The sequence below is a fragment of the Cryptomeria japonica genome, chromosome 8, assembly GCF_030272615.1.
Source record: "Cryptomeria japonica chromosome 8, Sugi_1.0, whole genome shotgun sequence".
Taxonomy (NCBI): Eukaryota; Viridiplantae; Streptophyta; class Pinopsida; order Cupressales; family Cupressaceae; genus Cryptomeria; species Cryptomeria japonica.
The window spans coordinates 478983176-479271533 of record NC_081412.1 but is presented as its reverse complement, the minus strand read 5'-3'; the positions used below and the strand labels follow the sequence as shown (position 1 = coordinate 479271533).

Genomic DNA, 288358 nt, shown 5'->3' with positions numbered 1-288358 from the left:
TTGACTTCTCTGAAATTTCCCCTATGAAGTCTATACCCCATTGACTAAATGGTGTCTCCGTGTACATTGGCTTTAAAGGAAATGCTCCCTGGTATTTAATTTTCTTAGGAATTTTTGGCAAGCTTCACACTTCCTGACATAGTTGTGGGCAGTATTAAAAACATAGGGGCAATAATATATGGATCTATGGTGTGGGAGCACCTAATAGGCCTACATACCTTAATGAGGCCATAATGCAATATCCTAAGGATTTTGAGTTTATTTTATGTAATAAGGTCGTTCATGACCATTCTTGATGTAATAAGTACCTTTGAGGTCATTAGATAGGGATTTGAGTCATAATGAGGTCATATTGACAAGATTGTCCAAAATTGTCAAGATATTCTAAAATTGTCAAGATATCACAAATATGTGTAAATGGGTCTAGTATGGAAACCTATTTGGACCTATTTGAGTCATTGTTGGGTCACGAAAGTCTTTGATTAGGTCTAGGTTCCATTTGAGCAAAAAATGTCAAAGTTGACAAAAAAGTTGTCAAGCAAAATTTGCATTTTGGAAGTAATTATGTGTTGGTTGTTCAAATCAAGTTGTAAAGGTAGTTACAACCAATGAGAGCCCTGGACAATTTTTAAAATTCCCTTCCAACATTGAGTGTGGTTGGTTGTTCAATGTATTGAAGAAGAATATCAATAAAGATTGTTGCGTTTTTGTTGTATGTTTCAGACGTGATAGTCTGATTTCTCTTGTTTTTCTCATTGGAAACTAATTCATTTGCATTATAAGGCATTTGGTAATGATATAAGGGTTAATTATAAGAAGTTTTATCTTTGTTTCATTCCCTTTTATTAAGTTTTGAGAGAGATCTCCTAATTTTTTTTTAAACTATTAAAACCCTAGGTAGGGTAAACAATGTTTTGAAAAAAATGTAAATAGCCTGCATTCCACGTTAACCAAGCGCAAAAACTTGGTGGAATAGAGGTAAATGTCATGTATTTTATTTCTACTTTGGTTTCAGGGTCTCATATCAATGTTGGCATGTGCAAATAGATGGTAATGTGACTGGTTTCAATGTCTAAGATTGTGAACAATCGTGTATTGGTGGGTTTTAAATGTGTTGAAGTGTAAGGAGGGTTTGGAAAGATTGGTGGAGGCTTAGAAGAGGGTATGAAGGTGTCTCAAACATGTTCCAAGAGGTTGGAAACTCTAAGGGATAATCAAACCAAGAAAGTTTATGACTGTCCCTGCACTTAGTTGCCTGTCCTGATTTGACAGTGATATGAACATCTCCATTTTTGTGTAAGATTGAGTGTTGATGAGAGTTAGAGTGGGAGAGATCCTAGGAAGATATAGGAGGTTCTTTGAAGCCTTTACAAATGTTTGAAGACCCCATGAAGTTGTTAGACACAATGGATCACTGAGAGGGGGGTGAATTGGTGATTTAAACTCTTCATCTTTCAGAAAGAGATACCAGTAAAGTAGAGGAAAAGCTGAATGCTAACCAGTAACTTAAACAATGCAAGTAGAGTGTGTGAAAGGACTAGCTAAAACATTAAAATCACACATGAACAAGAATATATCACACAACACCAGATATATACGAGGAAAACCCAATGTGGGAAAAACCTCGGTGAGAATAGCTATTGGAGATCTTCTGCTCAAATCCAACCTCACAATGAAACTCTAATTACAATATTTAGGGCACCAACCCAAGGAGAACATAATTTATAGGCTACAACCTGTTAGGTCCCAGAGACAACTAAGAGAGGGAGGTGAATCAGTTGTCTAATAAATTCAAACCAAAAACAACTTAACCAACTTAATGCTTAATATCGGTAAACTAGTCTAATATGTCGGTAGACAGTTTTAACAGTTAATTGCAATACCGGTAAGGATTAATGCATGCAACAAAAAGACATAGTCATCCACAACACATAACACCAATATTTGTATGTGGAAACCCTGTAAGGGGAAAAACCACGGTGGGAAACCTTACCCACAATCAGATGATACTACTGCAGATAGTAAGTGTATACAAATGGGGTCTGCACATGCAGAAAGGCCAAGCGCCTAGAGCTCACTGCTCAATCACAAAATGGGAGTCACACTGACTACAATTGGATGGTTAAATCCAATAAGAATGTACTACTCAAAATAGCATCTTCATATGCTGGATTCAGTACCGGTGTAGTTCTGATTGTCTTCACAAAAACCCTCATTCAATCTTCAAATGATGTCTGCGTGTATAGCTCTGCTTAATCTCGCATATACCTTCACACAATCCTTTTTCGCATTCCACATTCGATCTTACAAATAAGATCTTACATTTATACCATACTCTAAGACCAATTTTAGTAGGTCGGCTCTACAAGATATTACAATAAAATCATTTCAAATAAATTAATACCCGATGCAATAACCAATTCACCATGTTGGCCTAATGCATTTACAAAAATAATAAGTTATCTTCATAGTGTGCCATGCTAATCTGGAAAAGATAAACCTGTCAGTGTAACCTGGACCTATTTGTTGGTAACAACAGATATGCAAATACGAATATACCAATAAACAAAACTCCAAGACAAGGTGTCTACACGATGTCTTCGACATAACCAAGTGTTTTCCATATCATTCCAAGTGTCGGTGATCATTATATCCTATCGGTGTACCGGATACCGGTGACTGTGCATAAGTCGCTTGCTTGCCGGTGAATGTTGCTAATTCTCCAAAGTGCCAGAGTTGATAAGTGTTTAGTAGGTGTTGACATCAATGACAAAACCATACCAAAATACCAACAATCTCAACCTTTGGCATTGATGGCAACACAAGATGAAAAAACCATCAAAGTGCCAAAACAGAAATGCCAAATACCAAAAACCAACAATCTCCCAAAAAGATATCATAACCAGAAATCAAAATACATATACAGACAGTAATAATCTCTCCCAAATAACAATCTCTCCCCCTGGGAGCAACATGTGTTTTCCCATACCAATCTCTCCCCCTTTGACATCAAATGCCAAAGTTATTACCAAGCCAAGTTCATATACAAAATACCAATCAATTTAGTATACCAACTACTCCCCCTGAGAAGTAGCTTCCTCATCAAAGCCGGAGTAAAAGATTTCTCTGTTAATTCTGTCAGTTGATGACAATCATCAAACTTCCTAAGTCTCTACCGGTGGGGGTATGACCCCAAGCTAGTCTCTGAGATATTCAAAAGTCTCCTTAGGCAGAGGTTTAGTGAAGATATCTACAATCTGCTCTTTAGTATTCACATAAACCAGTTTTATCTCTTTTGCTTCAACATTTTCCCTTAGAAAATTCAGTTTGATAGAAACATGTTTGGTTTTAGAATGTAATACCGGATTCTTAGATATATCAATTGCTGCAGTGTTATCACAATAGATAGTAATAGGTTCCTTGCATTTTACCTTTATGTCTTTCAACATTTTCTTAAGCCATAATACCTGTGTACAGTTAGTTGCTGCTACAACATATTCTGATTCTGCTGTTGATAAAGATGTACAACTTTGTTTCTTACTCAACCAAGAAATTAGTCTGCTTCCAAGAAAGAATGCTCTGCCGGTGGTGCTTTTTCTATCATCCACATCTCCTGCCCAATTTGCATCTGTGTATGCACATAATTCAAAGTTTTTATCTCTAGGATACCATAATCCAAGATTTATAGTACCTTGTAAGTACCGAAAAATCCTTTTTACTGCTGATTCATGATTTTCTCTAGGATTACTCTGAAATCTTGAAATAATACATACTGCATTTATAATATCAGGTCTAGTTTGTGTCAAATACAGTAAACCTCCTATCATAGATTTGTATCTAGTTGGATTAACAAGTGTAGATTCATCCCTTAGTGATAGTTTGTCATTTCTAGTCATAGGTGTGCTTACCGGTTTAGAGTTTTCCATCCCAAATTTCTTTAGTAACTCCTTTAAGTACTTAGACTGACTTAAGAATATACCTTTCTCAGTCTATGAAAACTGCAATCCTAAAAAGAATTTTATTTCTCCAATCATAGACATTTCAAATTCTTGCTACATTTTAATAGAAAATTCTTTACATAATCCATCTTCTCCTCCAAAGATTATATTATCAACAAAAACTTCTATAACCAAGATGTCATCATTAGTCACTTTATAATATAAGTTGATGTTAGCATTACCTTTAGAAAAACCAATCGTCAAAAGATACTTATCCAATCTTGCATACCAAGCTCTTGGAGCTTGTTTCAATCCATACAAAGCTTTTCACATTCGATCTTAGAAATAAGATCTTACATTTATACCATACCCTAAGACCAATTTTAGTAGGTCGACTCTACAAGATATTACAATAAAATCATTTTACAAATAAATTAATAACCGATGCAATAACCGATTCACCATGTCAGCCTAATGCATTTACAACAATAATAAGTCATCTTCATAGTGTGCCATGATGATCTGGAAAAGATAAACCTGCTAGTGTAACTTGGACCTATTTGCTGGTAATAGCAAATATGCAAATATGAATATACCAATAAACAAAACTCCAAGACAAGGTGTCCACACGATGTCTTCGACATAACTGAGTGTTTTCCATATCATTCCAAGTGTCGGTGATCATTATATCCTACCAGTGTACCAGATACCGGTGACTGTGCATAAGTCACTTGCTTGCCGGTGAATATTGCTGATTCTCCAAAGTGCCAGAGTTGATAAGTGTTTAGTAGGTGTTGACATCAATGACAAAACCATACCAAAATACCAACACAACCTAAAGGAGATAAAACCCCTGAACTAAGCTACAACTTAGTGAAAACAAAATAAAGCTCAGATATACAAATGAAATCACTATTGCAAATAAAGTTTTGCAACCTTACAATATTCTTCTCTGTCAGTTTCAGCCTTACCAGTCTGTATACTTCTTCACTCACTCTGCAACTTGACTTTGTTGATCACTTGTCTAAGTCCCCTCTCACAATGTCTTTTCACCTTCAACTCACACTCAATCACCCTTAATTAAGAAAAACTTCTGCCAATTTGTCACCTCTATTGTCAATGCACACTCCACCAGTTGTTCCTTACACTGGTTTACTTTGCTTCTTGTTATCAGTCAGATCTTTGCTCATAAACACTTGAAGTGTTTATCTCTTCAGCTCTCAAACAATAATTTTACACTTGTCTTCCCTCTGTAACAACAACTACAACAGTCTCAAGTCATCATATTTAAACTTGAGCTTTCCCGCCACGAAACAATTCAAACTCAGAGAGGTTAGGGTTTCCTTTACCCGACACAATCTGCATGAGATCCAATGTAGTCTATCTTGGATCGATCACCTGTACTCCAAAAATTCATATGTACACGTTTTCCATTATCCAATGCATACTTGCCAAAGATAGCAATCTCGTACATGATTTTCTACCTTGAAGTCCATCGGCTCTTAAAAAGCTCAGTTATTTCCTTCTCAAAATCTTCTTGCAATCTGATTTCTTTGCTTTGATCTAGGCACCAACTACTCCCTAATCTTCCTTTGTTATTATTTCTTCCTCGAGTCGCATCAGTAAGTTACGATCTCATGAGTTTTGGCTGTTTCATTAATGTCAACTAGTTATTTCAACAACCATGTCGATGGAGGCATCACCGACCTCTATATGTTTGCCACCTCAGCTCCACATGGCATCACAATGGTCAATCACTTAGCTTACCGACACACAATTGGTTCACACTTGAATATTCAGTAAAATCATACCAGTACATGCCTTTACCGCCGAGACCTTCTCCTCTTGCTAACAGGTAGTTCACACTACATCGGTAGCACATCTTCACCTCCGGTGATTTGTGATTACTTTAACATTCTAGCTCTTCATCATAAACAGGCAACCAAACTCCAAACCGGTTATCACTCAACATGCTCACATACACATGCATCTCACCTCATACCGGTGAAGTCACTGATAGTCTCAGCAACTGCTTTTCTTTCACCATACCAATTGACAAGCCTTCATGTTAATCTTCTCATTACCTTATTTATCTTTCACCATACCAGTACACTCTTCTTCATACCAAATGACATACCTCTACCAGTAGCCTTCCTACAATACCGGTTGACATCAATGACAACTCAATGTCAACAATCTCCCCCTTTGGCATTAATGTCAGCATCTTCTTTTTCGGTTTCTCTCCCCCTTTCACAGCAATGGCAAAGGGAACCTTAATCTGACACCAATAATCTCCCCCTTGACTGCATCCAGTTAAGACACACTCTCCCCCTGTGTCCATGCATCATGATTCAAGAGTCATAAGATAGTAGCAAATAGTTGACTCCCATTGAATCATGCAATCTCCTATGCATTCAAGTGTTGTCAAATGGTGGGACAACTCCCATATTTTGTCTCAAATACTCAAATGGGCCCAAGGTAAGTGGCTTGGTAAATATGTCAGCAATCTGCTCATCAGTAGGAACATATTCAACTGTGACCTCCTTGTCTGCTACCTTCTCTCTCAAGAAGTGATACTTGATTGCAATGTGTTTTTTTCTTGAGTGCATTACTGGATTCTTGGATATGTTGATTCCACTTGAGTTATCACACTCGATTGGAATGGGTTCTGGTATCTCCACCTGTATATCTTTAGTGTCTGCTTCATCCATAAAACCTGTGAACAACATGTAGCAGTTGATATGCATTCTGCCTCAATAGTAGATAGTGACACTGAATCTTGCTTCTTACTATGCCATGATACTAACTGGTCTCCTAAGTAGAAAGCACCTCCACTTGTGCTTTTCTGGTCATCAATACTTCCTGCCCAATCTGCATCAATATAAGCCTGCAAAGCAAAGTCTCCTTTCTTTGGATACCACAAGCCGTAACTAATAGGTCTTTGCAGATACCTGAAGATTCTCCTGACTGCATTTAGGTGAGACTGTTTAGGATCATCTTGGAATCTTGCTACCATGCAAACAACTTGTACAATATCTAGTCTAGATGATGTTAAATACAACATACTACCAATCATATACCTATATAGTGTTTGCTCAACTTCAGATGATTCATCTAGTTTGCTCAACTTACAATTGGTAACCATGGGAGTACTTACCGGTTTGCTATCCTCCATTTGAAATGTCTTCAACATGGCTTTCGCATACTTGGTTTGGGAGATGAAAATTCCTTTCTCCTTCTGTGAGATCTGCAAACCAAGAAAATAGGACAACTCACCCAACATGAACATTTCAAACTCTGTCTTCATCTGATCTGCAAATTTTTTGCACATGATGTCCTTGTCTCTACCAAAGATAATATCATCCATATATACAATAACTATAATCATGTGATCTCCATTTACCTTGGCATACAAGTTGTTGTCTGCATTCCCTTTCCGAAATCCTTGCTCCTTCAAGTATTTGTCTATCCAGGAATACAATGCTCTAGGAGCCTGCTTCAAACCATACAGGTCTTTCTTCAGCCGACATACAAAACTCTCATCTTCAAGCAACAAGTACCCTTCTGGTTGTTCCATATACACTTCTTCTTCAAGATTACCATTGAGAAAAGTATATTTTACATCCATCTGATATACCTTATATCCCTTATAGGCTAAGAAGTCTAAAAACATTCTTATTGCCTCTAACCTAGCAACCGGTGCAAAATTTTCTTCAAAGTCAATACGTTCAACTTGAGCATACCCTTTGAAAACTAACCTTTCTTTATGTTAGACTATCTTACCTTCTTCATTCATCTTGTTCTAGTACACCCTTTTGGTACCTATGAAATTCTTATCTGCTGGTCTAGGAACAAGTTCCCAAGTCTAATTTTTCTTAATTTGTCTCAGTTCTTCGTCCATGGCATCTACCTACTTCTTGATTTTGCTAGCATCATCAAATGTTTTGGGCTCTACTTCACTCATGAGACATAAATTTACCTGTTCACCTTCCCAGGCTAATCTCCTTCTGGACAACACACCTTCATTCCTATCTCCTATGATTTGTTCTTCCAGATGATTCTTTTGCAAATACCGGTTGGGAATCTTGTCTGGTACATCTTCTACGGGTCCATTGTCAAATTGTTCTTCATTTTCAACATTTGATTCATCAATGTATGGTGCTGGTGCAGAATTTTCTCTATGTGAGTCTTCATCTATTCTCACATTTACACTCTCAACCACCCTTCTCAATCTCTTGTTGTAGCATTTGTAGGCTTTACTATTGGTTGAGTATCCCAAGAAGATTTCTTCATCACTTCGAGAATCAAAACTTCATAATCCATCAACATCTCTCTTGATGAAGCACTTACTTCCAAACACTCTGAAGTGCTTAAGTGATGGTTTCCTTTCATTCCATAACACATAAGGATTCATTATACTATTAACTCTTAACTGTACTTAGTTTTTAGTGTAGACAACAGTATGAACTGCTTCCTTCTAGTATATATCCGATATATTGGCCTCATTCAACATAGTCCTAGCTATCTCCTTAACTACCCTATTTTTCCTTTCTACCACACCATTTTGTTGAGGTGTCCTTGCAGTTGAATACTGTCTTTGGATTCCATGTTTCTCACAGTAGTCAACAAATTCATTAGAAGAAAATTCTCCACCCCAGTCTGATCTTAAGCATTTTAACCGGTGTCCACTTCCATTTTCCACCATCTTCCTAAAAAAATTTAATCTCTCAAATGCTTGTGACTTGTCATGCAGGAAGGTTACCCAAGTCATTCTTGAGTAATCATCTATGAACAACATGAAATACCTTTCTCCGGCCAATGCTCTTGTCCTTGTTGGCCCACATAATCCTGTATGTATCAACTCCAAAGGTCTTGAGGTGTTATATTCTTTTGTTTTAAAGTTGACCTTTGCTTGCTTACCTCTGACACATTCATCACAAAATGTGCTTGCCGGTTTTATGATTGGGGTATGTTTCTCACATACTGGTTCCTGCTTATCTTAACTAGATTGTCAAAATTCACATGACCTAGTCTTTGGTGCCACAACCAACTTTCATCAACATGTCCCATCATGCATTGGGACTCATAGCATTCCTTTAGATTATAGATATTACTCTCTATTCTCTTTCCTTCTACTACCATCTGACCGGTACTGTGCTTCGTTATTTGGCAACCGATAGAGTCAAATGAGAACTTGTACCCTTTGTCACACATATGACTTACACTCAACAGGTTATGCTTCAAACCTTCCACATAGTACACATCATGATCCTTGAGCTTTCCATCAATATTTAGTGTACCCCGACCTTTGATCTTGATGGAGGAGTTGTCACCAAAATAGACTGAACCACCATTCCAATTATCAAGCTTGATGAATTTTTTCTTATCTCCGATCATATGATTTGAGCAACCACTATCAACTACCCATAAATTCCTTCTTTCACCATGTAGAATAGTCTGTACAATCAGGTTGGACTCTATCTTTTTTTTCTCCTTCTCTACCCAAACCGGTTTCTCTTCTTTCTTTTCCTCTTTTGTCACTTTGTGTTCCAGTTTTGTTTTCAACTTCTCATCCGGTACAATTCTCTTTTGCTTGTCAGTTCTCATCTTACAATACCTTTCTATGTGACCAAAATTTTGACACTTATAGCATTTCACATTAGCACTATAATATGTACTCAATGCATTCTTGTAGGACATTTGCATATTACTCCTACATTCATAACCCTTGTGACCAAACTCATTGCAATTATAACATGACATTTGTACTTTGTAATGCAGCAAATGAGTTTCTACTCTCAAAACTAGGGTTGATATTCATTTTCCTACAATCTGTCATTCAATGACCGAACTTATTACACTGATGACAACAACCATGAAAATTTGGAACATATCAGTTAGGTTGTCTTGAATCTGCAAATGGCTGCCTCATTGGGGGTCTTCCTTTCATGTTGCTAATCCTTGTGAATCCTTCATGATCAATAATTGTATTTCTCCTTGGACCTGCATGTTGGTGCATTGAGTGTGGTCTCCGGTTCAATGATTAAGTATACTAGTTTGTGTGGTGGTTTATAGCAGCATCTGCATATGTCTTCTTGTTGGTATCCTTGCCTACCGTGAATTTCTTCTTCTCTTCACCCTTATTTGAAGAAGTGAATTGTATCTCCTTATCAAATGTGTCTTTGCTGTTTGAACTTTGATCTTCTTAAAAACCTAAGCCACTAGTATCTTTGGATTGATTCTATTTTCTTAGCATCTTGTCTAGGGCTTCAGTGCTACCTTCAAATTTGCTTCTTACTTTTATTTCCTCCTGACTTTTCTCTAAGTCCTTCCATATTTTTATTATTTCTGATTCCAGATTCTGATGTTCCTTTTCCTTTTCACTCAGACCGGTACTAGTGACTTCACACATCCTCTTGGCCTCTTCCAACTGGAGTTTTAGATCTGCAATTGTTCTCTTGGACTCTTCAAGAGATTGCTCCAGCAATTCTTGTTCTTCAACTACAACCCTTTTTACCTTCTTTAAGTCTCTTGTTTTCTTTAGCTCATCTAAGGCACTAATGAGTTCTACTTCAAGGTCTACTTCTCCTTCTTGCTCTTCTTCTTTTGCTTCTTCATGTATCGGTACCTCTTGAGTCATCAAAAGGTTTTCTCTGACATCATCTCTACTATAGCAGTCATCTGAGGCACTTTCCTCATCTGTGGTATCATATTCATGTGTGTAAAGACTACTCTTCTTCTGGTAGCCTTTTCTACCATGACGGTAGACATTTTTCTTCATATATTTACTATATGATCTGCCACCACTTGATTCATCATCTTCATTCTTATCACCATAAGGACATTTAGCAACAAAATGTCCAATCTTTCCACAGTTGAAACATTTCAAAGGCAGCTTGCCATTATATTTGCCTGAACCTATGTTGAGTCTTCTGACAAAGTTTGCCATGATTTCATTAGAGTCTTCACTGGTTGCATCATGAGAAGCTCCTTCTTTTCTTTTTCTTGATGTCTTGAATGCAACTTCTTTCTTCACAACATCAATACTGACAGTCCTCATTTCATAAGTAGTTAGGGAGCCATACAACTCATCCATTGTAACGAATTTCAGATCTTTTGCTTCTTTTATAGCTGAGACCTTTGTGTCACACTTAGATGTAAGAGATCTAAGTACTTTCTTTACTACCACCTCATCTTTTACTTCTTCTCCAAGCCCTTTGATGGTATTCATTGTTTCATCAAACCTTTGGAGATAGTTGGTTATCTTCTCTTCATCTTTCATCTTCAAACCCTCAAGATGTGCTCTTAATGTCTGCAACTTGGCTTCCTTGACTTTAGCATCGCCTTCAAATATCTTTTGCAATTTATCCCAAGTTTCCTTGGCAAAAGAGCAGTGCATGACTTTAACAAACTGATTATCAGACAACCCACTAAGAATGGCATTCTTAGCTTTAGCATTGTTCTCATATTCCCTCTTAGCATCTGGATCAGTAGGGGGATTATTAGGAACTGTATATCCATTTACAACTGACATCCATACATCACAACCTAGAGAGGACAAATAGGTTTCCATTCTTCTATTCCAAAAGGTATAGTCAACACCATCAAACATAGGAGCTTTTGAGGAGGCAGATTCATTTCTTGCCATTGTGAACACTTGACAGGATCTACCCAATCTAGAGAATGCTTTTGGCAAAAATAGGGTACCTAGGCTCTAATACCAATTGTTGGACACAATGGATCACTGAGAGGTGGGTGAATTAGTGATTTAAACTCTTCATCTTTTATAGAGAGATACTGGTAAAGTAGAGGACAAGTTGAATGCTAACCGGTAACTTAAACAATGCAAGTAGAGTGTGTGAAAGGACTAGATAAAACATTAACATCACACATGAACAAGAATACATCACACAACACTAGATATATACACACAACACTAGATATATACGAGGAAAACCCAATGTGGGAAAAACCTCGGTGAGAATAGTTGTTGGAGATCTTCTGCTCCAATCCAGCCTCACAATGAAACTCTGATTACAATATTTAGGGTAACAACCCAAGGAGCACCAACCCCTACACAATTTATAGGCTACAACCTAAAGGAGCTACAACCCTTGCACTAAGCTACAACTTAGTGAAAACAAAATAAAGCACAGATATACAAATGAAATCACTGTTGCAAATGAAGTTTTGCAACCTTACAATATTCTTCTCTGTCGGTTTCAGAATTTCCGATCGGTATACTTCTTCACTCACTCTGTAACCTGACTTTGTTGATCACTTGTCTCAATCCCCTCTCACAATGTCTTTTCACCTTCAACTCACACTCGATCACCCTTAATTAAGCACAACTTCTGTCGGTTTGTCACCTCTGTTGTCAATGCACACTCCACCGGTTGTTCCTTGCACCAGTTTACTCTACTTCTCATTATCAGTCAGATCTTTGCTCATAAACACTTTAAGTGTTTATCTCTTCGACTCTCAAACAACAATTTTACACTTGTCTTCCCTCTATAGCAGCAACTACAACAGTCTCAAGTCATCATATTTAAACTTGAGCTTTCCCACCATGAAACAATTCAAACTTGGAGCGGTTAGGGTTTCCTTTACCCGACACAATCTACATGAGATCCAATCTAGTCTATCTTGGATCGATCACTTGTACTCCAGAAATGCATTTGTACATGTTTTCCATTATCCAATGCATACTTGCTAAAGATAGCAATCTCGTACATGATTTTCTACCTTGAAGTCTGTCGACTCTTAAAAAGCTCAGTTGTTTCCTTCTCGAGATCTTCTTGCAATCAGATTTCTTTGCTTTGATTTAGGCACCAACTACTCCCTGATCTTCCTCTATTATTCTTTCTTCCTTGAGTCGCATCAGTAAGTTACAATCCCATGAGTTTTGGTTGTTTCATTAATTTCAACTAGTTGTTTCAACAACCATGTCGATGGAGGCATCACCGACCTCTATATGTTTGCCACCTCAGCTCCACATGGCATCACAATGGTCAATCACTTATCTTACTGACACACGGTCGGTTCATACTTGAACATTCAGCAAAATCATACCCGTACATGCCTTTACTACTGAGACCTTCTCCTCTTGATAACAGGTAGTTCACACTACACCGGTAGAACATCTTCACCTCCGGTGATTTGTGATTACTTTAATATTCTGCCTCTTCATCATAAACAAGAAGCCAAACTCCAGACCGATTATCACTCAACATGCTCACACACACATGCATCTCACCTCATACCAGTGAATTCACTGATAGTCTAAACAACTGCTTGTCTTTCACCATACCGATTGACAAGTCTTCATGTTAATCTTCTCAATACCTTATTTGTCTTTCACCATACCGGTACACTCTTCTTCATACCAGATGACATACCTCTACCGGTAGCCTGCTTGCAATACCGGTTGACATCAATGACAACTCAATGCCAACATAAGTGAGAAGCATCCACATGATATTGACTGATCCTAAAGATGTTGTTGACTATCCTAAAAAATAGTGAATCCTCAATAAACATTGTTATTTCGTTTTGGGAGGTTGGGTGGGTAGAGAGAGCCAAGTTTGAAAATGTTGAGAATCCTTTTAGGAGTGATTAGAGAGTATGTGTGTTTGTGAGGAACCATTACATATTGTGAGTTGTGATTTGTGGAAGAGTGGAAGTCATAATAGGGGACAGTCTAGGTAGAGTGACCATAAATGGGTTTGAAGGTATTTGAGTGCTTTAGAGCATGAATGTGGGTTCAAGATGGTTGAATATGTATGTAGGATTGTGTGTGAGTGGTTGGATAAGGGTTTGAGGAGATTGGATGTGTTTGGGCTATTGTAGCCTTGTGAGTGGATTAAGAGCTTAGTGAGGGATTTGTGAAGTTATGGAAGGATTAGACCTATTGAATAGGTAAGTTGGGAGAAAGAAATCTCCCTAATGTGGTTTTGGTGTGGATGCTCTGCATCATATTGGTATCAGAGCTAGCAAGTAGACCAAGTGAAGATTGAGAGGTTGAAGGAGTTGACGCCATCATGCAGGAGATTGAACAAATTAGAGAAAGGTATGCCAAGTTGAAGGAGATGACTCAGAGGTAATCCATATTTAGGATAAATTACAAATGCCAAGGTAAAGTATGTAAGATGATTATTGAAAATGGTTCATTTGATAACATAGTTTCAATGGAAATGGTTGAAAAGTTTAATTTGCCAAGAAAACCTCATGAAACACCCTATAGAGCACATTCGGTGAATGATGGTCAACGGGTTGATGTTAGAGAATAAGAATTTGTGGATTCCAATACTAGTTCATATCATGATACTGTACTTTGTGATGTTATTCCTTTGAAGGATTGTCATTTGATCTTAGTAATAGTTTGGCAATTTGATATATTTGCATTACATGATGGTAGGAAGAATACATATGCTATTGACAAAGAAGGAGAAAGGTTTGTGTTGAATCCATTGCAAGATGTTGAGGCATCAAAGAAGGTGGCAAGGATAGGGTTGATTGGAAGAAAATAGTTCCTAAGGCATGAGGAACATGAAGATGAAGATGAGGCACATGTAGGAGTTTGTTCAATGAAGGATGATGGTGTTTTGGAGTAGACAACCATCAAGAGTACATAAATATGTGAGATTGGGGCAGAGTGTTGTGACAAGAAGATGCTTGGGACAAAGATCCTAACAAGGAAAGAGAATAAGGAAATGGAAAAGGATGTCCAGTAAGTTGCAGCATTGGGATAGTGAAGACACAAAAGAAGAAATGAGTTGTCTACTGAATGGACAAGAAGGCAAGGTGCAACAGATAGTTGATGAAGAGGATAGTGAACCTATTGCCAAGGAGGTTCTAAAAATTGAGATCAAGGTAAAGGATGGAGGTATTAAAGATGACAACAAAGAAACAAGTCTTGAAGGGCCTGAAGATGGTGAGAAGATCGTGATTGGGACTATGTTGTGTCCATTGGAGATGGAAAAATTTATAGAACAGCAAGGTACCAATATGACAGTGGGTTATGAGGCTAAAGATACAGTGATAAAGGTGGATAATGAGTTGGAAGTGAGTGAGAAGGAGTGCCAAATGGAATAGCATGTAATGGAGAAGAAGTTGGTTGAAGTAAACCGAGATGAGAGCATGACAAGTAGAGGTAATGAGATTGAGAAAGAGATGGAAGTTGTAGTCACCATGAAGGGTGAAGATGAGTAGGTAAATAATGAGAAGAGGGTCTCAATGAGGGAAGAGACTAAGACTGAAAAGTTGATAGTGATGGGCCATGAGAAGACTAAAGAGTGTGTGTGGTCTCCAAGTGAGATGGTGAAGAGAGGATATGCTAATGTTAGGACTGTGGGTCATCCTCAGATGGTAAGTTTGGTTGTGAGGCAGATGTATACTATTCTAACAGTGATTCCAAGCATGATGAAGTTGGTAATGGGTGTGAGGATGCAAGGTAAGTGGACAGTCAAGGTACAGGTTGTTTTAACATGAATGAATTTGAATGACAAATTGGAAGCAGATGGATGATGGAAAATCCAAACATAAGAGTGCAGATCCAAGTTGGTAGAGCAAGCATCAAGGATCCAAGTAGCCAAGAAAGAATGAAACTTAAAGAAAAGGACATGTAGAAGCCTAAGGTGAAGATGAGATAATTTCAAGGATGGAGAGGAGCATCTAATCAGGTTTTTTTTGCAGGTAGAGTAGTTCCAAGAGACTTGGAAAGATTTCAAAGCCAGGTGTATGGTGTAGGAGCACCTAATAGGCCTTCAATGCTTAATGAGGCCATGATGCAATATCCTAAGGATTTTGAGTTCATTTTATGTAATATGTTTAATCATGACCACTATTTTATGTAATAAGTGTCTTTGAGGTCATTAGATAGGGGTTTCAGTCATAATGAGGTCATATTGACAAGATTGTCAAAAATTGTCAAGATATCATAAATGTGTCTAAATGGGTCTAGTATGGAGTTATATGATGTATCAAGGTGTTATAAACCTATTTGGACCTATTTGAGCCATTTTTGGGTCATGGAAGTCTTTTATTAGGTCTAGGTTCCTTTTGAGCAAAAATTATCAATGTCGACAAAAAAGTTGTCAAGTAAAATTTGCATTTTAGAGGTAATTATGTGTTAATTGTTGAAATCAAGTTGTAAAGGTGGTTACAACCAATCAGAGGCCTGGAGAATGTTTAAAAATCCCTTCCCATGTTGAGTGTGGCTGGTTTTTCAATGTATTGAAGAAGAACATCAATAAATATTGTGATTTCCTGCATTTATGTTGTATGTTTCAGACGTGACAATTTGATTTCTCTTGTTTTTCTCATTGGAAACTCATTCATTTTCATTATAAGGAATTTGGTAATGATATAAGGGTGAATTATAAGTAGTATGATCTTTGTTTCATTCCCTTTCATTAAGTTTTGAGAGAGATCTCCTAATTTTTGTAAAAACTGTTAAAACCCTAGGTAGGATAAACAGTGTTTTCAAAAAAATGTAAATACCCTCCATTCCACGTTGACCAAGAGCCAAAAATTGGTGGAATGGAGGGAAATGTCATTTGTTTTATTTCTACTTTGGTTATAGGGTCTCATATCAATGTTGGCATGTGCAAATAGATGGTAATGTGGCTGGTTTCAATGTCTCAGACTTTGAACAACAATGTATTGGTAGTGTTTGAATGTGTTGAAGTGTAAGGAGGGTTTGGAAAGATTAGTGGAGGATTAGAAGAGGGTATGAAGGTGTCTCAAACGTGTTCCAAGAGGTTGGAAACTCTATGGGCTAATCAAACCAAGAAATTTTATGACTATCCCTGCACTTAGTTGACTGTCCTAATTTGACAGGGATATGAACATCTCCATTTTTGTCCAAGATTGAGTGAGTGATGATGAGAGTTAGAGTATGAGAGATCTGATGAAGGTCTAGGAGGTTCTTTGAAGCCTTTAGGAGTGTTTGAAGACCTCATGAATTGAGAAGCATCCACATGATATTGACTGATCCTAAACATGTTGTTGATTGTCCTAAAAACGGTAAATCCTCAATAAACATTATTATGTCATTTTGGGAGGTTCCAGTGTTAGCAACAACCTACAAGGAAGACTAAGAGGGGGGGGTGAATTAGTATTCACCGGAATATAAAACTTAATGAAAAAAAATAGATCTAATAAACTGCAGGTGTGGCAAAGATAAACCAATTGAAATCACAACACACAACACCAATATTTTGACATGAAAAACTCGGTTAAGGGAAAATCCACGGTGGGAACCTACCCACAGTAAGATGATACTCTGCAGTAGTATGTGAAAATATCATAATGGTGAATGCACATACATTTAGGCACACTTCTTAGAGATCACTACTCAAAAGATAATGGCATGGAAGGCTACAACCCTCAAGGAAGTCTCACTGACTTACAATAAGATTAAGACTACAATTCAGAAGAAATGAACTGAAAGAATAACATTTCCAAATGCCTAATTACAGTTCTGGTTATGCACAGTTGTTTTCTATGCAAAACCAATCTCTCCTTAATCTCGACACCAAAGGATAAATCTCTTGTTCACACATTATACTCTCTCTAATAATGCAGACATAACATCAACACCGAAATTACATGAACATGTCACTTATATATACAATTCATCAACCTTGACAATAAGGTCGGTTAAACCCTCAACCCTCAATTATAAAATTATATCACATGATACAAAGATTGACCATCAGACCAATATAATGGTTTTCATAGCATAACATGGACCTAAATCAAATTCCCAAACGCTCAACTACACTGGAAATCACACCACGCTCAACCGCAACATGCTACACCACCAAAAAAACTGCATAACATGAAAATCATCACTGGTTCATAGAAACCACCAAAAATTGCACAACAATCAATGTGGATCATCAAAACAAATAGGACACAACTAGGAAACACCAACAAGCACGTTAGAATCATCAGGAATAGTTGTGCCAACACCACTTATCAAATCTTCATCTGTCAACGTCTAAAAGTTCAAGAACACAACCAATCAGAAACTATCATGAAGAATGATAACTTGTGGAGAACCAAATCACAATCCATTTGAAATGAAGATACAAAAGACCATCCCATGCAATATCCCAAAAACTCAGCACAAGATCTGATCACATCGGAGTATACCGGAGGAAATACTGAACTCTGCAAAACAATAATCAGCAAAACAACACTACAAACCAGATCATAAGATCTTCCCAATCTACAATCACTGAAGAGGAATATGTTGACATAAATGAAAACAACATATCCTAGCAGCAGCAATGACCAACAATCTCCAACAATCTCCCCCTTTGGCATTGATGGCAACATATGAATGTGAAAAACAATTAATGCAAAGAAAGAAAATATCTCTTGCAAACTCCCCCTAAGATCTGGACATATAAAGCAGTTTTTCACATGATTTTTCTTCCCCTTTGACAACAATGCCAAAGATCTCAAAATAGGAAAACCAAACTTACTTACCCCCTTAGAATATGAAACTTGAATTTCTCCCCAAAACACAGACTACTCCAATAGAGGAGCAGTACCAACTCACCAATCAGGATAAAAGGATAAGACTGTGGAGTCCACCAGATTGATGCAATTCAATGCATCTAGTTCTCATTGGGAGGGGTGGATACCCCTAATTATCTCTCAAATAGACAAATGTATCTATAGATAAAGGCTTAGTAAAAATATCAACTATTTTTTGCTTTGTAGATACATACTCAAGCTTGACCTTCTCTTCATTGACTTGCTCTCTCAAGTAATGATATTTGATTGAAACATGCTTAGTCTTTGAATGTTGCACTGGATTCTTTGACATGTTAATAGCACTGGAATTATCACACTATATAACAGTAGGCTCATCATAAATAACTTTGATATCCTTCAATATTTTCTTCATCCAAACTACTTGAGTGCAATTACTAGCAACAACAATGTACTCAGCTTCAATAGTAGATAAGGACACTGAATCTTATTTCTTACTAGCTAATGAAACCAACTTCTTACCAAAAAACAATGCTCCATCGGTAGTGCTTTTCCAGTGATCAACATCACCCACCCAATCTACATCAATGTAGGCACATAGCATAAAATCTTCATTCCTCGGATACCATAAACCATAATTTAGAGTTCCTTTCAAGTATCTGAATATCCTCTTCACAGTACTGACATGAATCTCTTCCAGATTAGCTTGATATCTAGCAGCCATGCACACAACATGCATAATATCTGGCCTAGTTTGAGTAAGATATAGCAGTCCACCAACCATAGATTTGTACAAGCTCGGATTAGATTTCAGAGATTCATCATTCTTAGATAATTTACAAGCAGACGCCATAGGAGTTCCAACAGGTTTGGAGTCATCTAGCCCAAATTTCTTCAACAATTCCTTCACATACTTAGTTTGAGATATGAATATACCTTTTCCAGTCTTTGAAATCTGTAATCCTAAGAAGAAATTCATCTCACCTATCATAGACATCTCAAATTATTTATGCATATCACTGGCAAAATTCATGCTCAAGTCATCATTACCTCCAAAGATAATATCATCAACAAAGACTTCAAAAATCAAGATGTTATCATTTTCTATCTTAAAGTATAGATTATTGTCAGTAACACCTTTACTAAATCCCAACTTCAACAAATATTAATCTAGTCTAGCATACCAAGCTCTAGGAGCTTGCTTCAGTCCATAAAGAGATTTCTTCAGTCTACATACCATGTCTCCATCATCTGACAATGAAAATCAATTAGGTTGCTCAATGTAGACTTATTCCTCAAGATCACCATTCAAAAAAGAAGATTTGACATCCATCTGATATACCTTGAAATATTTATAAGTAACATAAGCAAGCAACAGTCTAACAGCTTCAAGTCTGGCTACCGAAGCAAAAGTCTCCTCATAATCAATTCCTTCTTTCTGAGAACATCCTTTGTAAACTAATCTAGCTTTATTTATGACTTCACGACTTCATTCAATTTGTTCTTGAATACCCATTTAGTACCAATAACAATCTTATCCTTAGGTCTAGGCACAAGATCCTAAGTATTATTCTTTTCAATCTGATCTAATTCTTCTTCCATAGCTCTCATCCAATTTTCATCTTTTCAATCTTTGGCAACATCTTTAGGTTCAACTTTAGAAATCAAGCATACTTCTTCAACATCTAACATTCTTCTAGTCATTACACCTTTATTCTTATCACCAATAATCTGATTTTCAGAATGATTCAGTCTTACATACCTCGGAGTCTTCTAATTATTCAGATGATTAGGTTCCTACACTTCTTCACTGGTAGCAACAACATCCAGATTAACTATCTCTACCAGATCATTCTTCTTAGTCTCTTCAGTCTGAATAGGAGTTAAAACAATATGTTGTCTGTCATCATAACCATATTCTCTTATCTTTTTTCTAAGGTTGCCATCCACCTTCACATTTGCACTCTCCACTATATTTCTCAGTCTCTTGTTGTAGAACTGGTATGTTTTACTCTTTGTTGAATATCCCAAGAAAATTTATTCATCACGTCTACAATCAAACTTTCATTTATCCCCATCTCTCTTGATATAACATTTGCTACTAAATACTCTGAAATATCTCATAGTAGGAACATGATCAAACCATAGCTCATAAGGGGTCTTACCGGTATCACATTTGATGTGAACTCCATTGAATGTGTAAACAATAGTGCTAATGGATTCTCTCTAGTATATCTTTAGAACATTCCCTTCAATCAGCATAGTCCTTGCAACATCCAAGATAGTTTTGTTCTTTCTTTCAACAACTCCATTCTACTGAGGGGTTCTATGAGAAGATAATTGTCTTCTAATGTCATGCTTCTCATAGAATGAATTGAACTCATCGGAACAAAATTCTCCACCTCTATCAGATCTCAGAAACTTCACCTTCAATCTAGACTTAGTCTCAACCTTTGCTTTGAATATCTTAAATTTGTCCAATGCTTTCGATTTCTCCTTCAAAAAGACAACCCACATCATCCTAGAATAATCATCAATTAGCAGCATAAAATATCTATCACCCTACACACTTCTAACATTTTTAGGTCCACATAGGTCAATATGCATAAGATCTATCAATCCATCTTATGTATACTATTTTCTCTTGAAATAAATCCTTGTTTTCTTACCCAACTGACATTCCTTACATACAGGATTAGCAGGCTTAACAATCTTAGGCAGATCTCTTACAACTTGTGTAGAACTAATCTTAATCATTGAATCAAAATTTACATGACACATTCTCCTATGCCACAACCAACTCTCATCAATCTGAGCAATCAAACAACTTTTCTCACCAACATTCAAATGAAAAATATTACCTTCAATCTTAGTTCTGGATGCAATTTCTATACCGAAGGTATTTAAGATCTTGCATTTTCCATCCTTGAATTGTAGATCATAACCTTTATCAACCATCTGTCCAACACTCAAAAGATTATGCTTCAAACCTTCAACATACAAGACATCATCAATGTTAGCTTACCATCAAAAGAAATAGAACCTCTCCCACGGATCACACGGGCTTTGTCACCATCATATCTTTCCATACTCACAAATTTGCTTTTATCACCGGTCAAATGATGTGAACAACCACTATTAATTACCCATTCATCTTTCTCTTCAACCTTAATAGCCAAGGCTTTCTCTTCCATAGTATAGCTAGTAGGGTCAACAGGTACAGGGCCATCTTCCTGAATAGCAAGGAATACAACTTCATCTCCTTTTGATTCTTCCTATGTAATACCTTCATCAGTAGCATAATGGTAGTTATTCTGATTTCTATACTTCCAATTAGGCTTGTAAGGCTTATCATACTTCTCATGCATTTCATATCCATCATTCCTACCATGCTTATCAAACTTATCATTCCTACAATAATTAGCAATTCTCTCTGGGCATCTAGAAGCAAAATGTGCTATCTTATTACAAGAGAAACATTTCAAAGGCAATTTTCCATCATATTTACCGGCTCCTTTAGGCAATCTCCAAGCAATCAGTGCTTCAAGTTCATCCAACTCTATTTCTTCCTCTTCAATATATCTTATCTCTCTTTCATATCTAGATATTTTGCACTCATCAGGATCATATTTCTTCTTACCGGATACAGATGTAGATGCCCTGAATGTAGTCTCGGACTTTACATGTGATTCTTCAAACTCACTTAGCTCAAATGCAACAATCTTTCCAACCAACATATCTCTTGTCACCGTAGTCACACTCTAGATCTCATCAATAGCAACAAACTTATGTTTATAAAGAGGAGGCAAAGACCTCAACACCTTAGCAACAATTTCATCTTCCTCAATGGTTCCACCGGCACATCTGATACCTAGGACAAGATCATTCACCTTAGCCATGAAAGAGTGTATGTTCTCATCATCTCCCATCTTCAACATCTCATATTTTCCTTTCAAACTCCGCAACTTAGCAACCTTCACCTGTTTATCACCTTCATATAGAATCTCAAGATTCACCCAGATCTCATGTGCACTGATCAATTCTTTTTTCGCTCAAATATTATGTTCAACTTCCTTGATCTCATCAGGAGTAGATGGTCCATTCGAAGGATCAATATAGGCATTCTTTGTAGTCTTCCAATAATCTTCACCAAGACATTTCAAGTGCACTTACATATGGTCCTTCCATATAGCATAGTTACTCCCATTAAATCTCAGACTATCCTTGTTAAAGATAACACCTTGACCTGCCATCCTAGATCTCCTCAAGTGATTAAGCTTCTACCTAAGGATATGTTCTGATACCATTTGTTAGTAGTAACCAAGAAGGAAGACTGAGAGGGGGCATGAATCAATTTTCGCTGGAATATAAAACTTAATCACAAAACATAGATAGAATAAAATGCAATAACAACAAAGATAAAAAATTTTGAAAGCACGATACACAACACCAAGATTTTGATGTGGAAAACCTGGTTAAGGGAAAAACCACGGTGCGAACCTACCCACAATAAGATGATACTCTGCAATAGTATGTGAAAATATTACAATGGGGAATGCACATGCATTCAAGCACACTTCCTAGAGCTCACTACTCAAAAGATAATGGCCCAGAAGGCTACAACCCTCAGGGAAGTCTCGCTAACTTACAATAAGATTCAAACTACAATCCAGAAGAAATGAACTAAAAGAATAACATCTCCAGATGGTTGATTATAGTTTCGATTAAGCACTGCTCTACAACACGAATCTCTCCTCAATCTCACCACCCAAGGATAAATCTCTTGTTCGCACATAAAACCTTCTCTAATAATGTAGACATAACATTGACACCTAAATTACATAAACATCTCACCTATATATATAATTCATCAATCTTGACAATAAGGTCAGTTAAACACTCAACCCTCAATTAAAAAATTATATCACACGATACAAAGATCAACCACCAGACCAATATAAGAGTTTACATAGCATAACATGGACCTAAATAAAATTCCCAAACACTCAACTCCACCGGAAATTAGGCCAATCTCAACCACAACACGCTACACCACCAAGAAAACCGCATAACACGAAAATCATCACCAGTTCATAGAAACCACCAAAAAATTGCACAACGATTAATGCGGATCATCAAAACAAATAGGACACAAATAGGAAACACCAACAAGCATGATAGAATCATCAAGAATAGTTGCACCAACACCACTTATCAAATCTTCATTTGTCAACGTCTGAAAGCTCAAGAACACAACCAATCAACAACTGTCACGAAGTAAAAGATAACTTGTGGAGCACCAAATCACAATCCATCTGAAATGAAGATACACAAGACCATGCCAAGCAATATCCTAAAAACTCAGCACAAGATTTGATCACACTGAAATATACTGGGGGAAATACTGAACTCTGCAAAATAGTGATTAGGAAAACAACACTACAAACTGGATCATAAGATATTCCCAATTTCCAATCACCGAAGAAGTTTATGTTGATATCAATGACAACAACATATCCTAGCAGCAACAATGACCAACAATCTCCAATAGTTGGGTGGGTAGAAAGATCCAAGTTTGAACATGTTGAGAAGCCTTTTAGGAGTGACAAGAGAGTATGTGTGTTTGTGAGGAACCATTGCCTATTGTGAGTTGGCATTGGTGGAAGAGTGGAAGTCCTAATAGGGGACAATCTAGGTTGAGTGACCATAAAGCGGTTTGAAGGTATTTGAGTTCTTTAGAGCATGGATGTGGGTTCAAGAGGGTTGAATATGTATGGTGGAATGTGTGTGAGTGGTTGGATGAGGGTTTGAGGAGATTGGATGTGTTTGGGCTATTGTAGCCTTGTGAGTGGATTAAGAGCCTAGTGAGGGATTTATGAAGTTATGGAAGGATTAGACCTATTTAATAGGTAAGTTGGGAGAAAGAAATATCCCTAATGTGGTTTTAGTGTGGATGCTCTGCATCAATCTAAGTATCTTATGAGCAGTAGTCTTAGGTGAAAAATCTCCACCACATACACCAAAATAAATTTCTTCCAAAATCTTCTTGGACTGCCACTCATCCAAACAAAGTAGCAATACTCCATCTCTATTTTTTCAATATAATTCTCCTTCAAGTTTACATATTTGGATGCTCATAGTTTTAAAGTCCTTTTTTTATTTTCATTCATTCCTTCTGGACATTTCATATGCTTCAGGTAGTATACTATGTTGGTATACCAGGTGGTTTTTTCAATGCTAAAAGGAGCATCTTCCCATTCTAAATTTTTCACTTGTACTGCTTCCAAATTTGCTTATGCCATCAATTTGGCTAAACCATGTCCTCTGAATAACTTGGTGATTTGAATATCTATATTAAATTCTTGGATCTAATTAATCCATCTGCACCTTCTCCCTGTTACTTTTGTTTGTCTAAAAACTGCTACACTAGGAACATAAGCCACTACCTCTGCACCGACTAGATAAGGTCTAAAGTTTTTTAATATCTTTCACCAAAGCATATGTCTTCTTCTTATTGATATTATACTTCAATTTAGAATCTTGAAGGTATTTACAAAAGAAGGTTATTGGTTGTTCATACCCTTCATTGTTCTTTTGCAACATAACAACAACAATAGTATGGAAGAGGCAAAAGAGAAATTTTAAAATGGTTTACCAAAATCTGGCGATTTCAAGATAGGAGCCTCCTTGATTGCTCTTTTAATAGCCACAAATGCATCCTAGTCTTCTACTAACCAGTCCAAAAGTGCCCCCTTCTTCAACATTTTTGATATAGGCTTCACTATCTCAACAGAATTTGAGATGAATCTTCTAACAAAGTTAGTTTGTCCAAAGAACGATTGAATGGCCTTTACTATCATAGGGATGTGAATATTTTCAATACCAACCACCTTGTAAGGGTGTATCCTTACTCCTTTTCATACTATGTTCCCCAAAATATTTCCTTCTGTGACCGCAAATTGGAATTTCTTGGGATTAAGAGAAATTTCATATTCCAGTGCTCGCAAAAATATATTTTCTAGATGTAAACAATGCTCTTCTTCTTTCTTTGAGTAAGCAATCAGATGATCTTGATACACCACCATTATAGCATTGATTAAATATGCAAATGCCACATCCATGGCTCACTAAAATATTTCTCCTCCATTCGTTAATCCAAATGGCATCCTAACATAAACATAGGTGCCCCAAGGAGTGGTATTGATGCATAGGTGGGGATAAAAAATCAACAACATTAAAACATATCAATACCAAGTAGACATATTTCACAACAATGGCCTCAAACCCTCTTCATAAACTCAACACATGTACTCATATAAATGAAGTTTACTTTCAAAGAAGACTCTTTGGCATTTCAAAATTTCAAATGAACAAAGACTCATCAAGGAATGGTTCCTAAATAACACTCCTTACCATCCTTCACAAACTCCAAGCTACTCTTCACAATAACCCTAGGCTTCATTTCCTACTAACTCTAACCAATGGCTTAGTGCATCACAGGATTCAACCAACCTTGGAAACATCTTATAACAATCAAACACAACATGCATACACTCTTGGTAACCCTCCAAACAACTGGAGTTCCAAACTTGTGTACTTTCCACATAGATTGTCACCAACTCCTAGTAGCCTTTCATTGCTAGTTTTCAAGTCATAACTCTTGACATGGACCAGTTATCCACAAGAAACATAGGTTTCAAAATACACTTTAAATATACTCAAAACATATGCAAAATTATCACAAGGGTTTTTTTAGGGAACTTTATGCAAAACAAGGTTGTTACTATTCAACCTAGGCCTAATTAGGCCTCTTCCACAAAGCAACTTGTTGAATAATATTTTCCAACCTTCTAATATGTATTGCAAGGATTGATTTGGGTTTGAAATAATCTATTTCAAATGGTTTCATGATTTTGAGAGGCCATTGTCACTTTGATTTATAAAACCCCCAATACTGCAGTGTTAAAATAGACAAATTACTCAGTCTGCCCGCCTAGGGCATCATTTATCTCTCTCCAAACTTGAGTTTCTACTCTTAAACCAATGGTAACATTTAAAGGACTTGGAAAAATAACATTTCACCAAGATTTATAATTCTCCCATAGTGAATTGGGGATTTATCACCATTTTTGTGTCAAAACCCTTGTTTGCTAGAATTTCAGACCCACTTTCAGTAATTTGCTCATATCTCCCTTGATACTTGATTAAATGACCTCAAACCAGAACCAAAATAAATATAACACATTCATCTATTCATCCATATAGTATTTAGTTCATTTGGAGGCCGTACTTGCATGTAAAATTCATTGCAACACAACTGTTATAGAGAAATCTAGAAAGTTGCAGTCAATAAAATGACCATAACTCCCTCAAATCTTAACCAAATTTAATGCCAAAAAAGAAAAAAAGAATTTTATTTCACTTATATATCACATACAATAGGTTTCCTATCAAAACGTGATGAACTCCACTATGAAAAATTGAAAGGATTAGACTGCAACATCAGAAAAAATAATAAAAATGCATAGAAATTCAAAATTTTATTGATTTTTTTTCAATACATCCAACCACCAACCCAATGGTCGATGAAAAAAATATATTTATTGGTTGGATCAACCCTCCAACATCCATAACTGACTTTTGAACTTTAACTAACCCCATACTAATCAATTTTGCTCAATATGACAGTTTTATAAGAAAGTTGCAATGACAACTTTTTGTCAACCTTTGACAAATTTTCCATATATGACATATGACCATAAAATGACTAAAACACACTTGAAATTCTCATACAAGACCTTGTTACATTTCAAAAGACTCAAAACACAAAAACATAAAACCACATTTACACCATTGCTATGGTGCTCCTGTCAAATGGTATAGGTGCTCCTACACCATACTCCCCATGAAAATGAAGCTCAAGTCCCTTGAGTGAGGACCTACAATGACCTTGTTTTTGAACTCTTCTTCTTCTTATCTCCAAATTTTTATTTCATCTGGTATGCCCTTCCAATGAACTAGGTACTAGAAATGTGCATCAACTTTCCACTTCACCTTCACCTTCAGGCTTCCTATTCTCTTGCTTAAGTATTTGGACCTGTCAAAAAAAAATTGCTTCCCTTTCCAACCTGATTTTCTTGATACCTGCACTAGAATAAACATGATAATAAATTTAGTGAGAAAAACAATCTGGTCAATATCAACACAATTCATAAAATCTTGGTCCTGTCTCCTTGGTGATCCCTGCCATATGACATCTGATGGAATCATCTGCATCAGTAACCTTATCATCAATCTGATCACTATCATTCCCCCTATTAATTCATCAGTAACATTACACCTCGTGCATTCTTCCTCTTCTATCATTATCACCTCAACTTTCTCAACTCCACCCCGACTTTTCCATTCTTCCTCAATGGTTGCATATATTGTCCACAAATCTGATTCTTCATCTCTTATTGTTGTCCTTGCATTTATATCTTCTTCTTTACCTTCCTTTGTTTGTTCACTACCCTTCTCCAACAGGGGCTCTTGTGCCTTCATTTTTGGTTCTAATGCCTTCACTTGTATTCTCTTCTAAATCATTCTTTGAATAGGCCACACAACCTTCTTTCTAACTGTCAAGTGCCAACTTTTCAACTATTGCATCTCAACTATTTTGTCCAATTCCTTCATCTCTTTTTCCAATTATTCTATAGCTTGCCTTATTTCTCTTATCTCTTTGTCAAACTCTATTTGCCTCATCTTTTCCTCTTCCTCTCTTTTTCTTCTTGCTTCTTCTTTTGTGAACCCTCACCTCATAGATACCTTCTCAACAAATCCACATCTTCAAGCAAGTCCCTTTAACCTTACTTCCATTGTGCCTTTGCCTCACCTAGGTCTCTTCTCCTCTCTGCCTAGTCTTTTGGAAAACCAGGTTCTCCTCTCAACCTACACAAACACAAACACATGACCACACAACCAAAAAACTCTCCTCTTCCCAAACCTTCTGAGCTTTGATACCAATTGATGCAAAGTTGGGGTTCAAAACTCAACAACATTAAAACATATCAATACCTAGTAGACATATTTCACAACAATGGGCTCAAACCCTCTTCATAAACTCAACAAAAGTACTCATATCACAAAGTTTACTTTTAAAGAAAACTCTTTGACATTTCAAAATTTCAAATGAACAAAGACTCGTAAAGGAATGGCTCCTAAAGAACACTCATTACCATCCCTCACAAACTCCAAGATACGCTTCATAATAACCCTAGGATTCATTGCCTACCAACTCCAACCAATGGCTTAGTGCATCATAGGATTCAACCAACCTTGGAAACATCTTAGAAAAATCAAACACAACATTCATACACTCTTGGTAACCCTACAAACTACTGGAGTTCCAAACTTGTGTACTTTCAACATAGATTGTCTACAACTCCTAGTAGTCTTTCATTGCTAGTTTTCTAGTAATAACTCTTGACATGGACTAGTTGTCCATAAGAAACATAGGTTTTCAAATACCCTTAAAGGAGACTCAAAAAATATGCAAAATGATCACAAGGTTTGTTTTAGGGAACTTTATGCAAAATAGGGTTGTTACCTGTTTGGCCTAGGCCTAATTAGGCCTCTTCTACAAAGCAACTTGTTGAATAATATCTTCCAACCTTCTAATATGTATTTAAAATATTTATTCGGGTCTGAAATGATCTATTTCAACTGTTTTCACAGTTTGGAAAGGTCATTGTCACTTTGATTTATAAAACCCCCAATACTGCAGTGTTAAAATAGACAAATTACTCAATTTGCCCGCCTAGGGCATCATTTTCTCCCTCCAAACTTAAGTTTATACTCTTAAACCAATGGTAACATTGAAAGGACTTTGAAAAGTAACATTTCACCAATATTTAGAATTTTCCCATAGTGGAATGGGGATTTATCACCATTTTTGTGTCAAAACCCTTGTTTGCTGGAATTTCAGACCCACTTTCAATAATTTTCTCATATATCCCTTGATAATTGATGAATGACCTCAAACCAATTCCAAAAGAAATATAACTCATTCCTCTATCCATCCATATAATATTTAGTTCATTTGGAGGTCGTACTTGCATGGAAAATTCGTTGCAACACGACTGTTACAGAGGAATCTAAAATGTTGCAGTCAATAAAATGACCATAACACCCTCAAATGTTAACCAAATTTGATGCCACAAAAGAAAAAATGAAGTTTAGTTCACTTATCTCTCACATCCAATAGGTTTCCTATCAAAACACGATGAATTCCACTATGAAAAAATCGAAAGGATTAAACTGCAACATTAGAAAAACAGTTAAAATGCTGGGAAATTAAAAAATTTATTGATTTTTCATCAATACATTCAACCACCAACCCAGTGGTCGATGAAACAAAGATATTTATAAGTTGGATCAACCCTCCAACATCCATAACTGACTTTTGAACATTAACTAACCCCAAACTAATCATTTTTTCTCAATATGACAGTTTTATAAGAAAGTTGCAATCACAACTTTTTGTCAACCTTTGACAATTTTTCCACATTTGACATATGAGCATAAAATAACTAAAACACACTTGAAATTTTCAAACAAGACCTTATTACATGGCAAAAGACTCAAAACACAAAAACATAAAACCACATTTACACTATTTCCATGGTGCTACTGTCAATTGGCCTAGGTGCTCTTGCACCAAAGGTGGCCTTATATTGTTCTAATTCTTTTACTTTGACTTGATTATTGTTAGCAGCAATCAAAGAGAAAGATAGAGAGTGGGGGGGGGGGGGGCGGGCGGGTGAATCATTCTTCACCGGATCTAAAAAATTAAACTTCAAAACAAGAACTGATAAACTGCAGCAGTACTCAGATAACCAAATTAACAACACAACACACAACATCAAAAAAATTTACGTGGGAAACCCAATTAAGGGAAAAACCATGGTGGGAACCTACACACAGTAAGATGATACTCTGCAATGGTATGTAAAAATATTACAATGGGGAATGCACATCTGTGTCACAATAAAATGGTTAGTGTATGATTAATATTCAATAAAACCAAAACCCATTTAAATGAGATATCAAGAAAGATTAAACAAGAACATCATGAAAACAAGAAAACATAAATAGAATATACTCATGAAGCTCCCATTGCAAGGTAACTCTTCCTTGTCCTCCTCGCCTCCATGAACTTTGCTAGCTCCAAAGTTTGACTAATGGAGAGTTGGAGAGAGATGGAGTGAATGTGGATTTCTCTCTTTGTGCTCAACAAGATAGGTTGGATCAATATTTGGATTGGATTGTGATAGATAGATGAAGATTTGGATTAGAAGAGGATAAGAGAAGAAACAAGAAGCATGACAATGCATGAGAAGTAGATGATTTGTGAAGAGAATAGGCTTCAATTTATATATTGGAGAAGGCCAATGGAGGGCCAAGATTGATTTGATCATGAAGGGTTGAGATTGATTTGAGATAGAAGGCATGGATCAAGGGTGCCTTTGGAAAATAAACAGGAATATAAAATTCCTTGAGAAAAGGAGGGAAAGGAAATTTGAATTCAAAATGAGGAATTAAAAATTCTAAAATAAGGATGCATTAAGGGATTCAAAGAAATTTGAATTTCTTTGAGAGACTCAATGTTGATGTGACATGAGTGGGAATTAAAAATTGAGGGATAATGATAAGCATGATTATGAGAGATTCTAGCAAGATTAATTAGGTTGAATGGGATTAGGAAAAGTGATTTGTAGGAATCACATGACTAGGTTAATTAATTAGAATTAATTAACTGAGTGGGTTTAGAGGAAATAATTATTGGAGGGGAGTTTAGAAGAATAGGGGAATAATTAATTTATTTGATAAATTAATTATTAGATAATAGTGACAGGATTAATTAAATTAGATTTAATTGATTCTTAGAGGAATAAGGATAACACAATTAAATCAATTAATTATGTTTAAAGGCTTAAATTAATTAAATATTGATTTAATTAATTTTAGGTGTCTACATTTTTCACCTCTTTGATATAGTGTCATGAAGTGATGTTATATCAAAGATGAATAAAACATAGTGGAAGAAAAGGATAAGGACTAGTAGCATGATGCCTCAGCCATGAGATGAAGAAAATGATAAGGACTAGTAGCATTGATGCCCTAGTCATGAGACGAGGAAGAATGATGAGGAGGAAGGATGATGAGGAAGTAGTTGTATTCCCCCTCGAGAGGACATGTGAGTTTGAAGAACACGGGTGTTCTCTCGAAAGGAATAAGAAGAATAAGTGATGAAAGGATGAAGATAATGAAAGAGGGAAGTAGGATGGGTTGGAGTGTTGTGAATGAAATGAGACAAAGAAATGATAAATGGATTGGATTTCTTGTTGAGCAAGTATAGAGAGCAAACCTAGATTTGATATTGCCATAGATAGTCTACACCACTTATTATAAGAACCAAGATGATATGAAGATCTGAGGCATGGACTGACGCTCAGTCAAATAGGAATACCTTGCACACAATCATGCAAGTGTTGATAAACACTAATGCAGGGTTGTCGGTTCGAACAAGGAAGACCTTCAAACACACCATGCCTTGAAAACTATGCCCCATTATACACGAGCCAAGAGATACCAAGATATAGGATGATCAAGGCAGTCCTGAACAAATATAGTCTTGAGACACAAAATGAAAATAAAAGCAAACGACATGCACATGAGGAACTGACATCTCTTGCCAAGAGTAAGACATGGATTTGGATAAATTGCCGGACTAGGGAAGGAGGCATCCTGATGGGCAGGTGATGGATTGATTGATGGATGACAAAAGACAAGTTGGATGTGCAGGATCTGTATATGAGAGGATTGAAACTGGGATTTGATTAGAAAAGTATGGATGGGTGCTTGGATTATGCACAAGTCAGTGCGAGCTCAGGTAGATGGGGAAAGCTTAGTTTGATGGATTGGATAGGATTGGAAGAAGGATAAATGATTAGATAGGATGAAAAGGGGGGATGGATGATTGAATAGGATTGTATTGGGGATGGGATTAATGATTTAATTGGAAGAGATGGAGAATATGATTGGATAAGATAGGATTGGATTAGAAATTGGATTGGAAATTGGATTGGATGGGGTGGATTGGTGGATAGGATTTGATTGACTGGAACCAATGACAAGGGACAACCAAGGATTGGTAAGAGGATGGATGAATGGAAGGAGGGAGTTATTGTTTGGATAGATGGATCAAGTGGATGGATATGGATAGGAAATGGAGGAATAAAGGATGCGGGGTAAGATGATGGAGACCCAAGGACTATGTTGCAAAGGAGTGCAATGCCCCACACTAGAGGTAGTGGAATTAAGGATGTAAGGATGGTGGATAAAGATGTATGATTTTGAAGGATAATGTGTAATGGATATGGATGGTAGAGGATTAAGGCTTGAATGTTCCAAAGCATGCATGCATATACATTATTTTTCCTCTTATATGATCAAGACAAAAGATAGGAATGGAGGATTCATTTTGATAGGATGAGGGATATGAGATGGAGGATATAGATAGGATAGTCAAGAACAAAGATAGGAAAGGTGAATGGACTTAGATATGATGTGTATGGATGGGAGGATTATGTGGATGAAGCTTTCCCCCAAGTGTAGAGTGCAAGAGGATGAGGGGTTTACACATGACGCTTTTTTGCCAAGTTTTCATCATGGTACTTACCCAAGGCACACAAGAAGTGATTTTCACCATTGGATGAAATGATTTTTCCTTTACTCTTTTTTTTTTTTGAATTTTTTGACTTTTATTTTTTTGCATTTTTCTTGATTTTCTTTTTTTTTTTGAATTTTTGGAATAATTTGGATGGATAAGAATGAGGATGAGTGGATATGGAAGATATTGAATGCGTGAAGAAGGAAGGGAGGACTCAAGCATATAGCTCAATGGATGGTATCCTTTAGCATTGCTTTGAACTGGAGGTATGCTCATAGATGTTGGTAACAATAATTGAGGAGATGAAATGGATAGGGGATGGAAGATAAGGATTTGGAAAGGATTGGACTAACAGAATAGGATTGAGAAAAATGGATAGTGGATAATAGATGGGGTTTTGAAAAATTTGTGGAAGATCAACATTGGCACACACCTTGAAGGGTGGTGGAGTAGTGGAGGAGAGTGTTTTGAGTTAGATGGGGGATAAAGTGTGGATTTTGGGAAATGTGGACCCAAAATAGAAGAAAGGGGATGATGGATTTTGGGACATAAGGACCCAAAATGGATTTTAAAGATGGAGGATTGGAGGACTTATGAATGGATGGAGCTTTTGGACTAGCAAGTTTGGATGCCAATTTTGATTTTTCTTTGGGATGCATTGCTTCTTTGGGAATCCACATAGTTCTTGAATTTTTCTTTTGGGGCCTTTGTGGTCGTTTTGATTTTTCATTCTTTCGGATCATATTTTTGTTTTGAGAATGTCGTTTTGAGGGGACATGTTGATCCTTTGATTTTTGTGGATTTTGAGCTTTATGCTTTTTAGATTGGGCATCCAAATTGCTTCCAATAGCAATGGGATGGGTGTATAAGGATGAATGACTTAAGGATTTTATGGATGGTGGGATGATGGAAGGAGCGTGTTGGGAGGCATTCAATGATGTGTGACTTTGTTGATCTTGCTTTAGGATTATTTTAGGTGATAGGGTGGCGGATGGAGGGATGTAAGGACCCAAGATGGATGGAAGGAATGGAGGATTTAGATTTGGAATATAGGGTCCCAAAATGGATGTGGTTGACAGGGGATAACAGGATTTTGATTTGTATGAGGGAAATTTGGATTTAAGAGGAATGGAGGATGTACCAACATCTTCAGCATTAGCTTGAGGACCCTTATTTTTTTGGAAATGAGATGCAGGTCTATTTTGAGGGGGATGAGATGTGGAAGGAAGATTAGGATCTTTAGATGGATTGGGATCATGACATGGAGATGAAGGGATACTTTGATCTTGACTAGGAGGGGTATCATGAGATGGTCGAAGAGGATCATGCGATGGAGGGAAATGGTTGGATAGAGGAATCATATGATCATGAGATGAAGTGGACGAAATGCCATCATTAGATGGAGTAGAGGGAGATGCATCATGAGATGGAGAGGATTTTATGCTAGCATGCTTTGGAACAATCTTTTGGCATGTTTGGAGTTGTGGGGATTGTGTGATGGAGGAGGATATGGAAGATTTGATGTGAGTGGGTGGGGAAATGGGGGTATCATGAAGTGCAGAGGATTGGGATTTTTTTTGAGGTGGAGGTGATTGGGGTGGATGGAGGACTTGAGGAGCCTTGGCCACTTTGCTTTGACGTGAGGATTTTGTCTCCTTTGCTAGCATGTCTTAGATAAGATTATGGATGATGGATTTTGGAGGATTAGGATTAGATGGAGAATTGGGATTAGATGGAGGATTGGGATTGGATGGAGGATTAGGATAATGGATTGGGGAATTAGGATTAATGATTGGAGGACTATGGGGTAAAGGATTTGGATGGGGAGTAGAGGTAATGAATGCATTGTAGAAGGATGGGGATTGGGATGTAGATGGGGGGGAGATGGAGGTATACATATTAGACTAGAGGAGTATGTGGATGAGGGATAATATGGAGATATGGATGGGGAATAAGATGGATTTCCCTTGTCGAAGGTAGAGGAAGGATAAGAGATATGGTATAGATTGGGATTGGGTGTAATGTGTTGAGATGGGATGGATGAAGGTATGATAGGCGAGTGGGATATTATGGGATTAACTTGGTAGGAAGATTTGTGAACTTCCATGAGCATCTTCTCATACCAAGCTTTGAAATTCTAGGTAGTCATGTTGAGAATGAAGGATTAGATTGGAATTGGATGAATATGTTTTGGAGGGGAAAGATTATGAAGATGATGTTAAATGAAGATGAGGATTAGGGCTTGGCTTGGAATGCTGATGGATTAGATTTGATTAGATTTGGATTAGATTTGATTTGGATTGGAATTGGATTGGATTGGATTAGTCCTTCGATTAGGACTTGATTTGATTGGATTTGGATTGGATTTGATTTGATTTGATTTAATTTGATTTGATTGGATTGGATTGGATTGGATTGAATTGGATTGGATTGGTCCTTGGATTAGGACTTGATTTGATTGGATTTGGATTGGATTGAATTAGATTGGTCCTTGGATTAGGACTTGATTGGATTTGGATTGGTCCTTGGATTAGGACTTGATTGGATTGGATTAGATTGGTTGGTTGATTGGATTACTCTTTGGACTAGGACTTGGTTTGATTGGATTTGGATTGGATTGGGGATTGGAGAATTTCTTGGATAGATAGAAATGGATTAAATATTTGATGATGACAACATGGAGTTTGGAAAGAGGGATGATTGATTGGTTGTGGGGGTTGGACTTGGCGAGAGGTGTCAAGTAAAGAAAACACAATGGTCAAAAGAAGTTAGACTCAAAAGACACTCATGCTCCTTCACAACATATCTTATGGTGAGAAAAGACAATAGTCAATGGATCCCAATTGGTTTCCTAGCTATGCTTACCCAGAGCAGACACTTAGGTGCTTGACCCCACTGGCTCCCCTCCATGGCACTCACCTCTCCAAGGTAGCCAAGCATCAATTCCCATGAAAACTCCTCATGGTGAACTTTGTGTCTCTACTAAGGGCCATAAAAATATGGGCGGCTTCAGAGGTCCGACCTCCTGCACCAATGACTAGAAGGTTTTTTGCCACTATGCACAAGGTGTTTAGTATGGCTTCCCATCAGGAGCTACCCTTTGTAGTTGCGCAAGCGCAATTGAAGCCTATAGCCCAATGAAGCACCAAGAACTTAGTAGTCACACAAGCGTGATTGAGATCCCTAGGATCCTACTAAGCACCCAATGTGAGAGTGAACTCTCATATAGCCCCAACCATTGATTCTTTCATCCTCAATGACCTATTTATTATAGTGAGTTGGGAACCCTAGGTCCGAGTGTACTCACTTGGGTCGTTCCCCTCTCACTAGCTCAAAGAGCAACTCGGGAGGGCATGCCCACTAAGGGTAAACATGCGACAACCATGAAAAGCTTGGAGGGTCTGGATTTCTAATCATCTAAATAGATGAGAGCATACTCTCCTACCTTTACGCTTTTCACAAACACAAAAAACAATGGTTTATTTACCCACTAATTAGATCTAGGTGCCTAGTTAAAAAAAAAGACACAATGTTTGATTGAAACTCCTAGGCAACCTGCAAAACCATTGGATTGGTAGTTTTTGTATTTTTTAAGTTTTGGATAGTCGAAGAAGTTGCACCACTCACCAAAAAAAAAGCAATATGTAGCTATAGGCCTGCAGAAATAGCGCACGCGTTGAACTGCAGTCAAGTGCACTGAAGCATCTACGTAGGCGCTGAAATGCCTGCGTACGCGCTGAAGAGGGTTGAAATCAAAACAAATTACAGAAAATAAACACATACATAATTGTTTATTTATACCTAACTATCACATTGTTCAGGATCGGTCGCATGCACTGAAACTCCTGCGCTCGCACTAAAACACAAAAACTTGCAACAAAAGTTAGCGGTTAGATTTAAAATTCAAAAAAAATTAAATTTTTACAGAGGGCAGGATTCTGAAAATGGTCGCACTGATACAGTTTCTCCCACACTAAAACATGAGCGCATGCACTGAAAAAGACCAAAAGAGTTAGCAAAATTCAAAAAAATCCCAAAATTTGAATTTGAGAGGGGATGTAGAAGAGCGGCCACGCTATTCGCAGGTCGCTCACGCTGAACCGAAAGTACTAAAAAAAAGACTAACTTGTAAAACCAAATAACCAAATTTTCCTCTTAGATATATATATTTTTATTATTATTATTTTGACTGTTAACCAACAAGAAAAGCAGTGGAATGAAAATTGAAGAAGTTTGTTAGATTAGAAAGAAAAATTAAAATCGGATGTGCTGATTCAAAAACACACGTTCTGATGTGTTGACCTGCAGGGAAGTGGGAAAGAAATTTAAATTTGGAACGCTCGCGCTGATGCGCCTGCACACGTGCTGAAAATTCTTTCGGTCGCGTTGATCCCAAGTCGGTGGCACTAATTTGCAGGCCCTCGCACTGTTCTAATACCTGCGACTTGCACTCACAAAAAATTGTAATAAACGTTAGATTCAGGAACGTGGGTCCCACCAAGCGTGCCAAAATGTCTCACATTAAAATGGTTAGTGCATAATTAATATTCAAAAAAACCAAAAACCATTTAAATGAGATATCAAGAAAGATTAAACAAGAACATCATGAAAACAAGAAAATGTAAATGGAATATACTCATGAAGCTCTCATTGCAAGTAACTCTTCCTTGTCCTCCTTGCCTCCACGAACTTTGCTAGCTCCAAAGTTTGACTAATGGAGAGTTGGAGAGAGATGGAGTGAATGTGGATTTCTCTCTTTGTGCTCAACAAGATAGGTTGGATCAATATTTGGATTGGATTGTGATAGATAGATGAGGATTTGGATTAGAAGAGGATGAGAGAAGAAACAGGCAGCATGACAATGCATGAGAAGTAGATGATTTGTGAGGAGAATAGGCTCCAATTTATAGATTGGAGAAGGCCAATGGAGGGCCAAGATTGATTTGATCATGAAGGGTTGAGATTGATTTGAGATAGAAGGCATGGATCAAGGGTGTCTTGGGAAAATAAACAGGAATATAAAATTCCTTGAGAAAAGGGGGAGAAGGAAATTTGAATTCAAAATGAGGAATTAAAAATTCCAAAATAAGGATGCATTGAGGGATTCAAAGAAATTTGAATTTCTTTGAGAGACTCAATGTTGATGTGACATGAGTGGGAATTAAAAATTGAGGGATAATGATAAGCATGATTATGAGAGATTCTAGAAAGATTAATTAGGTTGAGTGGGATTAGGAAAAGTGATTTGTAGGAATCACATGACTAGGTTAATTAATTAGAATTAATTAACTGAGTGGGTTTAGAGGAAATAATTATTGGAGGGGAGTTTAGAAGAATAGGGGAATAATTAATTTATTTGATAAATTAATTATTGGATAATAGTGACAAGATTAATTAAATTAGATTTAATTGATTCTGAGAGGAATAAGGATAACACGATTAAATCAATTAATTATGTTCAAAGGCTTAAATTAATTAAATATTGATTTAATTAATTTTAGGTGTCTACAACATGCATTCAGGCACACTGCCTAGAGCTCACTGCTCAAAAGATATTTATTTGGAAGGCTACAACCCTCAGGGAAGTCTCACTGACTTACAATATGATTAGGACTACAATCCGAAAGGAATGAACTGTAATCATAGCATCTACAAATGCCTGATGACAATTACAGTTAAGCATAATTGTCTGCTCTACAACACCAAACTCACCTCAACACTTCGCTGAATGGTATATCCTTCTTCGCACATTCATCTCTCTCTGATAATGCAAACATAATACCAACACACAAATTACATAAGCATCTCTCCTATATATACAAATCATCAACCATGATAATAAGGTCGACTAAACCCTCAACCCTCAACTTACAATTACAAAAATTATATTGCACGATACAAAGATTGACCACCGAACCAATATTATGATTTGCATTACATAGCATGGACCTAATTCAAATTCACAAATGATCACATCCACCGGAAATCATGCCAAGATCAATCACAACACGCTTCACCACTAGAAATATCGCATAACACGAAAATCATCACTGGTTCATAAAAATCACCAAAACTCACACAACGATCAATGTGAATTGCCAAAACAAATAGGACACGACTAGGAAACACCAGCAAATATGTTAGAGTCATCTGAAATAGCTGCACCAACACTTTTCAAATCTCCATCGATCAACATCTAGAAGCTCAAGAACACAACCAATCAACAACTATCACGAGGAAAAATAACTTGTGGAGCACCAAATCAAGAACCATCTGAAATGAAGATTCACAAGATCATCCAAGATAATATCCCAAAGTCTCAGCACAAGATCTGACCATACTGAAGGAAATACCGGATTTTGCAAAACAATGATCAACAAAACCAAACTATAAAACCAGATCAGAAAATCTTCCCAAACTCACCGGAATAGGTCACAGGAATATGTTGACATCAATGACAACAACATATCCTAGTAGCAGCAATGATCAACTAAATCCAACAATTAGAGTCTGAAAATCCATCCATCATAGCCAGTAATTCACATCATCTGACCCATTGTAGCAATGCGTCCATATTTGGCAATGTGTATTTGTCCTTGAGTGATTAGATGTTTAAATTTTGGAAATCTACATAGAGTCTTATATCTTCATTATTTTTCCTTACTGGTACCAAGTTTAAAACCCACGTAGAATTTATGATAGCTCTTATTATCCCCCCATCTCTTAGCTTCATAAGTTCCTCTTTCATTTTGGGTTCTAGGGTAGGATTTATGGGTCTTTGCTTTTGTCTAAAAGGTTTAGTACCAAGCTTCAATGGAATTTCATGCTGGAATAGATCTTCCCTATAAGCCTTTAAATCTTCATAGGACCATGCAAACACAAGTTTGTACTTAATAAAGTTATTAACATCTCCCTGACTTTAGGAATTATCTTCTTTCCACTGTATACCTTTTTTTGATAATGATCTCTTACTATATTTTTCTGTTCCAAAAATTCATTTTCTATAGATGTGGGTTTTACTAGTGCATCATTTCCATTGAAAACCTTCTCCAAAGCTACCAATCCTTTTGGAATTTTTTATTTTTTTTAACTACACCACTTCTTTTCCAAAGACCATATCCTTTCCATCAATATTTTCAACAAAAGCATTGAAGTCTATTTCTTGATATTCATACTTATCAATGCGCTACAAGAATTTTAACAAGTTATCATCATCCTCAAACACCTACCAGCTATAGATATTATCTGGAATGGAGGGCCTAGCTTTAATTTCAACATTTGAAATGTTAGTCATGGTGATGTCATCTTGTCTTAATGTTATGGTGGCGAGAAAATCCGGGGTAATATTTTTGGATTTGTCTATCCAACTAATAGAAAAAGTATAAAATATTTCAATATAGGCCCAGACTGCATTTTTATATTGCTTAAGTACTTTGTTTTTGGATAGGTATTTGGATCTTATTTGTGAAATAACCAACTTTCAATCTCCAAAGACACTAAGGAGTTTCATTCCATTTTTTATGGCCAAATTTAAATCGATCAGAAGGGCTTCATATTCAATAGCGTTATTAGTGCATTCAAAGGATAATAAAAAGGAGTACCTAAAGGTTTTACCTCCAGGAGAAACAAATATCACCCCTACCCCATTTCCATCTTCACTACATGCTCCATCAAAGAACATCTCCCAAAGATCGTCAAGGTACTTTTGAGTGTGGGTTGTAATTGGATCGTTGTTTTGTAGTTCTGGTTGTGTGATTTGTATAATAAAATTCCCCGCTTCTATGTCACAAAATTCACCATCGAGTCCATATTGACATGTCTAAGGAGTTTCATTCCGTTCTTGATGGCCAAATTTAAATCAATCAGAAGGGCTTCATATTCAACAGCGTTATTAGTGCATTCAAAGGATAATAAAAAGGAGTACCTAAAGGTTTTAACTCCAGGAGAAACAAATATCACCCCTACCCCATTTCCATCTTCACTACATGCTCCATCAAAGAACATCTCCCAAAGGCCATCAAGGTACTTTTGAGTGTGGGTTTTAATTGGATCGTTGTTTTGTAGTTCTGGTTGTGTGATTTGCATAATAAAATTCCCCACTTCTATGTCACAAAATTCACCATCGAGTCCATATTGACATGTTCAATAATGTGAGGATTCCTGGACTCCCTCTCAATTCTTACTTTCTTCCCATTCACCGTCACTATAGCATATGATAACTCTAACTAGATACTCCCTCCTACGAGTCATGTCCATTGCCTTGAAAGCAACATTCCATAGTACGAGGGTACATCTATGACAATGATATCTATTTTATAAGTAGCTTCTGGATATAATGCTATTTTTATTTCCACATCTTCCATGACCCCTACAATGGGGATGGACTTGTTATCCATAGCATAGAACCTGCCATAGTGATCATCAACCTCTAGCCCAAGCTCCTTCATAACTCCTAAAGGCATCACATTAATGGTTGCCCCAGAATCAATCATGCAATTTCTCGTCAATTTATTGTTTATCAACAACATTAAGTAGAATGGATCAAATTGAGATGGACCATCGGGTATGGCAGTCCCTAGATATATTTTAGGAGCTTGCTTCCCTTTTTCTTCTATAGCAATCATTTTGCTCCCTTTGGCTTGCTTGGTTCCATTCAAATTGCACGGAACATTTGAGATTAAAGCTAGTGTATTATTTCTATACTCTAGGATCCTCATCATTTCAAGCAAGGCCACTAATACTTTCATTTGGGACAATGTATTTGTAATATCAAATGAGGTTGCAGGTGGTGTTGATGTTTTAGGATTTTTTATCTATGATGTATCCTTTTGGTGTAGTCACCGGTTAGGAGGGACCTCAAAGAGATCAATCCGGACCGGTTAGCAAGAGTAAACACAATGTAAACACAAGGATATGATGGAGGAAATGAAGAACTGAATGAATTATATCATGAAAACTTATTACAATTAACTGGTAGCAACTGAGTTACAGTTTCCGGCTCACAAGACTACTAAAACATGCTCAATTACAGAACAGGTCACAACGAGGACCTCAAATATTAAGATCTAGCTTCTATGTTTTGTCTACCACCTTTGATCACATTCTAATGCTTAATTACAATGATTTATATGATCCAAGGGATCCGGTCGGCCCAAAAAGGGATCAAAAGGCGAAGAACAAGACCTAACGTGTAAAAACAACAAGGTCGGCCTCCACCAAAGAAATTCCTATGGAAAATCCAAAGGATAAAGTGCAGATCAACAAGAAGGTCGGTCACACGCCAAGGAACATCAGAATCAATGCTCAAGGCTCCGTAAGATATGGAGTGGATCTAATAGATTACTAATACAAATAGGTCCAGACAACCGGTACTAGAAAACTGTATCGGAAACTGGTAGCAATAAATTGCCGAAAAATGATCCAAATGCTTCGCGGTATGGGAATAAGGTAGATGATCAAGTCCTAAAGGAAATACAATGCTGAAAATACAAAAGAAAAGCAAAACAGAAAGGAAATATTTTTGGTTGATGCAAGATTGCCAAGAACTGGGGATGCTCCCGCATTAGACATTGGCGGTTGTTGAAAAAGTCTCTCACTTTGTTGGGGTCAGAGGAAAACCAAGGCGGTCTACCTTTGCCTGATAAATCCAAGATGAATCTTCAACTAGTCTACCTTTTCACTTTACTAGATACTCCTTATACTGACTATTCTGGGTACTACGCCCAGTCCTACTGTCCAAAATAACTTCAATCTGGGCAACTGTTTCTCCAATTCTGCAACACTTTCCTCACTGAATTCTGGTTCCTAATATTGATGTAGATCTGCAATGTTAAATACAGGTGAAATACTCAGACTATCCGATAACTCCACTTCATATGCATTTCCAAAACTGAACTTTGTCAAAATCTTGCAAGGTCCAAACTTCCTCATCTAAAACTTGTTATAAGTTTCAACCAGAAATCTTTCTTTTCTCAGATACACCATCACTTCATCACCAACTTCAAATTCCTTATGTCTCCTCTTCTAATCTTCTTTCTCCTTATACTTTTTCATGTCCTCCAAATGTTTCTTAACTTGAATATGTAATTCCTTTATGTGATCTGCAAATTCTTCTGCTTCTAAACTTCTCTAGTCCTCACTGCTAATATCTCTTAATTCTTATATACCTCTAGGGTGTTCTCGTAACAATCTCAAAAGGTATCCTTCTAGTACTCATGTTTACTGAATTATTGTAGGTAAACTATGCTTGTGCAAGAATCAAATCCCAACTTCCAGTTTTCTCTCCAACTAAACATCTTAACAAATTTCCCGAGCTCCATTTAACTACTTCTCTCTGTCCATCAGTCTGTGGGTGAAAAGTAGAACTAAACTTCAAATCTATCTTCATCTTCTTCCAAAGTGTTCTCCAAAAGTAACCAATAAACTTGGTATCTCTGTCTGAAACTATGCTCTTAGGCAATCCATGCAATCTCACTACTTCTTTGAAAAATAGGTCAGCTATATGCACTGCATCTGATGTCTTGTTACAAGGTATGAAATGAGTCATCTTCGATAATCTATCCACTACCACAAATATAGAATCATTCCCTCTCTATTTTTTAGGCAATCACAGTATGAAATCCATGCTTATATCCTCCCAAGGTCTCTCTGGTACTGTGAAAGGTTTATACAATCCCACATTCTGACTACTACCTTTTGTAACTTGACAAACTCTACAACTTTGCACATATTTCCTAACATCCTTATGAATTTGGGGGCAAAAGTAATGCTCACTCACCAATTCTATTGTTTTATCAACACCAAAGTGTCTGGCTAATCCTCCACTATGTTTCTCCTTTATTAGATTCTCCCTCATATAACTCTTAGGTATGCACAACATAACTCCTCTAAATAACATCCCATCCTGAATGAAATAATCCAACCACTTTCTTCTATCTATCGTAACCAATTCTCCATATTCTCTCCAAAGTTCTGCAAAATCCAGGTCATCATCATACAAGGTCTTCAACTCCTCAAATCCTAATATTGTCACTCTTATCTCTATCAACAAATTCCTTCTTCTACTCAATGTATTAGCAACTTTTTTAGATTTTCCACTTCTATGCTTCAACATGAAGGTGTAACTCTAAAAATTCTACCCATCTCATATGTCTCTGATTCAACTTACTCTGATTGTTCAAATACTACAAAGCTTGATGATCAGTATACAACACAAACTCCTTAGGCAATAAGTAATGTCTCCACTTCTTCAAAGCTTGAACTATGGCATAAAATTCCTAATTATACACTGAATATGTCCTTCGGGCATCATTCAACTTCTCACTAAAATAAGCTATTGCTCTCCCTTCCTGACTCAATACGGCTCCAATTGCAATTCCACTTGCATCACAATCTACTTGAAATACTTTGTTGAAATCTGGTAAAGCTAACACAGACTGCTCAATCACTTTTTCCTTCAACAGTTCAAAACTTTTGTTTTCTCTGGTGGTCCACTTGAACTCCTTCCTATCTCCCCTCATTGTCTCAGCCATAGGGTTACAAACTGAAGTGAAATTTCTGATGAACTTCTGGTAGAAACTAGCCAATCCATGAAATGATCTTACCTCTCCAATGTTTTCCAATGTAGACCATTCAACAATTGCTTTACTTTCTTAGGGTCCATCTTCAAACCATCCTCAAATATCACAACTCCCAAATAGACTAGCTCTTCCTTCATGAAAGTACACTTCTTAATATTTATCAACAACTTTTCTTCTCTCAACCTCTCCAAAACTTGTCTTAAATGCAAAAAATGCTCCTCTTTTGTCTTACTCAAAATCAAAATATCATCCAAATATACAATAAAACACTTAACCAATAATTTCTTCAATACCTCATTCATCAGCCTCATGAAAGTACTTGGTGCATTAGTCAATCCAAAAGGCATCACCAACCATTCATATAGTCCTTCATTTGTCTTGAATGTTGTCTTCCACTCATCTTCGTCTCTGGTCCTGATTTGATGATATCCACTCTTCAAGTCTATCTTTGTGAAGTATTTGGCTCCACTCAAATAGTCCATTATGTCATCCATCCTAGGCAAAGGAAACCGGTATTTCACTAGGATCTTGTTTATTTCTCTAGAATCGGTACACATCCTCCATTCTCCATCCTTCTTAGTTGCTAATACTGTTGTTACTGCACAAGGACTTAGACTTTCTCTGATCAAACATTTCTTCAACAATTCATGTACTTGCCTATTCAACTCTTCATTCTCTATCGGTGTCATCTGGTGTGCAGCTTTGTTAGGCAAATTAGCTCCGGGAATCAGGTCCATGCAATGACTGATACTTCTCACAGGTCATAATCCATGAAGCACATTATCTGATATGATGTCTTCATACTCTGTCAACAACTCTTTTATCTCTTCCGGTTGTTCTTCTTCATTCTCTTGATTCTCAATCTTCTTAGGAACTAAGGCAAAACACACATTCTCATGTCTCATTCCATCCAAGAATTTCCTTCCATCCACCAAACAGATTCTAGCATTCATACAAACTTCACTCTTCAAAGGCTCCTCCAAGGGAAACAAGGTTTGTTTCATCCCATTGGCCACAATAGTGTATGTATTCTTTCTCCCATAATGTATTGCATGTCTATCAAACTTCCAAGGTCTAACCAACAAAATGTGACAAATATCCATAGGCATAATATCACACAAGAATTCATTATGATAATTCCTAAATTTTAGTTTCACCAAACATTTCTCACTTACTAACAGCTTATGAACATCCTGAATACATGCTATCTCATAAGGCTTAGGGTGTTTCAATCTTTCCAAATTCAACTTATTCACCATCTCTTTGAAAACAAGATTATCTGAAATACCACTATCAATAACAACTTTACAACACTTAGTGAATACCTTACATCTGGTCTTGAACAAATTTCTCCTCTACAATGGCTCTTCATCTCCTCCGATATGACACAAAGATCTCATCATCATCCACAACTCTCCATCTTCTAGTTTATTAGCTAATCCGGTGGGGCTTTCTTCCACCATTGTCATTCTCTCGGTATTCTCTATCTTCTTACACTTGAAAGAACGATGTCCTTCTCCTCCACACTTATAAAAACTTCCTCTGAACACTCTCTTGTCTTGTCTTCTATCATCTTTTCCAAAATTATCATTCTGGTAACTATCAGGTTCTCTTCTTTGGTAGAAATTTCTATCATCCTTCCAATATGAATTACCTTCTTTGCTTACTTCCTTGTCCTTGTTCTAATTCATACAGGTTCCTCTTCCCCAGGTATATCCTCTTCCTACTTGAAATATTCCTCCAGAAAACCTTCCACCTCTACCTCTCTATCTTTGCTCATGTCTTTTATTCATCTTCTCTTCTGCTTTCAGGGCATACTGGTAAGCTTCTTCAACACTATGCAATTTGATCAAACTGAGTTCATCTTGTATAGACATCTGTAATCCAATCAAATATCTTGCAACTTATTCAACTTGATCATCAGCATGTCTGTATTTGATATTCAACTTGTAAAATTCTTCAGTGTGCTCCTTCACACTAGATTCCTTCTGCATCTTTTGAAATAGATTCACTTGATAATTAGCTGACATAAATTTTGATTTCAACTTAGCAACCATCTGATCCCATGTTTTTATCTTCTCTTTACCTCTTCTATATCTATCAATCTGCAAATTCTCCCACCAAAGAGATGCATGACCTTTCAACCGAGTACAGGCATATTTCACCTTCCTTTCCTCTGCAGTGTTCTCAAAATCAAAATATTTCTCCATCTCCGAGATCCAATCCATAAATTCATCTGAATCCAACTTTCCATCTTATTCCAGTGAGGTAAAGTGAGGTTTAGTATTCGCCCTAATCAAAACCCTCAAAATCCTTTCTTCATCTGGATCAATCGCTAGTGGGTTTACTTTTTCTGTCAGGGAAAATTCTCCTTCATCTTCACTCACATCTTCAATATGTCGGCCTCTTCTCTAGGTTGTCTCAACGGTTTACAACCAGGCTGCAATTCCTCACAACATTTCCATCATACATCATAGCAGGGTCTGATTCCCACGCACTCCACCATTCCTATTTTGTCTTCGCGCCATCTTCATGCAAGTCCTTTGCTGTTGCAAATCGGATCCCCAGTCAACCACCCTACAACAAATTTTTGAGGACAACACAATCTTCAGAATGAAAGCTCTCTCTGATACCACTTGGTGCAGTCATCGATTTGGAGGGACCTCAAAGAGATTAGTCTGGACCGGTCAGCAAGAGTAAACACAATGAAAACACAAGGATATGATGGAGGCAATGCAGAACTGAATGAATTATATCATGAAAATTGATTACAATCAACCGGTAACAACCGGGTTAAACAAACAGGCTCACAGGCTTGCTAAAACATGCTCAATTACAAAACAGATCACAACTGGGACCTCAAATCTTAAGATCTAGCTTCTATATTCTTTCTACCACCTTCGATCAGATTCTAATTCTTAATTACAATGATTTATTCGATCCAAGGGATCAAATGCCGAAGAACAAGACCTATCATGTAAAAACAACAAGGTCGGCCTCCATCAAAGAAATTTCGCAAAATCCAAAGGATGAAGTGCAGTTCAATGGGAAGGTCGGCCACATGCCAAGGAACATCGGAATCAGCGCTCAGGGCTTCACAAGCTATGGAAGGGATCTGGTAGATTACTAATGCAAATAGGTCAAGGCAATCGATACCAGAAAACTGTCTCAGAAACCAGTAGCAATAACTTGTCAGAAAATGATACAAATGCTCTGTGGTTTGGGAATAAGGTAGATGATCAAGTCCTCAAGAAAAAATACAACTCAAGATCTGATGAGCCAATGCCAGAAAATACATAATGAAATGCTGAAACTGTAAAACAGAAAGAAAATATTTTTGGTTGATGCAAGATTGCCAAGAACCGGGGATGCTCCTGCATCACCTTCTTTTGAAGCTCTTGGTTCTTAGGTATGTTATAATTTGGCTTGACTAATGCTAACTTTTTGTGGCCCTTTAATCTTTGATTCCTTCCTATCGAGATTTTTTGGACCGCTTTCTTTTAAGAAAAGACTAGTCGGTTCACCTTGGTCTTGATTGACTAGTCTATTTCTTAGATTATAATTACTTTTGGCCTGCTCCACAACAACAACAATGAGAGCTTTGATTTCTTCTTCAGAGGGTCTTCTTAATGATACAACATCATTCCTTCTCCAAGTTCTCATGTCAACTTTATCTTCATAGTCTGAAAATATTTCTTGTTGGTGAACTTGTTTATTCCATTTCTGGTAAGTAACATCATATTCATATGGATCCACCATCATCAAAGGATTCATATTCTCCCATAACAGACAACATATTAATGGTTTTGTTGTCATCATACTCCTCATGTTCATTATAACATGTTTCATCATCTTACAAGTGTTGTGCCATGATACATTGTAGTGGAGAGTGTGGCAGGCTACAGGCCATACACCAAGGAGTACCTTCTACTAAATGATTGTTTTGTTTCTTCAAGGGGTTAGGGGTCTCTTTTCCATTATTCTTTTCATCAATAGACTTGCCATCCTTCCAATTAGCTCTATATGGCATGTCATGCAACCTTGGTTTGTCATTTCTTTCAAACTTCACTCTGTCATTCTTTGTTACTTTATGTATAAGGTCTTTCAAGGCATTTATGACTTTATCCATCTTGTCTTCTTCTTTAGGTTTTTTATTTTGTGTTTTAGGATTGTATAGTCTTGCATCATCCCTCCTGATTGTTTTACTAGAGTATTTTCTATTGCTTTCAATGATGATTGTTGCCTTATAAGCTTTTGTTAGATTAGGAGGATTTTTGGTTCTCATCTCATATCCGGTTTCGGGATCAAAGGCATTAATATAAAACATCAAGCTCATTGAATCATTAGGCTTTAGATTAGGGGGTAACCTATTTAGCAATTTAGTAAATTTCATGTTAAAATTAAACATTGTTTCATTATACCCCTTTGAATATTTGTATGTTAAAATGAGCAATAGGCCCTACAGTAAGTTAACCCCAACCTCTCTACCACACTAATGGAAAAACTAGCATAGGTCAAAGCTTAAGTCCAAACAAAGAATTGGCATATTGATGGCATTAAGAAAGGAGGTAAAAGGGAAGATTCAATAATGAATAGTTATGGTGACCCAAAATCCATATGTATAAATACTAAACTCAAGGTTTATACAGTCATCGAGGTATAAATACTACACTCAAGATTCCTAAAGCTTAGATCTATAATCCATGATCCCACATTTCTTGCCAACAATTGGTTATATTGCAAGGGACACAAGCTACAACTATACAAGGTACATCATCAGCACCAATAAGTACTCCACAAGCACCACAAGCAAATGCATCAATAGAGAAAATATTAGAATTATTGATACAAATGACCTCAAAGAAGAAACCTAGAAAAAAACAAGGGTTAAAATGTAAAAGAATCCAAATGTTGAACTAAGAAATAAAGGAGGGGTTAGAGAAATACAAAAAAACATAGAAAAGAACAAGAAAACTTTTGTCAAAATAGAAGAACCAAAAGAACCTAAGGAGTATATTATGGATGTAGACCTCCTCACAAGTTCCTTATATAATAAAGGTATGCTAAAATAATGGTGCAGGAGCATCTCCGGTTCACAACAATCTTGCATCAACCAAAAACATTTTCTTTTCTATTTATTTTTCGTTTGCAGTTTCAGTTTTCCTTTCTGTGTGTCCCAGTTTTGGCTCACCGGTTCCTATGGAGTTGGATTCTACTTGAAGACTTGATCATATTTATTTATTTCAAACCGCATCTCATTTGGATCACTTTATGGAAAGATATCGCTACCAGTTTCCTTGATAGTTTCTTGTTACCGATTGTTCCTTTGTTACCGGTTGCCTGAGACCTATTCTAGTGATCTACTAGAACCCATTACGAAGCTTGCAGAGCCTTGGATGTTGATCTCAATGTTTCTTGGCATGTAGATGACCTTCTACATTTCATCCTTTGGATTTTCCAGAGGAATCTCTTGGTGGAGGCCAACCTTGTTCATTTTGCACGTTAGGTCTTGTTCTTCGGGCTTTGATCCTTTTTGGGCCGACCAAATCCTTTGGATCAATATATATATTTGTAAACATGCTTTAGAATCAATCAAAGAATCAATCAAGCGGAGAATAAAGGATTATCAAATAGAAAAACTGTGTGACCTATTCTACCAGGCTTGTGTGTCGATATGTTGTAACCCGGTTGTTATCGGTTGGATGTAATTACCTTTCATGCAATAAAACTATCTGTTATGCATTGCCTCCATCATATCTATATTTTTTCATTGTGTTTACTCTTGCTAACAAGTTTGGACTGATCTCCTCGAGGTCCCTCCTCATCGGTGACTACGCCAAGTGGTATCAGAACGAAGTTCATTCCAGAGGTTGTGTGTTCTGAATCTTGTTGTAGGGTGGCAGATTGTGGATCCAACCTGCAAGTGTAGAGGACTAACATGGATCAATGGCGTGAAGAGGAACTAGGAATGGTGGAGTGCATGGGAATGCAACCCCTGCTGTAATGGAGATGTTGTGAGGAATAGGAGGCCAGTTAGAAGCCATGCAGATAGCCCAGAGAAGAGGCCAACATGTTGAGGATGTGAGTTAAGATGAAGGAGAAGAAGCCTCGGTAGAACAAGTGAGCCTACCAACAGTTGATCCGGAGGAAAGGTTTTTAAGGGTTTTGAGTAGGGCGAACACTAAACCTCATTTTACCCCACCAGAATATGATTGGAAGTTAGATTCAGATGAATTGATGTATTCGATCTCGGAGATGGAGAACTATTTTGATTTTGAAAACACTGCAAAAGAGAGGAAGGTGAAGTATGCATGTACCCAGTTGAAGGGTCATGCATCTCTTTGGTGGGAGCACTTACAAGTTGATAGGAAAAGAAGAGGTAAATAAAAGATTAAGACATGGGATAGGATGATTGCCAAGTTAAATTTTAAGTTTGTCTCGATAAATTATCAAGTAGATTTGTTCTAAAAGTTGTAGAATCTGAGGCAGAAGGAATCTAGTGTGAAAGAGTACACCAAAGCATTTTACAAGTTGAACATCAGATCCGGACATGTTGATGATGAAATTGAACAAATTGCAAGATATTTGAACGGATTACGGATGTCTATACAAGATGAACTCAGTATGATCAAATTAGAGAGTGTTGAAGAGGCTTACCAATATGCAATAAAGGTTGAAGACAAATTGAATAAGAGGCATGAGAAGAGACAGAGAGGTAGAGGTGGAAGGTTTATCAGAGGAAAATTTCAAGGAGGAAGAGGATACAATGCAGGAAGAGGAACCAGTATAGATCAAAACAAGGACAAGGAAGTGAGCAAGGAAGGTAATTCATACCAGGAGGATGATAGAAATTTCTACCAGAGGAGAGAACCAGATGGTTACCAGAATGAGAACCTTGGAAGACAAGACAAAAGGACATTCAAAGGAACCTGTTTTAAATGTGGAGGAGAAGGACATTGTGCATTTGAATGTAAGAAGTTAGAGGCTACCAGAAGAGTGGCAGTGGTGGAGGAGAACCCCACCGAATCAGATAATAAACTGGAAGATGGAGAACTGTTGATGGTGAGGAGAGATTTTTGTCATACCGAAGGAGATAAAAAACCCTTGCAGAGGAAGAACCTATTCAAGACCAGATGTAAGGTATCTGGTAAGTGTTGTAAATTTGTTATTGATAGTGGTAGTTCAGATAATCTTGTTTCAGAAGAGATGGTGAATAAGTTTAAATTGGAGAGATTGAAACACCCTAAGCCTTACCAGATAGCATGGATTCAAGATGAACATAAGTTATTAGTGAGTAAAGAGTGTTTAATAAAATTAAAAATTGGGAATTATCATGATGAAATTTTGTGTGATATTATGCCTATGGACATTTGTCATATTTTGTTGGGAAGACCTTGGCAGATTGATAGATAGGAAATACATGATGGGAGGAAGAATACATACACTATTATGGTCAATGGGATGAAGCAAACCTTGTTGCCTTTGGAGGAAGCTTTGAAGAATGAAGTTTGTACAAATACCATAATCTATCTAGTAGATGGGAGGAAATTTATGGATGGACTGAGACATGAGAATGTGTGTTTTTCCTTAATTCCTAAGAAGACTAAGAGACCGGAATGGGAAGGAGAACACTCGATGGAGATAAGTGATTTGCTAGTAGAACATGAGGACATCATTTTAGATAATGTACCTGATGGATTGCCACCTGTTAGAAGTACTATTCATTGCATGGACTTAGTTCCCGGAGCTAGCTTGCCTAACAAAGCTGCACATGGGTTAACACCAGCAAAAAATAAAGAACTGAATAGACAAGTGAAGGAGCTATTGGAGAAAGGTTTGATCAGGGAAAGTTTGAGCCCTTGTGCAGTACCAGTGGTATTAGCACCTAACAAGAATGGAGAATGGAGGATGTGTACTGACTCAAGAGTAATAAACAAGATCACGGTGAAATGTTGGTTTCCCTTGCCTAGGATGGATGACATAATGGACTGTTTGAGTGGAGCAAAGTACTTTACAAAGATAGATTTGAAGAGTGGATATCATCAGATCAGGATCAGAGAAGGTGATGAATAGAAGACAACATTTAAGACAAATGAAGGATTATATGAATGGTTGGTGATGCCTTTTGGACTAACTAATGCATCGAGTACTTTCATGAGGTTGATGAATGAGGTCTTGAAGAAATCCTTGGGTAAGTTTGTTATTGTGTACTTGGATGACATTCTATTTTTTAGTAAAACAAAAGAGGAGCATTTGTTGCAAGTAAGACAAGTTTTGCAGAGGTTGAGAGAAGAGAAGATACTGATCAATATCAAGAAGTGCACTTTCATGAAGGATGAGCTAGTCTATTTGGGCTTTGTGATATCTGAGGATGGTTTGAAGACAGACCCTAAAAAAGTGAAAGCCATTGTTCAGTGGCCTACACCGAATGGCATTGGAGAGGTAAGATCATTTCATGGATTGGCTAGTTTTTACCGGATTTTTATCAAAAATTTCAGTTCAGTTTGTAATCCTATAACTGAGACCATGAGGGGAGATCAAAAGGAATTCAAGTGGACCACTAGAGAAAACAAAAGTTTTGAGTTGTTGAAATAGAAAGTGACTGAGCAGCCTGTGTTGGCTTTACCGGATTCCAATAAGGTATTTCAAGTGGATTGTGATGCAAGTGGAACAATAATAGGAGCAGTTTTGAGTCAAGAAGGGTGAGCGATAGCCTATTTCAATGAGAAATTGAATAATGCCGAAAAAAGATATTCAGTATATGATCCAGAATTTTATGTCATAATTCAAGCCTTGAAGAAATGGAGACATTACTTGTTGCCTAAGGAGTTTGTGTTGTATACAGATCATCAAGCTTTACAATATTTGAACAATCAGAGTAAGTTGAATCAGAGACATATGAGATGGGTAGAGCTCTTGCAAAGTTATACCTTTGTCTTGAAACATAGAAGTGGGAAATCTAACAAAGTTGTTGATGCATTGAGTAGGAGAAGGAATTTGTTGACAGAGATGAGAGTGACAATATTAGGTTTTGAAGATTTGAAGACCTTATATGACAAAGACCTAGATTTTGCAAAACCTTGGAAAGCATGTAGAGAACCGATTATGGTTGATAGGATCAAATGGTTGGATTACTTCATTTAGGATTGGATGTTATTTAAGGGAGTTCAGTTGCGCATACCTAAAAGTTCCATGAGAGAGAACCTGGTAAAAGAGAAGCATAGTGGAGGTTTAGTTGGACACTTCGGCATTGATAAAATAGTTGGATTGGTGAGTGAGCAGTACTTTTGGCCCCAGATTCATAAGGATGTTAAGAGATATGTGCAGAGCTGTAGATTTTGTCAAGTTGCAAAAGGTAGTAGTCAAAATGTGGGATTGTACAAACCTTTGACAGTACCGGTAAGACCTTGGGAGGATATAAGTATGGATTTTGTACTTGGCTTACCTAAGACACCGAGGGGGAATAATTCTATATTTGTGGTAGTGGATAGATTTTCAAAGATGGCTCATTTCATACCTTGAAAGAAGACATTAGATGCATTGTATATACCAGACCTATTTTTCAAGGAAGTGGTAAGATTGCATGGATTACCTAAGAGCATAGTTTCAGACAGAGACACTAAGTTTGTTGGTTATTTTTGGAGAACACTTTGGAAGAAGATGAAGACATATTTGAAGTTTAGTTCTACTTTTTCATCCATAGACTGATGGACAGATAGAAGTAGTTAACCAGAGTTTGGGAAACTTGTTGAGATGTTTAGTGGGAGATAAAACTAGAAGTTGGGATTTGATCCTTGCACAAGAGTTTGCCTATAACAATTCAGTGAATAGAAGTACCGGAAAAACACCTTTTGAGATTGTTACCGGAGTACATCCTAAAGGGATAGCAAAATTGAGAGACATTAGCAGTAAAGATTGGAAGAGTTCAAAAGCAAAAGAATTTGTAGATCACATGGCATCATTGCATATTCAAGTTAAACAACATTTGGAAGACATGAATAGCAAATACAAGGAGAAGGCAGATGAGAAGAGGAGACATACGGAATTTGAAGTTGGCGATGAAGTGATGGTCTATTTGAGAAAAGAGAGATTACCGGTTGGGACTTATAATAAGTTGCAGTTTAAGAAGTTTGGACCCTGTAAGATCTTGAGAAAGTCCAGTTCTGGAAATACATATGAAGTGGAGCTACCAAATAGTCTGAGTATTTCACCTATATTCAGCATTACAAATCTTCATGAGTACCATGAACCAGAATTCAGTAAGGACAATATTGCAGACTTGGATGAACAATTACCCTAGAAGGAACCAGATCAGATTGAAGAGATTTTGGACAATAGGATTGGGCATAGTACCCAAAGCAGTCAGTACAAAGAATATCTTGTGAAATGGAAGAATAGACTAGTGGAAGATTCATCTTGGATTTCTTAGGCAAAGGTAGACTGCCTTGTTTTCCCTCTGACCTCGGCAAAGTGAGATGCTCACTTTTTTATTAACCTCGAATATCTGATGCAGGAGCATCCCCAATTCACAGCAATCTTGCATCAACCAAAAACATTCTTTTTTATGTTTGTTTTTTGTTTGCAGTTTCAATTTTCCTTTTTGTGTGTCTCGGTTTTGGCTCATCGGTTCCTATGGAGTTGGATTCTACTTGAAGACTTGATCATCTTTCTTTCTTTCAAACTGCATCTCATTTGGATCACTTTCTGGAAAGATATCGCTACCAGTTTCCTTGATAGTTTCTTGTTACCGGTTGTTCCTTTGTTACCAATTGCTTGAGACCTATTTTAGTGATCTACCGGAACCCATTCTGAAGCTTGCAGGGCCTTGGATGTTGATCTCGATGTTTCTTGGCATGTGGCCAACCTTCTATGTTTCATCCTTTGGATTTTCCGAAGGAATCTCTTGGTGGAGGCCGACCTTGTTCAGTTTGCACGTTAGGTCTTGTTCTTTGGGCTTTGATCCTTTTTTGGGCTGACTAGATCCTTTGGATCGATATATATATTTGTAATCATATTTTAGAATCAATCAATGAATCAATCAAGTAGAGAATAAAGGAGTATCAGATAGATAGACTGTGCTTAGAAGATAGATCTTTTGATTCAAGGTCCTGGTGTGACCTATTCTACCGGGCCTGTGTGTCGGTATGTTGTAACCCGGTTGTTACCGGTTGGATACTGTAGCTAGGAAATTGGAAATCATCAAAGCAAATATCAATATTAGTCTTAGCTCAATCACAAAAGCTCAAATGCAATGATCAATCCTAATTACATCCAATAGAGATATGAAAAAAATATATTCAAGATTGAAAACTTAAGCAAACCAAATGTAGACTTGAATGTCTCCTTCATGTGACTCCATTGTCCTTCTTTCTTCTTCAAATAGCTTTGTTTGTGGATCTCACCTACAAGTGCATACACATGAGATGAAAGCAAGTAGACAAGATAGTAGCGCAAGAATACTCGAAGCGTGATTGATTCGACAAAGTGATTAGATTGGGATTGAAGAAATTCATCCAATTTATAGACAAATTGGAGAAAAGATCAAATTAGCATGAAGAGATTCAAATGGAAATTGCAACTCAAGAATGTCAATTATGACAAATTATGACAAATTTGCACTTTCTATGCAAGATTGATTGATTGATAATTCATGACAAAATTATTACAAATTTCTATGTCAAAATTGATTGATTGTCAATTATGACAAATTATGACAAATTGAAATGTCATTCCCATGAAATTAGGAGGAAAATAGGAGAGAATTGAAAAATAGATGAAATAGAAATTAGGAAATTAGGAATTAGAAATTGATGAAAATTAGGAAATTAGGAATTAGAAGAAATTAGGTAAATTAGGTAAATTAATTAATAATTTGTCATTTATTAATTAATTCACAAAAAGAGGAATAATTAGTTAGCCAATTAAATAAATATTTAATTGTGACTCGAAGACTTAGGATAAATAAATAATTTATTAATCCGAGAGGGGGAAATGTCAAACAGGGTTAAATGAATAAAATCATGAAACCCTAAAAGATGAATTAGAAAATGCAAGAATGACAATTAGGTCTTGACAAAAGATAATTGATATCGATTTGATTTGATCATGATTCTGATTAACAAAAGACCAATGCTGACAAACGATTTGATTAATAAATACGCCAATTGACGAGGAACAATGACTAATTGATCCAAATTGACACAACTGAGAAAGATGACAATTGATGACAAATTGATCACAAAATGACAAAGATCGATGACAAAATAGATTGCAAAACGACAAGATTGAAAATGTCAACGATCGATGACAAATCGATCGCAAGACAACAAGATTGATGACAAATTGATCAAAAGACAAGGATCGATGACAAATCAATCACAAGATAATAAGATTGAAAATGACAATGATTGATGACAAATCGATCGCATGATGACAAGATTGATAAGAGGACAAAACCCTAATTAGGATTGATGATGTCCAAAATGATGACAAATGAATACACACATTGATGCGACAAGATAAGATTGACCAAAATCATGACAAATATTGTTATCGACAAGACCAAATTCGAAAGTGAGACAAATGAAGAATGCAGAAGAAGGACTCGATGCTCGCAAATGATAAAGACCAAGTGCGAATCATACGAGAAATGTTAATGCGATGCAAAAACCCTAAAATAAGGCAATGTGCAAATGTTAAATTATGATTCCGCAAGCATTGACCATTTTTAGACGTCTACATTTTGCCCCTCTTCGAGACAATGCGATTTTAAGCGTTGTTTCAAAGAATGATAATGAAAATGCCCCAGACAACTAACAATGACATATGCATGCCCCCTTGAGGAATTGGCCGAAAACATGCAGAAAAGAGGCCAATTGATCGATAAAAATGATAGGATCGAACGGACTGACAATCGGAGATCGGATACACAAACGACAAGCAATTGATGATGCAAAAGACCGCGACTAGCATAAGATGGAGAGGGTGCACATCCATCTATGCACTGACAAAGATCTATAAATGAGGCAAAGAGAGTGAAAATTGCTCATTTGCACTAGCCCAAGAAGAGGATTTGTTGCTCTGGAAAAGGACACTTGCAGAGAGATGGCGAACATTCCAATGGTAGATCACCTTGGAGAATGTGTATGCACGTACAGACAAATGGACGATGCGGGAGCAGCCGTATGTATCTCAAAAACCCATATCTTCAATTTCATGAATTTGACTTGCTTGCGGGACATTGCGGGGCCCATAGGGAATGCAGAAACTGACTTCTGCGCTTGTGTAGGGTGAATTCTACGCTTGTGTAGGGTCTTCTGCGCTTGTGTAGGGTACACAGGCGCAGGTTATGTTACACAGGTGCAGGATACATAACACAAGCGCAGTTGTGCCCTGGGAACTCAATTTTGGGCAAAAACAGCATGCAAATGATCCGAAAAGGGGGGATAAGGGTAGGATAGGTCAAAATAGATGAAAAACACCTTGATTTGGACATGAAACAAGGAAATGCAGCCCGTAGGAGCAAACCCTAAAATTGACAAAATGTGCCCCAATTGTGATGCAGAGTCGACAGTATCCATTGATCACGCAGGAGAACCGACCAGACTGCTTCATGTTACGACATAGACTCAGGAGCATAGATAGAGATACATTAGCAGGACTTGGGATATACTATATCACATTCATGCCCGAGATTAGGGAAAACACAGGACTTCTTACCGCATTGGCAGAGCGATGGCATTCGGAGACCTCCTCATTCCATCTGGCGACCAGAGAGGCGACTATGACACTAGAGGACGTATGGCGTATCCTCCGCATTCCGATTCATGGGGAGATGGTAGAGTATGACCTAGTGATAGGGAGAGATGCATTGTGTAGATTATTTGAGTGCGACGCAGATGATCTGGATATCGTAGAGAGGGAGATCGGTTGGGAGACCATGGCATCAGAGTATGATCGACGATATGTGGTGATAGAAGTGGTGATAGCATGCATACTAGCAGGGTACAGACGAGGACATGGATTCCCGATTGGATGGGGAAGAGTGCTAGAGTGGATAGCGATAGAGGGGACAGTGTACGCATGGGGACCATGTGTACTGGCTATGCTGTATTTTTAGTTGCATCAGATAGCATATCAGGGAGTGCAGACTTTGAGCTGTGGAGTCACACTATTATAGGTATGGGCATTTGAGCACATAGCCATATGTCGACCGATTGCAGAGAGATAGGTATTACCCCACCGACCATATGTGTACTGCTATGGGGGAGCACTGAGATAGGGCCCATTTGGATACATATTGTATTGGTGACATGAGCTAGACAGACTGAGAGAGTTCACATGGAGGCCATATCGTGATTGCCCTGGATGGTTAGATGATAGTGATGAGCTACCATATTGTAGACGGGAGAGGTACCTGATTGGGCGACCAGTGAATCGCCAGAGAGTGATTGAGATGTATCTTCCAGAGAGAGTCAGATGACAGTTTGGAGAGAGGCAGGATGTACCTAGGAGGACTGCACACTTTGCCCGATCTCACAGGGAGACGAGTCAGTGGGGGAGTATGATTCAACCACACATAGCATATGCTGACTTCACATAGCTATAGTAGAGACAGTGGGATTGGAGATCAGATGTGGAGGACGCCGGGATGACAGAGGAGTATGAGAGATGGTTTGCACGATGATGGCCAATGCCATTGACAGATCCTGATATTCCAGTACCGAGGAGACAGGAGGACTTCCCACTCGCAGGAGAGGAGGAGGGAGATGATGAGGATGAGGAGGATGAGAGCGGTGATGAGGATGAGGTGGATGATGAGGATGGAGATGATGAGGGGGATAACGATTATGAGCCAGGTTCAGGCGAGCAGGAGTCATTGCAGGATATACCCATAGAGCCGGAGACAGCTAGCATAGAGAAGATGGAGATGTGCAAGGCGACCATAGCGAGTCAGCATGATCACATTGTGACTTTAGAGAGACAGAATGCCATCTTGAGGATAGAGCAGGATCAGTTCAGAGCGGAGATAGCCAGACTTACAGCGGCTCGAGATACAGCAATAGCTCAGGCACAGCGAGAAGAACAGAGAGTCACTGAGTATATTGGATCGATTAGGGATGCCAGTGCACGTGAGATGGCACAGATGTTGGTAGAGACCGAAGAGGAGATACGCCATTGGAGGACACTATATGAGAGTGTAGTTCCACCAGAGCAGAGAGAAGCTTCATATCGGGCACGATCGAGGACAAAGAGCAGGGCACGCTCTCGGAGGTCATTGAGCAGCATGGGGGTGAGTGGACCTATGAGACCACCACAGCCAGGACCAGGAGGGACATCATCCTTGAGACATGGCAGGGATGAGGAGGACAGAGGGAGCACGCAGTGACAGAGGCACGTACTCCTTACGACAGAGATAGATGTAGTTTGACATTTTGTAGTCACCCTGCGGGCCATACTTAGGACAGACAGTCCAATTTTGTACACCGATATTATTTGGATATATGATATGATATGCATCGATATGATGGAATGCAATGTGTTATGACTTATAGTTGTTTTCCATGTATGGATGGCGTATGCACTGTTTATGTATTATTATGGAACATGTATGGATGTATTTTTTAATGTGTTTTTGATGCATTTATAATATGAAATGGATAAAATACTTGATATGATGTAAATGTACTAACCGAATGGATGCAGGATGCAGCATATGTTTTTGGAGATCGGAGCACTAGACCGGACTGATTGCCCAAACTGATAGAAGAAATGTTAGTAAGAAGAAATGAGACAAAGGACAGTTAGAGATGAAGAAAAACTTGCTTTCAGTAATGCACTTTGTAGGTGAGAACCTTTATTTTAATGTAGCAAAATGGATGCGTAGCATCATGGCATTGAAGGCCAGAGCTGAAATGCAACCCTTTTTGCAAAAGACAGACACATCGCAGACAAATAGCAATCACAACAAAAAAGAAAGGAACCATGAACCATCCCGGTCACTCTAAATCACACAGTGACATCATCGAGCAACATAGGAACATGACCGAAGACAAATCAATAAATGATAAGACTCGCTAATTCCAACAAGTCAAACAAACATCTTGATCTTCATTGTCAAAAGTTGAAAGTGTTGATGGGACGATCATGTTGTCTGGGTTCAGGGAATGCGGTACCCCGTCTAAGATAGGACACAGTCTGGTTTCGAGTATACCACACCCTGTATAAGACCCATGATAGTAGTGACAAGGACAAATGATAATGTTGATGCTATTTTGATTGATGTGACAACTGTGATCAGGTTGAATGTCTGGTTTGATTGAAAAGTTCATCTGTGAATGCGTGATTTGCAGTAAAGCACAATGTTTGATTGATTGTCGTTGGATGCATACTCAACGATCTGTCTATGCACAAAGGGGATATTTATTGACAAAATGCAAAATGCCAAAGAAATTGTTTTTGGATTTTGATGTTTTTCACTTTGTAGGGATTTTTTTCAGGACATTATATGATTTTTTTTAAAAAATTTTTAGGACATTATTTGATTTTTTTGGATTTTTTCAGGACATTATTTGATTTTTTTGGATTTTTTTAGGACATTTTTCAATTTTTATGATTTTGCCCCCAGTGTCTAGCAAGGCAAGGAATATGACAGGTGGATAAACAATCTTGTTGAAATGTTGGTGGATAGAGGGAAGACAAAGGCCTTTTATTATGGAGACAATACGAATGCAATTTTCAAGGGCTATTGCATGATGGGACAAGAGACTGGATATGACAATGTAAAGCAGGAACACGGCATGAGGGACATGTCAAGAGGTTTTTGAAACTATGTTTAAATTTTGCGTCCTTATGTCAGATCAAGATCGAGGAATGAAAAAGAGTGTATGGATAGTGAAAAAGAGTGTATGGATAGTGATAAGATATGGATAGGATAAGCAAAACCAAGAATGGATAAGGGACATGGACTGAAGGTCAGGATAGGATACGGGATAGTGGCAGAAAGTTGCAATAAGACAGGGAATATGGATGAAAAGTTATAATAAGAAAATGGATAAATGACCAAAAGCTATGATGGACTAAAAGCTGCAAACAAGATGCGTGATGCTCATGAAGATCCTCAGCCTTGTCAAGATCAAAGGTGGAAAGGGAAACTGGACATGAGGGACAATAGGATATGAAGGGTAATGACAGGGGTTCGATAGGACAATGGAACAATGAAGGACAAAAGGATATGATAGGATAAAACCTGTCCCCAAGTATGGTATGCAAGAAGTTCATAGATTATGCATGACGCCTGTTTGCCAGGTTTTCATCATAGTACTTGCCCAAGGCACCTGTTTGCCAGGTTTTCACCAGTGGACGAATTATTTTTTCTTTACTTTTTTTTTTCTTTTGTCTTTTTTTTTTCACTTTTTTTTTTGTATTTTGACTTTTTCAATAGAAGATCGACAAATGATAGGGGATGGAAGAAGGACTCAAACATCTTTTTGTTTGGATAGTAGCCTTGAAAAAAAATGGACCATGACCTTTAAAAATATGCTCAAAGACGTTGGTAGGATAAGGACATGGAAAAAGAGATGAAATTAGGGCAAGGATTTATGCAAAGGATTGGACCAGAGGGATCGAAGGATGGAAAATATGCATTGGATAATGGATAGGGTATTGGAAGAACTGTGCTTGAGTGGATAGAAATGTTGGCAAGATTGACATTGGCACACACCTTGAGGGGTGATGGACTGATGGAGGAAAAATGTATTTTGGATATTGAGATTTTGATGAAGGAAAGGCTATGGATTTTGGGACATAAGGGCCCAAAACGGATGAAGAAGGTGGTGGAGGAATAGACTTGGAATGTTTGGATGGAGGAATAGCAATTGTAGATGCCAATTTTGATGTTTCTTTAGGCTTTTGTGCTTCAAGGAGCCGCTTAGGGATCCACATGGTTTTTGATTTTTCATGCTTTTGTGGTTCCTTGGAGTGCATTGCTTGCACAAGGGATTTAGGAACCCATATAGATTTTGACTTTTGTTTTTTAGCAATGGGCCTTTGTGACCTTTTGGATTTTTCCTTTTCTTTATAGATCAAATTTTTCTTTGTTTTGACATGTCGATTATATTGGACATGTTGATCCTTGAATACCTGTGGATTGCTAGACTTATGACTTTTATGCTTGGCATCCAAATTGCTTGGAGGAGGAAAGGAATGCATGGATGGATATGAATGAAATGGAGTTCTTTTGGATGGATGAAATTTACTCAAGGATGTGTGCCTTTGCTGACCTTGCATAAAGGACAAAGAGATATAAGGACCTAAGATGGATGGAAAGTATGATGGGGAAGGTGTATGTTTTGATTTTGATGGAGGGATACCAACGTCTTGAGAGTGAGTTGTGTAGACATGACCCTTAAAATCTTCTTTGACATGAAGGGATTCTTGCTTATGGAGATCTACTCCTTTTCCTTTATGAATATTTTGACATGTAGGATACTCTTTTCTTTGGGAAGAAGACGCGAGTCCATTATGAGGTGGATATGATATGAAAGAAATAATGAGATCTTGAAGTGGATCGGATTGCACCAAAGTGGAAGAACCCATTATGCATGTCGAGGGTTCATGAACATCTTGCACTGACACGTTAGAATCATGAAGGGGATTAGGATCATGAGAGGGACTAGGATTGTGTAGTGGACATGGTTCAATGGCAGGCTCTTCAAGAGATGGAATGGGAGAAATAATGGGATCATCAAAAGAAATGCGATCTTGGAGTGTATATGGAGCATTAGGACAAAGAGATGGAGGAACAAGTGGATCTTGTGGAGGATCTGAAGGAATAATTTGATCTTGACAAGGAGGAAGATCATTGGAATCCCCTTTAAAGTTGCTTTGCTCTTGACTTTTAATGGGATCATCGGAAAGGATGGAAGGAATATCTTGATCTTTCTTAGGAAGTGGAATGTCAATGGGATTTGAAAGGACATTTTTTTCATGAAATGGAAGGGGATCATTTGGGATTGGATGGACTGGGATATCTTGATCTTGCTCGGGGATTGGAGTGTCAATAGGACTTTGGATAGGATGGACAAGAATAGGGGAATCATCGTGAGTGTCTGGGAAGATGGGATCTTGGTCAACAATTGGATGGGATGATAAGGTTTCAAGATCTTGATCTTGATCTGTTTCAAGACATGTTTCTGCATGCTCTAAATTATCCTCTTGACATGGGGTTGGACTTTGGATATGCATGGGGGATTCTGACAAGGGATCAATGGTTTGGCATGAAGGAAATGCACTTTGAACATTTGTGATGGATTCTGGCAAGGAATCAATGCTTGAACATGAGGAAGAGGGACTTCGAATGGGGTCCTCTAAAACATGTAATGGCAATAAAGTGCATGGTTGCATTGGGTCTTGTATTTTTGAAACATGACAAGGATGTGCATCATGAATTGGATTATTTTGGCAATGAATTATGGATAGCCCTTGGGTAATTGCATCCTTGGGTGTATTGTTTGATGAGGACAATATGGAAGGTTCTTGTGAAACTTCTAAAGGTGTAGGGATAGATGCCACTGGAGAGTCAATTTGTTTGTGGGGGGATGAGGCATTGCTAGACATAAGTGTATTATCTTTATCTTCCTCAAATAACTCACTTGGTAGTTTCCTTAAGATCATTGCAATAAAGCCACCTTTCTTTCGAGGTTTTGACATGGTTGTATCTGGAATTTGAACTTGTTTGGAAAGGAGTTGGTTCTGGTCTGATGTCACGTTTTGATATTGGACTTGGTTCAATTGTTCTGACATGTTTGAAACTTGGGTTGTCGTGTGCTGCAACCTTTGTTTTTGAATGTTTGGTTGTGGTTGTTGACATTGATATTCCACCATTGGTTGAACCATTTGTGGACATTGTATAGTTGGTTGGACATATTGTTGAAATTGGACCATTGGTTGTATTGGTTGTATATGTTGAACAATTGGTTGAACCATTGGTTGTATTGGTTGAAAATCTGATTGATAGTAAACACCTTCTTGTTCTTGTTGTGGAGGCACATAATGTTGAAATTGATGTTGTCTCCTTTCTTGAAATTGTTTCATCATCTCTATTTGGGAGAGGAGAGCTAGTATGTCTGATCGTTCAAGAAGAGATCTTACATCAATTGGCTCAATCTTTGGATTTTGACCTAGAAATTTTTGAAACATTTTGGATATTTGTGATCTATTCTTCTCAATGTTTTTCACTCTTTGTTCCAATATCTCCTCTTCTTGAGCTAGTTTCTCCTCTAGTTTTTGTATTTGGACATTTACATCATCATGATAAGTTTGATCCAAGTTCTAAGACATGTAGAGATTGGATTGACATGATTGATTGCTCAATTGTGATGACATGGCTTCGTAAGAAGGTTGAGACCTCATTTCAACAAACATGTCACTATGCAATGCAACTAATGGGATTGACAAATGCAAGCTAAAAGGATGACAATGCAACTTAATGTTTTTGTACCTTTTCAAGATTTTGACAAACTTTTAGGGATGCAAATCTAAAAAGAGACCCTTAGGAAATTGAAATGATGTCTAGACTTCAAAGGACAAAAGGACCGAGTAACAAAAGGACAAAATGACAATGTCTCCCCTATATGCTTGGATACTAAGCTAGGTTTGACCAAATGACAATGATGACAAAAAGAGAAAAGGTTGATAAGGTCTAGACTTCCTAACAATAACTTAGGGTTTATCAAAGATTTGGATTACTCAAGTATGACAAAACCTAGTTTTGACACTATATGCAAAGGGACAATTACTATGCAAATGACCCTAATATGATATGATAATGACCTAAACTTAATGAAGAGACCTAGGGTATGCAAATGCAAATGTATGACAATGTCAACCTAAGTTTGAATTATGAAATGGTATTACTCTAATGCAAGAGGACACATGCAAATGGATAACCCTTATTGATATGCAAAGGAGTATGACCTAGGTGAAACCTAACCTTGGTAGTTGACAATGAATTTGCAAAATGCAAACCTAGGATGAACCTAAATCAAAGTGACATGAATGTTGAGACAAGATTTTGAAAAATGTTTGACAACCATGTTTGAAGGTGTTTGAACTTTGTTGAATGAAATATTCTTGTGTTTAACCTTGTTTTGAATCAATTTGTCTTGTTTTTGAAATGAGACACAACTCAACTTTTGACAAGAAAAGAAGACAAGATATTTTAACTTAGACTCAAGACAATCATGCTCCTTCACACATTTCTTATGGTAGGTAAGGACATTAGGTACTTGAGAGGTAGACTCGTTATGAGATTCAAGGAGAATACATAGATGCTTGACCCCACGGGCTCCCCTTCACGGCACTCACTTCTCAAGGCAGCCAAGCATTAGTCCCCATGGAAATCTCCCCATGGCGAACTTAGTAGCTCTTCCAAGTATCTGAACTTGTCCTTCTCAAGAAACTAGAAGGATTTTTGGCCTCTAAATACAAGGTGTTTAGTAAGGATTTCTGTTAAGCGTTACTCCTTGGTGTCACACAAGCATGATTGAGACATTAAGCCCACCAAGATACCAAACAAATGTAGTCGCGCAAGCATGATTTAGACCATGAGGTCCTACTTAGATGTTGATATGAGAAAGAGTTCAAGGGTCATCACTTCCCAAGTAACTGCAATTCCCATGTAACCCTTCCTTCAAAGCTTTCGCCCATCAGGTATTTGTTTATAGTGAGTTAGAATGCCAAGGTATTCTAGCCATACTCACTTTGGGTCATTCCCTTCTCACGATTGCCACTTGCTTGCAAAAGCAAATGGTCGGGAAGGCAGGCCCTCTAAAGGTGACACACAATAAAAAACATGAGCATGGTATCGAAGATCTGGATTTCTGATCACCCTAAGAAGGATGAGAGCATACTCTCCTACTCCAATGTCAAAACTCAACAATCAAAGCAAACATACATTCATTCCATCCTATTTAGAAATCATACTAGGTGCCTAAATATTAATTACAAACACAAAGTTTAGTTGTAGTCCAAGGCAACCTGCAAAACCCAAGTTAGAAGTTTGATATGTTTAGTCTTTGACTATCAAACCTGCATAAAACGTGTTAGTAGTTTCATTTGTTGTCTTTGCCATGCGTAATGCCAAGGTGCTACATAGAGAATCAGTACCAAAAACCAAAAAAGTAGAAACAGCATGCAAAACAGAACAATTTGCAAGTAAAAAACACTGCCTTTTACCTCTATTTTTGGCCCTACACAGGCACAGAATGTCTCACACAGGCGCAAAATGCTTGACACAGGCGCAGATTGTCCTTGACACAGGCGCAAAATGCTTGACACAGGCACAGATTGTCTCACACAGGCGCAGAAGTTCCTAGAAAACCCTGCATTACCCTGTTTCTTGGGTTTTTAACCTGCAAATCAACTCAAAAGCACTCAAAAACATGATTAGGGGGTTAGTTCACGTCAGGTTCACCAATTAATGTAGCTAGGAAATCGGAAATCATCAAAGCAAATATCAATATTAGTCTTAGCTCAATCACAAAAGCTCAAATGCAATGATCAATCCTAATTACATCCAATAGAGATATGAAAACAAGATATTCAAGATTGAAAACTTAAGCAAACCAAATGTAGACTTGAATGTCTCCTTCATGTGACTCCATTGTCCTTCTTTCTTCTTCAAATAGCTTTGTTTGTGGATCTCACCTACAAGTGCATACACATGAGATGAAAGCAAGTAGACAAGATAGTAGCGCAAGAATACTCGAAGCATGATTGATTCGACAAAGTGATTAGATTGGGATTGAAGAAATTCATCCAATTTATAGACAAATTGGAGAAAAGATCAAATTAGCATGAAGAGATTCAAATGGAAATTGCAACTCAAGAATGTCAATTATGACAAATTATGACAAATTTGCACTTTCTATGCAAGATTGATTGATTGATAATTCATGACAAAATTATGACAAATTTCTATGTCAAAATTGATTGATTGTCAATTATGACAAATTATGACAAATTGAAATGTCATTCCCATGAAATTAGGAGGAAAATAGGAGAGAATTGAAAAATAGATGAAATAGAAATTAGGAAATTAGGAATTAGAAATTGATGAAAATTAGGAAATTAGGAATTAGAAGAAATTAGGTAAATTAGGTAAATTAATTAATAATTTGTCATTTATTAATTAATTCACAAAAAGAGGAATAATTAGTTAGCCAATTAAATAAATATTTAATTGTGACTCGAAGACTTAGGATAAATAAATAATTTATTAATCCTAGAGGGGGAAATGTCAAACAGGGTTAAATGAATAAAATCATGAAACCCTAAAAGATGAATTAGAAAATGCAAGAATGACAATTAGGTCTTAACAAAAGATAATTGATATCGATTTGATTTGATCATGATTCTGATTAACAAAAGACCAATGCTGACAAACGATTTGATTAATAAATGCACCAATTGACGAGGAACGATGACTAATTGATCCAAATTGACACAATTGAGAAAGATGACAATTCATGACAAATTGATCGCAAAATGACAAAATTGACAAGAAGACAAAGATCGATGACAAAATAGATTGCAAAACGACAAGATTGAAAATGTCAACGATCGATGACAAATTGATCACAAGACAACAAGATTGATGACAAATTGATCAAAAGACAAGGATCGATGACAAATCGATCGCAAGATAATAAGATTGAAAACGACAACGATTGATGACAAATCGATCGCATGATGACAAGATTGATAAGAGGACAAAACCCTAATTAGGATTGACGATGTCCAAAATGATGACAAATGAATACACACATTGATGCGACAAGATAAGATCGACCAAAATCATGACAAATATTGTTATCGACAAGACCAAATTCGAAAGTGAGACAAATGAAGAATGCAAAAGAAGGACTCGATGCTCGCAAATGATAAAGACCAAGTGCGAATCATAGGAGAAATGTTAATGCGACACAAAAACCCTAAAATAAGGCAATGCGCAAATGTTAAAGTATGATTCCGTAAGCATTGACCATTTTTAGACGTCTACAGATACAATTAACTTTCATGCAATAAAACTATCTGTTATGCATTGCCTCCATCAAATCTGTGTGTTTTTGTTGTGTTTACTCTTGCTGACCGGTTTGGATTGATCTCCTCGAGGTCCCTCCTCGCCGATGACTGCACGAAATAAACTATGCAAATGTACAACAAGGTATGCCCAAAAATCAAGTTGTTGTTGAAGAAGCCATAATGCAACATTTAAGGGTGTCTAAAGATATTCTTAGAAAGTTTCTAGAAAAGTTCACCTTTATAATCTAGAAGAAAAGGCTATAGAATTGGATGAAGAAATGAGTCATAGGCCCTATAATAAGTCAATCCCAACCTCTCCACCACACTAAAGGGAAAACTAGCATAGGTCAAAGCTTAAGTCCAAACAAAGAATTGGCATATTGATGGTATTAACAAAGGAGCTAAAAGGGAAGATTCATTAATGGATAGTTATGGTGACCCAAAATCCATTTGTGGCACAATGGAAGAAGAAAAGGTCCAACAAGAACATCACACACCATCCTAGAAGGTACCTAACATGATATTACCCAATAATAAGGCAAGGACCATAGGAAGAACCATCCCTTACCTCTGAAAGGACGTCTTAATTAACCATAATTTCGCCAATGCAATCAATCTTCCATACCATTTTTTCGTAATAACAAAAATAAATTTAGTTGATGGCAACACCACAACTTATCCAATTGCCACTCACAACTTGTTCACAAACAGACCTAACTATCATATCTCCCTTTCAAATTTCTAATTGGAAGTTATCATCCATAGCACAAGGAAAGATATATTTAAACAACAAGTTGAAAATACGGAGAAACTTGAAGATGTCATTACTATCATCTAGAATAAAATACCACAATTGCACACAAATAAAACATTGTCATTGGGGCAACAACTAAAGAAACTAAATAGCTTTAGGAAAGAGATGGACGACTAGGGTGCCACTATAAAAAATCAAGTCCTAAAAAAAATGAACAAAAATAAAATGGATGAGGTAAGGAGAAAGTGTGCTACGACGCACAATTGGAAATAGAGATTAATATCCTACAATAAACTATGAATGAAATCAATACCCTCTATCAATGTTGTCTTCAATTGATGGCCTACAGTTATCAAAGGGTCAAAGAATAAAATGGATCAAATAGAGGTGTAAATATTATAGGCATTTGAAACTTAGAACCCAATATAGGATGTTGATGGAATAATAAGATTACAAGTGGAAACGATGCATCTACAAATCCAACAATTGCAAGATTAAAGAGTGTCAATCGAAGCCCAAATCAAATAGCTCACTAAGGTGGTCAACTTAAAAGTGGCACATATAATTGCCTTACCAAGTATGATATGAACAAGGTGCAACAAATTAAAATCTCAATCATAATTGAAAAAGTAGAGAAAACATTGATTCAAACTCATAATCAAATTCAAATACAACAAGAAGCTAAGAGCTAAAGAACAACACCTTTGCACAACTCAAGGTGATATAGAACATCCTACCTACAAATTAGTCAATTTTGCATGTCTTGAGGATAAGATATAGTTTGTATGATGTTGTTTGCCACAACTAGTACAACAATTATATTTCACTACAAGTAGCCAAAAAAATATCGAAATCATAAGACCAACTAGGCCTAGTAGAAAGTCATATTTGGTAAAGCACTTCTCTAATTGTATGTATAATTATAAGATACAATGATGATGATGTAAGAAGTAAAAAGTAGTAAGAAATAGATAAAAGAGCAAGAGATATTACATTCGTAGTATACCGAAAATTGATGGTTATGATGTGTATGAGAGTTGAATTTATGTGTGGTGCATTCTTGATTGTTTTTAATTAGATAAGAAGGGTTTTTATAGATCCCAGGCCCCTGTACAAAAGAAAACCACATAAGAGAAAATAGGAAACTAGGGTTTCAACCCCCTACAAAGCAATCATAAGCCATGGCAAAATAAACCCAAGATGACTAGATACGATAGAGAAATAACACAACCAAAGGAGAGTAACAACAACCAAGCTGCAAAAAAGGATACAAACAAAAGAAGAGATAACACCCGTTGAACACACCATAGGACTGAGAGGGGGATGAATCAGTCTAAAGCACTTAGTTTCATATCTTTAAACTTTAAACCTTAGTTATATAATGACACCAATAATAAATCATGAAAGCACCAAGTACATCAAACATATGAACTCTATATTTATGTGGAAAACCCAAGCAAGAAAAAACCATTGTGAGAATAGAACTTATAATATGAATATAATTTATTATAATATTGCCTCTTGAAATCACTACCCTTGAGAGGACTTGTAGAACTAAGGACACAACCTTAGGGCAAGATACAAATGACTTGCAGAGTTGAAACACTTTGTCTCAAGGCAAGATACAGAAAGCTACAAAGAGACTCATTGTCTTCTCCTAGAGAAAGGAATAGCTGAATTGAAAGAAATAAGATCTCTTGATCATGAAATTGACTTTAAATTTTTGTGTCAAGCAACCAAGATCATGGCAAACACATCTGACTTTGAAAACTCTATCTCAAAACATTTTCATACACAACATATTATCATCAAATTTCTTCACAGCTGACTTTCGCACAACCTTAACATCGAATCTACTTATGAACCATCAATATTTGTTGCTTGTAAATTCACACTCCTTCCATGGCATCACTCATACATTTGCACTCCTTTATATATAATATTAATCATTACAAACCTTAACTAGGTCAGCCACAAATAGAATAAACAATATTACATAAATTCGGCCACACAAACCTAAAATATTCATTATGGTCTACTCCAAGAGATAGAGAGGAACCAAAAACATCAAAACACCTTTCCAAATGAATCCAAAAATCTACACATGCTAACACATCTTCCAAGGTCAACATCAAATGAAACATGTAGATAAACATTAAAGTATGTTAACCAATTGGCCCAAAGACAAATCTCTAATGCAAATTACAGAATATTGATCTTCACATGCCATGGTGAGACCCAAAACACTAACCAAACTCATTTTCCAAAGAAAATCTAGACCAAAAGAATATGATCCAAGTAGAATACAACACCATAGTCAACAAAAAACTAGACCAACAGACAACATAGAACTTAGAACATCATAACTCCACTTACCAATCAAATCACCACATGTAAACTAAACTATAACACAACACAAACCACATGTCCTCCAAACTGCAACACTTGAATCAACATATTTGAAAGTCATTAGGTGAACTCTGGACCTATTCTGACAGACAACCTTACTGTTAGAAACAACAACAACCAACTCTACCATATAACCAATAGAGGACCTACAAATCTGATAGTGCAATATACATAGAACATAGACATTATATTCAAAACCATAACACATAACTTTCACATATTGAAGGAATGCAAGACATTCTTCCACTACAAGATTGAAAACTCTTTCTTACATAAAACTTGTTTCTTACGTATTGAAACTTCTATTGTACCATCCTTCCAGAAATATTTCAACATTTCTACAAGACAATTCAACAATACTAGGATACATAAATACTCTTTCCTACATATTGAAACTTTCAGTACACCATCCTTACATCTATACAAAACAATTTAACAATATTAGAACTCATAAATACTATTTCTTGTATATTGAAACTTCCACTACACCATCCTTACTTCAACATCAATGACAACACAAGATAGGTTGTCATTAACGACAACACAAGACAAGTTGACATCAATGACAACACAACACAACACAACAACTTAGGTTTCCAACACTCTCCCCCTTTGTCATTGATTGGCAACACTTGTGTACCACCAATAACAAAGACAACCAAACTTAATATGTATATCTCTCCTCCTTTGACATCAAGGAAAAAGGGTACTATACTAAATTTTCTCCCTCTTTGACTCAAGGACAACAGATATAAATTTGAAAAGTTTGACCTTCAATTTAAACTCTTTCTCTCAATGAGTGCAGCAGATCAAACTATAACCTGAAATATCACAAGAGACTGCAATACTCCCCTTGATATAGATGCAACAAATTTTATATTGCCTCATCCTTATCTACTCCCCTGAGAGAAACAACAACATTAATCCAGGTAGCAAAAAAAGAGCCCAAACAACTCTCCCTAGACAGATGCACCACAATTTATACTCTTTTTGTCATCTTATATTTCTTGTTTCTTCTCAAATCTTCCAAAGTCATTCTAGCAACATTATCTTTAGTAATTTCTTCCTTTGTGATATCAAAATTCGCCTCTTGACCTACTCTAGCACAATAGCTTCTAGGAGCCCCAATATCCTTGTAATTTGAGCAACTTCTCCATCAATTTTTATGATCAATACTATGTAGACTTTTGGATCGTCATCAATGATGAGGTAGACTCCAGAGTCTCTTCCATGCTGAAAAAATTTCAGCATCCAAACTGCAAGGGGGATCGTAATATACTCATTTTTCTCTCCCTCTCAAACATTGCATACTATATAGTTCCTAAAAGAAGAATTAACACCAACAAAGGGTGTGAACCCATTCTCACCTTTTTCATCCAAATTTTCTTTTGATTTCTTCACACATGTCATACTCATCTTCTCCTTTTCTTTGTTAGCATCAATCCTCTTTCTCGAACCAACAAACATCTCATTCCTTCCTCTACAAATTTAGCAATGTGTCCAATTTTACTGCAGTTGTAAAAAGTCAAACCTTGTTCTCGACCATTTCCATTTCTTCTGACATTTTTCTCTTTTGATACTTCCACTCCTTTTGATAACACTTATGCACTCAAAGGTTTATGACCAAAATTGCTACAAGTATAACAAAGTCCATTGAAAGACTAAACATTCCTACCATTTAAATTCCACATTATCCTACTTCTACACACATTAGCCTTATGACAAATCTTGTTACAATTGTAACACTAACCATTAAATAGTTGAGATATGCTCTGACTTTTGCATTCACTAGCTCTATGTCCAAACTTATTGCATGAAAAACAGTTACCATTGAAAGTTGATGAGTACCTAGTTTGAGCAGTAGGAGCAGGAGACCTCCTGAATACTTTCTTATTCCAGATCTTAGATAAACCATTTTGGTTAGAGTTCCTTACTTCATCCATGACCTTTTGTCTACCATCTTTATTCAACTTGTTGATGAGCTCTCACTTTTCTTCTACCACACTCTTGTCTACCAAGTTAGGTATTGGTTCCACTATTCAACTTTCCTATGTCAAATTGAATTCTTCTTCTACTATCTTTGCCCAACTTTTATCTTCTGAGGTGTCCATCTCTATTATAGTAGTAGGGATAGCCTTAGTCAATTTCATCCTCACTCTAATTACAAAATAGTTCCAGTAAACAATTGCATCCATTATTATCCTTCACATAGTAAACATTGTCATTAGTCCTTGTACCATTTGCAACTAATCTACTGGAGCTTCCTTTTTTTTTTATTTCACATCTAGACCCATGAAATATGACCTTATAACCTTTGATACACATCTGACTCATACAAATCGGTTATGCCTCAGACCTTTAACATAATAAACATCATCAGTTTTATGCTTACCATTAGTAGAGATGCTTACTTTTCCACAAATAGGTACACCTCATAGACACAATGCACCACTGAGAGGGGGGTGAATCAGTGGTTCTCAAACTTTTCCCTTTAACTATCCTTATGAAAGTATGTCGATTAAAAGATCTAGTTGAATGCAGACTTACCAGTTAGTGAGGAGACTAAACACAAAAGAATTCACACAAAGGGACATCACATAACACCAGTATGTACGAGGAAAACCCAAGATGGGAAAAACCTCAATGAGCAATGTTGTTGGAGCCTATTGCTCCAATACAACCTCACAATGAATCTCTATTACAATGTTTAGGGCACCAACCCAAGGAGCACCAACCCCTAACTTGTTTATGGGCTACAACCCAAAGGATCTACAACCCCTGCACCAAGCTACAACTTAGTGACCACAATGAACATTCAAATACAAAAGTAATATCCTAGTTACAAAAGAGTTTTGTAACCTCTGCACATAACTTCCTTCTGTCGGTGAGACACCTTCTCCGCTACACTAGTTCAATCCTTTGCTAGTCTCATCTGCTGCTACATTATCGATAAACTCTACTAGTTCACCACTACCCTTCTTCTTTCTCTATTGGTTCTCCTCCTCACTTCTCTGCTCTTCAGTACCCTCTGTTGTCTTCCTACCGGTACAAGCACCTACCAGTTATCTCCTCTGATGTAATATAGCTGCTATACCAGTTTCTCAAACCATAGCGGTTACACCCTCTGTTAAACATTATCACTAGTTTAACCTTCACTCACTTAGTCACAATTCTCTTCTTCTATTTTCACTCTGACTAATCTAACTCTCTCATGCAGCACTCAATCACTTCACAGCAGCTCTATCTTCTTTCATCCAGCAACAACCTTCAATGATTTTGGCTTCCTTATTTATATCCTGGTTTTCCCGCCAAAAGTCAATTCAAATCACAGGCAGTTACGGTTTCCTCATCAACCTCGAGGCAAACCAAATCCAATCAAATCCTATCTGATATGATCCCCTAGAGAGTTGTTTGCACAACACCACCATTAACGCGTCTTCCAATACATGTTTCCTAAACTTAGCAACCACGACCCTATATCTCGACCTACATCTATCAAAACGCCATTAATATTTATGTTGTTTCCTTCTTGATGTCTTCTCACAATCTGATTTTCTCGCTTAGATTCAAGTGCCAACAACTCCTTGATTTTTCTCTGTCGTTCATTCTTCCTGGAGCCACACTCCTCTGATTCGATCCACAAATCACGAGATCCATATTAAATGCACACCTGTAGAAGCACCTATCCCTACACGACACTTCACCGACCTCTACAAGCCTGCCACTTTATCTCTACGTGGCATCCACATCGTCCTCCACCTCTGCTAGATCATCGATGTCGGTATGAACAGGATCATTGACCAACCACTCAACCGGTTCTTCTTTTCTGTCGGTTTACTAACCTTGCTCGTATCTCACACTTTACCGGTTAACCTTCATGTCTGCACTTTGCTGAACTATCAATGGTACACCTTAACCGGTCACCAGACATGTCTATCCATAGCATGCTCATTCTCATCAAGTGGGAAGTATTATGCATATGCACCTTGTCCATATTACCAGTGGACTTACATACCAGTAAACACTCTTGATGACACCATGTCATCAACCTTCAACAAACTCCATCTTCAATCCGACCATTTTCCTTTGTTTGAATCTACTCAGCCTTGCCTTCTCCCTGATCAGCTCGGATCATATCGCAACTGGTTTGTCAGAGTGATAAACCCATCACTCTTCATCTGCACCAACATCCCAACATGCCTTCTCTGTCGGTTCAGTGCATAACCCTAATTTCATGTACTTGAGGCATTCCCTTGATTCACCGGTAGATCTGGTGTGAGCCTTCAAACACTTGCCTTTACCTCTTTTCCTTCTCACAGAACTATAATGCACATTATGCATAATAAGAGGTACGCTCCACTTACTAGTGGTAGTAATTTCTTATCATTTGCATCCTGCAATGCACTCATATGGCTTCCCTGTTTGTGCAGCATATCTTCAAACAGGCACATGTGATCCAGAGTGGGCACATTCACTATCAGTCATCTCTTCACATGGTGACTGCATCTCTATCTGGTGGGAGTCATGTTGTTCTTTAACCACAAAACACACTACTGACCTGTTCATTCTTCTCCTCCAACGTTGATGTGATTTAGGTAACATTCTGCCTCTTCATCAAAAACAACATCCAAGCATCTTGATCATTGTCAACACTTCACTTACCAGTTGACATACTCTCCTTACTGATGATACACTGTACCGGTAACCTGTCCATTTCATTCATATGGGTCAGATACTAACTTGTGTACTAGTGACTCTAGTAATCATTCCTCTGAATATCATTCTTTTCCTTACCTTACCGGTGTTCTGCAACACAGGGTGATATCAAAGATATCTCATCTTGTACTCTTTTATGACAGTGTTGCACAAACATCTCTTATACCAATAGTCATCCTATATTGTTTGACATCAATAACAACACAATGCCAACAATCTCCCCCTTTGGCATTGATGTCAACTCATGTAGTATCTGGCATACTACATAATCTCTCTCCCCCTTTGTATGATCCAATGGATTCTCACACATGTAGTATGTTGTATACTACAAAATCTTTCTCCCCCTTTGACAACAATGGAAAAGGGCAATGTCATGATATCATTCCTCCTTGTATTTACCAGTCACTGACATAATTTTTCTCCCCCTTTATCTTTATTGGATGCATCTCCTCCTTTGGTACCATTTGTTACATTTCCTCAAGTCACAGCACTTGAGATGGAGGACTCATTCCATCAACTGACACCAATTGAGTATCCAAATTTGATACTATTTGTTTAAGCACTCAATTGCATAAGGGTGTGTTAGTGAATACAACTTACCTGTCGATCAACCTGCATCACCTCTCGTTTGATCCCAAATTTATTTAGAATCAAATGTGATTGTACTATAAATACAACCAACCAAATGATAAGTAGATACCCATAACCATGAAATTCTCCTAGGTAATCCTACTACAATTTCCATCATCTGCAGTTTGGGCAGTTAGTACACTTACACGTCCAATCATGTCAGCTCAGCATCATAAGAACTTGAACTCCCCCTGAGTTATACATCTCAGGTCCTCAATGCCTGCCAAATTCAATATCGAGGCTCCAATCAACTCCATATACCGGTTGAGATGTGCATATGTGATCATATAATGAACTTTAGCTCCATCATATCCACCACAGCCTATGACATGATCCTGAATCTACACAATGCCATTCAATGGCATTATCATGTCATAAATTAAATTGTTTAGCCCAAAGACATGCATGCCTGCATGATCAACCACCTGGAAAAAATATGTCATTCAGGTATTTTCCAATACCACCTGAGACATAAACTCCACATTCCATGCTACCGGGGCTATTGCAATGATCTCCAACCTCATTGTCTTACATAACCTATAAGTACTTGTTAGCATGCATGTCGGTAACATCCTTCACATACCAATTTACTGTATCGGTCCACTATCACTACTGGAGCACCTTCCTATGACTCCTGACATTTTGTGTCACCTTGTATCTGATTCCAATTGTTATCTTGTCATGCATTGACACAACAGTAGTGATCCAACACCGATCTGTAGGTGTGTAGCCCAGACAACCACTACACACATTTATCTTCTCATTTCCATCTTTCATACCGGTAACACCTTGTTCTTCCAAGTGTCCTTCTCCACTGAGGGGTGAATGATCTAGTTCAATATACTACTCCCCCTGAGGTCCTACATCTTCTTTAGGCCTTAGCAGATATCACCTGTGCATTAAATACACAGTGTCAGTCCATGGTCTTCTTCCTCCACACCTGTTTGGTTTCATTCTTCTTCCCACTTTCAGTCATGGGAGCGGGTCTTACCACCTTTTGCAGATGGGTCCTTCCATCTGCAAACTTTGCATCATAACCAGAAGTAGTGATGTAGTAGCACACATCGTCCATGCCAATCTCATGATTTGGGAACCTTCTACAGTACCGGTTTGCTCTTCCTCTTCTGATCATGCCATTGTGGCTGGTTACTGGTTTCCTTGGATTCCTTGAATGTGCAGGAACATTTCTCCTCTTGTTCCAAGAAGGTCTATGCTGCTCATATCCCCTATAATTTCTCTCACACAGAGCATGATTGTTCCACCGGTTGCCATAGGAATGCATATTCTTCCTCCTGCATTCATAACTTCTATGACCTAATCCATTGCAGTTATAACACACAATATTTACATTATTAGGAACATCAAATGGATTTTTTATAGCATAACCGGGAGAGGGGATAAACATTCTTCTACCCCTAGATGCATTATGCTCATATGCATGATTTTTATGATATCTTAGATAGTTTCTTCTAGATCCCTTTCCACATTCTTCTGCTTTATGGCCATAGTCATTACATGCAAAGCAATAACCAGTAAAGGATGGCAGATGACTTACAAATTTATTCTGCCATGCATGGGGAGATCTTACCGGTCTAGCATCTCCATTTCCCCTTCTTTGAGGATGGATCCTTTGTTGTCCATTCTGTGCAGCCCTTCCTTCTGGTCTCTTCTTCTCCCACACTTTCTTTGTCCTGTGGGTGGTAGCATTCCTTTGTCCTCTGCCAGTACGAGGTCTTCTTTGTTGTCTTCTCATGTTCATGCTTTCGGTGAAGCTATCTTCTCCCATTTTCCCTTTTCCTTTAGGATCTACATTGTTCCTCCTTCTTGCAGCATCGTTCTTCATTCTTGTCTGCAAGTCTTCACTGGTTGTATTTAGATCAACCTTCTTCCGGGGAGCATTTCTAACTGTGAAGGTATGTCCCTTGTTTTCTCCATTTGAGGAGACAAACAAAATGTCATTTTGAGGGACATTCTTGTTGGTGGAGCATTCACCGGCACCACTTCCTAATCCTTCAGTGTCCTTGGCATATTTTTTTCATTTTTCAATATTTTGTTCAAGGCATCACTGCTACCATCAAACCGGATTCTTACCTTGAGCTCATCTTGACATTTCTCAAGGTCATTTCAGAAAACCTCCATTTATCCAAGCAGATTCTGATATTCTTTACCTTTTACTTCTAGCTCAGAGGCTAGATCACTGCACTGACATTCCTTGGTGTCTCCTTCTTGGGACTTCAACACTGAGATGCATTTCTCAGACTCTTCAAGGCATTTTGTCAACCATTTCTGCTCTACAATGGCAGCATTTTTTAATAGCTTGTATTCATTCCTCATTCTTCTGAGTTCTTCTAGTGCATTTATAAGCTCTCCTTCAAGATCAATTTCTGCCTCATCCTCTTCTTCACCTTCACTATCAAATAGATCTTGTTGGCTAGATCTATTTGCCTTATCTCCTTCTTCTTCATCTTTTTCATTATCACTGCCAAACACATCATACCGGTGGGATCTATCTGCATTATCCCCTTTTGATGTGTGATACTCAATATTTGTTTCATGGGCCATGAAGAGATGAGTCTCCTCATCACCATTGCTACTGCAACAAACTAATCTGCCTCTGTCATCTGTACATGTGTCTACTGCATTGTTCTTCTCACTCTCACAAACTGATCCAGTGGTGCAAGGTTCATTTCCATAAAGCTTCTTTAGTCTATCCCATAGACTTTTTGCCGATCTGCACTTATCCACATGTGAGGAGACATCACCGGTGAACCCACTAAATATAGTCTTCATGGCTTCTTCATTCTACATGCATCTTCTTTCTTCTTCAAAGCTGATGGGAGGACAAGTAGACTTTCATTTTACAACTCCAAATAGAATAGTTTGAACCATAAAAACCTGGAGCAGGGGTTGACACTTAACAAACCATTGTGTCCTTAAGCCAAAATATACCCAAGCGAGAGAAATCTTGATAAACAGGGTACCTATGCTCTAATACCAATTGATAGACACAATGCACCACTGACAGGGGGGTGAATCAGTGGTTCTCAAACTTTTCCCTTTAACTATCCTTATGAAAGTATGTCAATTAACAGATCTAGTTGAATGCAGACTTACTGGTTAGTGAGGAGACTAAACACAAAATCATTCACACAAAGGGACATCACATAACACTAGTATGTATGAGGAAAATGCAAGATGGGAAAAACCTCGATGAGCAATGCTGCTGGAGTCTACTGCTCCAATCCAGCCTCTCAATAACTCTTTGTTACAATGTTTAGAGCACCAACCCCTAACTTGTTTATGGGCTACAACCCCTGCACCGAGCTACAACTCAGTGACCACAATGAACATTCAAATACAAAAGTAATATCCTGGTTACAAAAGATTTTTGCAACCTTTGCACATAACTTCCTTCTGTCGGTGAGACACCTTTTTTGCTACACCTGTTCACTCTTTTGTTGTTGCATTTCCAGTAAACTCTACCGGTTAACCACTACCCTTCTTTCTCTATCACTTCTCCTCCTCACTGCTCTGCTCTTCAGTACCCTTTATTGTCTTCATATCGATACAAGCATCTACCGGTTATCTCCTCTAATGCAATCTAGCTGCTATACCGGTTGCTCAAACCATACCAGTTACACCCTCTGTTAAACCTTATCACCGGTTTAACCTTCACTCACTCAGTCATTGTTCTCTTATGCTATTTTTACTCTGAATAATCTAACTATCTCATGTAGCACTCAATCATTTCGTAATAGCTCCATCTTCTTTCATCTAGCAGCAACCTTCAATGATTTTGGCTTCCTTATTTATATCCTGGTTTTCCCGCCAAAAGTCAATTCAAATCACAGGCAGTTACGGTTTCCTCATCAACCTTGAGGAAAACCAAATCCAATCAGATCTTATCCGATCTGATCCCCCAGATAGTTGTTTGGACATCACCATCATTAACACATCTTCCAATACACATTTTCTAAACTTAGCTACCACTACCCTATATCTCGACCTGCATCTTTCAAAACACCATTAATATTTCTGTTGTTTCCTTCTCAAGATCTTCTCACAATCTGATTTTCTTGCTTCAATTCAGGTGCCAACAACTCCCTGATTTTTCTTTTTCGTTCATTCTTCCTCAAGACGCACTCCTCTTATCCGATCCACAATTCACAGGATCCATTTTACATGCACACTTGTAGAAACAACTAACCCTACACAACTCTTCACCGACCTCTGCAAGCTTGCCACTTTATCTCTACATGGCATCCATGTCGACCTCCACCTCTGCTAGATTATTTGTTTTAGTATGAATAGGATCATCGACCAACCACTCAACCAGTTCTTCTTTTCTATCAGTTTACTAACCTTAACAGTATCTCACACTTTACCGGTTAAGCTTCATGTCTGCACTTTACTGAACTATCAGTGGTACACCTTAACCAATCGCCAGCCATGTCTATCCATAGCATGCTCATTCTCATCAAGTGGGAAGTCTTCAACATCTACACCTTGTCCATATTACTAGTGGACTTACATATTGGTAAACACTCTTGATGACACCATGTAACCTTCAACAGACTCCATCTTCAATCCAACCATTTTCTTCTGTCTAAATCTGCTCAGCCTTGCCTTCTCCCTAATCAGCTTAGATCATATCTCAACCAGTTTGTCAGAGTGGCAAATCCATCACTCTTCATCTACACTGACATCCCAACATGCCTTCTCTGTCGGTTCAGTGCATAACCCTGATTTCATGCACTTGAGGCATTCCTTTGATTCACCTATAGATCTGGTGTGAGCCTTCAAACACTTGTGTTTACCTCTTTTTCCTTATCTCACAGAACTATAATGCACATTATGCATAATAGGAGATAAGCTCCACTTACCGGTGGTAGTGATTTCTTGTCATCTACATCCTGCAATGCACTCATGTGGCTTCCCTGTTTGTGCAACATATCTTCAAACAGGCACATGTGATCCAAAGTGGGCACATTAACTGTCAGTCATCTCTTCACATGGTGACTGCATCTCTATCTGGTGGGAGTCCTGTTGTTCTGCAACCACACAACACACTAGTGACCTATTCATTCTTCTCCTCCGATGTTGATGTGATTTAGGTAACATTCTGCCTCTTCATCACAAACAACATCCAAGCTGCATCCTGCTTATTGTCAACACTTCACTTACCAGTTGACATAGTCTCCTTACCGATGATACATTGTACAGTTAACCTGCCCATTTCATTTACACAAGTTAGATACTAACTTGTGTACCAGTGACTACAATGATCATTCCTCTTAATGTCATTCTTTTCCTTACCTTACCGGTGTTCTGCAACACAAGGTGATATCAAAGATATCTCATCCTGTACTCCTTTATGATAGTGTTGCACAAACATCTCTTATACCGGTAGTCATCCTATACCATTTGACATCAATGACAACACAATGCCAACAACACCTTCTTCTCTTGCAAAGTTAACTGATCCACCATCATATTTCAAAAGGTTATAAACTTGTCTCTGTCACTAGTCATATGGTTTGAACATCCAAAGTTGATGATACATGCCTTTGGTTCCACTTTTGCGTGTAGTGTAGTCTTCATACTTACAAATTTATCATCTTCTGAACTTCTTGATTGCCCATCATTATTTTCTCTATAGTCAGGAACAAAGATGCTTCATTTGAGTCATTGTCATCTTCTTCTTCAGATGAGTAGGCCTTTGTTGAACGAAAACTTTTCTTCTACTTGTCTCTATCAACTCTTCTAAAATCTTTTTCATTCCCTCTATAGTTCTCATTTCCTTTGCTATCATCATTAGGTCTTCCACCATAGTCTTCTTTATACATACATCTAAAAACATAATGACCAAGTCTTCCACAATTATAATATTTTAGGGGTAACTTACCTTTGTACTTTCCAATTGTTCTCTTGTTCTCTTCAATCTTTTCAAAAAGTTTATTTCAATATCATCCATGCCTTCATTTTCTTATGGTTCTTCTTCAGGCCTCTTTGCAGCTTCTTTTCCTTTTTGATGTCATCCAATTCAACAATATCAAAGGCAACGAGTGAACCAAGGAGTTGATCCACAATGTACTTATTCATGTCCTAGCTTTCCTCAATGTCATTCTTCTTGGGTTTATAGCTTTTCTGCAATGTTGCCTTTATTTTCCTTACAAATTCACTTCCTTCTATCATTCCACCAACACGTCTAAGAGCATTTACAATTTCATTCACCCCAAAACATCACAACACATCTTTTTGAAATGATTCCAAAAACATCACAACACATCCTTTCCAAATGATTCTAATGAACTACACATGCTAACACATATTCCAATGTCGAAATCAAATAAAACGTGAAGATAAACATTAAATCACATTAATCAGTTGGCCTAAAAACAAATATGTTGCCAATTGACACTCATCTGGTGGTCTCTAGTGGTTTCTGGTGGATGATTATTGGTTTAGGGTTTTCATTGATGGCAACTCTTCATAGAGATCTAATCCAGCAATCGTAATTCTTCTTATCCGGAAGTAGGTGTTAACCGATATTTTAGGTAGAACAGAGCATTTTTGGGTCCTGAAGCTTTCCGGTGATTACGATGCATTGAATCATGTTCTTGTTGATTGGGCTAGACACATCATTTTTCTATTGTTTTGGTGATCCACTCTTATCTTTTTGGATTCGGTCAAGCCAACATGTGACTACATGTTACACCTTTAGGCCGACATGATGTATAACCTAGTTTGTGGTTACTGGTATATAAGTTTGGTGTGGGTGATCTTTTTGGTAGATGGTGCGATTGTATGTGAGTGAGAGGTGATTGAGAATCCGTTTTGGCATAGTTTCACATGTGCATTCTTGATTTGGTAGCTGACTGAGATAGAGAACAAAGCAGAACAACAGAGGTGATCAATTCAGTATACTCAACACTCAACAGGAACTCATCCAGGCATTGTAGATGCTATTTTAGAGTTCATACATTGTAATTCATTACTGTAACAACTTTGTAAAACACTGAGACTTCCCTGAGGGTTGTAGCCTTCAGGATTATTGTAATTGAGGAGTGAGCTCTAGGCAGTGTGGCTAAATGCCTATGCATTCCCATTTTGTAATATTGTTTTGCTACTGGCCGTACTGGAATAATATTGTGGGTTCAAATCCCACTATGGTTTTTCCCATTTGGGTTTCCAAGTAAAAATATCGATGTTATAATCTTGTGGTTGTTTCTTTCATGTTTCTGCATTTTAGTTTTAAGTATTTGCTTCTGGTAGTTGAAAGTTAAGTTTGAAAATCAGTCAATCGGTAGATCACTGATTCACCCCCCCTCAGTGATCCATGATTCCAACAATTGGTATCAGAGCCTAGTTCATTTGAGGAAGCTTAAATGCTTGAGGAAGATCTAGGAAATTGATTCAATGGATTCTGGTTTTCAAAGACAACTCAGTGTGGCACTTGAAGATCTTGATGCAGCTAGAAATGAGATCTGTACCTTGAAGAAGAACCTGAATGTTGCTGATGATTTCATTAATGACTTGAAGGATCAAGAGAACACTTCTAGAGACAAGGAAAGAACTGAAGGACAAGTTGAAGGAGAAAGAAGATCAGATCATGGAATACCAAGATAAAGCTGATGAAGTCAACAAGCTTGAAAGAGAGAATGTTGCTTTGAATAATGAGATGCAATCCATTGTGATGAGGCTGACTAAGGAGATTGAGAACCGGAAGAAAAATGAAGAAGATTTGGCACAATCATTGAAGGAAAGAGCTAATGAATGCTTCAGGCTTACCTATGAGAATGATCAGTTGAAGATTGAGTTGACACAGTCAAGAAATAATGGTCAAGAACTTGAAAGACATATTGCTACCTTGAAGAATGTACTTGCTACTGCTAATGAGTACAAAGAAAAATTCAAGAATAGCTTAGCAAGGCTTGATGAGATTCTAAAGAGTTAGAGGCTTGGAAAAGACATGCGAGGACTTGGATTTGAGAAAAATGATTCCTCCAGATTTGCACAAGGCAATGCAAAACTTGATCAGAAGAAGAACAAGAATCATCCAATAAGACAACCTAATGCTCATAAATTCAATGGTAGATGCTTTATCTGCAATAAATTTGGTCATATGGCGAAACAATGCAAAAGTAGGATGAATAATGGAATGGACAACATGAATAATGTTCCTACCTTTACCGATCAATGTTTCATATACAATAATTTTGGTCACAAGTCAAATATGTGTAGAGCAGTAATGAATAACTTCCAAAACAAAAGATACTATGCTTGTGGGATTTTTGGACATATCTCTAATCAGTGCAGGACAAGACAAAATTAGATGAAATTCAGGCCTATGCAAAACAATGTTGTTTGTCGAGCATGCAACAAAACTAGTCACATTGCAAAGTATTGCAGAAGCAAGAATAGTGCTCCAGTAGACGAGTAAATCAGATGAGAAGGGAAAAGCAAAAGTAGAAGAGATCAAGGAGAAGCATGAGAAGATTGTTAGACATCTCAGATGACCAGTGGACAACTGAGAGGAGGGGGTGAATCAGTTGTCAACAGATTATAGAACTTTAAGCATTAAAACCTTATTACCAAAATACATAAACCAAATACCAGAATAGCAGATATAATAGTTAAGCACAAATATAAACCACAGAAAATTTACCAACCATCCACAAAAGATAACACAAAGATTTGTAAGTGGAAAACCCGGTAAAGGGAAAAACCACGATGGGAAGCCTACCCACAGTCTAGAAAATACTTCTGCAGTAAGTATGTGATTACAAAAAGAGGTGCCTACACATGCAGGAAGACCAACAGCCTAGAGCGCACTTCTCATCACAAAAGGAGCCTCACTGACTACAAAATAAGTCCAGACTACAATTCGGAAAGAAGAGTGAACTGCAAGAATAGCATCTCCTATGCCAGAGTACAGTTTTGGTTAAGCTCAGTACCGGAGGTCTTAAACCTCTTTCACCAACCCAATTCGATCACCTATGATCGACCAAAACCTCGGCATATGATTACAACCTTATTCGCACATGGATAATTGTATAACCCCTAAAACCATAACTATAACATGATCTACAAAGAGATCTTACATCATATTTATACCAACCTGGGACCTAAAAAATTAGGTCAACCACCTAAAAAATAATACAATAAATTCATAATATAAACCCGCAATCCAATGATCAACCAATTCGGCCTAAGACCAAAACAACATAATCCAATCAATAGATCCAACCGGTAATGCATCAGGATCATCTACCAACACGTTACATAAACTGATCCATAACCTAGCAGAATAAGATAGCATTAGGCTCAGTCCTAAATGCAACACCACCGATCAATAGGAATATGAACAAGATAACCAAAAACATTTCAAAGGCCATCTAGAGTCTGTACCAAAGCCACATATCACTTGCATCAAAAGATCTTCAACAAAGCTCTATCGGTCGTAAAACCCTTACCGATGACCAAAAGGCTTACTAGACCAAATGATAGCTCCCGAGTCATCAAATCCCGAACCAACTAATCATGATACACATTTTAATAACATGAATGACAAATCCAAACCAATTCCACAAACCAAAGCATACTGGATCAATATCGCTCTATCAGAAACCGGTAAACAACCAAAACAGTCGGCGTTGCCATCAATGACAAAACATCAATGCAACACATAATCAATTCCTCCAATTTTCCAACAAAGATGTGGGTAAGAAAAGATGAATCCAAAACTGACAATGGGTTTGCACCCGAACCCGGTGCAGGATCTTCATCTAGTAACTAGGGCTTTATGCCTTAGGGGAAGCTTTTTATGCAAATTCTAAGAACCTCCCTCTTTGATGGTCTCCAATCTATTCTAGAAGGTTGCAAAAGGATTGAATCATATGTATAGATGATATCCATAAGTTTTATAGATGATTTGATGCTCTGGTATACGACTTCATGAAAATCATGGTAACCAGTTGTTGCATTTATTACAGTGGAAAATTAGGTTTTCGAAGGATAAAAGTGCATTTTGAGGCTTCATTTGTCACAATGCGATCAAGCGATTAGAGCAGAGAAGAGAGCAAAGCAATTTGGTAATTTCTAGAGCAATTTCAACAACTCCTAAGTAAATTCCAGTGCCTGGTTGTGAAGCAAGGTATTTATCTATTCAGGCTTTATATTTTCACAAACCCTAGCATTTGAAATGTCTTCAGTTTCTAGTGTTGCTACCCCTCTGGTGGTTGAGATTAAGGACAGGGACCAACTAGTTTTCAAGAAACACCCTTTCAAGTCAGTCAAGGATGATCCAAAAGGTGCATCATAATGAAGATTTCAGGGCTTACATTCACTGTGATATCAAGGATATTAGAAATGCAGACATGCTAGACCTATACAACAAACATTTGGTTGACAGTTTGGGAAATCTCAAAACCGAGTATAAGGTGCTTCAAGACAAGGGTTTCTCACAGTTCATGCATTTTCTATTGTTTGATGAGACCGAATGGATCCGGTATTTTCTTAGCTAAGTTCATGATGAGTTTATAGGGCTTGACAAGCCACACAAAATCACCAAGCAGGTAATCTGTGTTGTGACAGGCCTAGCTGAAACCGGTGAGGTGCCCAGTTTGAGGAAAGTATCAAATGACATGGTGATAGCCACCATTGGCTCAAAATTTGATAGCAGATCGATGACCATTAATGATATTCTATAGAATGATGTAAAATTTGCATCAATGGTAGTCGGTTACAAGGTTTACCACTCAAGTAGGTACAATGTTGTCTCCAGTACTGCCTTATACTTTGCATACCAGATGCTCAAGGAAGACAAAAGTTATCACCTGTGCACTACCCTCCTGAATGAGCTATTGAGCAATTTGAAGAAGATCAAGCAAGATAAAAAGAACACATTTAAATATGGTACACCTCTTATTTGCTTGGCTTTGTACTTCCTGAATGAGATACCTGATATAAAAGGGAAGGTCCAATGGGCCTATGATACACCGATGGCCATGCAAATCAAAGGAGGATTGTGGAGAGTTGGAGTTGTAACCATAAGAATATCTTCTCTCTGGGCATACTTCAAAACCTTCCAAGCAGCAATGAAGAGAAAGGAAAGGGTCCCTAAGGAGGTTGTTGAAAAATATGAGCAAACCATTTGCTTCATGGTCGACAAGAATCAGTGCCCAATGGAAGCAATGGAACCTACGATTGTATGGATCATGACCATGGGGTATGAAGTTGACTATGTTACTCTTGAGGCATATGCCCAACATCTTCTGAGTCTACTGATGGCTCCAAAGGAAGGGAAATTTGGTACTTTCAAGGGGAAAGACCTTAGTCTACACATGCAACTCACTGCACCTACAAGGAAAAGGAAGGTTGCAAAGATGGTTGAGGATGTGGCAGTTCAGATGGGTTTCAATTGAGAGACGGTGAAGAAAGAAAGGGAGAGTCATGCAAAAAATGGGGCCAAAGAGGAAACCAAGAAACCTAAGGTTGATCTAGATCCCTCCAAGGTCAAACCAAAAGAGACAAAGTCTGCTCCTACTCCAGTGGCACAATCTGCAAGACCTAGCCCATCCGGGAAAGGTGTGATGAAGTAGAAGGAGAAGCCTAAAAGAACCTATGTTGTAGTATCTTCGATGGTTTTAGAAACAGAGTCTGAGGAGAAAGAAGGAAAGGCGAAGAAGAAAGGACAATTTGTCAAAGTGGTGAGGAAGTCCCAATCCGGTGGAGGCCAACGGAGCAAAAAGGCAAAATCAGATCCTATTCCTGCCACAAGGCCTAAAAGAGAAAGGAAAATCAAGACCCAACCTAAGTTCGGTTCTCAATAAGGTAAATTTGAATTTGTTCCCTCACTGACAACAAATCGGTTAATTGATGAAATAATTATAGATGGTAACTTAAAGAATCTTGGAGCCTACTATGATAAATTTGATGAAGGAGAAAAGATAAAAATTGAGGAAGCAGTTGTATAATATTTACACAATTTTAGTAAGACGTTAATTGAACTGGAAAAGTCCATTCCAAAAGATTTGTACACTCTGATTGATGCAAAAATAATGAATGCAAGTAAGATTGACAGATAAATGAAGGAGAGAGAGCTAGTAAATGTCTGTACTTGTATTAATCACAGTGAAGCCAAGAGATTGATTGAAGAGGCAAACAAGAAGGAATTTAGAAGTAAAAACATGATTAAAATAATGATGATTGGAAATGTATAGGAGGTGAGGAAAGAAACAAAGGATATATGGAGAAAGATAATTCAGAATGACCCTTTGTACAAAGGATTCATTTAAATCATCTCAGTAGGAAGGTAAGCAAGGTGTTTCCGAAAGCCAGAAGGTTGAAACTCAGTGTGAGGATCATTTGGAAGACCTTGGTAATACTACACTTGATGTTGAGACCGATGATGCTCCTCCGGTGGTGCATAGCTCTGCAGCCCCTAAGATCCAACAGGTTGCTATTGCACCAAGTGGCAACACCCGTGCAACAGATAAACGGGATAAGGGAGAGAAGAAGGATGTTGAGATAATAGAGGCAAGGTTGTTGAGGTTGACAAAGGCAAAAGTATAACTGATCCGGCAATTGTCACTCCACCGATTATAGGGATCCTGCCTTAGATTCCCATTAATCTTGATGGTTTTGTTGATCTTGGGAAGATGTATCCTACTGAGAAGCTTATTCTCGCAGTTGTTGTGCAAACCCAGGAAAGCCAAGATTTGGTGAAGTCGGAGTCAGAGGATGAAAAGCTAATTTTGAGGTCTATAGATGTTTTGCAAAAGGTGACTCCTAATGTAAAAATAGATTCAAATAACAGCCCCTCCAGTAAATTATTACAATTAATTAATAGTGTAAATACCAGTTTTGATTCTGTGGAGAAGACTGCTACACAATTTTTTTTGGATAAATTCAAGGATGTAAGGAAACAAACATTCTGGAAGATGATAGAAGATGATAGAGTGAGACTGAATAAGAGATTGTAGATTATTTCTGACACATAGAAAATTGTACAAATCTTGTCTAATTTTGCCTAAGTTCACTGTAGATATTCATAAGCAGATAGGTGTTTGTCACGGAAATCTTGCTGGCATTTCTCGGTCCTTTAATCTTAATGTAACATTAAGCAGATTATAGCTTTGCATGATCAGATCTCCAGCCTTCAAGCGGACAAGGAGAAAATTTTGAGAAAAGTAGTTGAACTCCAGAACCTGATTGCCACTCGGTTGAAAACTATATTAAGTAATAAGGTTGATTGTATGAAGGAGATGGCCCGACCTGTATCATCTAATCTAAGAGAGTCAGAAATTCATGCTATTGTATTTAGTACATTTATCACTGTTTTGGACAACTTCAAGAGTGGGTGGGATACTCACCTAGGATTTTTGAAGATTGTTTATGTTGACCTCTTCAGGTATTTGTAAAGTATTTGTCATCTGTATTTAAATTTTGGACAACACCCCATCTTTGGCATTGCTATCAAAAGGGGAGAGGAATAGTGAAAAATTTATAGTATTGAAGAGTGAAATTCTTTGTCTAAGGGGGACCCTTAGAAATTATTTTGAGTCTTTTGAACCAGTGTACAATGCTCAACACTTAGTCATTTTTCACAAGTGTTGCCATCAATGTGAAAGGGGGAGATTGTTGGCAATTGACACTCATCCGGTGGTCTCCGATGATTTTTGGTGGTTTCTAGTGGATGATTATTAGTTTAGGGTTGTCATTGATGGCAACTCTTCGTAGAGATCCAATCCGACGATCGTAATTATTCTTATTTGGAAGCAGGTGTTAACCGGTAGCTGATTAACCGGTATTTCAGGTAGAACAGGGCATTTTTGGGTCCAAAAGCTTTTCGATGATTGTGGTGCATTGAATCGTGTTCTTGTTAATTGGGCTGACTTAGACACATCATTTTGCTATTATTTTGGTGATCCGCACTTATCTTTTTGGATCCGGTCAAGCCGACATTTGACTACACATTACACCTTTAGGTCGGCATGATGTATGACCTATTTTGTGGTTACTGGTATATAAGTTTGGTGTGGGTGATCTTTTTGGTAGATGGTGCGATTGTATGCGACCGAGAGGTGATCGAGCATCCATTTTGGCCCAATTTCACATCCGCATTCTTGATCCGGCAGCTGACTGAGACAAAGAACAGAGCAGAACAACAAAGATGATCTAGTTAGTATATTCAACACTCAACCGGAACTCATCCAGGCATTGTAGATGCTATTTCAAAGTTCATGCATTGTAATTCATCACTATAACAACTTTGTAAGTCAGTGAGACTTCCATGAGGGTTGTAGCCTTCCAAGTTATTGCAATTCAGTAGTGAGCTCTAAGCAGTGTGCCTAAATGCCTGTACATTCCCATTTTGTAATATTGTTTTGCTACTAGCCATACTGGAATAATATTGTGGGCTCAAATCCCACCGTGGTTTTTCCCATTTGGGTTTCCACGTAAAATTAACGGTGTTATGATCTTGTGGTTGTTTGTTTCATGTTTCTGCATTTCAGTTTTAAGTATTTGCTTCCAGTGGTTGAAAGTTAAGTTTGAAAAATAGTCAATCGGTAGATCACTGATTCACCCCCCCTCCTCTCAGTGATCCCTGATTCCAATCTATATTGAAAATTACACAAAGCGGATCTCCATATGCCATGTTGAGACCCAAAACAGTAACCAAACGCATTCTCCAAAGAAAACCCAAACCAAATGAATATGATCTAAGCAGGATATAACACCATAATTTACTAGAAACCAAACCAACTGACAACACAGAACTCAGAACATCATAACTCCACTTGCCAATCAAATCATCACCTGAAAAACTAATCTAGATCACTGCACAAACTATGTGTGCATGTCCCCAAAATCAAAACATTTGAATCCATATATTCAAAAGCCACCAAGCATTCTCTGAAATTGTTTTGACAAACAACTTTACTGTTGAAAACAACAACCCATTTATACCATCTAAACAAAAGGACTTGCAAATATGATATTGCAATATACACATAAAATAGACATTATATTTAGAACCATACACATAATCTTCACATACACAACACATAAATACGTTTTCCTGCATATCGAAATTTCAACTACACCATCCTTACATCTCTATAAGATAATTAAACAATACCAAAACACATAAATACTCTTTCATGCATATTGAAACTTCTACTACACCATCCTTACATCAAAATCAATGACAACATAACACAACAACTTAGGTTTCCAACAAGACCATCAGGATCCCACTTAGACAATACCAATCCTATAACGAGTAGACCTAACACCCAACACATGATTATGAATTTGGGGTAGTGATTTAGGAATACATTTCTTCTTCTTTACAATAGTCTAGGAGACATTAAAATCCACGTGTGCAAGACAATGTGAATTTGAGGGGATTCTTCCACAAGCAGTTTAGCTACACGAGAAGAATAAGAAGGAGAAAGGTGGTCATCCACCACATGGGTCTAGAGTTGGTTTGAAACCAACTGCATGATGATTTGCAAGGAGAGGACAGGAATTTCCATAATAGAGTTTGAAGGCATTAGAGTCACACTGGAAGCAAGAGGCATGTCATCATCTTAAAAGTCATCTGACGAAGAATCAAGAGCATGATTAGTTAAGTGATCTTAATTACCATCATTCCACCACGTAGAAAAGCCCTTGTGACGTGAGAGGAAAATTTGTAGCCAAGTGGTTGATGGAGAAGCACCAATGACATCTAAAGGGGAGGCCCTCATAATCAAGGAGTTGAGTCCAAGCCTATCCCCAACAATCAAAACCACATCTCCATGAAGAGGCTCAGAGATGTCAATATCCACCTAAATGCAAGCAAATGTGATGCAGGACCACCGGAGTAGTTCAAACTGGCACCTTGGATTTGATCCCGGTGAGACATCGATCCCAGTATTCGCCCGGTATTGGTGTGTTCTTACCGGTTGGTTTTGCAGTGTATGGAATGAAGATGAATCGGGTTGCGGGTGGTTTCCATAACTTGTAGATCATTAAGCGATGTTGTTTTGGGTCTTGTCTGATGTTCCCAGAAGACTGCATGAAGTTTAATGCATTTGGAGATGTTCTTGGTGATTTTGGACAAAATGTTATCGTTTGCACGTTTCATCATGAATCGGTTGGTCTTTGGCCAACTTGATCGAGTTGTTGGGGAAAGTTTAGAGATTCACTTGGCAGGACGGAGGTTGGAGAAAGTAGAGACTGAGCGAAGATGTAGTTTCTAAAGAGATTCTGGTCCGGGGGGGAACTAAAGTCCAGATTAGTGCAGAACAGTGCAGACTGTTATCGGAGGCCCATTTGTCGAGCAGAAGATCTGCAGATCTTAGATTTGTGTTGCGTAGATTGTTTTGTAATCCTGGGTTGCGGTCCAGTATGTGTAGCCGCTGAAGGCTTATGTAATACCTTAAATGATTGTAATGATGGATTTATTTGTTACTGGTTATATCTTGTGTTCCTTCTACCGGTTAGGGTTGCTTATCGGTTATATCTTGTGATTTGTTACCGGTTGTCGGTATCTTGCATAGTGTTTTTGTGTTATGTCGATATATTGCTTGGTGTTTTGTGTTATGAACTGCAAGGCGGGGATGTCCTTCATTGGATCTCACTACCTTGATTGCGTCAAGTGGTATCAAAGCTGGTGTGAACCTGTTAATCGGAGAAGACCTGGTTATGTACTAGTTGGTTGGAAGGGAAGTTGACGCAACTTGTAGACTTGTTCAGATCCTTGAACGTGAGGCAGTAGAAGGGTTACAAGAAGACCATTGAACCTAGAGCTTGATCTTGAGGCAGTTAGTGGGTGGAGACTTGAACAGATCGTCGAACTGAGGCAGGTTGCAGGGTGGACCGATAGATTGCCGAGGAGAGGCAACCAGAATCTATAGTCAGACTGTCGAACCGCTGAGGCAATTCCAAGTACCTACTGATAGATCGTTGAACCAGATCAAGTGATGGGGCTCACTTTTCAATTAACACCGAGAATCTGATGCAGGAGCACCGGAGTAGTTCAAACCGGCACCTTGGATTTGATCTCGGTGAGACATAGATCCCGATATTCGCCCAATATTGGTGTGTTCTTACCGGTTGGTTTTGCAGTGTATGGAATAAAGATGAATCGGGTTGCGGGTGGTTTCCATAACTTGCAGATCGTTGAGCGATGTTATTTTGGGCCTTGTTTGATGTTCCCGGAGGACCACATGAAGTTTTATGCATTTGAAGATGTTCTTGGTGATTTGGGCCGACATGTTATCGTTTGCACGTTTCATCATGAACCGGTTGGTCTTTGACCAAATTGATCGAGTTGTTAATGCTTGCGGATGGTATAAAGTGAAATTTTAGAGATTCATTTAGCAGGACAGAGGTCAAAGAAAGTAGAGACCGAGCAAAGATGTAGTTTCCAAAGAGATTCTGGTCCGGGAGGGACTGAAGTCCGGATCAGTGCAAAACAGTGCAGATTGTTACTGGAGGCATAGTTGTTGAGCAGAAGATCTGTGGATCTTAGATTTGTGTTGCATGGATTGTTTGGTAATCCTGGGCTGCGGTCTAGCATGTGTAGCCGTTGAAGGCTTATGTAATTCTTTAAATGATTGTAATGATGGATTTATTTTTTATCAGTTATATCTTGTGTTTCTTCTACCGGTTACAATTGCTTATCGGTTATATCTTGTGATCTGTTACTGGTTGTCGGTATCTTCCATAGTGTTTTTGTGTTATGTCAGTATCTTGCTTGGTGTTTTGTGTTATGAACTGCAAGGCGGGGATGTCCTTCATTGGATCTCCCTTCCTTGAACATGTCAAAATGTGGAGAACCCCATGTATGAAGTAGAATAATCAATTTTCAAGAAGCAACCAATGGAGTTACCAATAGACTGATAACATGAAACCTCCCAAAACTATAGAGGGGGCAACCCTCACATACAACCACAAAAGTGTAGGCCCCAGATAGTAGTCAAAGCAAGAGTATTGTTGGAAACCGTAGGGGATATTGACAATCACAGCAACAACAAGCTACGTTGGAGGGAAACACCTCCTAGAAACGTGTTAAGGGAGATAGGAGAAGTAGGCAAGAGAAGGTGATTTGAATCACATGCAACAATATAGTCAAGGACGAAAACAAGAGCACCATTAAAAAAAATCCACTCCATAACTATTGTTGATGCATTCTTGATTATTATTAAGATACCACATATTAGTAGACCCTTTACTCATTCTCCTATCAAGTAACCAAGGTATTAATACTACACTTAAGATTCACAAAGCTTAGAACTTCAAGTTGTAATCCCACTTTCCTTGGTAGGAATTATCACGATTAAAATTTTGGCTTCCACTTCATCTACTTTTAAACCAACTATTAGAGCTATTCTAGGTGTGTCCACTATCTCTCTTAAACCTATCGTTATGGCTCTTTGTTGTTGACCCCCTTGAGAATGAGGTGGTGTCAATTGCCAAAAATAAAGGTAAACCTAACATAGTTGAGAGGACCTCTTAGCCTAGATGTGCAACCTTATATAATGTGACTAATAACAAGATTAGAGAGTGTATTAATCTAGGGAAGAGGAAGGATAAATGTACCATTGAAAAGATTGTTGATGACAACATTTTTTCTATCTATGAGGAGCTTGATTCCAAGTTTAAAGCTTTATAATATAATTCTAACCTACAATGCATCCATAAATGGTTTAATAATGAAAATGAAATAATGGAGAGAATAGCCATGCTTCATAAACATATCAATGATGAATCACCTTAAGTAAATGTTACTACTAAAATTTTCTCAAATGGAATAAAAGGATACCAAGAATTTTAGTCATGTTTGCGGAAATTAATGAACTGAATGCCAAAATGTGTCAAATGGAGAATAAAAGGATGCACCACTATGCTTGTTGCACAAAGTGGCCCTTATAAAAAATACCACAATTAAGAATTCCATCACTGACATCTCCATGAGCTACATCAACTTGCTTCCTAAAAAGAAATAACTAATTGAATTTGAGGGCCCTTGAAAGAGGACAAGGTCATAACAAAAGCAAAAAGAGAAAGAGGTTGTAGAATTGGATAATGAGACTATAAGGACCATCTGCAATTTCTTTGTGAGGATAAGGAAGTTGGTAATGTATTAAAGAAAATTTCTATGAAGTCTATTATTTTTGTTCACATGTTATTGAGATGTAAATCTCGTGTGCTTTTTTATGTTATTTTTTGTTGTTGAATTCCGTCACTTGTACATTTTAGTTGTTTGTGTTGTTTGTGTTGGGACCATCTTTAATCTATGTTGTATTCTTGTAAAAGGGTTTGGGCCCTTTCAAAAACCTAACTTTACCTATTATAATAAAATGAATAAATCTCACAAATGTTGGAAGGATTTTTGTTAAATCAACTTAATAATTAACCCAACATTCTTCACTTTAATTTAATATTATACATCAGCTCATCGATAGCCAAAAAGATGGGTGGAGCTCCGAAATATGAGCTGCAACAACCCAACAGTCATGTTTTTCAAAAACAGAAAGGCGAGTAGAATTGGGCTCAACCTTCGAGGTCATCAGGTAGAAAATGGAATAGGGTTATACAACAAAGTGTGAATCTAACTCATAGACCATGGAATCCATGGAGGCTAGATTACACACATAAGCCAGTCTTTGACATTTGTGAGCTGGATACAGAAGGTTTTCTTTCTTCCCCAAATAATATCCTGCTCCACAAGTCTTTCCCAAATAATATTCTGCTAAATCGGGACAAATATTTTGCACATTTGCGTAATCAGAGGTCCAAGGTCATTGGTTCCCATTGTCCAACTACCTTTCCAAATAACATTCCGGTTTCAAAAGGTTATGTGAGGGAGTAGACTCCATTATCTTCTGCAAAGAATCATTGATCTGTTGGGAAACACCATCAACAAGGTTTTTCTAATGCACGTTCTCGTCAAATTGGGAAATCGCATCGACAAACACCAATACCACAAGTGTTTCTGCCAAACAATATGATCTCTTCTCAAATACAAGAATTGAGTAATACAACGCTTATTGGCAAGTTCTGGTGTTTCTCTCCTCAGATTGCAGACTTGAAAGCGTGGGTCTTTGATCATTGGCATGGAGCGAACTAGGTGTTCTACATTGATAAAGGATCCGAGTTTTTTATTGTCTTTTTCTCTTCCGTTCAAGAAAAACTCGATGTTTTGGCAATAAAATCTTGCTTTTTTAAAGGGTCTGGTTTATATTTGACTACATGGACCCCGAATTTCAATCCTCGCTCCCATCATATGAAATTTGTACCTTTCTAGATCCAACTTTGGTCCCTCCCTCTGGAATATAGAGAACCATTCATTATGGAGGTTTTAGCAAATCAGATTGGGGTTTTTGTAGAACATGACATGCATTTTTTAGCTAACCCTCTTCTGCTGGTTAGGGTTTGTATAATGATAAATGTGGATAAGACTATCCAAAAAAATTGATGTTTAAATCGTCCTATGGTCTTTACCTTCAAAAACTGTTTTATGAAAGCCCCCACAATGCTTGTCAAATTTGTCACCTCTCAAGTCATTCTAGCAAGAAATGTATGCAGATTGAGCAACATATTGCCCCTCAGGAGGCACGTTCAAACCTTTCCATTAGTAATACTCATAAGGGAAAAGAAATTGTATTTTGCTCAGATTTGGGGTATGTTTCCATCAGCGAAGTGGGTTCCTCTTCAAGGTCTACAAGTAATTCACCCACGATTCATATCTCTCTACCTATTTCCAAAAAATGTTTGAAAACAAATCTTCAACAGCCAACCAAAATGTCTTGTACATTGACACATCTTGCTACCTTGTTTAACAGCTTGGTTCTCCACTTGTATGTTCCACATATTAAGCTTTCAAAGATTCAGGTTAACTCTGTTGCATCAACATTGACATGGGGGGCATTTGATGCAAACTCTCTTTTAAGTATGGAAAGTCCTTCCCACTTGCTCCGTTTTGAAAATGAGCAACAAACCAATCCTGCCTTTCCTTTTAACATGGATAAAGAATCATCAGATTTGCATACCGAAGCAGTTTTTCCTAAGTCAATCTCTTGTGAAGTTAATCTGGTTATGGAATCGTTTTCCCATCAGCCTCCATTGGCTTTGGATACAGAAGCAGGGGACTCTGTTCCTATTATTGAAGAACCTCTCCTACTTATGGGGCCTTCTTCATCATCACCCCCACCAAGCTCACAGGCCTTAGTAGAAGATGAAATGGACGTTAACTTCACAACAACTCTGGCTATCCAACAAAGCCCCTTGCTTAATCAAGTTAAATCTCCAAACAAACGTGGAAGGAAGAAACTGGAGCTCATCACTCAACAAGAGATTGTGTCAGGGAGACAAATAACTTTGAATGACAGTATCAAAAAGAGACAGAGGGGAGCCAATAGCTCTCCGATGTGTTTATGAAAATTGTTTCCTAGAATGTCAGGGGTATTAATGCCCCTGGCAAAGGAGCTTGCATCAAGCGTCAATTGGATTCTTGTGGGGCAAACGTTGTTTTTCTTCAAGAAACAAAATTGTCAGCAGAGACTTATAAGGTTGTTTTGTCTAAGTGGGGTGCAGGTCAGCTTTTCATACACCATCTGATGGTGCTTTTGGGGGACTGTTGGCATTATGGAAGTCAACATCTCTCTCCTTACAACATTTAGTGGAATCCCCAAATTGGCAAGCATTCAAAGTTGTTTGATTTGATTTGCAATTTATCCTAATAAATGTATATGCTCCTAATTCCACTCAAGCTAAAGGTATGCCATGGGGTGATATTGAATCTTTCCTTGAGAAACATGAGTCCCTCAAAGTGATTCTAGTTGGGGATTTCAATGTAATTATGTCCTTGTTTGAAAAAATTGGAGGCATTATACCTCCAACTAAAGTCATGCGTGACTTTCAGATCTTTATTCAAAACAATACATTTATTGATATTGTTCCTACAAATGGCTCTTTTACTTGGACAAATAAAAGGCAAGGCCATTTTCATATTGCAGTCAGGCTAGATAGATTCTTGACATCTGCAATGTGGATTGCAGAAAAATACAAGCTTCAATCTGAAATTCTTCCATATTTTCCGATCAGTCTTATGTTGCACGCTCCAAATGTTATTTTACCAATTAAGGTGTCTTTTAAGTTTCAAGCCATGTGGTTTAGACATCAAGATTTCTTACCTCTATTGAACACTTGGTGGAAGCATGCTCCCAGAGTGGATGGTACATTTCAATTCAAGCTATTTCATAAGTTGAAATATATTAAAACTCAAGTAAAAGATTGGAATAGCAATGTGTTTAAAAATATTTTCTCCCAAAAGGAATTGGTATCTAAACAATTGCATGACATGAATGAGAAAATTATACAATATGGGATGGATTCTTCCTCTTTTCTTCAACAAAAGTCACTACAAGCGAAGTGGGAAGAACTTTCAACAAGAGGAGATATATTGGAGACAGAAATCTAGGGAACTTTGGCTTAAAGAAGGTGATCAGAATACAAAATTCTTCCATAAATCAGCTCAAATTCAAAAAGCAAAAAGTACTCTTTTTTCAATTTCAGATAGTATCACTGGTCAAAAATTAGTGGGTGAAGAAGATATTAAGCAAGAGGCGGTCAATTTTTTCTCAAATCTTCTCTTAGCCCCGAACTACCAATCTGATAAAATATTTCAGGCTAGGAACCAATTGCTTGATTGCATTCCTTCTATTATCTCAAAAGATGATAATTGATCTTTATCAACACCTTTATCAATGGAAGAGCTCCAAAAGGTTGTTTTCTCTATGACCCCAGATAAGGCTCTGGGTTTGCATGGTTTTACTGCTCTCTTTTTTTTTTAAATGTTGGGATTTCATATGTTTTGACCTACTCAAAGATTTGGAAGAATTTGGACGATTTGGTAGTATGATGTACCAATTCAATACTACCCACATTGCCCTTATCCCAAAAGTTCAATCTCCAATTTCCTTTTCTGATTTTAGACCAATTTCATTGTGCAATACTATTTATAAAATCTTCACAAAAGCTATATATATGAGGTTGAAGCATCTCATTCCAACTATAATATCACCTGAACAGGGAGGTTTTGTTCCACAAAGGGAGACATCAGAGGGTGCCATTGTTGCACATGAAATCTTACATTCAATATCTACTGATAAGCTACAAGCTTTAATCATTAAGTTCGACATGATGAAGGCTTATGACAGAGTCAATTGCGATTTCCTTATGGATATCTTCTATAAGTTAGGTTTGAACAGAAATGTGGGAAGATGGATATATGCGTGTATTTTAGGAGTTAATTCTTAGTATTAATCAATGGATCAACAACAGGATTATTTCCTTCTTCTCAAGGAATCAGACAAGGAGATCCTTTGTCTCCTTTATTATTTATCATTTTGGCTGAGGCATTGAGTAGATCTATCAAGAAGTCAAACTCACAAGGGCTATGGAAAGGGGTAAGAATTCAACACACCCAGATTGATGTTACACACTCTTTGTTTGCAGATGACACAATCCTTTTTGGACAGGCATTAGAGGTGGAAGCCAAAAGTATAAAGAATGTATTCGAGACATATATGTTGGCTTCAAATCAAAAAATAAATCCTCAAGTAAAAAAATATATATTCAATTCTGATATCAATAAACAGAAGTCACTCAAGGATATCTTGTGCTTCCAACAGGTTGATCTACCGTCTTCGTATTTAGGCATCCCCTTCATTGGAGTCTCTCGAGCTTCATATTGGGATAAGGTCATTCAAGCTATTTAGAAGAGGATTTCTTCTTGGAAAGGTAGATGGATTTCCTTATCGGGTAGAATTCTAATGATCAAGACAGTATTATCAACTATCCCAAATTATCATATGGTTGTTCTCAAAGCACCAAGACCAATCATTACAGCTATAGAAAAGTTAATCAAGTCATTTCTTTGGAAAGGCAATATTGATGAGAAGAAGAAGATTCCTTTGATCTCATTAAATAGTATTTGTTCCAATAAATCATCAGGTGGTGTAGGTCTACATAATTTAATGACTAGAAATATTTCTTTGGGAGCAAAAGTAGTGTGGAATATGTATGCAAAACCATCAACAATTTGGGCTACATTACTTTAGGCAAAGTATCTAGATTCAAATTCCTCGTCTAGAATCTTCACTATTCAAAATACTCCTTGTGGATCACCTGTGCGAAACTTCATTCTAAGTTGCCGACATTTGATTTTACCTCACCTCACTTGGCAAATTCATAATGGAGAGTTAGCCTCTTTTTGGTGTGATTCATGGAATGCTTATCCATCTCTGCATTTTGTTTGTGGATTCCATGAAGCTCAACAATACTTCTCACAAACAATTGACACAAAGGTTAAGGATTATTTTAGGCCTACAGACACACAAATAGGTAAAGTATGCTAGAAAAAATTGGAAGCTCCATTTTTGTCTCCAAATCTTCAAGAACAACTCACTGCGGCTATTGAAAGTTGACAAGTTTTTGTTACTTTTCAAAATGATAATCTCATTTGGGCACCTTCTAAGACAGGACATTACACAGTCAAACTTGGGTATAAAGCTGCAATAGCTTGCCAAGGTCAATTCAATGTCCAAAGAGCTTTAACCTTTTGTTGGTCTCTATGGATTCTTCCTAAAGCTGGAATGTTTCAATTGGATATCATTGAAACATAGAATCCTCACAAGTGATCGTTTAGTTAAGCTAGGGATATCCCAAGCCCCTTTTCCTTGTGTACTATGTAATGGGCCAATTGAGGATATAGATCATCTCTTTCTTCATTATTCTTTTTTCTTTTGAAAGTGAAATCAAAACTTCAATGGCATTCACCTTCACCATAAAAATTGTGGGACATGTTCTTAGCATGGTCTATTCTACACAAAAGCTCTTTTTTTGCAAGTATTTGGAGAATTATCCCCTCCACTACAATTTGGTCTATATGGTGGGAGAGGAACAAAAGGATTTTCATAAAACAATCCTCATCAATTATATATGTTCTTGTTGGAATTGAAAAATCCCTATGTGAAATTACAAATGCTTATGTTTCCAAGTCAAAGAATGTATCATCTGACTTCACAGATTGGGATGCATCTCACTTAAAGTTATGGCCTCAACTTTCTTTACCATTGAAAGGAAGTCAGCATGTTGGAAACTTTGTTAAGATAGATAGAAGTAAGGTTAGATGGCTACCTCCCCAATGCAATTATATTAAACTGAATTTTGACGGATCTTCAAAAGGTAATCCAAGTCTTTTTGGAGCAGGGATCCTATTGAGAGATCAAAAGGGATAGCTACTCCAAGCTAAATCAATTAAGCTTCCTGAAGGAACGAATAATCAAGCAGAAATACAACAAGGGATTTGAATATTAAAATGCTCTTAATTGAAGGGGATTCTTTGTTAATTATCAATGCCTACAGGGAGCAATTAGTTTGTAACTGGAAGATTGCCCATATTCTGCAAAAAGTTAAGCAAATTCTCTATGATTTTGATTCATATCAGACCAATCGTGTATACAGGGAAGCCAATAAAGCGGCAGATGAATTAGCAAACATAGCTATTGCTCAAGCAGGTGAATTTGACACATTTGTGAAAGATGACATTACTATGCCTCAGAGACATTTACAAGTCTTAAGAGATGACATGATGTAGTAATTGGTTCAAGGTCAACTACTTTTGTTACTAATTCATTTTGTTTTGCAGGAACAATTTTCGACCCTTTGTCGACTATCATTTTGTCATATTATATAATTTTTTCAAGTCTAGCTGGCGTTATTGGCATCATCAAAAGATATTTCAAACTTTCCACTAAAATGGCTGACATGGCTCTTCTCCAGTTCGTGATAGCTCACGTTGCCTTCGCAAGTCCCCACATTTACGACATCTGAAGATTGAGGTGCTAACATTCAAATATTTGCAAGATTTCTCACATTAATGCATTTTGAAAATGCAATAATGCCCACGTACGTGACTCAGCCTACTCCACTACTCACACGAGTGCCAACACATACATCAATCTTCATTCTATGGCCGCATGTTTTTGCTTAATTACTTGGCAACACTTGTTTTGTACCGCAAAACCCGAGGACAACTAAGCTCCCAATATTTGATGCGAGCTTATATGGATTTGACTTCTACAAGTATATTCGCACTCCACTTCTGCAAATGTCATTGCAATAAATCATTCAGGGATGGCAACCTTCTTTAATCCAAGCTACGATATTGATATCGCATATCTTTTCATGATTGTCGTTTATGGAAATGTTCATAAGTTTCCCTATTTATTTATTCCAGCATATACAAGCAAGGTATTAATTGAAGGTGTTTGGTCGAAGAGTTCATTGCGGTGTGGTGATTTTACTCGGCATGAATTGTGGGAGTTTGGCTTGGTGCTCCTTTCAAGTTTAAACTACTCGACCTCTGTTGCTTTCAAGCGGTCATATGTTCGAGTAAAAAGTATCTATCACAAATTTTCTCTTCTATGTAATAGTTTCTTGTTTACCCGACTTTTCCATTTATCTAGTTGGTAATTGGGGCTTTAAATATCTCAAAAGAGGGCTGCATTTTCAAATTCCTCTTGAGTATGGACCATTACCTGAAAAACTTTAGGGTCCCAGTGAAACCAAAAAGGGGGGGATTACCTTTTGTAGAAACGCTGGATGATGGGGAAAGCAGTAGGGTTTTCAAAGTGTCTTGTTCTGATCATTTAGATGCCATGAAAAATGTAATAGGGGAATGAATCTTGTCCCCTTCGGCTCCTCGATTGCTATTTCCCTCCCAGCTCCTCTCTATATTCCTATCAAACTCTTGGATGGTCTTTAGTCCTTTGAATTGCTCAAGATTATTGTGGGTGACTCTGTTATACCAGGTTTTTTGAAGCATGGTGAACTTTTGAAATGTCTGCAAAAATACAATTTGGCCTCCGGTAATGATTATATCCTATGGCTTTTTCCCAAATGGGACCTTAAACATACTAAATCGGGTGAATTTTTTTATGCTTTTGTGCAAGACCTGCACAATGATGATCCATGGAGATTGTATAATGTTTTGTAGACCCACCGAAATGAGCTTGATTCGACCAGGATTAAAGCACTCAAAAGAGTGAAGGTGGTGCATCTGGGATAAAGCGTAAAATGGATAGCCAACATGGAGAACCATCCTCTTCCAAAAGACAGTTTCGTGGTTAGAGGATTATCTCTGTGGTTTTTTTGGCAAGCAATGTAATAGGTTATAGCTAAACATATTTGTCCATACTGACTACATAGGTACAATATGCTTTTAATGTTTAGCATGTTTAATATAGGTCTATATAAATACCTTTCGTGTTATGGTTTCTAAGTAATATAATGTAATTTGCAAAATGTTGTAAATTTTTGTAATGCTCTGGCCAGTACTATAATTTTGGTATCCTGTAAATATCTTATTATATTAATATAAAATATGCAGCATATGCCTTTTAATTCAAAAAATATATAAAAAAAATAAGAATATTATACATAAACTTCAAGTCTATCTATACTTAAAAGGGAGAAATATTTTATCATGAATTTAAAAAAATAGCTTAACTACTACATTGCAAAATGCAATTCTTAACTTAAATTATATAAATAAAAATAAATGTGAATTGCCAATGAGCATATGCAACCAAGATTTCTAAACAAATAAATTTAAATTAAGAAAAATTCTATAAATCATTATTGTTTAATGTTAGAAAATACACCATTAAGAATTAAAAAGTAATATACTATTTCTACAATTTTCATACAACTGCTTCTTAATGTATAAAACATACTCTTGGAGCTCAAATATACATATATTTATCTACCAAAAAGAATATCTAATAAAATTTTTGAAATAAGACAAGACAAGTGTGCAATGCAAAAATGTTGTTTGAAAAAAGGTATGTACAAAACCCGTGAAATGTTTGTGTAACTTTTACAAATGCTCTTTGGCATCTTGAGAATATAACATGTCACTAAGAAGCATCATTAGAAATTGTCAACATAATTCGTTGAGGTATTTTTAAATGCTCTGCTAGAAGAGATCGTCCAAACTTCTGGATGCAAAGGAAAAAATAGATGGTTAAAATATTGTATCAGTTGAGTCCAATTTATAAATGAATGAAGCTATAAAATTTGACTAAATTAGGAAACAAGAATCTTTTCCAACTAACAACATTAAGATATGTATATACATGTACATAAATATGTAAATAGGTCTCAATTTAACAAAGATCTTAATTTATCACAACTCTTCCCCAAGCATTATTTAAAGGTAATGTTTCTAATCTAAGTTATTGATCCTATTACTAGTTTCAATTCAGGTTTAGGAGCCAAACACTTGGAAAAATCAATTCAAAAAATTAAGAATTGGGTTCATCCATAGAAAACTAAAATTCACAAGTGTATACATATTTGCAACAATTGAGTTCAAAATACCATACAATATCATATGATAAACAAAACCGACATAAAAAATAGAAATACTACTATCTCAATTATATATATCACTTTGTACCACCTTTGTTTTTCCATTGTTGATAATTGATCTAAGAGATCTTTGTGGGTATTTGGATCAGTTGTGCTTCTGTGTTTGTGACTTTCTCTTTGTTTTTCCCTTGCTCTAATACCCATTTGCAAAATATCTCAAATTGGCCAAGTATTTGAGTCTTCTAAGTCTTAAAGCTTGCCAAATGTCCAGACGAGTACTCAGTTCAAATTTGACAAAGATTAGGGCAAAATTGGGCAAGTTGTGGCCATATATATATATTGTTTTGCAATTTTAGCATTTCATTCAGCATTTTCTTGCATTGGCTCACAGGATCTTGTGGAGTTGGATTTTGCTTGAGGACATGATCATATTCCTTATTCCTAAACCGCAAAACATTTGGATCATTTTCCGGCAAGTTATCGATTCCAGATTCCGAGACAATTTTCTGGCACCAAAACCGTTTAGGACCTATTTGCAACATTGGTGAATCTACCAGATCCCTTTCGTAGCTTGTGGAGCCTTGTGCGTTGATTCCAATGTTCCTTAGTGTGTGGCCGACCTTCCCTTTGATCTGCACTTCATCCTTTGGATTTTCTGAAGGAATCTCTTTGGTGAAGGCCGACCTATTGGTTTTACATGTTTGATATTGTTCTTCGGCATTTGATTCCTTTTGGGCCGACCGAATCTTCTCGGATCATATAAATCATTGTAATTGAGCATTAGAAGTCGGTCAGAAGGAAATCAGATAGAACATGGTAGATAGATCTTAGGTTTGGAGGTTCGAGAGTGACCTGTTCTGTAATTAAGCATGTTTGTAACAGGCCAGTGAGTCGAATCTTGTAACCCGGATGTTACCGTTAATCTGCAATCAGTTTTCATGATCTAATATACTCAGTTTTGCATTGTCTCCATCATAGCCTCTTGTTTCCGTTGTGTTTACTCTTGCTGCCCGGTCTGGATTGATCTCTTTGAGGTTCCTCCTAACCAGTGACTGCACCAAGTGGTATCAGAGCGAGATTTTGTTCTGAAGATTGTGTTGTCCTGAGAATTTTGTTGTAGGGTGGCGGACTGTGGATCCGACTTGCAGCTGCAGAGGATTGGCATGAAGATGACGCAAAGAGGAAATAGGAATGGTGGAGCACATGGGAATGCAGACCCTAGTGTGATGTAAATGTTGCGAGGAATTGCAGTCAGGTTGGAAGTCATTGAGATAGCCCAGAGAAGAGGCCGACATATTAAAGATGTGAGCGAAGATGAGGAAGACGAAACCCCGACAAAACAAGTAGCAAATCCACCAACGATCGATCCAGATGAAGAAAGGTTCTTGAGGGTTTTGAGTAAGGCGAACACTAAACCACATTTTACCCCACTGAAGTATGATGGAAAGTTGAATTCGGATTAATTGATGGATTGGATCTCGGAGATGGAAAAGTATTTTGATTTTGAGAACATCGCGGAGGAAAGAAAGGTGAAGTATGCATGTACCCAGTTGAAAGGTCATGCATCTCTTTGGTGGGAGCATTTGCAGGTTGATAGACAGAGAATAGGTAAAGAGAAGATCAAATCATGGGAGCGAATGGTTGCTAAGTTAAAATCGAAGTTTATGCCAGTTGATTATCAAGTAAATCTGTTCCGCAAGTTGAAGAACTTGAACCAGAAGGAATCTAGTGTGAAGGAGTACAACGAAGCATTCTACAAGTTGAATACTAGATCCGGACATGTCGATGATGAGGTTGAACAAGTTGCGAGATATTTGAATGGACTATGGATGTCTATACAAAATGAACTCAGTTTGATCAAGTTGCAAAGTGTTGAAGAAGCGTACTAGTATGCCTTGAAAGCAAAAGAGAATTTGAACAAAAGACATGAGCAGAGACAGCGAGGTACAGGTGGAAGGTTTTCCGGAGGAAGATTTCAAGGAGAAAGAGGAACCTGTACGGATCAGAACAAGGACAAGTAAGCAAAGAAGGTAATTCATACAAGAAGGATGATAGAAATTTCTACCGGCGAAGTGAACTTGATGGCTACCGAAATGAAAATTTTGGAAAGGATGACAGAAGACAAGATAAGAGAGTGTTTAGAGGAACTTTCTTTAAGTGTGGAGGAGAAGGACATCATGCTTTTGAATGTAAGAAGACAGAGAACACTGGAAGAACATCATTGGTAGAAGAAAGCCCCACCGGATCAGCTAACAAACCAAAAAGATGGAGAACTATTGATGATGAGGAGAGCTTTGTGTCATACTGGAGAAGATGAGGAGCCCTTACAAAGTAGAAATTTGTTCAAGGCTAGATGTAAGGTATCTGATAAGTGTTGTAAAGTTGTTATCGATAGTGATAGTTCGAATAATCTTGTTCCAGAAGAAATGGTGAATAAGTTGAAGTTGGAAAGATTGAAACACCCTAAGCCTTATCAGATAGCATGGACTCGAGATGATCATAAGTTATTAGTAAGTGCGCAATGTTTGGTGAAATTGAAAATTGGAAATTATCATGATGAAGTCTTGTGTGATATTAATCCTATGAATATTTCTCACCTTTTGTTGGGTAGACCTTGGCAATTTAATAGTCAAGCAATACATGATGGGAGAAAGAACATATACACTATTGTAGCAAATGGGATGAAACAAACCTTGTTACCCTTGGAGGAACCCCTAAATAGTGAAGTTTGTACGAATGCTAGAATCTATTTAGTGGATGGAAGGAAGTTCCTGGATGGAACGAGACATGAGAATGTGTGTTTTGCCTTAGTTCCAAAGAAGACTGAGAACCTGGAACATGAAGAACAATCGAAAGAGATAAAACAGTTACTGACAGAGTATGAAGACATTATTTCAGATAATGTACCTGATGGATTACCACTTGTGAGAAGTATCAACCATTGCATGGACCTGATTCCTGGAGCTAGTTTGCCTAACAAAGCTGCACATTGGTTAACACTGACAGAAAACGAAGAATTGAATAGACAAGTGCATGAATTGCTGAAGAAAGGTTTGATCAGAGAAAGTCTGAGTCCTTGTGCAGTACCAATAGTATTAGCCCCTAAGAAGAATGGAGAATGGAGGATGTGTACCGATTCCAAAGCAATAAACAAAATCACAGTGAATTATCGGTTTCCTTTACCTATGATGGATGACATAATGGACTATTTGAGTGGAGCCAAATACTACACAAAGATAGACTTGAAGAGTGGATATCATCATATCAGAATCAGAGAAGGAAATGAGTGGAAGACATCATTCAAGACAAATGAAGGATTGTATGAATGGTTGGCGATGCCTTTTGGGTTGACTAATGCACCTAGTACTTTCATGAGGTTGATGAATGAGGTATTGAAGAAATTCTTGGGTAAGTTTGTTATTGTATATTTGGATTTGGATTTATTCCCTTGAGTTCATTGTCTTTACCGTGTTCGAGATTCATGGCATTTGGATTTAATTCCAGTGAGATATGGATTCTAGTATTGGCCCGGTTGATGTGTTCTTACCGGTTAGTCTTGCACAGTGTTGAGCGAAGATGATTTCGGGTTGGGGTTGATTCTATGACTTGCGGATCGTTGATTTATGTTTCTTGATTCTTTTCCGATGTTCCCGGAGAACTGCGTGATGTTTTATGCTTTTTGGAGATGTTCTTAGTAATTTGAGCCGACATGTTATCGTTAGCACGTTTCATTATGAACCGGTTGGTCTTTGGGCCAACTTGATCAAGTTATTATTATTTGTGAACAGTATAAATAGAAGTTTTGTGAATCATTTGAGGGGACAAGAGACAGAAGATAGAAGACAGAAATTTGAGATTGAGCGACGATGTAGAACCGGTGAGATTCTGGTCCGGTAGGTCTGAACTCGGTAGGGTTGAGGTCCGGATTAGGGTTGAACCAGCAGACTGTTACCGAAGGCCGATTTGATGTGTAGATGATGCGCGGATCTTATATTTGTGTTGTAAGCATTGTTTGTATCCTGGACTACGATCCAGAATGTGGCATGTGTAATTCTTCAAACTGTTAAAAGAATTGTTCATACTGTTTACCGGTTATATATTATGTGGTGTTACCGGTTACTCTTTCTGCTTTATCTGTGTTGTGTTACCGGTTACCGGTATATATTGCATGGTGTTTGTGTTTAGGCTGCAAGGATGGGGCATCCTTCATTGGATCTCCCTACCTTGACTGCATCAAATGGTATTAGAGTTGGTTTGTGAACCTATTGTTGGAAAGAGTGTTGGTTGTGTACCGGTTGGTTGGAGAGGAAGTTGAGGCAACTTGTGGACTTGTTCAGATCGTCGAACGTGAGGCAGAGCAAGGCTTGCAGGTAGACCGTCGATCCTAGAGCTTGAGCTTGATGCAGTTAGTGGGTGGAGACTTGAATAGATTGTCGATTGAGGCAGGCTGTAGGTTGGACCGATAGATCACTAAGGAGAGGCAACCGAAACCTGAAGTCAAATCGTCGAACCCCTGAGGCACTTGCAAGTACCTACTGACAGATCGTCGAACCGGATCAAGTGATGGGACTCACTTTTCAATTAACCTTGAGAGTCTGATGCAGGAGCACCGGTGTAGTTCTTACTGGTTTGAGCAGTTAGTTGTGGAGTTGCTTAGAGATCGTGGCATTTCTTCATGTTTGAGAGTTTAGCGTTGTGGATTTGGATTTATTCCCTTGAGTTCATTGTCTTTATCGTGTTCGAGATTCATGGCATTTGGATTTAATTCCAGTAAGATATCGATTCTGGTATTGGCCCGGTTGATGTGTTCTTACCGGTTAGTCTTGCAGAGTGTTGAGCAAAGATGATTTCGAGTTGCGGTTGATTTCGTGACTTGCAGATCGTTGATTTATGTTTCTTGAGTCTTTTCTGATGTTCCCGAAGAACCGTGTGATGTTTTATGCTTTTTGGAGATGTTCTTAGTGATTTGAGTCGACATGTTACCGTTAGCACGTTTCATTATGAACTGGTTGGTCTTTGGGCCGACTTGATCAAGTATTTCTTATTTGCGGACGATATAAATTGAAGTTTTGCGAATCATTTGAGGGGACAGGATACAGAAGATAGAAGACAAAAGTTCAAGATCGAAAGAATATGTAAAACCAATGAGATTCTGGTCTAGTAGGTTTGAAGCCGGAAGGGCTGAGGTCCGGATTAGGGTTGAACCGGCAGACTATTACCGGAGGCTGATTTGATGTGTAGATAATCTGCGGATCTTATATTTGTGTTATAAGCATTGTTTGTATCCTGGACTGCAATCCAGAATGTGGCATATGTAATTCTTCAAATTGTTATAAGAATTGTTCATACTGTTTATCGGTTATGTATTATGTGGTGTTACTGGTTGCTCTTTCTGCTTTATCTGTGTTGTGTTACCAGTTACCAGTATATCTTGCATGGTGTTTGTGTTTAGGCTGCACAGATGGGACGTCCTTCGTTGATTCTCCCTACCTTTATTACATTAATAAGACAATAGCATTGGTGAGTGAGCATTACTTTGGCCTCAAATTCATAAAGATGTTAGGAAATTTGTGCAGAGTTGTAGAGTTTGTCAAGTTGCAAAAGGCAGTAGTCAGAATATGGGATTGTATAAGCCTTTGACAGTATTGGATAGACCTTGGGAGGATATAAGCATGGATTTCACACTTGGATTGCCCAAGACACAAAGAGGGAATGATTCTATATTTGTGGTAGTGGATAGATTCTCGAAGATGGCTCATTTCATACCTTGTAAGAAGACATCAGATGTAGTGCATATAGCTGACCTATTTTTCAAGGAAGTGGTAAGGTTGCATGGATTACCTAAGAGCATAGTTTCAGACAAAGATACTAAGTTTGTTGGTTATTTTTGGAGAACACTTTGGAAGAAGATGAAGACAGATTTGAAGTTCAGTTCTACTTTTCACCCATAGATTGATGGACAGATAGAGGTAGTAAACAGGAGCTTGGGAAATTTGTTGAGATGCTTGGTTCGAGAGAAAACCGGAAGTTGGGATTTGATTCTTGCACAAACAGAGTTTGCCTACAATAATCCAATGAGCAGGAGTACCAGAAGAACACCTTTTGAGACTGTTATCGGAGCACACCTTAGAGGTATATCAGAATTAAGAGATGTCAGTAATGAAGACAAGTGGAGTGCAGAGGCAGAAGAATTTGTAGATCACATGAAGGCCTTGCATAATCAGGTTAAGCAGCGTTTGGAGGACATGAACATCAAGTATAAAGAGAAAGCAGATGAGAAGAGAAGACATACGGAATTTGAAGTTGGCGATGAAGTGATGGTGTATCTGAGAAAAGAGAGATTTCAAGTTGGAACCTATAGCAAGTTGCAGATAAGGAAGTTTGGACCTTGTAAGATCTTGAGGAAGTTCAGTTCCGAAAAAGCATATGAAGTGGAGTTACCGGATAGTTTGAGTATTTCACCTATATTTAACATTGCAGATCTACATCAGAATCATGAACCAGAACTCAATGAGGACAGTATTGTAGACTTGGAGAAACAATTGCCCCGAAAGGAGCCAAATCAAATTGAAGACATTTTGGACAATAGGATTGGGCGTAGCACCCAGAACAGTCAATATAAAGAGTATCTTGTAAAATGGAAGTAGAGACCAGTTGAAGATTCATCTTGGATTTCTCAAGCAGAGGTAGACCGCCTTGGTTTTCCTCTAACCCCGGCAAAGTGAGAGATTCACTTTTTCAACAACCCCGGATGTCTGATGCAAGAGCATCCCCGGTTCTTGGCTATCTTGCATCAACCAAAAATATTTATTTTCTGTTTTGCAATTTCAACATTTCATTCTGCATTTTCTTGCATTGGCTCACCGGATCTTGTGGAGTTGGATTTTGCTCGAGGACATGATCATATTCCTTATTCCTAAACCGCAGAGCATTTGGATCATTTTCTGACAAGTTATCGATTCTGGATTCCGAGACAATTTTCTGGCATCGGAACCATTTAGGACCTATTTGCATTGGTGAATCTATCGGATCCCTTACGTAGCTTGCGAAGACCTGTGAGTTGATTCCAATGTTCCTTGGTGTGTGGCTGACCTTCCCTTTGATCCACACTTCATCCTTTGGATTTTCCAAAGGAATCTCTTTGGTGGAGGTCGACCTATTGGTTTTACACGTTTGATCTTGTTCTTTAGCATTTGATTCCTTTTGGGTCAACCGGATCTTCTTGGATCATATAAATCATTGTAATTGAGCATTAGAAGTCAGTCAGAAGGAAATCAGATAGAACATTGTAGATAGATCTTAGGTTTGGAGGTCCAAGAGTGACCCGTTTTTTAATTAAGCATGTTTGCAGCAAGCAAGTGAGTCGAATCTTGTAACCCGGATGTTACCGGCTATCTATAATAAGTTTTCATGATCTAATATACTCAGTTTTGCATTGTCTCCATCATAGTCTCTTGTTTCCGTTGTGTTTACTCTTGTTGCCCGATCCAGATTGATCTTTTTGAGGTCCCTCCTAACTGGTGACTACACCAGATCAACATTTCATTACAAGTTTACTATTAAAAAAAATTAAATACAACTTTTGAAGCTTCATTTATAATTTATATTTATAGCTCTAACTTTCCAACTTAAAATCTTACAAGGTTTCTATTTCATCTTCAATTTAGAGGAATTGGAGTGCATACTACTCTATCCACTTGATAAAATGTAATTGACTACACTCAAGAAATGTAGATGACTTCATGTATGTGCATTTGAACTTGCACTTCCTTTCACACAAGCAAAATCACTACAAGGAAGGTGACAACAAGCCAAAGTTTCATATTTCGTGGTTTTCTCAATTTTCCAAGTCTTGGCCAAGTTTGAGTCCAAGTCAGAAATCAGTTTTTCGAGGCTAAGTTGAATCTGAGTCTTGTAACATTGGTTTATAGTTTTAAGTTTTAGGTCTCAAGCAACTTCCCCTTATAACTTGAAGTATGATTCTATCACATTTGTTGTTCCATTTTGTGTTGTCTTAGAAGAGAAATTAAAATTCTAACAAACATCGAGATGAAGCCATCATGCCATTAATGCAATTGATGTGACACATCCTCAATCACCATTATCACAAACAAAACCACCCCAACAATTAAATCATGGTGTTGTTGTCCCTAAGGGTTTGATTATTATGCAAAACACTCAATTGTAGAGCTTCTTTTCAAAAGGAGTTCTTAGTTTTTTCCTTGAGTGTTTTTTTTCTAGATCCTTATGGATCAATTAATGTCAAGGGATGTTTATTGTTGAATAGAGCTTAGTGTTGCTCTCCGTTTATTGTTTATTGGTCTTAATTACCAACCTAGGTAATTTATATGTAGGTGTCATTCAAGTCAAACAATTTTATCTTTAACTTTCTTGCTATGTGCAATTATGCTTAGGAGTGATTTGTAACAAAATAAGATTTAAAATAAATATTTTCATGCAAATTATTCTTTTTTCTTTTAGCTAGGGGATCTTGACTCTTTATGATACACTTAACTAAGCGTACTAACTCAATAACTTTTATTTTTGAAAGAGATTTATAGTTGCATAATAAACCATGTTAGCTCTCTTTCACTAATTGAGAAAATCTACCAAACATATCACCTCTATATGCTCTCTCTTGTATCAAATAAGTTTATATAATTGCATGATTTCTTATACATAAGTGGGTAAGGGTTGAGACTTCCTATCCTTATATAATAAAGTAAGCTTGGTCTAAGTCTAAAAATGTTGGATGTACCATTAAAAGGGGATTTAATGAAGTTGGATAGTTTGGATGTCCTTTCCCATAATAGCAATTTTTAACAATGTAAGGTTTGCATTCTCTCTCAATGCTCTATTAAATCCAGTGTTCCACGGGCGTTCGGGACGGGGGGACGGGGGGACGAGGGGGACGCGTCTCGGGGACGGGGGGACCAAGGGCCTAAATTTGGGGACGGCGGGGGGACGGCGGGGGGACGGCAGCGGGGGGGTGGCGGGGTGGTGGTGCTCATATATATACATATAGTACTTGAAAAACTAGTTTTGAAAAGATGTATAACAGTATAACAGTATAAGAATTAGATTTCAAATGAAACTATAGGAAATACCAAGATTACTTAGATTAGTGATACGTAACTAATTGCTAATTGCTAAAACTAAAAGTAAATAAAATTTGACAAATGAAATTGTCAAATTGGAGATTTCTCATTTCTATCATATGAATATCGAAAAAGGAAAACGAAAAATATGAATATCTGATGCCATTGCAAAGTCTATAATAATAAAGATGATTACATGATTCATCATTACAATGAGTAGCCAAATACAAATACGTGTAGCAATAGTATTACAAAAGAGACGAGTCAAATACAAAATGACAAAACTGAAAAGTGAAAACTCAAACTGTAGCTAATGGAGGCCTCTAATCATCTGCAAACTCCTCCTCACTGGAACTGCTGGACTCCTGAGGATCAAGGTCCCTCAAGCTCACACCAACTAGCCCTGCATCTGAAGTGGTAGGATCATCCTCATCAATCTGTGAAGGCTCCTCTGGCTCTACATCCCATCGTGCCGCTGGACTCTCCTTGTACATAAGTGTCTTGCGGTCAATGAGACGCAAAGCACTATGTACAACCACAAGCTTCTCTGCTCTCTTAGAGGTAAGTCTGTTCCTCTTAAGAGAGTGGATGAAGCTATATGTAGACCAGTTCCTCTCAGCAGCTGAAGAACTGGAAACCTGGGATAGCAGACGGATGGCTAGAGTGGTGGTCAAAGATTTCGGGCCATGACATTTCCACCACAAAAGTGGGTCCTCCTGTGCCATAATGTCTATATCCATCTTTGCTGCATCTGAATAACCTCTAAGAGTGGCAAATCTTCCCCACTCAGTGCGTATTGTGCCGCCATCTCTGGAATCAAACATCTTCTCTATGCACCTAAAGAAACCTGCCTTCACCTCATCATCCTCAATCGGTGTCGTTCTACCCGGTCTAGCCTTGTACCACTTAGGATTCAAGGCAAAGGCAGCCATATGCAAAGGAGTGTTCAACTTGTCCCATCTACTCTGAATGATAGGCCGGATTTGCTCATTGTAGAATGCTAGAGAGGGGTCCTTCACTCGCACAGCAGCCCTCATCTGGCCAAGCATAGAGTCAATGCACTCATACACCTCTCCAAGGTTAGGTGCATCCCCATCCCCATATCTGATCACCTGGAATACTGGAGAAATGATGGAGACAATGTATTTCGTATCAGTCCAAAACACATCACTCTTCACTATCTCCTTCACCCTTCTCCCCTGCTCTGTCTTGGCCTCAGCCCACCTATTCCACTCATTAGTCATAACCATGAGTTGCAATGCCTCTTGCAACTCAATCATTCTCTCCAAGAGAATGAAATAGGATGCATATCTAGTCTCAACTGGTTTCAAGAACTCCTTCGCGAAGGTCCTGAATAGTGCATGTGAAATGTGGTGGTTGCAGATAAACATCTGCACATCTCTCGCATCGGTGACCACTCCTCTAATCCAGTCAATCTTCCCCATGTCCTTGAGTGCATTGTTCATGGCATGCACACAACATGGGGTCCACCAAATGTGTCTATAGGCTGCCTCAACGAGTCTCCCTGCTGCTCTACACACATATGCTGCATCTGTCACTACTTGGACCACATTTTGTGGCCCAACCTCCTCAATAGCCTCCCTGAGGACCTGAAACTGGAAATCAGCATCTTTACGATGCCCTGTACAATCAACTGCTCTAAGGAAGTATGGGCCCTCTGCACATGTGACCATGATGTTGATGAGTGGACGATGGCTAATGTTCGTCCACCCATCCATAACTATGCTGCACCCCAATGCCACCCAACATGCCTTCATCTTCTCCATCAAAATATTGATCTTGGAATAGCTTTTATCCAAGATCGAGGTCCTCATTTTCGTCTCCCCTGGTGGCACATAAGATGGTCCTCCCTTGGCCACCATATCTATCATCTTCCTATAATAAGGAGACCGTGAAACATGAAATGGAATGCCATTGGCAAAGAAGAAATTGCCAATGGATTCATCTATCTCATCTCTCAGCTGCACATTAAACATATCAGCAATGGGGTTGCTCTGTGGTGTATGCAACTTACGTTTCCCAGTCCTGGCAACAGTAGAAGTGGAAGTAGATGGAGATCCAAACATCATTCCTCCCGCCTGCGAAGCATGATAAGTATGTGGCACTGGCACATTCCGGCTGTCGTGAAGTGATGCCCTAGCAGACAAAGTAGTAGGCATTGAAATATTTGTGTCATCTGGAACCCCCCAAAGCCTGTTAAACTCAATTCTGTACTGTATATTTTTGGGTTCCTCCAAAAACTTACAATGTTTCACGCCTTTTCCTCTCCAAAATAGAAAGTGTGCATTCACCCTGCTAATGCTACCGAACCATTCTCTGTCACAAATATTGCACTTCCACTTCCTTGTTCCCCCACTTGAATGTGATGCAGTGCCTTGTACTGATATTTGTGAAGCAAACTGTTTTAGAGGAGACTTAGGATCAAAATGACCCCTAGCATATGGTGCCAACAACTCTGAAGGGCAACCTGTACTAGCTGCTGCACTTGCCATAGAACTAGATTGGGCTCCAGGATCAGCCCCATGGTCACCCCCCTCATTTTCAGGTTCATATTCTGAATCATTCTCACTATGAGAATGGATTTCCATGTTATCTTGACTCGTGCCTTGGGAGCTCATTGTGAAATTTTCAAATTGACACTGCATTTCACAAAATAAAAATAAAATCAGCCTTGTTTAACAATATATTTTTAAATTTTTAAATTTTTTTTCCTATTCATCTCAAAATGAGATTTGATGTTGAATCTTGAGGGCAAAATGATGAATCATTTTGCCCTCAAGATTCAACATCAAACCTCATTTTGAGTCTTAAGATGAATAGGGAAAAAAAATTAAAAAAACCAAAAATGACATAGAACAATGAAAATCAGAAAGTAAAACAAAAAAAAAACAAGAAGAAGTTGAAAAACCCTACCTTGTGCTTGAAAAATCTCTCCAAAATGTAGAAGAATCTTCTTCTTCCTCTTCTTCTTGCTTCTTCTAGCTCCTATCACACTTGTAGTCACTTTTCTCACCCCTTCAATCAATCTTCTTCAAGCTGTTCCTCCTCTTCAAGCTGCTGGAAAAAAAATCAGTTTTGCATAATGAGAGTGAAATGAGAAATCCAAACTAAACATGTTTTTGTGTTGTTTTGGGGGGTGGGGTGGGGCCCACGTCCAATTAGGGTTACCCCTTAACCCCCCCCAAAAAGCACATGTCATAAAAATTAAAAAAAAAAATGAAAACTGCGCTTTTTATCCCGTGCGAACGCGGGAGACGCCTGGGCGTCCCCCCGTCCCTCGAGAGACGTCTGGGCGTCTCTCGAGGGACGGGGGGACGCCCAGGCGTCTCCCACGGAGACGCCCAGACGTCCCCCAGGAGACGCCCAGACGTCTCCGCGTCGGGGACGTCTCCCCGTCCCGGCGGAGTTTGGGTGGCGGTGGCGGGACGGCGGGGGACGTCGCGTCCCCGTCCCCGCGTCCCCGAGACGTCTCTGACGGGGGGACGCGCCCAAAAATGGGGGGGACGCGTCCCCGTGGTTCACTGATTAAATCATTAATACAAGGAAAAAAAGCAATATTCATGTTCGTAATGTAGGATAGCATATATGGAATTAGTTGCAAAGCTACAAATGAAAGTAAGCCATCATATTGAGTAAGCAACTTATTGTAAAGACTAAAGCTGGTTAGATAGAATTTTCTGAGTAGCAAAGGCATTCTCAACTATTAAAAAAAGAACCCATTGCATAGAAAAGATGAGATACTGACAATAAGCATGAATGAATTTGTGACAGCATACAACTAGGCATGTTAACTTTTGAGTGGATACACCTCTAGCACGCCTCTATCAAACATGCGAATGACATACACAATGAATCCACACGTTGAAAATCATTATCAAATAGACACTCACCAAACTAGAAACAGATATAATATGATATATTTTAAAAAGAAGGAATAATAATGACTTATGCTTTATCAGATAATGAATTAAAGATAAGGTTGAATTTGTTTCTAGCAAAGGAAATGTATTAAAAAAAATGAAACTCACTTGTAAGACATAGTGAAGATCTGGCCTGCCATCCTTTAAAACTTGTGGATATGTAGGGAGCCTTAGATATCCATCTATAGCTGCTTCCTCCCAAATATCATCCTCATTGTAACCAGCTTCCAAGCTCATTTCTTCAGCAATTTTACTGCATATGTATGAGCGAAGTGCTGCTCCAGCAACAGATAGACTAGACCACCGCCCACGCTGCAAGCAGAGATTGTCAAGGTCTCATGAACAGACCAACATTGCAAATATAAGACAAATGTGTTAAACAATTAATCACAAAACTTCAATTTCTTACAGGTATATTTGTAAACTAACCTCGCTTTTTGTCAATTTGACACCCATAAATTTTGCAACCTTGACTCGTCCTCCATGTGTCTTTACTGAAGCATATAGATTTTGATCAAATGCTTGTAAATCTTTGTATGTTGGCATGTCAGATCTGTAAGGTACCTAATATAATTAGCTAAGAAGAACATCGAGGCATCAAACTCCACACTATTTCCAAGTAAAAAATAACTAGTGTAGAAAAAATCATAGCATACATGACTAAAAATCAAGACCAAATTACCTACATGTCCCTAGACTTCATAAGTTTTTTAATTGTTAGTTTCACTTGGCTCAGCGTCATCAAGTCAGTTTGTTCAGTTGGAAGTGTCCCTGATTTGACTCCCTTGGCATCTCCTGAATATCTGTATATCTTTTTAGGCAAATTATGTTTACTTGTTTTTCGACCATAAACAAAAACTGTGCAACGCTCCAATGCATGTGCAACAGCTTTATAACCCCCATTAGAGATTATCTGCACATAGGCATCATATTGAGCAAATCATATTTCTCTGACAACGTCAAATCCAAGGAAAGACAACACAAAAATGACATTTAATCTGGCTTTTTCTCCAATTCAATAAGAAGAAGATACATGTGGGAAATGATCTGAAGTTACCACAAATCAACCATCACTTATGTGACACACAAATATTAATCAAGAACCTATTATACAATGGCATATGTCTAGGATCTCAACATTTGAATTGCCAAAATTTAAAGGAAAGATACATAGAAGTTCCGATGATGCAATTAATCAACTTAAAAACATACAGGTTCAACAAAATCTCTGAAATATAAATCACATAAGAATCCTGCCGAGATCCAAGATTGATCTTTGGTTTCAGCTGAAATCTGCCAGGTATATGACAAAGTGGTAGGCAGTCATGAGCGAAAATTGTATTCCCTTATGTATAACTCTAACATGAAATCCCGATGATAATCCATTAAGTAGTGATGCGTGTGTGTGTGTGTGTGTGTGTGAGAGAGAGAGAGAGAGAGAGAGAGAGATCACAATTATAACAAAAGCCTCAGTTCTCAATTTTAATTTTTTATCCAAAGGAAGTGGTGAACCCTTTAACTGACCTATTTAATGTGCATGGGTAAGCCCTGTTATATTATGAATTAGATCAACAATATCAATAATAAATCATGCTTCCTTTGTGTGATACGACAACAATAAATATGGAACTAACCATAGTTGCAATACTTTGCGAGTACTTTGCAAGACTCACCAAACTCCCAAGTCCTTGAGCTGGCTGAGCCAAGTTGACCAAACTCCTGTTCTGAGTTTAGCCGAGTCTTTGAAAGTACTCGGACGATTCCAGCTCCAGGATTCCCAAGTCCTGAGCTTGGACTCTTCTAGCACCTGAACATAACAGATAGTGACAAAAATTTCAAATTTTGAGACTCTGAGGATCATATGATGTGTAATGTCTGACTTATGACAAATTGATGGTCAAATTAGACTTTTATGTTCTCTAAATGTAGTGATTTCGTTTTTTGTGTAATTATGAGGTTTTTTTCCCACCGAGTTTGTGCCGAGCTGTTCATTAAGTCTGTGTTGCGTCCCATGTCTGAATTAAAATTTTGGGCTGACAAGTTGAGTTTGAGCCGAATTTTTAGAAATATGGAGCTAACACATCATATAACTAGTTACCTTATTAAGTAACTAGAACTATGCTATGACCACAAGCTAAAATTCAGCAACCTCACAATTACTCACCTCATATAAGAGCATTGAATCTCCATGTGAATGAGGGAACTATTGATCATGACAACATGTCAAGCGTTGATTAATTAGAGAGAACATTATAAAGGTTGTCATTTTCTTGAGTAAAGACTATGTCATTGTGTTGAGTCACCTCCTAACTCCTACAATTACACACTTACCTCTAGATGAAGACATTAATTTTTTTCTAAATCATTGTACGAGGGCCCTTGAATAGTATGGGGAAAATGTGGAAAATGTCCACAAGCAACCTTTCTTGGATTATAGGTATTATTGGAGTAATCATCTTTTATCCAAATCCTAAAAGCAATTGAGGAGATTGTTGGTTCTCCAAACCACACCCTACAACTCTAGGAGGCTCACCTAAAGACTAGTCCCATAGAAACAAAGTCAAATTAAGCATTTAGATTAAAATTTATGATCAAATTGTAGGAAGCTTAGATGTGGGGGTTGCATCTCTACAAATTTTGTTTTGCAAACTTGGTAGAGCATTCCTCAAGATCCCACAAAAAAATTGAAGATAACTGAAAAGAACAAGATCACATAGCTTTCGCATAATGCCTAAGAATAACCCAAAAACATTGTCTCGACTCCCTTATGCTGGCCTACCAATCTTTTAGAGCGAGGATTTTTAAATATGCAAAACCAAATCTCCTCGAATTTTTATCATTTGAAATTTGCAAGGCAAATGTTACCCATATCCGAATTAAAATTATGGGCTGCCGAGTTGAGTTTGAGCTTGAGTTTTCCGAACTATGGAATTAACACATCATATAACTAGTTAACTTATTAAGTATCTAGGACTATGCTATGACCACAAGCTCAAATTCAGCAACCTCACAATTACTTACCTCATATAAGAGCATTGAATCTCCATGTGAATGAGGGAACTATTGATCATGCCAACATGTCAAGCTTTGTTTAGTTGGAGAGAACATTGTAAAGATTGTCATTGTCTTGAGTAAAGACTGTGTCATTGTGATTAGTCACCTCCAAACTCCTACAATTACACGCTTATCTCTAGATGAAGAGGTTAATTTTTTTCTAAAGCATTGCGCGAGGGCCCTTGAATAGTATGGGGAAAATGTCCACAAACATCCTTTCTCAGATTATAGGTATTATTGGAGTAATCATCTTTTACCCAAATCCTATGAGCAATTGAGGAGATTGTTGGTGCTCCAAACCACACCCTACAACTCTAGGAGGTTCACTCAAAGACTAGTCCCACAGAAACAAAGTCAAATTAGGCATTTGAAATTTATGATCAAATTGTAGGAAGCTTGGATGTGGGGGTTACATCTCTACAAATTTGGTTTTGCAAACTTGGTAGGGTATTCCTCAAGATCTCACAAAAAATATTAAAGATTAATGAAAAGAACAAGATCAAATAGCTTGGGCATAATGCATAAGAATAACCCAAAAACATTGTCTCGACTCCCTTATCCTGGCCTACCAATCTTTTAGAGCAAGGATATTTAAATCTAGGAGAATAAGACTAGTTCACAATGCAACTAATTTTTATCATTTGAAATTCGCAATTCACATGTTACCCATAAAGACCCAAAATGCATGGAACTCTCTCAAGATGGATAAATTGGTGTAGGTTCTCAAAAAAAATTTAAAAAGAGTTATATCCTATGAACTTGCACATACAATTAAAAGCTTTTATTTATGATAACTTAGCATGAAGAACTGTAAAATTGATGATGCAAGAGCATCCATGGTAGGTAGGAAATTCAAATTTGAATTTGGCATATTCTTCCTAAAATTTGGAAAATTCCTTCTTCGGGTGTAGATTCTTGGAGTTACAACTTGTGACAGCTTGCTAATTCACTCCTAAACGATAGCTGTTCAAAGTGGGCACCCAAGAGTTTATGGGTTGGCAATTTCTATTTTTGGGTCCCAAGTGGAATTATCGAGTGTCATAAATGACTATTGTTTTACAATGTTGGTGGAGGTGAGAAGTAAAATGCTTAATGGAGAATTAAATGTCATTTAATTACCTTTCTTGGCATCTTCCAAATCTTGTTGTGGGTGGTGGTGAGTCACTTGCAATCAAAACTTGACATTATTGACAATTTTCGAAGTTAAAAATTGCAACTTTTCATTTTGGGCATGGGATTTTGGGAAGTGTTGTATCTTTGGTTTTGAAAAACCAAAGTTGTTTTCCCTCTCATTTTGTTTCTTTAAATGGAGGTCTTGAATTGGTGGTAGAGGTCTTTTGCAGGTTGCAGATTCGGGAAGCCTATTTTGCAACAAAAGACCAAGAAGGAGGAAGTTATTTTTACTTAGTAGTTCTTTCTTTCTTACGACTGATTTTTAATCAGATTGTATCAAATTTCAGATTGCTATGTATGCCTATGAGGCTGCAATTCAGTGTAATATCAGGTTTACTTTGTAATTGCTGAATTTCAGGAGCATTCAGGTAGTAAATAAGATACTTGTTTTGCAGATTTGTCTTGCAATTCTGAGTTGCATTTGAATGTCGTGGTAAGATAGGGGCGCACTTCTACATCAATTTAAGATGTAACCATCTAGCTTATCATGGCCACACCTATCCAAATAGCAAATAGAGTGAACTAAAATTTCTTTTTGGAATCCAATTGATCTAGCTGCAAATTCATCCAAAAAGAAATTCACTAATGTTGAAGTAAGACTTCATCTAAACCTTAGACAATCCAGAACATTTTTGTTACATAGATTGAAAAGAAAATTACATTAGCATACAAAAAGATTAATCAATATAAACTAAAGGTAAGTAAAAGTGACCTAGAAACATTACAAAAACATACTTCCAGAATTTTTATACTATGGAAAACTTGTACTAGGTGATCGGTACCTACTTGTTTAATTGTAATACCCCTAGTTCTAAGTATGAGGGCATCTGATTCTATAAAGACCCTTTCTTGATTTAACCAAATTTTGCTCTGATCAAACTGACATTTTGTTGAACAGTTTGCATATTGCCTTTAAGTTGGAATATCTGAGCACATTTGCTAAGGGACTTCTTGTTATATGTTTTTGGCATAAATCATTTACAGTTGCATCTCAGAATTTCATAAATAGTCACGAGACATTTTGACACAGTTTGCAAACTAAAACTCAAATTTCAATATTTGACTACAAGTTATTCCAAAATAGCGCATTACAGAAAATGAACAAAGAACAGAAATATGTACTCAAAAGGGCTCTGACCTTATACTTCGATCATTGGTCGTTCTGTAATAAAGATAGCTGTGCGTGATATATTTCAGAAACCGTTTTACATATAATTCTCTGTTCTTCCAAACAATAAAGAGAAGGTTTCTAACCACGCCCAGGAAATCATGAACAATGAATAGCAACCAGATGTGGTTCTCACAAATTGGTAATGGGTGTGATGTAGACTCTAACCCAGCAATGACTTCTTCTAAGAAAGATTATGCATAGAAAGTTCTTCACACTTATTAGTTTATATCCTCCCCTGAATTCCGACTTGTTCTAAAGGTGCTAAAACTCAGATAATATCCATCGCTCAGTGAAATTAATCTTCAAGTACATCCCACATCATTCCAAGGTATGAATTCAGTGCCAGGAAGAAGTAAATAACCCACAAATCAGCAATGAATATCTTCGAGAAGAAAGGCATATAAACCAGCAACCATATGAAAGTCAGTCAACCATCATTTCCAGTTCACATAGAAATCACACAATGATATAATAGTCAGTTTGAATACAATGAGAAGCCCATGATATATGACTGAAAATCGCTCAATATTCACCACCGCTTCAATACTTAACCTTTGCAATATTTAATATCACCAAACTAATAATTTATTCTTGATGCCAAAGGACATGTTAAGCTGCTCTCGCAAAGATTATGCTCCGTCTATTATTTCTTTTGTAAGCTTGTGTCTCATCAAATATATCCAATAAAATGCTCAATGCCACTTTAGAAGCATTGCCAGATTATCATTAGACTTTCCCACATGGAAAATACTCCATCCTGTCACTCAAGCTTAATATTTCTCAAAGGAATAAATCGCGGCTAACAGAAATATTAACATCCAACTTTAATCATGACCCCCATTCCAAAATAACATGAAGTCCACAATTTCAATAAATGTTTCCTATCAAGGTCTTAGTTTATTTGCCCAGCAATGATAAATCAATACCCTTTATGTGTCTGCACCTTACATCGTCCAACAGCAATTTTGAGCATCGATTCATTTAAATATAATATTAACTGGAACCTGGTGGCAGGACAATACCAGATAATTTCCCAATAATTTGACTCTAGGTTATTATATTTATATCACCAAAATAATATTTGATTTACCCAGCACAAATAATTTATCCTCCAGCAATAGAAAAATATTCAATCTTCCTGCAATAATAATCTTATTCAGAAAATAACAATTTTACCTCTGAAAGTTGTCTTCCAAAAAGACTTCACAATCTTTCCTCCATTAATGCCCAACTGAGAAATCTGGATGATTCCTCCAAGACCATCTAGGGTAGATTAGTCTCACTACTGAAAATGGTGACTTCAGGGTCTCCCTCCAGAGCCTGCAAATCTAAGAAACTCCTCAAAAATGTTAATGTAAGAATTAACCATTCCATATCCAGCCTCAATCCCCAAAGCCATTTAAATAATATTTAATTAATCTTCTGTCTAAAGTCACTTTAATTAATTATTAATCAAATATTATATTTTAAATTAACATTACGCAATAATGATAATTAATTAATTTTAATTCCCTTTTTCATATATTTTAGTCTTGGCAATTAAAAAATATTTTATTTCTCAAATATGCCAAAGATGGGACATTACAAATTCACTTTCCAACCTGTTGATGTGTTTTTTAGGCACATGCAAACACAAAATAAAATATCCAAAAGTATCTTATCCTCTCTTGATCAAAGTCTCTCAAATGCTGAAGATTCGCATAAGGATCACTTGAGATAACTCCAAGGTTCTTCAATGTTGGGTCACGACTTGTGGATAAGCTCAATGGTTTGATGTGATAATGCTGGAATCATAAGGGGACTTTCATCGAATATTTGAATTCCTAGAACTTAGATTCTATCTACTTGCTTGGAGAATAAAAAAAGGGCAAAAGACATAGGGTTTGAGAAGTCTAAGAATGTAGGAACGATAACCAATCTTAGGTGAAACTTGACTAAGCCTTTCTTTGACATGCAAAGCAGCAACTCCACAAAGCTTAGTGCGACCTTCTAAGGAAACTAGATGATTTTCAAATCATTATCAAGCATAGACACCATCAATTGAATGCATATCAATGATTGAATAACAATCAAACTTAATTCATTCAGGTATTCTAGCTGACCACGCAAGGCGCACTTACAATCAGCAAGAGGCTAGTGGTATGGATTAGGAGTTCCACCATAAATCATACCAACATTCTTTCATCCATCTAATTATCATTAGCTAACGTGAAGATCCAACAAGAAACCATGCAAGTGCAAAAGAAACAACACATTCCACCATAACTTCAATGAAAAGGAAGTTTATTTACAGCTTTGGCAACAATTTCTGCCTTCTCCTCCTACTCTACTCTAGCTGCTATCTGCTATTGAACTACTAACTATTTTCTATTCGCTATTTTTCTCTCTTTATTAACTTTTACAAATGAAGAGCTTGAGCTTTATATAGTGAGCTCATTACAATGAGTGGCCAGGATCAAACCCCATCAGTGGCCAAGATTTTACAATGAAACCCTAATTAGGGTTTGTTACAACCAACTTTATTCTGGCCAATGAAATAATTACAATTCTTGGACACATGTCATTTCTGGAGCGTTTGACCAATAGATAGTAGGGTAGGTACACTGGAGTTTGTGCCCCCATGGGTGAGTTTGGTTAATTGAATCGAGACATGTTGATGTAGGACTTCCTCTGATTGGTGGAGTAGTGACTGGGACGCCACCTCATTCTGCACTTGTAGACCTCATATCTTATCACAAGTAATATCCCTTGATACTCAACATTAATTACTTGCTCAATGCTTGGTGTGATGATGATAAAGGCATGTTTTTGAATTATATCATGTTGTTCAAGATGATCTTCTAAGTTTGATTATCTCTTCTAAAACTATCTTCTTGAATTTCTCAATGTTGAAAGCCATGAAGGTGCAAGGTGTAGATGTTGACTGCCTCTTAGTTTTGAATCTTGATATTGCCTTGTCATAACAACTTCTTCACTCCTTTGAAATACTTTCTTTGTGATTCCCTTCATGTTGTTGATTCTTTCATCCAAATCCTTGGATGTGTGGATCATGTTCTTATATAAGTGAATTCCTCTTGTGTCATCACCTTCTTTAATACCTTTGTGTTTGTCGGTGAAGTTTTCTCCTTGAAGTTGCATGGTGGTGTGGGTCTTGCAATCCTCCCTCTCTTATTTCTTCAAGGTGTTGCTTTGTAATTTGCATCATCCTCCTTTCACATATGCAAAACAAAACAAATATAGTATCAAACATACATGGTATATAACTTTTACATATTCTCAATTTGACATGATCTCACATTTTATGTCTTGCAGGTTTGATAGGCACATCTAGAGGTAAGCTCGCTCCTAAAAAGGAGCAAAGGAAGTCGCTTCAATGTAAGAGCAATGTCTAATGTCCCCTTCTCAGTAAGGGGAAACCAGTGGTCCATTAGCCTATTCCGGAGACCCGAAGGCTTACTAGAATCAGGAATTAGGGTTTCCTATTTTTGTGGAAAACTGTGTGATCCAATTGATGCTTGTCTGGTAGGGATTCTTCGTTTCCGATTGTAGATTCCTTTTGGGTTTTTTGAGGGCTTCGCAGAGGTATAACATGCATCTTGTTCTGAAATTATTTCTAAACTTACTATTTTTAGTAAGTTGGTGGCAGCTGACCGGATTTTGAGGTTTTTTTAGGTTTTCCGAGCTCATTCACGGGGTTCGACGAGCATGTTTTTCGGAGTTGTTTTCATGACTTACTATTTTTTGTAAGTGTCAGTTCAGGCAATACTATTTTTGGCAGTCTTGGGCAGAGCTCCAATCCAATTCAGATTAGTGATTTCCTGCACTTCAGTTCACAGTTTGATTTGGCAATGATCAATAGTTGATTTATAATTGATTAATTAAATATTATTACTTTAACCTAAAGTTTGATATTTAATTATTTTTACTGATCAATTTTGGAGGAACGACTTAGGAAGGAAAAAATTATATCATTTATCCTAAGTCACATTTTATTTCCTAAGTCGGGAGGGCACCCAAAATGAAGTCATTTCACACTTTATAATGTTTTCTCATGTGCGAACTTGTGTACCTTGGTAAAATTCGACTAGGAGGCCTGAAAATGGGATGCCGTGTCTTGAGGGGGTCATGTAATGAGATGCAAATGAAATTAAAGGGAATTTGGTGCCATGTTCATTTGAATTTGAGATTCAGAAATCTATAAATACAAGGTTGGGCGCCTCCTTTTGATTATCTTGGAGAAATTATACTGTTATGCTGCCGGAATGTTAATTGAATTTGAGCTTCGAAGTTATGGCTTCCTAGCTTGCACAGTTTCATACTTGAAATACAATACCTAGCTGATTCAGTGTGTTGTTGGAGAAATTTGAGAGTGTGTTTTCAGTTTTCAGTGTGTTCAGTGTTTTTCTGTGTCGCTGGTTTGGAGTGGCTGAAGCGAAGTTTTGTTCATATCTCCCTGCCCGTGCGACAAATCATTCTAGGTAGCGGCGGCTCATCGGAAGCGTATTGGTTGGACGATTAATCTTCTGTTTTGGCGTGGTTTTTGGTGTGAGTTTGAATTTTTTAGCAACAAGTCGAACTTCCAATGCTGGCCATACCTTTCTAGAGGTGCCTCGGGTTGCGTGCTTCTCTTTGTTGACGTTTTTGGTGCTGGTTTATGCTCCTATCTTGGTCGCCATGGTCATATCTTCCATTTGCCTGTGTTCGTTTGCGATTTGGAGCTGTTTTGAGGAAGTTGTGAGTCTTTCAGTGTTGCTGGCCCATTTCTGGAGTTGCTGGTATTTTACATCAGATTTGGTTATTTGTGTTTTAGCTTGTATTTCTCTGAGTTCCATTGTTATGATTCCTAGTACTTCATTGTATTCATCATTGAATTGTTGGTTAGTAGTACTAACCTCTATTGTATCTGAAGTACTTCATTGTAATTCCCACTGCATAAGTGGAAGAGGCTGGCTTGGCCGCCTTTAGTGTTTGTAATTCAGTTTGTAGTTCAGTCCTCCCACTGCATAAGCAATCGAGTGGTCTTTGTTTGTAATTGTCCTCCCGCTGCATAAGCGGTTGAGTTGAGTTTGTTTAGTGATAAGTCCTCCCGCTGAAATATCACGGTAGAGTGACTTGTGTTTGAATGTCTTCTTGTTTCCTTGGCTGGTTTACCACTAAGTTTCCTTGTTTTACCCGCTGGAGAGTGGAAGGGGTTGGCTTGCCGCCCAATATTGTAATCAGCATTTTCAGTGTTGCATCTAACGATCCCCTATCACCGTATGCTCTCACCCTCCTAGTCTTGGCTCTCGGTGATCAAAAGATGTAGGGTTCCTTTCAGTTGGTTTGGATTGCATTATTCTAACCCTAACGGGTGATTGGTGTGTTTGTAAAACTGTTTATAAAACAAAAAAAAATTGTTGGGGATATTACAAAATGGAAATCAATTTCACTCTTGATGAGGAGCAAAGGAAGTTTAGCATCATTCCATCACTTCTCCATCAATTGATCTCTTGTCCCTCATTCATTCCATAGGCTTTTAGTCTTATGTGCAAAAACCATCAAATTACCCTCAATGGGTGCCCTAGAAGAGAATTCGCTTTCATGAAGGAGCAAAGGCAGGTGGTTTCGCTCTTGTCAAGGAGTAATGGAAGTATAGTTCGCTCCAATCAGGGAGCAATGGAAGTAACCCTCAAAATCGCCACTTAGCTAGGTTTTATCAATTTCTATGTCTTTTCATCAACTTAGACCTTGTGATTTCACCTTCCTAGTGTGTAGATGTGTCAAATTAGCCTTCAGGAAAGCCTTAGAAGGAAATTCGCTCCTAAACCAAGGCAATGGAAATGAAATTCGCTCCAATCAAGGGGCAATGGAAGTGGTAAGAAACCCAACTCTCTTAGGTAAATTTCAACAATCTTGCCCTCTTATACCTCAAGATCATCATCTCTCCCATATGAAATGATCAAAATTGTCATCAAAATGCTTAAAGGGAGGTTTTCGCTTTCAAGGAGGAGCAAAGGAAGGTAATTTCGCTCCACTCAGGGAGCAATGGAAGTATAATTCGCTCCAATCAGGGAGCAATGGAAGTATAATTCACTCCAATCAGGAAGCAATGGAAATTTTTTGATAATTAACCAAATTTTCATCTTCTTTCTTCATTCCATCAATTCATTTCCTTACATGCTTTAATCCTCATGTGCAAAATTTATCAAATCACCTTCATTGAATGCTTTGAGGATAATTTCGCTCCTAGATTGGGGCAGTAGAAGTGAAATTCGCTCCTGGAGGGGAAAAATGGAAGAACATTTCGCTCCAAAGGGAAGGCAATGGAAATGACTTGAATTTTACCCTTCATCACTTCATGTTTGAATAATTTACCATCTATGCACTTGAAGGAGTCAAATCAACCTTGAAGAAGGCTTTGCAATCATTTTCGCTCCCAATCTCAAGCAAAGGAAGGCATTTTTGCTCCCAATGAGGAGCAATGAAAGTAAAAATCGCTCCAATTGAGGAGCAATGGAAATAGCTTTCAATTTGGCACTTTACTCTTTTTTACCCATTTACCTTAATTCCATTGACTCATACCTTAAGTTTTTAGCCATCCATACATGAAAACATGTCAAATTGACTCCAGGAAGGCCTTTTGAGGAATTTCGCTCCTAAACTAGGGCAATGGAAGTGAAATTCGCTCCCACTGAGGAGCAATGGAAGTAAATTTCGCTCCAAGTGAGGAGCAATGGAAATGAACTCAACTTTGAAACTTCACTCCTTTTTACCCATTTCTTTCTTTCCATCAACTTGAATGGATTGAATTATGCTCATGTGGAGGCTTACAAGCAAATTCGCTCTCATGGGAGAGCAATGGAAGAGTATTTTGCTCCAAATAAGGAGCAATGGAAGTGATTTTAATTTGCCATCTCCCTTTCATTCTTCAGTCAAAATCATGATGCACTTGATGAGTATGCATGATTAAAGTGATTGTGAAGGCATAAGATTAGTTCATCACCCTCCAATATGTTCAAGAAGTCCACTTCACTCCAAGATGAGGGCAATGGAAGAGGATTTCGCTCCTACGAGGGAGCAATGGAAATGGCCCCTACACTTAGCCCATTTCAAGGATGTTGATCAAATATTGCATTCATTGTTCGAACCAAGACATCTCATGATGGCTAGAGGTAATTTTAGATGATTTGGAAGGCTTGGCGAGGGATTTCACTCCTAAAGGGGAGCAATGGAAGCAAAATTCGCTCCAAGATTGATGCAAAGGAAGTGAATTTCACTCCTAGGAAGGAGCAATGGAAATTCTTGGATACTTAGTCAAATTTTGCTCCCGTATCTCACCTCTCACTGAAGTACAATTGGGTCACTTGGATGATGAAGGAAACACTTGCATATTTAGCTAGACTTGATCTAAGGGATTCCTCCATCAAATTCTCTTCTATCTCTTGCTTATGCCAAGCTAATGAGCAAGGTCAGTCAAGTTAGTAAGTTTGCTCTTCCAGAGGAGCAAAGGAAGTTTATCAATCTTAATCTCATCTTCTTCATGCTACCTTCCTCTAGAAAAAGTGCAATCATTCCACTTTGATGGCCAAGGAAGAAATTCGCTCCAATGCCAAGGCAAAGGAAGTTTGCTCCAAAAAAGCATGAGCAATGGAAGTTTTCCCATACTTAGAAAAATTTCGCCCTATGTGACCCTCTTCACTTGACTTCTCATTTCACATCACTTCATTTCACCCCTCACAAGAAGGGCTATCCTCCTAACTCCTAGCCTCTTGACCAACTATACTTCTCCAATGCAAAGGTTAACGGCAAAAGACTCTAACTACTACCCTAGAAAGCGGAAAAAAGTGGGGGTCCCCATTTGGAATGGGGCGATGTGTGAATACGTCACAACACAACCTTGGGGAAAAATTTGGACTTTCTCGTAGTGTCATCCCTTTCCTTAGTTCCTCACACCCCCACTTCTTGTTTCCTTCCCTCCTATGGCCTTCAAACTTCTATCCCCCCATTAACCTAGCACCCCAATTCCCTCAACGCCTACTTTGGTGCTAATAGATTATGTTGGTTGAAAATTTTGTACACCTGGGAAGCAATGCAAAATTATGGTTTCATCCACAGTGTGAGTTTAAAACTCTCCTAATTCTAAGGGAAGGCTCCCCCTTTCCTACTATTACAAATTAACTATAATATATAAACACTAAGTTAATTTGGGTGGAACAATATCTTTCTCTTTTTTCAAAAAAGATGATATTCTTTTCTCTTTTCGAAAAAAAAACTGCAACTAGAGTAACAAAAACAAAAATCTAAGAAATTTCAATAACAAAAAAGATGCTTATATGAAAGGAAGCAAAGTTTCCATGAAAGCACGAAGTCTTTTGCCACTTCCCTGGGACGGGAATATAGAAGCAAATCTCAAAGTCTTCACTTGTCTACTATCCTATATGTTGACGTGTCTAAAATCGCATTGCTACGACTCTATCCGACCAACGCAGAATATAATTTACTCGCCGAGTATCCTATCCTCTCTTGTATAAGGAAGCCCTAATGTTGTTTTAGTTGATCAAAGGGGACAACCTCAAGGTTCCAAATGTCAATTCTTGACTGCAAGATAACTCAATGATCTGATGTGTTTTGCTGGGAGCACAAGGGGCTTCACGTTTACAACAAGTTGGTCGGCTGTGATTCTCGGATTGGGAAATAAAAGCAAAAGAGAAGGGTTTAGGAAACCTAAAATTAACAAGACTGGTATGTGGGTAGACGGATTCAATATAACCAATCCCTGCTTGGCCAAAATGGCTCACAACCTTGCAAGAACAGTGCAATCTTCAAGGGGACTTGGAAGATTTTCAGACTACAGGAGCATGGCTGAGCACCCAATTCTGGCCCAGCTCAGACAAACACCTGCAATTGAACTAACCACAATTTTTATGGCTCAGACTAACCATACACAAGGATGCACAATCAACATATCCCCAATGGTATGAACCTGAATCCATCAAATACCTGCACACCCAAAAAAGAAAGATCTATCTACATTGCTGAAAGAAACCATGCAAACAGACTAAAACCAAGATGCTAAACACCAAATCAATGTCCATTATATTGATTCTAGCTACCTATTACAACAATTTCTGCAGCATTTCTATGCTACCCCTAAAATTTAACCTTCTACAATCTAACCTATTCTAACTACCTAAAAATCTAACAATAATCTCACACTTTACAAAAGAAAGGCCTCTGCCTTTTTTAGAATTTACAATTTTAATCAACGGCCAGGATTGACTACATCCAAGGGCCCTGATCTCCCTTCTAGAAGCTGGCAACTTTTACCCATGCCTACTCAATTCCCAGTTATCCATCCAACCACCTTTCTAACTACCTACAACTGTATGGCATTAATTCGGTCATTTTGGCAATTAGAGATAACTGACCTGTGTTCCACTTTGTTTTAAAATTTTAGTTTTCAAAACTGAATTTCTGGAATTAAATCCAGTTGTGTATCCTTCTGAGAATGCATATTTTGAGTGTTCTTTTTCTTTTTGTCTTCAATCTCATTTTCCAGTAGTCCGGTGATGGCACGCTTCCCAATGCTTCATCGTTGATCCTACGTTCCGCATCCTCACTTCCCGACCGTTCCTTCCTCGATTTGTGTTTCAGGGTTTCTCTTGGTTTTTCCCGACGATGCCTTCGACCTACAAATAATCAATTTTCACTTCGGATTAATCATTTTGAAAAATTAAATGAATTAATTTAACAAATATTAAATTTAACTTTAGGCGATGTCGGGCTTTGGTTCAACGAAAACAAAAGATGTTTGCCTTTAAAAACAACATAAATCCCCCTGTACTCCAGTATGAAATTTGGTCCTTCACGACGCTTGGGTGATTTGGACGGAGATGCGTGACTTGTTTTAGCTTTATTTGCTTAAATTACCAAACTTTTAAATGCCCCTCATAAAAATTGGTCATTTTAACCAAAATGTGAGAATAACCTTTAAAAAAAAAATTGCAACCCTTAGAATTTTATTTTTCTTTTTGGAAAATTCGGGCCTTACATGCAAAATGTTAACTAAGAAAACTTTTATTTTGTTTCTCAAAGTTTATCAAAGACGAACTTGATATTTTTTCCACCCTTCCACCTTTTCTTAGTGAAATTCAGGTTTTTCAGATACATTGTGCGATATTGATATCTTGCAACAACAATAAAAAATTTACCGAACTTTATCTTTAGATTTGATTTTTGCCTAACTTTGGAGAAATTTGAGCATCTTGTATGCACTGGACAATTTCTGGTGTTTATGTGCCCTCTAAAAATCGAATTTCGGGAAAATTAGGGTTTTCGCGTGATTCTACTTTGTTTGGCTCAAAACTCGAGCGATTTGGAGGAAATGCACAATTCCTGCAAAGTCAGAGAAATCGCCGAACTTAGGTTGAACAGACAGCCAAAACCATTCGCCAAAAAATTCGACCAGTTTAGCTTCAAATCATGATTTTTGGCTTATGAGCTTAGAATGCGAACTTTAGTCTTTCTTTGTAATTTTTGGTCAAATGAGCTTGTTTGCGCGATTTTGAATCCTTTAGTCATTTTCGGCTAAATGAGAGGGAAATCGCGATTTTGTCCTTCTCTCCTGTTTTCGGCCCTAGAGGGTTAAGATGGCACGATTTTGGGGGCTAAACATCTTAACTCTCTTGGCCTATTGAGCCTTTTGGCGAACTTTAAATGCATTTAGCCCTTTTCGGCCTGTGAGGAGATTTGGCGAGTTTTTTAATTTATTTCCCTCTTTTTCGGCCTACTAGCCGAATTTGAAAGCTTTTTGATTTTCGGATTTCACGATTGGAATGCAAGGTTAAAAGACACCTTGCCTCACTTCACATTTTTGGGCCATTCAACTGAAATGTGAGCTTTATAAGAATGCTCTGTCTCTCCCATTTCGGGCAGTTTGTGTGATTTGAGATATTTCTCTTTAAAACTCTTCCCTTTTGAATTTCGGGTCAAATAGAGGCCTTGAGAGATGCCCTATGAGCTTCGCCTTCCTTATAACGATGTTGTTTCCCTTCGGCATTCCGACTCCTTTCACTTGCTTTGTCAAAACTCGGGGTATGAAGACTCGGGCTAGCTGAGGCAAGTCAAGCGATTGCAGTGGCCATGGGTCTCAGGCTTGGGTTCGGTTTTCCTCCTCTATCGGGTAGACTTCAAAAATCGGGGGTCCCTATCAACAGACGGGAATGTGGTCCAAGACGTTGTAATATCCCAGTAAATTTTTTTTTGATTTTTAACAATAAGAGATACAAGCAATCACCACAACCCGTTAAGGTTAGAGAAATAATCCAAACTGCTGAAAGGGAACCCTTCCACCTTTTGTTCACCAAGAGCCTAGTCTGGAAGGGTGAGAGCATACGGTGTTCCGGGGATCGTTAGCAACAATAATCAAATTGAATTTACAATGCCTGGGCGACAAGCCAGCCCCTTCTGCTTATCCAGCAGGATAGAAACCAAACTCTTGGCGGTAAACCGGCCAAGGGAAAAATGACAAGAAACTGAAATTCAATCACTCTACCGCATATTTCAGCGGGAGGACATTACATTAAACTATCACTCTACCGCATATTTCAGCGGGAGGACATTACATTAAACTATCATTCTACCGCATATTTCAGCGGGAGGACAATTGCATTAAACTTATCACTCGACCACTTGTTCAGTGGGAGGACTGAGTACATAAACTGAATTTCAAAGTAAGAAGGCGGCTAAGCCAGCCTCTTCCACTTATGCAGTGGGAATTCCAAAATAAGGACAGCAAGAATGATTGATCAGTACTACTGAAACAACCTTACAAAATTAGAGATGAAAGAAGGAGAGTAATGCAGATTTCTACAGCAAGAATATAATTTTCTGTTACAATCAATCTGCAAGCTGAAAGTACAAAACAGCAGCCTATGGAAACACCAAAATGCTCATAACTCCCTCATTTTTCACCCAAATCAACTCAAACCAGTCCCAAACCCACCATAATTCACTCACAACAGCAACCAATCAAAGCTACAACCCCAACAACTATTTGGCACGCATCCCAATGCAAACACAAAATCCAACGCTAGACCTAGGAAGTTCGATTTTGTCTAGAAAAATCATTGCTCAATTAAACCTGCTAAAAACTTACACAATGTATCGCCATGGCTAGGAAGGAAGGATGAGGCGGCACCCAGAATGATGGAGTCGCCTGGTTAAGAGGTGTAAGCAAAATATGCTTTCAGCAGTCCGGCGACCAACAACCACAAAACACTCAAATCCCACATAGAACACTCCACAATCTGCAACTCATTCACCAACAGCACTGGGAATACAAGGACACAGCTAGGTACTATCTTGCAAGTACGAAACTGAGACTTAGGTAGGAAGCCATACTTCAAAGCTCAGATTTTCAGTCACCAAACCGGCAACATAACGATGCAATTTTCATAGATAGTGCAAATGGGAGCCCAAGTCTCATATTTATAACTTCACTCCTCAAACCCAAATGCAATTCCTCCAAATTCAATGCCTTGCATTTGCATTTCATTCCACTACAAGTGGACCCAAGTGTAGCGCCACTTTTCCTAAGTCAAAACTCACGCAAAAAGGGAGAGGACCCACGTTAATCACTTGGCAAATAATGGAGATGCAAATGTGAAATAATATTCCTCTAAAATATTTCGACATCCCATAGTACACATGAATTTCGCCAAAAACTTAGGATAAAATAGGCATTAATCCCAAATTTAATAAACCAGTAGCCAATAATCAGATTAATTAAATATTAACCTTAGGATAAGGAAATAATATTTAATTATGTCGCAAATGACTCCCGTACTGATTATTATCACAACTAGGATGAAACTGAGCCCGAACGACCACAGAATTGTTGCAGAATCAGAACCCTGTCTACTGCCAAAAATAGAATTGTGCCACACTGCCACTTACTAAAAATAGTAAGTCAAGAACTAATGCTCAGAAAAGCATGATCTTCGCTTCCAGAGGCAAAGCATGGAGAGCTCAGTAGGACAGTAACACTAGAATGGTCATTCCCTGACTTACTAAAAATAGTAAGTCCTCGTTTCATCAATGCTGGACCCTCATTCTTCATTCCACCTAGCCTACGGGTCTCAAGAATAGGCTAATGGACCACTGGAATGTCATCAGTGAAAAGGGGACATTACACTCCGCCCTCCCCAAAATTGTTTGTCCTCAAGCAACTGTAAGGCTGGATGCAATAAAATTTCCTCATTTTCCCACGTAGCATCCTCTGCTGGTAGATTCTTCCATTTGTTCATGTATTCCCTGATCACTCTTCTCCTCATAGATCGTTCCCTGAATTCAAGGATAGCTTCTGGAACCAAAACCAACTCTCCCTCCTCATCAAGCGGAGGTAACTCAGCTGAAGCAACAACATTATGTCCCAGAGCCTTCTTAAGGCGAGACACATGAAATACATTATGGATCCTATTGCTTGCTGGTAATTCCAACTCATAAGCCACTTCTCCAACCCTTCTGCTGACTCTGAAAGGTCCATAGAATCAAGGCTTCAATTTCTCAACCCCACTCTTCTTGAGAGTAGACTGTCTGTAGGGCTGGAGCCTCAAATAAACCATGTCGCCCACCTCAAAGGTGCGCTCAATTCGCTGCTGATCAGCATATAACTTCTGCTGATTTTGTGCATGCTAGAGATTGTCCCTCAAAATCCTCAGAATATCTTGACTTGCTGCATCATATCCTTTGCCTGAGGGGTTCTGCTATCACCAAATACCAAGTCTGTGAAACTAGGAGCTTCATAACCATATAGTGCCATGAATGGTGACATCCGAATGGACATGTGATAGGAGGAATTGTAACAATATTCCCCTAGGTGAAGCCATCTTACCCATGCATTTTGCTGCTCCGAGACATAGTTTCTAAGGTAGCCTTCCAACCACTTATTCACTATCTTGATCTACCCATCAGTTTGAGGGTGATAACTGGTGCTTGGAGTGAGCACAGTACCACACAATCTGAAAATCTCCTACCAAAAAGCACTTAGGAACTTGTTGTCCCTATCACTCACAATGTTCTTTGATAAACCATGTAATCTAAACACCTCCCGGAAGAACACTTCAGCAACTTGTGTTGCTGTAAAAGAGCTGGTGATGGCGAAGAAATAAGCAAACTTTGTAAGTCTGTCCACCACCACATAGATACTATCCTTCCCTTGAGCCCGAGGCAGCCCCGTGATGAAATCCATGGAGATACTCTCCCATTTTTGACCGGGAATAGGCAAGGGTTGTAACAAACCAGCTGGTAGAATGTGCTCATCTTTGTTCTCCTGACATGTATGACACTCCTTAATGTACTTCAAAACATCACTTTTAAGTCCCTTCCAAGAGAATCTCTCCCGGATCTGCCTGTATGTTTTGAAATAACCTTGGTGACCAGCAAGGGGGATGTCATGGAAAGTCTTCAATATCTTCTCTTTTAACTTAGATTCAGCTACTATGAAGATTCTTCCCTTGTATAGTATCAATCCCTCAACCAGTTTGTACCTTTCATCATGAAAAGTACCTTCTATAAGGCTGGTTGCAAACTTATTTTTGGCATAATCAGCAAGCAACAACTTCCTCCAATCAGCAGTAAGCTCGCAAAGTGAGCTTAAATGGGGTCTTCTGGACAAGGCATCTGCCACAACATTATTTTTCCCCTTAACATACTCAATATCGAAATCGTAAGCCTGCAGCTTACTCACCCATTTCTGTTGTCTCTCATTTAAATCCTTCTGATGCATGAAGTGTTTAAGACTATTGTGATCAGTCTTAACAATGAATTTACTCCCCACCAGATACTGCCTGAAGTTTGCAAGGGCATGCATTATGGCAAGCATTTCCTTGTCATAAATGAAATACAGTCTCTCCAGACCTCTCAACTTTCTGCTCTCAAAGACTATAGGATGCTTATCCTGCATGAGGACCGCACCAACAACTTTTCCAGATGCATCACACTGTAGCTCAAATGGCTTGGTGAAATCAGGTAATGCTAAAATAGGGCAGGAACTCATGATCCCTTTAAACCGCTCAAATGTTGTCTATGCCTTTTCGGACCATTCAAAAGCTCCTTTCTTTGTAAGATCTGTAAGGGGGGCAGCCAACTGAAAATATCCCTTCACAAACCTCCAATAGAATCCATACAACCCCAAAAATCCCCTCAAATGTGTTATGTTTTCGGGAGTAGGCCAATCAATGATGGCTCTAATCTTTTCAGGATCCACCTTCACACAACCCGCACTGATAATGTGACCGCGGTGGAGCAACTCTTCCATCCCAAACTCACACTTGGACTCCTTGGCAAACAGGGATTCAGATTCTAATATACCCAACACTTCATCCAACTGCTGTAAATGTTCTTTCCAAGATTTACTGAATATTAGTATGTCATCAAAAAATATCAAAACAAACTTCCTTAACTGTTCTTGGAAGATTTTGTTCATGCATGACTGGAATGTAGCAGGTGCATTAGTCAAACCAAAGTGCATGACTAGGAACTCAAAATGCCCAAAGTGGCATCTGAAAGAAGTCTTCTCCACATCTGACGCTCTCATTTTGATCTGATGGTACCCCGACCTGAGGTCAATCTTGGAAAAGAACACTGCCCCATGTAGCTCGTCAATGAGCTCATCAATCCTCGGAATAGGATACCGATTCTTGATGGTTTTCTGATTCAGGGCTCTGTAATCCACACATATGCGAATGGTTCCATCCTTCTTTCTCACCAAAACAACAGTCGAAGCAAAGAGGCTTTTGCTAGGCCGTATGTAACCCATGTCAAGCAATTCCTGGATTGCTTTCTCAATCTCATCCTTTTGCTTCTTAGGATATCGGTAAGGAGTGGTCATGACCGGTTTAGCTCCTTCTTCAAGCTCAATAATGTATTCGACTCCTCTTTCAGGAGGTCTGCCAGGAGGTGGGGTTTCGAACACCTTGCTTCTCTTGGTTATCAAAGCTTGGATGTCTTCAGGATAGTTCCTATGCTCTTTTTGTGGCTCTGAGGGCATGACCATGATCTTGCTTCTATCCTTGATCATTGCTGAAATATCTGAGGAATAGCTGCCCTTGTCTTCCAATGGATTGGAAGGCATTATCAAACACTCTACTGCCCACTCCACCTGATCATGGCGGATCAGCCTTTCCATTCTTTTCAAGGATACAACTTTAAGTCCCCCATGCGACATTCCTCTCAAAACTACCTTCTTTCCTTCAGACATGAATTTCAGCTCCATGGTTTGTAGGTTTAGTGTGATCTCACCAAGAGATCTCAGCCATTGAATCCCGAGGACTGCATCATCAGTCCCTCCAATACTCACCACAAAGAAATCATCTCTAATTTCATGATTTCCCAACTTCAGAGACATGTTGGAAATCATTCGGTTACAGGATATAGTGGAACCATCTGCTACCATGACTTTGAAGCCCTCAACTTCCTCTGCCACTAGTCCCTTTTTTGCAACAATCCTTTCATCAATGAAGTTGTGTGTTGCACCTGTGTCAATGAGAGCAATGACACGATGCTCTCCAATCACACCCCGAACTCTGAAGGATTCATTTTTGTGAATGCTCGAGAGTTGAGCAACCACTCCTCTATCTTCTGACCCAAATTCAGGCCCTTCAAGAGCCTCTTCATACTCGCTGTCCTCAACTTCAGTTTGCTGTTCTGAAATTTCAGAATCTGATCCATCTTCTGAATAGCATTCCATTTGATGCAAATTCCCTTTTCCATGGCACCTATGTCTGGGAACCCAAGGTTCTCTGCAAGAAAAACATAGATTCTTTCTCCGGAGCTCTTGACGGAGCCCATCATCCATACGCAGAGGGAACCTCTTCGTCTGATTTGTGAACTTCTTCTTGTCCTTTCTGAAAGGGAAAGACTTGGACTGAGTTTTACTCTTTGGGGCAGCCAACTCCATGCTTCGAGATTTTTTGATAGCTTCTGCCAGGGTGGGCGGATCAAAAGCTTTGACCCATCCTCTCAATGGTTCTTCAAGTCCTTCAGTGAAAAGGAGAACCAACCGCTTCTCTAAGATGCTACTCACCATGATTGACAGGTTTTGGAATTCAGTCACGTAAGTGTCCAATGAACCTTGTTGCCTAAGTTGTGCAAGTTCTCTAAACTTCACCTCTGGATCCCTGGTGTCAAATCTCTCAATCAACTTGTTGGTGAAATCAGCGTAGGTGGTGACTAAGTTGTGACCAAGGGTGACCAACCCATGGTACCACCATTTGTGGGCCACTCCATCCAAGTGCAAGGTAGCAAACTTCATGGCGTCCTCCTCCGGCATCGGTCTCGAGGACAAGCAATTGTCCAACTTTTGTACCCATGCTCTAGCTATACTTTTAGCACTTCCATCAAAGTGTGCTAAGGTCACTCTTCCAAGAGCTTGTTGGAAATCTCTTGGGGCAGCAGACTTATAGTCGTTCCTCCTTCCTCTCTTCATTTTCTGATTCATGAATTGATCCAGAGTTAGGATATCTCGGATCTCACCAGGAAGGGAAGCATACTCCATGTAGTTGTTTCTTATTTCATCCGCTATGGGTATCTCCATTTCAGCTTGTTGTACTTCTTTTGGCAAAAAGACAGGTTGTAAAGGCCTTGGGGCTGAACCTCCATTGTTACCCCCGTTGTTACTCCCGTTCCCATTGCCCACAGGAGCGTTAGAAGTGCTGGCTTCCAGACCATTGTTGGGTTGATTAGGGGTCCCAACAACGTTCTGGTTAAGCTTGGCCAGCAGTAGGGACATCATGTCCATCATGGCAGCAAATTGTCTCTCTGCATTCTTATCAGGTGCTTCATTCGGGTCTGTGGTCCTATCTGCCATTGAATCCACTGAATCTGAAGTATCTAAATCCTTTCCTCTGTTTCTCAGTACTTCTGAGAAAGTGTCCTCTTCCGGCACTATCGGAACCTGAAACTATTGTCTCTTCTGCTCTCTATTGTAGTATCTGACGTCTCTATCACTCATGGAGACATCTGAACCCACTGACTCTCACAGGCTAGCAGGAAAACCAGCTATGATACCACTGTAATATACCAGTAATTTTTTATTTTATTTTTAACAATAAGAGATACAAGCAATCACCACAACCCGTTAAGGTTAGAGAAATAATCCAAACTGTTGAAAGGGAACCCTTCCACCTTTTGTTCACCGAGAGCCCAGTCTGGGAGGGTGAGACCATACGGTGTTCCGGGGATCGTTAGCAACAATAATCAAACTGAAATTACAATGCCTGGGCGACAAGCCAGCCCCTTCTGCTTATCCAGCAAGATAGAAACCAAACTCTTGGCGGTAAACCGGCCAAGGGAAAAATGACAAGAAACTGAAATCCAATCACTCTACCGCACATTTCAGCGGGAGGACATTACATTAAACTATCACTCTACTGCATATTTCAGCGGGAGGACATTACATTAAACTATCATTCTACCGCATATTTCAGCGGGAGGACAATTGCATTAAACTTATCACTCGACCACTTGTTCAGTGGGAGGACTGAGTACATAAACTGTGTTGGTTGAAAATTTTGTACACTTGGGGAAATATACAAAATTGTGGTTTCAACCACAGCACACGAGTAAAAACTCTCCTAATTAAGGGAAGGCTCCCCCTATCTAACTACAACTTGGAAAATAAAATTGGATGGGACAGCAATCTTTCTTCTTTTTTCAAGAAAGACAATATCCTTTTTCTCTTCACAGAAAAGGATAGCGATTGAATAACAGCAGTAACCACTTTCAAGTAAAATGAGAGAAAGGAAGTGAAGTTTCCTGAAAGCTCAAAGACTCCCGTCACTTCCTTCGGGACGGGACAGCAATATCAAGCTCAAAGACTTGACTATTGGAAGTCCTATCTACCCTTTGCTATACTAAATTTTACAACGAATAAAAGATAACAGCTCAAAGACTGGAATAATCTATTCTTTTAACACAAAGACAAGAACTAATGCAAGCTCAAAGACTTGCTGCTATTTCTTATCAAACAGTAATTTTCCTCAAGAATGGACGCAAGCTCAAAGACTTGCTGCTCCTTCAAGAGAGTTTCCTATTTTAATTAATCTTCTCTACTTGCAGCTCAAAGACTTCAAATCAGATTGGACTAAGCTCCTTTAGAAACACTTGGCATAGAAGAAATAAAAGATTCAAACTCAAACATGTAGCTCAAAGACTCAAAACTTGAGTAGTCCTTCTTTATTATTTCTTCAAAAACTTTCAATCCACATACATAAGCTCAAAGACTTCTTGCTGTAAATTTGGCAGAGTTTTTGCTTGCTTTCCCAAAAGATATATTTACAATAGACTTCTCAAGTATTTATAGAAGAGGAGCCTTGAGAAAAAGGTGGGACGATCATAACTAACTTGAGAGATTCTCTCAACCACCAAGACTCCTTCAATAAATAACTGAGACTTCATTAATTAACTAAGAGTCACTCTAACTAACTAAGACTTATTCCAACTACAGTCCTAATCGGACATAACTTGTAGTTGCCTTACATGTAATTACAAAAGTACAAGTAATGTGTAACTTGTATTTTACAAAAATTACTTTTACATGTAACTTGTCAAAACGAAATTACAACTAAAGATTACGAAAGAGAGAAAATTCAACTAAGTGTTGAAAAACACTTAGGTTGCCTTTTGTGAAGACATGAATCCTTGAAATTTCCGGATGCTCGCTTGTAGTTCCTCGGGATCCGGTTCATGAGTGTTCTTAGCAACTACCATAGTCTTCACAATAGTGTCGTGACAGCGGAGGAGCGCGGAATTGTCTCTATCCAGGATGGACTGGATCTCATGCAAAAAGGCTTGATGTTTCATCAATGCTTGAATTGAAACTACCGAGAATTGTTCACTCCTCCATTCACCATGAATCCTCATCTGTAAGTCCGCAAGAACTTCTTCTTCTGGAATTAGCTCTCCATCCTGACTTACTATATTGCAAGAGGCCTTTTCACAATGTGAGACAATACCTTGATAAACTTCATTCCGGAATCTCCTTGCATCACTGATCTCTTCGATGAGGGACTTAAGAACAAGGGTTTTGTTTTCCATGAGTTCCTCATATTCCAAGTACATGACCCTGGAAGAGATGATGGTGTGCTCCTGCAAAATACTCAGCTGTTGTTGGGGCATGGTACGCCAGATTGCCAGACTTTTCTCAACACTTTCCAGATTCTTTTTGAAAGTGTTAGAAGTCTGATCCAATTTCTCCTCAATGGTTTCCAGCTTAGACATTATTTGAAAAATGTCTTTTATTACTTGCACGCATTGATCATGAAGGTGATCAATCCAGGAATCCAGTGCTTGTACTTTTTGAGCAGCCCTTTCTACTCCACGAATCGATTCTTGGGAACCGGAAGAACCTATGGAGTTACTCCCTTCAGCAGCAGGTTTTGTGATTTTATTGATGGCTGCCATGAGCTGTCGGTTTTCTTCTTCTAGCTTGTCTTTCTTTGCAAGAAGATCGTCACACCTTTGCACTAGTGAAGCAACAGAAAACTGAGCATCATGTTTAATGACTTCATGTGTTTGCTTGCCCAATTCTACCCTTGTAACCTTATAATCAGCAGCTGACATTTCATCAAGTGGTTTATCTGCAATAGGTTCCACAATTTCAGCTACTTTCATCTTGTTGCTATCAACAGTTACCCTGGAAATAGTCTTCGCCTTCTTAGCAACTTTGGATCTGGACTGTTTGAGTTGCTGGTAGTCGAAGGCATCAGGTGAGATCTCTTGCTTCTTTCTTTTCGGGGTGAAAGAACTAAGCCATGGAGGCAAAGTCATCAACTCACTTCCTGTAACAGCTGTAGGCAAAGGAGAAGCAGTTTCTGTTTGAATCACTGTGGTCACTCTGGGAGGAATATCTGTTTGAATAGCGACTATGTTTTGCTCAGTTAACAACGGACATGAAGATTGCCTCATGAATTCTTCAAAACCAGAAGTGGAATTATCAATTTCTGATAACTGAATGCAAGTGGGATTATCTTCAGGAACTTCCAACACACTTTCTCGTTGTTGCTCAGGAGAAGGCCCGTATGCTGAAATGGGAACTGCATTCTGGGGAGACTCATCAATGAGCAAATCAGGGGGAGAAAGAGGCGTCTCAATAGAAACTGGAGGAATGACCTCATGAGGCGTGTCTGAAACTGGAGACTTAGGCGCATCATCAGATTGCTGCCCCTCTTCTGGATTATCCAGATCGATCACCCGAACATGGAACCGTGATTTCTCCTTCCCACGAGTAGTTGTCTCCTCAGGAGGAAGCACTACTGCACGACTAACTCGTAACTTGATCCTTGTGCTTGAAGATGAAGCACCCTCCTTATTATCAATCTGAATCTCAGACTTTCGTCCAAGGGGCCCTGTAGAATCATCTTCTTTACCAACCTTGATTTTGATAAGTCTAACAGCATTGCTTTTCAACCATGCGTTAGTGTTGGCCAAGATAGGCTGAAATCTATCAAGAATGGAGACGCACTCTTTATGTGACCATTGGATCAAAGGAAGTGGAGCTTCCTCAACCCTCCGTGAAGTGTATTCAGGATCAAGTATACGCCCATCATCAATCATCCCTTGTGGGATATCTGCCAAGTTCAAGTCAACAATTTGCTCAACAGTGAGCCTGCAGTAATCCATCTTCAGGACTTCAGCTTCTGTGCGGAGATCTGCCCAGATGTCTTCAATGCGATGAACATGTACAAAGGATTTTTTGATCTTTTCCTTCATACCTCTATAATCAAAATCAGCTCTAGGTTTGAACCTCTTAAGCTTGATTTCCTGCAATTCAACCTCCATGGCCTTAGCCTTCACAGATGTGACAAGGGAGTATCGACCAATTTTCAACGGATTTGTGCTGGAGATCCCCATTCCAATCTTGTGTCTAGCAGACTGAAGAGTATGAACAGCCATAATCTGTCTACCCAACTCCATAAGAATTATCCTATCGGTCGGGTATCTTGGTAGCATGTATGGTTGTCCATCATAGCACCCAATCCTCATGTAGGTGAAGGTGGGAAATTGCAGGAATAAGCACCCATACTCAGATACCTTGACCCATGCCTCATCTGATACTCGCTTATTTCTGAGATCCATGTCAAACTGACACATAAAATATCCAAAGAATGCGTCTTGGACTCTTCTAAAATGTAGTCTGCTAGGTTTCAAAGGCAGCTGGTCATAATATTCCCAAACTGGTATGAGGGAGCGATCACCCTTGGTAGAAAGACCTGGAAAGTGTCTAAGTGATGCTGCTAAATATACCAAATAAGAATTCATAAAGAAGGTCATAGTGGTAGGAACCGCTGCAAGTTGTTCGCACAAAGCATCGCTGATGATTTCACCCCATGAAATGTGATGCGACTGCCGTATGAACATGATGAATTGATACATCCATGGCTCAAAGACATTAGAGTGCTCAAGGCCTAACATTCTGCTGAGAAGAGTGATGGTGTCTCCTATCTCCCACTTGAAATCACAACGGTACAACTTTGCCCATCTTGAGAAGGAAGGACGTGGCTCATGAATCCACCTATTGATGTGGCGCTTGCAATCTTTTTCTCTTTTCACATAATACTCTGCTGCACTTTCTTTGGTGATTTCCATGTAAACAGGTGCAGGAGGTATTTTGAAGACCTTCTCGATTGTATCCGCATCAAGACGAATTATGGCTTCACCATCATCATTTTTTATGACTCTTGACTCTTTGTCAAAATGATGGGCGCATGCAAGAACAAATTCAGGTTCTAGGGCAGCAACTGGGAAAGAAGACGCATGATGGATATGGCTGTCCAACAGCCGCTGCAAGTTGTTATCCTGTGGATCTTCTACCCTGTGAATGAATTCTGCCATATCAACATGCCCTATTTCTGTGTCCCTGACGCGATCCAATGGCGAGGAGACCTGGGAAGGTGTAACCTCATTCTGGTATTTATCATATTTGTATTTCATTTTCTTTGGAGTTGGCGATGCCGGCAAATCTGACATTGATTGCGAACCTGGAATGCTGTGATGAAGACTTAAAAGGGTTAAGGCCACATCATAAACAGCTGCAAATATCATTCTTCCTTTTTTCAAATGGGTAAAACTTCGATCTCTGAATTTCACGGTTTTGTGAGAAGAAGAGAGAAGACATGTAGAAATGGGAAAATCTTGACTTTGACCAATTTCGGATCTTGGGGGAATTTTCGCAAGTATACAAGTTGGAAAGTACATACATGCAATCGGGATTTTAAAACCCGAATACAAGTATACTTGTAAATTCGAAAATGGAGAAACGGATGAAAAATGGGATTTTGACTTGCGGGAAATGATGGAAATGGAAAGTGCGGATATGGGGAACGTGAATGGATAGAAATGGGAATATCCGGGATAGTCATTTTCATGAAAATGGGAAGATCTTTTCAACATGTAATCCGGTTTTCAAAACACGAATTTGCAAGAGAGAGGTATTTCACATTTTTCAAGCTTGGAAATTTAACCGAAAATGATTAAATTTCTCAACCGTAAGGGAAGAACAACAATTTCCAGCGAACTTGTAATCGAGATTAAAAATCCCGAATACTAGCTAAGATGGAATTTTGAGAAGAATGATGCAATTTAACAATTGCATTTCAAAGGGAAGATTTGTTTCATGAAAACTAATTTTAAGGGAAGAACAACACATGTGAAGAATGCAATTAATAACAAAAAAAAATGAAGAAAACATGAAAATAAAAAGAAGAGAAGAAAGGAAGAACATACCTTGATTGGAAAATCAAAATGCTTCTCCAACAATGCAATACTTCTTGAGATGAAGAAGCAAAACTGAACTTTTAAACCCTTATCACGTTTTTGTCAAAATGCCCCCAAAAATGGTAGCAATCTTAAACTTGCAAGAGTAAAATGCCAATGAAAGTGTTCATTTCAAGTTTGTTGCAGCAAAACGATCAAGGTATTTGCTAAAGCAATAATACCAAAGGTGTTTGAAGAGGTATCAATGCCAAAAAACGCAGCCAAGAGAGTCACGTTTTTGTGAAAAAACGTGGCATTCATTACACATTCAATGCACCATTAAATGGTGCGAACCTGCTCTTACCCTCCACGCCTTAGGAAGAAAGGCCAAAACGATTTAGGAGTGTGGGCAACATTGAAGATTTAACCGCTCAAATCGTGGCATTCATGAGGCACGTTAAAAAAAAACGCAGTTGCTGTTCCCTAGGGTAAAAACCAGCGGATTTGTCTTTGAAATGGCATGATAGATGTCAAAAAATGCAAGAAGATAGGATGCAAACTCAAAACGCCCCCATCATCCAACGATTCACCCACGAATTTCGCCTTGAAAAAGTCCAAAATCGCTTCATTCTTGCATTTCGGGTTTTGAAAAATGAATGACAAGTTCGATTTTCTTCAAAGGAAGCAAATCGGGTTTTAAACATAAAATGACAAGTTCGATTTGCACTTTTTCCTCTTTCATGCTTAAAATCGGGTTTTAAATATAAAACAACAAGTTTAAAAATTCACTTTTTCACTCATTAAGCCAAAATCGGGTTTTTTTTGGACAAATGACAAGTTTAAAAATTGTCAAAAATGAACTTTATGCTAAAATCGGGTTTTAAAAGACAAACTGCAAGTTTAAAAATACTTGTAAGGGGGAAATAAAATCCCTACAACAAGTATTAAACACTTGCACACATGTAATGGGGATTTAAAATCCCTATTACATGTAAAACCCATTAAAGTAGGGGTTTTTTGGACAAACTGCAAGTTTACTTGCAGTTGAGCTAAAAAACCCCTATTTTAACTAAAAATGACCAAAAAACAACAAAAAGATAAAAACATTAAATGGGAAACTAAAAATAAATTACAAGTGACATATTTGAAATAAAAAATGCACATGTAAGTGATCAAAAATTCCCCTACAAAGACCACAACAATGAATATCATTAAAACTTGCATTTTGAAGAAAATTCTCCACCTGCAGTCTGGGTTTTAAAACCCGAAATTGAAGGAAAGGCATGGCAAACGAATCCAGAATTTGACGAAATTCGAAACGTAGTTCGAGGATGGACTGAGGATTAAGCCAGTCCAAGGATTAGTCGAAATTCTGCCTCGGGAAGCGTGCCATAGAGTAAATTTTTTCATTTTTTCACAAAAATTTCATCGTAGTGGTCCTTCATTTTTGGAAACAAAAATGAGGACAACAAACTGAATTTCAAAGTAAGAAGGCGGCTAAGCCAGCCTCTTCCACTTATGCAGTGGGAATTACAAAATAAGGACAGCAAGAATGATTCATCAGTACTACTGAAACAACCTTACAAAATTAGAGATGAAAGGAGAGTAATGCAGATTTCTACAGCACGAATATAATTTTCTATTACAATCAATCTGCAAGCTGAAAGTACAAAACAGCAGCCTATGGAAACACCAAAATGCTCATAACTCCCTCATTTTTCACCCGAATCAACTCAAACCAGTCCCAAACCCACCATAATTCACTCACAACAGCAACCAATCAAAGCTACAACCCCAACAACTATTTGGCACGCATCCCAATGCAAACACAAAATCCAACACTAGACCTAAGAAGTTCGATTTTGTCTAGAAAAATCATTGCTCAATTAAACCTGCTAAAAACTTACACAATGTATCGCCATGGCTAGGAAGGAAGGATGAGGCGGCACCCAGAATGATGGAGTCGCCTGGTTAAGAGGTGTAAGCAAAATATACTTTCAGCAGTCCCGCGACCAGCAACCAAAAAACACTCAAATCCCACATAGAACACTCCACAATCTGCAACTCATTCACCAACAGCACTGGGAATACAAGGACACAGCTAGGTACTATCTTGCAAGTACGAAACTGAGACTTAGCTAGGAAGCCACACTTCGAAGCTCAGATTTTCAGTCGCCAAACCGGCAACATAACGATGCAATTTTCATAGATAGTGCAAATGGGAGCCCAAGTCTCATATTTATAACTTCACTTCTCAAACCCAAATGCAATTCCTCCAAATTCAACGCCTTGCATTTGCATTTCATTCCACTACAAGTGGACCCAAGTGTAGCGCCACTTTTCCTAAGTCAAAACTCATGCCAAAAGGGAGAGGTCTGATCTCTACTTATTCAGGCTGATGATGAGAGCACCCATCTTCTCCTCGCTGAATAAGTTATACCATGTGCTGGCAGTTAGGAAATTGGCAAACTTCTCCCGGCTGACTATAAGTGCTTCACACTCCAAAATAAAATGTTTTTCAGTTTCCACACTCCCGCTGACGCAAAACGGGCAAACTCTTTCTTCCCAAATCTCTTTTGGCCTTTTCCACCGCCTGGTCTAACACTAAAGTTGGTGAGAGTTGGTTCTAAGCTGTGCGATTAGAATTTTAGCCTTCCATGATATATTAGCCCCTATATAGACTTTTTGAAGATGATCATAATTGGGGTTGAACTCATTAATATAGTATTGTTTCTTCCTTCCTAACCTAATACTCCAATTTTTCTTGTAAAACTTTTCCATAATGAAAACCTTTATCTCCTTGCTGTTTGTGGGGCATGAGTTCAAATAAATATCCCATTTTTTCAACCATTTGATGTTTTGTTTCATCCACGTCTTCTTCCTTTTGCACAAAATGTCGTTGACAACAACCTTAAGCCATCTATCTTCTCCCATTTGCTCAGTTCTTTTTAAATAGCTAATGAGACCAACCATAGCAGCTGCCTCAATAGGGGCAGCACCCGTTTCACTTAACATGATATCATATGGGACCGTGCTTTTAATTTTGAACTTGCTTGTGATCAAACGTTTTTGAATTCTCTCAATTTGCTTCCATTGAGAATCTAAGGTGCTGCTGGCCCAAACTTCACAACCATATAGAATAACCAGCAACACCAAAAGCCTAAAAAGTGTTTGGATGGTTTTCCAATCCCAAAGCTCAGCCTCTCTGCATCTATTTTGAAGTGCATAGAGTGCCTTCCAGCCGCCTAAAGTTCTCTTCTTCCTGCAACCTTCCCAACTAAGACTCTTGTTGAAATCAATTCCAAGGATGAAACTGAGCCCGGACGACCACAGAACTGCTGCAGAATCAGAACCCTGCCAAAAATAGAATTGTGCCACACTGCCACTTACTAAAAATAGTGAGTCAAGAACTAATGCTCAGAAAAGCATGATCTTCGCTTCCAGAGGCAAAGCATGGAGAGCTCAGTAGGACAGTAACACCAGAATGGCCATTCCCTGACTTACTAAAAATAGTAAGTCCTCTTTTCATCAATGTTGGACCCTCATTCTTCATTCCACCTAGCCTATGGGTCTCAGGAGTAGGCTAATGGACCACTGGAAGGTCATCAATGAGAAGGGGACATTACAGACGCACAACACTATCTACCTTCCATAATGATTAGTATGATAACTGTTAGGGGTAAAAACGTATGTTAGTATGAATAATAATTATAACTGTGTTATGTGTGGTTATGTTTTGTTGTTGCCGAAAGGTTCCCGTCGGGTAGTTGGGAGTTGGTGACGGTTGGCAACTTGGCCAACCGTCGGGTCTATATATTGTTTGGTTGGAACCTCGGCAGGGGAGATCATGTATGGAGAAGTCTGGACATTGGAATAAAGATATAACTTTCTGGTCTAATTACTAGCATTTGTCATTTATGTTATGATGTACGATTGTTCAGTTCCATGAATGCTTGGTACGTGCAGGAACTACTGTGTTATCTGATTACTCATCAACTTTACATTCAGGACAAAACATTTTGGTGCCGTTGCCTGAACGAACCTGGAGATAACCATGGCGGCAGGCGGAAGCAATTAATGGGCCAACCATTTAACCAGCAATTAATTGTCGTGGACAACGACACGCACGAAGAGAGTACCGCGAAAGAGGAACGAGAGGATGAGTTGACGGCAGACTTGGTAGAGTTGTGGGACGTGTCGGTCACGCAGTACGTACGGCGAGAGGCTTAGGAGAGAGCCATCTCGGAAGGTACGGTACGTGGTGAACTCACCGTCAGCACCCCCGTCTTTGACCTACTCGGAAGTATTCCAAGGTTACTCGCTAGAAATTTGATTGCACTCCAAGACCAAAGGGAAGAAACGGCAAAGGAACTTCGGCGGCAACAAGTTCTCTGACGGTATGAGGAACAGAGTCGTAGGGAGGAAGAGGAGAGGGAGGCCAGTCAGCGTCATACCTCTGACACTTGATACCTCGACGACCGAACAAAGACAGACGTACCACTACTACCGAAGGAGTAAACGAGGGAACTGTACGATGATCTCTCCGCATAAAAGAACAAACCGACAGGAGACGACAACTAAGAGAGGTTGCCGACTCGAGGAGTCCGGAGAAACACAGCAAAAGTCGGAGTGTGAGTCGGAGTCATAGTCGGGAGAGGCAAAAACCGTGTACGTGTAAGGAGTTGGCCGAGGTCGCCAGGAACCTACCACTTCCAGACGTAGCGGAGGAAGATCTCGCCGACTAGGCCCCACACTCGACGTCAAGTGAGGAAGACTCTAGAACCGAATCACAAAGCACCCAATCGGAATTTCCCGAACAAAGAGAGGAGGCAGTACAAGACCTGCACGAGGAAATCGCCACTATTTTCGAAGCAACATTGTTTGGCATTAAAAACTTGTCCTTGTCGGAGGGCATCAAAATAGGAAGATTGGATCCGGAAACCCCGAGAAGGAGGGACTATAGATATGATGAGGATGATGAAGGAGTTAAAAGGTGACAAAGAAATTGGTAAGGAAGGAAAAGAACTATGGTGTACTGACTGCAAGACTGAAGGACACACTAAAGGAAGTTGTCCCCGCAAAGTTTTTTGTGACATCTGCCAAGTAATGGGACATTCCACTACGGAATGCCCGTACAACTTGAAAGCACGGAGCACACAAGTGCTCTACGCCCAACCCGACCAAGCCACACCGCTGGCGACACCTCCGAAGCCAACAACAAACTCTGACGCCTCCCCTGGAGGGTACAATCGGCGGGGTAACAATAGATCCAATAATAACACACCAAGGAGCAGAATTCAATACGACGGGAAGGGGCGACCCATGATTCAATGTAGGAAGTGCAACGAATGGGGTCACTTTGCCCGAGAATGCCAAAACGGAGGTGATGCAAGAAGGTTGTTGTGCAGATGGTGCGGTCCAGGAAATCATGAGGACATAGATTGTCCAAAGCAAAAAGGGGTGAACATGCTGGACGTGGAAGGATCAGGAGAAGACGTACTAGCAATCACAAGGTTGCAAAACAAGAAAGCCATGTATCCTGACCGTCGCACAGAAAAAGAAAGGCTCCGGGAGGCAAGGGCAAATATCGAGCGGGCGATGGCTGGAGAGCGGAGGGATTCGCACCTGGCTGCCGGTACACCAATCCGGTCAGATACAGAGAAAAATATCCTAAAGAAGATGTTACAAACCACAATACCTGTACGGGTGTCTAACCTTCTGCAGACCATGCCACAGCTAAGGATGGCTCTAACAAATATAACTGGGGACACTACCATCAGTCAGGAACACCAAACGCTGACAAAGTCTGGTACGGACCCGGTTCAAGGATCCAGTACGGATGCTATGAACCCTATGCTACTAACGGCGGGAGTCGAACGGAAACCCGCAGTGGTATAGATCGATATATCGGGACAAAAGCTTACAAACACCATCGTTGATGGTGGGTCTGGAGTCAACATACTGCCGGAAGAAACTTGGCGAAACCTCGGCAAGCCGGCACTATGGCCACCAACCTTCCACCTGGTCAGGGCGGATCAGCACGGCATCAAACCCCTTGGCACCCTCATGGCACAAAAGGTGATAATTGGGACGCAGCAATTCCTTCTTGACTTTGTAGTCATTCCTCTGGAAAGGAAAGCGTACGACGCTCTTCTAGGAAGGGGGTGGCTGATCATGGCCAAAGCTAACCACAACTGGAAAAGGAATACGCTCTCAATCGAGAAGGACAGGCATAAGTATGTAATTGATCTCAGGAACTAGTCCGTCAGCGAAGAGCTCGCGTCATCGGACTCCGACTCAGAAGATTCCAATCGATGGGAGTGGAGTTCTGAAGGAGACAGAGGAGGGAAAGAACCCGACGAGGAAGGAGTGTTGGAACTAGACAGATGCTCCGAGGATGGAACCAGTTCACTGGCAGGACTTTTTCATTGGCAAATGGAGGACTATGAGCTCTTCCACCCGGAGTGTCACATACTTCAAATATGTGAGATAGGAGAATCAAGCGACGGGATGGAAGAACAATCTTTTCCCCTGGAGTACGGTAGATACCAAGAGGGAATGGCACGGATGGACGACATGCCTGCACACCAATTTGAACGGGATAAAACCATCAAGTACGAGGAACAAGGTGTGGAGAAGATTAATCTGGGCAATGAGGCAAAACCACAGGTGATACTTGTAAGGGAAAAAGCAACTAAGTCCAAGTCGGCAAGTACTAAAAAATTGAAATATCAAGAAGATGAACCTGACAGCCAGACAAGACTGGGCGTACGAAAGGAAGTAGTACACCGTACGGATCAGTGGCATGCTGCAAGGACAGAACAAACAGTACGGAGCACGTGTACAGATGCCCAAGAGGGGACAATTCCGTATAGGGTATGGAGTGAACGATCAAGAAGGCACGAAAATCTGAGGGCTATATCGTACGGCGTACAGTTTGCAGAAGATTGCCAGAGTCTATCGAACAACGCAGAAGTCATACCGTACGACGTACAGATTCAGGGCACGAGAGACTGGAGCCACTGTACGGTGTATGGTGTACTAAATACAGGAAGGGAAAGGCTTAGGCTGTCGTACGTGTACGGTATACAAAACTCATCTGAAGGGGAGCAAGTGTACGACATACAGGCTCCATACGGTGTACGGCACATAGTGACTAGAATTGTGGCACGAGGAAGAGCAAACCATTCGCCGTACAAGTACGGCTTAGGAGAAACAAGGGGTTGTCAACTTGTAGTACCGTACGACGTACGGAGCTACCATACAACCATAACCCTCAAGGGTATACCCCCACCGTATGGTGTACGGCCCACTTCCACCAGTACGTGCAAAGCAGAGATATCTGTACGACAACCAACATTAACATTTGCTAGACAAACAGAGACATCCGTACGGCCAAGAGCATCCTTATGGCCAACATCATCAACATCCGTACGGCAATCAGCATCAACCACACCCACAAGGCAAAGTCCGTACGGCGTACGGCATCAGTCAGGCAGACAGGGAGATCTGTACGGCATAAGGTACCAGGTGAACAGGCAGAGACATCCGTACGATAGGCACTTGTCAGGACAATCAAGGAGACCGTACAACAAGGAAACGAAGAGTGACACAATGGGTCAGACCAACTGGCGAGATAATCTGTCAAGCGGTTATAATAACGACTCAGGAAGGGGTATGGGCAGAAGAGCAGAAAAAGGTAGTTGCAATACAACCATGACTGCCACAGAACTTGCCAGCAGTAGGAAAACTAGGAGCAGACTGAAGGCAACAAAGGACGCAAAGGAACTCATGGCAGCAAACGTAGCATTCGAGAGTGTGGCTGGCAGTGAATGCCATACTTGGTGGGAGGAAAACCCTCCAGACCATGTGACGAAGGAATCGCTTAAAAGAGCACAGGTCGACCACGCTGTGCAGATGCCCATATTTAACATTAAAGAGTTCGAGCCAGTCCTACGGACCATGGTATCCGGTTATAACCCTCACGAACGAGCTTCGGTCATCCAGTTCCAAGGGTACACAATGCGGGTTTCATTCAAACCAGAAGATTGGCATGGAGGGCTACGAGCGCAATGGAAGAGTACGAGCGCAATGTTCCAGAAGATTGGAGAGGGGGAACCGTCGGCACAACGATGGATATCGTTGCCACAAATCAGTTTGGCTGTACTTGCAGCAGGAACAGAAACTAGTACAGTGGCAGCAAAAACTGGTACGCTAGCAACAAAAACTGGTACGGCGGCAACAAAAACTGGTACGACGGCAGCAGAAACTGGTACGGTGTCGACAAAGGAGGCAGAAACCGGTACGGTACCAGCAAAAACTGGTACGGGTGACTGGGAGGCATTCACAGCCCAAGTGGCAGAGCTCACCTTACAGCTGGAACAGAAAGATAAAAAGCTACTGGAAGCTACTCACATGGTAAAGAAAGCACGAGAACGGCAGCTGCTGGCGGAAAAGAACCTGAAACTTCAGGCCGGACAACAACCTCCTCTTGCGGCCACTACAGGGACGCCTCCTCCCTCTTCTCGGTCTTAGCTATGTTTTATATAATTCAGTTTCTCTTGTCTGAGTCGTCTAGAAGACGACTACGTTTTTGGGGGGGGCTAATGTTAGGGGTAAAAACGTATGTTAGTATGAATAATAATTATAAGTGTGTTATGTGTGGTTATGTTTTGTTGTTGCCGAAAGGTTCCCATCGGGTAGTTGGGAGTTGGTGACGGTTGGCAACTTGGCCAACCGTCGGGTCTATATATTGTTTGGTTGGAACCTCGGCAGGGGAAATCATGTATGGAGAAGTCTGGACATTGGAATAAAGATATAACTTTCTGGTCTAATTATTAGCATTTGTCATTTATGTTATGTTGTACGATTGTTCTGTTCCATGAATGCTTGGTATGTGCAGGAACTACTGTGTTATCTGATTACTCATCAACTATGCATTCAGGACTAAACAATAACAATGTACAACTTACAACAGCTCAAAGTCTATTGATATGGTGCACCTCTAGATTACTATAAATAGGAACAATTACAAGCACAAAGTCGTGTAACCTCTCTCTATAATGAACACTTCACTACACTAACATTATCCTCAATTGAATTCATGAAGCTTCCACAATCCATAATGATTTGAATGTTAATCTTCTAGAGTCGACCGTGTAGATTTTTGCATATCCTCAATACTTGCAGCACAAAGTCTACAAAAAATTAGATCAAAGCTCTTTCCAACAACCTTGCTAGAATCTCAAGTATATGCAGAAAGTATATCACTATGACATAAGAACACAATGGATATATGAACAAAGCTTCAACACAAAGTCTGAAACTCTAGTGTCTTCTTTATATTGCTTGAGAAAACAATTTACACGTATAAAACACAGTCTTTATTGCTGTAAATTTCTGCAGAGTTTTCTTGCTTGCTAAAAAGATAAAAATTACAAAGAGCACCCTCCAATATATATAGGAGAGGGGTTGAGAGCAAAAAGTGGGAGAAGTCCAACTAACTAAGACTTTTTCCACAACCAACTATAACTAACTATGACTTATTCCAAATTACAGTCCTATTATCTTTCAACTTGTAATTTGTTTACATGTAATTACAGGTTACAAGATTACAAGTAATGAGACTACCTATAAGTACAAGTTTTGATACTACATGTAATTTGTCAAAAGGAAAATACATAAAACAAAAACATGATTTAAGTGTCAAGAGACGCTTCTTGTTCTTCCCTATTCTTGGCCATGAAAGCTTGAAACTTGCTAATCGATTCCTGCAATTCATCAAAAATTTGAACCTATTGTATTCCTTGCAACAGTAATAGTTTTGATGATGACATCGAAGTATCTCATTGTTGCTACTCTATGCTCTGCAAGAACAATCTACATCTTATCAAGGAAAACTTGGCAATTCACAAATCTGTTGATTGAAGTCACTGTAAATTGTTCAAATTCAAGTTCCTAGTGAAGCTTTGACACCAACTTAGAAAGTATCAAATTCTGAGGAAGCAACTCTTCATCTTGACTTACCATCTTAGAAGACCTTTTCTCAAAACTGGAGATAATATCCTGCTCCACTTCAATACTCATTTCAAGAGCAGCTTCAATATCTTTAATTAAGTCCTTGACAACTTATGACATGTTGATCATAAAATCTTCAAACTCAATATACCTTTCTCTGTTTGGTATCACCGTGTTATTGCACAGGATTTCCAACTTCACTTGATCCATTTCATACCAAATTTTCAAATCTCTTTCTATAGATTCTAGACTTCGCTTAAAAGCTTCTAAAGTCTAGTTTAGTTTTATCTTTGCTCCCCTTATATTGCCCAACACCAGCAAGGCTTTCTTCACCACTTGAGTACTCCAATCTACCAGTTGATCTCTGCCCAAGAATCAATAGCTTTGGCCTTTTGAGCAGCTTTTTCAACTTGTTTGATGGACTCTTCGGAAGTGGGGGAAGTCAAGGGATCAACCTTTTCTGAAGAATTAGTGATCTTTTGGATCACTGAGATGAGTTGTGCATTTTCTTCCTTGAGCTTATCCTTCTTTGCTAGGAGCTCATCATAACTTTGAACCAATGAAGCTATAGAGTCCTGAGCATCATGCATTATTCTAACATGTGTCTACTTTCCCAGTTCCACTCTCATGAACCTGTAGTCACATAGTTGCATTTATCCTTGTGGTTTATCTGTAAGAGGCTCTGCCACCTCTGCATAATTCATCTTGTTACTATCCACAATCACTCACGAAACTGTTTTGGCTTTCTTGGCAACGTTTGGCTTGAATTTTCTAAGTTGTTGAAAGTCCAACACATCAAGAGAAACCCCCTGCTTTTTCCTCTTAAGAGTGATTGAGCTCAACCATTGGAGTAAATCTAATGAGCTTACCTCAGTAACAACAACTACAATTTGTGTAGAAACAAGCTTTGCATGTACCAGAGTTGTCATTCTAGGGGAGGCCTCAATCTGAACAGTGACGATTGTTTGCTCAGCTTGCAAATCATGACCAGCTTCAATCATGAACCTATCAAAGCTTACAGCAGAGGTATCAATCTCAGGAAGTGACATACTTGATAGAATGGCATATGAAGGATTTGCATCAAAAACTTTCTCAACCATGACCAGAGTTTGCTCAGTGATTGAGCTCAACCATTAGAGTAAATCTAATGAGCTTGCCTCAGTAACAGCAACTACAATTTGTGTAGAAACAGGCTTTGCATGTACCAAAGTTGTCATTCTAGAGGAGGCCTCAATCTGAACAGTGATGAGTGTTTGCTCAGTTTGCAAATCATGACCAGCTTTAGTCATGAACCTATCAAAGCTTACAACTGAGGTATCAATCTCAAGAAGTGACATACTTGATAGAATGGCATATGAAGGATTTGCATCAAAAACATTCTCCAAGTTGTCATATGAATCAAAAGGATATAACATTTTTGTTTGAAAGCTTTCTTTCTCTATTTTCGCACAAATCATGACTTTATATGAACCATGCAATATTGGTTAGGGAAGACCTTTCAGTTCTGAAACCAAACTTTGTCTTAGGGTTTTCAGCCTAGGACTATAGAAACCTGCTCAAGTCTAGAAATGATGCGTTTTAGAAAAATATCAAATGCCAAGAATGAATACAATGAGTCTCCTCAACCTCTTTTATAACCCACTATGGAACTTTCCGAAAATTAAATTTAAAAATCGCTTTTTATATAATAATCTTTTTTTCTCCAAAAAAATGACTTCAGTCCAAATAAACAATTAACATAAGTTGTCTTTTAATTTTTTCTTTATCAACAACTTAACATTAAATTATTAAAATATTTCCAAAATATCCTACTAAAGTTATGGAAAATATTAGAATGGATCGAAAATGAATTCCAATCATGCCAAAATACTCTTTATTGCTCGACAAACCAGATCTCATGAAAATTGGTGCTTTCTATAAATAGTAAGCTTCTCCAAGAAGAGTGGAGAGCATAGATGACACACTTGCCGAGTTTTTGAGCTCTGCGAGTTTTTCTAACTTTAACTCGCAGCAAAAACTCGCTGAGTTTTTGCAAAAAACTCGCCGAGTAATCGCCGAGTTTTTTTGAAAAACTCGGCTAGACTAAAAAAAGAGGCCCAAAAATGTGAAAAAATTTGGTCTCTCCGTCAGGATTTATATATGGAATAAGTATATTCCATATATACTATCAGGATGTTTGAGAGTGGTTTTGGACCTCCAAGAGTTATAATGCAAAATCTAGTTTTTGGAGGATTCTTCAATTTTCCAGACTTAGTCAAATTTCAGGATCCTTCGGCGATGCCTGTTGACCCCAACTTGGGGGCGCTGCCCCCAAACCCCCGTCGAAAAATATAGGGGGAAACTGCACTGATGGATGTAGGGAAAATTTAACCTCCGAGTCTGATTAGGCTCCATATAACAACATAATTAGCATTGAAGAAATCCTGGTATTATACATTTTAGAGTTGAAAGTTTGAAACTATGAGTATGAATGATGAAAGTTTGAAACTAGTTTTAGCTAGAGCTGGGAAGAGGAAGTTGTATTTACTTTTGGTTTTACAAAAACTATTTACTATTTTGCTTCCAGCCATCAGCATTTCTCATGGGGATGCGATTTTGTAGACACTTTGCATTTAAATATATCTAGAATCGGCTTGTTTCTTTTGTGTTATCATTTATTGACTCATTGGATGCATCTTCTCATTAAATTTTTTTTTAAAATGCACTTTTTATTAAAATTAAGCGTGTTTTTACGTTGCCGAGTTTTTCGCCGAGTTTTTCCGAGTTTTTCTCGAGTTTTCACCGAGTTTTTTTCTCAGGGGCTTGGCGACTTGGCTCGACTCGCCAAGCCCCTAAGAAAAAAACTCGGCGAAAACTTGGGAAAAACTCGGCGAAAACTTGGGAAAAACTCGGCGAAAAACTCGGCAACGTAAAAACACGCATAATTTTAATAAAAAATGCATTTTTTTTGCAAAATTTAATGAGAAGATGCATCCAATAAGTCAATAAATGATAACACAAAAGAAACAAGCTGATTCTACATATATTTAAATGCAAAGTGTCTACAAAATCGCATCCTCATGAGAAATGCTGATGGCTGGAAGCAAAATAGTAAATAGTTTTTGTAAAACCAAAAGTAAATACAACTTCCTCTTCCCAGCTCTAGCCAAAACTAGTTTCAAACTTTCATCATATTTGAAATTTCATCATTCATACTCATAGTTTCAAACTTTCAACTCTAAAATGTATAATACCAAGATTTCTTCAATGCTAATTATGTTGTTATATGGAGCCTAATCAGACTCGGAGGTTAAATTTTCCCTACTTCCATCAACACAGTTTCCCCCTATATTTTTCGACGGGGGTTTGGGGGCAGCACCCCCAGGTTGGGGTCAAGGGGCATCGCCGAAGGATCCTGAAATTTGACTAAGTCTGGAAAATTGAAGAATCCTCCAAAAACTAGATTATCCATTATAACTCCCGGAGGTCCGAAACCACTCTCAAACATCCTGAAAGTATATATGGAATATAACTTAAAGTATAAGAATCACTTATACTTAAATGTTATATTCCATGTGTATATTCTGATGAAGAGAATGAAGCTGACCTGAAAAAACAAAAATTGATAATTTTTTCACATGTTTGGGACTGTTTTTTTAGTCTAGCCGGGTTTTTAAAAGAAACTCGGCGAGTTTTTGCAAAAAACTCGGCGATTACTCGGCGAGTTTTTTGCAAAAACTCGGCGAGTTTTTGATGCGAGTTAAAGTCAGAAAAACTCGCAGAGCTCAAAAACTCGGCGAGTTTTTGCAACTCGCCGAGTACTCTGCAAGTGTGCCATCTATGATTACTGTTCAACTATGGTGGAGAGCTCTGAAAAAAGTCAAAATTGTACACAAAAAGTACCATGGGACTCACTTAGAGACCCTAAACTCACCAACACTGTCAAAAACCCATCTTGAAAAGATTGGCACTCTCCAAGAAATTTGGAGTTCTTGAAAATAATAGAAAGGCCACAAAAAGGCGGCATTATAATCCTCTCTTCCCCTAGATTGCTTATCCTCAAGCAATCTCCACACAATAGCTAACTAATCCTAGATATAATTCTTTGAGATAACAACATCCCAAATTAGCCTGGGAGGTTTGCGAGTCTTTATGTTTAAAGTTTTGATGTTGCATCACACCTACAAATGGAGCCTCCTTCAAATGTCTATCTAACTAAAAACTAAAGCAATCTATTGCGAATATGTGGCAAATTTTGTAGACGTCATCTTTTCTCTCCCTTGGTTCTACTATGTCAATCTGATAAATATTAATAAACTCATGAAAAATTATTTTCGTTTACACTAAGAGTCCCTGATTGATGTTCACAACCATCTAGAAATCTATTGTCCTATATTTGTTACAAAGACAAACCACTAACATCCTCAACAAATTCATCTCCCATGTTATGAAAATGAGAAGTTGTTTGATTAGCCAAGGCTATTATAAAACATTAGAAACTGAGAGCTTCCATTCTTTTAGATAAAAATTGTTGATGTAGAGTGTGATGAATAACCCACAATGTTGCCTCTTTCCCCTCATTCTGGAAGCTTAACTCCATCATTTGATACATTTGAGAAATTTCAAATGTATCAAATGATGTAGAGTGTGATGAATAACCCACAACGTTGCCTCTTTCCCCTCATTCTAAAAGCTTAACTCCAGCATAAAAACCATCACAAATTTTATGCTCACCAATCAGAATGCTGAGTTTACTAATCTTCTTCTTAAAAGGAATGATAAAGCCATCAGATACTACAACATCGAAACCTTCAGATTCTTCCACATACAGTTCTCTTTTTACCACTAAGCCCTCATCAATGTAAGTGTGAGTAGCTCCACCATCAAGAAGTACTGCAACCACATCCACACAAAACTTCTTGGAATTTGAAGGAATTATACTCCGGTGCACCAAAACGAGAAGCAAGTGATCATTATTCTTGAGATTCAATTGTTGATCATGATCCTTTCCCAAATCTATTGGGTCTATAGTTTCTTCAACCTCATCAGAAATCAACTCAACATAATATATCTTCCCCTTTCCTTGGCATCTATGACCCAAGGTCCACAATTCTCTGTATTGGCAAAATAGTTTCTTCCTTCTAAGTTCTTTCCCAGATTCGTCTTTGGTAGACTCCTTTGAAGTTGAATGCGAGACACTTCTTTTTTAAAAGAGCTTCTTTAGTTGTCTTGCATGTGAATCCTCTAAATTATATTTACTCTTAGGGGTTGAAAATTTCATGTTTTGTGCCCTTCTTATTGCATCATGTAGAGTAGGTGGATCAAGTGCCTTTACCCAACTACGTAGTGGTTCTATCAACCCTTCAATAAATAGGACTATCAACCTCCTCTCTGAAACATCAGATAACATAATTGAAATCCTCTGTAATTCTAACACATACGCATGCATACCATGCTATTTCAATTGTGCTAGCTCCTAAAAGTGTATCTTTGGATCCTTGTTGAATATTTCTACAAGTCTCTGGCTAAATTTCCCATAGGAATTAATGAGGTGATGACCTTATGTCAATGATCTATGCTACCACCATTCGTATGCATCACCATCCAAGTGCAAACTGGCATACTTGCTAGCCTCATTCTCAGACATAGGATTTAATGAACAATATGTGCCAAGTTTCTAAACCCAAGACCTAGCCATGCATTTATTGGAACCATCAAAAGTGGGAATAGACAACTTCCCAACCTCTTCTACAAATCTTGGCTATTAGGGCCCCTGTCTCTTCTAGGTCTATTTCTTAGCTTGAATTGACAAAAATCTTGTAAAGACATAGCGGCATGAAATTTGTTGCCTAATGACTCGTACTCATGTAACTAGTCCATGAAACCTTCTTCTACATTATGCTGATTCCCTCCTGTTGCAGCTTTGTTTTGTAGGAATGTGAGCATTAGAGGCTTAGAGGATTCTCCACTAGCTGCCCTGGTATTGTTATTAACTAGTACATAGTGTTACTAGCTTCTCCATTATTTCGTCTATCATTAGTGTTGCCTCCATTGTTCTGATTGGAATTCAGACTTTGCATCATCTAGTTCATTAACTAAACTAACTACTGATGCCCTCTAGCAAGGTCATTCAGAATTTGTTGCATGCTATTACCTTCTTGAGTATCCCTTCTTTTTGCCATGACCTATTGAACCTATCCTTCAATTGGAAAATCAACTAGGACTCCTACAATATTATCTGTAAGGTTTAGGGGTCTTCTTAAATAAATTCGGTGCACACATTCACTTGGTTGCATACGAATTATCTACCTACATAAAGTTATTTATTGTCCCACTGGTTGGCAAGATACAAGGCTCAAGTATCACTGAAATGACCCTTCCGAGAATTCCTGTTCACAATCTTGCAAATTTTGTTGTTTCTAATTTGCAGGTGTTTCATCAAACACTTTGTTTCCACCTTGTTATGAGATATTTTTCTATAGAAACTAAAAAATTTGAAGATATACTCATCATAAACTCAATCTAGCATTTATTAATTCATTAATTCATTGCATTTTATCAAACAGTTGACATTCATTCTATATAGCTAGAAACAATAAAATACGAACAATGCAGCTTGCTGTTCCAAAAATCAGAATATAGGGATATGAAGTTTTTATTCTCTAACCTCAGAAAAATCTTGCATAGCAGATTACAGTCAAGAGTATTCACTAGAACAGCACCATCATCGATCGCTCAAGTCTTGAAAGGTCTAGAAGTTTCCTCATATGTCAAAGCCTTTCCTTAAAACTGCCAATAGCTTATAATATCATTGTGCCTATGTTCCAGGTGGCTTCTTAAGGCCTCACATCCCCATACAAAGAAGTTTCCTATGTTGAAAGGTCTAGAAGTTTCCTCATATGCCAATGCCTTTCCTTAAAACTGCCAATAGCTTATAATATCATTGTGCCTATGTTCCAAGTGGCTTCTTAAGGCCTCACATCCCCATACAAAGATACTAGCCAACTCCTTATACCTTGACGCCTTCCTTGTGGGATGGTTGGCGGCTAGTTCAGTAGCTCCAAAGTCTCACGACCTCACCATAATATGCAACACCTCAAACTTATTTATGCCCACAATTTCTAATTCAATGTTGACTTCCTCAAAAGATGACCTGTTTTCCTTTTATTATGCTACTGTTTCCTTCTAAAATCATGTGCCTTTTTTCAAAGATTCAAATATTACCTTGGCAGCAAATTTAAAGGGGCCCACGCCTTCAAAAACGAAAGCAAACTTTCAAATGCTGCAGCTGAGTGACGTGAGGGACCCACAACCCTATTCAATTTTCCACATTACAATTGGAAGGAGTTGCTTATGATTGATAGCACCATGGTATAATCACACAAAGCTCATGACCTTGCACAACAAACCTTTGATGAATTCGGTCAAAGATTTTGGACTTGTTGGGATTAAGGTGTCTCAACCTTATAGTCCTAGCATTGACTTCTTTAATTATTTGATGCATATCTATTATATCCTAAGTTGCTAACTTCATATCTTGTCATATCACTTTGTGGGACCCCTTGATGAGTTGGCATCCTACATGGCAGGTGATGACTATGACAAGGTTCCTAATTTTAAGGAAGTTGGTGCCCACTTGGAAGATACTTTATTTTAGGTTTTAGGATGATGTTGTAATATGTTTCCATTTTGGACTGAATTGATTTGGCAACTTCCTGTGTTGACTAAAGAGTACTGTTGTGCAGTTTCTATTAAAGGATTGGAGTTGCAATTAGCAGTATTGAATCTTGCATGTTGCGCCTTGCATGTGAAGAGGACTCTTGTTGCATAGGAAAGTACTCCTAGCATGTGGATAAGATTACTTTCTGTTTAGCAGGTTGAGTTAGAACTTATGCATGTTGATATTTATCAATTAGACTACAATGCTGATTTAGCAAGATAAGGCTAGATACCTTGCATGTCTTCAAGACTGATGTTACTATTGAGATATTCGGATGCCTTGCATGTTGAGGATTGAGTTCTCTGCTTAGCAGGAGCAGTTAGAACTTGTGCATATTCTCCTTTCTGCAGTTGCACGAATGCAGAGTTTGTGGAGATGACACATGCCAGTCTTGGGTACCCAATCTTGAGTTCTATATATACTTACAGTGAGAGCATTTTATGAGACAAGTTGAAGATGTTAGAAAGTTATGCTGTCGAAATTATTCCGTAATCCTATAATAGTGTGAAGACTCCTGAAGAGAATAGCCTAAGATTGTATTGTAATTGTTGTTGTTGCTGAATAATACAATTGAGTTGAATGTTTGGAGTGTGAGTTTTTTCCCAAAAAGGTTTCCCCACATATATGTTGTGTTATGAGTTTATGTTGTGTTGAATATCTGTTTATGTTTTATTGAATGTGCAAGCTATAAATGTTAAAGAGTTCAGAAATTGTTTGCAACCCTCTCCTCTGTAGCTCAATGTAGTAAGCTGTATTCCATCACCTAGTTTCCTTTCAGGAATGCATTGACCAGAAAGATGAGGATGAGTATTTTCAAAGAACATGGAAGAATCAAACAACACTTTTTGGAATCTTATGTGTTGAGTTTCAGCAAGTTGTTGTGGTAATACCTGACATTTCCTAAAGGAGAATCACTTTCTTGTTTGTTGAAGGCTTGTTTGAGCCACTGAAATGTATTGTTAAAGCCTTTGCACCTACTTCTCTACGAGAAGTAATCAAATAGCCCTAACATTTGAGCCATTTATGACTAAAGGAAAAATTATATCCCAATCTAAGACATCCACTTTTGAGCACTATAAAGGAAATTTTCAGAAAAGGGAATCACATTCGCATCCAAGGAAAATCATGCCTCAACCACGTACAATGAAGAAAGCAAATGAATAAAAAAATGAACTCAAATGAAGGAAGCTATGTTTGTCCTACAATGAGCCATGGGAACCTAGTTATAGATGTCTTCAAAAGTGCCAGGTTCATAATATTTAAGTAATATATAATGAAGATTCAAACCTAGAAGAACCTGAGTCACAACCAACTATAAAGGAACATGAAAGCATGGAGGATGAAAGCACAATTGAAGCACACTTGCAATTCTTTCAAGAGCACCCAAATATCATCGATTCAAAGTTCAAGGAATGCTATCGAAAGATTCAATCATGGTGCATATTGATAGTGGGACAACCCACAATTTCATTGATGAAGGGTCAATGGCTATAGGAGGACTGAAACCTGAGGATTTTGAAGGATTTCATGTCATTGTTGTTCATGAATTCACCATTCCATGCACTAAAATAATCCAACTCAACATAGCCATGGGAGACCACAAGATATGTGATGGTTTCTATTTTTTCGGTTTTGAAGAGACTAACATGGTTTGAGTGTGCAATGGTTGCACTATGTTGGTGTTGTCATCATTTTTGGATTTTCAAAAATGTGACAACCCCTACAAATTTTTGCTTAAAATGTGTCGTTTTTGTCTCCAAGGCACATTTTACGAGGTGCAAAACTCACATTTGTTAGTGTCAAATCATTAAGGGGTGTGTTCGTCATCATTGTCTAGGTTTTGGTGAGTTTTGGCCTTCATTTTCCTAGTTTTTTGTGCAATTTCGGGTCTCAGAACAGTAACTGCAAGTTGGAGATTTTACTCTAAGGCACGCTTTTCAAGGCAAAATTCTTGCTCCTTTCTAAACTGGACTAATCTTCGGTTCATCCTTGATCCACGTTTCAAATTTCATCACGTTCTACGTTCGTTTGCTTGGTTTTTTCTTCAAAATTGAGTTTTATTCTCTGGACGGTGAGTGGGAAATTTTCCTTCTTTTGCAAGTTAAGATACCTTACTGTTTTTAAGTTGTAGGAGTTTTTCCAAGCAATTACAAGTAAAAGTTTATAAAAGATATGTAACTTGTAATTTGCTTTTTCTTTTCTATTTTGCCCTTTTGTCTTTTAAGTTGTTTTGTAGGAACTGTTTGGTCAAATTACAAGTAAATTTAAAAATACAAGTTTATGAAAACTTGTAAGTTCTTTAAAAAATTCCTACTTTCTTTAATGTGAACTTGTAACAGGCATTTTAAAACCCGATTGCAAGTGTTTTAAGTGCTTTTTGATGTGCTTTTGCTTCTCCAAAACCTGATTTTGCAAGATTGAAGGAAAAGTGATTTTTTAAAACATGTAATGGGGTTTTTAAAACCCGAATGCATCTTTTTGCTCCAACTCTTGTGCCCTTTCCTTGCTATTGAATTTTCAAAACCCGACCACGTTTTTCCTTTCCAAGGGCATCGATTTGTGGCTTTCTTGGTTGAATCTGTTTTCACTTTGCCACAATTTTGGGGGATTCAAAGACCACGTTGCCATGAATGCATGTTAACGTGGGGATCTTTGGCTCCTATTTTTGTTGTTTGGCTCCACATTTTTAGTGCTTTGACCACGTATTTCGCCTTTGTGTGATGCATTTTGCATCCAACCTTCAATGTGAAGTATTTGGTGCCAAGTGGGTTTCTTCTTCCAACCCATATTTTGTGCTTTGGGTTGAATGCAAAACCGTTTTACTTATTGTAAGATCTATCAACGTGGTGGCTCTTTCATCTATTTATAGAGCATTTTGGGTCATCCCAAGATCAATTGTTCTTGCCTAGGGCATTTAATCAAGCAAGATTTCGAGTTTCTATATGATCTTCCCAAATTGTTTTGCTCTTTGAATACAACTTGTGAATTTGCAAAGTTTTTCCCATTGTATTTCAAGTTAAATTTGTCTCTCATACCAATCATAGCCTATCAGAGATGTCTATGTGCATTTTCAATAAGACAAGCTTGTGTTCTTCCCTTCAAGTAAATTTGCATTTTAATTATAATCGAGAATTTGAGACCCAATTACAAGTGCAAGTTGTAATGTTCTCTTACTTGTTGCAATCAGCCTTCCAGAACCCGAAATTGGTCCAAAATTCACTCAAAAACACTTGAAAATGAGTCTTAAAGGTCCAATTACAAGTGAAAACTTGTAGTTACCCATTACACATATGAAGTTGCATGTTTGTTTTCCACAATTGCAAGTTAATGCTCTTGTTTTTTCACACATATAATGCAGTCCTCAAAACCCGAAATTCGCTTGTGCGCCCATTTTTGAATCAATTTATCCCTTCCCTTGTCAGTCCTATTTGCACACACGATCTATCAAACCAACAAATTAAGGCATGGGCCTTATTTTGCAAGCAGATTCCAAGATTGGAGAAAGAACAGCAACATGACGGAGCCACGCAAGGAGATGGCTAAGTAATATGAATGATTGAGAGCATAGAATGCTTTCAAGACAGAGATAGGCTTCTTACTTCAGCCTTGCAAAGAACTTCCCTCTTGAAAAGCCAGTACTACCCCAAGCAAGGAGATAAGATTGAAGTTTGTTGGCCAAGGACACAAAGATCATTAAGGATGCAAATTCCCGTTCCGATTCGAGATGTCTTCACCAATCATGAATACTTCAAGTTCTAGCATCCTGAAGCAGCATGAAGATTTTCAAAACAGAGGATGATGTAGTCAAAGTCGTGTCTTCGGACACATAGAATAGTTTCAATTATGCATTTGTAATTTTGTTTTGACAAGTTACATGTAATGTAAAAAATTGCAATTACAAGTGACAATTTCACTTGCATTTTTGTAAAATGTAATTACATGTAAAGCAACTACAAGTTGAGTTAAATTAGGACTGTACTTGGAATAAGTCATGGTGGTTAAGAGAATTTCTCAAGTTAGTTAGGATCCTCCCACCTTTTTCTCAAGGCTTCTCTCCCATAAATACTTGAGGGGGTCTATTGTAATAGATATGTTTTGGCAATGCAACAAAACTCTGTCAGTTTGTATGTATACTCCAAGACTTTGAGCTTAGTTGTAAATCATATTGCAGTCAATTAAAAGAGGCAAATTGCTTTCAAACTTTGTGTTGATTCAAGGTATTAGGTGACGACATTTTCTGGAGATTGATTGTGAGTTTTGAGGTGTTGTACAAAAGGGATTCAAGCTCAATCTTGCAAACTTTGAGATGCTTATTGTGTTTGGAGTTTTAGATTGGTTTCAAGATTTGATACTGCAGACTTTGAGCTGCTTGTCATGTTTGAAACTATTGTAGGACGCTCAAGCTAAAGGGGTAACTTGCAGACTTTGTGCTGCTTTTATTTTCTATGTTTGTGCATAAGAGGTGCATCATGTAGTTAGACTTTGAGCTGCTACATATTGTGCTTAGTTACCAGAAAATCATCTAAAAAGATTGATAGGAGAGTAGATAGTTGAAAACTTTGAGCTTTCTTTATGTTTTCCCGTCCCAGAGAAGCAACGGAGGACTTTGCACCTTTATGGAAACTTTGTTTCTTTATTTAGTTTACTTCATTAATCATTTGTGCTTTCAGTTGTGATTCTTTTCTGAAATAAGAGAAAAGAAAAAGTGTCTTTTTCTGAAAAAAAAAGAGAACAAGACAGAGTTTCACCCAGACTTAGAATAGATTTAGAGTTAGAGTTTATTTTTGAATTGTTGAAGTAGAAAGCAAAGGGGGATCCTTCCCTAAATTAGGAGAGTTTTATACTCACACACTATGGCTAAAACCACAATTTTGTACATCCCCCAGGTGTACAAAATTTTCAACCAACAGTTCGCAAGTTTTCACAAAACTATCAATGGGAAACTTCAAGTGGTTATAATTAAAGAATTGAGGTCTTCTACAAGGGACAATTGGCTTGGGAAGCAAGCTATTTGATTTTGATTACACATTTATCCATATGTAAGCAACACACTCACTACATTGATATATGAACTAGTGTGGATAAGCATATAAAGGTATTTAGTGATTCACCTCTGGGACTACCACTTGATAGAGGATTCCAACAAATCATAGAGTTGGAACTTGGCACTAAGCCTATCATGATCACTCCTTATCACCACCCAAGAATGTACAAAGAGAAGATGGAAAGGTCGATAAAAGAGCTCTTGGTGATTGGTCACATCAAGCCCAATTCTAGCCCTTTTGCTTCATCAATGTTTTTGGTGAAAAAGCATGGTACCATTTAGATGTATGTTGAATATAAAGCTTTAAACAAGAAGACCATCAAGATATGCCATTCCAAAGATCAATGAGCTAATTGATGAAATGCATGGAGCTATAAATTTTTCAAAGATTGATTTGCGATAAGTTTACCACCAATCCATTTAGGTGTCACTTCAAACACTTTCATTTCTTAGGAGGGCCATTCTTATGCTTATGATGGTTGGCCAATTCAATGAGATATTGTGGTGGTTTCTACTTCTTCACAACAGTACCGTGATTATGATGTTCTTCATGTGGGTTCCTTTTTTCTTGTTTCTAAAGATAGTTCCAACTATCCTACTAATAATGAAAGTATTGGTGCCTCGTCCTTTGATGATGTTACTCTTGGTTGTGATGTTGTTCCTAGTGGAGATGATTCTTCTACTAAACACTCTGTGCCAATGCTTCTATCATTTGTGATCAAGGTTCATGAACCCTATAATAATGATTTGGACTTGGATATTTCCTCTTCGCTGGTTGTTCCTATTAGATGTACCCCAAGTCTTGGTTTCAAGAGTGTGGATTTTAGAGTCAAGTCTTTGACTAATTTGTCAGTTTTGATTTGGATCCCAATTTCAAGTTTGTGGATTCAATTTGTGGATCCAACAATTTATTTTAGGGGGTGGCATTCAGGTCCATACAAAAAACATATTAAAATCATAAATATATACATTTGTAATAAAAAAGTAAGAATGTTAGAGCAGTAGAACCAATTTATATATTTTCAGATATGTTTAATATAGAGAAGAAATTATAAGCCTCATACAATATTAATAAAGGATAAATGTTAATATATAATATAATAATAAAATTATAGAATAAATTAAATTTATATATATTAATATTAATTATTATAAATAAAGCTAATACTAATATGTAAATTTATTTTATATTTATTATAATAATTAAATTAGATATATTTACACATACTCTTTCCTAAAAAATCTCATGTATTATAGTGAAAGCAGAGGCCAATATTATTTGAATGGTAGTCCTCCCATCATCTACCATTGATTTTAAATCGTAGTTGTACCCAATGCCAAGCCTGTGCAGTGCATATTTTGCCTCATATTGTTCCATTTTCATCTAAAATAGAAGGCAACCTATGAGATTTTATCATGGCAGTTGCTGCTACAAGATGCTTTCTTCATACGCATTGAGGACCAAGGGATGCTAATTGTTGTGATGTTTTTACACATCACCCCATTGCAAATGGGGACCCCCTACTTTTTAGTTCCTGCAAGTCTTTTAGTTTTGGTTCTTCGGGTCTTTTTGCAGAAGTCTCGTCAGTCTCCTCAGTTTGCAAGAGGTTTGGGGTTAGTTTGATCAAGTCTATAGCTCATTTGAGCAAATTTGGTTAAATCTGGAGCTTGTTTTGTTTGTTTTAGCATTTTGACCTTCGGACTTGATTTTGAGGCCTTTCCTTTAGTGTTTTTGAACAACTGAGTGTTGCACTGAAATCAAGACCCTTTAAGGAACCTGCACGTGAAATTTGAGCAAATTCTTAACAACTTTCTATATTTAGAAAGTTCCTATATTTTAGGGATTTCATTGCCTCCCGGATTGATCTAATTTCACCGAAAATCAAACTTACTATTTTTAGTAATTCCTATTTTTAGTAACTTTCTATTTTTAGTGTCTACACGTCCTGTTTTGCCCTAACTCTGACATCTTGAAACACTTTCTATTTTTGGAAAGTTTATTTGTAGCAAGTTCTCCGCAGGCACACATTGAGAGTGAGCATTCCTAAACAATCCTAAATTTGGCAAAGTCAAAAAGCAGGCGAAATGGAACAAAAATGGGTAAAGCATGGGCATCCATTCCAGAAGTGGAAAGCAGTGTGAAAATATTCTAAGTCTAGAAAATCACTTCAACTCCCCGAAATGGCATCTTGAATATGGAAGAAGTTTGAAATTGGCTAAGTCTAGAGAGAGGAAGGTCAAATTCCCTAACCAAGTGAAAATAGCGCCCAAGGTCAAAGAAGGGTGCCAAACAAGGAGTATCATGTAAAATCCAAAAGTTGAAGAATTCCTTGGCCAAGGCAAAACAACGCCCTAGTCAAGAGAAAGGCGCCAAATTCATGTTGGCATGGAAAATGATGAAAATACTCCACACTAGCAAAATTGCGCCCAAGTGCTAAGTAGGGTGCTAAAATGACTTAGTCATGGAATGATGGAAAAGTGAAGAATTCCACCACTCGAGCATTTTGGCGCCCAAGGTCAGAGAAGGGCGCTAGGAGAGGGCAGCTGTGGAAAACCAAGAAACTGCAAAAGTCCTTCCCAGAGGCAAAACAACACCCATGCATAGAGGAGGCCACCAAAATAGTCAAGGCAAGGAAAGTAGTAAAAGTGGAGAATTCCTTGCCTTGGGTGAAATAGCACCCATGCACAAAGAAGGGCGCCAAAGTAAGTTGAGCAAGGAAAAATGTTTAAAAGTAGAATTACTCCATCAAGGATGAATAGCGCCCAAGTCAAGGAAGGGGCGCCAAAACCATAGCACTAAGGAAAATGCATTCAAACACTAAATTCCTTCACCAAGGAGAAACAACGCCCATGCACAAAGAGGGGTGTCAAATTGAGGTAGTCAGGGAAATTCCACATGCATTGAAGACTCCACCATGTGATGAAATTGAGCGCCAAAAGGATGGAATCATGAAAATTTGAAGATGAAAAATTCTCCATCGGAGTCAAATTTCCAAGCCCAAATCAAAACTAAAGAAAATTCTCCAAGGAAAGGAAATTGAAGGTCAAGGAAGAAATTCAGAGAAGGAAAATCCCCTCTGGGAAGAATTTAAAATCCCCCTCCCAGGCATGGAAATTCACCAAAGAATAAAGAAATTTCAAGACGAGAAGAAAAATTGGTCAAGTGAGAGAAGTTTTCTCTAACCTGAATCACGGAGCTAAAAATGGAAAAATTCCTAAAATATAGGAAAGGTGAAAATTTGGCTAAGTGATGGAAATTCATTCCTTCATGACAGAATTCTTGGAAAAGGTGAAAATTTGGCTGTGTGTTGGAAATTTCTTCCTTCAGGACAGAGTTCCAAACAAGGAAGAAATCACACCAAAGGATGAATTGAAGACAAAATTTCTAAGGAAGGAACCAAGGATGAACCGAACAAGAAAATTCCCCTCGGAAAAATTTTGAAAAATCCATTTTCGGGCATCAAAAATCATCCGAATTTGAAAATGACGGCAAATTTGGATTCATGAGATAGCTTTCTCTCTCTTGGACCCTGCAACCCTAATTGGAAAATGTTCCTAAAAAATAGGAAATGTGCAAAATTGATGAAAAATTTCTCTAAGCAAGGAAAGTTCAAAAAACTTCAAGAAAATTCTTCATGGATCAAATTGTTCTCTACTTAAGTTTTCTCTCTCCAGGGGTTTCTCGCGAAGTGGCAGTCGAGTCGGCACATGTTGAGTCAATGAAGCATCTTTTTGCATGCAGTCGTCGCGTGAAGGCATAGTGGCGCATTCATTGCTACAATATTTGACCATGGTGGCGGCTAATTCATTGCATGTCAATTGTCGTACTTAATGCAGTGGTGGAGAATCTTTTGCATGTAACTATCGTATTCAGGTGATGATGGAGCATTTATTACACATTGGGCGAATTTCAAAGAAGTGGTGCATTTAATGTACAATGGATGCCATTTTGGGCACGTAAAACTAATTGTATATGGGCATGATGGGTCATTAATTATTGATTCCCATTTTGTTGCATCATGACTGGATAATCTTTTGGGGAAAAGGGGGAGGGAGACTTGTTCATACTGTATATGCCTATATAAATAGGTGACCCCCTCATCTGAAAAGGGGAAGGGAGACTTGTTCATACTTTTTGCATCTTGTTGATTGTAAGTTGCAGTGTAAAGTTAGCCTGAGCCCCCAAATTTGTGCTAAGTTCGATTGTGAATAGTCGTTTGGATTGTGTCGTGTTGCATATTCACATGCACTATCTCAATATGAAAATTCTTGAGCATCCTTAAAAGATTGCACCGGTTCTTATGGAGTTGTAGTTTATCTTGGTGAAGCAAAGCTTGGTTTATTTGGAATTTGTCCACTAGAGCACTATCTATTGATATCATACCCTTAGGAGTAGATTTAGATCCTTCTAAACCCTTTCCCCTTTATTTTCAGTTCATTTTAGTTTGTTCGAAGCATAAGCATCGCAAAATTGCCACATCCAATGATGAAGTTCCATGCCATTGCAAAGAAGTAAAAGAAGGATCCAAACATAAGTCCCCTTGGATTACCAGCAATCACATCAGCCAACTGAGTCATGTCCGTAGCATAAAGGAACCTTGGATTCGATTGTTTGAACTTCCTGCAATCTTAGCATGCAATCGTACTTCGACCAAGAGAGGGTGAAGTGACCATTAGGCAACTTTATTATGTGTTAGGCGTTGTCATAAAAAAACACATCAATAGAATTGGCGCTAGAGGGAGGAGGGCCTAACATCAAATCGTTCATTTTGCTTTTTTAAGTGTCAAATCAGAGATATGTTAGATCTCTTATATGTCAAAAAATCCAAAAGAAGTGAAAAATTCAAAAAATCCAAAAAAAAACAAAAAATAGAAAATCAAAAAAAGATTTCTCAATGGATGGGCGACCATTTCAGATTTCTTGCTGTCAGGACAGTCTCCTTGTGGACATCGCTCAGATTCAAGAAGATTTGAATGCACAACTGCACCTCAAGAATTTGTCTCAATTTGCCTTACCAGGGAGGTATCGGATTCATGAAACCACCAAGCATGATGAGACGAATTGCTTGAAATTCTTGTCAAGGATAGAATTGGTTCTACAAGGGAAGATTTTCTTTTGGGATGTTCCAAAGCTAGAATTGTGCATAAGGCCTGATGATGATTGCAATGCAAATGATCCTTTCTCGAGATTCAAGTTGAGAATTCAAAATCAAATAGAATTGGGTAATGATCGACTTGAAGGGGTATTGCTTCCTCGCTGGTGTCGGATTCACCATGCACCCCACTCAGAATTCTCTTGTCCAATGTGTGGAGAGGCTATCAACCAAGTCAGATATCAGTCCAGAGTATTAGTGCCTACAAAGGAATGCATCACACATAAAATCTGGAGTGTCCATCTCAAACAAGTTGAGTCAAAAGAACAAAGCATTGCAACACCATCTGGCGGTAAGACATGAATTACAAGTGGATAGTGCAAGTGAACCCAATGATCCAAGCATTCAAGTGGGGGACGGCGTTTCTTGCATCACACCAGAGGAAGAAGCCATTGGAGTGAAGATCAAAGAAGCAATGGAATACATACAAGCAAGGAGAACCACCCAGGGTGACTATCAGCATATGGAAGCAGATGAATATGCAAAATTGCAAGTTATTGAAGATCATCAAGAACCAGAAATGGAGGACTTAGCTCAAAGTAGAGACGATGTGAGAGATTTCTAGAGCTCATTCATCCAAGCAGGAAAACATGAAGAGGGAAGTGTTTCCAGTACACTCCAAGCAGGAATAGTCCTTGATGAAGAAGTTCATTCTTGCATGCTCAAGATGGAAGAAACAATAAGCAACTTAAGGCAAAGAGGAATATTTGATGAGCAATGGGTCACCAAAATGGAAGCAAAGTATAAAAAGCAATTCGGGTTGGGGCTAGACCCGTTACTAAAGATTCAAAAGGAGCTGGTAGTTGAAATACTTCATGTTTCCAAGTTTCCATTTGAATCCAGATTTCACCAGCATGTGCCTACTGAGGATTGGAATTATGAGTTGCATGTTGCAGTTGCAAGTGGGATGATACATCACCAGCTTCAACCTCCTGATGAAGCAATGGATGATATGCAAGAATTCCCGCCCATGCATAAAGACCACCAGGTTGTCTCTTTCCTTGCTCCTGAATTTGAAAGTTATGAATTTGATTACAGAAATTTAGGAAGAACGACTTGTTTATGGATTAATCATGGTCCTAATGAGTTGCCACAATTGCTAATCTTTCCTGATGTTTTGCTTGAGTTTGAGATTTGTATTATGAAAGATTACTTTTCTGAGTTTTAAGATAAATTTGCAAGGCTTTGAACCATAACTAATGCCCTGTTTCTCCTGCACATCCTGAGAAATCATGTTAGGAGTTGTATATATTTAGGTCTTGTGAGTATTGTTCGTTCAAATTTTTTTGTTCCTGTGAGACTAAGTTTTTCTTTTGGGGTTTTGGCTTATTTTGTTGTGGGTTTTCCCTTTCCTTTTTGGTTTTGGTTTGTCTTGTTTTGTTTTGCTTTGGGTTTTGGTTTTTGGTTTTCAGCCTTTGGTGCTGGTTTTTCTTAGGTTCAAGGTTTTGAGTGGCCTAAATTGTTTGGAGTTTTTGTTTGTGAAAGGGGTGATGATGTCCTCCTTTGCACAAATCTGGTTGTATTCCACTTATGTTATGTTTCGATGCCTGAATCCTGAGATTGTCATGCTTTTCATGCCTAGTCAATTACTCTAAGTCATTTGGATTTCTTAGGAGAAGTTATGGCTAGAGAAAACCTTACATCTTGCTTCAGCACCACTGGAATCTCCAAACCCATAGTAGGCTTCACTGCTTACGAGCCAAAGGAATTGATGGAAATAAAATGAAAAATCAAAAGAAAGAAAGAAAAGATTAAAAAATGAAAAGAAATATCAAAATATTGGCTTTGGGAATATGCAGATAACTCCACCGGGGCTATGGACGCTTGACCTACAGTGGAGCAATATTCGTGAAATTTCAAAGACAACCTCGTTGGAGCTATGGATGCTTGACTGGTAGTGACGCAATGTCCCAGATGCTTTTGAAGTATAGATACCTTTAGCTTGCTATAACTAATTCTAGAAGTCTAGATGGTCTTGTGAGATGGAATTAATGCGTATGCACACACTTATACAATTTCAAATGAATGTGCTTTAATCTGGGTTCTCACCCTGAAGTGTTTTTCAACACTTCCCTCATGGATTTTGTTTTATCTATAAATGTTCAGGAACATTTATTCGGGTGGAGGCTAGATGTTGTGATGTTTTCACACATCGCTCCATCGCAAATGGGGACCCCCTACTTTTTAGTTCCTACGAGTCTTTTGGTTTTGTTTCTTTAAGACTTTTAACAGCGATCTTGTTAGTCTCCTACGTTTGCAAGAGTTTTGGGGTTAGTTTGATCAAGTCTGCAGCTCATTTAAATAAATTTGGTTAAGTTTGGAGCTTGTTTTGTTTGTTTTAGGGCATTGACCTTCGCACTTGTTTTTGAGGCCTTTCCTTTAGGATTTTTGAAAAAATGAGTGTTTCATTGAAATCAGGACTCTTTAAGGAAACTGCACGTGAAATTTGAGCAAATTATGAGCAACATTCTATTTTTAGAAAGTTCCTATTTTTTAGGGATTTCACTGCCCTCCCGGATTCCTCTAATTTCGCCGAAAATCTAACTTACTATTTTTAGTAAGTGGTTATGGATCTTATTTTTACCTAACTCCAACATCTTGAAACACTTTCTATTTTTTGGAAAGTCTATTTGTAGTAGGTTCTCCGCAGGCACACACACTGAGACCGAACATTCCTAAACAAACCTAAATCCGGAAAACTCAAAAAGAAGGCGAAATGGATCAAAAATGGCTAAGCGTGGGCATCCATTCCAGAAGTGGAAAGCAGCGTAAAAATATTCTAAGTTTGGAAAATCACTTCAACTCCCCGAAATGGCATCCTGAATATGGAAGAAGTTTTAAATTGGCTAAGTCTGGACAGAGGAAGGTCAAATTCTCTGACCAAGTGAAAATAGCACCTAAAGTCAAAGAAGGGTGCTATATAGGGAGTATCATGTAAAATCCAAAATTGAAGAATTCCTTGGCCAAGGCAAAAAAGCGCCCTAGTCAAGAGAAAGGCGCCAAATTCATGTTGGCATGGAAAATGTTAAAAATGATGAAAATCCTTCACACTAGCAAAATTGCGCCCAAGCTCTGAGTAGGACGCTAAAATGACATAGTCATGGAATGATGGAAAAGTGGAGAATTCCACCACTCAAGCATTTTGACACCCAAGGTCAGAGAAGGGCACTGGAGAGGGGGGTCGTGAAAAACCAAGAAACTACAAAATTCCTTCCCAAAGGCAAAACAACGCCCATGCATAGAGGAGAGCGCCAAAATGGTCAAGGCATGGAAAGTAGTAAAAGTGGAGAATTCCTTGCCTTGGGTGAAATAGTGCCCATCCACAAAGAAGGGCGCCAAAGTAAGGTGAGCAAGGAAAAACATTTAAAAGTAGAATTCCTCCATCAAGGGTGAATGGCACCCAAGTCAAGGAAGGTGCGCCAAAACCATAGCACTAAGGAAAATGCATTCGAAGATTGAATTCCTTCACCAAGGAGAAACAACGCCCCTACATAGAGAGGGGCGCCAAATTGCGGTAGTCAGGGAAATTCCACATGCATTGAAGATTCCACCATGTGATGAAATTGGGCGCCAAAAGGATAGGATCATGAAAATTTGAAGATGAAAATTTCTCCATCGGAGTCAAATTTCCAAGCCCAAGTCAAAATTGAAGAAAATTCTCCAAGGAAAGGAAATTGAACGTCAAGGAAGAAATTGAGAGAAGGAAAATTCTCTCAGGGAAGAATTCAAAATTCCCCTCCCAAGCATGGAAATTCGCCAAAGAATAAAGAAATTTCAAGACGAGAAGAAAAATTGGCCAAGTGAAAAGTTTTCTCTAACCTAAATCCCAGAGCTAAAAATAGGAAAGGTGAAAATTTGGCTGTGTGATGGAAATTCCTTCCTTCGTGACAAAATTCTTGGAAAAGGTGAAAATTTGGCTGTGATGGAAATTCCTTCCTTCAGTACGGAATTACAAGCAAGGAAGAAATCACACCCAAAGATGAATTGAAGACAAAATTTCTAAGGCAAGGAAGGAATCAAGGATGAACTGCACAAGAAATTTCCCCACAGGAAAAATTTTGAATAATCCATTTTTCAGGCATCAAAAAATCATCCGAATTTCAAAATGATGGAAAATTGGAATTCGTGAGATAATTTTCTCTCTCCTAGACCCTGCAACCCTAATTTGAAAATGTCCCTAAAAAATAGGAAATGTGCAAAATTGATGAAAAATCTTCTAAGCAAGTAAAGTTCAAAAACCTTCAAGAAAATTCTTCATGGATCAATTTTTTCTCTCTTGAAGTTTTCTCTCTCTAGGTGTTTCTCACAAAGTGGCAGTCGGGTCAACGCATGTTGAGTCAATGATGGAGCATTTATTACACATTGGGCGAATTTGAAAGAAGTGGTGCATTTAATGCACAATGGATGCCATTTTGGGCACGTAAAACTAATTGTATATGGGCATGATGGGTCATTAATTGTTGATTCCCACCTTGTTGCATCACGAGTGGAAAATCTTTTGGGGAAAACCCTAATTAGGGCTTTGCATGATGCCTATATAAAGGGGTGACCCCCTCATTTGAAAACAGGTAGGGAGACTTGTACGAAATTGTTGTGATAAGTTTTTGAGATAATAACAGTGAAACATTATTCTCTAATGGTGTCCACTTAAGTTATTTTTCCCAGACTTGCATGGTTTCACCTTCCTCACATAGAGTAGAAGTAGAATAGTGCTTTAATTTCAATGGAGAATGTAATGGTGTTTGATGAATTTCCATGGTTCATACTTTTTGCATCTTGTTGATTGTAAGTTGCAGTGTAAAGTTAGCTTGAGCCCCCAAATTTGTGCTAAGTTTGATTGTGAATAGTCATTTGGATTGCGCCGTGTTGGGTATTCAAATGCACTTTCTCAATACGAAAATTCTTCAACATCCTTAGAAGATTGCATCGGATCTTGCAAAGTTGTAGTTTATCTTGGCGAAGCAGAGCTTGGTTTATTTGGAATTTGTCCACTAGAGCACTATCTATTGATATCACTGCCCTTAGGAGTAGATTTAGATCCTTCTAAACCCTTTCCCCTTTATTTTCAGTTCATTTTAGTTTGTTCGAAGCATAAGCATCGCAGAATTGCCATATCTGATGATGAAATTCCACGCCATAGAAAAGAAGTAAAAGAACGATCAAACGTAAGTCCCCTTGGATTACCAGCAATCACATCAGCGAACTGAGTCATGTCTGTAGCATGAAGGAACCTTGGAGTCGATTGTTTGAACTTCTTGCAATCTTAGCATGCAATCATACTTTGATCAAGAGAGGGTGAAGTGACCATTAGGCAACTTTATTCTATCTTAGGCGCTGTCATAAAAAACATGTCAACACTACCCTTACCACTTCCATTTGGATCGTTCTTAGAGCCCTTGTCGAAGGAGCAGGGATTGTGTTCAGTCTGCTTGAGAGTATACAGATCTAGCAAATTGGAGGCTATTGTGAGGTTTCATGTTTCAACAGCTTTGAGCTTCCTAGGTTCTATTTGGCTTTGCCTGGGTGTCTTCGGGATGAACCCACAATCATATCTCTGCACCCTGTTAGGACCAAAAACTGCACTGAATCAAAATCTAGATCCTGTATGGATTGGACATGGATCCAGGGTTAAAATTGGCAGATATGAAAACAAAGGTATTTGAAGAAAGGTGATGCGTCTTTCATTGACAAGTTTTATAAGAAATGTGGTGATAATAGTTCCTTGATGTATTTACATGGTTTTAGCTATGTTTTTGGTATTAATACTGGACTGTTCCTTTTTTTTTTATCATCTCGTATTGCTGGTTCTAAGATGATGTAACATGGTAGCCGGTTTTTGGGTGGTTTATGTGGATGGGTTACTCTGTAGCAGTCAGCTTTTGAGATTTGCTACAGTGTTGCTGAATCTTTGTATATCTTTGTAATCAGCCATTCAAACGAGCTAAATTTGTAAACTATTTTGAATCAAAAGAAAAATTATTCAGGGTATTGATTCTTACTATCAAAATCAGAAAATTCAAAATTCAAAAATCTATATCCTAAGTTTGATGAGTATGAACACATGCCTTCAAATATTAGTAATACTGTACTTGAATATACGTGATCAGTCTCCTTAGTCAATACACTATAGTTGTACTTTTGTAGTTTCAAAAAGCATAGAATCCATTGGCATATGTTTACCAAGTCAATTTGTTCCTGTAAGGAACCATGAAGACTTGACGATGAATCATACTTGATAATCTCATAATTCACAAGAAATAATAATGCCCTCCTCTAAGTAAATGGCATCATGCCAGAACACTCAGCTGTAAACACTAGAATAAAATTCAACACTCAGTAATACATTAGTTCAAACCTTAAAAGCAATGATAGTCTTAAGCTTGTCATATAATCTGCTGCGAGATATTTAAAAAAGGAAGAAAGAACAATGTCACTAATAATTAAAGTTATTCCAACTTTTCCAAGCCCCAAAATAGATTGGCAGGATATCTATTCTACAAACTTAGTATTTTAAAACTATTAAATGGGCACTAAATAGAAAAGCAAAATACAAATGATAAAAAAATGGAGAAGAAATCTAACAGCATAATGAAGATCCCATCGTTTTGCTGCTATAACAACACTCTGTTGTGGCATCACCGTTCCCTTTGTCTTTGCAAGGTCAGATGTGTCTGGATAGGGTGGCTTCTTCTGGGAGACAACATCTGTAACTGGGTTCCAGTAATAATATTTTTCTGTTTCACAGCAAAGAGAATATCCACAGCCCCATTTCCTCTATCAATACCTAAAAATATTAGTCTAATATAAAGATATAGATTGACAAAAAATACAACTTTTTGTAACCAAAATCCTTAGCAATTATTTGTGTTACCCCTCTACTCATATTAAGCAAACAGAAAATATAACCAATCTAAGCTTTGAAAGGGTTAAATTTTTAATGTTTGTACAAGTACATTTCTACATGAGGAGTGTTGATTTATTGCCAGCCATATATTTCACGTTTGTTGCAGTTGAAAGCATGCAAGTCGGCATTTCTTCTTTTTTTCTCCCTAAGAAAATTAGCCTTTAGAAAATATCATTTAAGGTATAACAGATGCAAAGTCTGGAATAGCCTAGGCCCTATATTCTACAGATTCCTAACATGGATACTAATATCTATTCAACAAAACATTTTTTATAAAAAGATATCACAAGATCAACCAAAGCTGTGTATGCATTATAGAAATTGAATGTAGGCAACAAATAAAGCATGTGCCTAATTAACGTAGTAGACAAAATAGAATGTGCCTCATGTTTAAAAGAGAAATTATTCAAGGGAATTTGAACAATTATCACCATCTTTGTGAATGAATGCAACAAAATTTAAGAATAGGAATTTTGTCCTGACATTTGTAGTAATGTCATAAGTCCACAGAATATATTTAGACCTGACTCAAAATAGGATAGACAATACTCATTGTGAGTAATTTTCTGAGCTCCTTCAATGTACAAATTGAATCAAATCAACTAATCCATTTAGAAAAAAATATTGTAGGAAGGACAGCTTGCAATGGCCACAAGTATTAAGCGCATTCATTATAGGCTAAGTCACAATGTTCGAATTCGAATTCAAGTTCGGCAACAATAAAATTTGAATGAAATTCGGCAATGGACAAAATTTGGAAAAAGATTCGACATTAAATTCAACTAATATAAATAAATAAATCCACAAAATTACCAAAATAAATTTAAATTTTATATATTATTAATAATTAAAAATCTAAAAAATATATTTTAAAATATTAATTTTTAATGTATAATGTTACCATATAATAAAAAAGATAAAAACAAAATAAAACAATATCGATGCATTTTAATATATTACATTTTGTAAACAATGGAAAATGGGGGCACCTATTCCATTAATTAATGTTGCACTCACATTATTTAATCTCAAAGCTTGGAGGACATCGCTTAGTTTTATAAAGAAAATAACATTAAACACAACTTAGTTTAATAGAGAAGATAAAAACATAAAAAATAAAGGTTTTATTCAGCGGACAGTATTTAGCGGATGGGAATAAGTAAATTCATCGCTTCAATACTGAACGCTGCTCGATGCAATAGACGTGATCGTGACAGATGCTGATGCGGATGTGATATGCATGCCATCGCGACGGTGTCTGATCTCGAATCACTCCCATGAGTTTCAAGCTCCCTTCTCCATACGAACTTGAGGTGAACATCAACGAATTTTTCAGATTTTTATGAAGTTTGCCAGATTTCAAATTTCTTCCTTGAGATTTGGCAAATGCTATGACTAAGATTATAGTTATTGACTTGGCATGGATGAGTGCAGCTAACTAAAACCATTGTCTACCAATTATAAAGTGATGTTCGTATAGAAAAAAGTGAAATGACGCAGGATTTCAATGGCGATACTGTTGTGCGTATAGCACACACACCCCGTCATTGATAGGGACCCCCGTTTTGTGTTTGGTCTGCTCGTGTAGTAAGAGAGAAATGAAGGAAGCGTTCAATGCTTTGAAGTAAACCTCGCGTGAGTTGCCTTAGAAACCCAATTTTGCTTAGCAGAATGAGCAAAAGGATAAAGTTCAGAAGTTTCATGCCCTCTGAAATCTCGCAAAATAGTTAAATCGCCGAAAATGATCAATCTTCATAGTCTTGCAAACTCGGCTTGTAAGCCGAAAATGAAACAACAATTGAAAGTCACGCAAATGAGACCTTTCGGCAGAAAATGTCATAGGTCCCGAAAATCATAAAAATCGTGAAAATATGCTTTTGGGCCGAAAATGACCTTCTAACCCAAAAACGCAAAAATGACCTTCTAACCTGAAAACGCAAAAATGACCTTCTAACCCGAAAATGCAAAAATGAGAAGTAAAGGTGAAATCACTTAAACGTTTGCAAAAAGGCCTTTTAGGCCGAAATCATTTAAAAGTTTGCAAAAAGGCCTTTTAGGCCGAAATCACTTAAAGTTTGCAAAAAGGCCTTTTAGGCCGAAATCACTTAAAATTTGGCAAAAAGGCCTTTTAGGCCAAAATCACTTAAAATTTGGCAAAATGGCCTTTTAGGCTGAAATCATGAAGATGTTAGAAGAGAGGCGTTTTAATAACTTTGCAAAAGGCCTTTTTGGCTAAAAATCTAATAAGTTGATATCCTCATAGGCCGAAATTCAAAAAATGCTTAGAGGTTTCAAATTGCCTAATATGCACGAAATTCCAAAGAGAGAGGCAAATGAGCATTTAAAATTAAATCTCACATTTCACCTCTATCAAGTGAAAAACATTTAAAGATTCATCTCACAAAGAGCTTCTCGAGCCAGACATTAAAATTTAATGTTTGTTAAATTAATTTAATTAATTTTTCAAATTGATTTATTAAAGTGAGATTGATTGTTCGCAGGTCGAAAGCATCGTCCCGAAGAACCGGGAGAAGGTCTGAAACGTCAAGGAGCCAGGCACTGGACGCTGAAGAAGAAGATGCAGGAACGCGCTGCAGGAGCGCGAGATCGGAACCGAGCATTGGGAAACGTGTTGATGTGCCACCAGACCACAAAGTTGAAGTCCACCACCGGGACCAAAGACCGAAGAACACTCTGAATGCGGCAAGTCTATGCATTCTCGAGAAATACACAACTGCATTTAATTCCAAAAGTTCAGTTTTTGAAAACTGAAACTGTTTTAATGTAAAATTGCTTGTGGGCGCCACTCAAGATATTTTGAAACAAAGAAGAAACAAGTCAGTTGTGGACAGTTATGTCCAACTACCGGATAGACTCAAATTGAATCCAGACAGTTGCAGGTAGTTGAGATAGTGGTTGGGTGGATACCTAAGAGTTAATGGGCATGGGTTAAGGCTGTCAGCTTCTGGATGGCAGGTTGCAGCCTTTGGATGCAGTTAATCCTGCCCTTCGATTCAAAATTGTAAATTCTATAAAAGGCAGAGGCCTTTCTTTTGTAAAGGGTTAGAATTTTGGGGTTAGATTTTAGAGTTAGAATAGGTTAGATTTTAGTAGTAGCAAAGAGATGTTGCAGAAATTGTTGTAATAGGTAGCTGAAATCAATATATAGACATTGATTTGATGTTTATCATCTTGTTTTTAGTCTGTTTGCATGGTTTTTTTCAGCTGGTTAATTTAGAGTGCAGAGATTTTAATGGTGAAGTGTAGAGGGGTATTTGATGCATTTCTGGTTCATACCATTGTGGGCCTGCTGATTGTGGGTCACCGTGCATGGTTAGTCTGAACCCAAACTGTGCTTAGTTCAACTGCAGGTGTTCGTCTTAGGCTGCGCCAGAATTGGGTGCCTAAAACGAATGTCTCCGGTCTGAAAATCCTTCATCCCTTGTAGCTTGCACCGTTCTTGTCTAGTTGTGAGGGTGTCTCTGGCGAAACAAGAACTGGTTTATCGAAATCTGTCTACCCTCTGCATCAACTGTTATCTTCCTTGTCCTTAGACTTCCTAAACCCTTCCCTTTTTCTTTTATTTCGAAATCCTAAAATCGTAGCAGACCAGCTTGTTACAAAATGTAAGTCCCCTTTGTGTTTCCAGCAAAACACATCAACTGCTGAGTTATCCTGCAGTCAAGACCTGACAACCAAAACCTTGAGGTAACCCCCCATTGATCAATTTAAAACACCATTAGGGATTTCCTTATCTCAAGAGAGGATAGGATAATTAGCATTCTATTCTGCGTTGGCCGGATGAAGTCGTAGTTCCGCGATTTTAGCCACGTCAACAGAATTGGCGCTAGAAGGAGGGCCCCTTATCAGGTTCCTTGCAGCAAGTTAGTCCATTGAGCCAATTTAAATGCTATATTTGGGATATGCAAGATCCCTGTTAAACCAGAAAAGCCAAAAAATTAGAAAATCTGAAAATACCAAAAAGTTCTGAGTCAAAATGTATGGTCAGTCGCTTCATGAAGATTGTTCGCAGTCCAAAATTTTCTAGATCCAGCAAAGGCTAAGTCTGCAGTTGTATCCAAGGCAGTTATCCGAGTTCACATCTGTAGCTCACTGCAAAATTCATGGCACCATAGTGCACGGAGAATTGAATTGCTTGACATTTTTGTCAAGGGTCGAGTTAGCACTGTAGGGACAAATATTTTTTTGGGATATTTCCAAACCGGAGAAGTTAGCACAGTTGGATATCTCTAGTCCTCCGTCAAGCATCGATGAGTTTACAAGATTCAAGAATTTGATTGAGAACCAGTTTGGTCTCGAAGAGGAGTTATGCTTAGAGAACGTGCTGTCACCTTGGTGGTGCAGAATTCACCATACCCCACATTCAGAATTCGCTTGCTCGCTATGCATGGAGGCAATCAGTCAAGTCAAAGCCCACTTTGGACTGTCAAAAGAACCAGAAGAGCCTATCACCAGCAAAGAATGGAGTACCTATCTTGCTGCAGATGAGCGCAGAAGATCGCAAAACCAATGCAGCGCCGCACTCCCCGATGATGTTAGGATGGAGCTATCAAGTGCTGAGCAAGATGAACCAATCAATCAAACCAAGGCAGCAGATGAATTTATTATCCCTGCAACTGATGAGGACAGTGTTCAAGAGGACGATCAAGTGAGCTTTGTGGATCAGCCACGAGTTGAGGGGCAGTTTGCAACAGCCTCACCAATGGACAATGTAGTCCAGGAGTCCGTCGAGGACGTTTTTGAGGATCAATCAATCAAAGAGTCCCTACCGTTTGAAGACATGCTAACACAAGTGCATAAGGTTGCACTGTTCATTCAATCCAAAGATGCACCGACAAATGATGCACCCCTCTTTCCTAAGTTCGAGTTCAGTTTCAAGACTGATTTTCAGCCTGCGCAACCCAATGTGGAATTCGATGCGGATGCTATCGAGAAAGTCCACCACCAATGGCAACCTCCTGATACAGCTGCTAAAGATCTTCCGCTGCCCGACACTCTGCATAACTCAAAAACACACCAGGTTGTTTCTTTCCCTCCTGCTGTTAATTCTGAAAAAAAATTCAATTTAATTTTGAATATTCTGGGAAAGCAACCTATAAATGGATTAATCACGGACCTAATGAACTTCCCCAATTGATAATTTTGCTTGAGATCTTGGTTAAACCTGAGAGTGACCAACTGAAAATTTTATTTTCAGTGTATAAAGACAAACAAGCCAAACTGAGAATTGTTCCCGTTGCCCTGTTACTGCTGCACATACTGAGAAATCACCCTGAGTCGGGAACGTATACATATAGTCTGCATTTTGTACAATCGGTCTCTTCTTGTACATAGTTAGTTTAGGTTTTTGTTTTCTGTTTTTAGTTCGTTTTCTATTTTTAGCTTAGATTTCCTGTTTTCTGCTTTAGATAGTTTGCTTTCCGTAGTGTAGGTGTCCTTTCGGAAGGGGTTGTCTCCCTGTCAGTTTTTGTGAAGGGTATGTTTGCTTTTCCCAGCACTGGTGTACAAAGTCGGAAAGTTTTTTCCCGCTCATTTCTTGGATGCCGACTTTGGTAGAGCACCTAATTGACGGTTGCCCCCGTAGTCAGCTCATTTGGTTTAAGACTTATTCATTCTAAAAATTTAGTTGCTTACTGCATTTTGTCACCAAAATTGCGATCACTGCACTTTCAAACGCTTAAAATTGCTTAAGTCTGTCGTTTTATCAAAGGGAAGTCAATGCAAGTGAAAAATCTGAAGCTTTGCTTCAGCGACCACTGTAACGCTCAATCCCACATAAGCTTCACTGCTTACCAGCCAATGAGAAAAAGAGAAAAATCAAAAGAAAAGAAATTGAAAAGCAAAGAAATATCAAATGCTTGGCTTTGGGAGTACAGACACCTCTGCCAGTATTCAAAAGAAAATTTATCAGAAACAGAGCAATCTCTCTGACCTTACAAGCGATAACTCGGTCGGGGCTATAGACGCTTGCTAGCAACGGGGCTCTATCCAGGTTGCTTTTGGAGTTGGAGTCGCTCTACGTAGCTTGCATTAACTAAACGATGATATCTCAACTTTCTCTAAGCTGGAGTGAATTTCACTGCACACACTTGATTTTCAAGGTTGGTGACTTAATTCAGTTTGCAACCTCATTTTGTTTTGAATCTGTCTTCTGTCATTTGGTTGGTTTGTGGGGTATATACCAGAGATTCTGGGGTTTGATCCGGATAGTCATCCTTGAAATGTTCAAGAACATTTCCTAGCCGAGTTGCCATTTGTTGTGTGTATAGCACACACACCCCGTCATTGACAAGGACCCCCGTTTTGAGTTTGGTCTGCCTGCGTAGTAGGAGAGAAATGAAGGAAGCGTCGCCGAAAATGATAAAGCTTCACAGTCTTGCAAACTCGGCTTGTAAGCCGAAAATGAAACAACAGTTGAAAGTCGCGCAAATGATACCTTTGAGCCGAAAATGTCACAAGTCCCGAAAATCATTAAAATCGTGAAAATATGCTTTTGGGCCGAAAATGACCTAACTCGGAAACACAAAAATGAGAAGTAAAGGTGAAATCACTTAAAAGTTTGCAAAAAGGCCTCTTAGGCCGAAATCACTTAAAAGTCTACAAAAAGGCCTTTAAGGCCAAAATCACTTAAAGTTTGCAAAAAGGCCTTTTAGGCCGAAATCACTTAAAGTTTGCAAACAGGCCTTTTAGGCCGAAATCACTTAAAATTTGACAAAAAGGCGTTTTAGGCCGAAATCACTTAAAATTTGGCAATATGGCCTTTTAGGCTGAAATCGTGAAGATGTTAGAAGAGAGGCGTTATAATAACTTTGCAAAAGGCCTTTTTGGCCGAAAATCTAATAAGTCGAAATCCTCATATGCCAAAATTCAAAAAATGCTTAGAGGTTTCAAATTGCCTAATATGCACGAAATTCCAAAGAGAGAGGCAAATGAGCATTTAAAATAAAATCTCACATTTCACCTCTATCAAGCGAAAACCATTTAAAGATTCATCTCACAAAGAGCTTCTCGAGCCAAACGTTAAAATTTAATGTTTGTTAAATTAATTTAATTAATTTTTCAAATTGATTTATTAAAGTGAGATTGATTGTTCGCAAGTCGAAGGCATCGTCCCAAAGAACCAGGATAAGGTCTGAAATGTCAAGGAGCCAGGCGCTAGAAGCTGAAGAAGAAGATGCAGGAACAAGCTACAGGAATGGGAGATCGGAACCGAGCATTGGGAAGCACGCAGTTGTGCCACCAGACCACAAAGCTGAAGTCCATCACCGAGACCAAAGACCGAAGAACACTCTAAATGCAGCAAGTCTATGCATTCTCGAGAAATACATAGCTGGATTTAATTCCAGAAGTTCAGTTTTTGAAAACTGGAATTGTTTAATTGTAAAACTGCCTATGGGCCCCACTCAAGATATTTTGAAACAAAGGGGAAACAGGTCAGTTGTGGACAGTTATGTCCAACTACCGGATAGACTCAAATTGAATCCAGACAGTTGCAGGTAGTTGAGATAGTGGTTGGGTGGATAACTAAGAGTTAATGGGCATGGGTTAAGGCAGCCAGTTTCTGGTTGGCAGGTTGCAGCCTTTGGATGCAGTTAATCCTGCCCTTCGATTCAAAATTGTAAATTCTATAAAAGGTAGAGGCCTTTCTTTTGTAAAGGGTTAGAATTTTGTAGTTAGATTTTAGAGTTAGAATAGGTTAGATTTTAGTAGTAGCATAGAGATGCTGCAGAAATTGTTGTAATAGGCAGCTGAAATCAATATATAGACATTGATTTGGTGTTTATCATCTTGGTTTTAGTCTGTTTGCATGGTTTCTTTCAGCTGTTTAATTTTAGAGTGCAGGGATTTTAATGGTGAAGTGTAGAGGGGTATTTGATGCATTTCTGGTTCATACCATTGGGGGTCTGTTGATTGTGGGTCAGCGTGCATGGTTAGTCTGAACCCAAACTGTGCTTAGTTCAACTGTAGGTGTTCGTCTTAGGCTGCGCCAGAATTGGGTGCCTAAAACAAATGTTTCCGGTCTGAAAATCCTTCATCCCTTGGAGCTTGCACCGTTCTTGTCTAGTTGTGAGGGTGTCTCTAGCGAAACAAGAACTGGTTTATCGAAATCTGTCTACCCGCTGCATCAACTGTTATCTTCCTTGTCCTAGACTTCCTGAACCCTTCCCTTTTTCTTTTATTTCGCAATCCGAAAATTGCAACAGACCAGCTTGTTACAAAATGTAAGTCCCCTTTGTGTTTCCAGCAAAACACATCAACTGTTGAGTTATCCTGCAGTCAAGACCTGACAACCAAAACCTTAAGGTCATCCCCCATTGATCAATTTAAAACAGTATTAGGGATTTCCTTATCTCAAGAGAGGATAGGATACTTAGCATTCTATTCAACGTTGACCGGATGAAGTCATAGTTCCGCGATTTTAGCCACATCAACAGATACTTGAAGAATATTACAAGACACAAATAGAACACTTTCTTTCAGACATCTTTTGGTGATTTGTGGGATAAAGGATCCCCATAATTCTCAATGGCAGAGAGAGAGGACTCTACATTTGAATTAAATTGCAAAATCTAATGGCTGCAATTAGGTGAGAACTCGGTGAAGAAGTTCTAGTAGGTTGGAATTCCAATGTAGCTTTTTCCACTAGTGAAGAATGACAACTTATAATGAGGTAAGCGTATTCTTCATTTTTGAATCTTCTTGTCTTTTTTATGACACCCTGGGTCCACCAGTGAGAACCGATCACAGATATGTTTTATGGACCAACGCTGCCCCAGTTGATCAAGGAAAGAAACAAGGGCATCATGAAATGTGAAGTGTTGTCTCGTAGGGAGACAGAAGTCATACACCCGGAAACCCAAGTTTCCCAAGTCTTCCAAGCTCTGGAAACACAAGTTTCGTAAGCCTTTTCCTTCCCGGAACCCCGGAATCCCGAAATTCCCAAGTTCCTAAGCCTTTTCCTTCTTGGAACCCCGAAATCCCGAAATTCCCAAGTTCCTAAGCCTGTGCCTTCTTTGAACCCTGGAACCTCGGAATCCCAAAATTCCCAATTCCTAAGCCTTTTCCTCCTCGAAACCCTAGAACCTTGGAATCTCGAAATTCCCAAGTTCCTAAGCCTTTTCCTGCCTGGAACCCCGAAATCCCGAAATTCCCAAGTTCCTAAAGCTTTTTCCTCCCTGGAACCCCGGAATCCCAAAATTCCCAAGTTCCTAAGCCTTTTCCTCCTTGGAATCCCGAAATTCCCAAGTTCCTAAGCCTTTTCCTTCTCGGAATCCCAAAATTCCCAAGTTCCTAAGCCTTTTCCTCCCCAGATTCTCGAAATCCCGAAATTCCCAAGTTCCTAAGCCTTTTCCTTCTCGGAACCCCAGAATCCCGAAATTCCCAAGTTCCTAAGCCTTTTTCCTTCCCAGAATCCCAAAATTCCCAAGTTCCTAAGCCTTTGCCTTCTTTGAACCCTAGAATCTCGGAATTCCCAAGTTCCTAAGCCTTTTCCTTCCTGGAATCTCCGAATCCCGAAATTCCCAAGTTCCTAAGCCTTTGCTTTCTTTGAACCCCAGAATCTCGAGATTCCCAAGTTCCTAAGATTTTTCCTCCCCGGAATCCCAAAGTTTCCCAAATTCCTAAGCCTGTTCCTTCTCGGAACCCCACAATCCTGAAATTCCCAAGTTCCTAAGCCTTTTCCTCATCAGAACCCCGGAATCCCAAAATTCCCAAGTTCCAAAGCCTTTGCCTTCTTTGAACCTCGGAATCCCAGAATCTCAAAATCCCAAGTTCTGAGTCCGTTTTCCTTCCAAACTCGGGAAACCCAAGTTTCCCAAGTCTTCTAACTTCCGACGACTTGCAACACTTCCCGATGGTGTGATCAAAACTCAAAGCTCTTAATGCTTCACCAAAACTTGCAACTTGTACACTTTCTTTCATGGAGCCACAGGGGCAAGTCTTCCGACTTCCGACGACTTGCAACACTTCCTAATGGCGTGATCAACACTCAAAGCTCTTAATGCTTAACCAAATCTTGCAACTTGTACACTTTCTTTCATGGAGCCATAGGGACGCATTTAATGATTTTTGCAGGATTTCCATCAAGTGGAGTACAGGGCCATGCTTATTTATGGTTACTTGTTGGCCTTCATGTCATGCTTGCGTGCTCTGACTTTGGAATGTCAGGCAATCCACCTTCTAGAAGTACTTTTCCTCTTGGGATTGCCTTGTCAAGGTATGGTTGAGTTGCTTGCATGTACACCAAGTTAGGTGCATGCACTTCCCTGCATTCCCTGACTGACATTCCTCTGCACACACAAGGGTCAAGGCTTCTCTTCCTTGACCAATGGTCTCTCCTCTGAAATGAGTTTTCTATATAAAGGTTGTTAAGCCTCATTGTAAAGAGTTGTCTCCCTGTTGTCTTGAGCTATTCTATGCTCTTTCACTTCTCTTGATGCCTTGTATTTATCTTGCATTTTGCAGCAAAAAATATCGCAAAAAGAATATTACCTTGTAAACTTAGTTACTAATGCCAAGAAATTTTCTTCATTTACTATAGAATCCATATGAACCATTTTCCCATTTCTTATTAATAATCAATTCATATATTTTGGAAAAATTTTGTCAAAATTATATTTCCTCTTCAAGTACAAGTACTACTTACTAGTACAATCTTTACAGGATGCATCAGATGGCTACTAAAAACAGATTAATGAGAAAAAAAATTACTTGCTTTGTTTTCAATTAGCTCGAGATATACCAAATTTCACGTAATTACTATCTTCAAAACATTTAAGTGCAATACCAGCCATTAAAAAAAAGACCTCCACGGTATCTTTCAATTTTAAGGAAACCTCTATGCTAGAATATACACTAGAGACATAAATCCCAGTTTTAAATAAATATTTTCTGCAATGAAGAAAATCTAAATATTAAAAAGTTCTTCAACTGTTAAGCAAGAAAAAACCGAAGTAGATGATGAAGATCAACATACATCAGTAAAAATAAAAAGAGGTCATAATATAAAATAAAGTATTGCAAGAGGGGCAGAAGGTAAGAAATGACAGGTGGAGTCTATAAAAATTGATGATCAACCACAGAAACCAAGATCTTAACAAAAGAAAAACACCTATCACACAAAAGAGATCAAGCAAAGATTGTATGATCTATAACAACCAGAGAATTTTGTATTATTGCACAAAACAATATTAATTGCAAATACAATTCCAATGACTGAATCCTTATAAAGGATGAATGAAACCCTAGGTGCAAAACCCTAATGCTAAAATTAGGAGAACTAAAGCAATGCAAAGTAGGAGCTTCAACTACATCTAGAACTAATGCTAGAAAAGCAAACTCTAGATAACAAAAAATACCAAAGTTTAGCTTCTAGATAACAAAAAGCACCAAAGTTTAGCTTAAGTGAAAAAGTAAGAAAGGATTTAGAGCTTAGGTTCAACATTCTTTTCTTTGAGGATGAAAATTCTCTTTGATCATCCAAAATTGGGAGACAAAAATCTCTTAGTTGTCAGAGGTAGGCTTCATCCCAAGGTCAAAATTGAACTTACAAGAATTCCACCATTTCAGAGGTATTAATATTTTCAAATAAAATCTCTTTTGATCAAGGTAATGAGCAATTAGATGGCAATGCGAGGGAGGAAGTTAGGCAAGGGAGGAAAATAGGTTTTTTCATGGTTTCGAACATGGTCGCTCTACTCAGTATCATGGCCGATACCTGAACCAAAACTTTCAAAATCTCGTTCGGCAACCTTATGAGTGGGCTTGGGAGGATCAGCCAAAGGAAAGGCAATCACTAGTTTTGGGAAAACACGGCATTTCACGGACTGTCCTTTAAATACCCAGAATCAGTGGGGTTTTGCTAAAAAAATTATGGATCCAAAGGAGGTTTTAAGAAAGTTGAGGACAAGATGTGGCAACCGAAGGAGTAGTCCAGGCCAAAAATAGGGGACAAGGTGCGTGTTGAAACAGCCCAAAATAGGGTAATTTCAGTCCAAATAAGAAATGAAGCGTGCCAAACTACAATCAATATGCTTCGGGAAAGGGCCTTCTTTATGAAATGGGTCGGAGACTAGCCGGCATACACTAGAGTACGCAAGTGGTGTGATGAACAAAGGGGTAAGAATTTCATTTTAAAAACCATTCCTAATAGATTTTATCTGGTAATCAGTGAAAGTGCTAGGGAGAAGATGTGGATCCTTAACAATGGACGATTTTTTATGGGTGGGATGAGTTTCTTCATTAAAGACTGGTGTCCTAATTTTGACCCTACCAAAGCCACTATTGAAGAAATCCCTATTTGGGTTTGTCCTTACAATCTATCGCAAGAATATTGGGAGTTGGAAACTTTGGAAATCATTGGTAATAGAATTGGTAAATTCATAAAGGCGAATCAGGCCCTAGAAGAAAAAGTACCATAGCCTTTATGCCAAAATTTGTATTCAGTGGAGACCTCATCCTCCCTTACCTAAGGCAATAGAGATCAGGACAGAAGAAGGCGTTTGGTGGCAGCTGATAGAGGTAGAAGATATTATTGAGAATTGCAAGACATGTAAGGGTTTAGGTCACTCAGTGGAGGATTGTCTAGTTACTAAAAAAGGGAAAGGTCAAGAGGCTAACCTTCTTCTCGATAAGTTGGCCAATGTTGACAATCCCATGGATGCTAGTATATCTGATGTAAATCGACTGGGTGAAGAGGAAGGTGAACCCACTTTATTGCACAAGGAAGAATGCCATCCAACGGCTCGAGGGGTAGAGGTTCAGGGTGATTATCATCCTGTTGAAGAGGTAGAGAAAGAGTTGGGGAATGTTTAAAGGGAGAATACAGATGGCTTGGGTATACCAAATTCTTCGGAAGGGGGCTACCAGGATTGGCTATTAAACATCAATTTGGAAAGCATGGGAAATTTGGAGAAATCGCAAGAAAAAGTTGTGGACATGGAGATTATTCCAAGTAAAGAGGTTGGTTTGAATCGAGGATCTCATGTTCAGAAGTGGAAAACTTGCAGTTGGCGATGGAGGAGCAACTTTGTCAACACTCATTACAGCAGGGGAACGATTTTCTCAAGGTATTGGATCTCGCTTTAGACTCCTTTGGCGGTGAAGGCGAGAGCAGGAATAGGTGGGGGGAGAATGAGCCCAAGTTGCCTATTAAGGACATTCACATGTCTCTAGAGAAGGTCCCTCGCCCAAGCAGTGGGGGGGATGAGCAAAGCTATAATTCCTCGGGTGAAAGCGACCGAGGTAATTCTGATCTCTTTCTTTTAGAAGAAGAGGATGTTTTAGGGCTTGATGATGAGGAAGGCATTTTGGACAAAAGAACAATTAGTTAGACTTCAAAATTATCAAAGCAAATGTAGGTGAGTAAAAACGAGGGGCCCACATTCTATTAAAGTGAAGTTGGAGATTGGAGGTAGTGCTAAAGGTCAAAGAAAACTTAGGTCTGGGAAGGGATTTTGTACCATTCCTGGGCAGCCATGAAAACCTTATCCTGGGATGTCAAGGGCTACAATGCCTCTAACAAGAGGCATCTAATCAAGCGTTGTTTTGATTAGACGAGACCGGATGTTGTCACGATCCAAGAAATGAAACTGAACTCTTTGGAGGCGAAGAACTTTGTTAAAAGCCTGAACTTTTGGTAGGGATGCTTCACGGAGGCGGAAGGGGCATCTCATCAAGGTTGTCCCTAAAGATTTCATTGGGGATTTTTCTCAATGTGTATGGTCGAATGGGCTCTAACCAAAAAAGGGAGGTCTAGCGGAATCTTTCGAAGATTATTCACGATCATGGCAATTCTATTTTGATTTTAGGAGGTGATTTCAATGCAACTCTTGAGACAGCAAATAAGAGAGGGAGCAAAGTGTGTTTTGGGACTTCACAATTGGATTTTCAAGATTTGCTACTAATTGTGGTTTGATGGAAGTTAAATATAACAAGGGTGACTAAACCTAGACTAATAGGCATCAAAGGTTCTTGAATATTGCTTAAAAGTTGGATCATTTTTTCCTTGCAAGGAAGTGGGCTGATCTTCCTTTGGTTTTTGAGGCCATGATCCTTCCCTTTTCAGGATCGAATCATTATCCAATTTCTCTTCTCCTTTAGAGGGATGTTATCCCATTAAGGTGCCCATTCAAATTCAAGAAGATGTGGCTTCGAGAAGAAGAGTTCAAAGACAAAATAAAAAAGTGGTGGTTGAATGTTGTAAGAGAAGGTAATAGAGCTTTTATATTTTTCAAAAGACTTCAGCACATTAAGTCATGTTTGAAGGAATGGAATCGAATTCATTTCAAACATTCTTTGTTGAGAAACTTCTTTTTGAAGAAAAATTGGAGAAATTGCATAGCAAAGTTAGTCAATAATGTATGGAAGAAGTGGATTTTGTTGAAGATAAACTGTTAAATTGTCAATATTCAGAGGTTTTAGCTAGGGAAGAGATTTCTTGGAGACAGACATTGAGAGAGTGTTGGTTGAAAGAAGGGGATCAAAATACAAATTTTTTTCATAACTTGATGGAAGCGAGACGTTCAGTTGATACAATTCATACCATCAAGAATGCTGAAGGAAATTGGTTGGTTATTGTCGAAGATATCAATAAAGAGGTGGTGAGTTTCTTTAAAAAGATTTTATTTGCTGAGGAAAATCAAGAGTTAGTGGATTATGGGGCTATCTTAGGAGTTATTCCTCACTTGTTTTCAGAAGAGTAAAATTGCATGCTGCAAGCATTGATTAGTATGGAGGAAGTCAAAAGGGCCCTTTTTTTATGGATACGAGCAAAGCATCTAGGCCGGATGGCTTCCTTGCTTTATTTTTCCAAAAGTTCTAGGATATCTTGAAGGATGACTTATGGGAGGTGGTTGACGAATCTAGAGCTAGTAGCTTTGTTTTCAAAGATTTAAATAACACTATGATTGCCCTCATTTTGAAGAATGGGAATGTTTCATCATTTGATGATCTCAGGCCGATCTCACTATGTAAATCAGTTTATAAAGTGATATCAAAAGTTATGGCGAATAGGCTCACGATGGTGTTGGGTACGATTATCTCTGAAGAACAAAGAGGGTTTGCACCGAATAGGTCTATTGTTGAAGGCATAATTATTGCCCATGAGGCCATTCACTCTATTAGACTAGCTGGAACAGAGAAGACGTTTGTTAAACTTGACACCAAAAAGGCATATGACAATGTGGATATATCGTTTTTATTTAAGGTTTTAGATTGTTTTGGGTTTGGTCAAAAATGAATTGATTGGGTGAAAAGTTGTATTGGTGGACCTCGCTTCTTATTTCTGGTCAATGGAAACCCTCAAGGCTTCAAGTCTTCAAGAGGTTTAAGGGAGGGGGACCCGATTTCTCCCTTCCTTTTCATTATTATGGTCGAAGTACTGGGTAGGTCCATTACCAAGAAGCATGCAAACAATTTGTAGTCTAGAGTTAGGATTGCTAGAGGCCTTGAACCCACTACCCACTTAAAATTTGCAGATGATACCCTATTGATGGGAGAGTCCTCTTTCAAAGAAGCTAGATGTATTAAATCTACTTTGGATTCTTACAGTCACACTTCTAGGCAATGAATTGATTGGAAAAAGTCTAAGATTTTCTTATTTAATAGTAAGGTGGATAAACAAAGAGAAATTACTAAGATCCTAGAAATTAAACCTAGTGCTTTACCTAGGAAATTTTTGGGCACTCCATTATTTGTTGATGCTTGCAGGTCGAATCTCTAGAAGGAATTAGTAAACAACTGTCTCAATAGAATGGATGGTTGGAAAAGTAAATGGTTGACTTTTGCAGGTTGGATTCTTATGCTTAAGTCTGTGATTTTTGCTATTCCCATTTTTTCCATGATGTGCCTTAGAATTCCAACAAAGATTATAAGGGTGGTTGAACAGAAAATGAAGAAGTTTTTTTGGAATGGCAGTCATGATCATGACAAAATTCCTTTTTTGTCATGGGATAAAATCTACAAGCCTAAAACAAGCGGGGGGGTGGCGGAGCGGGGCTAGGCTGCGGAACTGGCAATTGATCAATGAGGCTATGGGAGCAAAGCCTATTTGGAGTATGTACAATAATCCGAATTAGGTTTGGGAAAAAATTCTTCAAGCGAAGAATTTAGACAGTCCATTGAGGGAACACATTTTAACAATTTAGAACCCCCCACGTAGCTCTGCTATCTCAAACTTCATGTTCTCTTGTCACCCGCTAATTGTTGATCATCTAACATGGATGTTGGGTGATGGCAAGTTGGATCGATTTTGGGATGATTCATGGGATGGGTTCAAGGTGTTAAGTGACAACCCAAGATTTCAAGTTGTTAAACAAGCTACTTTGGATAGTTGGGAACCTAGAGTGATTCACTTCTTGGCCAAAGATCTAAAGGAGGGTCGGGAGGAGGGGATGTGGAAGACAGTTGAGGAATTGAATTTAGACAAGGAGAATGAAGGTTTGCTTTGAAACATCTTGGCAGAACGAAAGATCCTTTTATTAGGAGGGAATGATGTTATTGTTTGGTGTGGATCCAACCATGGTAAATATTCAGTTAAGATTGGATACATCATATTAGAAGCAGCAGAAGTGGAGGAGAGTTGGCCTTACAGTCTTTGTTGGAATAAATGTTGAAAGTTGGCTCCTTTTCTTGGTTGGCTATTAAAAGTAGGATTTCTATTGGAGATAGACTTCAACGAATTCGCTTCTCCGATCATTTGTTTCTACATTGTGATAATGCCAATAAATGTTGGCAATTTGTCACCAAAAACCTAGGGTGGCAATGTCCACTTCCAGCTTCTTTGAAGGAGCTCTTCCAAAGTTGGCTCTCTAATTAGAAGAAAACGAATTTTTTGTGTATTTGGCAAGTCACCCCTTCTACGATGATTTGGGAGTTGTGGAAGGAGAGAAATAGAAGGATCTTTCAAGAGAATGAAGTGTCGCTTGTGCATTTGTATGGAACACTTGAGGCAGCAATATCAAAGCTACTAAGTGTTGCAGTGGCACAACTTAATCCTTCCAAGATTCCATTTAGCAAGGAAAATAGTGAAATTCAATCCAAATGTCCATATATTAGGTATAGGTCTATTAATGGGCCAACTCAGGATGATCCAGATTCAAATCGAAGGAGGAAGTTGAATGGGTGAAACCTGAAGAAGGGTGGATCAAGGTTAATTTTGATAGAGCTTCGACGGGAAATCCAGGGCCTTCAAGTGCAGGGTATGTTGTGCGGGATTGGAACATGAATATACTAGCAATGGGGGCAAAAAAATTGGTTGAAGGTAAGAATGATGAGGCTAAGTGCCAAGCGGCTCTTTTGCTTGTAAAAATGGCACAAACATTGGTAGATGAGCAACCCCGTTTAGAGGGTGACTCTTTGATCCTTGTGAATGTGATCATCAAAGATGAACGGTTGCATGGAGGCTTAAAAAGTTTATTGTTTTTATTAGAAACCTTTTAAAATCCTTTAAAATTTTCAAAATATCATGCACCCCAAGGAGTGGTAATTGCATGGCAGATGTGATGTCGAAGTATACAACCACATTTAATGATGGGCAAAAGGAGGAATGGTGGGATGATTTTTGAGATCTCGGTCTCGATCTTTAAGGTGTTTGTATGCCACCAACCTGTTGTTACTTATGGCAAGTGATGTGCATCTATGACAGGGGTGGGACTATTTTTAAATCTGTTTTTTTTTCCATTTCATTCCCTGCAACTCATCTTTCAGAACAGTGGAGGTAAGAGAGGTGACAAGTGGCTCGGAATATATGGGTATCGGGGAAAATTTCACTCTTATAACTACAAAACAACAACTGACATTCCTTGGCCCAGTGACAAAGAAAAGGATGCGAAGTGATTTTAAGTTTGAAAAAACCATCTCTGTGCAGATAATTGATATTTTGTTGGGAGAGGAATTTATGACAATCGAACATCGGTACTGAACCAATGTCGACATTGCCTCCCTGGTAATAGAATGGGGTTTGGAATTGGACGGCGAGGAAGTCCTTTGGATGACGGAGAAATGTGTCAAGGAGGATTGGCGGTATGGTATGAAATCTTTTCTTACCATGGCCAAACCAAGGGTTGGTTTCTTGGCCCAGACAGGTGAATGGATGAAGGTGGGGGAGCTTGAGCCACCAATTAGGCCCTTAATCCACTGGAGCGCTATGATGGATGAGGAGGAACGGTGCATTCAAGCGCATATTGGGTGGAATGCTCTGAAGGATTTTCTACGCGAGAAAGAAGTGGAGCAGGGTCTTGGGCGAGAGGTAGCGAAAAATGACAGTAAGTGGTGCCTTGTCTTTGATCCAAATGATTACTGGGTTAATGGCCCTTTGGGGTTGAAGAAGAAGAAAAAATAGTTTGTATTAAACTGTTTCAAATTTTGGAGAAATTTTGTGTTTACCCTACAAATTTTGATACTGCAAGTGGCAGGGTTTGTCGGGTTGGTCTAGGGTTTTTGTATGATACAAAGCATGCTTGGGTAAGTTTGGTGGATGGGGTGTCTTTAGGGGGTTGCTTGGAATGGCCGAAACATGGCCTTCCTGTTTTATAATGTTTTATGGTATATGCTGGATAGGATACTGAATTTGGGATGGCGTGGTGACTATTATGGGAAGTATCTCAATGTAATTAGTGAAGTTTAGACTCTTATTATGTTTATGTAAAGTTTTTTTATTATCAATAAAATATACAAATCTATTACCGATCAAAAAGAAAAAGTAATAAAGGACCTAATTAATAAATAATTAGATAAATGTCCTAATTACTCCAGCACCCCCCCCCCCTTAAGATTAACTTAGGGATAAGATAAAGAGCTAAAGATGAATGCAAAATGCATGCATTAATGAGTCCCTACAACAAGGCTTGATTAGGTACTCATGTACAAACCAATGCAAAGCAATGCAACTCTCGCAACCAGAGAAAAAGAGAAAACCTAGCGGGAAAAAACTCTAAAAGAGAGAAAATAAAATATCAAGATGATGCATGGAGGACTCATTGATACCCCCCAAGAACTACATACATCATGTATATACAATCAACTATCCCTCTACAGGAAGGAAAGAGAGAGACTACATAGCCCCCCCCCTCCCTCCATAACGTATAATGTGTTGTAGAAATGGTGAGTGCTTGAAAACAAAACATAGTCCAATGTCTACAAACAACATTTCTCCCCATGGGAAGAAGATAAACCAAGTACAAATGCAAGAATGCTTCCCATTCTAGATAAGAATTGGTAGGAAGCGAAATCCAAATGTAGGATGATGATGTCTTTAAAATTCACTCATGTGTCGCCAAGACCTTGGAAGATGATGCCACAAACCAATCAAGTGCATACCCAATCACAATACAAGGTGACAAACAAGGAACCATTGCAAACTAATCTTGAACAAGCTCCAAAATCAAATAAGATGTGACAATAGGTGCACCAAAACTATCATCAAATAGGAGAGATATACCCTCAAATTTGTCTCCCGAATCTGATATGTGAGACTCCATAAACAATGAAGCAATGTCTCTCAAACAGGAATCCCAATTAGAAAGACAAATAACTAAATTAACCTACTTAATAGGACTAAGAGTATCAATCAATGAAGGTACAATAATTGTCTCTACAGCTAGAGAAGGAGCAACTTGAGATTTTAATGCACTCTCACACAAGAGTTGAAAAGCATTATATGAGAAATTAGGACACATTTCATGCCCATGCTGATTGCTCCCACAATATTTACACACATGATTCACTCAAAATAATCTCCAAAAAGCATACAAAAACAAAAACCCTCAATACAAATACAGACTAAATTTGCATGTCGCCCAAAAGGAAAAGATTGAGATCCCCGAGTACCTGATGAAAATTCTGCAAAAGGACTTGCGATCTGAATTAGGGACGTGTTGATGTGCAAATAGAGACTAAATTTGCATGTCGCCCAAAAGGAAAAGATTGAGATCCCCGAGTACCTGATGAAAATTCTGCAAAAGGACTTGCGATCTGAATTAGGGACGTGTTGATGTGTGTTTTAGACACTTCGAACACAACATAAGATACCAAGAGTATCCTATCCTCTCTTGACCAAAATCTTCCTAAATGCTAAACTATGTGATCAGTTAGAAGACTCCAAGGTTCCTCTTGTCGGGTCTCGACTCGTGGATAAGCACAGTTGGTCGTTGTGATTGTTGTTACTCCAAGGGGCCTTACGTACTTCTTAGGGATGAATGTCTAACTTTCAAGGAATGATATTCAAATGATATGCAATGTAGCTCACTTACTACTACTTCTAGATGTTCAATAAAGAAAGTGCAAAAGATGAGGGTTGAGGAATGCTATACTATGCCTAGGAATGCAAGGCTGAAGGATGACCTTTAGTGAAACTCTACTAGTCTCTGCTTCAACATGCAAGAACATCTACGCAAAGGCTAATGCAATCTTCTAAGGGAGTTAGATGATTTTCAAATCATTACCAAACATAGACACCATTATTTAAATGCATATCAATGATTGAATAGCAATTGAACTTGAGCGCATACAAGGATTCTAGTTGCCCACACAAGGCGAATTTGCAAACAACAAACTGCTAGTGGTATGGATTATGAGTTTCACCAAGAATCACAAACAACATTCTTTCATTCAAATTAAATACTTAAACAAAATCTAAAGCTTGAATTGAGAATATGAATAACCATGCAAATGCTTCAAGGATTGAATAGAAACACCATACTTCAAAGTCTTTATTAATCTAGCAACAAAATAGCAACAATTCTTCAAGTCTCTCTTCTTAATTACAAATGAAAAATGGAAGCTTATATAGAGCTCCAAAAGAATGAAGGGCCAAGATTATTCTAAAATCAAAGGCCAAGATTAAACCACTTAAGTCCTAATTAGGTATTCCAACCAATTTTACTAAAAGTAAATACTAAGCAACAAAAGTGGAGCATTATCTGTATCATCAACAACGAGGAGCAAGAGCCTATAAGAAATTTGAATGACAACTAACCTAGTTTCCTTTATCCCTTTCCCTAATTCCATAGGCAATGAATCTAGACATGATTAACTCAAGTTCATCTGTGGCAACACTTGGCAAAGCATCTAGCTACAAGTCTACCACGTCCAACTGATCAGAACAAGCCTCAAGAGTTTTCTCCCACTTTGTTTGCCTTCTTTGGAAGTGATTGATGAAAATCATGAGTGAAAGGATAGCATTCAACTAGCCTTCTTGAACTAACTCTAACCCCTGGAAGTAGGCATCCTTTACCTTCTTCTTTAACTCTCCAGGACCTAAACCATCTTCTTCATTCATTTACTATCCTAACAACTCCTCCAATGCTACAAGGATCTTTGATTGAATGCCTTTAATTGATTCCTCCATCCTTTCACACTCTCCTTTCACTCTATCAAGTGTTGTCTTTATCATCATCAAAGAGCTATGCCAACGATAGAAGTCATAAATGTTACCCTCTTGGATTATACCTTCTTGTATCAATACTTGAATCGGAGTATATTGCAACACCTTGAGGCCATTGGGAAGTCTTTCCACTGATTTTCCACACTTTGAAGCCTCCCTCTAAACATTACCACTTCATTATATATTCTCACCACCTCTTGTAGAAACTCTTTCGCTTGCTTTGAGATATTTTCCATCCAACTTTTTAACTCTTGGTTTGAATTTCTCATTGCTTCAAGATTCTCGAATGACTCCTGGGAGATGGAAGGAGGTGTAACAAATGTTTGATCTATTTGTCTGATTGCTTTCACTAGGCTTTGTATGTACTCCTTCAATCTTGCAGTTTCTACTTCTACCTTATCTTTCTTTTCTTCTACTTTGCAGAGCCTTCCTCGGATGGATGTGAGATTATCCCCCAACTCCTGAAATTCTTGCTCTTCAATAGTGTGTCCAAGGTCAATTGTCTATACTTCATACTCCATGGCGGTGATCTTATCTCTTGGTTTGTCAACAATAGGGATTTCTATTTGTAGTATGCGTGATCCTGAATCATCCCTAGAGATGTGGGAGAACTTCTTTGCCTTCTTTTGTTCCTTGGCTTGATTATCCTTGCAAAGAAATCCTCTACGCCTCCAATAGGTTTAACTTCTACACTTGCTTTCTTTTTCATCCTTTCCTTTATCCAATCAAGAACCGTAGACAATTCCATCCCTTCTTCCAATCTGCTATCTCTACTGACTTCTTTCGAGGTTAAAATGGCAGCTTCATCTTGATTCCCACTTATGTTCTAATTATGACCTTCTAGATCTTCCATCATGATTATTCTTTCTTCTTCCATACAATTCGGAATTGGTGATGTTCTATCTTGGACACAAGCAGGTTGTTCTACCCTTTGCTCATTTCCCAAGTTGCCTTCTTCAATTGAAATTCGGTTCATTTCTAACTCTCCCACTGAGGAAGTACTTGTGATTGAAGAGGTAGTGTTGGTCTTCAACTTCTTTCTTCTGGATTCAGCACTAGCAACTTCCTTTCTAACACTTGTATTCTTCCTTTTCTTGGAGACTTGAACTTCTCCTTTGCTATTTACTTCTTCATTGCTCTTCATTGCTTCGCCTTCTTCAGAGGAGAAATCTTCATCCATCTTACCATATGTGAGTGATATCCCTTGGCTCCTCAGGTTATTGATTTGCTAGTCAACCCACCATCGTGAATTGTCCAACCCATCTTTCATTAATGTGTTGATATCAGTGAGTTCAGGTTGAGACCCACGAGGTGTTAAGATGGATTTGTCCTTTTCTTTTCATATTGTGGTAGTACTTGTTCTCCTTCATCTTCAACTTGATCTGGAACTGGGAAGATATTACATTTCTTGATGAAGTCAATTGACATCCTAGACCACATCTTCCTTCTAACCTCAAACTCATCTACAAGATTTGCCCAATAGTCTTCCATATCAATTCTATGCTTGAACCCTTTTTCCTCCATTGGTAGGCATTCTATTGTAAGGATCTATTGGTGGACGTTTTATCATCTACCGAACACTTAGAATAAAATATCACAAAGATATTCTATTCTCTCCTTAACAAAATCACTACTTGTGCCAAGATTGCGAGAAGACCACAAGGCAACTCCAAGGTCTATATGTGCGAACAAGCGACTTTAGTGGATAGCTACTTGGGTAGTGTGTGCTGAAAATCTCAAGGGGGACTTACGTGCTAACTCAAATCATTCACAAACTGTACTTAGGCAGATTTGACAATTTATGCTCTATGTTTTTGGCTTTTCGATTTAGGACTTCTAAAAGATAAAAAGATGAAGTTTTAGGGATTCTATACTCAAGAGACGGCAATGACTGGATGAAACTGGTAACGATGCTCTGTTTTGCCACACTCAGACAACTACACAAAGCGGGTGCACTTCTAAGGTTATGCTTAAGATTTTCATACTTAGGAAGAATACCAACAATTGAACAATATAATTCCAAGGAGAAGTTAAACATCCATTTTAAAAACAGCTCAGACTAACTTTGCACATTGAAAGGAAATCATCCATCCAACAAAAATATGAGCAAGATTTCACCAATCAATACTATCAGATCTGACTCATCTATCATTCATCTAATAACTTGAAAACAAAATACTTAAACAAATCTAATCTAATTGTTGAAGGAAGTATGTAACCATGCAACCATTTAGCAATAAAAAGATTTCAAAACAATATTGCTAATGAATATTTTATTACTCAAATAGCTTTCTGCAACAATTTCATAAAACTCTCCACAACACAATGAAATGAGAGAATGGGGGTTTATATAGAGTTTTGAAAGCAAAATGAATGGCCGAGATCAATCTAAGATCAACAGCTGAGATCTAAACAACCCAACCCTAGATAGAGTTTCCCAAAATAATATCAAAGATCAATTACAAACGAGACAAGTGTCGCAAGATGCTATTTTTTAGGATTGTATCCCTTTCTTTTGATATTCATTGAACTTGGACACAATTCGGTCCACTTCTTCCATTGTGACAAGTGGCAATAGGTTGACCTTGAATTCCAATCCTTCTAAGTCATCTACACAAAGAGCAAAGGTGAATTCCCAATCTAGTTGCTACTTCTGAAAGGCATCCCTAATGGAAAGGAGGTTCGATATTTTCGCCAGGTGGCTCTTCAAGACTAGTCCTAAGATGGCAAAGATGTCCTGTGTTTTGATCTTTAGATTCTCCAACTGCATATCCCTTTCTCGCATGGTTTCTTTCTCAAGTATTTTTGCAACTATAAGGAAAATCTTATCCCGAATGGCCCTTATCTGCTCCTCGATTTTATCAGCATCAATCTGCACCTTTTCCAAGACTTTATTCCGTGCAACCAATGTCCAGAGCCAACTATGGAAATCATAAGCAGCCCCTGCTTCAATTATATTATGATTAACCAACTCTTGGGATGAGATTCCTTTGAATTCTCGAAGGCACGGAATGATTCATTCCTAGACATCCTGAAAGTCGGCCCACATTTTTGCCATGTTCTCAATCCTGGAAAGCAAAGAAGAAGTTTTCTCATTGGCTGCCTTTTCTTCTATGAACTTGGCTGCCTCTTCTTTTGTACTTTCCATCCAAACCCTGGTTTCTTTGGTTGTCACTGCATCTTCTTCAGAACTTTTGACTACCTGCTATGAGTCCAAATGTAAGAAAGCTTCTGGATTGGCTTGATCAAGTGGCTTAGTGGTCAACTGTCGAATATACTCTTTCAAGTGATCTACTTCTCTCTTATGTTCATTCTTCTTTTCAGTCTCCTCATCCAGTTTTGTCTTTATGTAAGCGACTGAATTATCTAAGTCATCTTTGGCTTGGGTTTTTGTGACTGGGCCTAAGTCAAAAGTGATGATCTCAAACTCATGAGGAGCGATGTCTCCCTTTGCTTTGTCCACCTTAGGCACAACTATTTGCACTATGCGGTTGCCTGTCTCATCTCTCAGGAGGGTAGAATATCTTTTGGTTGGCTTCTTCACAGCAATCTGCTCTAATTTGGCCAAGAAGTCTGCCATGTCATCCTCTTTTCGTTCTTCTACTACTGGTGTATTCATCTTCAATCTCTCCTTCAGCCATTCAGGAATAGTGGGTTGCTCAATGCCTTCTACCTCTTGGTCATCCTTTGTTTCTATGTCAAGTGCAATCCTCCGAAGAGCAGAAATCATCTCCTCTTGGAACTCTTCCTGTTCAATATCTGTGTCATGCTCTGATTCTAGGATTTTTGTGCCAGTAGGTGATGATGGTTGTTCATCTTCTTGATGGATTAATTCTGCATTTTCCTCAAGAACTGAAGAAGGAATTTCTATTTCAGTCAATGGTTCATCAATATTCAATATGTATTTCTCTTTCCTTGATGTGGCAGAATGAGATGGTTTTATCCTCTGCCTTTTTTGAACAGGTTCTTCATTCTCAATTGCCTTCCCTTCCTATTAGCATTCTCGCTTGGTCTGGCATTTTGTGTTGCTTCTTCATTTGAAGGATATCCTTCTGCTACTCCCATCAAGTTATATGTCAAAGTTATATTCTTCTGCTTCAGCCTGTGACACTGCTGATTAATCCACCATCTGGTATATTTCATGACTAGCTGCATTAGGGTGGCTAAGTTTGCATGATCTGGCTCTGACCACTTGATAGGAGGAAGAGGTGCATGCTCATCAAAACCAGGTTGAGTGTGCTCTCCATTATCTTCTAACTGATCTGGTACGAGAAAAGGTTGAGTTTCTCTAATACAATTCACAGATAGACTAGAATGTACCCTTTTCTTGATTTAGTACTCATCAGCATTTGCCCAGAAATCTTCTATATCTACTGTGTCTAAATCTTTCCTCCTTTTTTGATCTGATGTTATTATGAGGATCATAATTGGTTTTGGATTGGTAGAAGGTGAAAGAGTACCACTGCATTTCAAACCTAGCACCTTCAGCTGTTTGCGCAGTTGAACAAGATTCTTCCATGTTCCCAATGAAGAATGGAAAAGATGTGGCTACCTTCTGCCTTATTCTTTTGAAACTCCGATATGCCTCCAATTGTCTAAGAACTTCCAGCAGGACCATCCTGTTGGTTGGGTAGATTGGCAATCGGTAGGAACGGCCAGTGAAACCTTGGATTCTGATATAGGTGAACTTTGGAAACAAGATAAACCAGGATCCATATCTGTTGATCAAACTTTTGGATTCATGAGAAAGTCGGTTATGAGTGCCTCCTTGCAGTGTTCTTGTTATGTACATCAGGAATGTGTCATGGGCTCGGAAACTTTTCTCTTTGAGCTGCAGTTGAGGATAACAATCATATGATCGGAATTCGTTCTCACCACCTCCTACTATGTCTTTGCAAATCAATCCTGAATATCTGTAAGTGGCTGCCAGCAAATAAATTATGTAGGAAATCATATGGAATGTCTTTGTCCTTTCCAAGTTCATCAACTACTCATGAAGGTTATCACTGATTATGCGGGACCAATTGAATAACTTGGTTCCTGAGGTGATTTCATCCATGAAATAATACAACCACGTTTTGAATAGCTGACCCTTAGAGCTGCCCATTATTCTATTCAACGATAGGATAATGTCACCATACTCTTCCTTGAAGAATGGACGCAGCAAATACTTTGGCACTTTTCCTTGAGGTCTTTTCTTCTCAAGCCAAGACTTGCTTACATTTGCAGCACAAAGTCCAAACTGATTGTCATAAACTTTCTTGGCCTGTTCCGTAGTCTTATAGGTGGTTTTACTGTGCTTTGGTATACCAAAGGTCTCCTGGATAGACAGTTCTTAAAGATTTGCCAAGACCCTTCCATCTGGTGCAATGATTTCTCTCGATTGTACTTTATCTCGATTGTTCTTTATAGTGTAAAGCACATTCAACTATCAACTCTAGGGAATCCAACTGCCTGAACAATTCCATTGTGCATCATTTTGCGGGCAATAGGTGTCAAAATGTTTCCATCATGTCCATACATTCTTTTCTTGAATTCTTCCATATCAACATGTCTAAGATCTGTGTTGATGATATTCTTCCACTTGGACTTGAGTTTGGACTTCAACTGCGCTCCCTTGCTGGCGAATTTCATCACTACCTTTGATTCTGAAATTTTGCCTTAAAATTAGAGAAAAGTGCTTAATTTCTTAGACTCTTGACACTTAGAAGAATGATCTTCTGGACAATTCTTCAAAAAAAATCCAAATTTTATGAAATTTGAGAGAAAACTTCTTTCAAATGCTCTCCAAATTTTCAACCTAAAGAATGAATTGTTGAAAATATATAGAGTTTAGGGTTCTTAAATTTAGAAGTTTTTGATAATTTTTATTTTTTTTATTTGAGTAATTTTTTATTGTTTTTTTGTTTTTTTTTGTTTTAATCTTTCCAAAATGGAAAGTTTTATTTCTTCTCTCAAAAATTCGATTTTATCCATAAATCTTCTAGAACTTTCTAGAAACTTTGAATTTCGAAAATTTTCCAAGTGTTGAAAATTGTAATTCCCTAAAATTTTGGAAAATGTTTTCCAACTTGCTGGTCTGATTTCATGTGAATTGTGATCAGAATTTTATTCTCCTACCATGGCAAATTTGTCCTCAAATTTCAGGTCTCTAGCTAGGTAACTTTACATATTCCATTTATGCCTGGATAATTGGAATGGGTTTGAACTTGTGTTTGACAAACTTGCAAGGGTTTGGACAATTTCTTAATGCCTTAGGGTTTGAAAGTTCGAACAATTACATGTCTTCTTATCTTGGATCGATTCTTGGAAGAACTTTGGACAGTCATCTTTAGGTGAATCTTCATCCACCATGTCTTGGTGAGCTTGGACAATCATGTGTCTCTTTCGTCATGAACTATTTTTCTTATACTTAGTGAATTTTGGGAGTTGTTGTGCTTGCTGTCCATAGTGAATTTCAAGATGGATCAGATAGTTTGTCTTTCTGTCATATCTTTTTGGCAAAATTTAATTTGTCTTCATGTGATGCTCTATTTATCCAACCCTAGGCGGACTTGGATGATGTCAATTTTTTATGGAAAGGTTTTCATGCTTGTATGTCTTCCTCTTGACAAGGCGAAGTTCTCAATTTATTGAACAAATTTTGTGCTTGGTTTCTTTGGAGATGTCTTATTCCTCAGCGAATTTTTTTGGAAGGCTTTCTTCCTTGGATATGGAAGGGCAGACTTTCCACATCTTTGGACAGATTTCAATTCATGCTTTATATCAAACTTGGAAGGTTATCACATGTATATCAGATACGAACAATCTTTCTCTTCCAAGGAGGGTTTGGAGATGATTAAAAATTTCCTTGTTGATCATGATAGCAGCAGTTGGAAAATGTGAATTCAGATTAATTTCTTCTTGACAGGGAGGAGTTTATTCTTCCTTAGACAAGTCCACTTTCAATTTGCTGTCTTGAATGATCTTGGATGAGTTTTTGATATGTATCTTCCTCCAATTTGTCTTGTTTTCTCATAAAAGGCAGATTTGATAATCTTTTGGACAAGGTGAAGTGCAGATTTGGAAGATTTTTAAAAAGGCCATGCGCAGATTTGATTGATCTTTCTCTCCTTAAGCAGATTCGGGGATGAACAATGGTGAATCTTTCTGAATATGATAAGATATAAAGAGCTTTATTGTCTTATCATCAAACCTTCAATCTGCTGTTAATGGCGAATTTGGAGGATATACTGCACTTCTTGAATACCTCTTTCAAACCCTTGGTCTTGCTTTTATCCCTTAGGAAAATTTTGGGGAGTATCAAGGTGGAATTAACACCTTCAAACTGTTGTCAATGGCGAACCTGAGGAGACTATCAAATTTATTTCCTTCAAACCCTTGAATCTATTTCTTTTCTCATCTCCATGGCGAACTCTTCTGAAAATCTGATAATCCAATAAAATTTTGGACTGTTTCCTAGACGAATTCAAGGAAGAATTTGAATTTCTCTCCCCAAAACCTTTGAATTTTCTTTACTTCTACAGGTCCAAACTGATAATATGGCATGAATCTGATAATCTTTTATTCCTGAAAGTTGCTTACTTTGATCTCCTTTAGCAATTTTGAGAGAAGTTCGAACTTGATTGGTAAAGAGAGGTGATAATGGGATGAACCTTTCTTTTATAACCTCCTAAGTGGCTTCTAGAAGCTTTATTCCTCCTTCTAGAAGTTTGAACTCTATTACTTGGCACACAAGAAAGTGGTTTTAATCAAACTCTTCATTGCTTTCTTCTAGAAGGGAATTTGCAAATTTAGAAAGTTTTAATGTTTTATTCCATCTTTCTAGAAGTTCGAACTTCTTCTTGGAGGCTTCCATCAAATTTTAGAAAGTTTTGTTTGCTTTAAATCTCCTTCTAGAAGTTCGAATTTTAGGAAGACATGTCACATTGCTTTATTGCTTTATTTTGCCAAGTCATCATCTTCAATCCTTTTGGAATGCCATGTCATCTTTTACTACCATGTCATCTTCAACTTCAACTGAGTGGGCCCTTCATTACCATTCTTTCTCAAGCTTTGCCGAATTTTGTCCAAATTCCTTGTGCCATGGTCAAACATGCCTAGGTGTATTTTGAAGGTACGATGGACAAGGACTTTGAAAATTCCTTGTCATGTTTGTTTGTGCCTTGGATGAATCTTTGCCATCTTTATTTCATGCCATAATTTTAAGGCAGACTTTGAAAGTGTTGGACATGGTGAAAATTGCATATACTTAACCATTTTTATGCCTTGGTTTCTTGTTTGCTTAACCTTGAGCAGGGGTTTATTAATTGTCGCCATGAATTAGTTGACCCTCGATAGGACTTTGTCATCTATCGGACAATTTTTCTTGGCCATGAAGTACACTTAGAAGATTTGTCAGACATTTTTTTGTACGAATAAGCTTAACCCTAGGCAAGAGTTTGAGTAACTCTTGCCATGGATTAGTTAATCCTTGGTAGGAGTTTAACATTTGTCGGACAATTTTATTTGGACAATTCTCCTATGCCTTGGCAGATATTGATTTTGCTAAAACATCTTCCATGCTTGACATCCCTAGATGATTTTGACTGATCATTTGCCATTCCTCTTGCTTGACCTTGAGTCTTGTCGAACTTGTCTAAACAACTACCATTTTTACTTCTCCAACTTAAGCGAAATTTTCAATGTGCCATATTCGAACCCTTCAACAGTGTTCATGTCATGCTGATACCTTGTTGGATCATCTGAACAGAAACCCTAATTAGGGTTTCTACCCTGCTTTTTGCACTTAGAAACCTCATTTCTGAAATCTGAGAATATGGGTACTGGTATTATAGCTGATCTTCTGGAACAAAACCCTAATTAGGGTTTGTATCTTGCTTTTTGCCCTTAAAGACAATTTTCAAAATCTGAGAACATGGGTAGGTACAATTTGGTATGAATATTGAAACCCTAATCTCGAAAAAAGCAAAAAATTTCAAACCCTTTCTTTTTATACTTAGAAGCAAGATTTTTCAAATCTGAAGACATGGGCAGGAACAAAACCCTAATCTCAAAAAAAAGAAAATTTTGAAGCCCTGCTTTTTACATCTAAAGGTGAGATTTTCAAATTTCGACAAAATGGGTAGTAATAAAATAGCTCAAATAACCAAACCCAGATGTCACTTTCAAAAAAGCAGAAAAAAGCAGAAAAAGCAAAAATTCTAAAAATAGCACGTTGTCACAAATGACTCAAAGCAATTGTGAAACTCGTCCTTCAAACCTTCTGAACACTTTGACAACACTTAAATTCAATTTTGAGCATAAATTCTCAGTCTGTCTCGGAATGACCTCAAAACTCTAACTCTTAACAAAATGAAGACTTATGAAAATGCAGAGCTGGGACAAAACCTTAAAAAAGCAAAAATAGGGGGTCCCCATCTGCGATGTGTGAATTAGGTCACAACAGGATCAAAGTGTGATCTTTGTTTGTACACACCAAGTTGATAGAACTCCAACTCCATGTTTGTTGTCTCGACGGCTTGGGCTGAATAACATGTCTCCATCAGTTTACCAATTGAGATAGGGTATGAAAATTCCTTGCCTTCCTTCCTCCTTTTGGATGAAATCAAACTCCGTTAGCTGCCTTACTACTTCAAGTAGTACCATCCTATCAGTGGGATATCAAGGAAGACGATATGGATGATATGAACATCCTTGAATCCTTATGTATGAGAAGGTGCAGAATTGGATGAACCACGAACCGAACTTTTCTACCAATGCCATTGCCCCTTTCGATAGTCTTATGTGGAGTCCTCCTTGCAACAACCGAGTGATATACATTGTGAATACATCATTGACTCTCCTAAAGTGTTGCTTTTTATGTAACCGCAACCGAAGAAAGCAATCATAAACTTTGAGTTGTCCTTTCTTGATGCCTACCTCTCCCTTGCATATCAACCCTTTATACCTTATGTGTCTAGCCAATGCATACACTACATAGGAGCTCATGTAAAATGTTTTTGTTCTATCCAATTCTCTCAGCTGTATGTCTAAGTTATCACTGATTAACTTAGCCCAATTTATCATCTTCAAGCCTAGAGAAACTTCTTCCACATAACAAAACATCCATACCTCAAATATTGCTCCTTGTGGACGCCCCATGATCCTATTCAATAAGAACACCATATCACTATACTCCTCTTTGAAATCAGAATATATAAACTTCTTTGGTATCTTGGATTACGGTTTCTTGGGCCCATTCATCCAGTTTGAGGTGATGTGGTTCATACATCTTCCGGATGCCTATTCAAAGAAAGCTTCTAATTCTTGCCTAGTCAGTTCAACCATCCCATCATGGTGTGGGATACCAAATGTTTCCCTGATTGCTTCCTCTGTGAGGTGTGCTAAGACCATTTCGTTGGATGCTACTATAGTCCTTTGTTCGGGGTTATAGTGTTTTGCGCATTCCACCATCAATTCACTGCATTGGACTGCGGGTGGGAAGCCAGCAGCTTGACAAATTCCATTCTCGATCATGTTGGTTGCCATGGGGAAAGGCATTTGCTCGTGTGTGCCAAACATCCTCCTTTTGAACTGGTCAAGTCGAACTGCTCCAGGTTGGTGTCTCCAATTTTCCTCCATCTTGAAGTAATCTGGGATTCCAGATAAAAGCCTTTGAGCAATGCCTTCATTTGATCCTTCCTTGATCCTTCTCCCGACATGTTCCTGCAAAAATCTTGAAGTTAGAGTGCTTCAAAATTGAATTTCACTAATGTTACTATGTTCTGATATTCTCAGTGAGCAATATGTATGCTTTTTTAATTGTATAAAATCAGAACTTAAAGTAATTTGCATTAAATTCTGGAAATGTCATGATAGTGCATGTAATTTGTACTTCAAAATCTGAATATTATAACCTTGAAGTCTGATTATAACTCAGAAAATCTGAGTCATACCTCTTCTCTTTAATGATTATCCAACTCTGAAGTTAGGTTTCTGAGTAAAAGGGGTGACTGAATTTTAATTAATGCTCACAAATCTGACTTAAACTTTCGGGCTTTGGTCTTTGACCAGCCTTTCAATTCTCTTTTCTAATGAGTTAATGCTCAGAAACTCTCCGTTTCAGCTTATAGTGTATGAATTTATGATGCTGATCAAGGCAAATCTGTATGTATAAGGCCAGCAAACTCCTTTGCTTCCAGTAATATCAGTAACTTTAAGCGATTTTCTTCCTCCAATCTGCTGAGCGAATTGCTTCTAATTGAACCTGCTAGGGGAATTTATGATCTGCATTTGTATTTATGCCATTGAAGGGTATTCTAACCTATACTTATATGATTTGGGGTTTAGAGTCACATCCTTTCATGTTGTATGCCAGCCGACTTAGTATCTTAATAGTTCAATAATAAAATCGTACTTATCAACCTCTCCTTAGAAAGCCAACTTGGCAAGCAAATTAAAATTTGTTGAAATTAAAATCCAAATCGCCTTTCATAACAACTTTGATTTTGTGATAACTCCCAGCCATCTTAATTCGGATTTGCCTTACTATTTATTATTTGCACAACTCACTTGGTTCAAATTTTGAAACTTAATGATTTTAACCTCCAGCCATCTAGGTTGAAATTCGCTTTATCATTGGCTTCAACTTGCTTGTTTAGAGGTTCAATTTTTACTTGATGATTTTAACCTCCAGCCGTCTAGGTTCGAATTTGTTTTCACTTGTGTTTCAACTCACATGCTTGGAAGTTCGAATTTTGATTTGTCTTTTCCAACCCTCACCGTTACAGTTTAGAAGTCTTATGTTTGTGAGATGTCAATTTTACTCCTTTCTTTTAGCGAATTCACCCTTCATTCTTTTCCAGCGAGCTTACATCTTTCCAACTTCTTGGTGTTCAAATTCGTTCTATCTTACCTTTTTCTCTTTCCAACGAACTTTATATCATGCAAGTTACATCTTTCAGCACCTTGGTTTTATCCTTCCCACGAACTTAGGTTGATGCATAGCTTCCCTTTATTAAATAAATCACCAACTTACATCTTTGCGACTTAAGAGTTTCATCCTTTTATCTTCCTTCCAGCGAACTTAAGTTGGTTTGCATTCTTCATGATTTTTAGAAAAAAATTAACTTCCCATCGGTGGAGGTTGAATTGCATTCTCCCTTTTCATTATTGAGAGTTAAGTTTATATGAGCGAACTTTGACCTCTCATCAACCTATGTTGGTGTGCAAGAACTCTTTATAACGCTTGTAAACTCCAACTAACTTAAGTTGATCTAAACATTATCAAAGGTCAAAATTCAACTTCCCAACTTTAAGAGGTTCAATATTGGTTGAGGTCGAAATGTTCCTCATCAATCTTCCTTACCAACCTAGGTTGATTCGCAGGCTGCTTCCTTATCATTGAAGGTTGTCATTTGAATTTAAGCAATTTGGCTTCCTATCAACCTAAGTTGATGCGCAGGTTCCCATACTTTGAAAAAAATTTACCCATCATTAACTTGAGTCAATCCGCAGGGTTTCCTCTAGAACGCCTTATCAACCTAAGTTGATCATCACTCTATTATTCTTAGCACAATGAATGACAATTGTTTAGAGCGAAGTTCATCATTTTGGAACTTTAGCAATTTGTTTGGATCATGCGAATTTTATCAATCAAGATCATTTTGAGACAGAGTTGCTACTGGATCAAAACCCTACACAACTAAAACAACTAAGCTAAGCAAGCAAAACAAAGGGGGTCCCCATTTGCAATGGGGTGATGTGTGAAGAAGTCACAACAGGACTCGAAGAGCTTTTTGTCAATATCTAGTTTTCAAAAAAAGAAGCCTAGATTTGCAAGATATGGCCATGGAAGCGCAAAACTAAAGGCTGACTTTGGAGGCCCGGTACATAAAATTCGTGCAGAATCTTATCAAAACCACCACCACCACGAGCAGACCAACGCCAAAACTAGATTTCTGATGATATCTCATTTGCCTAATTTCGACTCTATATGACAAAGTTATGGACCAAACGCCAACTGTAGGTATTTAAGGCTTGACGAGAAAACAAGGCCAAACTGGTCAACTGCTGATGTCAGCATAATATTCCCTATCACCAAAAAAAATCAGCCCCCAGCCAAAAAAAATTTACCAAAATATGCCTTTTGCCAGCTATCAATATTCTCTCTACCTTCAAAAATATTCTTCAGCCAATAAATAGAGGTCTTTACTAAATTTAGGGGCAATCTTAAATTTAGAGAAAGCACCAAAAAGGTGCTAACATCAGCAGTACCTACGCAAGTACTTCCTCCACAAGCCTGCGCAGGGAGAGGTACCCTTTGTTGACTTTTTAAAAAACTTTTAAACCTCTTTAAAAAATCAACGCGCGCCTATAAAATTTTATTGAATTTTTTGTTGAAGAAAAAAGCAGCAATGAAGAAATTATTTTGCCCTGCATGGTATGGTGCTGGTGTGCATGTCCGTTCGGTCCGTACAAATTTGTGTGTCGGCAAAATAAAAGTTCAAAACTTTTCAACTACTCTAATTTCAGCAATTTAACATGCGATCTCAGGGTTTTTGGACCTCCTCAGCACAATGGTGACCTCTGTTTTGCTCCATGATGCCCAAATTTTTCAGCTACCCCCAAATCTTGCCTTGATTTTTGTGCCCTCAACCAATTTGACCCAATTTTTCAATTGCTCGAATTTTGATGAAACAACAGTCAATCTCAAGGTTTTTCAACGTTGCGGAAGCAAAGGCAACCTCCATTCGAGCCCAATGTGCACAAAAAATTCACCTCAAGTTGGATCCCTCAAGCATGCAAACAGGAACTTGACAAATATGCTCTAATACCATGTAGAAGTTGATGATCAACCACAAAAGAAAAGATTCATCTGCAAGCAAAGCACCTGTCACACAAAAGAGATTAAGCAAAGGTTGTATACTCTATAGCAACCAGAGAATTTTGTATTATTGCACAAAAGAATATTTATTGGAGATACAATTAGAGTGAATGAATGAAACCTTATAAAGGATGAATGAAAATCTAGGTGCAAAACCCTAATGCTAAAATTGGGAGAACTAAAGCAATGCAAAGTAGGTGCTAAATTAAGCTCAACTACTTCTAGAACTAACTCTAGAAAAGCAAACTTTAGATAACAAAAAGCACCTAAATTTAGCTTAAGTGGAAAAGTAATAAGGATGTAATTAATAAATAATTAGATAAATGTCCTAATTACTCCAAAAGAGTCGAAGGAATAAGTCAATGTTCAAAAAAGTTCAAATCACCTGTCTGTATATCAAACTTTTTTGTCCAGCATTCCCAAATAAAGCACTCTATCTCCATGTCAACTCTCATCAAATTTTCCCTGCCAAAACAACAGATAACTATATTCATAAATAGAATATTAAAGCCTAGCAAAGGAATGGGGGCCACAGAAAATTTGTGTCAAGAAAAATAATATTAGGAAATACCCATGCAAGAGCTATACATCCATACCATGTTTTAAATAGAATATGGGGAGATAAATACCCACGCAAGAGCTATACATCCATACTATGTTTTAAACAAAATATGGGAAATTCCATAAACAAAAAGATGTGATTTAGATGTCACACGACAAAAACTTGATTTAGTCATGTTACATACATCTAAGATAGCTAAGTTACAAGTATATGGTACGGTTACAGCAAACACAAATTTCAAAGGAGTATCATAACATTGTTAAGTAGGAATGTCATAGACATTATGGAGTGTAATCTTCCATATGTTAAAGAAAATAAACATAATACCTATATTTTATCTGGGATCAGCAATAAGGACAAAGAGGAGGATAATATTCAAAGGTTCAAAAATTTATTAGCCTTTGAATATACTTCTTCTTCTCTAGAGGGGGACGAGGATAAGGACAAGGACAAGGACAGGGAAAATATTCAGAGGTTTGAGGAGGAGAAGTTGCTTGACCCTTTCAATATTCTCCTCTTACTCAAACCTTTGAATATCCTCCTCATCATCCTCAAATTTATTAACCTTTGAATATTCTTAATTAGGAGCAAGGAAAGAGACAACCTGGTGTTCTTCATGCTTGAATGGAAATTCATGTGTGCCATTCACCAACAAATTGTATGAAAAGAAGTCCTCAACAACTTTAGGAGGTCACCATTGGTGATGTATCATTCCACGAGCATCAAAAACATGTAAATCAAAATCATCCTCATCAGTGATCATATGGTGGTGAAAATTGAATTCAAATGAAAATCTTAGATTATAAGCATGGAACATTTCACCTATTAGTTCCTCTTGAATCTTCAATAATGGACGTAGCGCCACCTTGAATTGCTCTTCATACTTGGCTTGCATGGTAACAATAGGCTCATTGTCTTGCATAAGCCATGCATCCTTCTCTAACTCTATAACCATATCTTCAAAAACTAGGGTCTCCTTAATAGGTTGAGGCTCAAAAAATTTCTCTAGTTCATCGAATACAATCTTAGGTGGTACCTCGCTCCAAAGTGGAAATTGTTTACTATTCAATAATGTATCGGGAGGTCGTAATTGATGATGAAACATGCCTCTTGCCACAAATAGATTGTTTTGAAACAACTTCGGCAATGAGTCCTTTTATATTTCCTCCATGCGACCTTTCAACACCCCTTCAAATAGAATTGGGCGATGATATCTTTCAGTTCTCTCTCGAATTGTTCTTCATATTTGGGCTCACTTGTGATAACTTGTAACTCTTCATTCAACATGTCCATTTGTTGCACAAATGAATTATTGTCAAGGATCTCTTCCTTTTCTTGAAATTGATTGAAATCATGTTGTTCTTCCTTCTCAATTCCTTTATGATCTTCACAAGTATCCATGTTATGTAGGACCTCATGCTTTGATGCTTCCACACATTGATCTTCACTTGCTACTATGTTGTTTGCTTGGATGTCTTCCACTACTTCCTCAACTTCCTTAGGTGAGATATATGCGAAGTCCTTCACTACTAAGCCCTGATTACCAAGTTGAATTGTGCTAACATCTTGCAACTTATCTTCGTCACCATCAGATGATGTTGCAATGCCTTGTTCTTGTGTTCTTCTACACTCCGCTAAAAGATATGCACTCCAAATTTTGTCAGTGATGCACTCTTTTTGTGACTCTGGTATTCCATACTAACATCTAACTTGATTGATGGCCTCTTGACATAATAAACAAGTGAATACCGAGTGAGGTTCATTGTGAATCCTACACCACCAAGGTAGCAATATACTCTCCAAACCTAATTCTTTATTGAGACTCAACTAATTTTCAATCAATCCTCTAAACCTTGTAAATTGGTTGTTACATTGTGGAACATTGAAAATATTTGATTATACGAACACTTCCGTCTTGGGGATATCCCAAAAGAAGAGTTTTCCTTGTAGTGCTAGTTCAACTCTTGACAAGAATGTTAGACAATGCCTCTCATCATGTTTTGTAGTCTCATGGATTCTACACTACCCAGGTACTGCGAATTCAGACAAGCTACATGGGTGTAGCTGTGCATTCAAAGTCCACCAAAGTTGAAGGATATCAACTTGTTGATCACCTTGGTCACGCGAATGATGAAACTTTTGCCCATCCATTGAGAAATCTTTCTTTTTTTGAATTTTTTGATTTTTGGATTTTTTGGATTTTCAAATTTTAAAAGAGAAAGCTCAACTAGTTCTAGCCTATGGTAGATTTGAACATTGAATGCCTCCCTTGTTTTGCAAATCCCATTGATGATCCAGCGTTTTCAGCTTCCTTCTTGTGCTAATTTTGTCCAGTGTAGAAGATGACTATCCAATGATTTTCCATTGAATTGATAAGCTTTGACGTTCACAAATACAATTGTTCGCATGCTTAAGACTCGCATTTAGGCATTAATATTGTTCATGCCCTCCTAGCGCCAATTATGTTGATGTGTTTTTTATGCACCTTGAACACAAAATAAAATACCAAGGTATTCAATCCTCTCTTGAACAAAGAAACCTTATATGCTGAATGATGTGATCAAATAAGTAAACTCCAAGGTTTACAATGCAAACTATGTGACTTAAATGTTGTGGATAGACTTAGTGATATGATGTAATTTTGCTGGAATCATAAGGGGACTTGCGTTTTGCTTGAACTCTACTGGAAAGTGAAAACTGATTTAACTACTTGGGAAATAAAAGACAAAAGAGATAAGGATTTAGAAAGCTTATACTAATCCTAAGAATGTAAGAAATGACTATTGATTAGGGGCAACCAAACCAAGCTTTGTTTCGCCATGCGAAAACAACTACACAAAGAAGGTGCAAACTCCTAAGGATAAGCAAATGATTTTCATATCACCCATGCACACCAACATTATGAACAATGAGCATACAATGATTGAAGTTAAACTTTTAATCAAGTTCACTTTGACCATGCACTGCAATTTGCAATCAACAAACTCCAAGTGGTATGAACATAGGTTCACCATTCATCAACAATAATGTCTTCCATTCATCTAATAAAGATCTACGCTATGAGAAGTAGAGACAGTGTAATAAGTTGAAATAGCACACCAAAATTCACCATAACTTCAATGAAGAAAGTATGTTTATTACATCAAGTCTTGGCAACAATCTCCTTTTCTCCTACCCTACTGCTACTTTTTATTCACTAACTATGAACTATTAGCTATTAACCTTTACAATGAGAAGACTGGGCCTTATATAGAGGTCTCATTACAATTCAAGGGCCAAGATTGATTCCCAAATCAATGGCCAATACTATACAATGAAAACCTAATTAGGGTTAGTTACAACAAACTCTTCCCTGGCCAATGAAATAATTACATCATTTGGACACATGCCCTCTTTTGAAGTCTAACCAATGAGAAAATAGTTTAGGTATGTGAAACAATATTTGATAAAGTGCCGTGTATCACCTGCTCCACCTTTGGATGAGTCAGGTTCAATGTTTTCGGACTTGTTTGACTTGGAACTCTCTGATTGGAAAAGTGATTACTGGGCCCCACCTCAGCATGTTTATCTTTTATAAAACAATCTTCTTAGCAATTTCCTTGAATTTCATCTCTACATTTTCATGTTTGGGAATCCTTCATGCCTTGTAATTTTTCTTCCCATTCTCAAACAAGTCTTTGCAATTGCATTTCATTTCCATCCTTGGCATTCTTCTTTGTTGTCTTCTTTCCTTGATATGATCTTCATGTTGTTCCTGACTTTGTTTTTCTTGCAATGTTGAGGTATCTCTCTCTTTGACCGCCATCATCTCGAATGTGTTGATTTTTTCTTTCCTTTTGAAATTGTGAGTCCTTATCCTTCATCGGTCATCATTCTTCATCCATCCTTTTCTTTTCCTTGCACTTCCTCCTGCCTTTGATCCCGACATCTTCTTGCAGGAAACTCAAATTACAAAACTTTGATTTTGAAGATGAATAATAATTGAAATGCTTTAAATGTCAAGGCTAAGCCTAAGAATGATGAACCAATTGCCAATTCCAAAATCAAACTTAAGTTCTGACTTTCACTTATGACTTTCAAATAAATCTCTAAAATCAGAATTCAACACTTTCGATGCTTAATTTGAAAATGAAGCCATGATGTTACAAGATTTGAACATGAAACTTCATAAAACTGGCCTTAAAACCTGATTTTCAACAATTGACAAGGTCTGATTATGACCTCAAATCTGGAAGTGCTAATCCACCAAACCTGTAACTTGCTTCAGAATTGAGAGGCCTTAAAACAATATGGCTGTGATATTCGATTGGACCTCTCTTTAACTCAATAATTGCCTCTAAATTTGTCTTCCAATGCTGACCGAATCAAGTCGGATCTGAATTTGAATTCTGGAACTTATTCTAACTGGGAATTTATCTTCCTCTTCCCTTGCAAAATGCCTCTTCTCTCTCACGATTTTGGTCTGATTATCCTCCTTCCACTCACGATTTGGCTTTGCCTTGTGAATTTTTGGAGCTGCTCCTTTGACCTGCGAATTTCCTTGGTGATTTTGAATTTGTGATTTGAAATTTGAATCCTCCTTCCTTCATAGGTGACTTTCTTTGGAAAATTTTGAATTAAATGTTAAGGTGAAAATTCGCTGACATTTTCCCTTCATTTATCATCTGCTCAAAGGGTGGAAATTCGATGCTTGGGAGGAAATTTTCATTTTTAAATTAAGGGTACAAGTTCCACGTCTAGAAGCTTTTCCACTCTCCCTTTTAATCATCCATTAGTCACCAAGACTTGGAGTGGAAAAACGCACAAGACAAGGAAATTTGATTTTAGCTCTTGAAAGTTCATCACAATTGGAGTAGAAATTCAAACCTAACAAGGAAATTCCAATTTCATTGCTTTAAAATTTCACTTTCCTTTTATTATTCAAATTAGACCAAGGGTGGAAAATCGATATGCACAAGGAAGTCTTGATTTTTGACAAGTGTGGAATTTCAACCCCTAGGAGGAAATGTCATGTCCCCTCCCTAATCGTTATATCAATCCTAAATAAAGCAAATATTATTATTAATTAATATAATGATTAACAAACGAATGATTATTTGAAATTTATTTATTTATTAAATAATTATTTTTAATTAATATATATTAATAATTATTCTTGAAATGAGATGAAATCAATTATTAAAATGATGTAATATATTAAATATGGTTAATATACTAAAGGAGGAATTAAATTATTAAATAATATTAATATGTTATTTACGAGGAATAAATTATTATATTTAAAAATGGAGAAACACATTAATATATTTAAATGTATTAAGATGGGGAAATGAACAAGCTTCGTGCCCTCACGGGAAGAACACGTGGACCCCTCTTCCCCCCCGCGGGAAGTGGTGGGACGGGAAGCCGCAGCATAGGCTGCGACTACCGTCACACCCCTCCCCTCGGAAGGGAAGTAGTGTAACGGTAGCCGCAGCCTACGCTGCGACCCGTCACACCCCTTCCAAGGAAGGGACCTCGTGGAGGGACACGACTACTCCCCTCCACGAGTATTTAAACCATACAAACCGCAGGACCAGGGGGGAAGGAGAAGGGACGGGGAGTAAGGAAGTGCAGGCGGTATCATCCTTGTTCTTGGGGGTATGCATAGGATCGTGTTTAATATATATGATCGATATTTGAAGCCCGATAACATTCCTCTACAAAAATTAATATTAATATAAATCTAGATAATAAAAATAATAATAATAATTATTATTATTATTATAATGTTTTATAAGTTCTGCATCTGCAGTAATATAATGATAAGATCTAAGAATAAATAATGTCTTTAAATATATAAAAAACTATATGTATATTAATAACAAATATTAGTATATGTTTAGATTATATCAGGAAGAAGCTTATGTTCTTGGTTATCACTGATTGGATTCATGTTAAAAATAGTTTTGTCTCCTAATCAATTTAGTTTAAGCCAAAGTATGTCGAGATGGATTAATTATGGTTAAACAAGCCAAGACTTAGTAGAGGACATTACAAGTGATACGACAGGAAAGGAGATGGGTGGATAGCAAGCGGACTACAGTCTAGGAGCTTCAACAGCAGACTGCAGACTGCGACAGGTAAGTGATGTCTGCGGTTCACAGACGATATATGTGTGTGGACGTGTGTGCCACACACACACATATATAGTAATGAATATTTTAATACATGTTAATGAATAGTCATGAAAATATGTTAATGAATATTTGTGAATATATGGTAATGAATAGTTCTGAATATATGTTTATGAATATTTCTTTATATGTTAATGAATCTTCCTGAGGACATGTTAATGAATATTTTTTGAATATATGTTACCGAATACATGTTAACATAGGAATATGTAAATGTGGATTATGGAATGGAAATGATAATGAATTATAGAATGTAATATGAATGATGTGGCTATATGATGGAGGCTATTGGGAAGAAATGCCCTTAGTCTAATGGAGGGATTATGATAATCCTTGGTAGGCAGTATATACCAGAGTTCCGTGACTCGCGGCGAGTCACGCGAGTCACGCGAGTCAGCAAGCCGGGTGACCCTTGCCGGGTCACGGTGACCCTGACCCGAGCTCGGACGGGTCAGAGGGCGTGACTCGCTTGACTCGCCGAGTCAGGCGAGTCATTCCCTGACTCACCGAGTCCGAGGGTCGTGACCTGGCTGGAGTCACTTAATAAAGTGCAGTAAAAAAAAAAAAAAAAACATAACATTTTTTAATGACTTTTTTCGCCATTTCCCTTTCTTATAACACCCGATGCCTTTAGAAAACAATAAAAGTATTTTTGGCCTCGCGGGGCGCTGCCCCTCGACCCCACCCTGTATCGCGACAGGGAACGCGCAAGGGGCGCTGCCCCTTGACCCCAAGTTGGGGGCGCTGCCCCCAAACCCCCATTGAAAAATATAGGGGGAAACCGCGCCGATAGAAGTAGGGAAAATCTAACCTCTGACTCTGATTAGGCTCCATATAACAATGCAACTTAGAAATCTTGGTAATTGGTATTTAGATTTAGTATTTCAAATTTCCTATAGTCTCATTTGAAAATGTAATTCTTATACTGTAATACTGTCATACATCTTTTCAAAACTAGTTTTTCAAGTACTATATGTATATGTATAACTATATCAGCACCACCACCCCGCCACCCCCTCGTCACCGTCCCCAAACTTAGGCCCTTGGTCCCCCCGTCCCGGAAACACGTCCCCTCGTCCCCAACACCTATGGCTACTCAGACTGGGACATCACAGGCAGAGACTATGGCTACTCAGTCATCCAGGACCTACCTTAGACGCCTTTCTAGGAGGCAGATAGACGAGGCTGAGCTAGAGCCTGAGCCATAGACTTGTTTTTGTTTACACTTTACAGTTACATATATGTTTGGGAACATTTGAAGTCATGGATTTTATATACATTGGACAACATTTATAACTCTATATATCTATGTTTTCTAATTCCTTCAGCTACAATTTACATTTCTACGCATATGATGGATGTATGTTTATGTATGTGATCAAATTAGCTTTTATTTGATGATGTTATAGTGTCTTTAAGCTTAATTCAATAATGGGTGTATGAAACAAGTTTTAAATCGTTAAAAATCTCTAAATTTCAAGGGTTTTCTTATATTGCCGAGTCGTTGCCGAGTCATTGCCGAGTCCGAGCCGAGTCACGAGTCGAGTCAGCCTTGCCGAGTCAGAGCCGAGTCCGAGTCTGGGAACTTTGGTATATACTAAGAATCTATATGCATATATATGGCTTGGTTGACTAAGTTCAACCAAGAAGAGACGGATTTGGCCGGTCCCCTCTGATGGACTTGGATGATGAGATGCATCATCCAAGGCAAGGAATTGACATATGGTCTTCCTTGGATGGCTTGTGTGTAAGAAATTACACCCAAGATAGGAATCGAATTAACCTTCGATTTCCTGGATGACTTGGGTGTAAGTAGTTACATCCAAGACAGGAATCGAATTAACCTTTGATTTCCTGGATGGCTTGGGTGTAAGAAATTACATCCAAGACAAGAATCGAATTCACCTTCGATTTCCTGGATGGCTTGGAACCAAGATGGGTTCCAAGAAGGCGAGCTTCATAGCCGCCTAAGGACATATCTCCGTATGGCATTCGTATCCTTTTTATTAGATAAGAATTGTGATTAGTGTTAATTAAGTATTTTAAAGTTAAATTGCAAGTTAGATAAGTTATATATATATATATATATATATATATATATATATATATATATATATATATATATATTTGTTGTATTCTAACGATCTGTTTTGCAGGATAGTGATCTCTAACTAGTAGGGACATTACAAGAAACTAGGAAGTTTTGCACTCTGCTTAGTAAACTTGGCCAAAAAAGGGTGGAAATTCGAGTGGTAGGAGGAAATTTCCATTCTTTCCTCTCAACTTTCCATTTATTTAACTTACATCAACTCATCTCCCAAGAGTGGAAAATCTTTTTCATCCTTCCCTGTTTGATTTCTCTTGCATTATTCATCAACTTACCTAGAGGGTGGAAAATTGATCCCTAGGAGGACACTAGGAAGTTTTTCCAAAGGATGGGATTTTGTGGTCAACAAGGAAATTCCACTCTTTCTTGATTTTTACTTGTAAATTTTCACTTAGAGTGGAAAATCGACGCTTAGGAGGAAGATTCCACTTTCACTTCCTTTCCTTCAATTACAATTTATAATTCACTCAATTTCAAAGGGTGGAAAAATGACCCCTAGGAGGAAACTAGAAGTTTTCCTTTTCTTCATTTTTCATTCAACACTTGATCTATAGGAGTGGAAATTCGACCTGTGCAAGGAAGTTTAGATTTCCAACTTGTCAACGGGTGGAAATTCATGGTCGACAAGGAAATTCCACTTTTTCTTTTCACTTTTACTTGCAAACCTTCCTTAGGAGTAAATAGTCAACTATGACAAGGAAATTTTCTTTTCTTGCACTGCGCTGAAGCAACCCTTATTACTCAAGACTTGATTTTGACCATCCTACAAAGGGTGGAAAAACGACCCCTAGAGGAAATCTTAGTTCCACTTACCTTGACATCTTTCCTGACAACTTTGCAACATGACAATATTTGACAATTTTTTTACAACCTCTGGCAATTTGTCCTCAAACTCGATCCTAACACTCTACCATGGATTTTGGACTCAAACCATGACCTACTCCAATGACAAGACACATCCCTCTCATAAACAAAGGTTAAAGATCACGATCATTGCTAACCTAGGACAACTAAACCTAAATGTAATATCCCCACAATTATTATTTTTGGTTTTGTCACAAAGTTACATTCAACACAACACTTGTTATGGTTAGCAAATGAACACCAAATGCTGCTGAAAGTAACCCTCCACTTTCTGATCACCGAGAGCCCAATCTGAGAGGGTGAGAGCATACAATGTCGAGGGGATCGTTAGATGACAATAACTGAAAATGATTACAATCTTTGGGCGGCAAGCCAGCCCCTTCCGCTTATACAGCAGGATAATGAAAACAATGCAATCACTTGGCGGTAAACCAGCCAAGGACAAGCCAAAGAACTGAAGAATGCAATCACTCAACCACTTGTTCAGCAGGAGGACTAGAAATGAAATTCGAATCAACTCTACCGCTTATGCAGCGGGAGGACAGTATTACAATATCCAAAATATAGGCGGTAAGCCAGCCTCTTACTCTTATGCAGTGGGAACAAGATGAGCAATTGCAATAATAAAGAGCTGATAATACTACTAATCAGCACTACAATGTTCATCATAAAATTCAGAATTTAAGTAATAATGCTAATCTAAGCAGGCGGCCAAGCCAGCCTCTTCCACTTAGACAGTGGGACAGCTAAAAACCAAGAAATTGTTGTTAGTACTACTAACCAGCATTACATTGAATAGAGAAGTGGAAACCAAGAGCTGATTAAGGACTTACAACTGCATCGAACACTCCAAACAACTCTAGCAACCCAACTAATCACACTCACCCAAAATACACTCCAAACTAACATCTTAGAATTCTGAAAAAACCATCCACACATAGGGAAAGTCCCAGACTAGCAAGCTAAAAAACCACCAAATCACTCATCTTTCTCTATACTCAACGGAAAACCCCCAAACTAGATGCAAATGAAAGACACAAAGAAGGCGATAAGGATAGAATAAATAAACAGCAACTAACAATGCCTCAAACCCAAGACACACAACCCAAAGCACCTCCAGCATAGGGCGTACCAAAGCATAAGTTCGATTTGCAAAAATAAATTTCAATATACCACGAAAACCAATGCAAACTTACAGGAAGCATCGCCCAAGGTAGAGAAAATGAATAAGCAAATACCCAGAATGAACAAACACACTCACAGGGAGCTACGAGCGAAATACGCTTCAGCCACACTAAATCAGCAATCTGAAAACTCACTAACAGCACTCCAGAAATCAAAACACCACAAATCTTCATCTTTGTTGAGCTCAATCTACTCCTCTGGATGAGAAACAGTCACAGGTTCAGCTAGGCGCTATCTCTCAAGCACGAAACTGAGGAACTAGGAGGTATGCATCCCTCAAAGTCAGAGTCTAACAGCACTTCAACAGCACTTTGTTATCATAACAATAATGGATACCAAAATGAGAGCCCAAGGTTCTTGTTATCACTTGAACCTGCACCCCTGTTTGCTAAGCTATCAACTCAGCAGGCTTGTGACACATGGGAACCCTCCTAGGCCTGTGGGTTGCCTAAAAAATGGAGTGAACCTCCAGAGTAAGCTGGTTCTATTCAGATTCTGCACCTAAACTAACAATTTCTTCAGGGAAAAGAGTAAGGAGGAGAAAATGTAAAACTAAAATTTTGAATATAAGGTGATTGCACCAGATGGTATTTTTGAAATCTTACTAAGCAAAGGACATACAGTACAACAGTGATAATAAACCCTTTTTTACACTAACCAACAACCCATGACCCTTGCATCAATGCTTCATAAACAGGCTGGATAATCACAGTCCTAAGAGGGAAAAATCCTTTTCACAACCTAAGACTATTAATCATTAAAACACAGCTTATGACCTGCAAGTAGTATATATGTTTCTGCATAAGGCATCAAAAGGAGATGTAAATTTTAAGGGGGGCAAAAGCCAACCACCAAAGAACTGACTAACCCTGAAGATGCAGTAACAGAGAAAGATGAGAAGTAGAGCAACAAACCAAGCTATTATCCTTGCCAAACAGGTATCACCAAGCTTTATAACTCCTGAAAATGTGTTACAAAGACATCCCTTCCTGCAGAGAGAACTAAAAAATTACAGTCTGCTCCAAGATGAATGAATCAGAACCTTTACAAAAATGAAGGTTCCCAGTATATATGCCTTTTTCCAAAGTTATCAAGAAGACTCCACCTCCTCATTTTAGGTCGAGCAAACTCAAAAAACCTACTTTTTGGGCCTCAAAAATATCTGAAAAGGGATAAACCTGAGCCAAAAGGTTAAGCCATCCATTCTGCAACCATAAAACCTCATAAATGCAACATAAATGACCCTGAAATGTCTCTGACAGGCCTGCAAGCCCTCATAAATGCAAAAAATATCCCTGCCTGATCTCCAAACAAAATATCTAATAAAGTGATTTTTTTTAAAAAAATTTATTATTATCTGGTCAGACATTTGTTTGACTTTATTTTTCATTTATATTTAAAGGTCTTAATAAAATAAAAATAATAGAATCGTTTTATTTAAAGTGACAAAATAAATAAATCACTTTAATAACACAATTTTATTATTTTTATTTATTAAATAATAGAATGTAATAAAAAATATATTTAATAAAAGTGTTGATTTACACTTTAATAAATAAATAAAAAATTTATTATATTTTATTATTTTTTAAATATAAAATAAAAATAAAATCAAACTTATGCTTGGTCAGGTAATGATAAATAATAATAAAAAAGAGAAACTTTAAAAGCAACATTTGCTTACATCTCCTTGAGGGCGTATTTTTGAGTTTTAAATGTTAACTTGCTAAGAAATTTGCAAGGGGGGGAAACTAAGTGATATAAGATCACTTAAGAAGCAAAAGATTTACAAAGTGCTAAAGTGATTAAAATCACTTGGAAGCATATGCGAACCTTACCATATGGCTTCCAACAAATAACGTGGCATAGAAGAGAGGAGAAAGAATGCGAAGGAAACATGGTGATTTTTTTTTTTAAGATATTTTAGGGGAAACATAACCCTAAAGTTCATTTGCTCTTCACTTTTGATGTTCAACTTCTGGAAACTTCGTTCTGCATCCTTCTGGGCGCCGCTAGGGTTTGAGCTGGGCGTGGGAAGAAGAAAATGTCGGTTTCTTCTCTGTTCTAGGTGCCGAAATGACTGCTGGGTCTCCTTTTTTTGCTTACGGCCTGCTCTTTGTCTGCGTTTTTGCTAGTTTCGGGCTCATTTTATGGAGCCGCTGTGAAAATCTCTTGCGTTTCTGGGTACTTTCTGGGTGTTCGGAGCTCGGCTTCCTTGCTGGGCGCGATCCTTCCACCTTGCATCTGTTATTCTGCACAGGTCTGCTATCTTTTACTGATTCTGGAAGGAAAATTCGTTTTTTCTGAATCATGCATGGCTTTTCAAACTTAATCTGAATATTTCGAGAAACCTTGAAGAAATAGATAAACATAAAAATATATGTTTGAAACTCCTCCTTCTATCCCTTGATTTCTTGCATTTTTTTTGCTCTGGTTCTGATTTTATTGCAGTATTTAGTTACATACTTCTTGCTCTTTGTCATTTGTAGTAGTTCAATAGTGCAGTTTCAAAATTCTTTACTCTCTCCAAGGAATAATTTTGAAAACACTTAAATTCTTCGTCAAATTCGAAGTGATTTGTTTCTATTTTGCTCATTGCCTGTTGTACTTGGTCACATTTCTGAAGCTTTTGATGAAGTCCTTCAATCCCTTCTTCCAGTTTAAAATTTTCAAGAAGTTCAACCTTGATGTTTGAATCCCCTTGAGCTTTCTTTTTGGCTGTTACAGGTAATGCCTCAAGACTGAGACCAGGATTTGCTCCAAAGTACTCTCTCAAACCTGCTACTTGACATAGCAGGACATATGGAATAGTTTTTTCAAATTTGGCATAACATCTCTTCCTCCAACGTCCCCAGCCTGTGGAACTTAATTCCATTGTTTGACTCACAACAGATTTCAGACCTCCTTTATTTTGTCTTGCACTTGCATTTGTGATTTCCCAAACAGTTGAGTTTAGCTTCATTCGGCTAATACCAGACTTTTGGGGAAATTTTCTTGTGTGTAGTTTGAAGTTTGCAAGATAATATATGCTCCATCTTGATCACAGAGCCATTGCCGAGAAAACAAAAAATCTCTTTTTGAGTGCCACTTGCTTAAATATTTTGGGTCATATGTTCCATAAACTATGTCATTGTGTCCATCTATGCGCTCAACCAACTCCAAGTCACTAGTCAACATGTCCCATTCATATCTTTTTGACTTGTCAAGACTGATGACCATCTCAAACACTGCATCTGGACTCCATTTGTGAGGATCTACCGCATCTCCTTTATTCTCATCAAAGTACTTTTTTTTTTTTTTTTTTTTTTTTTGTCCTATCGAGGTCAGATGATTGCCTAAGGAGTGTCTCTGGACCACTCTCAAGGTCAACAGGGGTCCTAGAGAGTTCAGTTCCCTTTTCTGCATGGTGCTCTTCTCCATCTGGAGGGCGAATTGCTTGGGCAATCTTTAAGCTGTGCTGTTTCTGACCTTCAGCTACAAGGTTCTCAACCTAAGCTGCAGGAAGAACCTCAAATTTTATCTTTTCTCCATCTTGGCCCCATGCCTCAATCTTGGCCCCCTCACCAAGCAGCAATTGCACATGCAATTTACGTTTTGGCCTCTTCCATAATCCTTCAGTTCTAGAAACTATTACAGAAACTGTAGAGGAAGATAAATCTACTTCATAATATGTCAAAATGAATTGTCCTTGCTGGTATTCATATCCATCACCATTATCTTCAAAAGTTATTCCTTCTGCTTTTCCTTGCTCGTCTAGAGCCACAAGGAGTATTAGAGTGTCAGTGAGCTTTGCTTCACCTGTATGTTGAATGCAGGGACCTACTGGAACAATAGATCCACCTTGCAGATAGCCTAGGCGTTGCATTTCCACCAAAACCACCAATATCAGGTCCTGAAAATGGCTGTCCACTAAGCCCCTGCTTTGCTGCCTTTGGGTCAAGAAAAACATTGAATTCTGCATCGCAATCTTTTCAGCTTTGGTATCTTGTTTCTTTCTCATTTCGGAAACTGTAGCTTGTTTGGCATGATCTCAGCCAATGAATGTTTTACATAAGCAAGTTGACCTGAAAAACTCTTATTTGCAGCATCTGCTTCATCTTTCATCCAATCATGCTGTTCTATTTTACCTGTTTCGGAGGTTTAAAAGACCACTGCTAATAAGTCTGGTGATCCCACACTGAGATGACTCATAAAATTCTCCCCACAATCAAAAGCACAAGTTTGAATGCAGCCTGAATAAATTGTAGGATATTTGTAAACACATTCAACATTGACCTCCACCTTAGGCAAAGGACTTGTGTTTACCCAGTTGACCAAAACAAAAATGGGTCAACAAGACTTGTCTGATCATGACCACTGTGTACTCCTTTGATAACTTCACTGCTGTGTGCATCTCTGAATGATTGTTTGGACTGAAAATGGTGAAAAACAAACATTAAAAACCCTCCTTTTGTCATCTGCCATTCAATGCTGTGCATTAAAAATAGATATTTTATGAAAACTGTAGCTGCCATTTAAACATTATTCTCTTAAAATCTGCATATTATTTCCAAGGACGCAGCTGTCTTGAATTTGTTGAAATGTCTGATCAATCACGCCTTTTCCAGCTTATCATAAGAATCTTTTAGGCTTGATGCATAAAATGTCGTCTTGTTGATCATTTGTAGATGTTGATCATAGGCAGATATTTGATAATGTGATTGCATACTTGCGTTTTTGTTACTCTTCTTCCTTTTATTACCAGCCCTAACATGATTTGATTGTATGAAACCTTGCCATTCCTCACATGAGCTGGGCTCAACCCTTATGGGAGCCGCATTCATCTCCACTCATCTTAGTGAATTTTATGACCAGCAAACTGTCCTTTTTCCTTTTCCTGCACATGAAACAAACCTGTTAGCAAAAATGCATATTTATGGTGACTTTCCTTTGATCTGATTTTTTGCCTTTGGAGATTCCTTTGTGATGCGAGTTATATGCATTCGATGTATGTAGGGATCATATATATATATGCGTGCATTAGTACATATGTCAGAAATGCAGCCAGCTATTGCTTAGAACAAAATGTTCTAACACATTGTTTGTTTCAACTTTTTGCAAATATCAGAAGGAAAGCATCAACGGACCAGGGTGGAGCAGCAAGACAAAGGCGACGACGAGCGTACCTCAACTGTTCCAGTCATTCAGGCAATGACTGGTTCCATTCTTGACATGCCTTTCCTCATTTTTTCCTTTGTACTTGTGCATACATATATGTATATTTCCTTTCTGTACTGGATGCACGTAGCTAGTCCCACGGCTCCTTGTGTGGGACGCAATTTTGAATATGAATAAAATACTTTCTTTTGCAATGAGATGTTTCTCTCTTTGTTGTTACAGACTAGAAGTACTTAGAAACACCATCTTTAAAACACAAAAATAGAGAATTAGTAAACACTAGCTTTCCTTTGTTCATGCTAGCATCTCTCAACCTATTTTTCAGCCAGGAGCGAAAAATAGGTAACAGTTCTTATTTATAACTTTTTCCTCAAGTCGAAATTCTTTTCCCTCCAATATGGGATTAAACAACCACATTCCAATTTCCTTAATTTGCATTTCATTTCATTTCTCCAAAATTGCCCATTACTTGGTGGCAAATACACTTTATAAAAAATGCATTGATAAAGTGTATTATGGCGTTTAAAGAACAAAGTGAATTATATCATAAAATTGTCTTATTTTTCCTCCTAAGGTGTCCATCTTATTAAATTATATCAATAATTCACTTATAGAATATTTTCCTCAACGAAAAATCGCCCACATATAATTAAGGAAATGACTTAGATATCAATATAACTTAAGCAATCCCCTTTAAATAAATGTCCAACCTTGGCGCCTAGCTTAGGAGAATTAATAAAATCTTCTGAATAAAATATGCTTTCCCCTTTCCTAAGTCGACCATTAAATAATTTAAATATTAACCTTAGTATGGAGTATTAATATTTAAATAAATCATCTTAAAATCAAAGACTTCAGAACCAAATGAGCCGGAAACTGAAGTGCTGAAAACTGTCAAGTTGAATTGGGTTGGAGCTATGCACTGAACTGCTAAAAATAGCACTGCCTGAAATGACACTTAATAAAAATAGTAAGATCTGAAAACAAATCCAAAAAGATTGCTCTTCGAACCCTAAGCATGAGCTCAAAAAACCTAGAAAAACCCAGAAACCTTGACAGCAGTCACCAACTTACTAAAAATAGTAAGTTCAGAAAACTTCTCGGAACTGAATGCATGTCATACCCTTGCGAAGCTCTCAGAAAACCCAGAAGGAATCCATAGCCTGAATTGTAGAATTCTGACTAGTCAATCATCAAACAACACACGCAAACCTCCACAAAAGTTGGAAACCCCAATTTTGGACTCAAACCATGACCTACTCCAATGACAAGACACATCCCTCTCATAAACAAAGGTTAAAGATCACAATCATTGCTAACCTAGGACAACTAAACCTAAAACACCTAAGACGGAAAACATCACAACAATACACCGAAACACAATGACTTGACTTCACCTTCAAATGACAATCTTTGCAGCATAATCTTAAGTTTCATCATTAAATACCCTTTTTTATTACTTTCTCAAATATCCTTATTTAATTATGTGGTAAAGGCTCATATTTTTTTGCCCTTCAAAAGTAACTTTTGGGAATCAAATAATAATAAAATAATCTCATTAAAGCTTTGCTTTAAAACAAGCCTAATCTTATCCATTGCAAAGAGGAAATAAGTCACTCAATCAATGTAATATCCCACTTTGGAATTTTTTTATTTTTTTGAATGTGTTATGTTGTTCTGAATACAACCAATCTGTTGTTTGATTGGCTTTACTATTTGCTTATTGGTTGTTGCAAGTTTAGTAGTGTTGATCCCTAAAAGACTTATGCCTTAGTAAGGACAGTCTGGAAGTTTCACAAAGACCTAGGACATCAATTTGCAATCTATGAAAGGACCTCTAGGATTTTAGAAGCCAGCTCTTCATCTTTTTAGAGGGTGATGGAAAAAGGGAAGGAGGAAAACATGAAAAGAAGCTAAACAGGGAGATACGCAAATACAAAGCATTTACAACACTCTAAAACCCCCCTTTTGTCAGAATCATAAGGAGGCATTAGTTTTTGGGAATGAGCACATCACATCACAACCCTTCATTGTTAGGAGAAGAACGGAATGCACAAAGTGACACGGACATAGGGCATAACATTCAAATTCCCTATGGGAGGCACTTGCCAAGGCTCGGTAGAAGCACAAGTCCTTTGGGATTTTTACAATAATTAAGCATTCTTCTTATTTGATTTCTTAGAGCATAATCTAAATCTAATTCCTAACTTGAGGAAAATGGAAGAGTGAAAGATACTACATGATCCATAATACCTAGATTAACTAAGAAATAGAGAAGCTGAAATGAGTATATAGCAACCACTTCCAAATCAAAGCGACACAAACCATGTTAACTTAAATAAAACAAGCGAAAGTCAAACAAAGGCAAAGTTCTATGCTCTACCTAAGAACAAACATGCTAAGGTCTGATCACAAATGCAAACAACTGAACTGAAATCATTATTCCTATTTTTTGTGAGAAAGGGGATTACAAAATCCTCACTTTTAGGAAGTGTTGAACTCCTATAACAGGAATTCCCATGAGCTTTTATAGAATCTTCCCCCCTTCCTGGGAATGATTTTCACAACTGAAGACTCCTATGCATATTTGCCAAGTGTCCATCTTATCATAGCGACCGTTGCGACTTCCTATGTGTTGGAGATCCAAATCATTTCTTTTGATTGCATGTGCATGGCATGACCACCACCTGGATTGTTTATGGTTTTGATCAAGATGATTACAACATTGATCTTCCTCTTTTCTACTTTTTTGTGCTTTCTTCCCGACTTAAGTCAATCTGTGTCTACTTTTGGGCGGTTTTCCAAATCAACGATGCACTTTTTCCTTTAACTGAGCTCAAAAAACTCTGGAAGCTTCGCCCTAGTGACAAGTGGCTTGTCTGCTATGAGCATAGCTCATTACATACTCCATCCCAACCTTGAACACAAGGTGCATTGGCGGGAAGTCCTGAAAGTCTCCCTCCTTGACCACTGCATTCTTTCGCGGGGCCTCCATGTATGTGTAATGTTCTGCCACAAAACCATTTTAAGATAGAAAGCTATTGAAGAGGACGTAAGAACTCTACATGGCAGCTTGACGAAGTCTAACAAAATCCGCGAGATCTCTTTGAGGAAAAGAACAAGAGACTGCCATGTGGTTCCTTCAGAAAGGGGATCCCTTCGGACTTTGAAGCGCTCGAGACTCGAAAAACAAGAATAAGGCCGCAAGAACCATGATTCAATCAAATTGGAGATTGGCCTGAGCTAACTTTGATTCAAGAATCTACAAGCTGAATATAAACCATTTATGCACAATATATGAAAGCAAAATAGAACAAAATCATGTTTCAAAGATAACAGAAAATTGCAGATTTAAAAACAAGATTGAAGCTATCAATTTCTAACCTTTATTTGTAGATTTTTAGATCAATAAAGTTGCATATTTGCAAATACAAATAGAGATATGGCTTTGCACAAAAATGAAGCATAAAATAAGGAATTAGAGTCCAGACCAATCAAATGAACTTGTCCTACAGAATAGATTGTCATTTGGAAACACCAAGCAGTATCAATATGCCAAAACAGGACAATTGTACCTTCCAGACTAAGGCAGGGATCAGCAATGTACATTCCCAATCTTATTATAGCAATACCAGCTCCCATGCCCAAAATCAATTGCAGAATTCAATTCTCGGGATAGGAAGTTTGAGAAGGGCCTGAAACTGAGTCAAAAGACAGAGGAGTGGTTGCTCAACTCTCGAGCATTCACAAGAATGAGTCCTTTAGAGTTTGGGGTGTGATAGGAGAACATCGTGGCATTGCTCTCATTGACACAGGAGCGACTCATAATTTCATTGATGAGAGAATTGTTGTAAAGAGGGGGCTAGTGGCAGAGGAAGTAGAAGGCTTCAAAGTCATGGTAGCTGATGGCTCCACTATATCTTGCAACCGAATGATTTCCAACATGTCTCTGAAGTTGGGAAACCATGAGATTCGAGATGATTTCTTTGTGGTTAGCATTGGAGGGACTGATGATGCAGTCCTTGGGATTCAGTGGCTGAGATCTCTTGGTGAGATCACATTAAATTTGCAAACCATGGAGCTGAAATTCATGTCCGATGGGAAGAAGGTGGTATTGAGAGGAATATCAAATGGAGGAGTTAGAGTTGTTTCATTGAAGAGGATGGAGAGGCTGATCCGCCATGACCAAGTGGAGTGGGCAGCAAAGTGTTTGATAATGTCGTCAAATCCATTGGAAGACAAGAGCAGCTACTCTGCAGACATTAAGCACTGATTACATAAACAAGTAAGGTCTTTGGGAAACCACCACTTGATAGACCTCTTGAGATCAAGGTCATGCCTTCCAAATCACCAGAAGAGAAATGGAGCTATCGCGAAGACATTTTAGCTTTGATTACCAAGAGGAGTAAGGTGTTTGAAAATCCTCCTCCTGGAAGACCTCCTGAAAGAGGGACTGAGCATATCATTGAGTTGGAACAAGGAGCAAAACCGGTAATGACTACTCCTTACCGCTACCCCAAGAAGCAAAAGGATGAGATCGAGAAAGCAATCCAGGAGCTGCTTGATATGGGTTACATATGGCCAAGCAAGAGCCCATTTGCTTTGGTTGTGGTCTTGGTGAAAAAGAAGGATGGGACCATGCGCACGTGCGTGGACTACCGGGCCTTGAATCAAAAAACTATTAAGAATCGGTATCCTATCCCGAGAATTGATAAGCTCATTGATGAGCTACATGGTGCAGTGTTCTTCTCAAAGATCAATCTTAGATCAAGGTATCATAAGATTAGGATGAGAGCATCAGATGTAGAGAAGACTACTTTTAGATGCCACTTTGGGCATTTTGAATTCCTAGTCATGCCCTTTGGCTTGACTAACGCCCCTGCCACATTCCAGTCATGCATGAACAAAATCTTCCAGAAACAGTTGAGGAAGTTTATGCTCATATTCTTTGATGACATACTCATATTAAGCAAGTCTTGGAAGGAGCAATGTAGGAGACACTAAGATCACATCATTTTGGAGCAATGCAGGAGACACTAATCTCAGACAAACTGAAATGAAGAAGTTCCAAGGTCCCCTATAAACAAACAAGCCTTCCGGATTCTCAAGAAAGATGATCAAGAGCAGGATAGTGAATGTAGCGGGTTTCCTTCTGGCCATCCAATGCAATGAATTGATAGTAGAATGCGCCAGACATTATGGTGCCAACAGTAGAACTGTAGTGGCACCTAATGGTAGAGTACTTGCATACCTATCTAAAGACAGTCGTCGATGAAGCTTTCCACGTGCACGATCATAAAGGCATGGTTTATAAGAGCAAAGAAGGAACGCAAGCAATCTATGAGGATGATCCCAACAAATGCCTGGGCAAAATCAACAAGTATTGGGTATTAAAGACTAGATCCGACTTATCAAAGGAACCCAACTGGCTACACAGAATTGATTTCAAGGAAGAGTTTGGTGATTTGATCACTCCACTCAACCAAGTTACAGGAACTCCTCAAGCATATTAATTTGAGAATTGGATGTTCTACTTCATGGAGACAATATCAACCAGAAGAGAGAAGATCAACTGGGAAAGAATTATAAGCAATAACATTGACATACAGTTGAAGAGACTCCAGCGCACTAAGACATTCTACATGAGTTCCTATCTCGTATATTCACTAGCCAGAGCTTATGAACATGCAAGATTAATGTATAGAGGTCCAATAGGAATGGAAGTTGGAGAGATGAGAGCATGCAAATCCTACACCCAACTACACTACCCTAGCAAAACACATTACAAGATGGTGAACGATGCTTTCACCATGCACTCAACAAAAACCTTGCAAAGAGGCATACATCAAAGACTATCTCCGCAAGCAAAAGAACTAGTAAAGAATTCGGTGCTTGGTATATCCAATTTCCCAAGTTCACCTACAATAGAATTCAAGGATGCTCTTGTCTGCCCTACATGCTACCAACAAGATAGTACTACTTGAGTTGGTGAGACTGTCGCCTGCATATGATAAAGTGCAAAAGAATAGACACGAGACGGGAATTGCTTTTCTCATCTTGGTTGGGCAATCAATGGAAGTTTGTCCATCCCTACAGGTAGCAGAGAAATCAAAAGAAGAATTAAGATCTCACTTCCTTATTCCATACTTCTCTAGAGATAAATTTGATCCTTACAGTAACATGAGAAGAGCTAACGGAAGAAAACATAAGCACAAGCTACTGTTGGAAGACTACTGGATGAATGCCCAAGATGATTTAGACATAAGAAGAAAGATGTGCTCAAGACTACCAATTGACATCATCAAGATGTGCAAAGTTTTCGACATTCCAGATCAAGCTCAGGATAGTCGTGCCTTCAACTAGTGTATGAGCGAGAGAAAAACAAAGAGGTGAAGGTCAATTGGATTGATGTAGAGATCACCAATTTGAAAGATTTGATGAAACCATTCTTAGCATACACACAACGATGGGTAAACATCCAAATTCAGAAGTTGAGGAGCAAGAATGCATAGCTGACTTTCGAACTGATGGGAGAGACAGTATCATTCGATGAGGATATAGAAAGCATGAGCGTCAATGAAAGCGCTAATCACTCAGCTCACTCTCAAGGATCAAAGAGAATAAAGTCACAAGGAAGGGCCTTCACACAAGAAGCATAAATCAAATTCAGGCTGCCCTTCTACTAGGACTTCCTCCATACATGAAGTAGAGATGAATCAGGCAGCCATTCAGGAGAGTCAGTGGCCAAGAGGAAGCATAGATCATGGAGTGAATGAATCCATGGAATCTATAGTCCAAAATAGCAAATGTGAAAGGACAGATAAAGGAAAGCAACCACTAGTTCAAGACAATTCAGTTCCACATGAGCAAGCTAATAGCAAGGCAGGTGGAGATGAATATATAGATATTAAAAATGAAGAAGAAGTAACCTCTCCACCCCGAGAAGACCAACAGCTTAAGGAGGTCCAAGTAGGAGAAGAGAAATCTGCTATCCCAGCATGGCTCAAGGAGAGACTAGCAAAGGAAGTCATAGTGATAAAAGAAGAGCCTTTGGATGACTTAGACAGTTTTCTAAACAAAACTCAAGAGATAGTTGAGAAGAGGAAAGCAACTAAGATGTCATAGATAACAAGGGATGATACAGGATCTCAAGTGATACAGATTGCCACATCAAGAGTAGATAAACTAGAGGGCGAGATCACAACAGACGAGTATGATTTGGCAACTATTGAATTAGGTTCTCCCACCACCGAGCAAGCCATGGAAGACTTGAATGATACAGTGAAAACAATCCACGATATGTTGAAGTTGGAAGTAGAGAAGAACAAGAAACTAGAGAAACAAGTGAGTGCGTTAAGAAGCTACTTGCAGCAATTCAAGGAACCGCTAAGGCAACATGATCCTTCAGCTACGCCACCACTGCTGCTTCCTCTAGACTCAGTTGATAATTTAGAGAAAAAGAGAACTTCGGCCCACTTGATGGAGACTTGGATAAATAAGTCTTTCAAGAAGGTGAATGCATTTGTGAAGGAGCTAGTAAGGATATTTGATAAAGCCACAAGCGTTCATGAAAGGACTCAAATCCTCATGGCAGCCTATGATACTTTTGTTTTCATCCGAGATTACACCAAGTTGAGTCTGCAAGCAATGAAGAATCTACCTAAGAAAACTTTGGTGAATGGAGGAGTGTTGAAGAACGAGCAATCACCTGATTTTCAGCAGTGGTATAACTTGCTCCAAATGAGAAAGGTTATTTTCGAGGATATCAGCAATGGATGCACTCAAGTCGATGATGCAATAAACTTGATACATGATAAGATTGTGAAGGTAGCCGAGAATGAGATCATACTTGAGAAGGAAATGAACAAAGGAATTCACATAGATGTCAAACGGCTGATTGAGAAAGTGAAAGTTATATTCTTTGGAACAGACGGATTGCCTTTAGAGAAGTAGTTGGATGACATACACTCAGTCATGATACTTGCCAACAAGACTAGAGATTTTGAGCTAGGATGGGAGAAAACCTTTGCCTCTGTCTTAGACGAAGTGAGCTTCATGGAGGAACAGTTGAAAAACGTGCATGCTACTCCAATTACTGAAATTAAATTCATGATGTCCAAATTCATGGAATGTGCAACAAAAGAAAAGGATAAGGGAAACAAACTTCTAGAAGATGGTTTGTTATGATCCTATGTGGCTGCATTTTTCTTATTGGAGATTTTTTCCTCGATGTTTGTGCCAAATGGATGTCACATTCCCACTGGCTGATCTTTAATAATTTGCAATGATTAGGTTTTGAAGTAACAAACCCAGGGTTTAGGTAGCAAGATCTTGGCCCCTGATTTTGATTTAATCTTGGCCATTCATTGTATTTGGGAGCACTATATGAGCCCCACTCATTTCATTTGTACAAGATCGTGTAGAAGACTTTTAAAGAATTGTTGCTTAGATGCTGCCAGAATTAATAAAATCATTGAAGTGTTGGTGACTTATTGTGTTTTGGAGCATTTGCTTGTTTTTTCATCCTTTTATGAGAGAACTTAATATTTAAAAAGAAAAAAAAAAAATAGAATTTGTTTTAAGTATAAAGATGAATGGAAGATGCATGTGCATGATTGATAGTGAAGCTCCTATTGTTCATAACTTCATACTACTAGTACTCCATCGATGGTGAAGTATCCTACATAGTCAACTGAACCTATTTTTAGCCAAGCTTAACTTCAATTACTATTTCTTCATTGATATGTATAGGAGTTGAGGAAAAATCAACTCTACAGCTCCCAAAGATCACCTGCATGCAAACCTGTCACAGAAGGAGAGAAGCAGAAAAACTATGAAGGTCAGAATTCAGAGATTCAGAAAAAAGGAGTCATATTGATTGTACAACAAGAATGCAATTCAATAATTACAGTTGTTATGACAATAATTATAAGATTCCTAAGTTCAGCTTAAGCATAGACTATAATAGACTAATAATTAAATAAATAATTATTAGCTAATAAAATATTACTCTAACACCCCCCCTTAAGATGAACTTAGGGAGTAGCTAAAAAACAACTAAGGACTAAAAAAACATGTAAAAAATGCATGAAAGCAACAATGGGTCCCGGCAACTAGGCCTGATGAGGTACCCAAGTACAATAAAATCTTTGTAAAGTGGAGAAAAAACAGAAAACCTTGTGGGAACAAAACTCCTCTCCAAGAAGAGATGAAAGCTCAAGTGAAGGACTAAGAAGCCTCCAAACAAAAGTGTTCCAAAAGATAGGAACCAAAAAAAGCATGAAGAACACCACTGAAGCATGAAATAGTTCCAAACACTGTCGAAGAGTAATTGTTGGTCTGAAGAACCTCCTCTGAAATAGAACATGACCAGGTAGAGAAGATTATAATCTGCATGAGTGCCCTCAAATGACACTACTCGAATCAGATGGCAAACGAAGGCAAACAACTGAACTCGAAGATACAGATGGCATGAAACACCAAAGCCTAAAGAGATGATCAATCGAACCAAGGAAGTATCAGAACAACAGGACAAGCCTCCCCATAATGCTGAAAAGGGAGAGGGACAGGTACACTGAAAAGAACGGCCAACAAGAACTTCATGTCGAAGAACCAGGAACATCGAAGGTGCAGAGAAAGTACATAGTGTCATGGAAGGAACACTCACTTCACACGCATCACAAGGCTAATGTCGTGGAAAGAACACTCACGTGACAAAGGTAGATGGCAAACAAAGGCAAACATCAACCTCCCATGGCACTTTATAAGTAGTGCATGTACAATAAGGCACAAGATGTGCAAGATCCCAAGTATACAATGCATGGTAGCACTTTATCTCAGTGCGTTTGCATAAATAAAATGCTACAATGATCAAAAAAGACAGAAGACTGGAAATATAGAAAGAACAGTCAAAGATGAGACATCCTACTCAAAGAAAGAGATCTCAGGACCTGAAACATCCAAGATATTCACCAGAGTGCTGAAAAGCAAAAATATCAATAAAATATACCTGGAGCAGAATCTGGAAAGAAAACTCATATGAATGGAGAGAACACAAAACAAGTTTTCCAATAATATAAAGTTTACGAAAAACAGAGGTTGGATGCTCAAGTTATGTCTCTCGGAGTGCAAAAATGAACCTCTGGCTTTGACAGCAATAAACACCATCAAAAAAAAAAAAAAAATTCAAACCTTCAAATCTGGATAGAGCTTGGAAAGAGCTTTCCGACGATATAAGGTTTTTGAAAAAGCGCCTCCATTTGACCTAGTTACAGCCAAAAGAAAAAAACCCCTCTTGTAGGGCATAAAGAGGGTAATTTTTTTTGACGAAAATTTTCTGACGCATTTGCAGGTACAGTCGTACAGATTTTTTGTGCCTTGTAAAGTGTGCCAATGAAAAAATCATGGCCCAAATGCCTTTGTCACTAAAAATAGTCAAATTATATATCAAAATTCATGGAATCAGCCTTCTGAATCCAACCGTAAAGTCCTTTTGGCACCAAAATGTACCAAAAATCAGCTACCCCCAAAAACAGAAAAAAGCAACTGCACAAACCTCCGAATAGACAGATCTGAAGAACAAGGCCCAAAATCTCTCATGAAGAGAACAGGAGCATGCAGATCTGGAGCTCTAATACCATATAGGAGTTGAGGAAAAATCAACTCTATAGCTCCCAAAGATCATCTGCATGCAAACCTATCACAGAAGGAGAGAAGCAAAAAAGCTATGGAGACCAAAATTCAGAGATCCAGAAAAAAGGAGTCATATTGATTATGCAACAAGAATGCAATTCAATAATTACAGTTGTTATGAAAATACAAAGAAAGAATCCTTATAAAAGGATACTCAAAACCCTAAAGGTGAAAACCCTAAAGAATTATAAGATTCCTAAGTTTAGCTTAAGCATAGAGTATAATAGACTAATAATTAAATAAATAATTATTAGCCAATAAAAGATTACTCTAACAATATGTTTCACCTTGAAGGTATCTATGCTTGTGGTAGTGATTTGAAAATCTTCAAGCTATCCCTAGAAGATCGCACTAGCTTTGTGGACATGTTCATGGCATGTCAAAGCAAAGCTTAGTTGAGCTCACTGGAGATTATCCATTGTCTTGCATTCTTAGCATTAGTTTAGCATTTCTAAACCCAACTCCTTTTTTACCTTTTTTCAAAGATCATTAGTAGTAGTAGTAGTAGTAGTAGAAAAGAGTGATATTGCAACATCATTCGAAGAAGATCATTCCTTGAGCTTGAAGAACAATACATAAGTACCTTTGAAGGTACGGCAAACACATGACACCATTGAAGCTATCCATCATGTCAAGACCTGACATTGTAAACCTTCAAGTCATCTCAAGTGATCCTTTTCGTGTTCAGCATTTGAGGAAGTCTTTGTTCAAGAGAGGATAGAGTATTCAATACCTTATTCTGTGTTCGATCGTGCATAAAAACACCATCAACAAACATCAATTATATTGAGAATAGAAAACAGCGATTTGCAACAATAAAGGTGGCTATTACCAAAAGCAAAGAATGGTGATTTTTTTAGATTTAAGAGTAATGATTATGTAATATCAAATTGCAGCAAATATGTTTGAAGGGAGCGATTAAAGTAAACAAGGCAATTAAATATATAATAAACAGCGCTTCATTATGAAGAGACAACGATAAAGCATAAAATGTGTATATTAACAAAAGATGTGTCTATTGGGAAGGAATGCCTCCTTTCATTGAATCGTGGCCCTTTCTTTGGTGGCATTAGGATATAAAAAAGGAATAAGAAATGTATGGAAAAAAGCAAGGAAGAAAAGACATATCAATTGATAGATTATGTGGTGTGACTATTAAAAAGACAAAAAGAAATTAATACACCAAATATCATTGAGGAAAAGATCATCCAAGGAGAATAATGATGCAGCAATGAATTGAATGAAATAAATATAAAGAGGACAATAGATATATAGAGACACATCGATAAAAGAAGTAAAGAGATACATGAAGTAAAATCAATAATGAGTGATGAAAAAATAAGAAGCTTGTTCAAGGAGAAATCAATGAAGTGAAGTTTACACAGATTTTATGAATAAGGTGTGAAAAGTGAAAAATAATGATTCAATTAATGCAATATATTTGGAGATCATTTGAGGAAGAGTGTGTTCCTCAATCCAGATTTGATAAAAAGAATATGAGAAGATAAGATTGCAGGTTTGATAAGACGGATAAAAGAGTTTTATAGCAAGTTTATATGAGGAGTTAGAGATCATTTCATAAGCAGATTTGACGATCAAGTTGAAAGGAAGAACTATGGCATAAGTTGCGAGGAATTTATTACTCTAATCTGAAGGCTAAGTTGAGCTGCAGCAATTTATAATATTGAGGCATATATTTCAAGTATACAAATCAGAGAAAGTTATCAAGATAAGTTCTATCCTCTGAACTATTCTTAAAATTTTAAGTCAATATTATAATGAAATGTATTCAATTCTGATAAAAATATGTTTATTAATATAATACAACTCTCACTTTAAATTGAAATCGTTGTCTCAGATTTATTATTAATTAATAAAATGTTCAGTGACCTAGCCACTTTTATCGAAAAAAAAAAAATTGATGTCTCAGGACTACACGAAGGCAAATCCCAAAAAGGGGACATTACATGCTTATACTATATGTTGAGATTACTAGGCCTAGGATGGCACTTAAACCTTTATTGGAAATTTTCTAAATGCTTTTTGGATTATACTAATGCTTTGTTTTGAATTCATTTTCCAAAAATTTAAGATTTTTGCTTAAAATATAAAAGAAAACAGACTCTTAAAAAATGATATCTTGGAGGTGTTGGAATGGTTATATGTAAACAGTATGTGGAAAACTAACCTCTACCTAAGTGTGGGGCCATACTGTCGTTAGGGGTTACTCAGCCTGATTTGGCACACATATCTCCTTCAGAAATGTTTCCTTTCATTTTATTAAATATTTACTAACTCGAAATTATAATTGGATTGTAAACAATGTTTGTTGCAATCAAGTTGCAGATTTTGGTGGTGTCTTTCATTGCAGTCCAAATAGTTTTAAGTTTCCAGAAATTTTAGGTTTCAATCATTTTTTTTAATTGGAAAAATTATTAATTTTTTAAAAAATATTTTTGTGGAACTTGGCCCATGTATTTTTAAGTTACTTGCAATGATTTCCATGAGTGGTAATTCACTAATGATATTTTTCCTCATGTACATTTTTAATTATTACAGGGCAAGGGAACCCACTTAGCATGCAAGCACCCTTGAGCATTTGTTAGTGGAGGAGAGAAATGGTGAATGTAATCCAAAAAGTTGGGGCTTTCACCATTTCGTTTCTTTCCCCATTGGTAAATCTAGATCATGTAATGGCTTATAAATCACCCTTGTGGGATTTAACCCAAAGTAACAAAGATTTCGGTATCTTGTTTTTATGGTAACTACAGTTTTTAGATCTTACATCCTCTCCAATTTCTGTCCCATACAAATTTCTATAATCGCATAATTTATAGAGTGGTTATAGCATTTTTGTATTTACAAACACAACATACCTATATAAGAAATTCAAGGATATTTTTGGCCTTTAGAAGGCTTACCAATAACCAGCTGGACGGCGACCCGCATGCATATTCAGTGCTTCAGCAACATATATAATCCCTCCAGCAGCCTGCATATGAATAACAAACAGGTGAAATAATATATGAAAAGCCACCCACTCAAGAGAAAGCTTGAGAATCAATCCATTGTAGAACTTTGCATCCTAAGCTTAAAAAAATTGAGAGAATTAAACCAAAGTCCGTGTGGACTGACCAGAAAAAGAAACAAAGATGATGACTTCAACACTCACAATGCTGCCTCAAACCATAATCGTTGAAAGCAGATGGTTGATAATGCAGTGCCCAAGCATGTGCTATACATGCGTACTCATAGAATCATGCTGAGAGCAACATAAAATAACTAAAACTCCGATACATAGTCATGGACTGGGCCAGAGAATCATTTACATACAATTTAAGCATTGAACTATAGGAATACAGGGATAGGGATTTACAAACCAGAAAATAATCACTCTTGAATGGTCCTAGGTTTTACCTGGGAAGGCTCATCCTATGATGAGGTTAACAGATTTAACCATCCTGAAATTTCCATGATAAGGTCAGAGTGCAAACAGTTCAAATGGGAGAATTCTGACCATGTATGTTCTTTCCTCTTAAAATGGGAGAAAAATCTAGACACGTAAATTAAAATAGAGCCAAATAAACATCTTAGAATCTAAAGGTGTGCCAACATTGTACTTACATTAATTTCCTTAATCAGCCGGTGCATTCCAGCCTGTTGCAATTGACTCTGAGTAGGCATATATTCCTGCATCATTGTATAAAAATCAATTAGACAATGTAAACAAAGATAAATAGATATTCTGACCCCAAGTGTTCTCTTATCTACATAAAGGGCAAAAAAATTTGGATAGAGTACATAGGCAATAAAAATTGAAGATGTCAACATACAGGGAAAGCTCTAATCAGGATATAAATGTTAATATTTTTAATAAATAGCCCAATTCCAACAATCAATACCATAGACAAATGCGGGCATTATATTGTTTTCTAACTCAATTGCTGTTGTACCCATTTGAAATTTTTGTATTGTGTCAAATTTATGATAAAAATCTTATTATTTTCGCTAATAGCAGCAGTCATCAAAAGCTTGTGTTGTCTATATTGTTTTGTGTTGTTTTCCTCATATCTTTATGGGTTAAATGAAGATGCTTAATCTAAAAGCAAGAAGTAAGATGATGTCCTTAAGTTGTCGAGCCATTGAAGTGCATCTGAATTATGAAAGTTTTCAAACCCTTGAAATAGACCTAAATTCTGAAAGTTTTCAGTTTGCAAAAATTTGACAGTTGTTCTGTAACATCACCCTTTTTTGAACTAAATCAAGTCAAAGAACTTGAAGCCTATTTTTAATCCAAGTAGACTGAAGGGTGGATTCAACAGGGGAACAATATAATAATAATTTATTAAGTTGTCCAAAAGGCATTTCAATTTATAACTTTGGAAAAAGGATAATTTATTATTATTAAATGGGGCCAAAATTAAATATTGGATACATGGCTAAAAGGGAAGATAAAAATTATAAAAGGGGGGATATTCAATTATAAGAAATATTATTAATTACCTAGACGGTAATTAATAATTATAAGTTCGAAAAAGATGAATATTCAATTAAAGGTAATTTTAATTACTCTGCCAAGTACCAACTAGGGTGGATAGTTTCACCACCGAAACTGATCTTACCAAGAAGATTTGCGTCCTCAAGGAGTTGAGCTGGAACAAGTCCAAACTCCAAAACCACAAAGGTTTCAACAAAGAGAAAAGAATAACTCAACATAACATCAATAAGCCTCTCACTGGGCTTTTATAATCCTTCTAGGAAACTCTTCCAAATCACCCTTTCAACTTCCCTCTGTTTGGTGCCCGCCCCTTCAGACCTGAGGCCATCTTTGATCTCATTTGGTTTTTGCATCATCTTCGTGGTTTCGCTGACTCCAATGTAGGGCGCCACAGATACCCTTACCTTCCATACTACTCCTCAAAGTCTATTGCCTCTTTTGCTTCTTCTAGTCGGGTTCGTAGTTGGTTCGCTGGAGCTTCGGCCCTCCTCGGCTCTATCGGGATTGAGATTGATCATCTCCCCCATTTCGAGTACTCTCTTGATGCCCCTCACCATCTCCTCCCTTCTAGGCAAGAGTTGAACAAGTGTATCAGAACCGACATCTACATGCAATTCATTCATGCCACTTGGGTCAACCCCCGCGGGGGCCTTTGTCCTAAGATGACGTTCTATGTAGAGCACTTTTTTGAGTTGCAGGATGAGCTCACTGTTCGTCCTTCTTACATTTCTTGCCAATGGTCTCATTCCCTCTGGATCCCCTTGGTTCTTTCAAAGTGGGCTCTCATTGGCTCCGAGTTGAGACTGATCACCAGTTGGATAGAATTGACAGAGTTTGCCAGCTTTGCAACCTTAGTGAGGTTGAGACGGAGGAGCACTTTATCTTCCACTGCCCTATTTACTATGAGATCAAAGGGAGGTTCTACTGCCTTTTCAGAGGGACCCAGTCTCTCTCCATCTTTTTCAAGTTCACGGATCATAGATGCCTTGCTCTCTACCTACAGGAGGTCGTTAGACTCCGGGATCATTCGCTTCAGCGCCCCTCGCCCTCAGTCTTGCCAGCTCATTACCTCCTTCTCCAGGCCAATCCCCACGCGCGACACCAAAAGGCAATCAGCTACCTCTCCCAATCATTCCATGTACGTGAGGCCCCGCGGAGGTTACACACGTCGATCCCCCTCTTCCAGTCGGATTCAGAATACCCAACAGCATCATCCTACAACTTACCCTTCCGTCTTGAGGTTCTTCTCCGTTGCTCCGGTTTCTTAGTGTTGGCTTGGTGGTTTGGGGTTCCCTACTCGCCCCTCTCGCCTCCTTGTTTGTAGTTGTTGCCTTTGTTGTTGTTTGTGCTTTTCTTTGGTCACTGCTTGGTGTCCCTGTTGGGGGCTGCCCCCTTGTTTGTACTCTTCAATCCCATTGACCCGTTTGTGGTCATTTGTTGGACATTAATAAATTTATCTTATCTTATCTTATTTGTCTTTATATTTATTTTCCCTTTAATTTTAAATTTTTGACTTGGGAGATAACAAAGTGGCCCATTGACACAAAAGTGGTTAGTTGAAATAGGAATTAATGACCTTATTAAATAATTAAAACATAGTTTTAATTATTTAATTATATTCCTAAGCTAAGAAAAAGGGGACATTATAATCTGGTGTGTCTTCCACTTTTTAAAGAGCCTATTGCTATTTTTGGAAAGTCACCATCACGACATCAATTATAATTCTTTGTTGTCAGTTTCAGTCCAACATAGTTAGTTTCAGGATTAAATGCTCTGGCAGTGTTTTTGTAGGCCAGATGGGAAAAATTAGTTAAATGCCTAAGTTATAATCAAAGTTAAAAGTTATAATCAAAGTTGCATGGGTACGGTGGTACTTGGAGACGCCAGAGACTAGTACCAATACAAATACGGCTATTTTTTCAAAATAGGAGACGGGGGTACTTGGAAGCGCCAATTTTTTTTAATATAATTTAATAATTTATGGAAAATCTGAAAGTATAATGACATTGAACTTTCAAAACAAGAATTAAGTATTAACATTAACTTTGAAGTTTAAGTACACAAATGTGAAATGAGTCAAATCATCATGTCATACAATCATTGTGTCAAAAATTTCAAACTGATTAGTGATTACATATTGAAAATAGTTTGATAAGCAGCAAGTTGATTTGCAAACAAAAAACTGAAAACAAAAATCAGAAACCTTATATCTATCATCTACTCTTCTTCGCCATGATCATCCATAGCAAGGTCCTCAGCTATGAGGCTCTCTAAAAAGTCATCACTCTCAAATTTAGGTTCCTCTAATGGTAGAAAAACAAAGGATAAATCAGTTAGTCCATCTGCTTAAACCACTTCATCCACAATGGCTGCAACTTCTCCATCGGGTGAAATTTGATCCCATTTTGCTAAAGGACCCTCATTGCATCTAGTATTTGCACGAGAGAAAAGATGAAGTGAGCTATGAATGTACACAAGGTTCTCTACTTTCTTTGATCCTAATCAGTTCCTCTTTAGTGAATGAATGAACCCATAAGTACTCCAATTTCTCTCACAAGATGAAGAGTTGGCTACTTTTGAGAACAATCATATTGCAAATGATTGCAATTCAGAGGTTTCACCTCCATGGTTCCACCACCACTCTATAGGATCTTTCTTTACTTCCATATCATATATAGCTTGCACGGAAGCAAAATCACCTTGCCCACGTTTAAACGTATTTCATAGAGTTCTCAAAACTAAAGCATCCTCACCTTAGCCATAAATCTTTTTAACTACAACCCAAAATCCATTCATTACGTCTCTATCCTAATGTAGAACCCTCTTCTTGGTCACTTTTGTATCATACCATTCAGGATTAAGGGCATAGGCGGAACAGGTGTGTTAAGTTTGTTTCATCTTCCATGTAACTTTTCCTCTATCAAAGGATATAGAGAAATATCTTTTGCATTTGTTATCTTCATGACTCTTTCACACATGAAATCTATTGCTTCGTAAACCTCTCCCAAACATGCCTTGTCTAAATCTGCAAATCTAATCACCTCACATATGGTCTTAATAAAGTCCACAACAAACTTAACATCAACCCAAAAATGCTCATCAAGGACCATACCTCTCACCTCAACTGCAATATATGATGTAGATCTTCCATGTAACTTTTCCTCTATCAAAGGATATAGAGAAATATCTTTTGCATTTGTTGTCTTCTTGACTCTTTCACACATGAAATCTATTGCTTCATAAACCTCCCAAACATGGCTTGTCTAAATCTGCAAATCTGATCACCTCACATATTGTCTTAATAAAGTCCACAACAAACTTAACATCAACCCAAAAATGTTCATCAAGGACCATACCTCTCACCTTAACTGCAATATCTGATACAGATTGTCTCCAAGCTACCCATGCATCACTAACAACCATGGAACACAAAGCTCCTTTGACTTCACAAAGGCAGCCAAGAAGAATAAAGTAAGAAGCAAAACATGTATCAGCAAGTTTGAGAAGTTCCACCTTGGCAAATTTACGATAAATAGCTTGTGTGTGGTAATGGTTACATATGAACATTTGTATTTTTCTGCCCTTCTCTATGAGATCTGAAATCCATTGGAACTTGTCAATATCTTTGAGTGCATTATTCAACAAATGCACACAACATGGTGACCAAAATATCAGCCTGTACCTTTTTTGCACCAACATGTTTTACAAATAGGGGCAGCATCAGTAACAACTTGGAATACATGTGATGCCCCCACCTCCTCAATGTTGTCACATAACTGGTTATGAAGAACTTCTGCATTTTTTCTTCCCTTGAAAAATCTATTGCCTTCGAAAAATAAGGCCCTTTGAATTGCATGTTATCATGATATTAAGTAGTGGACCATTCCTAGCATCTGTCCACCCATCCATCACAATACTACATCCTTCTATAGACCACACTCTTTTCAATGGAGCAGTTTGTTCCTCTAATCGATTTTTTTCTTTATCGACTAGAGTAGTGCAAAGCTTTTCATATCCAAGTGGTTTATAGCCTGCTAGTGCATTATTGATCGCTTGGACCATCTCTCCATACAAAGGTGAGCGAGCAACACTAAATGGCATTCCATTTGCATAAAAGAATCATGCAATCGCTGCATCAACTGCTTCTTGACCTTTCACAACAAACAATCTTTTAATGGGGTTTGAGCTGCCAATGTGTGGTCTTTTGTGAGCATGTTCACTTGTTACATCTCTAGAAGTCACATCCACCTCTGACTCTCTATCATGACTTTGAGCTGCACTAGTTGCCCCTGTTGTTGAAGCATGAGAGCTTTGAATAGAAACTTTACCATCAGCCCTTTCTTGTTCCCTAATAGCATCATATCGTTCTGACTCATTTGTACAACCATCAACACTGTTTCTTGGTAGGTGAAAGAAATGAGCCGTCGCCATCGAGTAGGTACCTCTCCAATGCATTGGACAAAATTTACAATGGATAGAAGTTGTTCCACCTAATCCTTTCAGCCCTAGTAGTACTCAATCAGCATACTTCCATAGTGGGTATAAACCTTGCTTTCCTCCACTCAACATTCTACATGGAAAAATAAAAAAATATCAGATTTGACATGAAATTATTCAGACTATATTTTGTATCCTTTACTGTCACATTCTTCACTATTCAAGTTTTTGTATTATTAAAATTTAAAATATGTTGCATCAATGTTTTAAATTTTTAATGTTATAGTTTTCATTGGTTCGCACTTTGATGTTAGCCTGTTTTTTAATAATTGAATTTTGCATCATTTTTATACAGTCACTCTATATTGTATAAAAATAATGCAAAGTTCACTTATTAGAAAACAGTATCATAATGATTACAGTATTACAATATTATCAGTTATATCAGTATTATAGTATTAAATCAGATATTAATTCTAATATTAGTACCGACATCAGATATTAACATCAGTATATTTTGGAGATATTGAAAAAAATTTAGAGAGATTTAATTCTTACTTTCTAGTGTTACTGTAAATATCATTGTAACACAAATAGTCGAAATTTAAATTTGGCATTTGCAAACTAACCTATGTGTGGAAATGGTGGTCGCATTTGATCTCTGAGAATATTTTTGGAGGTTGCGTCTGAGAATGGATGTCATGTATTATTGGTTTATCTACGGAGGTCACGTCTGAGAATGGAGGTCGCGTCGGCAGTTTTTCCCTATGCCTGTGTATTGTGTCAAACTTTATCTTTTCAAAAACAATTGAACTATTTGGGATTCTAGAATGAAAAAATCCTTCAAAAAATTCCTTATCTTTTCAAAAACAATTAACTATTTCTAGAATGAACAATTAATATCTTGTTTTGGATGATAATAATGATCAATCATCGAGGACAATGATTCACAAGGGTGAGGATATGTTACATCCCTCTTTCAAACAATGGTTTTATTCTGAATGATGTGATTGTGTGTTTGGTCAAACATTGATAATTTATTATTTCCATATGTGTATGAGTAATCTTAAGTATAAGTTGATAGTTAGACATGAATAATTATGTTGGCTACATCCAACTTTTTCTTTATGTATATATATATATATACATGTAATTAATGCGAAGATAAGATTGGTCTAACTATTTTCATATGACCAAGTGGATGCAAGATAAGCTACACCCTTGGGAAGGAGAGAGAGTATCATCAAGGAGAGGATTCCAGACTTCGAAAGACACCAAACTTGCCATCGAGACTTGAGTCTTAAGATAATTTGATGGGTCGTCACCTTCGCCTTCTAGGTGGTTGGCTCGCCTTGTTAGTCAATAGGCAGTTGATCTTATCCTATTATTGTCCTTGTCAGTTGCCAGTGTATTGTTTTTCATGAGATTAATAATTTTAATATTATTATAAAATTGAAATGTTATTGATTATCTTTTGGATAGCCATATTAATTATATGTTATGCATATATAAATGTATATCCTAATATAAGAGTATATAGCATACATATATACTTATACATATATGCATATACGTATACGTACATTCAAATCATTATTGAGTAATGTACGCATATATACACGTATATAAATATGGATGTAAGTATGCATATAACTTATATATACATACATACATACATACATATACATATATATACATATATATACATATATATAGATACATATATACATATAGATACATATATACATACATATATATACATATACATATATTTATATATACAGATATACGTATATATATTCATTGTGTTTTCTTTAACATTATTTGAATTATGCTATGGACTAAGTAGATCAAATCTTGCTTATTAATTAGGGGAGGTGGGGTGGAGACGTTACTCCCACTCTCACCACCACCTCTCAAGTCTACATTGTTAGCCACCGTCAATCAAGATGGAAGGCGTTATTTGCATGAGCGAGTTCTTGGTGGACTCCGCATCCTTATTTGTAAGGCATACACTTGGGCAAGGGATTCTTCTTCTCTCTCTCGATCATTATTTTTGGGCATTGTGACTTCTTTCTATAAGCGAAACATACTCGCTATCTCTACAACCTTTCTCTAGCATATATTTTCCCTAGAGGCATGCACCATTCATTTCTCGGCTCAAGTCTGAAGAAATTTATTGGAACTTTGAGGAATTTTTTTAAAGAGCAGCGGTCGTTTGTTTACTAGAGGGACCATTCTTGTCATTCACGTCGTAGATCAGGCATGTTATATTTCTCTAGTCTGAATTGAAAGAAAGTATCGATTTTTGCTATGGTTTGCTAATAAAGACATGAAAGTCGAATGTGTTTAAATATCGATTAGTGCATTGTTGACGATCATATCTTTTGTTATGAAAGAATGAGTGCAAAACAAAAACTTGTCTGCATACCTTGTTAATATTATGACAAAGAAGCAATTTCGTGGACTTTGTATTTAATAAAACTTCTTTATAGTGTTTTCATGTAACCACTCTGCGGATCATTCATGTTGCATCAATATCATACATCTTGTTCAATCATTGCTTGAGTATTATTATGTAACTTTGACCGAGTACTTTTTGTTCAATCCTAAATCAGATCGTGGGCCCAAGAGTGGGCTTATCATTATGTTGGAACTCATCAAAGAATACAAAATGTAGATGCCCAATCTGAATATAATTATGAATTGTTCTATAATTAATGTAACTTGATGGGAAACTTTTCTCAGCTCTTATGATGTGTTTTAGATAAATCTTTACTGATCCTGGGTCAATTGAGTCATACATACAACAGAGGTTGTACGTACAGTGTCATATACCCTTAAGGTCATCTAGCCTGTTAATATCAATTGTCAAGATATCAAGATCTTATTGATGTAATCACGGTGGGTCAAATTGTACCTATTATAGAGAAGCCTATAAGTGAAAAAGAATTCCAATGTGAACAAGTCGAGTAAGGGTGGTGAAGTCTAAGAACACTTGTGTGCACTTGCTTTGAAACCTTGGCCAAGGTGACGCTGCTTAAAGCATGTGACCGTGAGTTCACATGAACCAGATACACCTACTACTAAAATGGTCATACTAGTTAGGAGGTACCTATAGTGTCTGACCGACTTGTTATGTGTAGGTTCTAAAAACCAGGCTCAGATGGCAAGATGGCAACAAGGTCTAGTCCTTAGTTTTCTACCCTCGTGAAGGGTAGGGCCACTTCCGGTTGGAAGGTGTGTGGGAGATTGACAGGTCTATGGTTGAGTGGAAAGCCCTTGATGATGCTCTCCCTCTTCTAGACTATGCCAAGACTAGTTACAAAGTTATCAAAAGGAAGCTCATGAACTCAACTAGATGAGCGAACTTCATGTTTTCAATAGGATGAGCGAACTTCATGAACTCAATCACATGAGTGAACTTCATGAACTCAACAAGATGAGCAAACTTCAAGAATCAAGGTACATGAGCGAACTTCATGTTTGGAGGGAGATTAGTGAATTTCATGTTCAAGCACCTAAGAGCAAACCTCATGTTTGGAGGTATGAGAGCGAAATTTCCCTAAAAGCCTTGTTTGAGTGTGAGTTTGAGCAAAACCTAAAGATTGAATCAATAAAGAAACAAAGTGATTGAAGGCAAGTTCATTTCAGATCTACTTCATCTCCAAGCCCTCAAGAGGTTTACTTCATGTTTGAGCATAAGTCTGCGAACTTCACAAATTGAAGGACATGAGCAAACTTCACAAATCAGCATACATGAGTGACCTTCACAAATCAGCATACATGAGCGAACTTCAAGAATCAGCATACATGAGCGTACTTCACAAATCAGGGTACATGAGCGAACTTCATGATTTGAAGCACATGAGCGAACTTCACAACTTGAGGTAGATGAGCGAACTTCAAGAATCAAGGTACATGAACAAACTTCATGTTTGAGAGGAGTGGAGCGAACTTCATAAATGAGAGTGAATGTCCTTCATTTGCCCAAGAGATGATATAAGAGTATTTACCTTCTAGCATACAAGAGCGAACTTCATGAATGGACAGAGGGGAGCGAACTTCATGTTCTGAGCTTCAAGAGCGAACTTAAAGTGTAAAAGTTATGAAGTGAACTCTACTCCATGTGTTCCTAATTGAAGGCGAATTTGCAAGATTGATTACAAGACCGCTACCTTGAACTGATTTGATGTTTGGAAAAAGTCATTTTGAGCTGAGAAGATGAAAGGTGAAAGTTCAAAAATCACTTCATGTGAAGCAAGTTTAAGGGGAACTCCATGAGTAGGGGTTTGAAAGTGAAATTCATGTGCTCCACTCTCAGAGCGAAATTCCTATAGAGGCCTCTCCTAAAGGCAGTTCATCATGTTTGCATCAATAAATGGTGGAAAAAATCAATGTGAGAACACATAGAATGAAGAGAAATAGTTAAAAACAAGTTCAAAGATCACTTCATGAGCAGCAAGGTGAGAGAGAACTTCATGTGCGAACTTCAGGTGTCCCTTCCTTAGAGTGACCTCAACTTCAAATGCTCCTTCATGAAGGCGAATTCTCTCTACTGCTCTTAGTACACCTGCAAAACACATGAAATCACATAATTATATCAAACTAAAAGGTTATCTAAGGTATATATCATGTATGTTTGATGCTCATTTGTTTGTTTTGCAGGAGATAAAGAAAGAAATAAAGGGGATCACATTGGAGGAGGATTGAAACAAGTCTCTCAAGGATCAAATTTCAACATCGAGATTAAGATACAAGGAAGATATCCTCAAGGGAACTTCATAAGACAAGCACAAGAAGGTGATTACACAAGAAGCATTCACTTACACAAAGACATGATCCACAACACCAACAACATGAAAGGAATCATAGAGAAGGAATTCCAAACCAGAGAAGCAATTGTGCCATCAAGAATTTGTTCCAAGGCAACATCAAATACTTCAAAACTAAGAGGAAGACAAGATCTATACCTTGCACCTCCATGATTGAAGCCCTCAAGAGAATAGTTCCAGAAGAGTTAATCAAAGTTAGAAGATTATCATCATCATCACTAAAGCTGGATAACGTTGAGTATCAAGAAATATTCCTTCATAATGATCTATCAAGCCTACAAGTACAAGTTAAAAGGTGGATTTCTAGTCAACATCCCAATCATCACTCACTAAATCAAGGAGTTCCACATCAACATGTCTAGATGCAATGTACCTGACTCACCCATGATGGCACAAACTTCGAGGCACCTACCCTTATTATCTATTGGTTATGCCAAAATGTTGTAATTATTTCATTGGCTAGAATTGCATTTGTTGTAACAAACCCTAATTATGGTTTTCATTGTAAAGTCTCGGCCATTGATCTCAAATGGATCTGAGTCGTTGAATTGTATTAAGAGCACTATAAAAGGCTCAAGCTCTTCATTTGTAAAGGTTAATAGATAGTTTTCAAAGAATAGTTAGTAAATAGTGAGTAGTGAATAGTTAGTAGCAGAGAAATAGAGAAGAATAGAATAAATAGATTAGAATAGAAGTTAGATTAGGAGAAGGCAAAGGTTGTTGTCAAACCTTGTTGTAAAGGACAATTGATTTCATTGAAGTTATGGTGAATTTGATTTGTTGCTTCAACAACTTGCATGATCTTTACTTCTCAATTTGCTTTCTTGTTATTAGATTGAATGGAGGGATTTGTTGAATGTATTTGTGTGGAATCCGTTTAGTCCACACCACTAGCCTCTTGTTAATTGTAAGTGTGTCTTGCGTGGTCAACTGGAATGATATGAGCTTAACTTCAAATTGTTATGCGTCCATTGTTTATGCATTAACTTGAATGGTGAGCAATGTTTGATGGTAATGATTTGAACATCTTTGAAATGTCCTTAGAAGATTGCACTGAGCTTGTGTCAAATGTTCCGTTTGATGGTGAGACCTCGCCCAGTAGGATTCCATTTGATCATTCACCTATTTTCTTACATTCTAGGCTTTAGAATAGAACTCCTCAAACCTTTATCTTTTGCCCTTTTTTCAACTCAAGCTAGCCTAGGACAAAAAGCATCATCATATTGCAACATCAGATGATCAAGTTCCAGTGATTCAAGTATTCGACAATTCAACGTAAGTCCCCTTGTGATACCAGCAATCACATCAACCAACTATGCTTATCCACACGTCAAGCCTTGACAATTATGAACCTTGGAGTTGCGTCAAGTGATCCTTAAGCCAATCTTCAGCATTTGAGAAGCTTTATTCAAGAGAGGATAAGATACTTTTGGGTATTTTATTTTGTGTTTGCATGTGTATAAAAAACACATCAACAAGTTGGCTTGAATTCTAATAAATTCCTTACAAACCATCTAGCATGTTCTATTAAATTGGAGGCCACAATTTGAAAGATTCACCATTAAGGTTTTCCATAGCAGTTTATCAGAACTATCGGATAAAACATTGAATTGATAACCAGGTTAAACATTCCCATATGAAGCACTAGTTTTTATGGTGGTGATGAATGGGGACAAAATGTAAATGCTTGTGAACAATTACAAACTCAAAAAGATAAACATAACCGTTAAAATAGGTACTCCCAACTGCTATAGCTAAAATAGTTAAAATGTCATGACTCATGAAGCATCAGGTTAGTGAATGCCACTAAAAAATCAAAGATAAAATATCTAAATTAAATCAAAAACTATCTTATCTAATCATTACTTATGATCACAGCCCAGTGAAAGTATACATTGACACTTATGTAATCAAATACACTTGAGTGTCAATAAGCAGCTGTTTCAATTTACAATTATTGTTGTCCATAAAGAGCCACAAATACAGGAGATGCTCTTGAATTTTGTTCATTAGGATCAATGTGGACTAGATGCTATTTGGGAGAGTGCATCAAAGAGAGTCGTCACATGACAGTGTCAAATCCTATCCAACAATCACCAGCTAACAAGTACTTCCATCATTCATCACAATTTAAATTCCATTATCTATTTGTACTCAGAAGATGTGCATTTATTACTTCTCGTGTTTGAAATATTGACAATTTTATATTGATCACTTGTAGAAATTCAAAATTAGAATATGTCCAAGTTCTTGAACAAGTTCTCTCCTTAAACTTGATGACCAAAACAAACCCTCCAATGTTTGCTTTTCTTCTTTAAAATGTTTTCTTCAACTTAATGTTCTAAGAATATTGATATTCAAGATGACAGCAGATAGATGAATTTTATATATGCATTTTCAAAACAAATTTAAGAAAACTTAAAATTTTGCTTCATTTTTTTCTTTACTGTATGAAAGTTTATGTGCATCCAAGGCCTTTTCCTACTTGAAATGTAGCATCCAAAAATTTTCAAATCATAGACACATCTTTTCCTGCCTTTGCTGATATGAAAAAGAATTAATTTCAAACTATAAGAAGCAATTGAATAGACGGGGAATGAAATTAAAAGTTTACCAAATTCTCAATTCTTCTCAGCTTTAATCTCTTCCGAACCTTCTCTGGTGGATGTTGCTTGCAAAACTCAAGAATTTTAGGACGAAGTCTATTGATGGCATGGGGTCTTCTTGCAAGTTCCAACAGCCCCTTAGGAGGCTGCCACAGAAATACCAACATATGGATAGATTGCTGATTAGTTTTTTCGTAAAGGAGAAGCCAATATCTGCAAGACCTGAAAATAACTTAAGAAGAACAAAAGACCCAGGCTACTAACAATTCTTTTCTGGTGAAAAATAAAAAGTCAAGTGTAGATTAGAGAAAGCAAATATCTGTACAAGTCTTCAACAAACCAAGCATTCATTTTTCATTCTTCATAGTTATATGATATTATGAACCATATCAAAATTCAAAATAGAGGACTTAATAAGAAAGAGCTTAAAACACAGGATTCAACTACCCATATTCTGACAATCTCCGTTGCATGTTATAACTAATGAAATTATGCAGCAAGCCAAGAACAGAAAACCATCAAGTGTATTATTACTTACAAGTATTGTCAATGTTCTGCTTTGCATATCAATTTTCTTGAAAAATTCATCCACCACAGGAATCAAAATTTCCGTAACAAGAGGAGTTCCATCAAAACCGCCATTTTTATGTTGATTTGATATTAATGTATATTTACAAGATGAAAATTTTCCTTCCAAAACATTTGCTTCCATCTGTTCACCAAGATCGTCTCTACATCTTGTAGGAGATTCAATGACCTTCAACCATGTAAGAGTGATATCAGCATGATTTGAAACTGATACCGGTCCAGGAACTTGGATTAATTCGGATACTTTTCCCTCTGCACCTCCCTTAATCTCAAATAGAACAGTCCAGCCAACAACATCAACTGCCCTATAGATTATGTCAGCAGCACTTAACAGCTTCCACTGAAATGCATGATTTTCTTCTCTGACTCCACAAGTAGCTACAAAAATTACAAGATAGTATTATGCTATACAGAAATACCATAAAAACATCACGACTCTACAAGAGCATCACTCTTCAGATTCATTACAAAAACACATATATTTACTAACAGTTAAGAACCCGTCACTAGATGATAAAATGCAAAGATCAAAATGATCTGAAAGTATAGATCACCATAGTCTACATAATCAATAATGGTACAGTATGACGAATGACATTTCCATATTCTAAAAATATCTTAAATCATGTGTTTGTGTATTGAAATGTTTCAAATACAAGGAAATATATGAGACCCAGATCCTCCTCCATTTAGATTATGAAAGGTGGAGACTTGCAAGTTAGCCTATCCACACATAATTCAAGTTGGATTTGGATCTAGAATTGCAAACTTAATGTATTCCAGCTGAGAAAGCTCATCAAATTTCAAATGGTTTGTAAATGACTTCAATGGACATGTTGCAGAATCCAACTAAGGTTTTGTTTGTGTCCCAAAATCAAGATATACCAAGTTTCCCATGAAAAGCAAGCAGAGCCTCATATTAATAGAGAAGTTTGCAGCACGTAGTAACCTCAAGAAGAAGCAGACTAAGCACCAATTTTTTCTCAGCATTTAGGAAAGCAGGTCAAGGGGAATGCAAGGGAACTACATACTAGCTTATAGAAGGACAAGCCGCAAACGAAGAAGATGAATTTCACTTCTTAATAGTTTGCTTTAAAAAACATCAATGACATTAAAAATCTAATCCTCGATACCAACCATCTCTGCCTGGGGTCAAATTGACTTGAAATCAGAGTTACAAGACTCTGCGAGTCTTGGCAAGACTCGCCAAGTCCCGAGGCGGGTCACCCTTGCCGAGGCTAGTGGCCTCTGGACTCGGACTTGGCCGAATCTGGCTAGACTCGGCAAACTCGCCAAGTCCCGAGGGCTAGACTCTGCCACCCAGGCAGCAAATAAAAAGTGAAAAAAAAAATGGCTTTGTTTTAAATGAAACAAAAGGTTAATATGTTTTGAGTCTCACCCTAAAAAGTCATTTTTGTTGTTTGCAAACACAAGGAAGAGAGAAAAAGAGGGTTTTGAGCAAAAAAATAGAGGCATTGAAGAGCAGACCAGTAGGTAGATTGAAGAGGAGATTGCAATTTTTTATTGTTTGTGCAAGTTTGTAGCTTGCATTCAAGCATTTAAAGGTGTTAAAGGAGGATTTGGAAGAAGTTTCTAGCAAATTTATAGAGGTAAGTAGCATTTTTTTGTTATTTTTTTATTTCCTTACTTTCATATTTCTATTTTTTGTACATTTGTTTTGTTTTTGTTTTATTTTATATTGATGGAAAAATATGAAAGTTGAAACCCTAGTTTTGTTTTTTCTTTCTATTATTTATTTTTGGATTTAACTTAATTAGAATAAGAGACATTATGCTGATTTTTTTCATTTATAATATATTGCAGCTTAATGTCTCAGCCTACCGGTAGTGGAAGTGGTGCCCAAGTTAGACAGGATAAGGCTTGGAAACATGGCATCCCCAGATCAAAAAAATGAGAAGTAACATGTATTTATTGCAAAACAGAATATAATGAGGGAGGTATTAACCAGGTGAAATATCACATTGCACAAATAGAATGCCATGATGCAAGCCCATGCAAAAAAAACACCCCTTGAGGCTATACATGAAGTGCAAGCTCAATTAGAGGAATTTAAAGAGAAAAAAGAATTAAAAAGGAAGCAAATGGAAGAAATGGCAGCCATTGGTGGAGAGGCTTCTTCAAATCCTCGACCTCCATTTCCTAGATCTAGAAGTAGTGGTCTGTGGTAGTGTGAGTGTGAGCATTGGGCCTTGAATTGCAAAGTTGAGCAATCACTGATATTGGCTCCTCTGAGCCTTAGACTTTTAGGCTCTAGATTTTATGTTGATATATGTTTTGCACTTTTGATGACATGGACTTCATATTCCATGAATTTTGTAGACATTTGACACTATTTGTATTTCTAATGTCTTATTTAGTTTAGCTTATTTCCTTCAGCTCAAGCCTAAAATTTGCATTCATACTTAGGTGATGAATGTAAACTTGTGTATGTGTTCAAAGTAGTTTCTATTTGATGATATTATTGTGTCTTTGAGGTTTATTTATTAAAAACTACATGAAACAAGTTTAAAATCGTTAAAAATCTTTGAATTTCTTGGGTTTTTCTATTTGTCGAGTCTTGGTTGAGTTTTTGCCGAGTCCTGGCGCCGAGTCTGAGTCCGAGTCAAAAAACAGCTTGCCGAGTCCGAGTCTTGTAACTATGCTTGAAATTATTGACCTAGGTGAATGTTGAAGCCTGAAGCTATAGATAATGTTTTAATCATATGAATTGGATCTCTAGTGTAGAAGAGGCCCTTAACACATGTATTGTTACTCAACCACTTCAGTTTGAGGCAATGAACTGTTTAGGCATGCAGAACAGAGATTATATAAAACCCATTGCAATATGCATAAGTAAATATCACAACATAGTTCACTAACACTATTAGAGATAGATGTTAAAATTCAAATTTTGCAAAGATAAGAACTAATCATGACATAAAAGTGTTGTTTACTCTTCTTTCTAATAGAACAAATACTTGAAATAATGAACAGATAGAGTAGTAAAATATATCTCTATTCACACATGAATTTCTTATGCAAGTAGAACAAAGATGATCAGCCAAGGATCAAACTCCTTCCCTAATTATACAAAGTTTATTTAAAGAGCTTGACAGTTGCCAAGCATAACACAATCATCTACCAACTAACTCTAACAACCAAAACGCCACCAAACGACTAATACATTGCCAATTACAACCATATTAACAAAACATAATAAAGGCATTCTATGCAAACTACACCACCCCCCTCCAAAGAGAAGTTATCATCTAGAAGACAAAGAAAACAAGTAACCATCAAGTAACATCAAGTAAGGTTTTCCAAATTTGTGATGGTGTTGTAGAGGAAGGAGAATCTTTGTATCAATGCTTCCAGTTGGCAGCAAGATACAACCTGATCATAATGTGATCGGTCCACTACTAGTGAAAGCTCCACGAAAGAAAGAGGCACAAAGATCTAGAGTGATTGTTTCAATTGGTAGTAGAAAGGAACACTAACGAAGGAAATTTTGATCATCAACAGATTGAAATACATGCAGGTCACTTGTATAACCAGCATATCCAGAATGCAAGCCAGTGTATGCAGAATGCATTCGCCAATGGCCATACACTTAAATGAACTAGGGTTGGGGACCCAACAAACAAGGAACGCAATCTAATTGCACACAATACCATAAAATTGCTTCACCCAATCGATCATTGAAGCCAGATGGTATTTTAGACAATGCATAGATATTCTCATCAATAAAACTTTGTTCAATATCCACATATTCCATGAATATACTTTCTCCAAATTTACCATCTTTTAGGACTGATTCCCTATCTTTGTCAATTATAAAGTTTGAGGGAAGACCCAATTGGAGAAGGATCTATGGTAGCCCACAATGGCCATACATTGAATTATTTGTATCTTAAGCATCATGCACATTAAACACTAAACCTCTAAAACTATACCGGACAAACTATACAATAGCAATATGAAGATAGAAATTGTCAAATCGTACAACTGAAGCTTGAGCATTTTGGATAGTAGAAGATAAGTAGGATTAGTGTTGTACAGCAAAATTGTTGAGGCTATTTCTGGTAGACCATACAATGACAGCAATAGACTAATAGAAAGGATCAACCCATACAACAGATGGTATGGTAGACCCCAACAAAAATAGTTATGTTTATGTCATTCAAAGGATGCTACAAGATGTGAAATGAAGGATCATAATATTCAAGTTCTTTACATCATACAATGGGACCTAGAACAAACTGTCATACAATATGATTTAATTGTTTGGGAGACCATATGCAAGCACATAGGGGGGCTTCAATAATATTAAATTTGATTCGTTTCGTCCTTGGCAACTACACAACAGTAGAATTCTAAAATTAAGTTGCATTCCTTTTGTCATGGCTTGTTGTACATTGAAAACTTTTATATATGACTATATAGAAATACATAAGGATACTTGAGGAATATTAAATGCAAATTGGTTTGGCATTGGTAGATGTATGATAAGGTTTATAAATTGTGCAACTTCCTTGTGGGGCTATACAATAGCAAAAAGGAGATTTTTATTATTTAATTTAACTTGCTCCTTCAGTTATGGTTGTATTGTGGGAATTTGAGGAACTCCATTACTAATTTGAATTTGTTTTTCTAATGAATATCACATGGTGGTAAATGGATGAAATTTATAATTTATTTTTTTAATTTTCCTTTTCCACATGTTTAAAAAGGCTTGAACTTTCCTTTATTATTTTTGAATGTTTAAAACGACAATATTTTTCCCTTATTTGTAATTTTCCTATGAAGTCTCCTCTAATCTAGCTTTGATGTCATACCATAATATACAACACGAATAGGGTCCTTTGTAACATTCGTTAGGAGAACAAGTATTTGTAGGCTCCAAATCAAATATTTTTTTTAATATTACTAATTTAAGGCATACCTTCATTAATTTTAGGATCTTCAATGAAGTCAGATGCCTCTACTAGATTATCTTAGTTAACCATATTCAAAACTTTTAGCCTTCGCAAACCTTGTACTTCAATGGGCACACATGAACTATCCAATTTTTTCAAAATTATTCTTCATTGATCTCCATAATGCTGATGCAAGAAATTGTACTGCTACTCTTTCGATCAACACAGAATAGAATGTTGATTATCCTATCCTCTCTTGAATAAGGAAATCCCTAATGTTGTTCTGAATGATCAAAGGAGGCAACCTCAAGGTTCCAACTGTCAGGTTTTGACTGCTTAGGATAACTCAGTGGTAATGTGTTTTGCTGGTAGACACGAGGGTACTTATCGATACAACAAGCTGGCCTACATCTGACAATGCTTTGAATCTCAAGCTGGGAAAATAAATAACAAAAGGGATAGGGTTTAGAGGGCCTAAGGACAATGGTGGTAATGATTGATGCTGCAAGTAGACGGATTTCCAACAAACTAATCCCTTCTTAGCCAAAGATATACTCACAACTCCACAGGGATAGTGCAAGCTCCAAGGGAATGAAAGATTTTTCAGACTGGAGGTACTCATTCAGGCACCCAATTCTAGCGCAGCCTAAGACATATACCTACAGTTGAACTAAGCACAATAAAAGGGTTCAAACTAGCCATACATGGGGCCTACAATCAGCAAGCCTCCGATGGTATGAACCTGAAATCAAATCGAATACCTCACACTTCACCATTAAAATCATTGAACTCTAACCAAAGAAACGAGACTCAGACTCGGTGCGGACTCGGCAAGGCTGACCCGACTCGGGACTCGGCAGAAAATCGACAGGACTCAGCAGAACTCGGCAAAAAAACCAATTTCTAGTGGTTATTGCCTATAGCGAGTCTCGAGTCAGCCTTGCCGAGTCCGAGCCACCCAGGACTCGTCGAGTTTTGGAGAGTCATAGCGAGTCACAAAACTATGACTCTAACTAATCAAATGAAGAGAAACCATGCAAACAAAAGGAAACCAAAATGACAAACACCATATTTCAATGTTTATTTATTTGTTTCAACTGCCATTACAACAATTTCTACTCAGTAGTCCTATTCTACTTCTACTCCTAATCTGCTAGCTGCTAAGATCTAAAATCTAACTATCTAACCTCTAGAATCTAACCCTTTACAAAAGAGAGGCACTGGCCTTTTATAGATTTTACGGTTTTGAATCATTGGCCAGGATTGATTTCGTCCAACGGCTGCAATCTACCTTCTAGAAGCCTAGCAGCTTTAGCCCATGCCTAGTAACTTCTATAACTTCCCAACTGCCACTTTCAACCACTTTCTTAACTACCTACAACTGTTTTACATCAATTTTGTAGATCAGGTAGCTGAGAAATAATTAACCTATGTCCCCTTTTTTTTAAATGCATTAATGGGGGCCCACATGTAATCATCTTACAATAAAGCAATTTTGTTTTGCAAACCAACTGATTTTCTGAAATCTCTTACTGTATAATTTTTTATTCCACATACTCCTGTAGCATTCTGTGTAAGCACCTTTTGTCTTCAATTTTGTGCCCTGGTCATCAACTTGCCCTCTGTGGTAGCAGTGGTCTCGCCTTCCCGATCTTTGGGACACGTTCTTCATTGACACTACAAACTGCTGAGGTGTTCAGTGTACTAGCGCAGTGTTCATGATACTTCGAATGGTAGAGCTTAAGCATCTCTGCATAGCTTCCTTTGAGCTCCTCATCCTGCATGAACAAATAGGTCAAAGATCAATTATCATTTTGTTGTTATTCCACTATTGTCACTTAGCACCGATCTTACTTAATTGGTTTGGATACCTTCATTAGGTGCCACCAAACCAAAAAACTTCATCATGATATTACATCAGTTCCCCTTTTAACGTGATTTGATAGTTCAAGCCTCTCTTAGGCGATAGGAATGCTTTTGGGAGCAACGCCTTATTCTCTTCACGTTAGCACACACCAAAGCTTGGAGTCTCACAGTTTTAACATTATTAAACTTGGCTCAAAACAAAATTCAATATATTTTTCGGCCTTTACAAAGGCGTTGTGAGGGAAAAATGTCCTCCCATTCGTTGGTGTATTCCTTGGTTATTTGGGTGTTCTCTCTTCTAGTGTTGACTCCTTATCGGTGCTTTTACCGGCAATGGCTAGACAATTTTAAAGATTTCGTGTGTTTTCAATCTACAATTTATAATACATTTTGACCCTTAAGCGCTACATGAGCATTCGCCTCGATGGCAAGGAAAACACGTTAAAAAGAAATGTCGAACCTAAGTTTGCCTTGACTTACATCGCTAAACATTTCGTGGGGCTTTGTTCGGTATTTTCATCGTATGTGGCAAGGGAAATAACAAGAAATGCCTAACACATAAGCCCGAGTTTTGATTTATTCTAGACCTTCGATTTATGAATGTGCTTGGGACATGCTTTCGGGATTTTTGTCGGTCATTTGAGGCGATAATAGAAAAAGTTATAAAAAAGGGCTCGATGCTTACTTACGATTACTTGTTTTAAATCCTTAAGTATTGTATGGCCACTCGTAGGTCTTTTATCGGTATTAGCCAGGCAAAAATAACGAAATACGTTATTCTTGATACCACCAAATTTCATTCTTTTCCTCATGCTTTGCTTTCTTTTTTGAGATTTTTTTGGCGATTAGAGGCAGAAGATGAGAAAAAAAAGAACTTCGATTATTCTCCCTTTCTTCCTCTTATCTCCACGATTTCATCTCTAAGCAGTTGGCGAGTATAAGGCGGGGTTTACTCTTAGCATTATCGTTGGCCTTTGAAGGCCCGATAATAAGGGGGTGACTTCATCATAATAGTGCCCGAGCTTTATTTGCCTTTGCCTCCTGAAGGGATTTTGACGGAGTTTGCAGAGAGTGATAAATTCATAAAGAGTTCGAACTTTTCTTTTCACCATATCGATATTGCCTTGCACATTTGACCTTGGGCATTTTATCGGTGCTTTGGAAGGCCAGCAAAACAGTTCAACTTCATCCTACGGGCTCCTCACTCTCTTACGAGCAAACTGGAGGCGCGGGGATCCCTATCCGAGACAGGGCGTGTGGTGCAACGCACAACAAATGGCAACTTGGCTAAGAAATGTTCCTAAACATTTCAATGATGACTATCTGGATCGAACACAAAATCTCTGGTTAACACCCCACAAACCAACTCAAATGACTAAAGACAGATTCAAAGTAAAAATGAGGTTACAAACTAACTCAAGTCACCGATCTTGAGAATCGAGTGTGTGCAATGAAGCTCATTATAGCTTAAAGAAAGTTGAGACATCATTGTTCAATCATGATGAGCTATGTAGGGCGACTCTAACTTCAAAAGCAACCTGGATACTACATCACTGCTAGCAAGCGTCTACAGCCCCGACGAGGTTGACACTTATAAGCTCACAGAGATTGCTCTATTTCCGGTAAATTTTCTTTTTGAATACCGGTAGAGGTGTATGCACTCCCAAAGCCAAGCATTTAAATATTTCTTAGCTTTTCATTTTCTTTCTTTTGATTTTTCTCTTTTTCCTTTTCATTTTCACTTTGGCTAGTAAGCACTGAAGCCTAAGTGGGATTAAGTGTTACAATAGTCGCTTAAGCAAAGCTTCAGATTTTTTACTTGCAATGACTTCCCTTTGACAAAACAACAGACCTCAACGATATTAAGTGTGTGATGTGCGATGATCACAATATTGGTGACAAGACACAGTTAGCAACTAAATTTTTAAAATGACTAAGCTTCATATCAAATGACTTGACTACGGGGGCAATCGTCAATTAGGTGCTCTACCAAAGTCGACATCCAAGAAATAAGCCAGAAAACATCCTAACTTCATACACCACAGCTAGGCAAAACACACATAGCCCTACAAAAACGACAAGGAAACAACCCCTTCGAAAGCAAACCTACACTTCAGTAACAAAGCAAACTACTCTAAAGCAGAAAACAAGAAATCTAAACTAAAAACGAAAAAGCAAACTACTCTAAAACAGAAAAGAAATCTAAACTATGTACGAGGAGAGACCGACTGTACAAAATGTGGATTCTATGCATGTGTCCCTGACCCAGGATGATTCCTCAATGTGTGCAGCAGTAACATGTTAACGGGCTCAGTCCTAAGTCTGGCTGATGTGTCTTTGTATTCTAAAAGAAAAAAATTCAGTGGGCCACTCTTGGGTTTAACCAGGACATCGAGCAATATTAACAATTGGGGCAATTCATTAGGTCCATGGTCAATCCATATACAAGCTGCTTTTCCAAAACATTCAAAATCAAACTGAAAATATTCAAAATTAACAGCAGAAAGGAAAGAAACAACCTGGTGTGTCTCGATGTTATGCAGTGTGTCGTGTGGCGGGAGATCTCCAGAAACTTCAAGGGGTCGCAGCTAGTGGTGTAGCATCCCGCTCGCGTCCGATGTGTGCAGATCAACATTAAATTCGACAGTGGTTAGCATCGGTTGAAAATCAATCCCGAAGTTGGACTCAACAAAGTGGAGTGCATCATCTGTCGGTGCATCTTCAAGTTGCATAAACCATGTAGCCTTATGCGTTTCTGTCAACATGTCCTCAAATAGCAGGGATTCTTCGATAGTCTGGTCTTCAAAAACATTCCCAACAGGTTCCCGTAAGGCATCTTCCATTGGTGGGGCTTCCTCAAACTATTCTTCAACACTTGGCTGATCTACAGGGTGCACTTGATCATTTTCTTCAGCTCTTTCTTCCTCAGGTGCAACATTTGCTGCCGTAGTCTGATTGACAAGTTCATCTTGATCAGCACTTGACAACTCCATCTTTTCATCCTCAAAAAGTGTGGTGCTGCTATGATTTTGCATTCTTTTGTCCTTGTTCGTAGCGAGGTATGTGATCCACACTTTATTTGTAATGCATTCCTCTAGTGATTCCGACAGTTCATACTGGGATTTGACTTGATTGACTACCTCTTTACACAATGAGTAGGTGAATTCTGAATGAGGGGTGCGATGAATTCTACACCACCAAGGTGACAACACACTCTCCAAGCATATTTCTTCATTGAGACCAAACTAGTTCTCAATCAGACCCTTAAATTTGCTAAACTCATCCGTGCTTGATGGAGGACAGGGAATATCCGACTGTATGAGCTCCTCTGGTTTAAAGATATCCTAGAAAAATATCCTTCCCTGTAGCACTAGCTCCACTCTTGACAAAAAAGTCAAACAGTTCAGCTCATCATGTTCTATTGTGTTCTGGATTCTGCAGTGCCCTACAAATGTAAACTCGGACAGCTGCCTGGGATATAGCTGAAAACACTGAATCTCTCATGAAGCCGGGAAACATTAGCCTAAGGACAATCTCCATGAAGTGGTTGCTCCCACATCTACTCAAAAAAAAAATTGTATTTTGCAGATTTTTCTACTTTTGGGGGATTTTCTGGTTTTCAGAGATCTAGCATATCTCAAATATAGAATTAAAAGGGCACACGGACTCAACTTGCTGCGAAATCCTAACAGCCCTCCTTCTAGCGCCAATTCTATTGATGCGGGAAATTGTATTGCTACTCTTGTGATCAACACAGAATAGATTACCAAGATAATCCCATTCTCTCTTGCATAAGGAAGTTTCTAGTGCTTCTAAGGACGATCACGAGAAAACTGCCTCAAGGTTTAAACTATCAGGTCTTGACTGCGGGATAACTCAGCGATTGACGTGTTTGTTGGTAACACTAAGGGGACTTATGCCTGTGGGTAGGATTGGCTTCGAGGGTTCTACAAGTCATTCCTAAGACTTCACAAGTGTTCTATTCATTGGATTTCCGTTAGACATGATGCTATTTTGGAGTGCCAACTTCAGATTTATAAAATAAATAGAAAAAGAGTAGGGGAAAGAGACTAAGCTACTTTAAATAAAACAGCATATTTGGGTAAATAGACAGGAATTTCAAACTACAGTGCTTTGTTTTGCTAGTTAAACACAACTAGACAGAACCGGTGCAATCTTCAAAGGATAACTTGATTTTCAAACAACAAGTTGTGACCTAATCACACATCACCCCATTCTAAATGGGGACCCCCTACCTTTTAGGCCCTCTCGATCTTTTGGTTTTCGTTTTGGGGGTCTTTGGTAGTTGTCTAGTCAATCTCTGTGAGTTTGCAAATGAGAGGGGTTGATTTGGTCAAGTCTGCTTTTCGTTTGAGCGAATTTGGTTGTCTAGGGCTCGTTTTGTCAGTTTTAGGGTTTCTGCCTTCAGTCCTAGATTTTAGGGGTTTCCTTTCGAGGTTTTCGAAAACTAAATGTTGCATTGGAGTCGAGAACCTCTAAGGATCCGACACATGAAATTTGAGCAAGTTTTGAGCAACTTTCTATTTTTAGAAAGTTCCTATTTTTTAGGGATTTCACTACCTCCCAGAATGTCTTTATTTTGCCGAATATCAAACTTACTATTTTTAGTAAGTTTCCATTTATAGTAAGTCACCCTGCGTCTTGTTTTACTCTAATGCTGACAGTTTGAAAAGATTTCTATTTTTGGAAAGTATATTTGTGGCAAGTCCTCGCAGGCAAACACTGAAGATTGAACATTCACGATCATTTCTAAATCCGGAAGAGTCAAAAAAGCAGACAAGTTGGATCAAAAAATGGCTGTATGGTAATCCACTCCAGAAGTGGAGGGCGTAAAATATCCTAAGTACGGAAAATCCACTTCAAAACCCCAAAATGGCATTTCAATCCGGAGAAGTTCATGGTTGGCTAAATCTGGAGAGTTGAAAAATGAAATTCCATGCCAAGATGAAATCCATGTCCAAATCTAGAGGAAGGCGCCAAATCCACCATGCCTTGGAAGAATTGAAAAATGTAAAATTCCATCACCAGTGGAGATTAGCGCCCAAGCAGGAGGTCTGGCGCTAAAACAAAGGGAGCATGGAAAAATATTGAAGTGGCGAAATTCCTTGCCTAGGTGATTTTAGCGCTCAAGGAAGAGAGTTGAGCTAAGGTAAAGTGCTCATGGAAAATGCCAAAATGTGAAATTCCATACCCAATGCAAAATTCGGCCCAAGGAAGTCATAGGGTGCCAAATAGGGGGTAGCATGGAAAGCGCAAAGAATGTTGAATTCCTCAACACTTGCGAAATTCCACTCGTGGAAAGATTAAGGCACTAAAAGGACCCTGGCATGGAAAATGTGGGAAAAGACAAAATCCTCCACCATCATGAATTAGCGCCCATAGATGGAGGAAGAGTGCCAAATTGACTTAGGCGTGGAAAAATTGAAATTTTAAAAAATCCTTGTCAAGGTGAAGAATTCCAAAATCAAATGATCATGGAAAGTCCAAATGTTGAAGAATTCCTCCACATAGTGAAATCCACGCCCAAGTCTAGGATGGAAATTTTCCAAGGTAAAGGGGAATTTGAAGGTGAGGAATGGAATGGAAAAGCAAGAAATCCCCTCGGTAAAAATTTTGAAAAATCTATTTTTAGACGCTAGCACAGGTGGTTAGAGGGTTTTTTGAGGCAAAGCCTTGGTCAGTTGAGGCTTGTATCTTCTCCAAAATTCAATTTGATCTAGTTTGGCTTTCGTTTGGCACCAACAGGACTCCATTTAACATACTTACTACTTATAGTAAGCTAGAGGGAGTATGAGAGGGACCCTTTCGATTTTTAGTAAGACAACTGGATGCAGTGGGATTTGCAGTGTTGACCTTCAGTATCAGATGGCATGGTGAAATAATGAATATTAAAGGAGTTATTAATGATTAAGTGGCCAAAAATGATATTTAATATTAAAAGGTTATATTATTAAGTTATAACTTAACTTAATAATTAAGGGTCAAGTCATCATCGAAAGGGGGCCATTATTACAATTAAATGTCCAATGTTAATGAAAAATTAAAAGGGTTTCCTAAGTTAAAATGTATCAGATGGCGTGATGGTCTTTTGATAACAGATTTGATATTATATCTATACTATTGTAGCCAAGAGTCTTGGCAAGCTCATGCTTAAGTATTGCATTTCAATAAAAGAGTTTAAGCTGGAAGTTTCATATCAGCACTTTGATCATTAGAGTGTTCTTAGTATGCATGCCAAATGTTTGTGAAAATGACAGATGACTGTAGATGCACAAATGTAGAGTTCATATATATGCATATGAAAAGACCAAAAGTAGTTGCATTTGCTTATAGTTCTTTGCTTGGACATTATGGTGTTAATTCGCAAGTACTTAAACATCATTTGAAACCATTTCAAGCAAGCAAAATCAGTCTGAAACAAATGACAGCAAATTAGAGGATTCTTGACAAGTGTTTGACGATATTCTTTGAGCCATAAATCAGCAAGTTAAGGGCAGGTTATAGCAAGGAATATTACAATTGACCTTAGAAAAATTCAAACAAATACAACGGCATTGAGCGTGTCTGCATGATACTTGAACACAGACAATGTGCATGGACTATTTGACGAGTTGCCTCAAAGAGACATCATCTCAAGGAATGCCACGGCAACAAGATATGCACAAAATAATTTGAGAGTTTTACAAACTCCAAAGGGAAATGCCAATGACAGGTATAGAACTGATTCCCACAATCTTTCCAAGCATCCTCTCAGCCGATGCCAATATCGAGCTTTGAAACGGCATCGAAGGTACAAACAACGGCATGTAAACCATTTGATGGAATGCTTCAAAAAGAAACAAGGCTTGAGGGATATACGCATAATGTCTTTATTGAAAAGGTTTCACTGAATGCAATGGTTGAGGGCCATGGGCAGATTTGCAAAATATGTTCGGAGTCTATTTGGATAGGAGGATGAAATACATGAAACCCACAATTTTATGACAAATTTTGAAACAGAAAATGGTGCCACTCGAAAAGTACTTTAGAATGCACATAGTGGATGTTTCAATTTCTCAATATTGTCAATGGGCTGCATTCCTTCAAATACTCATCGTTAACACCAAAAGGGTGGCCATTTCATGTTCATATCAAGTATGGGCGGTCCCATGTGTAAATGTGCTCGTGATAAAAGCTAATACTTAGTTGGTATTTAAGATTATCAAAACTTGCCAAAACTTTCAAGGTCGAATTTGTATTTCATGCTCTGATGTTGATGGGTATTGATGTTCAAATTCATGTCTTCGAGGTCAGACCTAGGGGCTCTTTGGATATGGATTTTTCTTTTGCATCCTTTTCCTCATGAAAGTGGAAACACAAGCAACCATCAAAATCAAATGTTGTTGTTAAAAGAACATGTATTGGTCAACAAATGACTCATAAATTTGTGTATGGATATCTATCAAAGGATGAAGAAAGAAGAAATCTTTTCAATTGAAAGATTGCAAAAGGAATGATAATTGGGTTCCATGGAAGGAAAGGTTGTTTAACAGATGCAATTGGAATACGTTTCCTTGAAGGTTAAAGTTGATGATGAATAAGTAACTTGTGGATCAAGAGAAGACAAAGTGCTCATCCTAGCAAAACAGATGACTCATTCTTTCTAAAAAGTTATACGTTTCATATTGCCTTTTTGTAAAAGTGACTTGTGTCACTTATTGTAACTAAAGTTAGAATCTTTTACTTCTTTTTGTGAAAGTTGGGTAAATCCTAACTTGACTTCTAAAGGTTAGTTATTACAAGTGATCACTTGGGTAGTTATTCTAAAAAGTTATCCTAAGTGGATTAGCCAAGTAGTTATCCTAAGTAGTTAGGCTAAGTGGTTACAAGGTAGTTGTTCTCTCAAAAGCCTATAAATACAAGGCTATTTCATTTGTAAGGGAGACTCTTATAAGAGGGAAAACTCTGGAGAATTTTCTAGAGAAACTATTGGAAGGCTTTTGTATTCACACTTAGCACTTAGGGTTTTTGAACTTGTATATTTTCAAAATGATGATAAAGAATGCATTTGATTTGTATGTCTTGAATGTTTCTCAATCATTATTATGCCGAGAGGCATCTACAATGACATCAAAATGTCCGTAAACAAAAATTCAAATTTAAAACAATTTGACATGCAAATGACAGGTAAATGCATGAAATATGTCATCTTTTGGTTTTTGTGGAGGTGTTATTTTATTACTCCAAATAAAATAGAACCCTCACCACTTGTCTCCAACTATATGAAACCATTGCATTCAAATGATAGTGGAAGAGTGCCATAATATTTAAAAGGGAACAATCAATAAAATCAAGTAGCAATCATTCCCTTCTATTATAAGATATCTCTCGGCATAATTTACCTATATTTTTTAAATATAGATACTAGTTATCAATTTCTCGTTGTTGGTTTTAATTAGGGTGAAGAGCGGATTCCAATTGCCTAAGGCAACATTGGAATCCGCCCTTTACGGCTGGGCCCTTTTCCTCACACACCACTCTCAAGGGCTGGGCCCTTTTCCCACATGCCATCCTCAAATAGGGCTGGGCCCCTTCTAACACGCCACCCTCAAATAGGGCCAGCCTCCTAAAAGGACACACTACACCCTTGGCGCCAAAATACCTTATTCAAAGGCCGACTTAATTAAGTATGAGATGGGTATAAATAAAGATGTAAAATGAAACATTAGATACTTGCAAAATACATATCATTTGTGAAATTCAGTCTGCTATTAGCTAATGCGAAATACATCAGAAAGGTGCGAATTATCTCCAGTCAACTGCGAACTTTGTAGCTCCTCCTTCATCATCATCTCTGCTGCTGAAAGTGTGATTTCCATTCAAGTAGAGGTGCTGGCCTTGCATATAATCTCAGAACTGTAGCAGACCTGTGTATATTGAAAGATCAGATCTGATTGTTGAAGTGCAGACCTGGACAGCAGACTACAGACCTATTGGAGACAACCTAAGAAGCAGCTTGTGTGCTGACCTATTTGCTAAGTGAACTTCTTCATCAAAGCCCTAAGAGATAAGTTGTAATCAGAAAATTTTGCTTAATTCATAATCAGATCCGAGGATCTTTCTGGCTGGGTTTTTCCTCCTAGGAGGTTTTCCCAGGGTACTTGTGTGTTGTGAGTTCATTTTGTTTATTTCTCTACTTATGCTTAATTCTGGAAATCCTAACAGCATTCAACATTAATCTAAAATTTAGATAGATTTCTATTTTCTGAACATTGTATTAATCTGAAAGTCGAAAACTTAACACTTGTATGTTAAATTGATAATCTCTTTGCCGCTTCAACGTGTGCTTTAGGTGCACTAGTCGCTGCCCTAGCCTATGCTCCTGCTCCTATCTTTGCTATTGTACTTGTGTAATCCATTGGTCTTCAGTTCAATGATATATGTTACACATGATGAAACACAATCATACCCTGGTATCTTGGTTTGAAAGTGATAAGGCAACTTGTTTCTTCGTATGTCGAAATATGTCTCCTTTCTTTCATCATTGTTGCACATCAACACATAATTTGTAAAATCCCTTTGTAATTTGTCATCCATTATGAAATCTCATTTATTATTCGTATGTCTATTGTTGGGGTTTCTGTTATCCTTTCTTTAGTTTTGTTTTCCTTCCTTTTTGTACTTTCAGGTAAAAAGTACACAAAAATCCTAAAAACACCCATCATACGAGGGAGTTGCCCCTCTCAAACGCAGAGGAAGATTGTGGTTTTTCTGCAATCTCTCCAACTGTTAGAACGGTTGTCACTTCTCTTCGGGCAATTAGGGTCAGTTTCACAGAAATAACCACAGTGACAAATCTGTTTACCAACAAGGAGTCACCATTAACTCATTCAATGTAAATTTACTCTTCTTTCTCATAGAACTAAGACTTGAAATAATGAACAGATAGATTAGTAAAATATATCTTTATTCACATGTGAAGTTCTTATATAAATAGACCAAAGATAATCAGCCGAGAATTAGTCTCTTTTCCCTAAGTATGCAAAGTTCATTTAGAGAGCTTGAAGGTTGCCAAGCAAAACACAACCATCTGCCAACTAACTCCAATAACTACTCGAAAGACGACAGACAATTAATTGATAGGCAGATGCAGCCATATTAACAAAACATAATAATTGAATTGTGCACTAACTACAAGTATTGCTTTTAAAGTCCTCTCTAGAAACACATTGTACCATCAAGGATATATCATATAACCTTGATGGGAAGCAGAATAGGGAACACTACAAATACATGGATAGAATGCAAGGGAAAGACATCATTTTACATCACAATGGCAGGAAAAGCATTTTCCAGCTAAAATTTCTTAAAGACATGCTCGTCCAAACATTAGAGGAGATAAAAAATATGTTCTCGGGATCAAAGGAAATGTTCCCTAATTCACAATGCTATCACAAGATAGTTAACAAAATCTGCATCGACCCCAGTAAATTTATGGATTAATAGGCCATTAAATCATATCAAGACTCAGCTTGGTATAAGGAAAGTAAATCGATAGCCAGCATCTTCGAGTGTCAATCTCTCATCCTTTACAACTACTATATATAATTTAAAGATCAAAGCAATAGCAACAATCTGAAAAGAGTAATGAGCATATTCAGGCAGTCCATACTTATATCAAATCCAGTGTCATCCACCTTTAGGAAAAACACGATAATCTGAAAGCAGAGCTCTGGGTTTTATGAAGACCCTCAGCAACAATAGAACTTGATCTTTCTTCTCCACTTTGTGTATATGATGATGCTTGCAGTCTATTTAAAACTCTGGATGCCAGTTCTTGTTCCCAATCTGGATTTTGTATATTTGAAATGTTGACACATATTCAGAGTCCAGTGTTATTCATTTTCAGTTTCTTAAATCACATATCAAGTTAGAGAGGAGATTTTTCTTTTTTCATTTTTTTGAAAAGGATGAAGAGTTTATATAACATAAAAAGAATGTTACAGACAAAACTGCAGTCATATGATTACAAAATCCGGGAAATCCTGTCTGCCCGAGTGCAAGTTATATGAGTCAGAAAAACATCAAGTGATAGACAATACATATATAATTCCTGAAACAGGTATAAAACCAATAACCCCAATTCAACTGGTACGATAGTTCCTTAGGAGAGCCAACAGTCAACATAAGTCATACAAAATGTGTACCCACACTTTAGGTTCATCTATGTTATTGTGTAGAGGCTGAGGAAGGACTGACATACGTATATTTATATAGAAACCAAACAAGCATAACCACATTGGAAGTTAGAAATGGATTAAGTCTTTGAATTATGTTTGTCCACACAGGAGTGAACCAGATTGCTCCTTGGGCTTGCTGTGGGCTGAATGATTGGTACTTTCCAGTCAGAGGCTTGATGTACCGAGGCCATGCCCATTGTACAATTTTGTGAAGGTCTGGCGTAGCCGTAAGAATCTTGGAAATTATTTTCTCAGCCAAGTGTTTTACACAGCCATACAAGAAAACTTTCTCCACATTTTGAGATATCAGGTGTTAAAGCTCAAGGTCTTTTTCTAGAAGAACGGAATTCTCAGACTATTGGAGATGAAATGTTGAATATTGGGCTTATAGAGATCATAGATTAACCAAAAACTCCACCATGAGAGGAGTCATAGATCCATGGTTGCCCAAGTTTGGGTTCAGCAGGTTGAGACTCTCAACCAGTTACGAGAGGACATTAGTAGGTGCAAAATTAGACTTGGTTGAAGCATTAGTAGATGGATTTGATTGAGTAAGGGTGAGATGCATTATGAGGATGATCAGAATCAGCTGATCCCTCCAATCTGATCCGGAGAATGAGAGTCTGTGGATGGAGAGCAGTAGAGGGTGCTGATTTGAGAAGGTGCTTTAATGAGGATCCAGGGCAAATGGCGGGGAGAGTCAAGAGAATGTAGGCATGTGGTCAGGAGGGGAGGAAGGCTTATAGTATGATTGGCAAATGGGAGTAGGTAAACTGCAGGTCAGCTACGAAGTATACACGGGTAGGATAACGATATGTATAAGTAGAAAATGCAGTAAAGTCCATATCCTGCAGAGGAAAATTCTTTGCACCCATCATATACCCTCCAGAGAAATAATGTAAATCTTTAGGAGTGAAAGTGTTTTTCAACATAGATTGTTAATCCTCCTTTTCATCCGAAAGAATGAGAGTGTTCTGCTGCACATTGAGCTTCATGTGCCCATCATTGAGGATTGTCAGCCGACTTCCTGACTTTTGAATTTCCTTTTTGTAAGCCTGAAGTGCTTGGAACAGTTATATATCTTTTATGGTATCAGTGCTAGGTTAGGAGCCCAAGCCCAGAACTGCGGCTTAAGGGAGTGTGTGGGAAAAAATTGAGCCGCAAACCCAGTAGGCTCAGCATTCTGATGGGAAGGTCCTCGGTTCAAGTCCCAGCTGAACCGTGGAAAATCACAAGTACTGTTTCAGGTTTCTCTCTAAGCCTTGCATATTCTTTCTAAATATTTAATAAACCAAGCAAGCCTCTACAGAATATATCTCTTAAATATCAATCCAATCATGAACCCAATAAATGTGAGTTATTTGAATCTCTAATCCACCCCGTGCCCACTATACTCTTATGGGAATAGTGACTCGTATTTCAAATTTACAGCGTGAGCACAGTTTTAAAGTCCCACACCATTTGGGTATGAATTCAGATAGCATGACCACAAAATTGTGTCCTACACCCATATGGGTATGAAGTAAAACCAGTTTGAAACCTCTACTAAAAAAATCAAGCAACGAGACAGTTAAATTTAACGTTAATATTCAAAAAAAAAATTGCAGGGAAGTGAATTTCACTTACCATGAGAAGCGCGTAGTTTATTAACAGAAGAATTAGAAACCGAGTTGCTATAGATGCTGAATAAAGTTCTAGAAGGCGAAAAATTATGAGACATGGGAAGCAAGAGATTGTGATAGCAATTGCGTGTGCAGTGACTGTTGAAGAGCAGGGGCTCAGCAGTCAACATTGTTTGAGGTGTTGAGTTTTCAATCTCGCCGCGTCTGCTAACAAAATATTGCCGTTTTACTGGGATTCTCAGTAGTCTGCAGTGCCATTTAATATTGTCCGAGTAGCAACGAAACGAGAGCACAATCGATAGTTCAAACTGAAAGCTTCAAACAAAATAGAAAATAAAACTTTTATCAGATATATAGAAGAAGAAGAAAGAATTTTAACGTCCACGAGGCTAAGAATAGCCTATGGGACAATCTGATCACACTGAATCGGTTTTTAAAGGTCTGATCTCTACTTATTCAGGCTGATGATGAGAGCACCCATCTTCTCCTCGCTGAATAAGTTATACCATGTGCTGGCAGTTAGGAAATTGGCAAACTTCTCCCGGCTGACTATAAGTGCTTCACACTCCAAAATAAAATGTTTTTCAGTTTCCACACTCCCGCTGACGCAAAACGGGCAAACTCTTTCTTCCCAAATCTCTTTTGGCCTTTTCCACCGCCCGGTCTTACACCAAAGTTGGTGAGAGTTGGTTCTAAGCTGTGCGATTAGAATTTTAGCCTTCCATGATATATTAGCCCCTATATAGACTTTTTGAAGATGATCATAATTGGGGTTGAACTCATTAATATAGTATCGTTTCTTCCTTCCTAACCCAATACTCTAATTTTTCTTGTAAAACTTTTCTATAACGAAAACCTTTATCTCCTTGCTATTTGTGGGGCATGAGTTCAAATAAATATCCTATTTTTTCAACCATTTGATGTTTTGTTTCATCCACGTCTTCTTCCTTTTGCACAAAGTGTCGTTGACGACAACCTTAGGCCATCTATCTTCTCCCATTTGCTCGGTTCTTTTTAAATAGCTAATGAGACACACCATAGCAGCTGCCTCAATAGGGGCAGCACCCGTTTCACTTAACATGATATCACGTGGGGCCGTGCTTTTAATTTTGAACTTGCTTGTGATCAAACGTTTTTGAATTCTCTCAATTTGCTTCCATTGAGAATCTAAGGTACTGCTGGTCCAAACTTCACAACCATATAGAATAACCAGCAACACCAAAAGCCTAAAAAGTGTTTGGATGGTTTTCCAATCCCAAAGCTCAGCCTCTCTGCATCTATTTTGAAATGCATAGAGTGCCTTCCAGCCGCCTAGAGTTCTCTTCTTCCTGCAACCTTCCCAACTAAGACTCTTGTTGAAATCAATTCCAAGGTATTTGTAATCTGCAACTTCTTCAAGAATGCTACCTTCAAAGTAAAACTTATGTTGCTCTTGTTTCCTTCTACTTGAGAAAACCATGATTTTCGTCTTGCTGATATTAACTTGCATTCCCACAATATTGCAAAAGTGCTCAAGGGCAAATAAGTGCTCTTGCAAACCAAGGGCAGAATTAGCAAGCAAAATGAGGTCATCAGCATAAAGGAGCAGCCTTATCACAAATTCGCCCAATTGAATACCATCACCATTCTCCATGTTTAACCATTCTTCAAGTTTGTCAATGTATAAGCCAAATAGGGGAAAGAGGACACCCTTGTTTGACACCAATATCACTCCTAAAACTAGTTGAAATGCCATCAGGAATTCTGATTTTCACTTTAACCTCCCTATATTGTGGCCTCGGGTAGGGTAGACCGGCCCATACCTAGTGGTGCACTATAATTTTGAGCGATGTTGGTATAAAAAAAAATCAGTCATGCCTTGGGGGCGCGGATAATTAAAATATTTTGGTTCGAGTTTGTCTATGATTCATTAAACACGTGGATGAGGAGAACGAGTGGAGACCACTTTTTTTTGGCCTAAATTTGTGGTTGATCAAAAGTGGTGTGAGTGAGGACTTTCAATTGTAGAACACTATCAACCTACAAGTTTTAAACAAAAGCTAAAATATTTAGCTAACTTAATTTCACATGCAACTTCCAAGGGACAACATTCAAAGTGCCATTTAGTGGGAATACTTGTCTTGTAATATTGATATAATAGAATAATTGTCAATATAAATTATATATATTAATATAAAAATATAGAAAAATTAGCATTGATTATAACTAAATAAGTCTAGTTAATTATTATTCGTTCATGGGTTCCCTAGGGTTAATCCTTTAAATGACCCTTTGGTTGGGGAGACGGTGAAGTGGTCAAAACCAGAGAAGGGGTGGGTGAAAATAAATTTTGATGGGGTGTCAAAAGGCAATCCAGGGATTTCAGGCGCGGGATGTGTGGCATGTGATGATGAAGGGAAGATCATATGTACGGGTGCAAGAAGGCTTCGAGATGGCACTAATAATGAAGCGGAAGCTCAGGCGGCCTTACTAGCAGTTGAATTAGCAACAAATATGAAGGTGACGAAGTTACACTTAGAGGGTGATTCCCAAATTGTAGTCCAGACTCTGATTAAAGGCCACACACCATGCTGGAAATTGAACAAATATGTAAATAATATAAGTGAAAAATTGAAATCTTTCAAAAATTATTACATCTCGCATGTGAAAAGAGATGGAAATGTTATTGCGGATGGGTTGTCGAATGATGTGTGTGATCTCGTGCTTGGGGAGGTGAGGTGGCGGGATAGCAAAAAAGAAACCGTTAAATGGAGTTAAGAACGCTTGCCAAGTTGGTACGACAAACAATTCAAATTTCTTGTCAGAAAGTCAGTTTTTTTCCTGCGTAAGGTTGAGTTAATGAGCATTTATTGCGACATGCTCTGAAATGGCGGCGATGGTGGAGTGTTATGCATTGAATACCAATTTCGTAATGCCTTAATCAAGTTTCATCAGAAATTTCTACAATCCTCAGCGAGCTCAGAAATGGAAGCGAATTTCACTCTGGAATCCTCCAAGCTTATGCCAGTTTTTTGAGGACCTATTTGTCCCTCCCAAGAAGCTCGAGAAAATGTTCCTGGCAAAAGACCCTCTACTCTTGAAGGCAATTCAATTGGTTTTGGGAGAAGAGGTGGTTGTTATTAGCCATCGTATAGGTGCAGAGCAAACATCTACTCGCTCCTCATGGTGTGGGGCTTGGAGCTGGGACACACCTATGAAGAGGTGAGGAAAGTCTTGCAAAGAATTGTTCCAAGAGAGTATCTATTAAATTTGGAGTCCGTCGAAAAAACCAGTTTCACAAGGGGCAGCAGGCAAGGATGCAAAAACAAGGAAAGGAGATTCACATGCGGGAAGAGGAGGAGTTTCTTGCCGACTCAGGGTGGCTGGTGAATCGAGCACCTCGGCTGCAAGAGATTTGGAGGAAGAGAGATGAATTGGTCACAGCATGCCAGGGTACTTCTAGGTGCCAATTTTCTTTGTTTTTTGTTTAGTTAAATTTTCAGTTGAAAATTTAAACTTTCTGGTTTTCGTTAAGAACATTTCAAGCAGAATTTGCCAGATTTTTGAATGGCAAGATGTAATATGTGATTTTTCGTACTCATCGCATGGGGGTGTGGGGTTAGTGGGGGCGCAGGCTACTAATTCTGAATTTTCAGTTTTTTGGGTGGGTGGTTTGGATGAATTTTATGGGTGGTTTTAGGGAACTGGTTGATAGCTTATTATCTTACTGAAGTTGTACTGTTTAGTTTTAAATAAATAAAATACAAATATTACCAATCAAAAAAAAAATTGTTAATTATTATAAGATTAATATAATTTTATGTTATAACATTGATATAATATGATAATTATTAATATTATACCTGAATGTTTCCCCTCTAGTTTAGAATAGATTGACTCATTTTTGGGGGTTTTCAAGTGGGTTCTTTCCCTTGTAAGTATTTAGGCATTCCTTTTTTTGTTGGATCGGATAAGGCAATGTTTTGGGATAAAGTGGTTCATGCGATATCTTCCAGAATTTCTTCTTGGAATCATAAATGGCTTACTTTAGCTGGTAAGATTCTTCTGATTAAGTCAGTGCTTAATGCTATTCCTATTTATTTGATGTTTGTTTTGAAGACTCCTCCCAAGGTTGTTCATAATCTCAAGGTGTCTTTAAGATCCTTTCTTTGGAATGATAATATTGGGGGTAAGAAGAAGATTCCTCATTAGCTTGGGATAGGGTTTGTCTTCCTAAGGAGTTGGGGGGTTCGGGTATCAGAGACTTAGTTTCTCATAACAAAGCCTTAGGGGCTAAATTTGTCTGGAAGCTATATATGGACCCTTCAAGTAAACGGGCTTCCATTATGTTTGCTAAGTATTTGAGGGGGGCTCCTAGAGAACGACTTTTCATAGCCTCATCTCTCCCGAAAGGATCATCTTTTTGGAATTTTATTGTTAGTTGTAGATCAGTTATCCTTCCTCACCTCTCTTGGGTAGTTCATAATGGGAAGAAGGCTCGATTTTGGGATGAAGTCTGGAATGGTCATGTCGCCTTGTCTTCCATTCAGATTGGTCTCCTTTATCTGATATCCTTACTGGTCTCTTGGGTGTTTTTGTTGTTGATTATTGTGATGTTGATACTTCAGGTCCTTATCCTGTTTTTCATTGGAAATCTATTGTTTCTATGTCCATCAGTAAATAACTCAAAGATGCTTATGTATAGGAACTTGAAAAAAGATTACTAGTGTTTCAAGATCAGGAGGATGTTTTGATTTGGAATAAGAGTGATTCAGGTTTGTATTTAGTAAAGGAGGGGTACAAGGTCTTGTCTCATTCCTCTTATTTCCCCCCTTGGCCTTCTCAGCTCTTTTGGCATTTGACTTGTCTTCCTTAAGTTGGTTCCTTTGCCTGGCTCGTAGTTCAAGATAGAGTTCTCACTGGAATGAGATTAGATAGGCTTGGGATTATTGTGGTCTTTCCTTGTGTGTTTTGTGGTTTCTTCATGGAATCCATGGATCATGTATTTCTACATTGCCCATTTGCCTTGGATTGTTGGTACTGGTTGTTTGGTATGCTTGGATGGTCTTCTGCTATTGGTCCTAATTTATTGTCTCATTTTTTGGCTTGGCCTTTGTTGTATTCGTTATCTTTTTACTCTTCTCTTTGGGTTGTTGCTCCATCTATTGTCATTTGGAATATCTGGCTTGAGAGGAACTCTAGGATTTTCAAGCATAAATCTGATTCATTGTTGGATGTGCTTGATAGGATTCAATCCTCCATTTCTAAGGTGGTGCTTTCTTATATTTATAAAATTTTGGAACATCTGTGCTCCTTTTCCCATTGGGATAATTGGGTGACATGGAAATGGGAGTCACTTCGATTCATTCCATCTCATGGGGTTGTAGCCTCAGGCTTATCTTCTCTTGTCAAGCATAGGCTTGCTAAATGGTCTCCTCCTCCACAATTCTCTTTTAAATTAAATTTTGATGGGGCTACCAAGGGAAATCCGGGAAAGTCGGGGATTGGAGTTGTCCCTTTTTATCACAATTCTAAGATTTTTAAATCTCTGTGTAAATATATTGGTGTTGTTTCCAACAATTCTACTGAATTTCATTCTTTATCTTTCGGTCTAGATTTAGCCATCTCTTTGGGCATCAAGGATATTATCATTGAAGGGGATTCAATGCTAGTCTTTCAATCGGTCTCCAATGAGAAATGTGTCTCCTGGCACTTACAATACCTTTTAGATCGAATTCTTGTTCAATTGAAGTGTTTTAGTTCCTTTATGATCTCTCACTGCTATAGGGAAATTAATTGTATTGCTGATTTTCTTGCTAATAAGGCTGGTTAAAGGTGTCAAGTATTTGGAAGTCTCCCCTAGGGATATTCCCTCTTCTTGCATTAGTGTTCTTTTTTAAGTATTCCTTTGGTTGAAGTTTGGGATTAGGGGTCTCTTGCTCGATTCAGTATGGCATGTGTAATCTAATCTTTTATGGGTTGATCATTTCTTTGGATGGGTGGTTTCCATTTTGATTGTTTGTGGTCTGTTGCTTTCACCACATTCCCTGTTCGTTGTAGATGTTCTTTCGTGTATTACATTAGGGAGGGTGTTGTCTTGCCTTATGGCAACATTTTTGATGATGGCATACACGGTAAGTATTTCCTCTACGAGTAAGGAGGGTGATGGAGCTTCATTTGTGTGGTTTGTATCTTGTCTATCAGGCCGGACTTAGTTGATCATTCTCAGGTTTTGATGCCCTCACACAGTTGGTTATTACTGTTAGTGGGCATTTTGATCTGCAGGTTGGATGTTTTGATTTGGTTATCATGGTGGGAAGTGTTCTTTATCCTCATTGCTTTCTTACTGGTCATCGCCTTGGTTTTTAAGTTCGGGTGAGTGTATTACATTACGGAGGATGGCAACATTTTTTGATGATGGCATTCATGGTAAGTATTTCTTTTTCGAGCATGGAGGGTGTTTGAACTTCATCCGTGTGGTGTTATCCTCTCTGGCAGATTGGGTTTATTTGGTTAATCACAGGTTTGATGCCCTTACACGCTCTTTTTCAGCTATTCATTATTATGAGTTGGCATTTCTTCTTTAGCATGATCTGCAGTTGGTTGTTTCATTTGGTAATCATGGTGGGAAGTGCTTGGGTAAGTTTGGTTTGCAGCAGCTTCTCAGTGATGTCGTCTCGGTTAATCATTAAAGTTTCTTTGGCATTTATTTTTATCATGGTTCGCAGTCTAGTTGCTTGATTGGGTAATTATGTGTGGATGTGCTTTGTTCACTCCTTCAGCTAGTGGGTTTGGTAATAATGCTTGGGTAAGTTAGTTTCTGCACTTTTTGTGTTGTATCGTGCTTCGCCAAAGTAGTATTCATGATGGTCTCTCTCACCTAGCTTGGATTATAAACGGGCTTTGTTTTTCTTTATTCATGCTTTTCTCTCCTTTATTCTGGTGGTTCTTCTCATATGTTAAGATGATTTGTTTCATACAAATGAACTTTTTAAGGCTTGGA

General features: G+C 38.0%; 1 protein-coding gene across 2 annotated transcripts; it reads right to left on the bottom strand.

Annotated features, from left to right (window-relative positions):
- Positions 1–105206: 105206 nt before the first annotated feature.
- On the bottom strand, positions 105207–281795 carry LOC131043756 (uncharacterized). Of its 2 annotated transcripts, none has more exons than XM_057976987.2 (11): positions 281381–281795; positions 261683–262110; positions 261153–261290; positions 248393–248458; positions 247690–247760; positions 218411–218490; positions 182434–182585; positions 119494–119720; positions 119237–119360; positions 118916–119119; positions 105207–105392 (listed from the first exon to the last, which is right to left on the bottom strand). In XM_057976987.2, exons 1-11 carry the CDS (start codon positions 281544–281546, stop codon positions 105315–105317), a joined length of 1734 nt encoding a protein of 577 aa, XP_057832970.2. In that variant the 5' UTR covers positions 281547–281795; the 3' UTR covers positions 105207–105314. The 2 variants fall into 2 exon arrangements, with proteins under 2 accessions (XP_057832970.2, XP_057832968.2); XM_057976985.2 differs by having other exon boundaries at positions 105207–105395; positions 281381–281792.
- Between the last annotated feature and the right edge of the window lie 6563 nt (positions 281796–288358).

What these genes read in the sequence shown, in the direction of transcription:
- LOC131043756 (XM_057976985.2), bottom strand. Translation starts at nt 281,546, where the DNA reads ATGTTGACTGCTGAGCCCCTGCTCTTCAACAGTCACTGCACACGCAAT. An exon ending in CGCCGTCCAGCTGGTTATTG is followed by an intron (nt 218,491 to 247,689) that starts GTAAGCCTTCTA and finishes TTGTTTTGGCAG; the next exon opens with GGAAAATTTGATGAGAGTTG. An exon ending in ATCTTCACTATGTCTTACAA is followed by an intron (nt 105,396 to 118,915) that starts GTGAGTTTCATT and finishes CTTTGCATCCAG; the next exon opens with AAGTTTGGACGATCTCTTCT.